The sequence below is a fragment of the Lytechinus variegatus genome, chromosome 11 (assembly GCF_018143015.1).
Source record: "Lytechinus variegatus isolate NC3 chromosome 11, Lvar_3.0, whole genome shotgun sequence".
NCBI lineage: Eukaryota > Metazoa > Echinodermata > Echinoidea > Temnopleuroida > Toxopneustidae > Lytechinus > Lytechinus variegatus.
In genome coordinates, this window is record NC_054750.1 from 34705206 (window position 1) to 34993563 (window position 288358).

Consider the following 288358-nt stretch of genomic DNA (forward strand, 5'->3'; position numbering starts at 1 on the left):
TAAAGGTATGGCACTGAAGTTTGTATAAAAATGCTTTGCACAGATAATTCCATATCAGGTATAGATTATCACTATAGTGATACCATGTTGTGTCAATTTGGCAAGACAGGTGAAAGTTTTCCACTCTAATCGTGCTGCTCGAATAAGATCTTAATCTATATAGTCAGGTGCTGAAGAAGTGGACTGGATCAATTAAAGGTGTAATATTTATACTTTCCATCTTTAACTAATGTAACAAATGTAATGGTCTCTCTAAAATTACTTAGTATTACAGTGTACTTCACATGATTTAGCAAGAAGACAGATGCTTCAAAGTTCAGGAGCCTACCCCTAACTAACAAGTCAGCAAGAGAGCATGATTATCAAAGGTGCTCTTTATCCGGAGCGCAATTGATCTGAATGACTCACATGCAACTTGCCTCCCATGGATGGATTGGTAGTATACGTTAGGAGGGCACTCCTGTACCTGTTCATATAGCACATTAGTTACTCCAAAGGAATAATTGTCAGACCTTGTTCCATGTGGATTAATATCGTGGCCACCACGCTCTAGTATGTCTAGGGTAAGCATTTGCCACTAATCGTGTATCGTATAACATTGTGTCATTCTAAATACAAGGAAAACTGAACATGCAGTTGAGACTAATAAAGGCTAAATTAGTCTGGAAGATGAATGAAAAAACAAAGTGTAGTAAGATGATGTGAAAATGTCAAATTTGTCTAATTGTATATTTGTCTAAAAATGTGAATTTGCGTAGTAGAAGTCATTTTCTTAGGTGGCTCCAACATGATTGATCTTAAACCGGAAATTGTGTGTAATACATTATTTAATGTGTATCACTCTGTCCTTGATTATAGTTAACATGTTTTTACAGAAAACTATTTAAAAAACACTGCACAGTTTTATTTCATGTAGGAAAATGGATAATATGATACCAAGCTTATGTTACATGTTTTGATTAAAGTCTTGCTACATTGCCTGACATCATTTTACCTAGCATTAACATTACTGCACTTTAGGTGATCTTATGTGTTTAATCTCTTGTAACTTTTACCATTTTAAAATAATTTACCAACCACGATAGGTTTATTCTATAAAGTGTCACATTCTGTCACACTTAAAGGCCATATAAATGTGAAAGGTGAGCGTGATTAATGGTGTCAGAAAATAGAAATTGCCAATGGGTGAGGGGGTAGAACCCATCACATCCTTAATACACCTTCAACCAAACTTGAGATATTCCACATTATAATGTTGCATTAATTGCATTTGTGGTCTAGTTTGACCCTTTATAACCTAAAAAATGGCCTTTAATTGTCCTGGAAAAGTTTTAAATGTCTACTGATTCATGAATGTGGATTGAGTTTTAATTTGATTCAAATTGATATCAAACATGATAAAATTATGTTTATTCCGCCAAGTATTAAAGAGAAATGTAAGAAAGCTGGTGTGGTTTATGACGTCGCAAACATATAATTCATCAAGATGCCAAAGTAGAACCGGTCGGATTCTTGATATGCACACCCTCAGCTTAACCTTTGCCAATATACTGTATTCACATAATATCCAACTTGTTTGTATTGAAAACATGATATGTTCCACATTATATGTATTACTTTCATTTTTGAAAATCTGTGTGAAAATGGCTTTTTCTTGCATCTAAAACATAATAGAGGTCGTTGCCAAATTAACCCCCATGAAAATCTAAGTTGCATTTTTCTGCAATGTAAGGCCAGTTAACAACACAGATACAAAGAATTGGGGACGTTGGAATAAGCACTGTTAGCCTAATACTTTTATTATGAACAGCTTGTCACTGATACTCACTGGCAAATCTTAGCCAAATGGACTGGCAGAAGAGACGCCTTGGATGTTTTTTTTTAATGTGGGGATTTGGGGGATGAGAATCGGCAACGCTGGCCTAGCTTGTCACTTCGGCGGTGGCCCGTGTCCTCAAAAAAGCTCATGGGGGGGGGGGCAAGGGACTCTGTGACATTTGTTCGCCCAACCCCCCCCCCCCCCCCCAAAAAAAAAAAAGAAATGATAATAATAATAATAATAATAATGATAATAATAATAATAAATGAAATAAATAAATAGAAGTAGAATAAAATAAAATTACAAGTTTAAAAAAGATTTTTAAAAATGGTCCCCGGATTTATTTATTTTTATTTATTTTTTTTTTGGGGGGGGGGTGCAACCCCCTCTAGATCCGCTTCTGTACCCGACTAGTTGGCATGATAGTTGGCCAGTAATAATTGTGGCCCGGGTAAGCGGCAAATCTAAGGTTAGGCCCAACGATAACATCTTATCTAGACAGCTCAGAGTCTTAAGTTAGGTTTGCACTTTGTGCAATTTAATCTCTCCATAGCGGCCGGATAAGTGTCGAATTCGTTTAATCGGGGCCATTAGATAAATCTAAATCTAGGTCTAACCCGTGAGTTAGACTTAAATTTACCAATCTAGATCTACTAGGCCTGGATCCAGCAGTATCTAAGTGCTCGTAGCACTGGATCCAAACACTCACCGGATCAGGATAAACATTCTTGGGTGCTGGTTCTCCTTTCCACTCCAATCCATAATCAATTAGATCCAGCTCTGACATCGAACTCAAAGCATCGCCGGCAATCAACAAAATTCCGTTATTCGATTCGCACATCACCAGTCTTGTAGAACTCGAAGGAAATACAGATCCGGCAATTATCCTCATTCACAGCGTAGGTCAGAACTTCCGTTTGGCTTGTGTTACTAAAGCTCATGCAGTAAGTGCGTGTACATGTAGATTTATTCCGGATCTGCATTCATTCGTAGGTTCGTAATCCAATAAATCTCACCAATAGTCCGTGGTAAAAATGCAGTATAGACCTCTAACGAGTACTCCAGGCCTAACTTAGATAGGGTTCCACGTTTTAACTGTATAAATTAACGTCTTACATATACATATACATCCCCCAGTGTGTGCTGAGTTAAGAATGAACAGGCGTTTCCAAATCTGTCGCGCGATGCGCGCGTCCCTAAGTTCTTTCAACGCATTTCATTGGCTCTTTTTGGCGTAGAGTGTGTGCCCCCATTGGCGTTGCCTAGCTGTAACCAACGGCGCTGCGTTACGGCGCCGCCCATGCCGTGCTAAGCCAATCACAGACTTGTTGACGCACCAATCAAAATGCGAGTGTGCAGCGCTAATAATAAGTACCTGACAAATAAAATTGTGCGAGCGAAAATGGTTAATACTCAAACCATAAAACAGACATTTTTTCAGAGAACTTTTTAAAAATCAATTTGGAAATCAAACAAAACAATGAAAGCTCGATTTCCGTGCTGACATATGTTTTGTATATTGACTTCAAAATTTGATACTTTAAGATCCATATTGAGCAAGATATGCCTAAAAGGCAATGTGAGCGCGAAGCGCGAGCGAAAATCTTTTATAGTGACATGAAATACTTTTTCATTATTTTCCGAATCTTCCCCTCATCTTACTATATTCACTCGTCTTCCTCCTTATATGTTTCCCCTTCTTTTCTCCTCTCTTTGCCCTTTTTTATCTTTCCCCTTTTTCTTTTTTTGCTCCACCAATAGGGGGGGGGGGGCACTCGGGCCCCTGGATCCGCCTATGTAGACTATATAAAAGGGCAAAGACAGTTTGAAACCATAACTTTCACGCAGTAAATGATGATGAAAATAATCATTGTAAAACATGTACATGTACGTTATATAAATCACCATTTCATACTTTGATATAATATATTATTCAACGAAATTAGAAAGAAAGACATAATTGAATTTTCGGCGCGATCGCGCGGTCGACAGCCGAGATCTCAAGGGGGTGGGGGCTGCCACCCCCCCCCCCCCCCTTGCCATATGAACTCCCAAAATACCCCGGTCTAGGCAGGGAAAATGTGAAAAGGTCTTAACCGACTTCACGTGATTATTGAGGGTGTTGCGAAATGAATTCATGCAGGCCGGGCGGATCCAGGATTTTTCAAAAGGGGGATCGACACAAAAGCCAACAGACAGTACCGGTGTGTTGGCTCAATTGGTAGAGTGCGGGGTAGAGCGTCCATCTCACTGGAGGTTGGGGGTTCAAACCTCGGCCGCGTTCAGACCAAAAGATGTTAAAAGATGGGAGTAGCTGCTACCCTGTTTGGCGTTCAACAATTAAAGGGATAGCCTCGTCGATCTTGTGCTGCACAGTGGCTGCCGGGCCCACGATCAATTGTGCAAACCAAATTTTCGGAATATTTCATTTCTGATGTATATTTCGAACAATAAAATATGGATTTTCATTTTTATTTCACATTTTCCCCGAGGAAAAAATAGCAAGCACAAAAAAGGTTTTCACTTATTTCAAGGGGGGCATAGGGCCTATACTTCTGCTTTAGTAGCATTTTAACATTACAAATTTCCACTGTGCCTCTCAAGAGGGGCACGGGCCGGCTGTGCACCCTGCCCCCCCCCCCCCCTTCCTGGATCCGCCAGTGAATTCATGTTTCTTTTGAATTCTCAGTAATTTATGCACAGATTCACATTCCATTTGTAACCCTAGCTGACCCAGTACTAAGCTGACCTCTATAGTGCCATAACCACTTGCCAGGTGGGGTGTCGTTCACTTTCACTCGAATGTACAAGTTATCACATTATTATAGTTTTTAAGCAAGGCGGGAAACAGTTGGTGAGTACGATATCATTTTCTTGTCATTTACTTACATACAAATTGTGTATAACTTAATACGTCCGGCTTGGGTGGGACTTTAGTCATAATGAAAAGCTGTAGGCTATATTCTAAAAAAAAAACTATGATAATAAAATAGGCGGGAATTATTCGTCAGAGAATGGACCCTACCATATTCAGAGGTTGGAGTCGGATTGGGCTGGCAATACTATTTTTCTTGACGGGCGAAGACCTGAGGGGAAAATAGTAATTTTGCCAGAACAACCGATGATATTTATATATGTATATAAATGTAAACAGGCATCCACTCTTTAACATGACGACTGTGTCTTGTACCAACTACTTATATGCGAAAAATTACAAGACGATTTGACGTTGCTGATAGACCACAATTTTAATCCCCGAGCTTTCGGCCATAGGCCTTCTTCATGGGTTCTATACAAAAATGAACGAAACAAAATCAATAGTACAGAAGGAGGAACAGATGGACATATACATGTACATATAGTACTGATGTTATAAAATACGTAACAATGACGTTTTACGTATACAATATATGCAAATACATATACATACATATACAAAATACATGCACATATAAACATAAATGCATATATATATATATATATATATATACATACATATGAACACATACACATATGATGTACAAACATGATACATGCATATTTATTTCTATATATTCGTCATGTTTGTACATCATAATGTGTGCATATGTATGTATATATATATATATTATATATATATATATATATATATATATATATATATATATATATATATATATATATATATGTATTTATGTTTATATGTGCATGTATTTTGTATATGTATGTATATGTATTTGCATATATTGTATACGTATAACGTCATTGTTACGTATTTTATCACATCAGTACTATATGTACATGTATATGTCCATCTGTTCCTCCTTCTGTACTATTGATTTTGTTTCGTTCATTTTTGTATAGAACCCATGAAGAAGACCTAAGGCCGAAAGCTCGGGGATTAAAATTGTGGTCTATCAGCAACGTCAAATCGTCTTGTAATTTTTCGCCTATATATATATATATATATATATATATATATATATATATATATATATATATATATATATATATATATATATATATATATATATATCCTACGGCCCTCTCCATACTCTTGATCTCAAATATAATTATGAAGGAGACCCGTATACGAAAAATATGAAAAATCAAGAAATGTGTGTGTACTTTTAAGATCGGGGGAAGGGTACGTGAAGGAGGAAAACATAAGCTGACTTTTACTTCGAAAATTTACTCATCAGTCACCACATTCCCAAAATATATTAAATGGGGGATTTCATTGCCTTTAAAAACCACACTCACTGCAAAACCATGGAGTTCAAACTAGATGGCAATTGGGGGCAAAATCCCGCGCGAAGCGCGAGCTTACATTTTAATGTAGGCCCTACTGACTTTAAAGGTGACCTGTTAAGAGTTGCTTGCAGTGAGTCATGAAAGTGATATCTCACTAAATGAATAATGCAAGCGCGAAGGGCGATCTGAAAATTTTAATAACTTGAGATGATAACTGGATGTTCTAAGCACTTTTTTCAATCATTATAATAATGAACAAGATAGGTATCTAACTAAACAACTGATGAAAGCGCGAGCTGAATAAAAACAAATTATTTATGAAAATGATGAACACGCAGGATGTGAATAATGACAACTCTAATTGCATTATCCACGAACGGACGTGGGTTCCTAGTCGAGTAAAATTTCATTATGCTTGGATTAAATAAAAATACCAGAGACTTGAATGCAAGTTATTTAATAGATCGTAATAAAGCATCACTTGATTCCCAAGGAGCGTGTTTATTACGTGAGAGATAGCTATGAACGGCGTTAGGATCATTCAGGCATGTAAAAGTTGAACAGTAAACTTTCTCTCCGATTCAATGAGTGCTTCTCTATACCCTCTCTCAATCATGCCAAATAGTTTATTTTACATTTCTTTCATACCGCCTGCATTCTCTGTCCAGGATCACCACGCCCTTGTTATTGATACACTGCAGATTCTAGAATGGGCGCGAAACAAATTTGGTTTGCATCACTTCCAGTAAATGACTTATGACTGATTAATATATTCTTCCCATTGCTATAATAGTCTGGTAACATTAGAAGACTGATCCTACCAACCGAACAGACCACTGCAACCATGGGCAACCTCGTAGCGAATGGAAAGATAGAGATCTGGGATATTGTAATCATCGTGGTCAACTTTCTTGGCGTATTTGCTTGTGGAATATGGGTAAGAAATTTTCAATAAATCTAACAGCTATGCTATCCAATTATTTTCATTAGGCTAATTTGTTTTTTGCTGCTTATCACCAGATATTTTTTTATTGCAACAACGCTTAGACAAGCGGGAAAGATGTGTTAAGCCCAAGATCACCCCAAGAAAAAAATGGTTTAAGTACGTATAGAAAGCAACAAGCAGGTCTAATGTTGAAAACCTCACCTGTGAAATAAGAAACTTATGATAAATGAAATTCACCAAAAATCCTGACCGATATTGCAAATATGAACTGATGAAGATTTTTTTATTGTGTAATTCAAACAGTAGGGAGTGAGTGACATCGTCGATTTATTATTCAAGTATAGCAAGATATTAAGCACCAGTGACGTCCATCATGTTTTGGATGGGGGAGGGGGCAAGAGTAGAAGAAACAAAATCATCATTTTCGGTACGCACTGCTCGCCAAATTATAATACAGAGATTTCTCTGCGAAATGCACCCCCTTCTAATAACATATTTTAAGTAGTAATTAAAGTCAAATTTCATGGTTTCATGTGCTTTAAAAGACCTAATTGCATTAAATATTATACATTGTTCAGATTGATAAAGTTATTGGGGGTGGGGCAATTCGATGTGTTTGCTCTCATCCCAAATTTTCATGGGGTTCATAGAGGGGGAGGGGGTGTCCCCTGATCAACGCTCTGGTTAACACTAAGTTAAATTAAATTCGTGTACATCTCTGTCCTAATTTAGTTCAAATGTATTTCAGGTTGATCCAAACGAATATTCTGAATCCTGTAATTTATTCGATGGAATCATTCGATGGAATCATTCGATGGAATCCCGGCAGGATTAATTCCTTGAATGCATGAGCGCTGAGAGGCAGCTCGAGCTAAAGCCGGGTAATAATAATAATAAAAAAAACGCGCCTCGGAATAGAATATTTCTAGATAGATGGCGCTATATAAATGCCTATTATTATTATTATTCACGGCTAACAAAACAACAAGAACAAGTGAATTGCGATTTGTCGTGGCTTTAATGAAAATAGAGATGAATGTGCATCTTTACCAATTCTGCTTTTTGTGTACAGTGTATGAATATCATCACATATACATATACCGATAATGTCTGTAACCAACCGATACCCTTGTTTAATAAGCTCCTCGGAGAGGGGTTAAACCCCCGGCTAGAAGGCCCCCCTCGTAAGTTCTTCAATGTTTAAAATTCATGGCTGTTTTCCCACTGGTTCCCTGCTAGCCGGACCGGAATCCCAGCACAGCTATTAATTATGAGCTATCGGTGGATTACAGATGACATAAATATAGCATATAGAGATATATGAATGCCCATGACTATAGACCAGCCTGCCCGCCTTTAAGATCAGGTCAGGCTAAGATTAAACTTTAAGCATGACACAATTATTTCAGTTTAACAGCGTTCTCAAACATTTGTATGTACAAATAGGTCCCCCTCACCTAGGTAACGAGTGGGGACCTGCAACTTACATAATAACATAACATAATTGATTAAAATCCACATGCCTGCCCTGGCATGGAAAGGAAAAAAGGAGGTACTTTAATAATGCGCCTCTTACTGAAATCATGCCCCCAGAACTTCAACTGCTTGTTTTTCAACAACACACAAGGCGTCAACACTCCTCCCAAAAACGAGTAAGGGCGAAAACCCGCCTGCCCACTGGCCAAAATAGGACAGGAGGATAAAATTCCCTTACGGCCCACTTATGCACGACGATCGTTGTTAGGATTGGTGTGCGACCAGGTCAAACACCCTCGAATTTGGATTCGTGTTACGCTCTTCTATCAGCCTAGGCTCTGCCTAGATTCTGAAATTAACCACGAAAAGTATACCATCACCCTCCAACTACTTCATACACCATTCATTATAGAGTATCATATAGATTCAACAAATACAACTTCCCTGGAAAATATAAATGCAAAAGTACTTGTACCCCCCCCCCCCCCCTAATCACACTTTGCCAAGATCAACTACTGCTGGTATTCAAGCCAACTATAGGTATCCAATTTTCATCCCACTGAAAATATTGAGCCCCTTAAAGGAACTTTAATAAAGGAAATTGAATTCAGAAAGAAATTTGTTTCACCAAACGAAATTCACTAATATGGCCATACTCTGGCAAAGGGAAGCAAGGTACGAAAGTATCACTCGTTGTAAATGACCAATGCGTGTTCGTCATTAACATATACATCAATGCAATTAAACTAAATAATATTTTCTTCAATATCTTTCCCCAAAACGATCATTTCTTCACAATTTCTGCCTGAACGGGCAGCACACAACAGATATTTAAAAACCATAACTCAAATCTGACTGATGCGTGAGCTGCTTCCTATACCAAAGGTGGGCAGTATTAATAATAAATACACCATGACAAAATTACCATACAAATTCACATAAGTATACCAACATACTACGCCTAAAGACCTGAACATTCGGCTGAACTTGAAGAAGCCTAAAAATTGGGACAATACTTCCGTCTAATTCCTAAGGAGTCCGATGCAGACCCGAGAAATAACTTTATCTGAAATGAAGCCTATGCAATCTTATCAAACATTTCTTCATATATAATGCTCATGGTAGAGGAAAATAAAACATACATAGAAATTATGAATTCATAAACATTTCTTCTCAAATGACCTGAGAAAATTATAATTTCAATCCCCAGATTTTTTCTATAACCATCCATAACTTGGATTTTTATGACAACTCACATGAACGTTTGAGGCATAACCTGCTTCATAGTAATTTCGAATTGACTTCTTCCTTGCAAACAAAAACTAAATAAACAAAATAACATTAAGAATGCACAAGGACAATAAATACACAACCATATCCATAATATGCAAGAATCCCCCCACGATATATATGTCAACATCCCCCTTAATTATAACTAGAGGATGGTAATGGGGAGGAGGTGGGAATTTTGTAAGCACGCTTTACACATGCACCGTCATCTCTCTTCATTGAAAGCCAAAACGAAAATGAAGCATTCCCCGCACTTTTATCCGCGCATAGCTCAACCGCGGCAAATGTCTGGCATTGTGCCCAAATTCTTTGGCGCGGGCGCCAAAAAGCGCTGCCCCGCCCTTTACGGGTCGGGTCACGAGCCCTTTCTCGGGCAACCACGCCCCCTTTCAAAATCAAAACAAACTAAAATGTGTATTTTGCTAGCCCGCTAATAAATCATTTTAAATCGTCAAGCCGTCTTTAAAATCCATTATTCACGGCTAACAAAACAACAAGAACAAGTGAATTGCGATTTGTCGTGGCTTTAATGAAAATAGAGATGAATGTGCATCTTTACCAATTCTGCTTTTTGTGTACAGTGTATGAATATCATCACATATACATATACCGATAATGTCTGTAACCAACCGATACCCTTGTTTAATAAGCTCCTCGGAGAGGGGTTAAACCCCCGGCTAGAAGGCCCCCCTCGTAAGTTCTTCAATGTTTAAAATTCATGGCTGTTTTCCCACTGGTTCCCTGCTAGCCGGACCGGAATCCCAGCACAGCTATTAATTATGAGCTATCGGTGGATTACAGATGACATAAATATAGCATATAGAGATATATGAATGCCCATGACTATAGACCAGCCTGCCCGCCTTTAAGATCAGGTCAGGCTAAGATTAAACTTTAAGCATGACACAATTATTTCAGTTTAACAGCGTTCTCAAACATTTGTATGTACAAATAGGTCCCCCTCACCTAGGTAACGAGTGGGGACCTGCAACTTACATAATAACATAACATAATTGATTAAAATCCACATGCCTGCCCTGGCATGACCAGAAATACCCAATTATTCTTGGAAAATACGTGTTTCAGGTGGCCTAATTGCCAAATTACCGCCAAACGAGAATATATAATTTATTTATATATGATCGACCGCCAACAAACACGTCAAAATTTTACTCGTATCTACCAAGATATTCAATAAATCTTAGCAACCATTACAGGATCATTCTACTAGTATTCACCAACGTTATCATCCTTAGTGCTTTTACCAGGGGGGGGGGGGGGTACCAGGGAACATTGCTCATTCCTCCATTACAATGTATATCTAGGTTATCCATAACTGACCCCAACATGATTTAATGCATGCATACATTGAACGTAAATGCATGAGCAGCTAAATAACAACAAATGATACATTATGAAAGCATAGACACACTGGTGAAACCGGCTCCAGACCAGCCAAAACCCTTATTCATACTATCGGATCGGACGGTCTGGAGTCGGTCACGCCGGAGCGACTAAGGTAAAATGTATAAATACATACTCAACGAAGATATGAAAGACCAACTTTTAACTCACTGATAAATCTGTCCAACCCTTCATCGGCCAGATGTAGGCCATCAGTTCTGTACAGCGAAATGTCATTATGGGATATTGATGGATGCGGTATGGCTTTACCATGAAATCTTGCAGCTAAAGCCTTGGCGTACCTATTGGCCGCCCTTCTCTTTAAGTCCAATTTACCTTGATCTCCTGTACAGCCAGCGGGGTACCAAACCCTCTCCAAAATGTCCGACCACACTATTTGAAATTTGTCCTTATTGGCGTCAAAAAGTCTATACGTCAAACTAGCCAGCTTCTTCTTGGACAGTGCCTCAATGTCATTCGTTCCTACATGCAATACTACTACTGAAGGCTTTGGTTCACTCCGACCCATCTTATCTAACCAATCGCTTACCCCTTCAATTCGTAGCCCCCTTTTCCCCAACCAGCGGACCGACGTTCCAAGTCCAAGGTCAGCCTCGCCGGTGTTCTTCGCCCTGCGATGTGCCCAAAACACTATCGAGTCCCCTATGATCCACACCACAGGTCCTGTAATAGAAAACAAGAAAAGAGGGCTGGGCAGAATTTTGAAGTATGAAAATTTCCCCCTGAAAGGTCTGCTACCCTTCACCACCCCTTCATCACGGGGTTTTCCCCTCCAAGATACAATGTATGTAATCACATTTTTGACCCCTCCCCTTAATCCTGAAAGCATTGATATTAAACACGTCATTATACCGTTGTAACATTCTCTCTAAAAAGCAGAATGCTCGTAATTGTGTGATATCATTAAACCCGCACTTACTCATTCAATATTAAGCCCAGAGTTATTTTGATGATACATGTATATTGATATCAACATGTACAGGGGGGGGGGGGGGGGGGGTCGTTATGATCAATCTGATGTTCCAAACACCTTCCAATCAATATAGTACTATCCCTTTCTTCCTTTTGTATAATGTAATAATGTATAATGTATAAACACATTCCAACCAATATATAATAATGTATAATGTATAATGTCTGAGCACATTCCAATCAATTTATAATAATGTATAATGTATAATGTAAAATGTATAAGGTATAATGTATAATGTAAAATGTATAAGGTATAATGTATAATGTATAACGTATAAACACATTCCCATCAATATAGTACCATCTCTTTCTTCATTTTGTATAAAGAATGTAATAAAGTATAATGTATAATGTATAATATATGATGCATAATGTATAATGTATAATGTATACTGTAACAAGGGCTCCTTTGTAAACAAGCCTCTTGGCACTGAACATACCGCCCTGCTTCTGAATAGGGCTGAATAAAATAAAACAATACCATGTAAGCAGATATATCGAGAATTATACACCCAAATATCCAACAACCCATCGGCCACGGCTTTGATTAAAGCACATGTCCTCGTGTAAAGTAAACGCGTTGTGACATTATTGGAAGATAACTTACACCTGATTTTGGTCAAAATGTCAAATAACCTAAAATCATCATTTCATATATATTTTCGTTCTTTTTTTTTTTTTTTTTTTTTTTTTTATTTTTTTACTTAACCATGTCGAGTCTTATATATCTCCGATGTGCACTCGAAACCCAACGCCCCATGCGTTGGATTTCTTCATCCGAGCAACCGGCCATGGCAGCGGTCGTAGCCGCCCCAATACGAAAGGAATGCGATGAAAACATTGCCGCCGGCATATCCCCGTATGTCAAACATCGTTTTATCATGTTTCCAAATTCACGCCTAGTTAGCGGGAGAGCACCATATGAACAAAAGAAGGCTCCACCATTCTTTGGGCGGATTTCTAAATAACGAATAACCGCCATCACAGGGCAGCTAACTGTCCCCAACTCTGGTATCGAAATGGTGCACCCATTTCCCCGCTGGTCAGTCTTTGACTTCCTTAGGAATAATTCCACCCTGCGATGCGGTGCATCGCCAGTGACCCTAACATCTGTGTGCTGCAGAATAGACTCACATCTATGCCTGGACTCTACTGTCAACTCACTAACTCTCAACAAACCATAAAATGCCACTGAAAAAGCAGCAGAGTACATCAAAACATCGTAATGACTACCACAAACATGCCTCAAGTAGGCGAGCATTCTATTTAACACAGACAATGTGATTGGATGCCTAGCATCTCTTCTCAAAGTACTTCGCCTACACCCTTCAATTAACCTTGTAATCACAAAACTCTTGGTCACATCCTTTAGCCCAGATGAACTCATATAAAATGCCAACCCAGATATGTATGTTTGAATAGTAGACCCTGCATATCCCATAAAGGATAAATAAGAAATGAACTGCGCCACCCATTCTACATTAGGGGGTAGCTGGGGGTCGTATCCGTACACTTTACAAAATTTCACGTATGCCCCCAAGGCAATAGAGTAAGTTGTGTGTGTTCGAGCTGCCCTAGAAGCCATCAGCAGTCGACTTCTCTCGATAGCCAGCTCTTCCAAAGACGGACTGGAACCTCCACGCCCTCCCGGGCGGCCCCCGGTGCTAACGCATGGAACCTCGGCATCTGAAATCGAGATAGTGCATCAGCTATACCATTATCACATCCATGTACATGCCTAGCCCTCAACACTATATTATTGCTTAAACATATAATCACCACCTTCCTCACCAAAACCATAATATCAGGGCATAGCGCCGACTGCTTGTTAAGTACTGCCACCACGGCCTGATTATCACAATTAAACAATATATTCTTGTCCTTTAGCTCCATGCCCCAAATCTCCAAGCCTACCCAAATAGGGAATAGCTCTAAAAAAGCTATAGACCTCCTACCGGCCTGGAAATCAGCAGGCCACCTGGATTGAGCCCACCTGCCCCCAAAGAAAATTCCAAAACCAATGCCAGCCGCCGCATCAGTGAAAAACTGAATTTCCTCGCTTCCAAACCAGCCTGGAGCCCGGAAGAAAACTTGACCATTAAAATGTGCCAAGAACTCCAACCAAACCCGCAAGTCAGCCTTAGCCCCTCTCGTCAACCTAACCATGTGAAAAGGACGCTTAACGCTCTTAGTTAAGTCAATGAGCCGTCTCATGAATGCTCGCCCTGGAGCAATTGCCTTACATACAAAGTTTAGACTACCTACAATCGACTGAATGTCTCTTAGGGAAATTTTTTGTTTCTGTACCGCCCAATTTAATTTCCCTACTAATTTCTCAATTTTGTCCTCCGGTACCCGAACCTGCTGAGAAACGCTATCTATTACCAGCCCAAGATATGACAACTGTGTGGTCGGGCCTTCCGTTTTTTCTCGCGCTATGGGCACCCCAAATCGTTCGCAAATTGCTTCAAAACAATGCATTGCCCGCCTGCAATCCTCCGAGGCAGGGCCGCCTGCAAAAAAGAAATCATCCAAATAATGGACAATATTTTGCGACTTCGCAACTTTTCTCGCGCAAAACTCTAAAAAAGTACTAAAACATTCAAAAGTGGAACAAGAAACTGCGCAGCCCATCGGCAAACAACGATCAAAATAGTAACGACCATCTATATACATCCCAAGCAACTCAAAATCTTTTGGGTGAACAGGCAAGAGCCTGAAAGCTGACTTAATGTCAGTCTTTCCCATAAGGGCACCCCGCCCCAATTGCGTCACAATATCTACCGCCGAATCAAAGGACGAATATGTTACTGTACACTGCCCCTCCGGTATGCCATCATTAACTGAATTTCCCCTGGGTGCCGATAAATGTTGAATCATACGGAACTCCCCTGGGGCCTTTTTGGGCACCAACCCCACTGGTGAACACCTCATATTCTCGAAGGGAGGAACAACAAAAGGCCCAACTATCCTACCTAAGTCTATTTCATCCCTCAATTTCTTTTTCAACGTATCCATGTGTTCGAATGCTGATTTCAGGTTTTTAACAACCAATGGGACCCTGTCCCCTTCAAAATGTAATGAAAAACCAAACTTAAAACCATTATACAAGCACTGAGCATGCTCCTGATTAGGATAAGTAGCTAACATGGGCACCAAACGTGCTAACTTAATAGGGGTCGGAGCAATAGACGACACCGCACTAGCCGTAGACCTATTTACTGCCAGCGGGACTGGAACCGGCCCGCCCTTGGCTACACTGCTTAGCCCCATGACCTGTCGCCTGGCAGCGGGAACACTTGTGCTCATAGATGCAAGCTTTGCCTCGCATGCACTTGCCTCTATTAAAGGCAAAGCACACGCCTCGGCTGGGTGTGCCATTGGCTCCGGGTCCCTTTCCTCCGAAGGGAAAAGATTTTCTCGCGCCGTACTCCCCTCTGTAGAACTGATGGCGAGGGGCATGGGGTAAATTGTGGCGCTGCCGCGGACCATTAGAGGCCACCAGCATCAACCACAACTCGGCGTCGACGCTCGCCCAGGATCGCCCGGGTAAACGCGCCTGCTTGCTCCTAAACTGAGTGTCATAGTCACGCCAGCCATAACCTGCAAACGCACGGGCTGCATGCCTTATCAAATCCATATATTTCATGAGCTCCCTGCTCCTTTCAATGTGCTTCTCAGCGTAAATTGAGGCAAATACTAGAAACACCGAAGTCCACTGCTCTACCGACATGATTTTCTTAGCCTTTGATTGAGGTTGAAGTTGCAAACCAAGACCAGATCCCGATTGACACAAACTCAAAGTGGTGTCACCTACACTCAAGGCCCCAAACTCATCACGTGCATTATTATGCTTAAGGAGCACTCCCAAATCTATATATTCACTTGCCCAAATTTTTCCTTCAGTGAGATAGCCACTTCCACACCTAGTGGGTCGCATGCGCTAATAAATGGTTCCGGTGCCCCCAACACGGCAGAAAGCCTAGGCGCCTGGGGCTCAGATCTCTCAACACCGACCTCCACTAGATCTAGGCCTAGATCTTCGGCTACCCCTGCCGACCGCGCCGGCACTGAAACTGCTGGCTGAGCCTGCCCCGAGCTACCGGTATCCGACTCCTGAGCTACTATCTCATGCCAAGCAATAGATCTGCCCACGGGCGCCTGGCCTTCCCGCCCCACTAGATCTAGATCTAGCTCTGCCATTTTATCACTAACTTTAGACCTAGGCCTACCACTTTTTTCATCAACATCGACAACTTGAGACTGAGAGGGATTTAACTCACCGCTCCTTCCTGGCCCGTTGTTGCCGCCTCCCAGCCCCAGATCCACACTTGCGGGGGTTGACGTCGCCCGTGGACCTCTCGGCCGACCCGCCTCCTCTTCGGTGTGTCATCTCCCTTCCTCGCACCTGCGGTCGTTATTTTCTTGGCCTTAACCTTTGGCATGATCAACTCGCGAAACTAGAGTTAGACTCGAAGCTCCGTCACTCAGCCCAAGTCCAATGAATCCTGGATGCAATCACCTCCAAAGTTCAATCAAGCGAACCGCCAAGAAAAAATTCAATCCTGAAGTTGCAAACTGAATCTTTTAGGTCCACAAATCGGCACAGCTAACTTAGCCTTAGTTCTACGGCAACAATTCCTGAGGCTGAAGTCTGAAGACAGTAAAAAACTGAAATCAGCGTCTGTATAATCCAATAAAAGTATGAATCCTTTGTGTAGATATCCGGTATAGGTAGCTAGACAAATGTCGAAATATCTGCCACCTAGGCCTAGTTGCCAGTGCCGAAAGAAAATTTTCAAAAAATTTTGTAAGCACGCTTTACACATGCACCGTCATCTCTCTTCATTGAAAGCCAAAACGAAAATGAAGCATTCCCCGCACTTTTATCCGCGCATAGCTCAACCGCGGCAAATGTCTGGCATTGTGCCCAAATTCTTTGGCGCGGGCGCCAAAAAGCGCTGCCCCGCCCTTTACGGGTCGGGTCACGAGCCCTTTCTCGGGCAACCACGCCCCCTTTCAAAATCAAAACAAACTAAAATGTGTATTTTGCTAGCCCGCTAATAAATCATTTTAAATCGTCAAGCCGTCTTTAAAATCCATTATTATTATTATCATTTTGACGCCACGGGTGAGGGAGAGTGGGGGAGTAACCAGAGCGTTGTTTTGTTATTGGTTGTGTTATATACTTTTTGAGGGGCTCACATTGTACAAGCATTGCTTTTTAGTGGGTCCCTCCATTTCCATCTTAATTCAATTTCTATTGAAAAATAGTATATATATTTAAAACCTATACAATGTGTTGCCCAAATTGTCTAAGTGTTTTTTCACAACTTATGTATCATTATTATTATTTTTTGCAACGGATACAAATATTTATGTTTATATATGGCATACAATTTGTTTTTGTTTGATAGAAGTGAAATAAATAAATTTGAATTTGAGTATATATCTCTCTAATATAACATTTATTAAAATTAAAAACCTATCTATTCCGTAGTATGTATGTATAGCACCTAGGAAGCACTTGCATTGCAATAGAATATATAGATAGAGTTTTTGCGCATATAAATGCATATTATTATTATTATTATTTTGGGGGATGGCCTGTGTTATTTTCTCCAATAATTTACTTTCAAATATCATAAATATTTTATGATGAATCTTCTGACAAGTTTGATCATAGTGATAAGGAGGAAGTAGGCCCTAGTATTAAACTGCCTGATACCCATCATTTTTGTTTTCTCACTATGTTATTTTGTTGAATGAAACAATTTTCTTTCAAAATTTGTTAGAAACAGATGGATTTCAAAATGGAAGGAAATAACATGTTCATGTATGTGTTTTTAAACATGATTATATATAATATTTATGAAACATTATAAAATACGATATCATTCTTTATGATTTACCCTTCGCCGCAACCAAGCGCCTGGATTGTGCCTCGTTTTTTCACCATTTTTAATATTGAATATAATTTCATTTTTGTTTGCTTTCTTTGCCCAGTTTCGTAATGTAATATGAGTAGAGAGGATACAAAAGAAATGAGAATTAAGTGCATAAATGGGGAAAAAACGGACAAAAGTAGGGGAAGGCGGGGTAAGTTTCACAGGGGCAAGTTGAGTCACCACCCCAGGCCAATAATGAACGAGTCAGACATTGTGATGGTGTCATGTATTGATGACCCATTACATGACCCTTTACCCAATCATATTGTTTTCGACTTTGAAACAAAAAGTACTTTTTTGACGGAAAACCCCAATATTTTGCCAAAAAAGTATTTAAAAAAAAGGTGTAAAATAAAGGAGTGTTGTTTACCCACACAAGTCTTTAGATATAATAAAGAAATGAGAACAATATTGTTAGTCCAGGTATGGATCTTTATTCTTGCCATAGTCTTTGAAATGATGGATGCATAAGGAAATGTGTGGATGTGAAAATATCGCATTAAGTTCGGACAGGGGTACTTTGAGCCAGCCAACATGGGGCAACTTGAGCCATGGTAATTCTTATGGTAATAAGAATGAAAAAAAGTGAAAAGTCATTGATATGCAGGCAGAAAGGTGTAAATTCTTTTAGTTCTTTTCAATTCTTTTACTTTTAGAGGATGTTAGTATTTATAGATAATTAGCAAGTGAAAAGACTTGAAATAAAAAAATTAAATGCTGCTTCTTCCCGCATACATTTTGAACATAGATTTTGTGGCTCAACTTACCCCAGGAGGTGGCAAAACTTACCCCACATATGGGGCAAGTTGAGCCATTTGACATCGTTTTTTTCAAAGGTCACAATTAATTTCAGTGTGGGGGTAGAATGTCATATATAGGTGAAAAATATTTCCCAAGAATCAAAGGCAGAGTACTTATTTCTACAATATTATTAGTCATATCAGTTCTAACATGCAAAATGCAAAAAGTGTCACAACTTACCCCGCCTTCCCCTACTTAAAATAAAAAAATAAAATAAAACCCCAAAAAAATTAAAGTCCAATTTTCAACAATTTCGGCTCTCGCTTCGATCTCGCATTATTGTCCGTACGACATACCTAGTTTGATTTTAACATATTCTTAAAGTTTCCGTTTTTAAGGACTACCATAACTGGTAAACAGGGGCCCGTTTCTCAACACCGTCATAAGTCTAACTTTTTGACTAAATCGGAGATAGTGAAGTACTTGTCCGCTAACCGTTTCACGAAGCCCTCTTTACCAAGATCGGGTACAACAACTAAACCTCACTAAATATTTATGACACCTCCGAGCCTGCCATAACCCTTTTTCTTAATGACGTAGTGGAATCACGTGGGTAGACTATGACATGCAAAAGTGCCGAGAAATTTGAAAAATATAATCTTACGTAATCAATCATAGAGGTTGAAATTACATCACAAACAAGTGGGATAATGCATTCAATGATAATTGTAATACAAAGAAACTATAAAAACCGTTGGTAATACGCCACAAAACCATTCATTTTGAAATAGTAAAATAATTTAATCGATAAAGATTCTACCACGTCAGGCCATCCATAACTGAACTCGTATTTCTTGATTTCAGACCTTATTACAACCACTTTCTTGAAGATACATTCACACTTGAAAATAAAAGACGATAGATCTTGGTCCTCATTATTTCGCGCTTCTCGTGCGATACTATACAAATAGCCTAACCATCCCTTTATTTGATTCTCAATTTTCTTTCTTCTTATTTTAACAGGCATCATTCGGACGTGGGAAAGACAGCACCAGTGGCTACTTTTTAGCTGGGCGGCAGATGCCATGGTATATGGTAAATATTATGATTATCATATTAATTCATCATTTTTTGCAAGGACATTTCCCAGTGACTGTTCGAATATTTGAATTTTTATTTCTGAAAATCGATAATTCGACAGTATCGTATTTGGGGGAACAGGAAGACATTGTAACCTCAGAGCAGCGGATAATCAAAGACGGGATATATATAAGGTACGTAAGCAAACTACATGTATCTAGATACACAAGGTTATAAAGATACATTATAGGGTGCATTTAAGGTTTATTCACATTTATCCCCAAATTTAACATAGTTTGTAAACACTTTGTGACATAATTCATTTGTCAATGTTATGATAATACATTATAGGCCTACATGTATGTGTAGATCAACTTGGGCATTGTATTTCAAGCAAATACAAACCAGTGAAAAAATCCCCGAAAACCTGATACAAGTATGTAAGAGAACCTCATGATAAATGTAGCATGGAAAAATAAGATGTTTAATACAATGCAATCATCAAACCAAACGACAAAATACGTGCGAAACCCAATTGCATAATGAACAAAGCATTTTGAGGAGCCAGAGCTATGGCATATCTGGCACCATTTCTAAAAAGAGCAAATTCTTTTTAACAAACACAACTTATTTTACTGATTTATTTTGACATTATCAGTAGGTATTCTTTGCAGTGATGCCAATTTTGACTTGCGCCAATTAAAGTAATGCATAATGAATCCAGACGCCAATGATGTCAAAATCCTACATGAGTTGGTGAACATATTTGCTAATCCATTTTCAATTAAATGAAATTGAAAATTGTTGCTAAAATGAGTTTATTAAATCAGTAAATTAGTGGAAAAGGTATTTGAAATGGATTTTAATAAACCCTTATAGGATTATGACATCTGGAGCCCGTTGCATAAAACTTTTTACCTGAGAAAACTCGGGTTGTTTTTACCGGAGTTTTTGCCCTGTGTTAAAGTCAATGGCAGTAATCAGACTAACCTTAGTTTTCAGTTTTTACCGGAGTTTTCTCAGGTAAAAAGTTTTATGCAAGAGGCATCTGGATTTATTCTTCAGTCTTGCCTTAATTTGACGCAAATCAGAATTTACATCACTGAAAAAACACCTCTTGGTCATCCAAGCGTTGAACACTTACCACATGAATATGGTATGAAATCATTTAAAAGAACATACTGTTTCAGGTCATATTTAATAATCATGTGTTCATGACTTTTTTCTTCCTTAAATAGGGGATCTATGAGGTGTCAGTTTTTTTACTCACACGGTGTATATATAATACAGTGCGTCCCAGAAAAAACGAAACCGAGATTAAGCGATGATTTATCATAACTTAATCACAAATACAATAGACAAATGACCTACCAATGTAAAGCTTAGAATCTCCCCTTTTATTCCTCATTCACGCATGAGTGAACAAAAAACAATTTGAAGAAAGGATACTAATAACTCATTTGACGGGGGTATCTGAATTTCAAAAAGAAAATCACATGCCTAAAAAGTTCAATATCTGCTCTTTCATTTGATACCCTAATCACAGAAAATGGCCAAGTAGTAAAAAAGTTATAAGTTATGTTTCCTTGAAAAAAAAGAAATATATATACGTATATGTATATATATATTTCAATAACAAATTATGTGAGCGCGAAGCGCAAGCAGAACATTTTTTATGTTCAGACAATAAAAAGAGACATTTTAAGGACTGTTTTTTGTCGGAATTCATGAAGAGCAGACATTATCTCACCTATCCACCATTTCAAACGTAAGAACAGACTGGACTGTTGACTTTTATATTCATGCCTTAAAAGGCAGGCGCGTAGCCAGGGGGGCGGTGGGGGCGGTCGCCCCCCCCCCAAAAAAAAAAAACGTCCCAAAAAAAAAGAAGGGAAAAAAGAGAGGAGAAAAGAAAAAGGGAAGGGAGGAAAGGGGAGAAAGGTAGCTTTGTGTTTTTTTTTTCTTTTTATTCTTTTTTTTTCTTAAAAGAGAAACTCCATCACTCTTGCTCTAAATTTATATATGAATTTTTCTTCCGCGCTGTGCGCAGTTAAATGACAATATTGCAATTCTCCATTGTTTCCCCCACCCTTTCTCTAACCCTGTTTTTCCACCTCAGGTATATGTGTTTCTTACCGGTTAAAGTTCAAATGTATCCATTAGGGCATGGAATTAGAGTAAGGCTACGCCAAAGTATATGAAGGTATCTTTTTTTTAATTGATCGCGCAACTTCTGGTCGGGTCGGCTCCGGGCGGGTAAAATTTTATATCAATTTCCACCTCCATAAAGTCAACTTCTCCTGCTTTTCAGCTCATTACCAAACAACCATAATTCTGGGGCAAACAGGTTCCTAAAATTCGCGTCGTATTAAATAAAGAAGTACAATATATTTTTTTTTTATCAAATTCTATTAAACTTCATGTCATTTCCCTTCACATTCATCTCCTGCCCTGTTTTGCGCCCTCAGTTTGAAGTGTTGAATGACACTTAAGTTTCTTTATTATTCAAAATGAAGCACTTCAGGATAAGTCAAAGAAATTAGGAATCCTCTTTTTTTTATTTAATTTCAATAAATCACAGAAGTTTCAACTTTCTGCGCACTATTTCCTCATAAAGAAGTTCAATAATCTTAGAAAATCATTTTAATGAGAGCCGATGGTGGTATTAGACGTATCTGCATTATTTTGATGAAACGTCCACCCTTTGAAATTTCACAGTTTCATTGCTCTGCGCGGGGCTGAATATCTTTCTCCCGGCATATATACACTTCTTCTCCTCTGTTTTGCGAGTTAAAGATATGCACTGTCGCTAAATTGTTTGTAATCAAATCTGATCTTTCCAAGGGAAGTATTCAATATATCTTTGAGAAGACCCTTTAGTCGGGACCCTTTTCATGGCAAAAAACTGATAAAACGCTTTAGCTTCCGCGCTTCGCGCGAGGGTATTATTATTTTAATTTCCTCCAATGTATTCCTTTTTTGTGCGTTCACAATCACTTTTTGAAAACAAATTAAGGTTCATGAAAACAATGTTCAAAATCACAATGAGTCAACTGAATTGGAGCTGAAATAGGCACTAGAGACAAGAGACACGGCTCCTTTTCATTTTAATTTATGAAACACCAAAAGCTTCGCGCTTCGCGCGGGAGGGGGAAACCCCCTCCCTGCACCCACCCCCTAGGGAGCGCGCTTCGCGCGCTCTTTAAGTGTTGGCACGCTTCGCGTGCATTTACTGCCCCCTCCAAAATGAAATCCTGGCTACGCGGTTGTTAAAAGGTTGCAGTCACTTTAAGAACATAATTATTTATCTCATTAAATAGACACTGCGAGCACCAGTGAACACATAGGTCCCAAGTAAATTATGTTTCATTAAGTTATGAAAAAAATTCTTACATGTCTTATGTAATATAATATGATATATAAACTCATCAAAAAAAGTTTGGAAATCTGACTTTGATCGATAATTCCTCCTCGGTTTTAGTAAATATCAAAATGTAATTAATATCAATAGATAGATCATTTAATTCTCGTTAAAGTGATACTTTACATGATATGATTAGGGTTCACACGGAGGTGCAGTGACTTGCATATTGATTTGAACATTGGATTTTTAAGCCCATTTGAACAGATAATTTCCTTACCTCAGTAAACAGCTTCTGCGAGCGTGTATAGCGCAGGCGACATTTTGAATCTTACATAATGACCTGAAAGATTTATGTTAGTGACAAAAAAATAAAGCTGTTTTGGATCCGTATGAAAACATTTACTATACATTTTTTTTATTTTTCAAAATTTCAGGGGTGGTGCCAACTAATTGGGGCGAAATGGCCCTTCCCCCCGTGCCTCCCCCTTCGTGCCGCCACTGGTCTGGGGCGGAGCCCCCGGAACCTCGAGATATTTTCAATGATTGCCACTGTTTTAATCAAATTGCGGGTATATGCACAACACATTGTAATTTCAACGCAGTTGCTGAAAATATTCGAAATATTTTGAGGCAGCGGGCGAAGCGAGCCAGAAAAATTTGGCTTTTAAAAATGATTTTGAAATTGAATTCTGCTTTATTTTATAGCAGCTTTGGAAAGTTGGCCAAAATAAACAGGCTTTTTACGGTAAGTCTAGCCAGCGCAAAGCTTTACTTAGGTTAGGACATATACATATATCGTGGGATATAACTAGGCCTTGGCTAACGCTACTTTGACTAAGGGCCGGGATTTTTTGTTGCATAAAATTAGCAAACTTACAATATACGCCCTCCACCTTTCTTCCCGTTCTTTATATTTGACAATCCTCGGCAACCCGGTCGTGTTATCAAATTCTTCTATTTTTTTCTCGTCCCTTTTCTCTATACTCTGATTTTCCAATTAAGCTTAATTGGTTCTACCTTGGATACGTGTCGTACGGGACATTTAGAGAACATTTGACAGTTTTTGACAAGAAAAAACAAAAAATATTCCAGTAACTATAGGTGGTCATCAACTACTACCAGAGTGTAAGAAAAACCAAGACTTAACATGACTTGAATTCACATCCTGTATAATACAGATTAAAAATAGTAATGTGTCGTACGGACGCAGAAAAAGTGGCTTTTTTAGAAACCTCAAGTTTGTACTCAAAAGTCTGTGAGTTGGGCAGATAAATTTCATAGAAACTGAACTCAAATTGACACTCAATTACCCAAGAACAAACACATTTACAAAAGAAAGCAAAATAAACATTCATGAATAAATAAAGCAAATTATAATTTTCGAGAACATTGTGGCGTACGGGACATTCAAAATGTGTCGTACGGGACATCTCTAAATTGAAGCCAAACTTTCTTACTTTATGTCACTTTGACTTCTTCAATCACATTATTTGGCTGATGATAATGATAATCCCATCAAACTAAGACATTCATTAGGTTAGAAACCGCTATTAGGTGAATATTTCTGTCAATATATCATAAACAAAATAATGTGTCGTACGGGACAATTGTGTGTCGTACAGGACACTTGTGTGTCGTACGGGACACTTGTGTGTCGTACGGGACACTTGTGTGTTGTACAGGCACTGCGTGTTGTACTGGGCAGCCTGAATAAATAAACATGAACTTTTTATCAATCAGAAGGAGCATTGCCCCTAAATTCTTGCTTATTTATGAATAATCTTTTAATAAGCAGTCATTCAGGACAATACAATTAAGTAACCTCAATATATACAATTGGGAGCAATATGTTATAATTTTTTTCATGATGGGAAATGTACAAGTGTTCACAGCATTTTTACGAGCTGAAAAACTTCAGGTTTTGTGTGAAGTTATATTTTAGGGAACTAATTGATGATTTCCAAACACTATTTAAACAATAAATGAATGAAACTTTGTGTAAATTATGGGGCTAAAATGATCATGATGTTATGATTTTTTATATAAAATGTATATCTACATGATATATGTCACAACTGTCACTTTTTTCCCTTTTTTTGGTCACAATTTTTTTTTGTCTAAAGAAATGCGGTTCTACTTTTTCAAACCCATCTGCATTTCATGAAACCATATGGATTGCATTATTACATTGTGTGTCGTACGGGACATGTCCCGTACGACACACAATATAATAATGCATCTAATTGCAGGATTTGGATTCAGAAACCATAAACAGTAGGCATATTTAAATTCATTTAATTGATTTAACATAAAGTGAACTGAAAAAAGAACTTTGTATATCTCCATAGAACATGTGTCGTACGGGACATGTCCCGTACGACACAGCGTGTGTCGTACGGGACATTTTTTAATAGGACAATAATTGAAAAATGAAGGGCAGTAATTAGATCCTTATGGGATAAATCGATCACCCATGGGTCAAACAAAGAGAAACTCATTTTATGAAATTGCATCATCAAAAATAAAATTGTAGGAAAAACTTTTGCATTGTCATGTGTCGTACGGGACATTGCCAAAAATAGGTTCGGAAAAATCAGGGCTGCCCCTATTATGGATCATGAAAATGTTGTAGATATTATTTGGAACCATCAATGATATATTATTCTATTGACCTGCAATATTTTCAATCTTCTCTTGCTTTGCAAATAATTGTTTCAGGTGGAATTTGTACTTGACTATTCAATGAGCAAAATTATTGAAAATTTAAAATTCCATTGTTCTCCCCCAAAAAACTAAATCTGTCTTCACTTTTGGTTAAAACTCATAATTTTCATAAAATTTAGGTATCATAGTAAAATATTACACTACTTATGACTTATTGAAAGCATGTTGAAATTTATGATATTTTTGAAGTTCTTGTGTGGAATCGCCCCTTCCCCATTTAGCCGCCATTCTTTCCCGTTCCATTGAGTCATATCTTTTGATTCCTTTCTCTTGCTAATCATGCTAATGTATTAGTATTTCAGGATATTTGTACTTCCTCACGCGTTCTTCTTTCCTTCCTTTCCACGCTTTCCTTCCATTTTCCCTATTTATGTTCTTCCTTTCCCTTTCTTTCCTTGCCTTTCCCTTTCCTTTTTTTCTTTCTTTCCCTTTCTCTCTTCCCTTTTCTCCTTTTCCCGTTTTTTTTATTTTCCCGGTGACATCTGCCAAAGGGAGGGGGCAGCTCCCCCCCCCCCTCCGCCTGTTACGCCACTGCGGTAATCTAAATAGTTGGGGGCAGTCAGGGGGTATCCTTTCTAAAATTTTGTATCAATATAAACAAGGGAATGATTACTGGGTCCTATTATTGCTATTACCTCGCAGTTAAATTATTTTTCTCGATGGACCTAAAATGCGATCATTTCAAGATCAGTTATTCTTCTGAATTCATTGAAACTGTTGATTGGGCATCTTACAGAAATATTGTTGATGAATGAATAATCAAATAGGCCTAAATAACTGAATGAATTGATAAATACGTATTTTGAAAATCGATAAATATATCAATAAATAAACAATTTAAAAAATAAACAAAAATAGAAAAAATAAGAGTGAATTTATTAACAAACAAACAAATAAATTAATAAAAAAAAATTTGAAATGTCTTTGAATGATCCCGGTAACCACCTCTTGAATCCTATCTTCTTAAGGTTGGTCTATCATTGTGGATGACGAATATTGGTAGCAGGTCTTTTATCGGAATAGCAGGAGCGGCTTCCGTTGGTGGCTATGGAGTGGCAATATATGAATTTCAGGTATCTCCAAACACTTAGTCAGTCCTTCAATTACTCTGTGAATATTTGTTTCATGCTTAGTTAATAAATTGTGAGAATTATAGAAGTATCGACACATAAGAATGTAAAGAAAGAAAGAAAGAAAAAGAAGGGAACAGGGATATAAAGAAAATGGGCGAAAAGAAGAAAAAAAATATGAGAAGAAAGAGAAGAAGAAAAAAAGAAGAACGAGAAGATCAAGAAGAAAGGGAATAAGGATAAAAAAGTACGGCGAATTAGTAGTTTTCAAAATAAAGACAGAAAGAAAGACGGGACAGGAATTTATATTTCTCACGTGATAATAATGATAAGTCCTGTTTTTTTTTTTTTGCTAATTAGGCTCTTAACTGTTTGCTTCTGTTGGGATTCTTCTTCATTCCTGTCTACTTTGCTTCTGGAGTAAGTTGGTTGTATCTTAATATTATGTACAGGTATAGGGCGTCCGTCTCACAACCGTCAACAGGGAGGTTGGGAGTTCAAACCCCAGCCGAGTCAGACCAAAAGACGTTAAAAGATTGGAGTTGCTGCTACCCTGTTTGTCGTTCAACGATAGATAGAGCCTCGTCGATCTGGCGCTGCACAGCGGCTGCCGGACCAACGAGCCAAACAAAAGGAGTTTTTCATTTCTGAAGTCTATTTCGAACAATAAAGTATGGATTGGAAATAAGTGCATTGATAACCTTTTGAATGAATATGTTATTAATACATGTAATTAATAATTTGTTCTTATCTCCATCCATCATCGCATTTAACTTTATGGATGAACGTAGTGCTAATAGCAGTAGAAGTAGTAGTAGTGACAGTAGTCAGGGGCCACGGAACCAGATGGAGGGCTTTAGCCCGCCGCCCCCCCCCCCCCACATTTTGTCCCAATAAACCTCTGTACTAAACTGCCCGGTAGCCAGGGGATACCATTCTCTTAAAACTGACAAGCAAAAAGAAAGGAAAAAAACGGGAAATCAATAAAAGTGTTGGGCCTTTGTGTCAGAAGAAAATGACAGCCCCCCCCCCCCAAAAAAAAAAGGGCATAAGCCAACATTGTTTGGGTATTTCATACCGAGGACCTGTTCCCCCCATTTATCTTGCTTTGGAAAATTAACCTCCGACCCTCCCCCCCCCCCGGCTACGGATTTGCTAAAGCTAAAAACTTACCATCTGATTGTGACTGTTTTCACGGTCAACCCCCCCCCCCTTCAAAACCGTTATAGTGGTGGTGGCGGTGGTGCATGGTGGTAGTTTTGGTAGAAGCAGTAGCTGTTTTTAAAATGATCTTTTCATTTTTTAGAATAGCGTATTGTTTTTATACTTTTATCATTGCCTTTTAGGTAACGACAGTCCCTGAGTATCTTAAGTTGCGTTTTGGCGGGAACCGTCTTCAAATTTCCATAGCAATAATTAACCTCATCTTGGTCGCCGTCATTATGCTTGCGGTAAGTCCTCACAGATATTTGTGGACATTCTTTTAGGCCCCCATCTCACTAGGATGGCGATCATGGCGACCATGGCGACCATGGCGATCTGTCTAAATCCCGCAAAGCGTAGCAGAATCGTCCTCGAATTCTATTTTTAGCCTGCGAGCCGATTGCACTACAACTTCACTGCGACGGACCTGCGCTGAAGGCGATGGTAATACGCTGGTAGTACGACGCTGCCACTCTCTTGCCACGATTTGAGGCAGATGTGATGCGCTGCTTCTGCGATCAAAGCGACCGTACAACGAGGCCCATACGCTAATTAGGACCTCGGTACGGTGGTGCTACGAATGGAACGATTGTGTTACATTCATGATGGGCTCTTGAAACGATTTCAAGCAATCGGCATATTGATCGCGGCACATGAGACATTTTTCAGTCGATTGCCAACCTCCGACCAAGATGGATGTCCAGAATTTGGTTGGACTTATACATCTTAACATTATACAACAACTTCAGTTAGAAGTTGAATACGAGGACCTGATACGAGGACAGTAGAAGGAGGAGGCCAAAAAGATACTGGGTCCGATCCTGGCTGTCACTTAAGTCATAATATACAATATATATTAAAATTTCACTCAAAAGATGTCGATGAGCCTAATAGTTAATATGAGGGATGCATCCAGAAATTCATAAAAAGAGCATAAAAATGTTTTATATTTTGTTCATTTTTCCACAAAAGTTTGTCACTCAAAATTGTTAGGTAAATTCCTTTCAAATTTGCTTTCAGGAAGTAGTCTACTGATGTGAGAGCACTCATAAGTGGGGGGGGGGGGGCACAATGCCAGAATCCCCATAAAGTGTGCTTTCCCAATCAATACATCAGTGATCGAATCATTAAAATTTTAATATTGTTTACTGTCACTGTAGTTAAAATTCATTCTATTTTTAAAACATATTCAATTTATATATTTTTGCGGAGGTAACCCATTTCGTCATCAAGACATGCGAGCGTCTTTTTTTCTATCTTTCAAGCTGGCTCTGCAGTTAGATTTTCATCCTCCTACTACACCTCCTCCTCCTCCTCTTCCTCCTCTACCACCACCATAACCTCTTGTTCGCTTCCTCTTGTTGGACCGCCGGCATAACATAGTGGGCAGCTTCCCATTTTGGTCCTTTTTCTTGGAAGTATATTTGAAAACGTCGTGGTGTCGCCTCGTAATCTGTTGAAAATGTGATAATCCGCTACCATCGGCACGTTGTTTCATAGCAGCGCAGACGGTCGCTGCTCAATCGCTGGCCAGTCATCAGCGGCGCAGCAAAAGCGCAACGCGAATGCCTGCAGCGGGCTGAGAACGTGTGCCACATGCCACCCAAAGGGAAAGCGTCGTGGTGGAAACGGTGTGAAGCGTGTCGAGCGCAAGGCAGTCGCCTCGTAAACGGAAGCAGCGTAGCAGAATTGTCTTGGGGCCTGAAAAACACGGGCGATCGGTGCCGCTTTTAATGCGCTTCTACTACGCTTTGTGCGTTGGAGCTTCGTTACAGCTACGAATATGTCGTTTGTAATACGCTCTTGACTCGATTATGATGCGCTTTAGCACCTCCGCGATCTCGCTACGTAAGTTTTGAACATGTTCAAAATTTTGTGGCGACCAGGAAGATGGTGGCGATCCTTGCCGCTTCAGAAAAGATCAAGGTACGACGGAGAAGATTGAAAAGATCAAGCCACGTTCAAGCTACGATATACCACGCTTTGTCGATTTTTGACGATCGCAGCGGAATCGCCATCTAGTGAGATGGGGGTATAAACCACAGAGCTAACTCCATGTTTAAACCAATGTGGTTTTTCCAATATCGTCTGGTGGTATGCGCTAACTTCTACAAATGCCTTACAAATAAAATCAATATGTACACTCCAAACTTTACTACAAAAATCATTCCAGGCATCGAGAGCGTATGATCTACACACCCATTCAGTCATTGTGGCGTTTTTGTAAATAAAATTGATACCTCGACTTCTAATGGACTCGTTCAGCAGTATTGAATACATTCGAAATAGTTTCAAAACGAATTAGATTTATTCATCATTACAATGGACTGTATTTGTTATGTAAATGCTTCTATCATCGTCTTCATCGTCTAATAACAGGGCCCGCTGGGATAACAGTTTTCAGAACTGAAGTGGCTACCCTGGGTAAGTATGCCGCTATTATTGTTATTATTATTATCATTATTATTATTATTCACTCTTGTTTCCATTCCTATCATTTAGAGTGAGATGTACGCTTCTTCCTTGGTGATCCAGCAGTCCCTCGGATGGGATCTATATACATCAATCATTGTTCTTCTTCTAATGACAGCAGTGTATACCGTAGCAGGAGGACTCAAAGCTGTAATATACACCGATGCCATCCAGGCCGTCATCATGATGATCGGTGCATTCGTTCTGATGTTCATCGGTAAGGCAGATGATGGCTACATTCATAAGCGTCCTACTCGTTGCTAAAGTCACCCCATGTTCCCTTTATCATAATTTTAGTGTTTTTGACACCCTTAATATTACGTTACGTACGTAACGTGCTAGACCAGTTTGTAGTTACTTCACGGACAATTTTGGTCAAATGACTTTTCATTTCTGTCATTGAGATAGGCAGATTTCAAAGCAAGATATTATGTAAGGATGCCTTACATAGGAGGTTGAAGAAATTGAATAGACCAGGTGACTATAATAGCACACCAATGAACACTTAATGAAGGTATTTGGTGCATTCCTACTTTGAATGCATATTCTAGCATGTTTTACAATGTACTCAGCAAACTGTGATATACCAGTCGTTTGTGGACACATTATTTTGTTGTGGATATAAATGAAAAAGACAATTCAAAAGAATATATGAATAATCAAGTCATCAAAGATGGTACTTATCTCATTAGATTTTAAACCACCATGTTACATTAGTACAAATGACCTTCCTCTGATCATGCGCAGAGTGGAACTACGAACTGGCTTAATGTCCATGCAAGCCATCCTTTCAAGGGAAAGATCGAATCTGAGACGAAAAGGAGTTGTTACCTCGCAACCCTCGCAGCCCCATCTACTCCAAATTGACATCCTCTTGCAGAATCTCACTCTCGATCTTCAGCTGGATGTGTCAATTTATTATCTCCAGCAATTTCCTTTTTTCATGAATAATCATTGTAAATAAAATTTCTCTCCTGTCTTCTATCCCTCATTCCAGAGAACGGTTATTTCAATGGGAGTCATTCTACTATGCAAGATTCTATCACCTGTATTCCCTAATAATGTACCTGATTTAGTCTTTTTACTTTTTCGTTTTAAAATAGGATGCTTAAGAAAATGCATCCTTCCACTAGTGACCTCTTTTTAGTTGCTACGTTTTACTGTACATTTGCCATGCATGTTCACACCCTATATTGACTTGCAATGTACTGTTATTTCTTATTTGATGTTTTCAATCAGTTTTGTACACTATGAATGCAAACCTGTAAATTGTACACAATTCTTACTCTTGGCTGCGAAGTTGAATATCAATTAAGCCTTTCCAATTCAATTCAATTTGGGGTTTAATCAAACATTTTCTCAATTGATTTTGGTGACCAGATACAATGTTATTTTTCAATCATTATTCCTCCGGTGTCCCCCATACCAACTAATGATGGTAATATTTCAATCATCCCTTGTAATAGCTCTGTCCAAGATAGATTGGTCCATAGATGTTCTTCGTGAAGATTACATGTCAGCCATTCCTAATACCACTGGGTCTGCTCTGGATAACACGAGCTGTGGAGTACCAACGGAGAAGACTTGGCATATCTTTCGTCCTGCCAATGATTCAGGATTGCCTTGGCCTGGTGCCATCTTTGGGGCATTGGTCCTAGGCTGTTACTTCTGGTGTACCAGTCAGGTAAGACATTTCGCTTTATGTCATTTGATATCATTCGTCATACATGTCATATGTGTGTTGATGTAATCATGGACCAACTACTCTGACAGAGTAGTTGGTCCATGGTGTATTATTGATATTTTGATACAATCAGAAGAAACATGGACCTACTACATCAGTGAGCCTACACTCGATTTGGGTAAAAGTAAAAAATAAATAGTTAATGCTCAAACTGACTTGCTTTAACATGAACTGGTGTAGTCCAATATAAAGTTTGCTTTTTCAAAATAAAGTCTGTTTTATCCTGATCTTTAAACCAACGCAGTTTTTTAGTGTTTCATCGTAGGTGTTTTTTTTCAAAACTGTAGGAATGAAATTAGATGATAAAGAGCTAAATCAATGCCCAGAACGACGAAGCTATATAAACAATTTTGTCATTGTGAAGAAATGCAATTATGAAACTTGATGCTCTTGAGTAGTATTGAAGCTATCGAGGTCTCTGTTGTTAATTTGAATTTATTTCGATATGAACATAAGAAGTATGCATGCTAAACTTTGTCTTCGAAATAGCTGAAAAGATGTATCCTTCCGAACCGCCCTTTTAACTGTTATTTGTGGTTTGTTATTGGTATTGATTAAAGGTGATTGTACAACGTACGTTGGCTGCAAGAAACGTCACCCATGCCAAGGGAGCTTGTATAATGACTGGCTACTTCAAGATCTTACCTATGTTTCTTATGATCATTCCTGGTATGATTAGCCGAAGCTTGTGGCCCGGTAAATATCTTTCAGGATCTTAACAATGTCTCTTGTGATCATCTCCGGTATGATTAGCCGAATCTTGTAGCCTAAGTATCCTTTCAGATCTTACTCATGTTTCTTGATCATCCCGCTATGATTAGCAGGAGTTTGTGACAAGGTAATATCTTTCAAGATCTCACTGATATTTCTTGTGATCATCAATGATATGGTTAGCTGAAGCTTGTGGCCTGGTAATTATCTTTCAAGATTTTGTTTCTTGTAATCATATTCAATTAATCTGTATCGATTCATCCATGCTCCATACCATTGTGTTGATTATCATTTAGCATAGATTGTAAATTATCAATCTATCATCCTTCTATCATTAATCAAAACTGTAACATTAACAATTACAAGGAATGAGATAAGAGATATCAATGTCTCTATACGATTGATTCCCAACACACGTATTGAACATTCCCATTAAAATCTGAACACGATATTACACGTGGTATATGTTTTTTTTTATTTTATGTGCTGTTCTTATTCTTTCAGACGAAATAGCCTGTGTGGATCCAAGTGTCTGTCAAGAGGTTTGCGGTAACCCTGCGGGGTGTTCAGATATCGCCTATCCCAGACTTGTGGTTCAACTCATGCCAACAGGTAACTGAAGACATATATTCATTTTCATATTCATTCATTTCTTTACACTGACTCTCATCGGCGATTTATTAGCATTTGATATAAGACTATAAACTATTCCAACTTGAATGTCTGGTTGCACAACACTAGCGTACCTACGACGGGGGCACTCTGCCCCCCCCCCCCCGACGAGCCACAACCCATGCAAGGACGCCCCCTGACGAGCTTGAACCCCTTTTTTAATTTTTTTTTTTTGGGGGGGCTTGTCAATTTTTTTTCTAGTACAAAATCCTTCAATATTTGTGATCGAAGACCTTTTTTTGGGGGGCGGGGGGTTGCTTGTCACATTTTTTGGCGGGCGGTTTTGCTCCCCCCCCCCTGTGCAAAATCCTAGGTACTCCACTGTTGCACAATAATCAATTCCGACTGAACGATTTGTTATCAATTGTAAAGTTTTGCAAAGTTGAATTCCGAATTGCATGATAACATTTAGAAAATGAGTGCATACAAATAGTAGTTGATCTAAAGGTGCAGACTACTCTGTAAAAACTACGGTGTTAAAACTGACACCAATTGGTGTTAATAGAGAACCACACCCTGAGGTGTTAAAATTACACCCTAGAGATTAAACATAACACCAAACAGTGTAAATATAACAACAAAATGTGTTGTAATAACACCTATAGGTGTAAAACTAACACCACCAATTTAACAACGGTGTAAAATAACTGGTATGGTCCTCTATGTACACCGGTTAACACCACAGTTTTTGCTGTGTATAATTTTAAAAGATTATTTTAAACGAACTGGGCACATCTCATTCGTAAAACATTTACTGTGCTCTTTTCAAATAAAAAATGGTGCCTACAAATTAGTCAACATAAAAATACTTTACGAATATAGGTTCAGGTACCTGAAGTATGCCCTAGACTTACTCAACTAAGTCTGAAACAGCCATTTCAGGCCCCTACATTCGAAATAAGATGGACATTTAGATCGTGTCGTTCTCACCTTCCCTCTCTTAAAGGTCTGAGAGGACTGATGTTGGCAAGTATGTTGGCTGCTATGGTTAGTTCATTGACCTCAATCTTCAACGCATCCAGCTCGATGTTCGTTATCGACATCTGGTCAAAATTCAGACCAGCATCCACAGAACTGGAACTTGTCATCATTGGAAAGTAATTTAATAGGTTTTACACATTTTAGATATTCATGATGCTGATTGGATATGTAACTAGAGCCTAATCAAAGAAGTCCTAAGCTGAGACCCCTACCTACCATGAAAAGCAAATGAAAAATCGGATGCATCTTGATCTTTTAAGCTTAATTGGGGGACTTAGAACTTTCAGGCAGAAGAAGAGGGGACTTCGGAATACATGTACATCTTTATCAGATGAAGGTCATTACATATATGATTCCGATATGAATCCGACCAATAACAAACCTTCTTATGTGCGATTACTTGATGTAATTAATGATTGTTGTATTCCCGTAGTGGTACATTCCATAGGAACGATAATTGTGATTAGCTGAGAGTTCTGATTGATTGATTGATTGATTGATAACGAATTTATTCATTCCAAAAATTTTAACAAAGTTACAAAGTCAAGCAAAGTATAATTATAACATTATGAAATGAAATAGGAACATTCTGGAAAGCAAAGCTTGTTTTCGAAGGTTTCCTTCAATAAATAAGACATATTAATGCAAAAAAAAACCAATATATATCTATATATAATATACAAATCATATCGTTCTTGTTGAAGTTCAAAATATATATAATATACAAGTCATATCTTTCTTGTAAAAATTATATGTAAATCCTTGTAAATATGTATATTTTTTTACATATTCTCCCAAGTAAAATATAAACAAGGCTGGATTATATTACAAGAAATACCATGGTATCTGACATAATAACAAAGTTTCATATTCGTAAGCACCTTAATAGCTAGGAACGGACTTCTGACCAGGCCGGAGTTGGGAGTAAAACACGTACTTACATTACAAAGACGACACTGGACGACTTAATTCCTAATTAATCATAGACGACTATTATACCCAAATGGATACTTACCGGTACTTCAACTGATTTCAGTATGGTTCCCCATTATACAGGTTAGCAACAGTTGTAATGGTGGTTGTAGGAGTTCTATGGATACCCATCCTCCAGGCCTATGGTACAGGAGAACTATTCACCTACATACAGGCAGTGAACGCCTACCTCGCTCCAGCCGTTCTAGCCGTCTTCACTACTGCGGTCTTGTGGAAAAGGGTCAATGAAACGGTAGGAAAATTGTTATTCGGTTCCATGACATTTTCTCCGGCGACAATTGCTCTGCTCTAAATTCTACACACTAATCAAATGACCAACTTCAACTCTGGGTTAAACACTACCCTACCCTAAACCTTACATAAAACCTTATTGCAACCCTAAGCCCGGAACAGTTGTCGCAGGAGCTTGTCGTGTTACATGTCACAGGCACACCGAAGAATCGACACCTATTCTGATCATATCTATTACGTTAATCCGAATGGCGCACCGTCGATCGGTTTGCAGTCGGTTACGTTTTCTGGACTGTGGCCTCAGAATTTTCTTTTTATCCATTTTAAGGAATTGCAAGTTTGGGTTGAACATTTTTTTATAACTTGAGAAAAATAGTAAGCACATCAACGTGGTTTCCAATTCAGAGGCCACACATCGCCGTTGGATTAATCAGGGTTCTCAATGGTGTGTCAATTGCAACACTCGATCTGCCTGAAGAAATTAGGACATGCAGCTGTATATGAATGGTAGCTTTGTCTTGACTGAGATATAATTCTCCATAAATACAACTTTACCTGATAGATAAATGTAAAATATAATAATGTAATAATAGTTTCAACTGGGTAAGACAAATGCGGGAGTTACTTAACAAGGATGCATGAAGAATTTTCTAAGCAGGAATCCACAGAATCACTCCCGATCAAACATAATGTTGTTCATTATTATGATGTTATTGATGTTATAGGGAGCGTTTTGGGGTCTCTTGTGCGGATTCGTCATTGGTTTCACTCGCGCCATCTTGGATTTTGTCTTTGGTGTACCGTCGTGCGGTCAAGAAGATAGAAGACCAAGGTTTATCAGTCAGTTCCACTTTCTTCATTTTGCAGCTTTTCTCTACGTCTTCTCACTCATACTTATCATTGTCATCAGCCTCTTGACCAAGCCACAACCGCCGCAAAAGGTAAGGCTTCTAGAAGGTTCGTTTCTGACATTCTTACCTATCCAGCAGATTCTTCATATTAAATCATCAGTCCCATTTACTCATTTATCAGTCACGTTTGGCAGGACATTGTGGCGGCATTATTAGAGTAAAATATAGATTTGCCATCTCACTCTTTTCACGTTGATACTGTTAAAAATTATATGCCAATACGACTCCTGTATTTTTGTCAAGAAAAGGGTTAGCTGCAATAAGTCTTCTAGTTACAATAATTAGTCTCTTCTAGTTACAATAATTATTCTCTTCTAGTTACAATAATTATTCTCTTCTGGTTACAATAACTATTCATCTCAAAGTGTTTTCCTGCCGGTTCTGGTCATGAAGGCAACTCACTGCTAACATGTTTAATTTTTTCAGCTGGTTCGTTTGACATGGTGGACACGATTATCGAATCTTCCTCGGGAACCTATGGGCGAGAAAGACGAAGAAAAGGAGAAGATCCAAGAGGAAATAAGGAAACAAGCTGAAATAAGTAATGAAGTCATTTCTACCATGAATGTAGTATCCAATGAAATATATTATGCTGTTTTTACTAACTCAGAAAGGAGGAAAATAAAAGCAAATATGCATTGCAAATTATTAGATGGGAATCATGATCATTGCCATCATCCAGGCCATTATAATCATCAAAAGAAGATGATGATGAGGACGAAGAAGAAAAAAGAAGATGATGAAGAAGAGGAAGGATGATGATTATTATGGTGATAAATGAAGTAGCATATTTAATATTATGATAGTGAAAACAAGAAAAAAAAATAGGATGGTGACGAAATGCAGCACAAAACTCTATCTTTCATCTTTTGCAGATATGCTAGGGATACATTTAGATTCAACTGTTGTACTACATTAATTTCATTGAATCAGTCTCTGGGATCTGAAGAGTTCTGAGTCCAAAGAAGGACTACAAATCATACTAATACACGTTTTGGATAAGAATAGTGTTACTTTGAAGTTTTCATCGCTTTTCTCAGTTACATCGAAGATTGAGATAGAATACCCAGTTAACACCCGACCCTTCCCATTCTGTAATCCATACAGGGTACCGCGCTCGAACAGGTTTGGTGTGGAGGATCATAAATATAATTTGTTGTATCCATGGTAACGGAGGATCACAGAACGACCATGTCGACATGGAAAGTGACGTACGAGAAGAGAAGGAGCCAGAAATAGAATTGAAAACTGCTGCATACGAGAATACAAAGTGGGCGCGGTTTGCACTAGTGAATGGAATATTCTTAGGAATCACTTGCATAACAGTTCTTGCATATTATGGATGAACGTTTTTTTATATTCATATCTATTTCATAATTCAAGCATTACTTTTAAAAGCGCGTTGGATAATTGATATGTGGAGTACTTTCATAGTACCAGTAAGATGTCATTATGCATGCATCTTAATTTCAAGACTGATAGATTTTCCTTATTAACTATTTTGATTATATGCTACGAATATTTTAAAGGTGGTAGATAATAATTCCTAATTACATAATACATGCATTGTGTATAAAAATTTTCATATCTATCGATATTTATCCTTGGGTATTATAAGGTTTTCCGCTTCTTTTTTTTCATAAAAGCATTGTTCAATGCGAATATATTTACTCGGCAACCTGTTTTATAGAGACAATTCTCGAATCCATTTGTTGATTATTGGCTTGCGACTCTTTGTTTATACAATATGAGCAGCCGAAGTAAACATCAATCATGTTGAAAAGATTTTGTATACGTTACGCATGAAGAATTCTTAATCCTTACTCGCTTTTCCAGACTAAATTACCATGAAATGTGATATTGAAATTAAAGTAGAAATGTAAGCACATATAATGAAAGTTTTATCCCGAACTCAAATTACATATGTATTTATTACATATATCTTTTCCATTTATGTGTGAATTAGTTGTGTATTGTAATGAAAACATTTAGAGTACAATGGGTATCTTTGGAAACGTTCAAATAATCATAATAAGTAATATATAAGTAGGTATTTTATTATATTTTGATGTAGTAATAAGGAAACCATACTTCACGTTTTCCTTTCCTTTCAAAATATGTATCATGTATTCATGATTACTAGAATTAAGATTATGATAAAGAGTGATTTATTGATGTCCCGTTTTCATCCTTTTTTCAATGAATGTACATAATTTGAATCTTGTTTAGTTGGCTCAATTTCCCATCCATTAATTTTTTTTCACTGGAGATGCATAAAAGTGTTTATAACCAAACATAATACTTCCAACAATATATTGTAAACATGGCCTATAAATTAAGATGATTATATTGTATTCCACTCATCAATAAAATTCTATCTGTCTGTTTTTTTTTCAGTAACGCCAGTCTGTAAGTTCTTCCACATCAGCTTTAGAGTGTACCGTCAGAAAATTTTGGCCAGTATACTAAAGTCCGATTTAAATTAGCCTATGGTTTAACTGTGTATTAATATTATGAAGCCAAAAACATCAAAATTGCATTTAGGCCTTCTTATAATATGTTTTCTTTAATCGGCTTTTATCTGATGTTCTGATTAAGAAACGGACTAGGTCAGTAAGTATTCATAGTCAGCTAAGAATGACTTGTGTATCAAAATTACAAATTGAATTTGTTCTGTTAGAGATAACTGTCACAAATGGCTATCGATAGAAAAATTACTTTAGACCAGTGATTAAATTAAATCTGCCTTCAGAATAAGGGTCATTAAATGTGAAGCGAAATTCTGATATCAAATTGAATAAATTTGTTGGTAGTAAAGAACTATTTTAAAAGCGTTGTTTTGTTGTAAAATGACTTTAAGCCCCACCCCTTCTCTGTGTTTCTTTTCCTGTTACCCTTTTCTCCCTTTTATTTTCACAACCCGCTTATCCGTGGCCTGTACGATAATTGTCCCTTATTTCATCCGATAATTTAATATCTACGTTAGATAAGTCATTTCTTTGGACAAAAGGGTAAAAACTCTCGTATAACCTTGTAATGCCAGTCTCTCTTCCAAGTCGCTTTTTTATTGCTGTATGGATCCTTCTTTCCACTTAGATCTTTTTAATTTATTCTTATTCTTTCTCTTTTTTAATCTTTATTTTTTTATTTATATTTTTCGTTCTCTAATTATTTCAACAGATTTGCACAATTTAGTTGTGATATTTCCTATAATATTTTACCCCTTTGAATAGTCGTTTGATATCTATATTTTAATATCGAACAATGCAATAATGGTTAATTCCTTGTACACCTAGTGGCCCAAATCCAAGTTAATTTGTTTATTCCTTCTCTCTCTCTATCTCCCCTTCTCTTCCTCTCGTTCTATATTAATGTTTTTATCTGTTCTCTTTATCACCACTTATCTTTATTTACATTCACCCCCTTGCGTTAACTATGATTATTACCCCCATTTGCCATTCCTTGTTTTGCTCACTGAAATAAGAAGTAAATTCAATTGAATAACAAAAAGAAAGATAACACCATCGTTTTTGTGCTACCATCCCCTTTTATTTAGAATTCTCCAGCATGATAAGATAATAATATCGCGTTTGCTCTTTAATTCCTGATTCCCTTCCTGATCATGGAGATGCTGAAGTTAGGAATCGTTTACCTTTTTCAAATTGATTGGGAGGCTACATCGGCCCAATCAAACATTGGCAGGGCTTGTATTCTTTCTCTTATGCCATCTTGACGTGTTACATGATGCGGCAGTGGTTGGCAGTCACACGCGTCTCAATGTCACTGCAGCATGGATTCTTTTCCACATGACAGCTTACTGATCATAATATATGCTCTCTCTCGATCCTGTCACTAGAATTGAGAAATCAACCGTTGAACATCGTTTCAGAAAGTTTAGTGCCAATTCGAAGGCCAACCTTATGTGGCCGTCACCTAGTCTTTTCAATAATTAACCAACATTTTAATCCTGAAACCAGTTGTAGAATCCTTAGTTGATTCAATGAAGGCTTCACCTAGGTCAACTTTGCGGTCTGGCTGAAGTGATGAAAAACAGTTTCCATTCCATGGCCGATATGTGGAATGCAGTCTTGATACCCGGATGATTACCAGATTGGCCAGGAGAGGCAGTATCCTGAAATGACATTCAGGTTTACACTTGCAAACAGAGTGCTCCTAAATGAAATATAAAAAGGAAAGAGCAATAATGATATTATGGAGAATAGATTCCGATAGGGATTTATGCTTGCCATTTCATGTTAAGTCTATTAGATTACAATCCAGATAATTTGATATGAGTTGGAATATTCATGAAACGCTAAAAATTATTCTTGCGAGCAAAATAACATTATTTCTTTACATTTCAAACTTTCAACGCCCTTTATCGGCTGTTTTTTATCATGGCGGTACTAATATTAAGTATTAATAAATAAACAATATTGAAGATAAAAAAAAACAAATACATTATCTGAGAAACCTACAACCCTCTCCCTGTTTCTATTTGTTCCTCTTTAAATAGTAATGATCTGTTTCATATAATTTTAATAGAGCATTTTAATAGAATATTTACCTCCTATAAGAGTGTAATCTCGTGCGAAGAGCATATATCATACATTCTCTCCTGGTTGATATCCAATGAATACCTCCTTGTCACTTAGCCCATATTAACTTCATTCAGCTAACAGACATCCTATTTGCATAACCTATTGATGAGAAAAGAAAAGGAGTATGATTGATAAGACTCAAAGACGACTGCCAACTGAGAGCGGTCACGAAAGAAAGAAATGTATCACGAGAAATCATTATAGATCAATTTTTCAGTCAAACATAAAAAGTCTGTTTTAACTATCATTCGTGCTACATGGTGTCAAAGACAGAGCTGTTTTGAAGCTAGCTATTTGTCATGACTATCAGATCTTACGTCATCTTTATCTTGGAAACGATCCTCATGAATTTCAGACTGTATATGCCTGTACTTCTCTAACTGAAATATTGAATATTAAGTATAACATGATGACCACGATTCGAGACTGTGGTTTAACGTACATGAAAGCCATCAAGGTCACTCTACAGTGCGTATCAAAAAAAGTTTACACTTTGAAAAAGCCCTGGGAATTAAAAAATATACAACATGTGGGTAATTTTTTCATATATAATCTTGGGGTTGGGTCTCATCTATCCAATGAAAGTAAAAGTTTTGACAGAACGTTACACTTGAGTGAGTACTGTCCATTTTTGTAAAGCTCGCAGAAATCTGTTTGCGCAGAAATGCATGTTTTCACGCTGTGTCAAGGGGAAAGGGCGAAATCAAACCTACCCTGCAAAACATTTCTCATACATTTCCCTTGCACTTTTAGTCAATTGAAATAAAACGGATACATTCAAGCATTTTGTAACAATTTTGCCACCCAAATTGAAATTTCAACTCTTTAGTACGCATAACCTTTACCCTTTTTGCGCCAGCTGGATCTGAGGACATAACTGAATCTGAACAAAAGTTTTTTCAGACATCTCCAGCATTTTTTCACTAAGTTTTTATCATTTAAAGTGGGTTTACATTTCATTTTTCATTTAATACTTGTTTCTCCACACTTTTCTTAAGCTTGACAATGATTAACAAAATGAAAATCAAGCCTAAGCCATTTTATGTAAATCACAGCTTAGTGTAAAGCAAATATCGCCACGATGGCCTCAGTGTGTGGGGGAGTGGGATGGGGCGAAATGCAATCTTCAAAGTGTTTTGGGCAAGGAAACAAGTAGAAAATGGTAAAAGATATCTTCAAATCAATTTTACTAGCTAAATTCAACATGTTCTTCATGATTAAGGTCTACTTTTATTCGCATAACTATTTCAAAGTTCTGCGCAAATCATTTTTCACTAACTTTTCAAAAGTAAGTGGTGCTCATTCAAGCGGAAATATTTTTCGACAGTTATATCGTCATTTGCTTAAATGGATCTGTACCAATGTTAAAATGTGTAAAAATTTTCAGGATATTACAAATGTGTAATTTTACAGGGTTTTTTCAAAGTGTAAACTTTTTTTTGATACGCACTGTAGTGCAATCTCAACTTTTAACCAATTCATCAAGTTGGTTAAGAATAAAACTGTTAGGAGAAAATTTCACTCTATTTTACACGAAAGCTTATTTTATCAACAGGGGGTAGATTTAGAAGTTTTAATAAGTGTATCTTTAGCACTCGACATACCTAGAAGACTCTTTCCTTCTATTCCAAAGTAATTATATCTCTTCGATGCATACATTTTCAGGTTGTCATGTCTATCTCTCCTGTATGTTTCTATTTCCAAGTAGGCAGAGCTCTTCGAGACAGTCTTTTAAAGTTCATCCCTGCTTTTCCACTCGAATTGTGATTCGAAGTACGCAGAGCTTTCCCAGACATTCTCTTCAGGTAATTTACCAGCTTTCATTCCTGTCTCTTCATCGATTTCTGTTTCCAAGTACAAGCATGACTAGTATGCACAGCACTTCCAGACAGCCTTCGTTAGGTTCACCTATGCTTTTCCAATTGTGATTCCGAGTACGCAGAGCTTTCACATACATACTATTCATACTATTCATGTAATTTTCCAACATTCATTTCTCTCTCTAATCGATATCTTTGTCCAAGTAAGTAGAGCTCTTCCAGTACATTGTCTTAAGGTATCACCTCTGCCTTTCCAATCAGTTTGGGATTTCAATTTTGCAGAGTTTCCCCAGATATTATCTTCAGGTAATTTGCCAGCTTCCTTTTCTGTCTCTTCCATCGATTTCTATTTCCATGTAAGCAGAGCTCTTCCTGACATACTCTTGAGATAATTTGCCAGCTTCCATTTCTCACTTTCCCATCAATTTCTATTTCCAAGTATAGGTAGAGGTCTTCAAAACAAAGTCTTTCTTGAGTTCACCCCTGCCTTTCCAATCAGTTTGTGTTTCCTAGAACGAAGAGCGAGCTCTCCCAGACATGATCTTCAGGTAATTTTCCAGCATTCATTTCTGTCTTTTCCATCGATTAATAGTTCTAAGTAGGCAATCCTTTCCCAGACATAATCTTCAGATAATTGGCCAACTTTCATTTCTCCCTCTAATCGATTTCTATTTCCAAGTTGGCAGAGCTATTCCACCATGTCTAGACTTAGTCTTTTTTATGTTCCCCCTGTCTTTTAAATCAAATTGTGTTTCCTTTTACGCAGAGCTAGTAATGTTCTAGCTTTCACTTCTGTCTTTTCCATCGATTTCCATTTCCAGGTAGGCAGAGCTCTTCCAAACATTCGCTTCTTGTAATTTTCCGGTTTTCATTCCTGTTTCCCATCGATTTATATTTCCAAGTATAGGAAGAGCTCTTCCACACAAAGTCTTTCTAAGTTCACCCTTGCCTTTCCAATCTGTTTGTGTTTCCTAGTTTGCAGAGCATTCCATCTGGTAATTTTCCAGCTTTCATTTCTGTCTCTTTCATTCATTTCTCTTTTTAAGTAGGCAGAGCTCTTGCAATCTCTTCAGATAATTTGCCAGCATTCATTCCTCTATCTAATCGATATCTCTTTCCAAGTAAGCAGAGCTCCTCCTGAGGTATCTTTCTGAAGTTATCATCCCTGCTTTTCCAACCAGTCTGTGATTCCAAGTACGCAAAGTTTTACCAGACATACTCTGGAGATAATTTGCCAGCTTTAATTTCTGCTCTTCCATCGAGTTCTATTTCCAAGCTGGCAGAGCTCTGCCAAACGAAGTCTTTCTTAGGTTCACCCCCGCCTTTCCAATCAGTGTACATTTCCAAGTACGCAGAGCTATCCCAGACATACTCTTTTGGTAATTGCCAGTTTTCATTCACGTTTCTTCCATCGATTTCAATTACAAAGGATGTAGACCCGTTTCAGAATTGATACTCTTTAGGAAATCTGCAGTCCATTATCATATCTGATAATCCCATCCCCTACAGTTCGAAGCGCCACCCTGTAGTTCCTTTGGTTTCTGTTTCCAAGTGCAAAGACTTTTCTAAACAATCATGAAGGCAAGTTGCAGCCTTCACCTTTGCCTTTGCGATAAGTTTCAGTTTCCAATGGCGTGGCGCTTTTCATGAATGTAACCTTGCAATCTATACCCCTGTCTCCCCTAACAGTTTGAGCTTTAAATTTCTTGAAGCCTACAGGACATAAGCTTGAGGTAATTCTTTAGCTTTTCAACCCGGTTTCTTCCATCAGTTTCTGTTTCCATCTGCAATAGACTCTTCCTGACGATTTCTTTACAGCCCATCGGTTTCCGATCCAAGGTTCTAAGCGCTCTCTAACACACAATCGTTTGTTAATTTGTCAGCTTTCATCCCAGCTTTCCTATCAGTTTGTGTTTCGAAATGCTTAGAACTTTTTCCGACATACGCTTGACATGCTTGAGGCACTTTACAACGGACCACCAAAATTTCTCATTTTCTGTTTCCAGGTATAGACCCACTCTAGAGGTAAATTGAGAAAAGAAATTACCTGATAATTAAAGGAAACCGATTTCTCTTTTTATATTATCTTCATGAAAATGATTTTTCAGAATAAACTGTCGTCAAAATATTATGTCCCATCAGTTGACACCTGCCTAATTTTGGTTCCTTATATCTGATCAACCAGTTTGGTTCTTGGAGGGAAGACCCCCCCCCCCAAAAAAAAAAAAAAGACAACATCACAACATTACAACCTAAGAATAGACAGAAAATCAGGGGAACTCTCATGCCTTCATACAATTTTACAATAAAGCTAATTACCTGGAAGACAAAAGGTTGCGGTTGTAGTCCGTCTCCGTTATCCATGAGGCAATGTTCATGTGTTGAACGCAGAGGTACTTCTTAAGACTTTGATTGAGTTCATTTCTCAGCAGTGTGGATTTGCTGCCTCTATTTCACAATAAAATGAAGCCTCTCCTGACATATTATCTTGTCTCCTCTGCTCAACATATCAGCCTGCAAAATGTATAAATACAAAATTACTCTATTACGACCCACATGTATTTCAATCATTTGAATACAACTCTCTATCATGAATTTCCATTAATTCGATCCCTTATTATTCAAGTCATCATACACATTAATGACAGACATAAAATTCATGTCTTGTCTCACATAGAAAATATGTATAGATAATTACCTCTCTCAAACCGTCTAATAGCGGCCTTTCTAGCAAAGGAATATCAAACATAGTCCCACGTGCACCGATTCTCTATGTAGGCCCAGGTCCCTAATTCCAATGATTGCAGCTCATCACCAGGTCAACCAATTCATTATTCAACATATCTGTGCTTGTTTGTTCATCAAGTTCCTGAAAAAAAGATACGTAATCATGAATGATAACAAAACCTTAATTAAACTAAACATATTTGACCAATGTATTGAATATAGTACATCTTGAATGCACTAGCATAACGCATGTGACAAAAGTTTTTTTTTTCTTTTTAAGCCTTAATCCTACCATAACAATTATTCACCTGCAGTATTAGATTGGTCTAAAGTTGCCATCTTCCATGTCAAGTTAGTCATTGAGTCACTTGGTTTCCTCGTCACTTTTCTCGCAAATCGAGCACTGCAGACAATGTTCAGAATGCTGGAGCTATGCTTTTCCCTCTCTGAAATTTCTTTTTGCATCTTTACAAGATAATAATTGAATAAGAATAAGATTAAAAATAACAAGAACCAAAATCCGCATGGAATAACAATAAGATTGAGAATGACATGTGAAAGCAATTTAAAATCAATTATATCACTGGTGTGTTATATTAATGGCTTTTATGGCTTTTAGAGAGATCCCATCTTCGTCTTGTAATGCTGTAGTTAAGGGTATTATTTAGAAGGTATCTATTATTGGAGATATGAGGACTTATTGATGGCATCGAACACGATATAAATATTGAGGTTAACATTGAAACTGGGCTTGATTTCTGATAACTATAGATGTCACTGTTTAAAATGCCAAAATATGAATTATCACATTTTTGTAATCTTTTGCAACATTATCCAGGTATTATTGTTTAATACATTTTCTACAAGTTATCTGCGACACAGGGTTAATCGTTTCCAAAAAATCATATATTTCCATATGTTCCTTTTGTTGAAGAAGTGATATAAAATAGGTTAACAAAACCTAAAATAAAATGAGAACCTTGAATGCACATTTCATGGTTTGATTTGCAGAAAGTCAGAACTTTCAAACTATTTTATATATATTTCTTAGCCTTCTAACCAGCCTTCTTACCTTTCTTAGTATAAAAATGAGCTGGTATTGTCCATCTGTCAGTGATCTTAACAGTATACCATAGACCCTACGGTTCCCAAATAGGTTTATATCCCTCCTACTTACAGAATTAAGCTAGCCCCAGATCTCTCAATCCTGACCTTTGACAACCTTGGTATCAATGGGGATCCAGCTAGCCCTAGGTCTCTGAACTATGATCGTTGTCTCATAACCTTGCCATCTACGAGCATCCAGCTAGCTCCAGCTCTTAACAATGATCTTTGTCTCCTGCCAACTACGAGCATCCAGCTAGCTCCAGTTCTCTCAAGAATGATCTTTGTCTCCTGCCATCGACGGTCATCCAGCTAGCCCCAGGTCTATCAACCATGATCCTTGTCTCACAACCTTGGCATCAATGGGCATCCAGCTAGCCCCAGGTCTCTGTACTATGATTCTTGTCTCAAAACCTTGGCATCCATCCGTCTCCAGATAGCCCCAGGTCTCTCAACCATGATCTTCGTTTCACAGCCATGGTATCCACGGGAATCCGACCAGCCCGTGGTCTCTCAACTATGATTTTTGTCTCGAAACCATACCATCCACAGGCATTCAGTTAGTCCTACGTCTCTCAACCATGATCTTCATCAGAATCGCTATCATCGGTTCCAATCTGCCTTAAGATTGTGACGTGCTTGCTGAACTCCTGCAGCGTTGGCCTCTTGTCTGGATGACAAGAGTAGATATAAAAGCCATAGTTTCCAAGTTCTTTCAGACCGGGAATCTCCTGTCCAACGAAGGCGGCAAGTCTTCCCAAGGAGTAGACGTCAGTGTTTGGGGAGAAAGGTCGCTTTCTGAAAGCGCACTCAGGTGCTATGTAATTATATGCCTGCCCACGCACGTAGTCACGCCTCTGCTCAGCTGAGAAAGGCATCTCAAATGGCCAGATCATATCACTTGCCCATCCGAAATCAATGATCTTAGCACGCCATTCTCCTTCAGACTTCACCACAAGCACATTGTCCTCCTTGAGATCATTACACAAGTAACGCTTCTTGTGCATCACTGTGAGACCATCTGCTATATCCAAAAAGACGTTCATCCAGGAGTCTCTGTCCAGCTTGGGTCCCTTGCCTTCGACGCAGTCCAGGATGGTATAACTCTCAGCTTTTTCCACATCTCCGCAGAACTCCATGGCAATCCCCACGATATTTTGACGCACCATACAGCATCCATAGAACTCTGGGAACCATTCCATGGTTCCAAGCTTCTTGAGGATTGTCAGCTCGTTCTTGATCTTCTCAATTGCGGCTTTTCCTTCCCCGTCGACATCCTTCCATGGAGTAGGAATGTCGATAAGCTTGAATGCGACTGGCTCATTTGTCTTGGCATGACGATAAAGGAGGACTGTGCTGAACATTCCACTTCCAAGTTTGACATGATTGGGGTTCACTTCCGGGTCAAAAAATGGAAGAAGGTCTGACTTGGTTGTCACGATAGTGCCAGCTTTAGCCTTGCCTTTGGCCTTTGTGGTGACCCTATCCAAGTCACGGTTTGCCTCTTTCATAACATGCTCCAAAAGTAGCTCGAGCCTCCGTCCTAACCAAGGCACGGATGGTACCCTTCATAAAAAGATGAAAGGAAAAGATAATTAGCACAAAGAATGATTATTGTTTATGAACCAATCTGAATGCAATTATCATAATTGAATCAACAAAGAAGTACTTTCGTTGTAAGCTACCCGTTGGTAACACTCATAAACAATATTTTGCTGATAGATAACTGAAAAAATATATACATTAATTATGCAAGAAAATATCACACTGTTAGTAAAAGAAGAAATTCTTATTGTCATTTTTGTTTAATGGAATGGAAGTTTGTAGTTTTTTATTTTTCTCTTGATTTTGGTTTAATTAATACTTACCATTGGCTAATCACCCGTGATTCAATGGCACTAACCAAAGGAGGGACCTTCTTCGGGTTGGTAGAGATGGCATCATAGAAGATCTCCTTTGGTCTAACTCCTGAAAATGTGTTCTTGGCATCATAGTAGATCTCATCATCAAGGGAAGATAGAGCATCGTAGAAGAATTCCTCAGAGCTGGCATCATAGAAGACTTCTCGTGGATTACTCTCAGTCTGGGTGCATGTGGTTCGGACTTGCTTTGATAGATGTCGCTACAAACATAAAAATGGACGTTGGTATGGTTGAGAAAATCAGAGAAAGTATGCATAGACGCCAATGACAATCGAGAAATAGACATGTTTACTAAAATTCAAATTTTATGCTTGCATTTTGACCAACATGAAAAAAATACCAGAGGTTTACTAGACATAGAAATAAAATGGATGCAAGCCGTTGCAAATATTATAGGTTGTATTGCAAATATATCATAAGAATATATTATCACGTAATAAAAGAAAGGAGCATCCAAAGATATTGATCAATAAATGATTAGTACAAATGACTCTAAAATAAAGCTAGCACCACTTTAAAAAAGTGTTTTAAAATGGAAAAGCAGCAGGCAAACAGAGGCAAGTATTCTGAACTCAGGTTTAACTTAGATCGTGGTCTAACTCTGTGCTAAATTATGGAAAGCCAAATACAAAAATCACACGAAATGTTTCTTATATCTATTGTGTTCTTTACTAATTATTTTATGGTGATAAGTCATCTTATTTATCCTTCCCAGACAGTTAAGAATGTTTTGAGAATTATATGAATGTACTAAAATGAACCTCTGGGCGATTCCATACGTGTCGTACGGGACATTTTGTCAACAATTTCTAGGTTCTTAGCTGATTGCTTGAGCAATGAAAAATTATTTTTGGGCAAGAATAAAGTTACAGTGGGTAGTCATGTGAAAAACTTATTATAAAAAAATGATTATGACTGAATTAAGGACGAAAATGTGTGTCGTTCGGGACTCAGAAATGTCCCGTACGACACGCAAAATTTTCACCTTTAATTTACCCATGGACAGCATATTTTTGTTGGTTGTCATTTTCTCATATGTCTAGTCAGTAGTACTCTATTATTATCACAAAAGAAATTGAAGTTCTTCGTTTGTGTGGACAATAAGTTGAAAAATGTTGCAAAAATAGCTGATTTTTTTCTAGCATGGAATCACCCCTCTACTGTTAGGGATTTATGTCACCATTGGCTATCCATAGTTAAACCACAACTTTAGACCACAGCTTAAATTAAACACGACTTAAGAATACGGCCCGTGTACTTCTACAATGATTCGTTAAGTTTTCTTTAGATATAAAGACATTCGTATGCTAAAAATCTATGATAAATAAATAAGAAAGCTGGTTAGAAAATATCAATAATTTGTTATTCTTGTCCTGATGTCTTAAGCATATTATCAAGAACTTGCATGACACCTACCTGAAGCTCATCCTCTGCATGTTTGCGTGCATTATTCTCATCCTCCAAGTTTCGAATCAGTTCATCAACTCGGTTCTTGGTGGAAAAAGAAAAGATCGGGATAGTTAAAAGGACTACAGTTGATGTATCACCTTGCAGCAAATTGAGTTTTATCAAATTTATCGGTTTGTTGTTGTTTTTTAATGTGAAAAAACATCATTTGGAAGACATTTTTATTTCTAAGAAAAACTATATACGCATCACGAATAAATACCATCACTCCTGCTGCTGCTGTCGCTACTAATCGTCCTACTACTACTACTACTACTTCTACAACTATTACCACTAATACTACTACTACTACTACTACTACTTCTACAACTATTACCACTAATACTACTTCTACAACTATTACCACTACAATACTACTACCACCACCACTACTACTACCACTACTACCAATACCACCACCACTACTACTACTACTACTACTACTACTACTACTACTACTACTACTACTACTACTTCTACTACTACTACTACTACTACTACTACTACTACTACTACTACTACTACTTCTACTACTACTACTACTTCTTCTACTATAGTAGTATAAGAAGTAGTAGTAGTAGAAGTAGTAGTAGTAGTACTACTAATACTACTTCTTCTTCTTCTACAACAACTACTACCACTACTAACACTACTAATACCACCACTACTACTACTATTACTCCTACTATCACTACTACTACTACTACTACTACTACTTCTACTTCTACTACTACTACTACTACTACTTCTTCTTCTTCTACTACTACTACTACTATTGCTGGCACTACTACTACAACTACTTCTATTACTACTACTACTACTACTACTTCTACTACTATATAATCATGTCGTCATTTTAATAATTTACCTGAAGTGCATCCTTTGAAGAGATAGCCAGCTTCCTCTCATCTTCAAGAGTTGTTTCCAGCACTTCTATTTGTTTCTGAAATATCGATGGTAATTTTATGATCACATTTATCCTTAGTTTGAGGAAACATCCTTTGGTTATTTCCATATTAATAATAATGATAACAATTATAATAAAATATTAAAAATATGGAATTTTTATATAGCGCTTATTACAATACAGTTTCTAAGTGCTTTACCACTTAATTTGAAGGTAAATAAAACAGGTAAAACATAATAAATTTAAATAAAAAAACAAGTATGAATTAGAAGTTTACAACATTGAGAGGTAATTTAATATCAATCATAATATAACTGGTCATTGCAACAGCTTACTAGTATTGATTGAAAAGATAGGTTTAGAGTCGATTTTTAAATACAATGATTGTAGGAGGATTCTGAATGGTAGGCCACCGCACACCTTACGACTGTTCGCGATCCGATTTTGGAACAAATCGCATTTTGCTCATTTTCTGAAAAAGTGAATGGAACATATCATTTTATTTGAGGTTGAAATTAATTGAAAGAATACTAATATAACCATTTTGAAATATTACAAGCCTTTATTTTAGAGTAAACACCAAATGACAAATTTGTTTCAAATCGTAGGCAATCGTACGACGTCTATGGCGTCAGTACGACTAGATATTAAATTCGCTTTTATTCTAAGAAGGATGATAGCACAGTCACAGATTTGAACATAGGTATTCGTACGATGATTTAGAACATTACACAGTAAGATATTCCAAGTCTCATTATTAGCATCAAATTCTATTGCATTTTATTCTGAAATCGGGTCGCAGACCAATCATAAGGTGTGCAGTCGCCTTAAGACATTCGATCTGCAGATATAAAAACAAATTCATATCTAAAATGAAATGAATATTGATGTCTATTGAATATTCATTACCTTCAGTGCATCCTGTGATTCCTTTGCCTGTTGTCTCTCTGTGTCTAGTATTGTTTGAAGACATCCAGCCACACGGTGTGCCTTAGAGAGCTTATCAAGTATCATAATCAGGATAGATGTATTACAGGCATATGGTTGCATACCAAGGGTCTCAATCAAATCCTAGAAGAAATGATTTATTCAATCATAATCTTTGTAAGCGTATTCATTGGAAATGTTTCGCACACTAAAAAGTTAGGTTACGGAGTAGAAATTCGCACATTTCTGCAGTATTTTACATTTAATCTCCGTATGTCTGGCACATACTTTCTAAGACCATTTCTCTGTCTGTCTGTTTCTCTCTCATATCTTATTCTCTCCCCTCCTCATTTTCGTCTCTCTTTTTCCCCCCTCTTTTTCCCATTTATGTCCTCTTCCCTTATCTATCCTCTCTAATATCTTTTCATGAATTATAGGACCTTATAGGACAATACACACTCTTAAATAAATCAGTCAAATTGACTAGACCAGTAGTCAGCTGGGAGCAACTGATATGGCAATCACTGATATTCACATTTCTGACATATATTCTAGTCAGAAAGAACTCTGTTCTAGTAAAACATGACTAGAAAATAGTCAAATATGAGTAGAATAACAGTTGCTCCCAGATGACCCTATTAACCAGTCATTTTTGACTGATTTGTTTTTAGAGTGCAGGTAGAGAGAGTAACTTTATAAATCTTACCTCGATGTTGTAAGTCAAGATTCGAATCTTATCTTGGCTGATTTGGGTGGTGAGTTGACCAGGCTCAAAGCGCCATACCATGGGAATCTCCAGTGGATCCATTGGCTCAATTGTGACGTCATCCACGTCATCACTAGTGACGTCATTGGTCTCTGCTGTGTCTGCGGGATCAATGAACCCCATTGCTGCTCTAACTTCTGGAATCTGATTTAAACCAAGAAATACTCATCATATACTTAGATTTAAAAAAAATAAGTTACTGCATTGTTTTACAGGTTGTTAAATTTCTATAAAAAAATAATTGTTATTTGAAAAGGAACATGAAATCAGTGTACCTATTTTTTACATTTAATGGTAACATATCAAGATGTAATGTCTTTACTTCTAAAGATCGTTGCAGTAAATTAAACAAAGACATACAACTATTGCGAAAAATATATTCCCATCCTGCTCATGAGCTTTGTGTCAAATTCTTACACCAAACCTACTTACCGTAACATTCCTAGAGCATTGCCACAGCTTCTTACCATTCAAGGTAAGGATGACTCTGGTATCCTTTGGTGGGGTCTGAATGGTACTCTGTGCACGCACAATCAAATCAGGAAGATCCTGAAAGAGGCCATGCACGGTAAATTGAAATATGAGGATAAGATTTCTTATGTTATGGGAATTAAGAATACCGTTTAACAAAAAAAAAAGAGTGTAAGAAGGGCTGCGTAAGAAAATTATTTTGGCGTTCTGTCCGCACCAGTGGTGGAAAATTTGGGTTTCGCAGTATACATTCCTAGTAGTGCACGGATATTGTCCGCTTCTCAAACGGTGGGCCGCAATAAGCTCCAGAGGAAGAAAAAAAATGGGAGAAAGACTATCATGACTGTAGCATGTGTCACAGACCTGGACCTGTCCGACAGCCCGAATATGTTATGTTTGATCGGTCTACATGGGTCAAACAAAGCTAAAGCATGATTTATACATGTTGCAATATGCATACACAGTATGATGATTGCGATCTAACTTTGATGTGAACCTCATCATGTATGCATGTTGTGTAGAATTGTCGCCCATAAACCGGACCTTTGCTAATACAGTTCTTCAGGGCTTTGTGTTCAAATTTCACGAAAACATACTTTCATCAAAATGGACCTTTTAAAACCTCTGCACAAGCAAACACACAACAAACATGTAACCACTTTTCAGTTATTACTGAAAATATTTTTTTTTAATTCTGAGCTAGTTTTCAGATGAAAATTAAAAATTGACTTCCAACTATTATATCTGAGACCTTAAGTATACCTTTCTGAAATAATTCAATATAAACAAAGGTCTTATTATTGAGGCATGCACGCTTACTTTTCCCTCCAACGTGTCCAAAATGTCTACATTTATCCAATTCGTGCCATGCCTTCAGCATATCTATGTAATAAAAATATACCTTTCAAATTCATTTTTACTCGTATCATAATTACACAGAAATATGAATCGACACCCCAAAATCTGAAATAAATATTCGAAGGTTGATTTCCAACCCTAACAGTATAACTGAAAGATTTTTTTTCTATTTCCTTAAAAATGTCTTTTGGGACTGTCATCAGGGAAGAAACATAAGTTAATTTTGAAAATGCATACATTTTCAAAAGTTTTGCTTTATTTACCATACATCGTAAGATCTCTTTGCTTCCACCAACGAATAAGACTTTTAATTTTACTCAAGAGTTCCTTATAGTTCGAGTCATCTTTGACTTTACAATTCCGTACGTTTTTGAGTCACACAGCAATAGCTTTTTTTGGTTATGTTTAACGGTTTTTCAGTCATATATATGACTATTTAAGCCGAAATCCTATTTAAGCAATAGCGCCCTCCATTTATTTGATTAATATCACTCAGTGTTTTTTTTTAATCAGTGAATAAGAAGTTTATATCTATATATTCCGTTTTAATAGACTTCATTATCATTTTATCACTTATGTAAAACTATTCTTAATCTATTTCACGAAGCATTGCTTAGATAATGATAGTGATTTTATTCACATGTATGATTTATTTAATATTTACCTGTAACTATTTATATTACTTACATCGTGATATTGATGTTCGTTGTTGTCATTGCATATAACAATGAAAAAAAGCTTTCTGTTAATTTCTATGTTCTTGCACAAATATTATGATAAATAAATAAATGAATAAAGATATAACCAAACAAATAAACAAATTAAATAATTAATCAATTAATTGAAATTAAATTGACACAGTATGGATTTATTTTGGTTAGAAAGTGTAATTTGATGTAAGTATGGTCAATACTCTCTTGCCATTTCAATCGGAGATAAAATAATGTTTAGTCTTCTCTATCCAATAACGGAAAGACAGTGTACTCTGTTAGAATTGTCTATACTGTTTATGGAAGAGACGCGTATTACAAATTTCCTTGTCCTGATACGTTATATAAACATACCTCATCAAAATCCGATGAACAAAGGCATTTTTCTTAGCAGAAAGATAAGAATGTCTTAAGTCATTGGGATTTAATGTTACAGCATTATTTTAAGATTAATAGAGGTTTTCGTAAATTACAAGAAATGTGTCAGTCAACTATACCCAATTCCGAGATTAACTAACTTTTATTTGGAAAAGTAATTAGACTCTGAGGAACCCCGAAGTATTTATTATCAAAATATGATCCTCACCGCTAATATCATCACCATCATCATCGTCATCATCACCATCAATATTCCCTCATCTTCACCACTACTTTCAACAACATAATCCTTATTATAATTATTACATTCACAATTTCAAATTAGATATTAAAAAAAAAGAAACTCACCCGATTTCCGATGTTGGCGTCTTTGATAATACCTTGACTGAAGATAGGGGTGTTGTCTTTCTTCAGCCAAGAATCAAATAAACGACGACTCGGTGCAATGTCAGACATTCTATTGCACAAAAAAATGTATAAAAAGTAATGATATTGTGAGTTATCTTCCATAAAGAATATAGGCCAATTTGGCTGAGGATTAATCAACAGAAATATGTGCGAAAATGGTGACAGGTCTTTTGACCTTCGAATTAGAGATAAACTAACTTTAACATGTTTAATCATATTATAATTTCAGATTATGACTTTTGACTTAATATCATAATAAATTAGTAGAATGGCTTACCTGATTCAGTCGTCGAAAAGAAAATATTGATAGAAACGAGAAACTATATGCGGTATATAGCTCGAACGCAGTATATCAATCAAATGTGAAGAATAATAACAAAACAGCTGAAAAGTCTTCAAAAATATACGTGTACAGTGATACGTCATAATAGTTATGATACGTTAGCGCGCCTCGAAATCTGAGTTTAAGAACTTCTGACCAATCATGTAAACGAATGTTCCTATAAGTTTGTTGACCCCAAAAAGTTCGTCCGAGTTTCTTTGGCCATGTGCGCACACTGTCATTTTAAAGCATTGTGCGCATTCCCATCAAACTCATGAATATTCAGCAAGGAACGCGGAAGCGGCTGCGTTATTTCTCTGCTCATTATTGATATCACAAGTTTGGGATTGGAGCCCCCTCACCCCCGGCCCTGGGCATGAAAATCTTATTCCTGGTATCAAAAGAGCATCATTATCCAAAAGCGCATTGAGAACAATTTAAGAATTATCTAATTTCAAAATTAATTGTAATCTTTAAAAGAGAAAAGGATCTTTAATAAGGATTATGAAAGAGTTGAAGGATTAAGGTAAAGTTTGACAAAGAGGATTAGAAAAAGAGAAAGGGGAAGAAAGGAAGAGACTGAGGGGGGGGGGGGGTGGAGAAAAAAAGAGGGAGGAAATAATAAAGTATTTCGTATTCTGAATTTAATGATGGCTATGCGTCTTGAACTCGGCCAAGAAGAAAGGTGGTTTTGTTACACTTTTTGTAGTATTCAATTCACGATATCTCAGTTGAACGGAGAGAAATTATCATAAAATTTGTATTATTTTAAGCTCTATGGCCCGCATTCTGATAGCATGTTTAACTTAAACTATAAGGTTTAAAGTTGTGGTTTTACGTATGGGAAGCCAAAAGTATCAAAATTTGTATTAAGTTGTATGTTTTTTATGTTTATTGTGCTCTTTCCTGATTCATCGATGGTGAAGACAATCACTTATCTATACTACCTAGACAATTATGAATGATTTGATAGCCAAATGAGGTGAAGTATGATATCTCTACTGTTAGTGATTTGTGTAACAATTGGCTATCCATACTTAAACCACAACTTTAAACCTGAGTTTAAGTTAAACCCCACTTCAAAATACGGGCCTATATGTCTGAATACTCCACACCGCGATTGGTATAGAATGAAATATGACGAGAGTAAGGGTGAATGTACACAAAATCTATGGGAGAGACACTATTCATACAGGGGCTAAAGATTTAATTTTGGGCTTATTTCAAAGCTTGATCCAACACTCTTCACCATTCAATTAATCAATAATTTTGCCTCCAATGAAGATTCTGCTAGGCTCGAAAGCTTAGGCCCCTTTTGACTCTTTAATTTACTCCATTGGCTCTCTTTTTTATTAGATAAGCAGTTTTCAGCAGCTTCTTTCTGCCATTTAATAATAGTGAAAATAAGTAAGAAACCTTTTAAAAATCCATATGTAAGAAAACACGAAAAATTATAGCACAGGAACACATTGTAATATGATTAAAAAATATACGCTTGTACGCACGTCAAATTGGGACAATAAAACAAACAAGTAAGACATGTTTTATTGTAAAATGTTCTACGATTGGTTTATTCAAAGACCTTGATTTCCATCAAACATAATTTTACTTTGCATCATCAAAATTAACCCTTTTACCTCATTGGAAATGATTTAAAAAAAAACCTGCATTGATAAAATCAACATAAGTTTACAAATAAAATTCTGCTTGTGATCACACATTACAACAACTTGCATAATTAAAGTATTTATGTCAAAGTACACTTTCCATGGATCTCATTTATTCAAGTTTCATTTATGAACATAATACCCAATGGTTCCAAGGCAGTAACATCATTTAAGTATGTATGATGGATATCATATACACAACATACATATTGGCTCCGACAAAATTCATATGATAATCCACTAACAAAGACAGATGTTTTCAAAAGAAGATGATCGCCTAGTTACATGAAACAAATCATATTTGAATCAATAAACGTGACAGAATATAATGTGAGCTGTGTACACGTAATTCAAAGCAACCTAAATCTGACAGCTTGAACATACAAAGATTTGATTGTGTTTTAGTAAGTACATGTTACACTTGAAAATTCCAATCTTAATGAAGCTTAATATGTAGCTTTAATAGGTGTATTTTTTTACATTAGTTTCAATGTTTAATGAATGCTTGCAGTTGATATTTAACAGTGCACATTCTATTTTATTGTACAAATATTTCTTCTATTGCATTTCTTATTATGGATAAATAATATTTGAGTTAAAATGTTGCTCGAGCATATCAACATATGGATATGCCTAACTTGCACAAGATATTCCCTGGGATAATTCCCACAAAAGAGGAAAATCCTATAGGCCTACACTGTTAGGAAATTTCTACTTAAAAAAAAAATCCTGCGACATAGTCTCAAGAACACCTGTAATCTTACTGTACTATGTAATATTACATGCATTTGTCTAAAATTACAGGAAATTAATATTTGGTGTTATGTAACCTTACAAATTTATTGTAATAAAACTGTTTTTGCCCTGTATGAAATCACTCCTGTTTTAACAATTTACAGAATGATTTGGTTACTTCTTTCAGTAAAATCTGTTTTTTTTTTCTTCTGTAAAATCTTCTGTGTTTTCTAACAGTGTACATATAAAGGTGGTCAGCATTGACCAAATCAATGTTATTTTTTTAAAGGATTATGCTAACATTGCAAATGTCTTACAAAAAAAACACATACTGAATGTTTATACATGTTGTATGAAATATTATTCATATGGATGAAAAACACTTGAGAAGAAAAAAAAATCAAATTTGTGCAGACACTTTCAAGGTATCCTTAAAATTATCATTGATTAATAACACAGGTTAGTTAAGGCATGTAGTTAGGATAGTGTTTTTGATCACTAATTATATTTCACTTTTTTTTGAAACACTAAATAATTTTGAGGTGCAATTTTTTTTTCTGGCTTTATTTTAACAACATATCACAGACACATGATAACCTATGTCATTGAATGTGAGAAATCATCTATATCATTTTTCCTAACTCTGACAATTATTTATATAAACTTTGATCTCATACATGTAGATCAATACTACATTATTCAATTTTTATACAAATAGGGCGAAAATTCATACAAATATCTTTAATAAAAAATACCTCACAGTAACAAAGAAAAACATACCAACTACACTGTTTTCAATATGCTATTCCTCTCTATAACATTACATTTCAATAACTCTGAAAATAATTCCCTTACATTTACAAAGATGCACACGTCTTCATATATTAATAACTATATAAATATATCTATCTTTTATTTCATTTTGATATCCATAAAATGAATATTGTTGGATGTAAGTACTTCTGTTGACAAGAAAAAAAAGTAACCCCAAAACAAGTCTTTGTCATTGGTATGAAAAGCATTTTCAATTGCATTAACTTTCGCTCTTAAAGGGGGAAATGACTGAATTGCACTTGTCTATTAAATATGACTGCTATTTAAGAGACATTACATAATTTGAGCCCCATCATATTTAATTTCCACATTACCTAAAGAAAAAAATATGTTAAAAATAGAGGATTTTAAAGAAAAAAATCCAAATTCACAATTCCACTCTTGTATTCCAATCATTAGAATATATTAGTACGGTAACAACATTCTTATGAGATGGATTCATTTATACTTGTAGGCCTACATAAGTCAACACTGGAGAGCACATCTCAATCTATTCAGCTAAAATCAAGAGGGGAAAAATATTAACAAGACAAAAATAATATTTGTATCATCTTCTTTCCTTTAATCAGAACAAGAATTCAAACTCTTCTGATCATGTAAGTGGTATAATACTGACAAGTGCTTTTTTTATGTGATATCAAATGAATGAAGGGTTTTAGTGTCAGTGACAAATGCATTGACAATCATGACTTGTGCATAGGGCCTATATGATAAATAATGGGAAGCAACAACACAAAAATTAAAATGTTTGGTGCACATTCTTATAACAATATTCATGTACGTTTAAAAGACTGGGCTTGCTTTGGACAAAAATAATCACATTTATCTACTAAGAACAAGATGACTGAAATACAATTCCTATTTGAAACATTGCAGATAATAATACAAAATGCACTGTTCCCCCCCCCCCCCCCCCCCGGCCCTTAAAAGGAGAACAATATGAAAAACAGAATATCACTTTTTCACAACTTAATGTTTTTCAAAGCGGGCATACATTTTCATTTCTACTATATAATTACAAATGCTTTCATAAAAATTCTCTCACATTTGTTTTGTCAATTTACTTAGCAAATGTCTTTGTAGTACCATAGATTATATATATATTTACATATTTAGCAGCTTACATCAATATGTACAATCTACGAGGCTTGCTAATTTGCTACAAGCTTTTCTTTATTTTCATCTTAAGCATATAATGTAAAGGACCTGTTACATCATGGAATATAGTTACTTTGAACACCAAAAAGGAAATAAAACTCAATGGGGTTTTTCTGTTGGCTTTGAACAGACATAAAAACCTTGTTCCCACACATCAAATTAGACTGTTCACACTAAACAGGTTTACGTGACCTGTTATAATACAAACAACATATCAGGGACATTAAATACTTGGAGGACTGGCAACAATTATAATCCATGGTTTAAAACCATCAATCTAAGGCATACTGCAGGACCATTTCAAGAAATGTGTCAGCACTGATAGTCAGCATTGCCAAGTTGTCATTATCTGACAGTTACCATAGTAACAGTCACACAATTTTAGCCAATCAAAGGTAAGAAAAATTGCCAGATCTGACAGCTTGACAGATGAAATGTGCTCATGAAATGCCCCTAGATAACATAGTCATTCAACATATACCTTGTACATTATTTGTTCCTTAGTCAAATGCTTTTGATACTACAGAAATGCCAGGAAGATCATTATTGAGAGAAAGTCAGGAGACTTTGAAGATATTTCAAACATTAGCTCGAGCAATTTTGAGTAAAAAACATAGTTTAGCATAAAAAAGCACCTCAAAATTCATGATTAAGTGTGATTCATGAATAATCACGATTCCTGCATAATCCGTCAGGATGACCCCCCCCCAAATAACATAGTTCTCTTTTATTTTCTTTCCTCCATTCTCATCAATATCATTGATCACATGGTCTCACTACTCACCAGACTTGAAAGACAGTTAACTGCATTTATAATAAACTCTACATGATGTATAAAATAGAACTATATAAAAAACAAAAGAATAATCATAAACATACATCACTACATTAAACATATACATTAATATATGAACTCTACCAGGTAAATAATCAGGGTGCATAATAGTCACTATCGAGTAACATTATTAAGTCAAATTTTCAATACGGACATTCATTCTTATGGAATGTGGCGTTTTCGATGTATGCTTCCTATAATTATTCAAGACATATATTGAGGATTAATTTTGAATACTATACTCATGTTTGTACAAATGGTATACTTTAGTGCTGGCCTCTTGAGATTGATAATATTCAGATTTTTAATGCAAATGTATTAAGTTCATTTAGAAGTTGATTGAATAATTGAGGGACAATGTATTTAAAATTGTGTTGATATAGAGATAGACCAAATTACACCCTGAAATTTGAGGCACTAACACAAAGGCATAGAGACACTACATTATTTGAGGCATTTAAAACCATATCAAAATTGCCCTTATATCCAACCTCTATCCAAATTCCATACTTTTAAAGTTGATAGGTACAAAAATGGCCAAATGAAATACTGTTCACAATGGAAGAAGTAATGGTGGATAACTGTCAAGCACTTGGATCAGAGGTGACAATCTTTATGTGACATATTTAGGCCAGAGTACATGAAGACACCTTGCCATAAAGTCCTACAATCCTAAAACTAGGAAACTAGTTTAGTGGAAACTAGTTTAATGTGTAATGAGAACGGTCGAAGCGGTCTTGACAGCGATAAATTCAGAAAACCACCTTGCTATGTAGATTTGAAGATCGCTTTGCCTAATTAAACAGGTTTTAGCGTAAGGACACAACTGTTCTTCGGGAAGCGATCTTCGCAAATTTTGACAAGATGCCTCAAGTTGTCCGTCTACCACTGGACCAATGCCGGACATCTTCTTAAGTCCAGTATAACTTTGGCAACGCTTACTACCATAGGCTTTCATTCCCCCATCCCCCTTCCCAAATCAAAACCCCAAAACGGAATGAAATATTCAAAATTTCCCTTAACAGTACTACTGTAAGATAACCTTTCCCTATGAACATAAAACAACCCTCTCTTCAATGTTAACACACTACACAGATTTAGATCTTAATATAGCTACTCTACATTTGAACAAGTCTGAAAAGCTCTTACATACTTTATCACCATCCATAGCAGATATTTATATACAGTATATAAATATATTTTGTACATATATTCTGGTGGCTAAGATGTTACATTTCTTCTTTCATTATTCACTTTACAAGTACATGAACAATTATTATAGCTTTCACCGAGTGCTTTTATCATATTTGCTCTTCCACCACATGAGTACCTCTTGTTCTTATAAATGTTATTGCAAAAAACAACAGCATTATACTGGTGAATCCTTGGCTTTGAAACAAAGGTGAAGTATTAAGTTTGGATATTTCAAGCTCATGATGCAAGAATACCTCAAAGAGGTCTGTTCCATTGTGAACTTGGTCAGGTGGGTTTTAATATCGCAGCCTCCTACTACATTAAAAAAAAAACAAATCAGTCTTTGATCAGAGAGAGAAGACCTTGAATCAGAATCAATAGACAAAAATATGTCTGCTTGGTTCTGATGGAATGGTGCGTTCATTAAAAAATAAATTCTTTCGTGATGGCACTAGACATCAGAGTGCATTGCAAGGTTGGGAGACCTTCTACTGAGGTACACCTACCACAATGTCTCTCAGTCCTACATGATTCAATCCACTCCAGGAGTTCTTGATGATAGCTTGAATCCTTTCAACTACACCTATGTATATCGTACAGCCCACAGATGTTCTCATGAATAAAGTCTGATGTTTCTCAAGCACAGTTACAGTTTAACTCTCCTGATGAAATGCAGTCTTCCATTCTTGAGGATACTCCAAATTGGAAAACCCATTTAGTAGTCCTGATCTGATGTACATGCCCGTTCCATGTTACTTCTATGTCAAAGAGTCCGAACAGGTGTTTGCCAACCATCTTCATAAAGGTCCTTTTGCTAGGCATGGAGTGTTAGTTGAGTCATTAGGCAACCGGCATCTGCCTTGGTCTCATTTTCAAGGTCCCTGCCTGCAGGCGTTTTAGAATATCTGACATGCTTGACTCAATCTCTCTAAACCCTGGTCGATCCTTGGCTCTGTAAGATAAACGCATCAATACAAATTTGCTGTTATCAGTCCTACAATGCACATTAATATCCATATTTTATTGTTCGAAATAGACACCAGAAATGAAATACTCCGAAAATTTGTTTTGCCCAATTGATCGTGGGCCTGGCAGCCGCTGTGCAGCGCCAGATCAACGAGGCTCTATCCCTTTAATTGTTGAACGCAAAACAGGGTAGCAGCAACTCCCATCTCTTAACGTCTTTTGGTCTGACGCGGCCGGGGTTTGAACCTCCGACCTCCCAGTTGTGAGATGAACGCTCTACCAACTGAGCCAACACACTGGTTATGCAATAATCCCTATTGGTATACCATGGGCCTAATCATAAAAAGTAACTGACCCTTGGACAATTTCAGGGAAGTGAAATTCATTGGGCAGGAGGATGAATAAAGCAATGCAATACCACTTAAGAAGAGTGGGCTCACCATTTCCATTCGCCAGCTACAATTGCTTATAAAATGTACAATATTTGGAATAAACTCAAATCTGCCTCATTTAATGCTGAAGATTCTTGCAGATAAATTTTGGCTGTGCAGATGGACCATTACACCAGGGTATTCCCCTCTTCTACCTGTTTAAATAAGTACTTAACATATAGTAATAACATTCTTGCACAATCTACATTTGTGAACTCTTTTTTGTACATTTGTAATCCGATAATTAAATTAGCCCATATTTTTGGATTCTAAAGAACTATATACAATAGAATTAAATCAAGGTAAACTTCCAGTCAGTTCTAGTTCTGAAATACCCTCAAAGTAACCGCACATAATAATAATAGGCACTAAGATTGCGCCATCTTTCTAGAAATAATGTATTCCGAGGAGCAGTAGCGGACAGTGACCCGGAGGAGACAAAGCATTGGGGGGCACGGCATTGTTTGTGAACAAAGCCGTGCCCCCCAATGCTTTGTCTCCGCGGGGTCACGGTCCGCCACTGCCGAGGAGCATTGTTATTATCATTATTACCCCAGTTTTAGCTCAAGCAGCCTTCCAGGGCTCAGTGCATTTCAAGGTATTAATCCTGCTGGGTACCCACTCACCTCACCTGGGTTGAGTGCAGCACAATAATGCTAAATCTCTTGCTGAAGGAAATCACACCATGGCTGGGATTCGAACCCACGTCCCTCTTATTGAGAGATGAGAGTCGTAACCACTAGACCACGACGCCCCCACATTATGTGAACCAACTAACACAAATCACATCTAGCATCAAATATCAAAGTGAAAAAAAAAATCTGGTTTTTAAAAATGCAAGAAATACGAGAATAAAAATTCTGCTTTAATTCAAGCCTCGGAGCAAATTGCCTTCAAATTGCAGCCACTTGCATTATTGCCAAGGCATCAAAACTTAGAACTGAATTTGTTTTATTCCTACAGCGAGGCTTGCAATAGAATGGAACTTGATAATAATATAATGTTTATACCACTATTCAGAACTTTGACTGTTAGATTTCATTTGTTGAAATATCCATATTACAGCAATATTTTTCACAATCAGATTGCAAAAGAATTTGTAGTGTGTGCTCGGCATAACAACAGATGCTGCCCAAGAGCGCATTATTCTGCTCATGTGGTCATTTCATAGCAATTATGTGATTGGTCTCTTTCAAGAACTGGGCCTCATCTTACAAAGAGTTACTTACCAATGATCTGATCATCTATAACCATATGGAAATCCAACAATGTCATATTTTTTTCTATAGGAAGTTTGCATGATGTCCTTTGTAAACGAAGAGAAGCCCACTTAATTTTTAAGAAAACAATGAATTTATGATTATACATAACATCCAGAAATTAAATGATTTGAAGAAACATGCATTTTAGACACTTTCCAGATTTGTGGTTGATTGGATCAATTGTAACTCTTTGTAAGACAAAGCCCAGGTATCCTTGTGAAATACAAGTGACATTTGAACTTACTCATCTTCCCAACATTTCAACATGAGATGATAAACATCATCAGGACATCTCTCTGGTTGATCTAATCGGCTTCCATTCTGGATGTACTCCACTACATCCTGACCACTCATTCCCTGAAAAGGTCAAAAGAAATTGTATAGATCAAGGGTCAAGGGAAATAGTAGAGGTAAATGTTTAGCAAACATGATAGAGATCAAGGATATAAAGGGTTAGAGGTCAAGGATCAAGAGAAATTGTAGATGTTTCAAAAAAATTCTTGTGAAATGCAAATTGTCTTGTGACAGAGAGCATTTTGTCATCATCATTCATCTGTCAGATTTTGATTCACTGAGAAGCATAGGTGTCTGACTGTTACTATGGTAACTGTCAGATAAAACAGACCTTGTCCGATTTAAACATCTGAAAAGTCACTTCAGGAAAATTCCCCTGGACACCATTTCAAGAAGCTTGTCAGTACTGACAAGTTTTATTAACTGACAGTTACCATGTAGTAACAGTAAGAGTCAAGTCCTTTTCAGCCACTCTGAAACAAGGATATCACAGATATTGTCAGAACAGACAATTCAATTAGTGATGACAATTTTAATAGAATGCATCTGGGTTTACAGAGTGATTTCTGAAGGTGTGATTTGAAGTGATGCAGAAACATGATAATCAAATAAATTTATACATGTAAAGAAGGCTTACTTCAATCTATATATTCAAACACACAGAATAATGATCTCCACAGGCAGTACAAACATGTAACAAAACACAATACAATACAAACTACAATCAATCTACAAAATGTGGCAATGTACATGTAGGCGTGTAATGTCGCAAAACTATACTGTATCTAATATCATACAACACCCAAACATTCAAGAAAACTTGATAAAGAGAATAATTGACATACTGGGTATGGTTTCTTGCCGAAGGACAGAGCCTCCCATAGCGTGACACCATAGCTCCATACATCACTCTTACTGCTGAACTTGAATTTATAGATGCATTCAAGAGCATACCATTTCAGTGGCCATTTGCCAGCAGTTTCCGCCTGTAAACACAAAATAACATGAAGAAAATATAATCAATATTACTCTGATAATGTCTTTAATGACTCCCAAATTCACAGTTCATGCTCAAAAGTTTGCATATCTTGCGCAGGGCTTCAGAACTGTCACCGATTATTCTGACTTTGGGTAATAGAATGTCATGCTGTTTTTATTAAATGCATATATCCTGCATATACAATAGTTACTTACAGTACTTCTGAACTTCTGAGCAAATTTGGCAAAGAAATTCTTGGTGTGTAAAAGGAAATGTTTATATTTTTTTCTAAATGAAAAACTTTGGCATTCTGTAAAAGTCGACTTAGACCCCTGTTACATCTGAGAGATTCCCTACCTCGGGCCGGCCCGGGGCCTACCTCGGGTCGGAAAGAAATCAGATGTAAACATCCCAAACCTACCTCGGGCCACCTTTTTGCGAACCTACCCGAGACCACATCGAGAGGTAGTCTCGGGCAGGTATCGGGCCGGCCCCGGTCCACCGATTCGTACATGTAAATGCACACAAGCTTTCAAACCTATCTCGGTCCGTTCGCCAGCTGTCAAATTACGTCATAGCGCGCGCTATCCCCTCCCCAGCCCCGTCGTTCTTCAAATGTTTTGCGGCATGCGACATATTGATTGTGATTGAAAATAAAGTCTTTGATTTGAGTGGAAAGAAGGATGCATTTTAACCCTAAATAGACTGGGCTATTTCGACGCCTAAGAAGACTGGATGATTCAGCCCCCCCCCCTTATGATCTCGGCCGTCGATCGCGCGATCGCGACGAAAATTGGCACACGCGTTACCCATGGCATTATCTACAAAACTATAACATCAAATTCTGCAAAAAATCTCATGTCTCATTAATTATGCTAATTTATGCGTAAAATCATAAGTTTGCTCTAATTAATAAAATAATTGCCTTGAAATTCTAATTTTTATTTCATATACTCTAGATAGGTATCTGATCAAATTCATTTAAAAAAATTTCAACATCACATTTATTTTCTTATGTATTCTATTGTTTTCTAAATTTCTTATGTATTTCTTTGTTTTTTTACTTTTTGTTTTTTATTGTTTTTTCAATGGAAATTGTCGGGGACTTTATTTTGACCATAAAAAAGATAAAATTAATTGATTTTCAGCAGTAAAAGGAAAAATAATGATACATTTATGAATTTTGGCTAAAAACACTATTTGCATTGGATTTGTACACAATTTCACGTTTTTGAGTAATTTTGGGTCTGCATGCACTTACGAAATGTTGCGTAATTTTGGAACCGCGTACCCGGGGGTCACAATTTTGGTCTCAAAAGTTGCGCGAGACTTGAAAGTAAAAAGTCAGCGAGCGACGCGGTCAAAAAATTTCGCGCGGCGGATTTATCGCGAAAAATGTTGAGGGGGGGCTGAATCAGCCCCCCCAGTCTTTTTAGGGTTAAACGTATAATTTTTTAAGTCGATCATATCTTCATCACCTGCTGGGATCATCAGCATTCTCCCAGAATAACGAAATGTAAACAATTTCAATTAGCGCGCGCAAATTATTCAGAGCCTTGATTGAGAGCGCCCTTTGGTGTCAGTCGGATATGAAACCGTACAATAGGGGAGGGAATGAACGCTGTGATGTAAACAGACCACATTTCGGACTCGGTCCGTTCGCGGAGTTAATCCCCCAATAATCAGTCAAGGTTGCAAGTGGACTCGGTCGGGTCTCGGGTAGGAAACTTTCAGATGTAACAGGCCTCTTATACAAAGAAATGGAAAGATATAAAAAGTACATGGAGATAGACTGTGGGATGGACAAGGAAAATGTCTCTAGTTTTTCATTTCCGTGGGGCGGCAAATGCAACCACGGTTCTTGTACATATTAATATGTAAAGTATTATGAGTGAATACATGCAACATGTTGCCATCGGTAAATTCTGCTGCTGACCTCAAAATTAAAATAATAATATGCAAAATCGTACCATTGACTCGACTGGAAATTCCGCCATTCACCCCGTGTGTTAAGGACTTCCGCGAACGCGCGCACGCGTGTACAATGCATGTAAGCACGGAAAGTCACAATTTTAGCGACCATCCCACAGTCTTAGGATTGATATTGACAAAATAATACTTGGCAGAAAAATTGCCACTAAAACCACACTGTTTACCTTCCCTTTGTTGTCATCTCATGTGGCCTAATCCTGTTTCATCTCAAACAAGTTTATCTACAATCCATTTGGTATAATTGCCACTTGGCCCATTTGCATCTACCAATTGAGGGGCCGCGGAACAGTTTTGTAAGTGGGGGGGGGGGCTGATCATGCAAAATATCACAATCAGATGGTCATTTTTACATTTTTGTACAAGGTTTGGAAAAAAGTGCCCCGCAGTCCCTCTGTTTCCGCGGCCCCAGCAATTTACCTAATTTCCAGTTTGACAACGCCCAATTTGTATAATGTCCGATTGGCGCAACACCACTTTGTCTACTGGATTAGATGATATGCAAAATAATTAATATACAAGTTGGGAATTATACATGTAGCATCTGGGCATAATATGAAATGAGAGTTAGGTGTAAGTTGGATGAAATGGTTACTGGATCAAGTAAATTTAGACATGATGGTGTTAAAAAGATGAGAAAATTAGACCATTTGCTGGAAGACCAAGTGGAACTGTTTGAAACCCTACTTACCACGTAGTACTGGTTATCAAGTCCTAGAGCTTTGGACATGCCAAAATCACTGATCTTGGCGAAGGTCTCGTCAACGAGAAGAACGTTTCGTGCTGCGAGGTCACGATGGACAAACTGTCTGCTTTCAAGGTAGCACATACCCTGTGCAACCTGGTACATCAGCTCTAACACATTCCTTGTACTCATTTCCCTAAAGACAAAGAGAACAATTCAAATTACATAGTTGTTTTTATCAATCATCATCGTAATCATGACCCTCACCACCATCACAACCATCACCATCATCATCACCTTCATCGTCGTCATCATCATCATCATCACAATTATATTCATCATCTTCATCATAATCATCATCTTCATCATAATAATCATCATCGTCTTCATCATAATCATCACCATTATCATGATCATCACCATCATCACTATCATCATCATTGGAGTAGGTATTAATTCTGATTCTAATTTCTGGGATGCTTTCTTTACAATACATTTTTTTTATTAGGGCTACTTTTAATTTAGAATATTCATGTACTTTTTCTTAGCACATAAGGAAAACTATTCAATTTTTCAAATATTTACAATATTTTTTTCCTGCAGAGAAAGGTTGCTGAAAGTAAAAGTAAACCTAATTCTTTGGCCGTAGAATCAAATGGGGTAACAACGAAAATGTTTGTCACAAGGGACTCACTTAGGAGATATTATCTTTCTGTGAAAAACTTACCGATGTCTTTTGAGGTATCTATGAAGAGGTCCCAGCTCAGCTAGCTCCAGTACTAACATCATCTCAGCAGCATGACATATACCTGCAATAATTGACATAAATGTTATAATACAAAAATATATAAGGTCTTTATAAAACAGTGCGTAGTACATCAGAAACACATTTCTGCGCATCTTTACACCTACATGTATTATATTATTACCCCATTTATCACAATTCTGGCTTGTCCGCACATAACACATGTACCTTCTCAAGTCCCTGTAGAGCTTTATAGTGCTCATGAGCTTCAAATGTCATTATAATGACTTTTGTATATCACCATTTGCCTGCTCTATAAATATTATATTAGTTAGTACATGCTTGCTTATGGTAAATCTGGTCAACTTACAACAAAAACAACAAAAATAGTGTCCACCTCATTGTATTTAAAAAAATATATCTTCAAAGCCCATGCTGTAGGTTTGTTAACACACATCACTTTTAATATGCTGTTTGTTCTTTTTTTAATCATTGTTTATTTTAGAAAGTACTGTCCTCCTGATTACAAAGTCAAAAGGTTTCCCAACTGCCTCACTTCAAAGCAGAATTCATACAAGAATTGTACAGACCAGATTCTATCATTTGTTCTGCTTCAATCAAAGCTTATTTCATATTATGGTGGACTTCATTAGGAAGAAGACTAGGAAATATGATTGTGTGAGGTCTCTCTTACCTATCATCCTAACTATGTGTGGATGATCCAAGACTGCCATCAGTTCTGCCTCTTTCATGATCTCAGACTAAGAAAAATACATAAAATAAATCATTAGAAGTAAAAGACCATAAAATGAATGGGGGATAAACAAGTAGGGAAATGTTCTTTTACTGTGGAGGGCTATATTTCCCCAAGTTGCGACAGTTCACACCAAATTTGTGAACCCACTTGCATTTTATGTTACTTATGAGGGATATTTCTCTAACATTTATTTTTCAATTCATTCCTTTTTATCAATAAGATTGATGTAAATTTGGACTATGACCAGCTTGTTGGGCAGTATACCAGAACAAGAATAAGAAGAAAAAGATGAACTATTCCAAGGTATATTAATATATGACAGAATGTGTAGTCATTACATATGCTTTCAAGAAAAAGGCAGGTTTTTCATATAAGGCAAAACATTCAAGAATTGTATAACATGTGTTTGAGCCAAAAGGTGGCTCCACAAACACCGCATGGGAGCTAAAAAAAAAGTGTCATCACTGAAACTTGACCTAAACAGATTAAACAAAAGTGAATACAGTAAGTTTACCTCTTGGTGATCTTGCAATAAGTTTGGTTTGAGTGTCTTGACCGCTACTGGTATCAGCTGACCATTGACCATGCAGGTACCTTTTAATACTGATCCAAAGTTACCCTTGCCTGTTAGGAATGAAAATCAAAATAACTTGTAGAAGGGGTGTTCCATAAAGCTTATCTGCTATCAATTGCAAGTATCAATGACAAACTTGCAATTGAAAGATCAATCACTTCTTCCTCCTGTATGAAGCAAACCAGCAATAAATTGAAATCTTGCAATTAAATACCCCCCCCCCAAAAAAAAAAAAAAATAAATAAAGAGAAAAAGGCTACCAATTCAGCCATTCAAATGTAATAACCACTTTTTACTGTGCAGATTATTCATCAGATATATTTAATTCATGAGTGGTTCAATTTATGGTCGAAAGAAGTTTTACTAAGTCCAATTATTATACAAACATCAATGAATGAAGGATCTTAAAGAGCTTGTCATGTCTCTCACTAAACTAACAAACAACAAACTGAATATGTATATAATTAGTGTTTCATTTTTATACATTCTTTAATGGAATTTCAAAAGAAAAGGTAGTATTCCATTTTAAAGGATATTTGTTACATGTAGCAAACCAATTTGCACAGGTGGCCATGTAGATACAGTAAATATGCCCTTGACCATGAGGCATGTTTAATCAGTGATTTTGATCACAGTCCAAATCAAATCTAAAAGAGAAGTTTGGCACACCATCAACTATATTTATTTTCATCTTTCCTAACCTAAACAAGGATTACCAAGAGCCAAAATAGATGAGGTAAAAATATTATGAGCAGTTACACCAATAGCACTTTTTAAGGAGAAAAACTTTTTCTCCCTTTGTGACCAAATGACAAAAAGCAAAACCTTCATAAAGTCTATGGCATGATTTCACAAAGGTGGTTTTGAAACTGTGGTTTATGACCTGTATTTTGAGAAAGAGTCCAATAATAAATGCAATCTCTTTAACTATTAATAGGGCACTAGTACATGCTCAACTGAGTATAATCAATTCTTAAAATCCGCATAAAACATGGTTAAAAACCATGGATTTGTAACCTCCATTGTGTATTTGGACTAATCGGTTCAGTCAGCTTACCCAACATATCACCCAGGTTTAGACAGGACGAGTCTAGTTTCTTGGTAGTCTTGGTCTTGGCAAGGTAGTCATACAGCTTCTCCTGGTCGTTGGGTACTCCGTAAATCTTGTCATCATCATCATGGTATTCTCTTGGCCGTGCAGATGGAAGATCATCTATGATCAATGAAGAATAGATTGAAGTTGGAAACAATTAACAAAGATTGCTATCAGTGTCAAGCTTTCATTCACTGTCAGACCTTACAGTGCTTCTAAACTAATTAAAACCAAGGGTTTCACCTGAAATTTTAAAAGTACAACTTCCATGTGATGGCAATCTTTGTGAAATAGAGCCTGGATATGTGCAATGACATGCAATGATAGGCAATTTATATTAAAAACCTTCAGTTAAGAGGACATATGTAGGCTTTGCATCATAAACAACTTAGAAATTGATTTTGGAGATGGTCCATGATTGATTGTAGTAATCATTATCATTATAAATCATAAAATCAGCCCCAAGATCAAGCTTTGTGTTACCTGAACAACTAGATATGCTTCATTCCAATCTCAAAATCTGTTATACATGTACATGAAACTACTTATCCCGAGACCCATGCCAGACTGGAAGTTTTGCACACCCCCAACTATATGACACCTAGATAGATCATTGTGATTTGATTGGTTGGTTGATATCGTTCATTCAGTCCATTTTGCAATGACGTCATCAACCATGCAATTTTGGATCCATTTATCGTGTAACTTTGGATCCATACGATTTTTGTCCATTGCATTCATGCAACGAGACTGCGGCTCATGCACCAGCAGTGCGCATGTTGTAATGACGTAACAATCAACAAACCGAACTCGCACTGCATGAGCATGGTTTGCATCAAAATTCATGAATTTCATATGAAAAAAAAATATTTTGGGTGTCATATAAACCAAATAATTAATGTTTTTTCATTCGTGCAATGGACAGAATAATTAATTCGTTGAAAGATGTAATAATGATCAATTTCATCTTTCACCTCACGAAGTATTCTGTCCATTGCACTCATAAACATTCATTATTTGTATACTATCAGAATAAGAGCACAGAAACCTCCAAACAGTCCTTCAAATTTCACTAAGCAAAGCAAGAACTAGTGCACACCTTCTCTCTCCACACCACTAACATAAGCATTCACCCTGCCAGTTTGGTTCCTACTCTGGGGCGTTGGGCCACTAACATCAGCACAAACCCTGCCCTACTAGCTCTTACTCTGGGGCATTGGGCCACTAACATCAGCACAAACCCTGCCCGACTAGCTCTTACTCTGGGGCGTTGGGCCACTAACATCAGCACAAACCGTGCCCGACTAGCTCTTACTCTAGGGCATTAGGCCACTAACATCAACACAAACCCTGCCCGACTAGCTCTTACTCTGGGGCGTTGGGCCACTAACATCAGCACAAACCCTGCCCGACTAGCTCTTCCTCTGGGGCGTTGGGCCACTAACATCAGCACAAACCCTGCCCGACTAGCTCTTACTCTGGGGCGTTGGGCCACTAACATCAGCACAAACCCTGCCCGACTAGCTCTTACTCTGGGGCATTGGGCCACTAACATCAACACAAACCCTGCCCGACTAGCTCTTACTCTGGGGCGTTGGGCCACTAACATCAGCACAAACCCTGCCCGACTAGCTCTTCCTCTGGGGCGTTGGGCCACTAACATCAGCACAAACCCTGCCCGACTAGCTCTTCCTCTGGGGCGTTGGGCCACTAACATCAGCACAAACCCTGCCCGACTAGCTCTTACTCTGGGGCATTGGGCCACTAACATCAGCACAAACCCTGCCCGACTAGCTCTTACTCTGGGGCATTGGGCCACTAACATCAGCACAAACCCTGCCCGACTAGCTCTTACTCTGGGGCATTGGGCCACTAACATCAGCACAAACCCTGCCCGACTAGCTCTTACTCTGGGGTGTTGGGCCACTAACATCAGCACAAACCCTGCCCGACTAGCTCTTACTCTGGGGCGTTGGGCCACTAACATCAACACAAACCCTGCCCGACTAGCTCTTACTCTGGGGCGTTGGGCCACTAACATCAGCACAAACCCTGCCCGACTAGCTCTTACTCTGGGGCCTTGGGCCACTAACATCAGCACAAACCCTGCCCGACTAGCTCTTACTCTGGGGCATTGGGCCACTAAAATCAGCACAAACCCTGCCCGACTAGCTGTTACTCTGGGGCGTTGGGCCACTAACATCAACACAAACCCTGCCCGACTAGCTCTTACTCTGGGGTGTTGGGCCACTAAAATCAGCACAATCCCTGCCCGACTAGCTCTTACTCTGGGGCATTAGGCCACTAACATCAACACAAACCCTGCCCGACTAGCTCTTACTCTGGGGCATTAGGCCACTAACATCTACACAAACCCTGCCCGACTAGCTCTTACTCTGGGGCGTTGGGCCACTAACATCAACACAAACCCTGCCCGACTAGCTCTTCCTCTGGGGCATTGGGCCACTAACATCAGCACAAACCCTGCCCGACTAGCTCTTACTCTGGGGCGTTGGGCCACTAACATCAGCACAAACCCTGCCCGACTAGCTCTTACTCTGGGGCATTGGGCCACTAACATCAGCACAAACCCTGCCCTACTAGCTCTTCCTCTGGGGTGTTCAACAGTACCAAGACTGCTAACTTTTAAATTTTATCGCTGAACTGGATGGATTTTTTTTCCTTTGGTAAGACAATAACGTGCTTCAAAATTCAAATCCTTCATGTTTTATTCATGAAAAATTCATAACCTGAAGAAAGAGGATTAATTTAGAAACGCTTGTTTTAATCTCAACCTCTGTTCTGAATCTGAGGGTCAACTTTGGATAATAAAAAATGTAAAGACACTTCCAAGTTGTGATGTTCTCTATGTTTTATAGCAGACTTCACTCAGTAACGTACATGCATTATTGGCAGATACCACATCACAGTCATGCATCTCAGATTCCTTAATAATCAATCCTACTCAGGCACTCTCTATATTTCCTGTTAGTAGTTGTAGAGGCCTTTTCATTTGAGAATCTCTAATCAAATTGATCAGGGTACCAGATGGAAAAGGCATTCTCAACCATAAGTCCATCTCTTTACACCAATTACCAAAATTCATGCTACATCTTTTAACATAAATTCTGTTATAAGGGCTCAAATGTATCTTTTCATAGCGGTTTTCCAGCATTCTCCATTGTCTTCATCTATGATGAAATTCAAGAATTGGTGTCAAATGAAATTGCCACTTGCTGGCCACACCTCTTAAAGTACTGTAGCAGTCATGCGTTTCATTTCACACAGGAGAAAGAGTTAAAGATACACCAGCTTTGCATTCCCAGGCCATGCAATCATCACCATGCCTTCATGCCATGATTCCAGAAGCCTTGTCGATATCCGGGGAAACCCCTTTTACCAAGCAAGGCCCCATATGGCAAAGGCCCACTCACCCACAAGTATAAACTCCTCGATCGATGTCTCACCTTCATGTTCCGGTTCATCCCAACCGCCGTGACTGCTTGACATGTGTGGAAGGTGGAGATCGTTCATGTTGTTGGTAGAGTTGGCCCTGTCGGGTGGGGTAGGAGAGGGGTTCAGATGAGACCTTATACCAGGGGGGCTTGATACCGATACTGAGAGAGCCTGGGAGGGTGAAAGGAAGCAGTAGGTAGATACAATGTATAATGAAATTTAAAAATTCAAGATAGCAGATCATTGAATGCAGTGGTCAGCACATATTTGATTGATGATGATGATGATGATGATGGTGAGGATGATGATGGTGGTGGTGATGATGATGATGATGATGGGGATGGTGATGGTAATGGTGGTGTTGATGGTGGTGGTGGTGATGGTGGTGGTGGTGATAATGATGGTGGTGGTGATGAGGATGAGGATGGTGATGATGATGGTGGTGGTGATGGTGGTGGTGATGATGGTGGTGATGATGATGGTGGTGGTGATGAGGATGGTGATGATGATGGTGGTGGTGGTGGTGATGATGGTGGTCATGGTGGTGGTGGTGGTGATGATGGTGGTGGTGGTGGTGATGATGGTGGTGGTGGTGGTGAGGATGATGATGGTGGTGATGATGGTGGTGGTGGTGGTGATGATGGTGGTGGTGGTGATGATGATGATGATGGTGGTGGTGGTGGTGATGATGATGGTGGTGGTGGTAATGATGATGGTGGTGGTGGTGATGATGATGACGGTGGTGATGATGATGATGGTGGTGGTGGTGGTGGGGATGATGATGAATATGATGATGAATCCTTGTAAAGAAATAGCACAAAAGTCAATGGGTGATTTCAAGTCTGGTGTTTGCATTGGTGTTAGTGTTGGAAATTGGATTGCTTCCCCTAGCTTCAAAACCTATTCTGATACCCCTTTCATAAACCCAATTATGCGGCTAATAGCAGCATAATTTGGTCGTGAAATTGGAGGACCAGAGTTATCCGCATTATTTTGATGCTGCTATTATCCGCATAATAGCAGCATCGGGACAAGATTTTGAGTCTATGAACGCATTTCCAAATAATGCGGATAATTGCCATGGTGCGGTCAGAAGGTCATCCTTTTCCAACACAACCGAATCGGAGGGGGCGTGTCCAGTTGTCATGACAATTATCCGCCTTTTTCAGGACAGGCGCTCGTAAAAATAATGCGGCTTATTTTCGGAGTTTGTGAACGCAATTTTTTTTTAAAATTATCCGCATTACTCTTAGGCGGCTAATTGGATGGGTTTATGAAAAGGGTAGAGTTTCTAAAACTGATCCAGATCACATTGACATCTCAAAAACTAGTGAGTGACTTTTCGGGACCCTCTTCATGTTATGTTTGGTGTTGTAAATGTAACACAAACACCAAAAGGTCAACACTGAACTTGAAAAGTTGTTAAAGTCAACTCTGTATCCTCTTGAAAAAGGTCTATAGAAATCCAGTTATCATTATCATCTGATGAACCTCTCAAACTTGTACTTACTGGTCTGACTGGTGTTGGAGGGCCACCGCCGTCTTCTGAAGCAATTCGCCTTTGATTCCTATCAGCTGTACATAATAAGAAATACAGATGGTTAGTAGATAAATGATAGTACATAAAATAGCATATTTTATGCACTGCAAAAAAAAACTCTGGTATTTATTTAACACCTGCCTGGAATCTATATATATGGCCACACCAGAGAAGTATTGAAACAATACCAGTTTGAAATCAAACCGATGCTGTTTTAATACTAACTAGTGTTGAATCACTGATTTGGTTTACAGTACACCATGTGGAGTGTTATAGAAACAGTGGATAGAAGAAGAGAAAGGAAATGGATAGGCGAGAAAGTGGAGATTTGAGAGTAGAGTATTCTCCTGAAGACAGACAGTCAACCTGCCCGATACGTCGAGTCTCTCTACTGCTTCTACTAATCAGCTCTACTCGCCGACTCAAGCCAGCATCTCTTCATCCACCCTACTACTCAAGCTGTTTTCAACTCATCCAATCTCTTCTGGTTTACAGTCCTTTTCAGGACTACTTTCAAGAAAGAATACTTTACTCTCAAATCTCCACTTTCTCGCCTATCCATTTCATTTCTCTTCTTCTATCCACTGTTTCTATAACACTCCACATGGTGTACCATAAACCACATCAGCGATTGTACATGCCACCATGCAAACCTTCTAACCACATCTACATGTAACTAGTGTTTTATAAACACCTATCTGGTCTTAGACCAAAACGAAACTGGTGTTGTTTAACACTTCTCTGGTGTGGACATATATAGATTCTGGACTGGTGTTAAATCAACACCAGAGTTTTTTGGCAATGTGCCCAACATGGTGGGATATCAGAGGTAAACAAAAATAAACATTATATACACTAGGAATTCTTCCCATGGTTTTTAACATTACAATGTAATATTGTGCTTTGTTTGATAGTTACTTCTTGAATTCTGCATAACATGAATCAACAGGCTCATTGAAACTTAATCAAATTTGTAAATTTAGTTATTGCGGTACAAGGAGGGATTTTACACCAATTTCTGGAACATTAACATACTGTATGAACAGTTATATTTAGCTGTAAAAGGATTTCTGTAAAAGGATTTATGTAAATATGGCAGTTTAATTGGGATGAATAAATACATTTCAGGTTATTAAAGATGTAAATGATTTAAAGAACAATACGACCACAAAAACCAGAGTACCAATTCAAAATGTTAAGGGTACTGAAAGTGGAATGGGATGAATATAATATGCTGTTTTATACATTTAGTATATATTATTTAGGAATAGTTAGGAATGGATTGGAGAATGAATAATAAAGAATAAATGGTATTACAACTTACCAGCTCTCTGGGGTGGAATGTCTGTATGTATGATGCAGCATTCAGAGTGAATTAGAAATAGGGGAAATATAGGGGAAAGAAGGAAAAACAAAAGAAGGGATAGAAAGAAAAGAAAGAAAAGAAAAATAGAAAAGGGAGAGGGAAAGGGAAGAAAGGGATAAGAAAGAAAGAAAAAAAAAAGAAAGTTAAAGAGATGGAAAGGTATATACAGAGATAAACAGATATATAGATACAAAAAATATATAAGATGAAGAGAAAGAATGAGAGCGAGAGAGAAATGGTACAAGAGAAAGAAAGAGATAAGCAAAAGAGGATAAGGAAAGGGAATGCAAGAAGGAAAAGGGGAAAAGCAATATAGGCTAGAATTAGTTTCGTTTGATATTTTAGCAGTTCACAGTTTAGTGAATGTCATGTGGAAATATATATTGGATTTTTTTTAATTTGATAAAAAAATTCAATCATGACAATTATTATCCAAATGCTGTGAATGGAAGAGCTGCATTCATGGGGTAGTTTTGAAGTAGTAACTTATTAAGAGCAATGATCAAGATGACAAAGAACAAAAAAATAATTAATTTACAAATTGGAATGCATGCCAGAAATTTTACACATGAACAAGTCATGGTCAATGAATATCATACAATAGTACATGTATGAGGACAAACCATTTAACAGGACAGTGTACTTTAGAAATAATGGGAAAGAATTCAAACACTACCTTAAAACTACATACATGTAGTACAATGTTTTATTGTAGTTCAGGTTGAAAGCTATGAAGTGCAGCTGACTGATTTAATACTGATTTGTGTAAAGCTGATTTGGAGAAAAATCTGTGCAAAAGACAAGCTTTTTGTGACTTGTGCATTTGAAAAAAGTCTAAGCAATACCTATACTTCTTTATTCCCTCCTTTTCATATATAAAGCATATTTTCACTCTAAAATCAAACTGGAAAATGTGCTGTTTACGTAAACTACGTAACATGTACAAGTATATATACCAACTTTGAAGACAATGATATCTAATAATTACATTAATTTGAGTCATGGCTCATCAATTATAATAAGTGGGTAATTAAAATCACAAGTTTAATTGATTGTAAGAAATTGAGCAATGCACACAATCGTATGAAATTAGTTAGTCAATTTCTAATTCCTTGTTGATCTTCATCAACATCCTTTTATGAATGTTTTAAGGACTTAATTGCTATTTTATGAGACATCTTTAAATGATAGCATCATTTTTTGAATCATATTAGATTAAAAAAAATCCTTCAAATCATAAAGCTCCTTCACTGTCAGCAAAAATCTGTAAACCTAAATGTAAATTGCCAATTGTTTGGTAAACATAATAATAGGTATTAGTTTAATAGTCATAGGAGAGAGAGTGTGCACATAAATGCATGAAAGATAAATATGTGTGCTTGCATAAAACTAGTGAATGACCTCCTTCCAATCTGTCATCCATCAACTATAAAATCTTTCATTAATTTTAGAATAATGACAATTTATTTTCACACAGATCTACAATTATCTTAAAATCAAAAGATAATACCAGATACTTTTCAAATAGTCAAATAATAATTTATACTGAATTTGCACATTTTGAGATTTTTTCAAAAAGAAAAAACAGGACTTTTTAAAATACAGAAGTATGTTTGGGTTCAATAATTGATACAAGTAGAAAATTGTTATCTGTGTTATTCAGTCACCAGAAACAGAGTCATATTTCACACATAATAGTGAAATAACAGACTAATAAAACTTGTACTTAAATCTTGAAAATAAACAAAAACACTTCAATATCCATGTACCACACGCACCATAAAGAAAGAATACTGTCCAATGAGTGGACTGGTTTCCCCTATCTATTGACAACCAGAATGGGAAAGAGAGATATAACAACAGGGAAAACTAGTATGATGTGACAGATACCATTACCAAGTAACCTTTCTACAAACTATGATCACAACACACTGTTAGTGAACTGATAGGAAAATACAAAGGGAAAAGGGACAATTTCAATCAAGAGTCCAACAACAGAAGACAAAATTCTAATAAATGTATTAAAAGTGCCCTATTGTCGAGAGCTTGACCCCCCCCCCCCCCCCCCCGGAAAAAAACAAGGTCCTTAAAATATTTTTGAAAGTAAATCACCCTCAGCATTTGTACAAAGGATGAAAAATGGTTAAATCATCATTAAAAGTACTATTTCTAGTTCTACATGTACACTCATGTGGTCTCTACTCTCTACCCACCAAGGTTTAACTTCACTACCAAATCATGCACTCATTCTAAATATGGAGGTCGAGCACAGAATATAGACTCCTATTACTGTGAACACTGTGAATACAGGTAGATATTGGTGTAAAATGTGAGAAGAGATCAAGCTTGGAAAAAGAACATTTCAGCTGCTGCACCACGAATATATATATATATACCCCAAAAATCAAAGCAAAGGAAGAAAGTATGTACATGTACAACAGACAAGAACAGATTAATATTTGGATATACATGTTACATGTATAGTATAATTATTTCAAGTTAACATACCATCAATTTCATTGTCATCTGTTTGGACAATTCAAAAGATATAATTGATTGGTAAAATAAAAACAAAATAAAACAAAATGAAAATGAGGAATATTATTAAAAGCGATCAACATAAATATTAGGCAAGTGCTGCTAATGAAGTGTTTTAATACATTTTCACTCCATATTTGCTTTTATCATAGAGCTTTCATAAAAGCAATTCCTGGTTAAGAACTAGTTAAAAAGTATGGAATACTGAATATGGCAGGACCAAGTTGATTCCCCTGTGGGACCCCTCTGTTTGCTGAATTCCATTCAGAGAACTAATGTCTGTGCGAAAAATATGCTGTTTTCTCTTGGAAGGAACCTCTACAATTCACACACACCAGGGCGCGACAAACCCGCTTGCCCAGGGCAAGTGAAAATGACGTGCGGGCAAGCACTTCTCAAAGTCAATTGCCCGATCGGGCAAGTGGTTGTTGCGTCTTTTTTTTCTGTACCGTACCTCGTTTTTCCATAAATCATCCAAAATACACACTCAAAATCATGAATATGCCTTAAAAAATAGCGAGTAGCGCAGTTTCAAATTCCGAAATTGCGTTATTTTTTTCTGTACCACGTATTTCCATACACATGGTACCAGGTATGAAAAAAATCAACGCAATGGCCGGGAAACAGTTGAATGCAGTATAGGGGTCCATTATGACTACCACCATGTGCAATTTCTAATGCACACTTTCCCCCTTCCGATATCACAATTCTGTGATAAAATAATTAGAATTACACAGGAAATAAATCACAGAGTCTAGTAACCTCGCATTGGTGAGTTGTCATTCGGCTTTGCTTTTCAAAACGGCCTATTAACATCCAAAATAACTTGCCGTATTTGTTAATTATGACTTAAAATTCATTTGTTTCCCTTTTTGAGGGAATGAGGTAAATATCAGACAATAAATCATCAAACAAAGCTCCATCTATTTTACAAGGCCGGCGGGAGGCTCACACACGTGCGCATACTAGCTAGCCAGTCTGAGCTCTGTCTCTCTGCCAGAGCTCTGGGGGACAATTCACTCAGTAAAGGCCTCAAATATGGTGATTTTCTGTTTCAGACAGAGTTGGTCAATTCCATTGTGACTTATGGGACATTTGATACTTTTTTCCACATAACTGAGGTGCATATCTGAAATAGTAGCTGCACAAACAGGGATTTACTTTATTAAACTGTAAGAACAATATTGAAACTTACTATATACAAAAATGTATGCTTTCAGCTTGTTTGCATAGGGTGCTATATCATCAGAAATGTCATTGTGACTTATGGGACGTTGATGGACCACACAAATTGAGCTCTTTTGTTCAAAGTGCCATATCTATCTCAGTTTTATGACAATGTTTTTAAATTTGGACTTGGAGATTAACCAGTGATAGTGCTCACTAACAGTACTTGAATTGGACTTGATTCATTTTATTTGTTTCAGTAGTTGTGTGCAATCGTGTGTGACTTATGGGACAAGTGAACGTGACTGATGGGACCCTATCTAATTTCATGGAATTTACATTTCCTCTCGATGACTTTTTGAGTCAAACTTAATTTCAGCATGAATAAATATTCCCTAATAAGATGATGCCTTTAATAATTCATGCCATTGTGTCAGAAATAAATTCAACAAAGGGCAGAAACATCTTATCATGCACTTCATTTATATAAAGGGAACATTAACCAAAAAAAAGCTTCCTAACTTGTCATCAAGTTTTAAGAACTGTAATCAAATAAGTACAAAATAATCAATAAACAATTACAATCATAAATATTTAGCAAACAGATGAAAAATGAACAATTAGAAAGAATGTACACACTTTCCATTGTGACTGATGGGACATAATGATAGGACATATTTGTTACAGATGGGGCAAATAAATGTTGCTTTTCTCTATCTGTCTCGTACAGTATGGTATTAAGAAAATGACCTTTACAGTGTATACATGTAAGAAAATTAAGACATTAATGCTGTCATGAAGTATATCAATATTCTTGTTAATATATTCTCTTTTGTGTCAAATGCTGATATTTTTCATTAGTTGTTGATGTTTATGATAAAACAGATGGATATCAGTGCACAGGCAAATTTTTGACAAAAAAATATTAATATTTTTGCATAAATTCTTTAAAAAAAAATTATTAACTGGACTGTCTAGAAAACGGTTGCAATCGATTTCTACTATCTAACCTGTACATGTATACATGTATAGTAAAAAGTGTATTCATTTACATGGAAGATTTTACTATTGTCTGTGCAAAAAATATGAAAATAATTGATTTTCATGAAAAATCCAAGATGGCTACCAAAAATTGCCAATTTGGAATCCCATGGGACACGATTTGACAAAGGGAACATCAAGATTCATTAACTATAGACTTCAGGCATTAAAAAAAATGTTGGTTAAAAAATATATCATGGGGGTGCACCCTATCACAACTTCTTTTTTTGCCAGCTGCTTGGGCTGATATGTCATCTCTTTCTTAGAAATTCTGAATGTCTGTTTTAAAGGACATCATCATTTATAGAGTACCAAAGTGATGATGTCAGTTGTCATGGTGTGATGGCGGCCTGGTTCTAAACAAAATAACCAGGGGGCCGTTTCATAAAGCTTTTGTAAGTTAGGAGCAACTTTAAGAATGACTAGTGATCCTTTCTTATATGCTAAAACATTGCCAATTTATGATGACATTTTTCACAAGGATCATCGGTCGTTCTTAAAGTTGCTCTTAAGTTACGAAAAGCTTTATGAACCAGTGCCCTTTTACGACTCTCAGAATGATGGTAACAACCAGGGACAACACACATCACCATTTTTGCAAACACAAATGTGTAAGACGATCATGCAGCTGCGACTAGGTTTAGAACTGGCCGATTCGATGTTCATGACATTGTGACATCACACTTCGGTCCTCCTTAAATGCGCATGTTCCTTTCTATTCTCAGGCGGTAGGAATGATTCTGAGAAAACTTGATTGCAAGCTTCTGAACAATTTTTTGGCATTTACAGGGGCTTTAATAGCTCTGCTCATGGTAGCCTTAAATGCATCTGAGGACTGGTGCTCTTATTTTGACAGGATCCAGAGGGTCGCTCAACTACAAAATTTGTGACTGATGGGACATTGACATAGGTTTTAATAGTTTCCATGGAACTACATGTATATACCAAGTTCACATCATATGTAAAACAGTGGATGCATGTACTCCAAGGGGACAAGAAAACCAAGAGAGTGATCTGGACCTAAAAAATGAATAAAAACTAGGGTGAAACAAACCCAATTTACCTGCACTCAGCTTTGCATGTTAGTGATCATATTCAGTTTTCTCCTTCTTTCTAGACTGGGCACACAATGCAAACTTTTTTTTGTTCAATGCACTGCCTATGATATTCAGACTGTTTTTTCTGACAGTCAGCATACTGTTCTCCAGCTTTTAAGCATTCTTGTCTCTCTCTTTGCTGTCATGGACAGCTTTAAGGTGGCATGGTTTACGGACTGTATATGTGACTTATGGGACATGTGACTTATGGGACTTAAATCTATGTCCCCCCAGTATAGCTATTTCAAGTCCAATACAGATGCAGCTTGATTTGTTGATGCAAGCATGTACTGTGGTAGATAAAAAAGTCCAATACTTGTCTGCAGGAGTCTATGGCAGCATATGAGGGAAACTTAATGCTCAAAATTGTGACTTATGGGACATCAAACATACGCACCTTGAAATGTATTTTGTGCCTCACAGTTTCACTGCAGCGTGTAAAACAACACAGCTAATGGTAAATTGTTGCTTGGAGGTCACATGGACAGTGGAATTTTTCATCAGCACCCTTTGCTTGCCAGGTGCCAGGGATGGGTGAAAGTTGTACACTTTCTATGAAATCTTAGTACCAAAGTGCAACAGAGTGCACATTGCGTATTTTATGAATGAATAAGGGTATAGTAAATAAAGGTGTGTTTTTGTAAACCTTAAACTGTATACTTATAAACAGTATAAACAAAATTTCTCAGAAAAGAAATTTTTGAAAATGGAAAAATGCAACATTTGGCTGGAATTGACCATTTGACATTTCGGGTATATTATTCAAAACTTCCAATAAAGTTTGATGATTTCTTCATTGTTATGTATATTTAAGTTATTAATGAATACATTCTCACCAATTTAGACTCCCCCATAGAGAAATGCAATTTTCGTAGAAGTCTGCGTTTTCAAAGAACTTCAGGAAAAGTTAGGGTATGTGGGCCTTTATTACATTACATGGCCGAGTACAAGTTATTGTACTGGAATAGGCGAAGTAGAAATTAGATATTGAATTCATTTATATCAAAGTTCAACTCACAGTCACACCCACACACGCACACACACACACACACACCCAAGATTCTAAGCATAGTGAAAAAAATTACTTAAAAATCATACAATATTAAACAATGTTAGTAACAATCTATTAATAAGTGAACAGGTATTCCTCAAGATAGAAAAAAAAGTAGCATGTGAAAACATGTAGATAAAAATTATTGACCGAGTGCAACATCATAAAATGATGAAGAAAAGACTTGATGGTTTCCAACTAATTAAGAGCTGAGCAATAAAGAGCTGAACATTTTTCACTGGCTTTCTTTATAGTTTCCAACTACGGTAAATGAAAGCAATTCTAAAGAAATATGGTAAGCAGGTAGCCATTTCGTGGATTTAAAGATGCAAAATATGAAATATTAGCAACTTTTGTTGAAGGGTTTTTTAAAACCTTAAATATCGATTTTTTTTCTCTCCAAAATAAACGTTAAGACTCAGGCCTACGTTGCTGAAAATATCCTTTTCAATGCGTGTTCTTTTATACTAGACATGATTCTCAATTGTTATTTTGTATACCTTAATAATAATAAGAGTAGTGACGTTATAATGAAAAAATTATTTAAAAAATTGGGCAAGCAGTTTTTTCTCTCGGGCAAGCAAATTTTTTCATCACTTGCCCAACAGGGCAAGTGACGAAAAAAATTTTTGTTTGAGGCCTGCACACTATGGATGAACTATAGTCCATACCATTTGGTGATTGCTAAACAATGGTGTTCATGGCCCACATCCTTGGCCCAGTCTTGATATGCAGTACTGTGGCTCAATCTGCCTTTCTCAGAAGTCTGTTCATGTTCAGTGTTTTCCTTCTTGAATCAACCAGTAGAGGCCTGTGCAGGCTGTGCTGCGTGCTCCAACATAACTCTGTGTCTCTACTTTTCTTGCAAAAGAATATTCCGTAAAAGAACCAACCTCTATACTTAGCTTTTTATACATAAATGTGAATAAAACCATAGCAACTACACATTGTGTCAGGAAATGAAAGCAGTTGCAGTAAACACTGATTTCACGAGAAAGTCTGTAAAACCAGGCTTAATTGAATATCATCGAGGATCTAGATCTGGTACAGTTACATTAACTGAACTTTGTGAAAAATGTGAAATCTTCTTATTACAAACAGACACTTTGGTAGTTATTACATTGGATTCTGTATGAACTCATTTTGAAATCGTTACCAAAACTGGCATTTATCTTTAAAATACATAATCATTAAAAACAATACAATATGTTTGATATATTATTCGCTGGAATCTTGCATGAGGGTTGGAGTCAGAATAAGAAAGAACAAATGAAGGTGAATCGCTTTCAAGTGAACTTGCAAAGTTATCCTGGTCAAAATTTAGATTAATAGAAAATTGGTTTAAATGTTAATTAAGTCTTTGTATGAATGATATCAGACCTGAGTCATTACAAAAATCATATTTCACTTGAAAAAAAGCAACTAAAAATAATTTATAAATATGTGAATTTAAAGCAAATACCATGCAAAATAACATTAAAAAAAGTTGCAAAATCATAGATATTTTTTCAGAGTAAAGTTGTATATTTGCAGGATACAGTATATCATCTTTTAATACAAAACTGTGCCTATTTTATCATTCATGAATAATTGTTAGCAAAATATATTTTTCATTTAAAAACAAAATCAATAGTCACAATCTTGTAGTTACCAGAACAGGGAGCAACATCATCAATACCTTTAAAACAAAAGCCGCAAGAAAGTGAGACAGTAACTTCATATTTCAACTTTCATATTTTAAGTCTATACTTGCAGAATAGGTTGTGGATTTTAAAGATATAAAAAAAAGAGTTATCATGATTATAACCACATTGAATAATAACCCCTGTAAATTACTTATTTGTTTATTTTCATAGAAATTTCAACCAACCAATATGGAGTCCTAGATAATATAGGTTTATGAAAATCTTAATAAGTATTTTTTTTTTCATTATAATGATACATGAAAAAGGTTGAGCATAAATCTTTGTGATAAAGCAATTTCAAGCAGTACACTGCACATATAGACAAAAATCACAGGAAAATATTTTGAAACCGAAAAGGTGATTTAAGTACAGGTGACTAGTACAGTTTATTGAATTTCGGTCCCTCACATTTATTGAAAAAGATACATAAACAAAATTGTGCACAAATTAATGAAATATATAGATCAAGAACATACCAGCATACGGAACAGCATCATCTATACCTTTAAAGTGAATAAAAAACAATAAAATGTCACAAAACAGAATAAAGAGTTTGATACATGTATGTAACATAGTTTCATTTGTTTGGATATTGTAAGCAAAAGAAAAAGGTATGCCCTCTAATAGGTAAGCATTGCATTATGAATACAATAGTTTTCATTTTTGTTGAAAGGCACCACATGTATGTGTATTAAAATAAAAAATAACAATATTAGAAAAATAAAACTGTTACTTATTAATCATTTTTTTATTGAGTGCAGTAAGAACATACCAGCATAAGGAACAGCATCATCAATACCTTTACAAAATAATGAAGAACAAATATGGGATTAATTATGAAAATAGTACAAAGACTTCCTCGAATTAAACTTGAATTTAACACATATATCGCATTTGCATAAATAAACAAACCAGCATTTCTTCCAGCTTTTAAAGACAAAAGCCTCGTGGACAATCAAAATTATTCAAAACAAAAGTGAATACATGTACTGTAGCTTAAAAATGCAATTGCGTTCCTCATTGTTACTAGGCTGCTCAAGTCTTATATCTTGTCGTTCAGAAAATTGCTTTGATGTTGAAAGAATGACTTTCCTTTGCCTAGAAAAGTTCTCTGCAGGAGATTCTTTTCAGACAATAATGTGGTTGCCATCATTGCCATATACTATACAGCTTTTTGCACAAGCTTGCCCTGATTATTCTAATATTGAGATACAAAGTTTTTTTTTAATTTTATTTACATGTACATGTAAAGTATTAAAAGAGATACAAAGTTTAACGGCCCCACAACGATGTACCCCTTTCTATGCACAAAGCCATTTTTTTAACTGACAATATATGCAGTTTGTACGGGTACAAGAAGTCAATGGTGAATCAGTGCAAACATTAGAACAACAAAATAATTAAGCAGAAAAACTAAAAGCATCAAAATTGTTTAGATTGATATTCTAAACTCCACTTATCAGTTTTTAGTAGTTCTATAGAGTTCTAGTGTTCACTATTTTCTGTTCCATTCAATACAATGAGAAAATGTGCACAAATTATAGCAAAAAAATAAATAAAAATGAATAATTTACTTATGAGCATACCAGAATAAGGAACAGCATCATCATCAATACCTTTGATATAAAATAAATAGAAGCATTAAGTTTGAGATCAGTACCAATGTTTTTTAAGTTTATTTTTACATGAAAAGTAAATAAAATATATATCATACATATACTATCCACTGCTTTTGTTTTGACAGTCTCCAATAATTTGAGGTTTATGCTTTAAAAGAAAATCCCCAAAGAAATAGCTTACAGCAGTTTCCATATGAACAGAAAAATACTCATGAACAAAATTGTCTTGTGTAATTTTGAATATAAAATAAATGCCTGAAATATAAAAGAACAGATTCTACAACAAAATGTAAGCAGTTCATGTCTTCATGCATGTAGCTTTCATTACCCAATTTTAAGCAACTCTTCCTTCAAATATTTGAGTTTGCAATTCAATTCCTTCAACTGTACATGTAAATAAAGCATGAATCAGTATGAAATCAATTTTGAGCATGTATACATGTCCTATATAAGTTGGTTCACTATTCATAGAAAATATGTTAAAACTTCAGTTCTTTTTAATATCATTGTTTTTACACATCTCATGTAGCATCAAAGAAACTGAAGAGAAAATTGTGCGTAAATAATCAAAGCAAAGCAAAAAATCTGAGGATTTTTTTTATAAAGTGCAATACTGTAGTTAAGAACATACCAGAATAAGGATCAGCATCATCTATACCTTTATAATGAATTCAAAATAATATATAATGAAAGTGTGATCATACATTATGGAACCAATAATTCTTACTTCAATAATTGCATGTCAAGAAAAAATATTGCACTTTTGTTTTCAATTTCAGCATTTTCTGCAATCCCAAAGGAATACATTTATCAAAGAGTCTATTAACAAGAATTTTTCTCAAAATGAGCAATATCGTATAGTATTACAGGAAACCATTAAAAAATTCACAATCAAGCCTAACTTGCACAGAAACGAAAATCTATGCAAAGCGATTCCTAAACAGAATTTATCATCATAGTATGTGGCTTCATACTACAAAATGCATATTTGTAGTTTACAATGTATTTTTCACTTCCTTGTGCCTACATGTACATACAATCCTTCATTCATAGAAAATGTATCTTGAAATTAACACATGAACAGAAGAGTGTATATGGCAAAGAATGTTTACTCCTTAAATATTAGGCCTTGCACTTTTATCTTGACTGCATAATTACCAAAATCTACACATTAGATTTCATCACCTTTTTTCAACAGATTTCCACAAATATGGGTAGAAAAATGAAATCTCATATGCAACATCATCTCATGGAAAAAAGAATTAAATCATGTGGCTTATTGCCAACTTAAATAATCTCTTTTTAAAAGGTTTTAAAGTGTCTAATTATAAATTGATCAATATTTAATTGTAAGCTTATCAATATTTTTTGTTATTTTTACAGTGCATTTATACATGTAATTCTTAAAGAGACGCCAAGATCATAAAAGAGCGGGGGGAGGGGGAGTTGATAAATAAATAGAATAATAAATGCAAAAAAAAAACTTTTTTAAAAAATTAGCTTGTGGAAAGTTACCAATAACATACCAGAATACATTTTGTAGTTATCATCTTCGTCTACATGTTCATATTCTGACTGTTTACATGCACCTTTTAAAGGAAAAACACATGAAAGTTAGAAAAATACAATTCTGCATCAGTTTACCCTAATACATGTACTCATACAGTAACTCCGAACTGGCATTGCTTTCAATTTTATTTTGTTACGTACATGTACACTCGTGTCGAGTTGTCAATATCTATTGATCTATTAACCAAGATTAATTCAGGGTAAAAGAAAGTAGTCCACCTTGCCACTGAACTTGAAATGAAAATTGACATTTGCACGACATGAAATAAGAGAGCAAACACTTTCCCTTTTATAAAGCTATCAACATCAAGAGAGTAAACTTTATGAGCTGTTACACCTGAGTAATGAAGCAAACCTATGCCATCAAAATGGGAAGCCATTTTATAATTCAATATTATTTCTTACAATACATGTAGAAAATGATAAAACCGCTTTCCACATGCTCATTGGCTTTACAAGCTTTGTAGCTGCAGGCCCGAGAAGCTGAACCGTATATTATAGGTGTAACAGCACCTTTACCAATTACAAAATATTAATTTCATTCTTTAAAGTTTGTACACATACATTGCCATTCCTTCTAATAATAATATAGGATATTTATATTGCGCACATAATTTTCTTGTTAGGTGCTCAAGGCGCTCCTACATGTATATTACCCGGTTACATGTATGTAGTTTTAAAACCAACAATTATATCAGTGTAGAGTGTGGACTTCTCCTTTAATATTGTATGTACTCATACATGTCCAGAATTCATGTAAAAAACAAATCATCCCAGGCCATGTATTCAAATCCTGGACTTGAGAGTAAATTTATAATGAATAGAAAATTCTTCAAGAGGATGTAGAACAGGATAGTAATAAAGAGGTCTGTACCAAGCTCTTCACAAGTACTTATTGTACATTAAAGTGGTTATGATCATTATACTAAGCACATGAATATGGGTAATGTAATGTATGTAAGGTGTGGAAAGAAACTTGAGCAATGTGAAATAAACATGGATGTGTTCATGTATTCACAATAGGTTTATAATGGAACATTTTAGCACATGTACATGCACCTGTATACAATATATTATTATACACAAATCCTGTATTAAAACTTGGACCCCCCCCCCCCCCCCCGATCTACCATACTGTTTGATTTTATAAAAGTCAATAATATAGCTGTTGCTTCTCATGATGGGGATTTATGGATACTAAAGCTCAGTTTTTAGGAGGCTTACAAACGTTTTGCGAAGGTGTTGCAAGGGCACGAATGTCAACAAAATGGCAAACATTTGTATTTTAGGCGACAAAAGTGGATAAAACAGGCACTAAAATCTTTTGGTGTGTGGGGGTTGCTTGGAGTCGCTTTTCATTCAAGAGTAATTTAAAGAATAAAATATAAAACTACTTCCAATTGAAAGGTGACTTCAAGTATCCCTAGGAACTATTGACAAAGGTTCTTAAGATTTAAGCATATGGTTTGGTGCACTTTTGTCACATAAAATACAAATGTTGATCTTTGCCATTCTTTTCATACATGTATTTGTGACATTTAAAAAAAATTGCAAACGTTATAAGCCCTGTGAAAATGGAGCTTCATAGAAATGTCAAACATTATGACTATGCATGATACTATATAAGGAGCAACAAGTAAAATATTCACCTTTTAAAAAAAATAGAAAATCATCATTTTCCAGTACACATAATTTAAGGAAGGTAAATAATTACTGTAAGTGTAATAAATTTTTCAGGGAGTAAACATGACATCAGGAAGACATGGAACTCAGAAAGACAAGATATCACAAAATATTTTGATTGTCAATATATTTCATGAGCTCCTGCTTTAGGGGAAAAAAATGAGATGAAACAGATGTGTACATAAGCTCATTCATGTGAAGGACTAGAAGTATGAAACCATTGCATGATTTCTGATTTCCTTGTTTATCTGCATTTCTAAACTACAGCATGTTTTTAACAATCTTTTCCAACATGAAATATGACACTTGGGTGGTAATGAACTCAAGTATTCTCAAATTATGATCCTGGGTTTTTTTCCCCCAAGAACACAAACACAACAGCAAACACACACAACCACTTCAAACTACAATGGATCATTCATTCTGGTGTAAAATTAAAATCATGAAAATATAAATTCCACTTCATTGAAAAGCAATTAAGGGAAAAACAAAAACTCTTCATTACATCATGAAGGTGATGCTGTCCACTAATTTCAAGCATGAACAAACAAAATATGAATATGTATCTGTTGTACAGGTGAACATGATCATAGTTTAGCAAATCTTACAAATAAAGTTGAGTTGTCATAGTTACCTGAGTGCCGTCTCCTAGTGGGAGTGTCTCGGTTTGTGTCATTACAGGGGACGAGAAGGCAGCATAATAAACCATCTTTTTTCAACTGGTAGTGGTCAACCATCTAAGTACATGTATATTTGAGAAAGATGGAAGATTTAACTTACAATGTATTCATAGTCACAGAACCTGTTTAAAACATACTACAGTATTATCTTTATTTCCAGTATGCAACATAAAACCTTTGAAAAAGCCTTTGGATTCACCCCTGAATGGATTGCAGAATCTGATGAACTTAATTAATAAGACTCCCCCTCCAGCAGCATTTATTGATTCCCATTTTGCATTCATCTAGTGATATACTGAACTTATGTGTAAACATCAAATTCAAAACAAACAAATGTGATGATTTCTTACAAATTTCAATTTCAGCCTGATGGCTAATAAGAAAAGGAAGCAGAATTAAATGTGAGGCCCCCCCCCCCAAAAAAGGGAGACATATCAATTCTAGCTTAGCACTGAAAGGTCAGGTATAATTGGAACAGGACAAGATTAATTACTTGAAAGGAATAGGAACACTGACATAAATAGAGATGTCAGACAAGAAATAAAAGACTAATAAAAAGGGAATGTGGATCTTACTTATATCTTGCATCCAGTAATCAATAGCAAATGACAAAATACTAATGCATGTACATGTACATGTATAATCTGAAATCATGAGTTCTATAAAATGGCCATGGGGAAATGTGATAGATTCCAGTAGATGTGAAAACAATCTACATGTAGACTGGGCAAACTTGTCGTAACTTGCAGGGCCCCTTGGTAGAGCAGTTTGTAACTGAAAGGGCTACCCTGCTGAAATAAAACGGAAATAAATAAATAGTAAAAAAAAGTTTTAGATTTTTATTGCATAAGAAAGAATAGTTCATACATGTAAACTGCTCGGACAATAAAAAAAAATCACCAGCATGTACATGTCCCTACAAACAGATTGAATCCAAATAGAGGGGAAGTGAAAGAAAAGTGTTAAAAATTGGGACATTCCTGTTTTTCAGGTTCATTTATGAATATATGTAGGGTCACCTAGATTGGGATTCTCCATACAAACGATGAAGAGTTGGCAAGTATGCATACACCTGAACAACATTTCATGAAGTATCTTAGTGGTGATTTTCACTAAAATTTCTCTCAGCCAACCAGATGCTTTGATTTCAGTAGCTTATGACAACGATCAGTGAAAATCGTTAGTGATTCAATTGCTTTAGAGCTGCCCAGGTTTGGATAGATCTGCCCAGATTTGGATAGGCCCATAACACAAAGATTTGCAATTAATCACTAGAAATGACCTATCAAGTATTGTTGCTAGTGCAGTTTGCTCAGTACACTGTCTAGGAACAAATCAGAATTGCTCTTTCAAATTAGCGATTAATCGCCAACCTTTGTGTTACAGGACCTTGTTCAGTGGTGATGAAAGCAGAATGACTTGATGTCTTCATTGGTAGACACCACGTTATCTCTTACATAGGTTCATCAAGATGAAAATAGAAGATGGAATGAGACAAAATAAGATTTAAATGTCAAGTAGTATTGCTACAGGACAAGAGCAATTACTTTTTTAGAAGAAAACGAGAGGAAAGAAGATGTCAAGAAATGCGACAAGAACAAACTGGAACAGGGGAGTGCTTCATGAAGTATACAATCAGTGATTTTCACTGATAAACTTGGTCTAAGCCAATCGGATGCAAGCAAACCCAGTAGCTTAAAACAGCACTGACTATTGGTTTTATGAAATACTCCCCTGTGGCCGCGACGGAACCACAACATTAATGTCTTCGTCGGGAGATGGAATTTTGCAAGGTGACACTGCGCTATCTCTTCAACCCTCCCCGGCAATCTAAAGCAAGTCTCACCCCTTCCCCCCAAGTGCAGGAGGGAGATATCTCGGAAACCCTGCACCCAACATCTTCCCCCATCTGAGCCGCAAATTTCCGCGCCCAGGTCCCCCTGGTAATATCAACAGGAAATATTAATTTGGGGGGGCAGCTTGACTAGACAGATGGCGGATGTAGAAACGAGTGCAGCTTGCTAGACTCTTAAACCCGGTCCCAGCCTCCCCGCTTGTTCCCTCGGCTGTTCAAAGCAACATGTGTAGCAATATGGAAAGTAAACAGTGATGTACGGAATGAGGGCTAAGTAGGGGAGATAAGAGTGACATAGCAGAATGAAAGTCGATATTAATATGCTCTTAGTACAAGGAATAGCATTTGGAGTAGATTTTCTCATCTTTTGATTTTGTCTCTTTATCATACGTAGATTATTACTCAGAGGCCACCCCCTACGCACAAATTAGCATAATCGATTAATAGCAATTAGCATGAAATAAATTACCATACAATTTTCTAGATAACGTCCAAGACAACCTGCATGCTAATATTCAGCGCAATTGCAAGGTCAATGGCCAAGATCTCCCCCCCTCGGCCATATGATCTACCAAAATACCCCGGCCTAGATAGGGTTAAGTTATCGCATATTAAACTGGACTGATAAATGAACAACCCAATATCTGAATGCCCCGAGCAAGCATGTACATGTATGTTGGACAGAGGCAGGCGAAGTAGAATATTACCATAATCACCTGAATAAGGCTATCAAATTTGGGTCCCTCTTTGATGGAGAGTTGACCAGTGATATCTTTATCAATCTTGTAATGGTATACAAAATTATTGTAGCACAACGACAAGGCAAAACTCCCCTCTTCTGTCCTCTCTCGAACTCTACAGGTTAATAGGAAAAACATTGGGTGAAAACTTGTAAACTTTAGATGCAAAATACTATACATGCAATAATCAAAGGTATAATGTAAATTTTTGACATATAACTTGATTGAACATTCAAAGAAAGTGTCCTATATTGGTCAATGCCATACATTTTGAATGGGTCATCTGGGGTCCGTTGCAGAAAGAGTTGCGTTTAAACGCAAGTCAAAAAATCAACCGCAAGTCCCAAATGCGCGCTGTTGATTGGTTGAAAATCAAGTTACGCATGATTTTTAGAGTTGCGATTGATTGCAACTCTTTCTGCAACGGGCCCCTGACTACATAGGTATCCGGGTGGATTTCATAACTTTTGTCATCAAAATTGTAGAAAATTTTGTCTCTTCTCTACAATGCGCATATAAAATATGCCATTTCATAAAGGCGCATAATCCCATTACAAGCAGAACTATTGTGATAAAATTTATGACAGGATCTAGCAGTCTCAAATTTTGTCACTTCTTAGTTACACAATATCCCGATACCATGCTGACTAAATGTAAAAAACACAATGATATTATTATTGATGTACTAATTTTACTCTTCTATGAATATTTTTTCACTGCATATAAAGCAAGATTACAATAGGAGATGTGTTTAATATGAAATACCATGGATTGTCAGGAGCAGTGTTTTTGTGACAAGTGGTTAGAATCTGCTCTACTGGTTGAAACAATTAATATTTTATCCTACATGAATTAAATCCTGAACAGCGATTGGTTGTAATAACATCACATGACCAAACATATTCCAGCTACGCATTTGAAGTAATTCGCCCACTGAAGAAAATTTGCTATTCCGTGACGTACTGACGTCAATGATGGAATAGTGCATTATTTCATCATTGAACATGCAATCTCTCAGATGCGCCGGTCAGCGGGGTGTCTCTACTGGGTCATGAAGGGAAGGCAAAGGCACTAATCAGATTCAGCTGAGCGCGTGGCTTCAGGAAAAGTAGGTCAGTCAGCCCCACGCATCGGGTTCTGCAAGCGCAGCGCATTTTCTATATTTTGGTTCCGGTAAAGGTATGATCTACTAATTTATCATGATCTATTAAAGTAGGATATAAAACAAATATGCCAGGCCTTTAATTCAAAACTATAAAGGGACCTATTCATCCTCAGTTGTACTTGCATTATTACTATTTCTCTCCCAAGAAAAAATAGTAATTGCCAGTCCAACTTCGGACGAATAATTCCCGCTTTACATGTACTTCCTTATACTTTTTACTTACAAGAATTTTCCTTCCTGAAGACCCGATGAAACAATCCTCTGTTCTGCTTCTTCTCTTGAAAGTCTTTTGTGAAACCAGGCCTTATCTTGATGCATAATCTTCTTCAATGCTCTCTCAAGCTGGGGACGTTGAGTAGAATGGAGTGCTTTATCAATCACATCAGGCTATTTTTTATAGTCAAAGAAAGAAAATTCAATGCCCATGAAGAATGCACTGTTGTTTCATATGAAATGATTACTCTTCATCAATTTTTCATAAGGTACGTGTACCTCTTTCAAGGGTTAAAGTCTGTGATCTACATGTAATAAAAATTTTCAGGTTTGTTATGAATAATAATAATAATTACATGTACACTCTCCTACTGTAGTAATTGGCAATTTAATAGAATGACTAAAATAACACTGGTTTATTCTAAACCTGCAACATACAAGTGAAGTTAGTATTTTAAACAGTAATTTTTTATAAATAATCTACAAAAAGATTTTTAAAAAATTGTAAAAAGGTGGAAAATTCAGTCATCTCAAGTTGATTCGTGTGTAAATAAAAAAAAAATTCTTATTTAGAAAGTGCCAAAATTTATTTTATTATTTTTTTTACCCTTTAAATTTTTTTAAATGATTGAAGGAAAGTAAACCCATTAGCAACGGCTAACAGAGTGACAGACTAAGAGGAAGAGAGAGAATCAGAAACAGAGAGACATAAACAGAGGAAGAAAGGATGAGAGAGAGTTCTATTATCACAATAGAGATAGCAATGCATACATGCACAACATACTTTTCTTATCACATCTTTCAATTTCATGGCAGTGTTGAAACATTCCACATGTTCACTTATCTAATTTAGAACAGTGTTCTGACCATCTTCACAACACCTTTTTATCTGGGTTGCACATACCACAGCTTTCCTCAACCAGACTGGATACAAATTAATGACCTCCTAAACCACTTCCTGGCTGTTCCACAACATTTCTAACAAACTAATTGTCCAGATTAGAGAGTGATTAAGTGCCAAGCTATTTACGGCATAATTGAGATGTTATTAACGCCTTTTCTAACTGTCCCATGCGAACAAAAAAATGTGCGGTTTCCATTGATCAATGTCCATGAACATGTATATGAAACAGGGATGAATGACTTTTAGTTCAGGGAAACCAATGCAGGGGCCTCTTTCAAAGCTGTTTGTCAAATTACAAGCAATCTCATGAATGAATGGAGAAAGAAGTCAAGGGCTCATCTTAATCGCTTTGACTGAAGTTGAAATAAGAAATATTGATTAATATTCTAGTGTCAAGAAGACATATAGGCAGCATTACATGTTTCATTCATTCTGCTGCTCGTTAAGTCAAATCAGCTTTTTATGAAACACCCATAGGTTTCAACATACATGTACATGTATGTGTCAACTTGTCCTCTCTGTATGTTTTTTGTTCTTGATATTTTAAATAAAAACTGAAAGGGAAATAGATTTCTTTTTTTAGCTTCCTCAATGTCTCTGTCCATAATGGCCAAATTGCTGTGATTGCAGTATTTGAAAAAAAAAATGTTTCTCAAAGTTACAATGTCATACAAATGAAGAATTGTCAAATTTATGATAGGCTCACAATATTTCAGCTTTGAAAACTTCTGCAGATAGGGCAACTTTCATCCAGGTCGGTATGCAAATGAGGATACTGAAGATGTCATCCACTCACTATTCCTTTGGTTTTTGTTTGAATTACACATTATTGCATTTTTTTTTACAGATTTGACAATAAGGGCCAACATGACTGAACCATATAACAATTCTAATTCTACATGTTCAGGGAGAAATTTATCAGTGTTTTACTTGAAAATGAGGATAAAATGGGAAAATATAATGAAATACAATAGATATGGAGAGTTTAGTCTCTTCATTTGCATACTGACCTGGATGTGCATTTAACTATTAACTAAACTTTAAAAAATATAACTTTATTTTACATCAGATTTTGATGAAAATTTCAGTGTTATGCTCGTTGTATTTTTCTCTTTTTATTCAAAAGAACTTTTTGGGGGTGGACTTGTCCTTTAACCCTTTGAACCCTGAAATATTAGGGGTGGTGGTGACGTACAGTAATACCTCGAATTATTTGCACATATCGACCACATTCACAAACTCCCATGATTCGAGATCAAACGGCATCTTCCCCCGCTAGTTCCCGGACCGAGCCGGCTGAAGTTGTTTACCTTCTCTACAAGTAAACCTACAATGTAGTCTACAAACAGAAATATTAACTTCAGTGTCTGTTTTGGGCTCAAATTCACTGTTTTCACCAAGGTCAGATATACCAATTGCTTCCCCATAGTAAGCATGCGACTCGCCGCGTATTACACCGTGTGTTACCGCACATACGACACAAGCAACCACAAAAAAGTGGCATATTTGGGCCATTTTTTTATGCTGAATCCTTCCAAAATCATCGCCAACCTTGACTGAAATTATCGACTAAATATTCCTACAAGATGACGTCATTTCTAAAAGATCACCTGACATTTAGAATCCATGTTTTTGAAGTCACATGACTGTAGGCCGGTATTCCGGCCTATCGGGTTCAACGGGTTAAAAAGAGAATGTTTTCTCATTTCTGGAAGTTCTACTTACAGCCATCCCTTCTCTTTTAGCAAGAGCTATCAGCGCTCCTTCCATCTGCTGATGATCCATGTCACTGAAAGCCCTTGGAGTTTCACCATGCTGAAGGTTGCATGGCCTTTGAAGTCGGCACAATAGTCCATCCTCTCGCGACATATGATTTGTAACAAGTTCAATAGGGCCTGCAAAGTTCTTACCATCCTTAATGGCTACTGTACCATCGTACTGCCTCTCAATAGCATAGTGGTAGACTTCATCTTTATAGCACAAGGAGAGGGCATAGTTCCCTTCCCGGCCCAGGGACTCCCGCAGGAGAAACATCCCCTGGTGGCAGCCAGCATTGCGCAGCCGTGCCTCGGCCTCCTCCCTTGTGATCCTGCCATGGTAGAAGCGTCGTGTGAGTGGGTCCACAGGCATGGTGCGGCTGGGTTGTGTCGGTTGTTGGTGGTAGTGGTGGTTGAGTTGATGGGTTGGGGAAAGCTGGTGTTGCTGCTGCTGGTGGTGACTATTATGGTGATGATGGTTTGCTGTATTTAGGACGGAGGTCCGTTCCATGATGCATGGACCTGCAGTGAAAACACAAACATAATTTTATTCAAGTAAAGCTCCACAACCAATTTGTGTACTTATTAGGCGACCATAAACTTTAAAAAAAATTACCTTTTTTGGTGATCTTGAAGCTGTAAATTTTTTTCAACATCATTAGTCCAAGAGGAAGGATAGACTTCTCAAAAATAACTTTTCCAAAGCAACTGTCAGGAAACACTTTTTTTTCTGAATACAAATCTGTTTTTCATAGACGCAATTTTATTAGGTATTTAAATGAAAAAAACAAGCCGATAAAAATACATGCTGATATGTACATGTATAGTTCCTGGGTCAGAGATGTAAAGAAAGCAACTTCATCCCAACAATTGTCGATGTGAAATGAATCAATCTCTCTATGGTCAGTTGAAATGTCTTTCCACTTGTACACGTTCTTGACTTGCAGTCATTGTCATTTGAGGAAGTTACAAATAAATAAGGACTGTTTGTATATTTTCCTAGAATTGTACAAACACAAAGTTTCCTGTTCATCTTCAACTCTATGCACATCATCAAATTACATGGAAATACTTGTAAAATTTATTTCATAAATTTGTAGATTTGGATTTTTATTCCCACAGAAAATGAATGGTTCAATTAGCAAACAATTCTATGAAGTACGTGTATACTAATACATCATAAAAATGTAGAAGTGGTTACAGAACATTATTTAATCATATTTTAACATTTACATTTTTCGCTCATGCCGAAACGCGACTAACAAAAAATCGGATGCTATAGCACTGTGTGTAAGCGTGCCTCACCGCTGTATTCGGTGCAGGTGTGAATGCAGTTGGAAAACACTCCGTCCATCGGAAAGGACGCAGATGTTGGTCCTGTGTATAGGAGAGTCACAACCTATGCATGTTAAAACCAATACACTATTCGGGTGTTCACCCGGTGTATTGCACCTGCCAGCCCCTGGTACTACAATACTGCAAGAATCTTCAGGATTGAAGGAGGCAGTCAGTGTTGCTTGAAACCTATTAATTCAGAGCTTGATGTGAGGTATTTAATTTAATTTCGTTTCCATTTTTAATGATGGACATCACAAATTCGTGAACGAATGATGAGCTGCACTTGTCCCTGAAAACATGCCATAACTGATTTAGGAACATTTAATTGCAGAAACTCTTCTCACGATCGTAATATCAACATAGAATACCATTTTAAAAGACCAAGCAGAAAAATTACCGTACATTTGATATTTATTTCCATCAATTTGAAGCTCATTTTTGCCCCTGTTTGTGCCCAACACAGTCTAGGTAGCTAGAGCTCTCTGATTTCATCAGTTGCGCATTTTGCTTCTCTACGGAGCTAGCTCCGGATCAAAAAGAAATAGAATAACTTTGCTAACATTACCAATATTTTAGTATGGCCATAGAAATTTATTAATTCATAATAATGTAACAATAATTTACATCAAATATTCATTCATAACAATTTAGGGCTCCAACTGAGACATTCGTATTTATTTCGATCAAGCTCTTGCACTTGCGTTAAAATAGATTTCATGTCACAGTTTGTCAGGATTAATTCTCGAACATTGCATAACTCATATTCAACAAACTTTCCTCACACTCATAATCAACATAGAATAACAAATTAATTGACAATCCAGAGAAAATTACATATAGGGGTATGATATTTATTCCCAATTTAGAGCTCATTTTGGATGCAACTATATGTAGGCCTACATCTCCGGCAAGTTACTTGTTTCGGGAGGCGGGGCTGAGATCGAGAGTGAGTGTATGCGGGGCATGGGCCAGGCACAGCACGCACGTGCAGTGATAACATGGGTGTGTGTGACTTCACCGAGAACCATTCATTTGGAGATCGACTCATGATTGTTTGTGCGTAATTATAGGGGCAATTCCACAGGTTGGTGGACATGAGCTTAAAAATTCAAAGTCAATATTTTCTTGAATTTTTTAATACTTTAAGTCCTTCATACATGATAGTTTCAGGAACAAGAAATAAAAAGTTTATTTTCATACTGTATGTATACTTTGGAAAAAAATGGTCAAAAGTTGTGTCTTCCATTCTGTACCAAAACACAAGAAAAATAGTGAAAAATGAAATATGCCTTATTACCATTTTGTTATTGCAACAACATACCACTTTATATATTTCTGAAGTTTTAGAAGAGTCAAATTAATTAAAATACACAAAAGTTTTCAAGTAAATTTGTAGTACTCATTCAAAAATGAATATTGCAACCTGCTCAGGTGATGTAACGTGAGTAACCGAAAAAAATGACTTTGTTTTCTAAGAGAAAAATTCTTCACAGTTAATTGGTGGTATTTTTCTTGGGATTCTTTTCCTTCAAACAAATTTGACACAGTGATGACTATCAAAATCATTAAAAAGTACAATTTTTTATAAAAATGATGAAGAAAAACTGTAATGTGAGAAACTTTGTAATGTTAGTAACCATCATGTAATGTGAGTAACCAGTAAAAATTATCCAGTTAGGTAACATTTTCTGTGGAATGTCAAGTTTTAAGTCTCATGGTGAGTTGTAAAGTTATTTTTGATCAATCAAAGCAAAATGAGGGTACACCTCTTTGATGTGACTCTTTGTTCATCAAAATATCAGTGGTCATACAATCACACAAAAAATTGAATATTAGTAGAAGTATTCACAATGCGAGAGTGCATTAGTAAGACTTGGTTTCAATTAACCAAAGTTTAAAGAGTGTTCGAACAACACATTGAATGCCCTTACCTGTAACCCTACATGTATCGAGGCCTGGGGGAGGGGGTGGGGAGCCTGCCAGGCCCCCCTTGAGATATCGGCCATTGGCGACACGATCACTCAGAAAATTTGCGCACAGGTTGTCTTAGACATAATCTACAATACTATACAGTAATTTATTTCATGCAAATTGGTATTAAGCGATTATGCTAATTTATGCAAGTGAAATCATACTTTTCCCTCCTCCCTAATAAAGCTCCAGTTGTTCCAATTTTTGGTATAAAATCTCTTTTTGATGCTCCTAGCAATGATTTTTACACACATTATTTAATTTTTAATGACATGTGTGTTGTTAACCATACATGGACAAAATGTAACGTGAGTAACCGTAACGTAACCATATATTATCTGCACCCCAAGTAAAAAACATGTGTTCTTTATTCTTTTAAATATATACAAAGTTTGTCTCCCCTTAATATACTTCTTTGAAATGGATATAATCAATTTTCATAAAAGCCTTGTATGAGGAGACTTTTCACTTATGTCGACTTTTCATTTTATGCATGTCCAAATCATGTAACGTGAGTAACAGACACATTCCAAAGATTTGCCAGGAGCATGATAAAATTTCCCAAGTTTTGTTTTTGTACAAAGGATAGTAAAACTGTGTACTTTGTTGTGATAAGATGTTTAGTTCCTATCAATAATATTGGAGTTACAGCTCCAAGTATGTGTCTCCAAATGTAATATGAGTAACCGTGGAATAGCCCATAGGGTGTTTGAAGTAGGTTTTCAATGTGCATTTTCTTCTTCGAAGGGATGGTCCAGGCTAAAAATATTTATATTTAAATAAACAGAGTAAATAATTGCAAAGCAAAATGCTGAAAATTTCATGAAAATCGGATAACAAATAACAAAGTTATTGAATTTTAAAGTTTATCAATATTTCGTTAATACATCAATATCAGGCCTACCAACCTGTAAACATACAAAATAGGAGTGATTCATTTACAAAATAGGAGTCACAGCATATTTCCCATAGATGACTGTACATAATATATGGACAAAAAAAAGGAGAATTTTCTTTCCCTATGATATAATGGATATTAAAAATTTCCCAAAAAAGGAGTAACTCCTTTTAAAAAGGAGTAGTTGGCAGGCCTGCAATATGCACATCATCATGAATATATTTATTATGTGGGTTGATGATGTCAGATCCACACTTTCCTTTTTCTTATGTTATTACATGAAAATCATAAATGTTTCATTTGTTCAGACATGTGGAACTGATGTGTCTCCATTATGATGAAATAAGTTGTAGCAATAAATGACTAATGTACATGTACATGTACTCAGTTGTCAATCTAATTTGTTTAGTACTTTTTAATTTTTTTTTTAAATAAACCTAATATTACATAATGAAATACAAAAGAACAAGTGGAGATATGACATCATCAGCCCACCTAATGCATATTCATAAAGATATGTCTAGTACTGTTTCACTGAAATAATGCAAATTAAAAAATTTGAAATTCAATAACTTTGTTATCTGTTATCCGATTTTAATCAAATTTTCAGCTATTTGCTCTGTGAATTTTACTATAAAAATTGAGGTATATTTCCAGCCTGGACCATCCCTTTAATAGAAGTTTATTCCGGGTGCCTAAAACTGAACTTCAGGCACTAAAAAATAATGGAACTGAGCGCCCAGCCGGACGCCCGGGAAAAAAAAGTTAGTTTTGAGCCCTGCATAATGATCCATTCCAAATGACTCCCACAACGAGTGGAATCCTGTACATGTAGATTATGATGAATGTATGTCAGAATAACCATTTCCCTCTATGCTTCCCACGAAGCGGACGTCACCTTCAATTTCCTTTATAAATTGAAAAGAGAAGACATCTTTAATGTCCAGATAATCAGCAGAGGTCATTATGGCTTGCCCCTCTTTCTGCTGGACATCCTCCTTTTACCCAAAATTTGTAAAATTTGTAAAAATTGGGTACGGGTGAGAATTCAAAGCATATTTTTCACAAACTCTGATGCAAAAATGCCAATACTGTTAAATATCAATGTGAAAATGTCGATAACAGAAAACCATGATAGTGAAAGACTCCCTTGATTAAGTTCTTATTTAAAGATACATGTATAATCATGTAATGGTCAAATGTCATATGAAGTGGTGGAGTTCCCTTAATTTTTCTGATTTTTTCTACTGAACCTAATTTTCAAACTGCAAGTCTACATGTATACATTGCACAAATAATGATGTTTCACTATATAGTGCCTTTTCATAAATTACAAAGTGCTTTGAATGCACATAAAGACATGTACAGTACATGGAATGACTGTCAGACATATCAATAACAATTACATTGTATTTGTCATTAAAATCCCATATTAAAGATACATGTAAATACCAGTTGTGGTAACAATCTCAAAATGAGTTCGAGCAGAATCCAATGAAATTACAGCCAAAGTGTTAACACGTATAAATAAAAAATATGTGCAAAATAGTTCTGGAAGTAAATGTGTAATTGCTGAGAAATTAGCAAAAGAAACATGGATTTCCATCGAATGTCAGGCATTCTGTGTTACTGATCACTAGAACTATCGATTTTGAGCTAAGATTTCATGATTTCATAAAGATAAGTTTACTAGAATGTACATGTACCTGATCTAAACGTTTGATATTTTTACAATTAACCTTGATTTAAAAGACTTTCTGAAGAAAAAATTGCTTGCTGCAACTACTGTCTTTTTACCTTTCATAGAAATTTGAAAGGAGATGCATGATTCTTTTAATAATCAGTCTTGGGAGATTAAAGAGAAATAGCTTTCCCTAGTTGCTATTTATACAACTTTTTTTTCTTTTTATTTCTGTTTTACATATTTAGTTACATGTAAGAAATAAAAAAAAAATCAAGGACTTTCCCCAAAGTCATTGTTCAATTTTAAGTCTTGCCCAATCACTTGACCAATGTCCATATTTGGAATGTGACTGGTATGCGGTGATCGATAATTTATACAATGAATATGACAGGAAAGTTTCCCTTTCTTTGGGTAAAATCCTCAAGAAATAAAATTGTTTTATTGTTCCCAGAGATTATATGAGAGTTGTGGTTCATTGGTTTTGACTCCCATCTCCAGAAGGATGGGTGTTCAAATCCTAGCCATGGCATTTTTTTTTCCTTCAGCAGGAAATTTACCAAAATTGTGCTGGATTCGACCTACAAGTAGGTGCGGTGAACGGGTACCAAAAAATTCCTTGAAAACGCCGAGCGCTGGAGACAGCACCTCCAGCTTAAGCTGAGGTAAGAATAACCGAAAATCTACTTTGGGGCTGACAAAAAAGTTTTAAAATTTGTACATTTAGGCAAAATCACCTTCCACAATTACATGTAGATTTTGTTTAAGGATATTTGGTAAACTAATGCACTTGGATTTTTTTTTATAATGAACCACCAAACCATGCCTTTGTGTTCAGTTCATTCGGTTCGGAAGGGTCAAGTTCAGCGAACTTCCGTTCGTTTTGGCGGTTTGGCTATTTAACAGTGCTCACTAGGCACACTTTCAAACCATACAAGATATCATACATGCATAACAAGTGTATCAAGCATTATCAGCAAATATCCTATGAATCCAAATATTGAAATAAGATTATATGAATACAAAACTGTACAAACATCAAATGGTACAAGAATTTAAACAAATTTAGAAGTCAAGAAGGTAGAGTTCAAATATATCAAGGGTGCAGTGAAAAGCAAAACCCAAATCCACCTTGTGTAAACCCCAAAGTTGACAAAGTTCTGTATTAATATCAATATCAACTTTGGTTCCCTTCAGCCATCATTTTCCCTTATATTGAAACAATGTGCCTTTATATAACGGTGCACAAGTATTTTATCAACCAAAATAACTTGCCCGAAGTTCATACAGAGTCATGACCAAAAATATGCTTAGATATCAGCCTATTTTTGGTAACTCTTGTGTCCCAGTTTCAACTACTGATGACCCACCCTAGTATAAAAGTATGATATCATCATGAGTATACAACTTTTATCAAAGAAATAAAAACGTGCCCTACATATTGTATAGACTAACTCTCTCAATTGGAATGTCATATTGACCCAAGGTACCGTATTCATGTAATTTTCCTTCCTGAGAAATTTTAAAATCATAAATTTTAATGATCAAAATGGGACTTGGAAAATTTTCTCATAATTTTGTTTTTGAGGGCTCACAAGCATTCAGGTTAAACAGTAATGAATGTTACTTCTATGTTTCCTGGCCCACAAAATAAAAACTTTTTTTTTACTACAGCATCTCTTCTGTTTCCTTTTATTACTTTTTTCATTATTATTATTATTGTACATTGTATGTCTAATTTTATGCTGATCAAATAACTAATAATAACAGGAGAAAAATACACTGTAACTTTATACACTTAGCCCCGCTTTTTCAATAACATTCTTATATATATTTTAATGAATATCAGGTTTGCATAATCCAAGAAAGGGGACCAGGTTGGGAAGGGGGGCAGAGGAACATTCAGAACAAGTGCAACATGCTGATTAGTGAATGATACTTCCTTCCTCCTGTGGGGATACATACCTGTATTCAATAATGCATGCCACAACATGAACTCAGTCAGTTTGCCAAGTAACATGACAATGTCACTTCCTATTATTTTATCAGGGTATCAATGAGGTGTGTGAATGCTCAACTTTATGGGGCCTCAGGGGTAGTCGTTCATGAAGAATCTTAAAATCACTAACAAATGTTACAAGCTATTGAAATCCTTGCACAGGGCTCGACACTAGCGGCGGTCCGACGGTCCCAGACCGGTAAAAATCGCTGTTGGGCCAGTAGATTTTCAGAAATTGGAAGATTTACTGGTCCGACATGACCAGTAAAAAATATCATTGTCGGGCCAGTAATTTTTCCAAAAATAGCAAGATTTAAGGGTCCGACATGACCAGTAATAAAAACCATTGTTGGGCCAATAACTTTTCCAGAAATGGTCAAATTCACAGCAAACCATTTCCCCCCGTTAAATTCTGCAATTCACACACAGAATACACACAGAATGAATCGCACGTGTTACTAGAGTACTATACAGCATGCATACAGTGTACATGTAGTCAGCCACACACATATCGAAAACTTGCATACAGTATACCGGACATATAAAAACATAGCAGACGACGTTTGCAGACCTCGCGATCATCGTATGACTAGTGGTGCAGAATGTTCCATTGCGGCTTTATGGGGGAAATAGCATTACAGAGGGATAAAACGTCTTCACAAATAATGTTTCAGCGTTGATTCGCAATATTTTATGTCAATTTCATAAATTATCCTTACATTTAATATCATTTAAAGTGAAATGAATAAGCAAACTTAAATTTCAGACTTACCAATGCAGTGATCAGCTAGGATGCACCCCCGTATACATAATGGACCCGTCACAACATTCAGAGACATATCCAATTCAGAGAATAAAATTGATTTTTGTTGGCAAAAATAATGGTATCTGATATATTTATATCCATAGTTCGGACTGACAATGTATATATATTTATATATTCCTAATAAAACGTTCAGCACTGCAATGGAAAGAGCTAGAAAACCGCTGTGACTCGAACAACACACCGATCGACGTACACAAAAGCTCTGTCCAGCCCTGTGTTGAATGCACGTCGAGTGTAGGTTTGCTCTTCGGACATCAGTATCACAAAGAAAATCTCCTCTGATTTGATGATAAAAGTGCACTATTTCCTTATTAACCAATCTCCATGGTTCTTTCATGAGTATTTGCCTTATAATGTGCCCTTTATTATAATCTGGGCGGAAATTCTTGATATCATCACCCAACGATGTGACGACGGATGTAATCCACCCGGGTACTATAAAAATGTCCCACTAACCCATTATCCCAATACATATTCCTGACTATGGATGGTTTTTAGTGATTTTAATGTAATAAAGTGCCATATTTCCCACCAATTGAATGTAAAAAAAAATATGGTCATCTGATAGAAGAAGTTATTAACATTCATTTCAGGGGGGCGGAAATTCTATCTGAATCAACGCTTGTCCTTGATACACATTTGTTTGTGAAAAAGGGGTATGATGCAAGGGAATTCTGCGTGTTATAAGGGTGCGCGCGTGCAGCGAGGACCTTCTGTCCGCTAGTTTTCCATATGTCCACATGGTGAATTCTCCACTGGCCGCACGAACGAAGCCTGGCTAAACTCTGGCAGAAATCTCTCACAGAACTGTCAAAATTCACGGTTCATACTCATGAAAGGCTCTTATAATGTCCATATTTCCTAAAAATTGGAGTAACTCTGTCATCTGTAAGCAGTAAAAGGGTAAATTTTCACTTCTGTTTGGTTCAAACAGATCGGGTCTCGGGTGGTATCGTCTGAATACATATTAGCCCCACATATGCATTTATGTGTGTGTTGATACACTTGGTTTCTGACTTTCTTTCGTAGCTATTTTAATTGAGCCAAAAAAGAAACAAATTATTTATGATAATAGTTTTAGCTTTCTTCCTCTGTTTTCTTCCTGTTTTCTTTCCTTCTTTCTTTTCAATCTTTCTTTTAATTTTTTTTTCTCTATTTCTTTCCTTCCTTCCTTCCTTCTTTCCTTCCTTCCTTCCTCCTTTCCTCCCTTCTTTCCTTCCTTCTTTCATTCCTTCTTTCCTTCCATCCTTTCTTTCTTACTTTCCTTCCTTCTTTCCTTCCTTCTTTCCTCCCTTCCTTCCTTCCATCCTTTCTTTCTTTCTTACTTTCCTTCCTTCCTTCTTTCCTTCCTTCCTTATTTCCTTCCTTCCTTATTTCCTTCCTTCCTTCTTTCCTTCCTTCTTTCCTTCCTTCCTTCTTTCCTTCCTTCCTTCCTTCCTCCTTTCCTCCCTTCTTTCCTTCCTTCTTTCCTTCCTTCCATCCTTTCTTTCTTTCTTACCTTCCTTCTTTCCTCCCTCCTTCCTTCCATCCTTTCTTTCTTTCCTTCCTTCTTTCCTTACTTCTTTCCTTCCTTCCTTCCTTCCTTTCTTCTTTTCTTCCTTCCTTCCATCCCTTCCTTCTTTCCTTCCTTCTTTCTTTCCTTCCTTCCTTCCTTCTTTCCTTCCTTCTTTCCTCCCTTCTTTCCTCCCTTCCTTCCTCCCTCCCTCCTTCCTTCCTTCCATCCTTTCTTTCTTACTTTCCTTCCTTCCATCCTTTCTTTCTTTCCTTCCTTCTTTCCTTCCTTCACTTCCTTCCTTCCTTCTTTCCGACTTTCCTTCCTTCCTTCTTTCCTTCTTTCTTTCTTACTCTCTTCGTTTCTGTCTTGCTTTCTTTTTGTCCTTCATTCCTTCGGGGTCACGAAAGGCTAGAAAAATAAACTTGCGCCTTTTTTTTAATGTTTTCTTTACTTTTTGGGACCAGTAGATTTTAGGTTCGGACCAGTAAAAATTTGAAAAACTGGGTATCTACTGGTCCGACATGAATAGGTTGGACCAGTAGAAAAAATGGGTTAGTGTGGAGCCCTGCCTTGCATCTGATTGGATGAGAGCAAATTTGTCACTCAATGAGAAGTTGTTTAATAATAATAATAGGCATTTATATAGCGCCATCTATCTAGAAATATTCTATTCCGAGGTGCGTTGTTATTATTATCACCCCGGCTTTAGCTCGAGCTGCCTCTCAGCGCTCATGCATTCAAGGAATTAATCCTGCCAGGTACCCATTCACCTCACCCTGGTTGGAGTGCAGCACAGTGTGGATAAATTTCTTGCTGAAGGAAATTACGCCATGGCTGGGATTTGAACCCACGACCCTCTGTTTCAAAGTCAGAGGACTTATCCACTGGTCCACAACGCTCCAGAAATGCTTCCCAGAACAGGCATATTATGATGGGGTGACCATAATTTGATTTTCAATCAAAAATTTCTCAGTTCACACAAAATTAATCAAAATCATAAATCCCAAACGGAAGGCAAGATTCCAAAGTCAAATTAGCTTGACGGAAAAAGTAGGTCAAGGGGTTCTTGAGTATCGCGATCTCAAAATTCCATGACAATAGACTAGTGCGTGCTCGGCTCAAAAAAGTGTTATAAAAAAGTGTAACCTTAATTTTCATACGAGCGTTTTGCAAAGCTTCAGTAAATAAATCAAACAGACAAAGGTATTAGATAATTGTATCAGATGGAGTTTTAAATGCCATGTAAGTATTCAGTTGGTATCACATTTAACTTTACATTATATTTGGATACCTCTGCTTGCAAACTGGCGATTTCTTGATGCTTGTCGAGAAGTTCGGATTTTCTCAGAGCAGATGCAAAATGTGACAAAATTTGCTGATGTTTTGCCAATATTTTCTTACAGCCTGAACCCACTGGATAACAGATACAGTGGATAAGCAAAATTTTGGGGTGCCTCCATATGTTTTCATCTGCTCCAGACAATGGACAAAATGAGCAAACAATGAAATCACAGTGGATGGATGCTCAATGGATACATGTATAGAACGTATGAAACACGTATGCAAAGAGTGCACAACGAATACATACATGTAATGTTTTCCAACGGATGGCAAGATTCTTTTCTGTAATACATCCTCTCTGCATCCGTGAAGTGCAGTGAAACCAAGCCTTTATAAACCGTCTCTATGAGAATCAGTTTGGTCACTATACATGAGTAGACAGGTTTGACTATGTACTATAGACTTGCTTGTATTCTTCATTTCTCATAGTCTTGTATTTTGTAAACATGGAAAAGGATGCGTTTGGGATCAGTGTTTCCCAGATATACGTGAGAAATGACACATGACAGATTCAAACACCTTTCATGACAAAGCACAACCAAGTCTTTGTCAAAAAGTGGTGAATTAAAACAGCAGTTTCATCCTGGACATACAACATAAATGCAATTTTTCTTCAGCTCAGACATTTAGGACAAAATTGCTGTTCTGTATGTACATGTAGTTCGTCAATTTTCAAGAAAGACCTCCCAGCTGTTCATTGTGATTTGATAGGCATTTTCGATATATTCTTCAATCCGTCCTCATTGCAGTTTCGAGAACTCCCTAATTTTTATAATTTCAAGCAAAAATGGAACAATAAAGAAAAAAGTCATAAAATATATACCAACTGTTCCAGTCCAAGAGAGGAACAAGTTTATATGAAAAATGTCATCAAAGATAAGAAAAATTTCTGTATTTCCTACACACATGTATCACTACTGACAATACTTTAATAAAATAGAGACACAGGGTCGTTACAGCTGAAAATCATTCTACTTGGCTATATCCAATATAGAGAATGTTCCTGATAAATAGTTGGCAACTACAGATGTAACAAGAAGAAATAAATCTGAGTTAATCTCACCTAGCTGAAGGCTACACAACTTGTTATGAATCTCCATTACAATCCTGTGTCAAACAGACATCCACAAGAGAACTTCCACGTCTATAGCTTTGGCAAGAACTTCCTCAAGTGAAAGCATACAAGTGGAATGCAGAGATCTTGAAGACCCCTCCAGCTCGCATACACACATCAGCAAGATATCACCCCTGAATGGCTTCATGAACTAACTGACCAAGTTATAGCCAGCTGATAGAGAGAGTCGTCAACATGCAGCGGCACATATAAACTAAGACCGGAACCTGATGCCCCCGATGCTCGCTGCGTCCCAGAAATAGGTGTGCGCATTTAAATATAGAATGAGAGAGAGAGAGTAAACGGGAGGGGGGACAGAAAGAGAGAGAGTATGTGGGCAAGGGTGAAAGGAAAGAAAACTTGGCAAGCAAGAGCAGCATTCTGTAGGCTCCACAGGGACAAACAAACAGGAAATTAAACCCATCCTCTGCTGTTGCTGAAAAAAGGGGGACAATAACTGTTTCCTCGGCAAGGCAACACTGTGGTATGCCACATCCCTGGATGGCCCAGTGGTAAAGGCCTATAGGGGAGAGAGAGGGGGAGGCGGTAACTGAGCAAAAAAAAACAAAGAACAGGAGTATTTCAAGTTTTCATTTAAATTCGCAGCAAGATATAACAGGAAACTTTTATTGTAGAGAGTCATTTTCTCTCTCATATTATCAAGACAATCCTCAACAATTGAATCATTCAAGAAATCCCAAGAAAAACTATTTTGTTCTCATAGGCAACTGCCTTCATTATTAATAGGTTTGTTATAGTCTAAATGTTTTTGTATGTACGGTATTAGGCAAACTGAAATTGTGAGTGCGCTAGGCCATTTGGGAAAAGCGAGTATTATAATTCTGATGTTGACGTATTTTCTCCCCCTGTGTACATTGTACATCTATGTTACTTCATTTTAATTTGTTATCATCCTCAACCAGTTATTCCTGAACATATCCTACAAATATGATGTTTGTTTGAAAAGCTGAAATACATATTTGTTTCATAATGGACAAACTTTAATATTTTTTAAACAAGATCCATTTAGGTGTTTTAAATAAATGCAAGTATTTGCCCTAAATATATACATGTACAAGTGTATATCTTAAACTCACTTGGGTCAGTAGATCAAAACTGCTTGTTTTCTCCTAACTTACATTTTGAATGTGCACAGTAGTGTAACATGAAGAGTGAACTTCCTTTCTTCATAGTAACATTCTCTATTACAAGGATATGACACTGTGTATTTTACCATGGAAATGATGTGAGGCCTCGTACAAAGTACATCCGATACAGTGAAGTTGTTATTAATAAAAGCCTTCCGACATTAGCCCCCCCTTGTGAATGCAAGTATACAAAAACAATTTCTGATTGGTTTTCTAGTCAGTATTTGAACAGAATGTGAATGAAATCATGATCCAGATTGGCCAAACAACCATTGTTTGCACAGTTTGTTATTAAATCAGGGGGACAGAGGTTCAAATCTCAGTTGAGCTTATTTCCTTCAGCAAGAAATCATATTGCAGTGTCCCCCCCCAGGTGTATCTAAATCTAAAATTAAAATTTCTTTTATTGACGAATACATGTAGCTGTGAACATGAACTGCCAGAGTTAAAGCCAGGTTGATCATTTAAAGTCTTTTGAAAGCATGATCATCTCATTACGAGATATGCACCGTACGACGTTCACTCTAAATACCATCTTCAGTTTATGTCAGCAAATCAAATAATTGACATAAATTAATAAAGGGTGATATTCAAAACATGGAGACCTGCATAAATGTGATCCTTGATATTTTTCTTCTCAGGAACTAAAAAGAAAGGATTATCATTAAGGCTGTTTCTCTTGAAATAAAAAATATTTGCCAACTGTGAAAAAAAAACCTTCGGAAAGGAGGATACTAACCGTCACATTACAAGCAAGTATGCCTGATGCAGATGTATCGTCAACTTTCATAATGGAGCTCATGAAAGGCCTTTCATCTGTTACATCACTATGGCCCCATAATAAAGCTGCCTCAGTCCCACACACTGGTTTCTATGATAGGAGTTACACTTCACAAAGCCTCTCCTGCTTGGTTAAGGATTCCTGAAGTAGCACCATGTGATGGAAGTGGTGATTCCTAGATCTCAAATGAACCAACTTCCTTCAGTAAAACATGAAGATGAACAAGATAGATTCTGGAAAGAAATTAAGTGAGAAAGAAAAAACATACTTTTTTATAAGATACAATTGAATACAGGATAATGCACAATATAAAAATAGTAATCTTCGGAATGACTGAACACTGTAGAAAATATAGTTTGAAGAAAAAAATGGCATTTGAAAGTAAAATGAGAACATACCCAGAACCTACCAGTATCTGTATAAACTCTATACATGTAATAAAATGTACCTGTATTGATAGACATTGACTTATTGTTCAGACATATACTATATGTACATGTAAATAGTTTTTGTTGTTCTGCTCTGAAGTGCCTTGAGCATCTAAGATGGAAAGTGCATTGTACAAATCTCATGTATTATAATTTTATTATCAAACATTTATGTTATGATATAATAATAATAATAATAATATTGTACTTATATAGCGCATAATATTGGTAATCTCTATGCGCTTAGCAAATCAATTATCTATAACTTAAGAGATCAAATTATTACTATGGTTTTCATTAAAAAATAAAATATTATTCTATATTAAACTAAGTATTGTGCTACATTGTAATAAACATTAAATTTACATATATCATTACATGGTATTAATAAACGCTTTCATTATCATAGATTAAAATATACTTGAATGCCCTGCACTATCATCCTTTTAGTTTAATTTATTTTTTTTTCTTTTTCAATCTTTCTTGAGCACATCTTCACATCTCTCTTATATTTTCTAAAATACAATAGACCAAAAAAGAAGTTGATGAAATTACAAGTGGCGATTATAACAACCCGACTGCTTATTATAGTGTACCAAACTTGCAAACAATCAATGGACCAACAGGTAGCATGGACCTAATACTGAAGAATACCAGCACACAGTCTTGATCTGAACCCAAGTTGAAGACCACTTCTACGCAGGTCGGCCAAGCTAACACACTGTAACACAAAAATCATTTTTATTTTCCAAACCCTCAGAGTCCTAAGTTAAAAATGTAAAATTCTCTAGGTAATAAAAGCAGGTGTAATAACCAGCACCACATCATAATATATTACTGTACCTTTTTTAATACAAGTACTATACTCCTTTGCATCAAGTAGCCACTGAGATTTCCAGTTGTATTGCTTGCCTCTGAAATACCTTGCAATCAATGTCAATCTATCTCTCTCTTAAAAAAAAAGTTTTAACCATCTTTCTTTGTCCAATCTTTCATCTTCTTTTCCTTGTCTCACCTTTTTAAAAAAATCCCAAACAGAGCAGTAAAGTCAGTCAGTCATTCATTCACTCACAAACCTAAATTTTTGCAAGCATAGTCTGGCTCTCTGCCATAGTTTATACAGCAGCCTCTCCCTCTCCAACCTATATCGTATAAAATGGGCCAGCTTGGATTTAATTAATACTCCACAATTACATTCTGACTTCCTTGTTCTGTCTCCGTTCCATTTCCTGTTATTCCCAAGCATTGAATGAAAGTGCACTTTTCTCATGGCAGGCCAACGTGCAAAGTAAGAGGTACACATGGGCTGTGTTTACGCTATCTGAATTAGATTTTTTTTTACGACATTTGCACATGAGGGTGAACCAAAGCATTCAATGGCTCAACAAATACCGAGCATTAAACATGGCTAATTGTGTTTAAACTCAACTCAAACAATCAAGCCCAAGTCTCTACCTCAATTATTAAAAATGCATGTTCCCGCAGTTAAAATTTGAAAGTCAAGTTGATTTTTATTTGATTTCATCTGATTTTTTTAGTTGTGTGTGGTCGCATCTTTTTCTGCAATGGGCCCCTGGGCATTTTAGCCAATGTATTCTGACACAAGGCAAGCTTTTTCTCAATAAATTTTACATCTTAATATGAAGCATCCATTCGTAATATCAAGAATTGCCCTTTGGTATTACACAAAACATAAAGTTATGCTTTGTGTGAAAGGGCTATTCTTGATGATATTGAGAAATAAGATTGTGAAAATAGCTTGCAACACACATTGACATACATGTACATGTATGCTGGCTAAAACACCCTGGTGTAAAGAGCCTAGTCTGCACAGCATTCAGCAAAGCATACAGGTGTAACAGGTATTCACGCTTGGATGCCAGGTATAAAAGGGTCTCAATAGGGAATTTTCAAATTATGATAGTGTTCACATTTGAGGCACAGGGAAGATCTCTCATGAAAACAATGGAATATGAAGGGAAAATAAAAGTAATGCATTTCAGATCATGATGAAAATCAGAAGCACTGTACAATATGACTGACATGGGTTCCCTATATCCATAAAAACCTGATTATTGGATTAAAATCACAACCACTCACTAAATTCATCAAAACTGACATTTTCTTTTATGAGTAAACTCTCGAAATACCCCAATCTGAGCAGAGGGGCATGTACATGACATGTAATGAATTTCTTGCACTGTCATACTTGCTGAGCAATTCTTACAATACATGCATTGTCTGTAATGAGCTTTATTACAAAATATAACCCTACTTGCCGTCTACATTGTATGATCCCATATGTAGGGACTCATGCCCCCTTCCCTTTATGAGCCATAATCAAAATTTGTAATGTAAATATGCCGTTATTTCACAAGTGTGCCCTCCCCCCCTTTGAAAGTCACAGCATACATACATGTACAGTACCAGTCACAATTCTTTGACTCACGTTTACACGTTATAGTGTGCGCGGACGGGTCAACCCGGATGTCGTGTTGCGTATCTCAAACTACGTTTCGCTCAGCCAGTCAAGGACAATAGTCCACGGAAGAACGTGTACCGTTCGATCGGTCACGAGAAGAGAATCGCCTTGTTTGGTTGGCGGTATCAAACGTAACGATCATACATGCTTTTCACGTTCTGTGCGTGCTGCGACATTAGTTCGGGCTTTATGAATGCACTCCGCGCGGAAGGGGGATCGCCCAGAAGTTACGAGTTTGGGATCGCCTCGTTCATTCATGGCATGCACTGTAATTCCAGATCGCGGACCGGAGATCCCGCCGGCCCCGGGAGTACGTCTTGACATGTCACAAGCATTCACGTTGGTGCATGAGGCATGGCACGGCTCAACTTACCGTACCGGTACTTATCACCATAGGCGGCGAAGTGGGGGGGGACAGGTCCCCCTAAATTTGAGGAGGGGGGGAGGTCCCCCTAAATTTTTAGTTGATAACCATTTTTCTTTCTTTTTTTTTTGCTTGTCAATTTTTCTTTCACATGTGTCCATCACAAAATTTCAGGTGGACCCCCTTAAATTTTTTTTGGGCTTCCGCCGCCAGTGCTTATCACTTGTTTTTCACGCCCAAACATTTGACAATGAAATAAAAGATCTTCAACCATTATATAGGATTTTGTGCCCAAAAAAATTGACAAAAAAAGATCTTCAACAATAATATAGGAGGATTTCGTACCAAAAAAGGTCTCCAAGCTCGTCAGAGGGGGGGGGGGGGCAGGGATACATCACTTGCATGTGCTGTATCTCCAGTCTGCCCCCCCCCCCCCCGTAGGTACAGCTAGTTCCTGTTCTGATAGTACCAATGTCTGAGTTGATAGTAAATATCATATTTTGGGGGCTAAACCATTTCAAAAAAATTGTTATTCTATATCATTTACTCGTGTTCACATAGATTGTTTTACATTTTTTTTATTCATGGATGCTTCTAACTTTCGAATTAATTTATTTTCATTTTGTGCAGGCGTCTCCCGACCCAAAAAATGTAGGGCACTCATTGGAACTCCTACGTCACATGCGCATCTTATTTTCTTGACGACCCTGTTTAGTGTTGTAGGCCTATTTTTTTATCAAAAATGTTCATCTCATTTTTATTTTGAATGATCAATGTATTTCCGTATTGCATGGAATTTTAAAGAACGAATGTGAAATGAATTTTGCATTTGTTAAACTTTAAATATTTTTCTCTTCATATTTTGGGTTTTGCAATATGCGTTTTGATATTTTTTCTTTATTTTGCAGCAGGCATTGAATAACAGTTTTAATTAATTTTCTAGTTTCCTATTAATGGGAATATGTAATTCATACAGAAGTGAGGACTTTCTTTTTTTTTTGCTTGTTGAATTTTATTTGGATGAAATGACCCTCAATTTTAGGTGAAAACCTTTCTTTTTTTTGCTTGTCAAACTTTCCTCAGAAAATGTGCCCCCCCCCCTTTTGAAAAATGCTGGATCCGCACCTGGCTAAATGTATGTTGTTAGCTGAACATGAATAATAGTGAACCAAATCCTTGGGTGTACAGCCCTCACCAAGTACCCTGAGCTCATATTGTACATGAAAGTCATATCATTAAAAAAAACATATCTATATGTAGCCCTTGAATTTGTAGACCTTTGTATCCATTCGATTTAAATGCAAATAATTTATGTAAAATGATCAAAGAATGATAGATAACCCCAGTATCTGTTTCTCCCTTCTTTACTTGGATCACAAAATGTTCATATTTATTCTGTAGACATACATGTATGTGCACACACTTCACTGTAGCTTCTAACTTGATAGCTTAATAGAATTGAATTTGTAGCAAGAGAAATCTGATTACTGGGCCCCTTGTGTAGGGTTCATACACATATCAAATACATGACTGCACTATCAATCAATCCTCTCTTTTTTCCTTCCAAATGCCGACTTGAATACATCTTGTTCATCCTTGCATAAACTAGCCTTTAGCAATGCATCTCACAGCCTGCAAAGGCAGACACAAATGCTTAATTATGCTCCTGTAATTTGATCAAGAAACATTATACAGAATATAAAAGAGCATCCCCATAGAACGAACATCGTTTCTTACAAGTAGGCTTGTTTAATGCGACCTCAAGTCAGAATCATGATTTGAATCATGATTCAAAACACAAACATGAATCACAGGCACAAAATCAGGGTTTAGATGACCGTCATTCTAGCGCTGTTTCTCCTCAGATTCGGGCCAATCCAGTGCGCATTCACAGTGCGCAGTTTGACACAAGAATTATTAGGCCTACATATAGGTCAACTTTTTCACACGTGTTTCGGCTCTCAAAAAATCAATCTTTTGCTTTCAGTATTCAGTCTATTATACCTCATTTTGTTTACTTCTAACACAATATGTAAGACATTTATTTTTACTTTGACTATTCCCGCAATCGTGATTCTGCAGAATCATGATTCTACGTGTAGAGTAAAAAAGTGGCGCATAAACGCACCCTAAGGGAAGGAAAAGTTCTTAAAAACGTTAAAAAGCAAATAAGACAAGATGAGGGATCATTGTGATTCGTGAACTGGAAAGGATTTATGATATTTCAAAGGGGAAGTCGAGAGCAGAAAGTACCAAGTTGATTAACTTAACTTGTGATGCTACTTGAATTACGAATTCATTGCTTGTTTTTAATAAATATTCTTTAATTAATTAAAAACAACTTGTTGTTGGGGCGAACTTTGCCTTTAAAAAACAATTTGCTATTTGTTTAAAGGCCGCAGCAGATCCAAATGTACAAAATTGTACCCCCCCCCATTTGAAATTTTCTTTGAACAGGTTCTAAAGGTTGTACAGATTTTGACAGCAATAGAGAGGGAATTTTACTTTAATGTTCATGGACTGCACTGTAGGGCAAGTGACCAATACAGGAATTCCATACAATTTCAAAAGTTAAAAACATATATACCTTGAATGCACCTTTCCTCACTGTTCAAAATAGAAAACACTTTTAACATCATTCAAAATATACCTCCCATAATTTCCAAGTAAGGTTTTCCTTTCCCATACTGTGACTCTTTTGTAAAGTGGATTTTATTTAGATACCTGCACTATCGATCTATATCTGTTCCTCAATCTCTCACCGCCCTGCTCAAAATTACATTTTCACATTTTTATTTTATGATCCCAATGTAAAAACAGATCCACAAATTTCTTCTTTCCTCCCTAAACCTCACCTTTTAAATGCACAGGTCAAAGACCTGAATGATTTTATTTGTTTTTTAATAAACACCTCTATGAAAGTGTGTTCACCGGACTATTCTCTCTGACCCTGTTCTTATCTACCCCCTTAAACCAGTTTAGTGGAAACCAGATTAACGAGTAATGGGAACGTTCAAAATAGCCTTGGAAAACAACTCTCTTAATGTACATCATGTACTTTAATAGTCGTCCAAACCAGTTTGGAAAACCACAATGCGATATGTTTTTTAAGACCGCTTTGCCTTGCTATTAAAGCTTGTTTTAAATGTAGGTGAGGACATATTGGGGAAGCGATCATTCCATGTATGAGTGTGTCTGTTTTTGGATGCGCTTCTCAGTAAATAAACTGTGTAGAATGCCTACGCTGCTGTTTCAAATTTTGCGCGAAATATGTGACTCCAGTGACAGCATTGTCATAGCAACAGGATCGCTTTACGTGAAGTGGATCTGGAAAAACATGTCTCACTATTAAAATATTACAGAAAGCAGAGTTCTATTAGCCCAAGATAGCATCATGTAAAGTGGTCCTGTTGGTATGGGAATGCTCTCACTGGAGTCACATATTTCGTGCGAAACTGCAGCGAAGAAGATGGTGATGAGGACACCAGCAAAGTGAAGGGAAACAAGTTCAAGAAAGAAGATGAGAACAGACACCGTTCTCATGCTTTTTAAAATTAGTTTACTGGAAACCATTCAATCACAGGAAAGGAGTTTTCAAAATCACTTCACGTAAAGCGATCTTGTTGCTATGGGAACGCTCTCAGTGGGGTGACACGTTTCCCGCGAAATTCGAAACCACAGCGTAGGGATTTTACACCTGTCGTGTGGAGTAGCGCGCTCAAAATGTGCGAAGATCACTTCCCGAAGAACGGTTGTGTCCTCACTTGTGCTATAATCAGTTTACCGAGGCGAAGCAACTTGAAAACTACATCGCGAGGTGGTTTTCCGAAGGAAGATCGCTTCCAAGACCGCTTCGACCGTTCTCACTATGCGTTAAACTAGTTTCCACTAAACTAGTTTTAGGAAGGGAGTGAGAACAGTGTCTATCTCTCTCTGATGCTATCATTGGCTTGAAGAATTCTGCTTTCTTTCTGTAATATTAGTGAGACATGTTTTTCCTGTTCAATGTCCTTGGTTTGCATCCTTGTTACTGGAACTCTTCCTACCTGCTGTCTCGTATCCTTTCTGATTTAGATTCTTATCCCAGGTCGGCCTATGGATCACACAGGGCTCCATTTAACAAGTCAAACACAAAAGGAAACAAGTTTATTTTTACCTTTTCTTATTAAAGGAATGAATGATCTTGCATTTTGTGATCGTAATTTTGTATTTTCACGAAACCTGCAGACAAGATTAAAATTCCTGAAAAAAAATTACCGGGTACCAAGAACTTTACGGCATGATACCGTTAAATCATCAATGTTTTGGAGACCTGCAAGAGACAGCTTGAAAGTTTGCTCAGGTATTTAATGGGGAAGTTCACCCTGAAGAAAAGTTTGTTGTAAAAATAGCAATAAAAAATTGGTTAAGGTTTGAAGAAAATCCATTTAAGATTATCAAAGACAAAGTTCATGAAATTTTTATTTCTGGATTTGTGACATCTAAAACAAGCAGCTGCCCTATATATTACATAAAGCATAAATTGCTTTTTTTTAAATGGTTTGTCATGACTTCCTTTTGTTTTCTTTTTTAAGGAACGGGTAGGAAATGATTTGTCTTTTCATATATTGAAGACACAGTAAAAACAATTTTCAATTTTTCCAGAAAATGACATTTCATTGATTTTTACCATACACTATGTACATGTAGGAAAGCTGCTTGGGCTGACGTCACAAATCAATTGCTTGAAATTATGAATTTTTTTATTCTTTAATGGATTTTTCTCAAACCTACATCAATATATTTTAATTATTTTTTCTGCTATTTTTACAATAAATTTTTTGTCAGGTGAACTTTCCCTTTAATGTCCAGTGTCAATACCACAATATTCAGGTTGCATTATGCTATCTTGTGAACTGAAATGTTGTATAAAAGGCTGAAAATAAAGGCATGCGTTTGGTAAAAAAGGAGATTAAAAAAAAGCCTGCCTTTAGCTTTAGTAATAGGTTAATAATGCAAATTATACTCAAATATCTTCTAACGTATGCAGAACATTTTCCGGGGGGAGGGGGGGGGGGGTGAGGGCAAGACACATTAAAATTTTCCAAGGAACTCAAGAGCTTTAAAGTTTTCAGTAAAAAAAGGAAGGTTTCCAAATGACCCTGGTGAATGTGATCATGCTTCTTTTTGCCACTGATAAAATATGCTAATTCAGAGAGTAGAGCGGAGTGATCACTCTCTCAAGGAAATTAGACCAGAAAGAGGAAATATTTGATTTCCCACAGAAATAGAATCAAACATCAAATATCTCCTCAGCAAATTTTGAAGGGGGGCTATTGCAGGTCATGTTTTCAAAAATTTAGTACAGTAGTTTAGAATCTGAGTTGTATAATAGTTCTGAGATATCAGTCTCAAAGCTTCATACTAATCTGCATATGAGAACTATTCGAGAACTAAAAGTGAAAAATATGAGCAAGTATTTGCCGAGGCAGCTATTATGTTAATTTCTTTGTTACAATTTTTGAAAATCTTTATTAGAAAATCGAAACTTAAATCTTGAATTGGCATTCTATGGATAAAGACATCAAGTCATACAATATCTAAAAGTTAGATTGCCAGGGAAGTATTGCACTGCAATTTACTCCATTTATTTTTTCCACAATCGCTTGATACCAAACTTAGTTTACCTACATGTGAGAGTACACAGGACATACAAGCTTTTCTCTTGTACATATTAAACCAGAAAGGCTAATTTTAAACAAATTTGAGAAGTGAAATCATCCCATGAATTTCCATGTACAACTACCGTACATGTATGCCCTTCTAAATAGTGACAATCTGAGCCAATGTTTGGAAACATAATAATAGTAGATTTTCATTTAGTGCTTTGTAAACACAAGTTACCGAGCTAGAATTCAACCCTCACTATGCGTACATGTAGAAGAGCTCTGTCAGAAAGGATTGTTCCTTTAGATCAAAAAGATTTTTTTAAATGAGAGAGCACGATGGAATGAAGGCTGAGAACTCGAAAAGGAAATAATAAATTAATGGACCCTAGGATCCCAGATGTTTGAAGTCTCTCCTTTTATTTATAAAACATTCTAAGAATAAACACAATACAGGATGCCCCAAACGAATCTCAATATTACATTCCCCTATTAACAAACCCTCTCCTATTAATACACCTGTCATGAAAATAGAAAAGATACATCTTGAAAATAGCTCTACCCCCCCCCAGAATCTGAACATCCAAAGCCTAATTTTTACGGTGCTTACAAATGTTTTACGAAAGTTTTGCAAGTCTGTGTAAGAAATGACAAAGTCCAACATTCATATTGTATGTGAAAAAGGTACGCAAGTCGTGCACTTATGCTTGGAAGCTTTGCCAATATTTTCGAGGGTAGCTTGGAGGGGTAACTCACGATTAAAAAGCAAAAAAAAATTAAGAAAATGTAAAACTACTTGCAAACAAAATTTAGCAACCGCTACAAACAATTGGCAACGCTTCTGAACATTTAAGCGCATGTTTTGCACACATTAGATACATATATTGGACTTTTCCATTTTTCGACATTTGCATCCTTGCAAAACTGTCAGAAAACATCTGTGAGCCCCATGAAATCCAGGCTTTACTATTCCCTAACACAATTCTTACTGTTTCTCCTTCTCTCTATATAAAAATGGATAAAAAAATAATACACATAAAAGTGAAACAGCAACAAAAGCAATATCAAAAGCAACAAATAATGATCATCGTTATTGTTAAACAGAAGCTACAGAATGGCCTGAGCAGACAAAAAATTGGAGGGTCAAACAACTGCATACACATCACTAACTTGCCCCCCCCCCCCCCCCCCCAAAAAAAAGCCTTCAATGCCACCATATCATTACCATCATCCTCATCATCAAGACACTTTCTTGTAAGGCAACATCAACATGTGCTTCGACACTCTGCCTTGTGCCCCCCCCCCCTTCCTCCCTCTCTCTATCTCTCTCTCTTATTCCTTCATGAGCTCTGTCTTTCTTTGTAGATCAGATAGTGATTTTCCAGGTCTCTGAACTCTGTCTAGCCTTCCTTCCTGGACATTTTAGCAGAGCTATTAAAGGGAACTTAAAGACAACATACGTATAGGCCTATTTACAATTCTACATGTCATGCACATGTGTACATTTTCTGATGATTAGCCCTAAATGTTTCTTTGCCTATAAACTCTCATCTTTATCATTTTTCTTCATCATCATCATCATCACTGTGCAGAAGAAGTAAATTATCCTGACTTACTTCCGATCGTTCCTTCGAATTAAAACAACTGACTATTAAACATATGTGTGGACTTTATGGGAGAATTTGGTCTATGGAGGACCAGTGTTTTTCCAGTCTAATTTTGAAAGAATCATTATTATTATTCTTTTTTTGGGGGGGGGTCTTCTCTGTGCTCTTTGCCCATTAATGCACTTACATATAAAGGGGTCTAACCCCGATAATGAAATGCCTTGTCTGAAAGGAATAATAATACAAAAAATTGGTATAAATGCTAGAAAAAATGTTGGAAACAAAATAGGGAATAGTGAAAGCCTAAGAATTTAGGCCTTGGCCACCAGGGTCCGATTGCACGAAAGGGTCTTTACAAAGACTGTCTCTCGTGTCACCTGTCTTTTATGATAAACTGTATGAGGGATATTTCTGAAATGTATGATAAACAAATACAATTTGTTAGCTAGCATTTAAATCTATTTGTATACATGGGAAGGTTTTCAAGGCTCCATGATGAAAAAGTAGATGTACAAATATTTTAAAATATCATCATGGAGTCCTCAAGGCTAGCTTATTACACCTCAATTCTAAGCGCTTTACATTGCAATTATTATTACCCCGGTCACTTGATCCTGACATGCCCGAACACAATATGTATGCATTTTCTCCACTCCCTGGGGAGCATTCCAACAAGAGTTCCAAGACTCAATTGCTAGGCATACCACAGTACATAGGCATCCTACTGGGTACCCATTTAACACCTGGGTGGAGAGTGGCAAATTGTGGATTCATGCCTTGCAAAACGATGCTAGGCAGCAGTGGGATTCACACTACCCTCTGACTGCAAGGCAAGAATCAGAACACCACAACGCTTCTTATGTAATTTACAAGTATTTTTGAAAAAGAGTATAGTCAGTGATTGTATAACTAACCAGCCTTGTATTACCAAATGCATGCATCCGCATCAGAAAATGAGGTCAAGTACACTTCAGAAAAATGTTGATTTGAATAGAGAAAAATCTAGGGACAGTGATTTTCCGCGATCGCGGAAAACGGACGGAATTCACGGAAAAGGCCTTTTGAAACGGAAAGTGGCATTTCAAACGGAAAATCACGGAAAACATATTTTCCCTCAAAATACACAGAATAGCAACAGAAATTACTCCAAAATAACAACAAAATGAGAATATTAAATGGCCACAAAACCCCAGAAAACACGATCTCACTTCGCTACAATCATGACAATTCACACATCGTGATTGCTCTCGACATCAGTACCCCGCGATCGTACCCGGCCGGCCGGGTTGAGCTTCACATCGCTTCAGATTGCTCAACTGCACGGTCGTGTGTTGCTGCCCTCTACGTTTAAAGATGTAACAGCACGATATCGTGGTCTTAAAATCCAAGATGGCGGATTGGCGAAAGTCGTTGACTGATGATAACGATGTCCAAAAAACCCCAAAATTATCGATGAAATTTAATTTCACCGTAAAATAATGCTAATTATGTGAAAGGCGAGGATGTATGCATGCTAAATCAGTTTGAAAAATCATTAAATACACCAGCATAGATCCGATTAGAACGGATTCTATTGTGTTGTTGGTACAGTAGCAGATACAAATTTTGGCCAGTGCAAGTGTATGCGCTTTGATTTTGCTATTCAATGTGTAAACGGAATTGTCACTTTTCCGTGTGTACAACGTCTATGGGGAAACGGAATTTCCGTTTTCTGACGTGCTGAAACGGAATTTGAGATTTTCTGAAACGGAAAAGGCCATTTTTTGAAACGGAAAATCACTGTCCCTAAAAATCTGACAAGCATAATGCTGAAAAATTCATCAAAATTGGATGTAAAATAAGAAAGTTATGACATTTTAAAGTTTTGCTTATTTTTTTTTACAAAATAGTTGTATGCAAATTAGTCACGTGCAAATGTGAGAATCAATTATGTCCCTCACTCACTATTTCTTTTGCTTTTCAGTGTTAGAATTATACAATATATCAATTTTTACATATTTGACAATATGGACCAACTTGACTGTTCAAACCATAAAATGTTAAACAATGGTAATGCCATATGTTCAGTGCGAAATAGAACTTTGTTTCACAGTACAATGAGAAGAAAATAAAAATATTTCATATGATAAAATACAAAAGAAATAGTGAGTGAGTGATGTCATCAGTTCCCTCACTTGCATACCGACCGGGATGTGCATATAACTATTAAGTGAAATTAAGCGAAACATTAAAATGTCACAACTTTCTTATTTCATATTATACTTCAATGACATTTTCAGTGTTGTGCTTGTTGGATTTTTCTCATTTTACATGTATTCAAATCAACTTCTTGTTTGGGTGAACTTGTCCTTTAAGCTTTAAGGAAATCAAAACTCAAGAAGAGAATCAATCTTATTGGAAAGAGTGAAATGAGAGGAACAATTTAAAACAAGTTTCATCAAAATCGGTTATGGAATAAGCAAGTGATGGACGTTTAAAAAGTCTTGTCATACTTTCTATGGGGATCCTCAAATTGGCAAACATGCTTCAAAATGGCTGATTTTGTGGACAACCCTCCATTTGTTTTGAACCCAAATTTTCAGATCTTCCCCTTTATTTTACATTTCATATTGTTGCACTTAAAAAGAGGCAAGATGAAAGAAAATTGGGAAAATGTATGAAGTGACTTTGATAGAGAAATTATGCCGAATCCTTAATGGTCCCTACGCCTACAGTAGGCTACTAGTACTCAAAGCAAATACTCACCTAACCCAGGGAGCTCCAGCCCACGAAGCGGACCGAAGCCCTTCCATGTAATACTAGTCAAAAACATACTCTCTGAAATGGGGTAGAATGGGGTCGCAATAGCACTCCAAATAAAAGGGGAAAAATAAATTATGCATAAAAAAAAATACCTCGATTATATGGATGAAGGTCTATCGTGACATAGAATCCTGACATCGAGGCACAAACTGAACCCTCAAAAAAGAAAAAGTAAGTTGTCAATTTTGCGTTTGTTTTGGTATCGATCAGCCATTTTGTTTTAAACTTTGACAGAAGGAGAACGAACGAGACAAAACTTTTTCCTTTTTTTCAGGGTCCAGGTTGTGCCTCGATGTCAGTCAGGATTCTGTGTCACGAGACCTTCATCCATTATAATCGAGGAAAGTGCATAGGCCCTAATTCATTTTTCCCCATTTATTTGGATTACTGTTGCAACCCCATTCTACCCCATTTTGGAGAGTATATGTTTGACTAGTATGATACGAGTCCTGGGCTCCAACCCGCTTCGCAGCCAGAGCCGCAGCCAGAGCCACAGCCAGGCAGAGCTCCCTGGGCTGCACATGAATGCTGGTTATATAATTAAATAATCTTCAGTTAGGCTTAGACTCGCCTCACTCCTCATCATACCATGCATCCAAGTCTAATTTCATCTTTGAGATAGGCTGCAGAGCCCTTTGAAGATTATAGCAGATGATGATCTTTTTTCACACAAAACACTTCCCACCCGGGCGGCGCTGTACCGATAGCTACGCCAGAGTTCAGGGCATAGACCTCTACAGAGACTGAAAGACAAGTGTACGCCGCACGCACCGCGATGATATGTCACAACTTAATCTGATTCAAACAAAGCAAATAATTTTCAAATTAAATCACAAATGTTATCATTACACATAATTACATGATGATTGAAGAGGTATGGAATATCATACTCACTTCGTATATGTATGTTCAGAGGTGACAAAGTGGCATATTTGATGAAACAAACAACCCAGTTCTGCACCGACCGGCACGTCACGATATGCGGAAGCAAAGTTGTTAAAAACAATAAAGGTTAAAGCGCCATCTAGGGCGAGAAACAATATAGGGTACAGCAGTTGATTTACTTTCCTGAGAAAAATTACAAGAGATTATGCATAGTACGACTATAACATATCTCACTTATGTACAGATTGGGCATACACTTCACTCCCAAAAGTATCCAAGAATCAAGAGGGGAAAAAGGAAAAGGGAGAAAAGTAAAGAAAATGGAAGGTAAAAGATGTCAAAATCTATTACAAATTCCGGGCACAAATTAAATTAGATTTTTATTTTTAAACAGTCAGGTCAAAGTTATAGCTTGCTCACTTCGCTCGACTCGGGACGTTTGATTAATTTTGTCACACACTCCATGCATGTGCTATGGCCTTGGGAAGTGAGGGCACACCCTCTAAAATTTTCCTGGAGCGGAATTTAATGTGGTATGCTATAATCGCTAAATATGATCCAAATCAATCACCCTTTGTAATAAAATGAATAATGATAATAATAACGCAGTTCTTGACATATACGCATATCACAGTCATTATGTCATAACGTCCCTATGCGCTTCCAAAGGACTTGGATATTATGAAATTCTGGGTTGTTTTTTGGGGGGCGACTTATCATTTTTTTTCTCAACAAACCAGCACACCCCGAGTTAAAAGAAAAATATTCTCAGGCCCTGTACTTTTTGTGCCCCAGAAAGTGACTACCCCAGAGTCTAGAAATTTGGGCTCAATTAGGCCTACGCCACTGAATAGACCCGCAATATTACGAAGGTATAATTATTTCACAATATCTAGTTCAAATAAAAATGAATTGGAGGAGGAATCACATAGATTTAAATTTATATACATTATATATTTCTTCTTTACAAGCAAGAATACGTATATGCCTATCTATACTACATTAATTCGAGCGCAAAGTGTGAGCTGAAAATTTTTAAACTATATTTAGACAACTTTTTTTGTACGTATATACGTCCCAGAATTATTGTCGGGATAATAATTCTCACAAAATGGACGGTGGTTTATGGGCCTACATGTAGGTATGTGATAAATTGTTGAATTCTTTTCCGATTGCTGTAGCTGGGAATTATTTATAAAAACAAATTCTTCGATAACCAATCTGCGGGAAGGGGCGGCTAGAGATATTTTATAAAACTATTTCTCTCTGCAATCATGTGGTTAAATTTTTTCCTCATCTTTGCTAGTTCGAGATAGCGATTCATTGTATGTGGTATGCAGTGCATTGTAAATGTTTTTATATTTTCTCACTTTAACCCGTTTTTGTAATGTCACGGGCTCGCTGAACGGCAGTCTTTTCTAAATAAATGTGAGTCACCAAGGTGCAAAAGTCAGGCCGTGGGACTATGGTATAACTCCCGCTTCCCTGGTTAAATAAACAAACAGGCCTATACAATAGAAGTACCTAAAACAGAAAAAAATTGTAATCATAACTAATAATGCAAGCTCTAACCGCGAATTGATTTTTGTTTTTTAGACACACAAAAGGAACAATTTAAACAAGATTTATTATATAGAGAAAACTCAATGCGAGCGAAAAGCTCAACTAAATTGATTTTTTAAAGGAAAAGTCCAGCTCAACAAAATGTTTATTTGAATAAAAAAGAGAAAACTCAAACAAGCATAAAATTTCATCATAAACGGTTGAAAATAAAAAAATTGAGACATTTTAAAGTTTCCCTTAATTTTACGAAACAAATATATTCACGTCCTTTTTAATATGCAAATGAGGCGACTGATGAAATAATCCACTCACAATTTCTTTTGTAATTCATTACATTAGATATGAAATATTCTATTTTTCTCCACATTGTCATGTGACACAAAGTAGATTCCTTAATTCCTGAACATGTTGGATTACCATTGGTTTAACATTTTGCGGGTCAAACAAGATCGAGTGTCCTTATTGTCAATTCTGTAAAAATCGAAATGTTGTTTAATTTTTTAAATAAAACGTATTTGTAAAGTGATTTTTTTTCGTGCATAACTTTGGGTGAATTTTGTGAAAAAAGTAAAACATTTGTAAGCCATTCAAATTTTCTGGGGGGGGGGGGCTTTTCATGGCATGTCTACAAATTGGTTATAAAACAGGTGGGTGGCTTCGATGCGGTTAGGCGTCGAGCCCACCTGAGTTACTTGGACAATATGACTTAACAGGCAATATTAAAAAAAAACAATGAAATGTCATTTTCTGAAAAAAAAATAAGAGAATGGATTTTATTATACTCTTAGTATATCAACAGACACACTATTTTTTCACACTGGCTCCTTAAAAGTTGGAAATTTGTGCATTTTACATAAAATATGGGGCAGGTGCTCGTTTATGACGTCACAAACAACAACCTAAAATTCTAGTAAAGTTTTTAATCTGAAATGGATTTTCATCAAACCTTCACCAATATGTTTCATTTTGTTGTTGCTATTTTTACAATGAACTTTTCGTCAGGGTCACGTGAAGTTCCCCTCTGATAGAGAAATGTGTGTGTGTGTCCCGGGGGGGGCACTTACATTGACGAGTGGATACCATGCGCGACCAAAAAAAACACGTAAAAAGGATGTCTTTTTCACGATAGGGCACGTTACGTACGTAACGTGATAAGGGTGTCAAAAACACAAAAATAATGAAAAAAGGGTATCTATTTCGTTAGGAAGATTACGTGTTTAAGGTTGAATTTGCGGGGATGATAAAAGAAAATTGAAATGTTTTATAAAGGATGTCCTTTTTGCCCCAACACTTCGTGTTTAGAGTCCGATATGCGCGAGGTGTAGAATGTGGGGCCGGGGTCGTACTAAACCAAATAAGTTAAAGCCGACGACCGAAGGACCCGTAATAATAAAACATTCCTGTACTTGTTTAGGGGTTCATTTCAGGGAATATTTGCCAAGACATCGTTTGTCTTCAATACTTGTTAAGGGTAGGGTTTCACACGCCAATACTTGTTAAGGGGTGCATTTTCAGAATATGGAAATTACGTGTTTAGGGTGCTTTTCGAGACCCCATGGTCGCGCATGGTATCCACTCGTGAATGGAAGTGGCCCCCCGGGTGTGTGTATTTGAGTTTTGTCAGACGTGTATCAATCAGATATGATTATTTACGTCTGGACCGACCTTTAAAGTCACCATCCGAAAGACGTGACCAGGGCTCAAACCTCGAACCTCTGCATCAATTAGTAACTTCCCCACAGCTTGGATTAGGCCTACAGGCGCACGCCACAACGCCCAGTTATGGGCCTAAGTGCAAGCCTTAGGCTAAGCGGGCTTAGGATGTGTTTATGGGCCACTTTTTTCTACCCTAGAATCATGATTTGAATCATGAGTCAAAAGACGTTTTTGCAGAATCATGGTTGCGTCTAGTCAAAAGTAATCATGATTCAAAATAAAAATCACAGCCGTGATGAAACACAGAAAAAGGGGCATACGATTTGGAAAGACGTTTCTGCATAACTATTTTTTTTTTAAAATTTATTTCAGGACACCATGAGTGACATCTGAATTAAGATTGATAGGTTCAATAACTACACTACAGTACAGGAACTGTGTGTTATCCTGCGAGGAAAACCGAATATATTTACGAATTACAATAATAAGACAAATTATTTGTGGAGTATTAGCACTGGAATAAGGTATGCTTATCTGTATAATTCATTAATTCACTTTCATTTCATGAAATAATGCAACTAGTCCAGTTTTTGTTCCTACTAATTCATATCAGTCCCACTCATATATTTAGGTGTGGGTCTCTTTATGCCTTTATGGAGAGACCTCAGGGGGGGGGGGTGGGGGTGAGGTCTCTCAGTATAGATCTATAGACCTTATCGCAAATAGATTCACGCAAAGGATCATGGGATCGCAAAGGGGGCAATAGCGCCACTATTGTCCGGATGCGACCATGCGAGCGCAAGCAGCTGACACTTAAGAGTGAAGTGTACGATTAGTGTATGTATCAAAGATTCAAAATACGATTGACGCCCGCAGCTACTTGTTCACTGCTACCACCCTGCCTGTGGGGAATCTACAGGACTATGGTATGCCAATGTTTACAGAGCACACACTTTGAAAAATCATTAAAATATCACTTTTGTGACCAAAATTACTAATTTCCATACAGTTGCAATCTATTTTTCATTAGTAACTTGGGAATAATTTTTGTATTCACCAGAGCGCTCAAAAACTTGAATTTTGGGCATATTTTTTTGTACGCCCTCTATTGGTGGAAAGTTATATGGCAAGAAAATTTTCATTTTTTGATCTCTATTTTTAATTAAGAAAAAAATGATTTAAAGAATCAAATTTAAATAAGAGTCAAGTTTTATGAATAATAGGTGTAATGGAAACTGTCAGTGTATAAAAATCAAGCGTTTGCCCCAAAGGAAAAGAGAAAAATAAGCCAAACATTGCCACCCTTATTTTGCCACACATTGCCACACCTTGTTCATTGAATGAGTGCCCGCAGCCAACATTTTGCTAACTTCCAGTAAACGCCTTGTCACATTTGTTCCAGAGTCTAACATCACTTTTCTTTTTAATCATGGGTGGGAGAGATAGATGTGCTGTCTATAGCTGCAAGAATTACCACAGATTTTATGAAGACAAGTGCAATTTTCTTTCATATTTGCGCACTGTCTGTGCGTATTTTGAGCTGTGCAGCTGCTGTGCAAAGTGTGCTCGTATGCACGGACAGTGGGCATGCACTCTCGGCCCAGGGACAGTGTACGTCGGCGAGGCAGTAGAGGAAACTGGTCCCGAATTTAATGTTGTAACCCGCAAGTGAAAACCCGAACCGTACCGTCCCGTATAATCCAATAATTTGCAAGCGGGACCCGCTGACCCGTCGGGTTTTAACCCGCAAGTCAATTTATCTTTGAAAAATGAAAAACATTATTTCTGCAATCCCCACACTATACAGGCTCAAATCAGGAAAATATATGTCTACTACTACCTAGCCTAGAGTGAATTTACTTACAATTTGCAAATTCGCCTTTTATTCCGGAGAGAAAATGTTTTTTGGGTGACTTTGTACCACGAAATGGGTCCGCTCTGATCTCGAAATTGAAAGCATTACGCAATTAACGCCTCGGATCGGAGCTAGCGAGCCGCAGCTCAGCGCGCTAGCTAGCCCAGGCTGCCCAGCAAGGATCGGCAGACGGCAATGTTGTTTTTCAGTCCAGGTCGGTCGACACTGCGACTCACAACAATCATAATTACAATATTCAATTCTATGGGACCTCGTCTATAAAATAATCAAAATTGCAATAAATACCTGGATAATGATACAGTCATTTTTTTCTTCTCGTTTATCTCTATATTATTTCCTTCTGTTTTTGTATTTCATTCGATAATATGGCCGCTAAAACTCGATGTTCAGTTTCCCGTCGCCCGCGTTATGAAATTTGGCCCGCGTTTGAAAATCAAATTCTGAAAATAAACTATTTGGATATCTAGATTCAAAACTGATTTAAAACATTAATATAAGCTTTTCAGTAAGACAATTACTTGTATATCTTGTAAATACCTGCAAATCTTTTCTTTCTTTCTTTTTTTGTGAATGGAATGACGCTGCATGCTCAACCATACCTCGAGGGATGTTCGTGCAGGCTCCACTCAACAACCGTAGAAGTGGTGGAGCCTGCACGAACATCGCTCGAGGTATGGTTGAGCTACCTCAATAAATCCCAAAGTCTAGTAACCTCGCGTTGGTGAGTTATCATACGGCCTAGTACTCATCCAAAATAACTTATCTTATTTGGTAATTATAACTTAAAATCATTTGTTTTATTTTTCCAGGGGATGAGTTAAATATCAGACAAAAAAATCATCAAAGCTCAATCTGTTACAAGGCCGACGGGAGACTCACCCACGTACGCATTGGCGCTTGTGCTAGCTAGTCTGAGCTCTGTCTCTCTGCCAGAGCTCTGGGGGACAATTCGCTCTGTAAAGGCCTCAATGATGGTGATTTTCTGCTTCAGACAGAGTTTATATTTCGGGTATATTTTTCAAAACTGCCAATGAAGTTTGATGATTTCTTCATTGTCATGTATATTTAAGTTATTAATGAGTTCATTCTCACCAAATTTAGACTCCCCCATAGAGAAATACAATTTTCGTGGAGATCTGCGTTTTCAAAGAACTTCAGGAAAAGTAAGGGTATGTGGGCCTTTATTACATGGCCAAGTACTGGAATTAGATGGAGTAAAAATTAGATATTAAATTCATTTATATCAAGTTCAACTCACAGTCTCACCCTCACAAACACACCCACAGCCAAGATTCTAGGCATGAAAAAAACTTTAAAAATCATACAATATTAAACAACAAGTAATAATTAATTTAATAAGTGAACAGGTATTCCTCAAAATACAAAAACGTAGCATTTGAAAAGAGCCCCTGAAATATTGCAAAAAAAATGAAAATGGAGCCCCCCCAAAAATGATTAATTTTTCCCTGGCTTCAAGTTCCACAGAATAAAGTGCGTTAAAAGGTTACAAAAGGTCAAACTTTCATCTTCTGAAAAATAATGAATAATGAAATCGGTTCCTCATTATGAGCTGGAAAAAATGGGACGGGAAACTCAACATCGAGTTTCATTGGCCCATGCGGTTGCTTTTGACTGCGCTGCATGCACGCACTGGCGCTGGTCCTTTGAAAGAGAGCAACTCGATGTATTTCTCATGTTGAACTGTCTCAGACTCAGTCCTCTTCACTATTCACAAGACAAAAACACGCCGGCATTTTTAAAAGGAAATATCTACGTCTCTAAAAGAATCTGCCACGTAAGAAGCACATGATCTTAACTCAATTTTCACTGTGAATGTTTTTATCATGCGTCGTTTATTCTCCCTTTTTTCGCATGACGGTCTGCGGGTTTGAGAATGAACTCGGCCCGGCCCGCAACCCGCGATCGGAGGCATACCGGCAGGTTAACCCGTACCGCAACGGGTGCGGGTTACAACATTACCCGAATTCCAAGCAATAATAAAATGATCAATAAAACAAATTCTGCAGTAGATTTGATTACTTTATTCTATTTGGTCAATTCCATTGTGACTTATGGGACATTTGATACTTTTTTCCACATAACTGAGGTGCATATCTGAAATAGTAGCTGCACAAACATGGATTTACTTTATTAAACTGTAAGAAGAATACTTAAACTTACTATATACAAAAATGTATGCTTTCAGCTTGGTTGCATAGGGTGCTAGATATTCAGAAATGTCATTGTGACTTATGGGACATCGATGGACCACACAAATTGGGCTCTTTTGTTCAAAGTGCCATATCTATCTCAGTTTTATGACAATGTTTTTAGATTTGGGCTTGGAGATTAACTAGTGATAGGGCTCACTAACAGTACTTGAATTGGACTTGATTCATTTCATTTGTTTCTGTAGTTGTGTGCAATCGTGTGTGACTTATGGGACAAGTGAATGTGACTGATGGGACCCTATCTCATTTCATGAAATTAACATTTCCTCTCGATGACTTTTTAAGTCAAACTTAATTTCAGCATGAATAAATATTCCCTAATAAGATGACACCTTTAATAATTCATGCCATTGTGTCAGAAATAAATTCAACAAAGGGCAGAAACATCTTTTCACGCACTTCATTTATATAAAGGGAACATTAACCAAAAAAAAGCTTCCTAACTTGTCATCAAGTTTTAAGAACTGTAATCAAATAAGTACAAAATAATCAATAAACAATTACAATCATAAATATTTAGCAAACAGATGAAAAATGAACAATTAGAAAGAATGTACACACTTTCAATTGTGACTGATGGGACATAATGATAGGACATATTTGTTACAGATGGGACAAATAAATGTTGCTTTTCTCTATCTGTCTCATACAGTATGGTAAGAAAATGACCTTTACAGTGTATTACATGTGAGAAATTAAGACATTAATGCTGCCATGAAGTAAATCAATATTCTTGTTAATATACTCTCTTTTGTGTCAAATGCTCATATTTTTCATTAGCTGTTGATGTTTATAATAAAACAGATGGATATCAGTGCACAGGCAAATTTTTGACAAAAAATATTAAAATTTTGGCATAAATTCTTTTTAAAAAATTCATTAACTGGACTGTCTAGAAAACAGTTGCAATCGCTTTCTACTATCTAAACTGCATGTACATGTATACTTGTATAGTAAAAAGTGTATTCATTTACATGGAAGATTTACCATTGTCTGTGCAAAAAATATGAAAATAATTGATTTTCATGAAAAATCCAAGATGGCCGCCAAAATTGCCAATTTGGAACCCCATGGGACACGATTTGACAAAGGGAACATCAAGATTCATTAACTATACACTTCAGGCAATACAAAAAATGTTGGTTAAAAAATATACCATGGGGATGCACCCTATCACAACTTCTTTTTTTGCCAGCTGCTTGGGTTGATATGTCATCTCTTTCATAGAAATTCTGAATGCCTGTAAGGACATCATCATTTATTGAGTACCAAAGTGATGTTAGTTGTCATGGTGTAATGGCGGCCTGGTTCTAAACAAAATAACCTGGGGCCATTTCATAAAGCTGTTGTAAGTTAGGAGCAACTTTTCAGAATGACTAGTGATCCTTTCTTATATGCTAAAACATTGCCAATTTATGATGACATTTACCACAAGGATCATCGGTCGTTCTTAAAGTCGCTCTTAAGTTACAAAAAGCTTTATGAACCAGTGCCCTTTTACGACTATCAGAATGATGGTAACAACCAAGGACAACACAAATCATTATTTTTGCAAATACAAATGTGTAAGACGATCATGCAGCTGCGACTAGGTTTAGAACCGGCCGATTCGTTGTTCATGACATTGTGACATCACACTTCGGTCCTCCTTAAATGCGCATGTTCCTTTCTATTCTCAGGCGGCAGGAATGATTCTGAGAAAACTTGATTGCAAGCTTCTGAACAATTTTTTGGCATTTACAGGGGCTTTAATAGCTCTGCTCATGGTAGCCTTAAATGCATCTGAGGACTGGTGCTCTTATTTTGACAGGATCCAGAGGGTCGCTCAACTACAAAATTTGTGACTGATGGGACATTTACATACATGTAGGTTTTAATAGTTTCCATGGAACTACGTGTATATACCAAGTTCACATCATATGTAAAACAGTTGATGCATACTCTAAGGGGACAAGAAAACCAAGAGAATGATCTGGACCTAAAAAATGACTAAAAGCTAGGGTGAAACAAACCCAATTTACCTGCACTCAGCTTTGCATTTTAGCGATCATATTCAGTTTTCTCCTTCTTTCTGGACTGGGCACACAGTGCAAACTTATTTTTTGTTGTTCAATGCACTGCCTTTGATATTCAGACTGTTTTTTCTGACAGTCAGCATACTGTTCTCCAGCTTTTAAGCATTCTTGTCTCTCTCTTTGCTGTCATGGACAGCTTAAAGGTGGCATGGTTTACGAACTGTATATGTGACTTATGGGACATGTGACTTATGGGACTGAAATGTATGTCCCCCCAGTATAGCTATTTCAAGTCCAATACAGATGCAGATTGATTTATTGATGCAAGCATGTACTATGGTAGATAAAAAAGTCCAATACTTGTCTCCAGGAGTCTATGGCAGCATATGAGGGAAACTTAATGCTCAAAACTGTGACTTATGGGACATCAAACATACACACCTTGAAATGTATTTTGTGCCTCATAGTTTCACTGCAGCGTGTAAAACAATACAGCTAATGGTAAATTATTGCTTGGAGGTCACATGGACAGTGGGATTTTTCATCAGCACCCTTTGCTTGCCAGGAGCCAAGGATGGGTGAAAGTTGTACATTTTCTATGAAATCTTAGTACCACAATGCAACAGAGTGTACATTGCGTATTTTATGAATGAATGAGGGTATAGTAAATATAAGTGTGTTTTTGTAAACCTTAAACTGTATACTTATAAACAGTATAAACAAAATTGCTCCGAAAAGAAATTTTTGAAAATGGAAAAATGCAACATTTGGCTGGAATTGACCATTTATATATTTTTGTAATATCATTCGAAAGTCAAGAATACATGTTTCATAAATAATTATCTCAATCATGATTTTATTCAGAGTTGGCCTAAAAACCGAGCTGTGTTTTCTTTTTCTCTCCACAGATAGGCTACATAATATTATTGCATATTATTCAGGATCGTGGTCGGACATTCTGAAGTTTTATTAGGGGCATGCTTAGACAAAATAATGAATAGCTTCAAGATTTCATTCCATTCGATAAAAAGATACAATTCATAATACAAACTTACAAGATTTACATATACATACAAATTTACAAGATTTACATTTAAATACAATACAAAAACACAGATATGGTATTGATTTCACATATACAGAAATAAATCAAATGGAATCGGGTCACTGCAAAAGTTCAAAAGAGACTTGAACTTGTCAAGGCTGTGTCCCAAACTGGAATTAAACATTGTTGCAATGGATAGTTTAAGGTAAATAATTATAAAAACAATACAAAAATAAGGAATTTTACAAAATAAACATAAAGTGAAGTGAAGAGGGAGTAAAAAGTTGAATTTTCATTGTATGAAAAAGTCTATGAATAGGGATTAGTTATGTGTTAACTTTAACAGATATGACTTTAATTTCCTTTTATAACAATTGAAATTTTTAGTTTGACGTATCTCTTGAGGAAGTGCATTCCAAATAAGGGGTGCAGTATGTTTAAAAGTAAATGAAACAATTGTTTTAGTACATCTGAATATATGAAATTTATCTTTATGACGAGTATTGTAATTATGGATTTCATTATTGAATGATAATAATGATTGAATATTTTCAGGTAAAGATGTGTTTACATGTCTGAAAAGGATTAATCCTATTAGAAATTTATTAAGCTTATATATATCAAGTACATTCAATTTGAGAAACAAAGGTTTAGAGTGGGCATGAATATCAGATAAAGTACAGTATCTAACTACTCTCTTTTGCAGTTTTAGAAGTTTGTCTAACTTTGATGGATATGTATTTCCCCAGACAATGTTTCCATAACTTAAATAAGGCAAGACAAGTGTATTATACAACAAAATAAGAATATTCCTAGGTAAGAGAAAACGTAGTTTGCCGATGATACCAATATTTTTTGAAGTCCTTTTAGTTCCGGCAAGAATTTGGCTATCCCAAGTCAAATTTTGATCAATGATCATGCCTAAAAACTTGGTAGAAGTAACATGGTTTAAATCAAGTCCATTGATCTGAACTAGCAGATTATCCACATGACTATTATTTTTAGAATTGTTGAAATACATGTAAACAGATTTTTCTACATTTATAGATAGCTTATTTGAATTAAACCATTTAGATACATTTATCATTTCACTTCGAAGCATAAGCTGTAAATTTATAATGTCATGGTGACTAATCAAAATATTTGTATCATCGGCAAAAATTACAAATTTGAGAAAAGATGAACAGTTGGAGAGATCATTTATATAAAGTAGAAAAAGAAGCGGACCTAGAACTGAGCCTTGTGGTACTCCACAAAGAATTTTCATTGATCTTGAATTAACATCATTAAAATATACCATTTGACCTCTGTTTGTTAAATAATTCTCAAACCAGTTTAAAATAAGACCATGAAATCCATAATTTTTCAGTTTATAAAGCATTATACTATGATCAATTGTGTCAAAAGCCTTGCTTAAGTCTAAAAATACTCCTATTGTGTGATTTTTTTTTGCAATACAGGAAATCAAATAATTATGCAAATCAATTAATGCCATTTCAGTTGATCTATTTTTCCGAAATCCATATTGACATGAACTTAAAATTGCATTTTTATCAAGAAAATCATTAACATGTGTAAATACAATCTTTTCTAATATCTTTGAGAAGAATGGTAGAATAGAGATAGGTCTGTAATTCAATATATTTCGGTTGTCTCCTTTCTTATACACTGGAATTACTTTTGCTACTCTAAGTTTTATAGGAACTACCCCAGTTGAAAGAGAAAGATTGAAAATATAAAGTAAGGGTTTAACAATGTAAAATATAACTTTCTTAATAAAAATAGAGCTTATATTATCAACACCAGTGCTTTTACTCTTCTTAATTCCACTCACAATATTAATCAATTCATTTTCAGTAACAGGCTTAAAATACAATGTATTTACACATGGAGTTGGTAAAAACGACTGATAAAGTTCACTACCTTTAGCTGGAACAGTATTAGACAAAGATGGGTCGATATTTATGAAAAAGTTATTAAAAGAATTAGAAATATCTTTATTATCACATATATCATGTCCATTTACACTGAAACTAGCAGGTGTTTTGTTTTTAAATTTACCAAGAATATTTTGAATAACATTCCAAGTTTTTCTCATGTTACCTTTATGTTTATTGAATTCATTGAAATAATAAGATCTTTTGACTTCTTTTATGCATTTTTTAACACTATTTCGACATTTATAATAGTTCATTTTATTTTTATTTGAAGGATGATTACAATATAATTTATACATTCTGTTCTTTTTATTTACTATTTTTAAGACTTTTGTAGTCATCCAAGGCTTTTTGAGAATTCCATGTTTTTTATGCGAATTACATTTTATTAAAAAGTTTTTATCATAATTAGAAACAAATTTTTCAAGGAAGCATTGATAGGCAATATCAGCATAAGAACAGCTATACACATCCACCCAGACTGTATTATTAAGATCTTGTATAAAACAGTCAATCTTTTGATCATTAATGATATATTTATGAATGTTTCTATTATTCACATGATTTATATTTTGATATGCTGTTATCTGAAATATTGGTTAGTGGTCAGTAATATCAGTAAAAAATACACCAGATGAAATTTTTGAAGAAAAATTATTTGTAAAAATGTTATCTATAAGCGTAGCACTGTTTTCTGTTATTCTAGTAGGTTTATCAATTAATGGCAAGAATGACGAGGCATATAATATATTAAAAAATCATTAACATATTGTTGACTATCCAATAATAAATTCACATTGTAGTCTCCCATTATGTACACAAGCTTATTTTCATAGCTTAAAGTTTTCAGACAATTATCAAATGTTTCAATAAAATTCTTAATACTTGACTGGGGTTTTCTATAAACAATGCCGACAATAACAGTCAAAAATTGAATCATCTACTGGAATTTGTTGAAAATTGAAAGTATTAACTTACAATTCTCTGTCGTCGCGACGTTTCACCAACCGCTGTTGGCTTCATCAGGCGAATGAACGCCAATCACGTCTTTCCAAGTGACTTCGCGCCAGAGTCAGCCGACCGTAGCGTCACTTGGTTCCCCAGGGGCGGAAGTTAATCCCGTGAGAGACGGCTTTGAACTTCCTGTAGGATTCGGTCCCAGGCGTGTGACAGCTGGAACCGCAAACCACCTCTCCGATTCAATGTTGGCTTCTCCACTCTTTCCGCCCCTGGGGAACCAAGTGACGCTACGGTCGGCTGACTCTGGCGCGAAGTCACTTGGAAAGACGTGATTGGCGTTCATTCGCCTGATGAAGCCAACAGCGGTTGGTGAAACGTCGCGACGACAGAGAATTGTAAGTTAATACTTTCAATTTTCAACAAATTCCAGTAGATGATTCAATTTTTGACTGTTATTTCAAGATTACTGGATGAATCATAATATTCATGGATTAATGCCGACAATAATATGTTTACCTCTTGGTACATGTATCTCTATAAAAAGTGACTCATAGTCATCGGAAGCAGGTAATATGTTATATCTTATATTAAAATTAACTGTATTCAAAATTAGAAGGCCAACTCCACCTCCTCTTCCTTTTCTTCTTTCTGAGTGTAGAAATGAATAACCATTAATAGAAAATGAATTTTGATTGTCACCATTAATCCATGTCTCCGAAAAGCCATAGACTGTAAAACTTAGAGAGAGGGAATGTAGATAATCAGATATAGAGCTAAAATTTTTACTAAGACTGCAAGAATTGAAGTGTAATATACTAAAATTATTTTCAGTTGCTTGGGTCACAGATTTGAATTCATTTTCAGTATACTAGTAATACTTGCATTCAAATAAATTACTAAACATATCATTTGAGACGTCTTGATAATTCTTTCCAAATTTTTCACAAGTGTCATTATTTCTTTCAAAAAAATATTTCATTCAGGTTTTGTAATTCATGCACTACATCTTTTTTCATTTTATTGGTACTGATCTCAATGAATTCATCATCTGTTAAGTCTTGAAAAGGGAATTTATAGTATTTACATAAGAAACACGTCTGACAGAGTGGTAAATCCGTCGATGTACATACATCTATTGTGCCATTGCAAGTTACACAGTATTCAACATGATATTGTTTACATATATTTGATTGGGTCTTCACTAAAAAAGGACATGCACTACGATACATTAATAAAGAGAAATTTAACATCAAAACTACATGAAACAATAAATATAAAAAGAACATCTGTTGAATAAAATAGAAAAAAAAAATGAGAATAGATGAAAATATATTGAGAGAAAAATAAGCTATAAAAAGAAAAAAGAAATTAATGAGGAAGGTGTCTGTGATCTGTAAGAGAAGTGACTGAATGCGACGAAATAAATTGAAGATGTAAATGCTGAAATAAGATTTTTTTATCAAAAGAATGGAATATGTATCATTTATATGAATTAAATATCCATCATCTGCTAAGTTTCAGACAAAATAGGGATAGGGTCTATACGGGATCATAAAATGTTTCAAATTCAGAGATTTATTTAATCTTTATTCTGCATGTCGATCATAGGCCTATTATTTTATATGTCCTTAATTATAGATTTGTCTCACCCTCTATATAGAGCTTGTATGATCAAACTAAAGAGCACGAGTTGCAAAAGAGGACTATATTTGCCCCAAAATAAAAACTATATAGCTAAATTTATATGGAGATATATGGTCTACATTATGATTCTCATGAATATTCTTTAATGGAAAAATATGTTATCTAATTCGGATCACCGACGTGCTCTTTTCTAAAGTCGATCGGCATTGACCTGCAATCACCATCTCACTTTTCCCACAAAATCTTCCCAAGTTTAGCCCCAGAAAACTTCGAAAATACGGTGAGTATTGAGTTCATACTTTCACTGGGCAATCATGATACAAAGATTGTTCTATAAATCCACATTCAAGTATCCAAAATAATTTAAATACAAAGAAATCAGACTTAAAAACAAGCATGGATTTTGAGTGACACTGCACAAAACATATGGCGTTGTATGGCTTCCCGAAAGCCGATTCCGCAGTTGCCCCCTTGCCCTTTCGCATCCCGTGATCGTCTGCGATGACAGACGCCCTCACGCAACAGACGCTATTTGCGATAAGATCTGTGCCGCGGAACGAACCCCCATTTTTACACTCAAATTTTTGTTCCAAGGCACAACGCATGCCATGAACTTTTTGTTGTTAGTCACCTCTCTTCTTCTCTTGTGTGTTGGTGTGTGTGCATTCGTTGTGTACAAAGTCAATGGGAGCGGAAAGAAGTCATCACCACTGACGAAATAAATGGCAGTGAATGGACTGGTGACATAACCAGGCAGGATAATGGCATGCCAAAAGAACAAAGAAAGCCATACTTGATACTTGATGTAGTAATCCCTGTGGCAGCTCATACAGAAGCTATACTAGGATGATTCCAATATCAAGAAAAAGATGAAAAAATCTGATCCAAAGGCAAAGCAAACATGCAAAGCTTCGCACATTTTTCTCTTTTCCGGCTGCATTAATCCACTACAATGAGCTGCATTTTGGGTTAAAGGTGGCGTGCAAGAGTGCTGTCTGACCTTGAACCATCGTCTGTGCGCGAGCGCACCAAGCGCCCATGCAGCCGGGCTAGCTGCATGCACGTATGCCCGTTGCTTCAGGATGCATCCGCACTCACACATAGGCAAACCTTTCCAAGGACCTCTGTTTTCACAAACATTTGTAGTTACGAAGCCCGGCGTTACGAGGACCCTCCTTTTTAGGTTCAAGGTTCAATAAGCCCATTCTAAAGCCCCCGTTTTTTTGTCATGCCTGTGGCACATACCTACCACATTTGTGGTTGAGTGCCCCCCTTGGGACCTCACACATCTCCCTCTCCATAGACTGATAAATCCGCTTTTTTGGAGGAGTTTTTCCAACATTTTCTGTTTTTGTGTGTCCTCCTCCTACACAGACGTCTGACGGATGATTGCCATTATTGCGCTCGTAATGGTGGAGCTCCACCGATTCCTTAAGTTAACAACAGCGTCTGTAACTAGGGAAAGGGTGCGCTGGCGCACTCTCCTCGATTAATCCTAAATTTTGCTTTTTGATGGGGGAACTCTTGCCAAAAGGAAGAAATAATAAAGATAAATTTATATGTCATACAATCAGCTTACCACCTTTCTGAAAAATATGCTGGAAAACAGAAACATTCAAGTCCCAGTTGAAAACTTACTTAATCTCCCATTAACAGTTTAATATTGTGTTTATTCAGGAGAATTCAAATTCTATTCTTGTTTGTTTTCTATTGTTGTTGTGTTTTGTGTTTATTTTCCTTGAAGCGCCATGAGCACCGAAAGGTGGACCTGTGCGCTATATAAGTAGCCACCATTATTATTATTATTATTAATATAGTGAATTTTGATGACAAACAGATCAGGATATAAGTAGCCACCATTATTATTATTAATATAGTGAATTTTGATGACAAACAGATCAGGATCAGCCAGGTTTTTTGTTGATCGCCGTCAGCTACAGCTGAGCGTACAGCATGTTTGTACACTCAGCTGTAGCTGTGCTGACAGCGATCAAGCGGTGGTAAGCTGGTAAGCTGAATATATTTGATGTAAATTTATCTCTATTATTTTTTACTTTTCCCTCGTCAAAAAGCAAACCTTAGGAGTAATCGAGGAGGGTGCGTCAGCGCACCCTTTTCTCCATAGACCCTGTTGTTAAGGTGTTGGTGAGCTCCACCACTACGAGCCCAATAGCCGTCATCAGTCTAGTGATGGAGGGGATGCCGTGGAGCCAGATGAAGTCTCAGCGAAGCATATCCCTGACAGAAATAGACCTTTTTATTGGTCTAATCCTGTCCATGAGACTCCTGAATATGAAGAAATCTCAAAGTGCTGCCTGCCCCCTATGACTATGCCATGAGGAAGAGGAAGACGTCCTTCACTTTTACTGTCTTTTTCACCACTTGTCCCCATCTTCAGCTTCATCGTTCTTCCTTTTTAAAGAAGCTCAACCTGGCTTTCCCATAAGCCGAGGTTTCAAGCTCTCAAGTTTTGTTGTTGTTCTTTTGGAGTTTGAGTTGATGTGGATAACCTTGTGTTGGTGTGACAGAGGGAATAAAGATAAAGATGAATGGTAGTCTTTAATCCAGGAATATCAAAAAAGGGGAATTGACTATGATTGTTAAGGGAATAGACTTAATATTATCTTGTCTGTTGATTGAAAAAGAAAGTTAATATGCATTGTTTGTTGATCCCTACTATTGCAGATATCTATGCGCGCAGGCACAAGGGCACTTCTAGGACTAGGGGTAGGCCTACCATTCAATACCAAAACATGTCAGAATGGTACTGATTATGAGTTGTTAAATCTTAAATCGTTTCTTATTGTATCAAATGGGAGGCTGAATGTCACACGTTCGTACCGTTGCACACAAGACGTACCATCAAAAATGTACCATTGCACGGCTTTAAGAGGTGACGTCACAATGCGATTTCATTGTGACAATGCGCGTACAGCCCGCTGGCTAAATGCGCAATGCTGTCCAAGATCATGTGCGCTTGTGGGATTTTGCTTTTCGCTTTCAATATTTTTGCTCCCTTTTCATAGATTACTGGAGGGAAAAACTTGTTTTTTCATATTTTCGCTAGATTCTGAGGCGTTGTACAACACAAATAGCGAATATTCTTATTCGTGCAATGGTGCGAGATTTCGCATTCATTGAAAGAAAGAAACGCTCTATTCAACGAGGCGTTACTCTGCTAACGCCTCGTTGAATAGAGCATCTTTCTTTCACCTCATGCAAAATCTCGCACCATCGCACTCATGCCTATTCGCTATTTGTATACTGTCAATACAATGCTGGCATTTTGGAAAAATCTATTTCATGTGAATTGTTCATTGATCCTATTTGAACCAATATATTGTTGTATCTTGATTTTCCATTATCAGGGAGTATGGCTGACGTTAGCTCAGATGACGAGTGCCCGGATCTTATCCCTGTTCCTGTGAGGTCAGAGGTCAGTGATGAACCAGCTTACAAGATCCCAGTTACCATCATCACAGGGTTCCTTGGTAGGTCTAGAATTTAACACATTGGTTCGTATTTTGAACTCAGGGTTTAATTTAAACTTTGGTCTAAAGTTGTTGTTTAGCTATGGATAGCCAATCATGACATCTGTACCATCAACAGTACAAGTTTAATACATGTATGTCAGCTTATTTGACACTCGAGTCATTCATAATTGGCTGGGAATATTTACTAAAACAGATCTCTTCATCATTAACCCTAAAACCACTGGGGGGTTGATACACCCCCTCAACATTTTTCACGACCATTCTGTTGCGCGAAAGTTTTCTACCGCACCACTCGCTTAATTTTTACTTTAAATTCTGGCACATCTTTTGAGACCAAATTTATGATGCTTGAATATGCAGTTGAAAAATTATGCAACATTATAGTGCATGTCAGATCCAAAATTGCTCCAAAACGTTATACCGTGTACAGTCAATGTAAATTGAGTTTTCACATCTTATTCATAAATATGTTATTATTTTTACTTTCATCAGCTGAAATTATTTGATTTAGCATAATTCTGCTTAAAAAAGGATTCTATTTTAAATTTGGTGAAAAAACAAAAAAAAGTAAAATGGTGAAAAACAGAGAAATACATAAGAAATTCATAAAACAATAAAATGCATAATAAAGAAATTCATTTTCGAACCAAATTTTTATTTCTTTAGTAGTTGTTTCATGCCATTTGCGTGATTGGCAGCTGAGTTCTCAAGGAGGGGGATGATTCACCCTCCCCCCTCTCCAGGTGCAGATCCAGGGGGGGGGGGCACGTCCCCCCCCTTTTGAGAAGAAATATTAAAATTTGTAATGTAAAAATGTCATTGAAACCGAGGTGTGCCCCCTCAATGAAATTGAAGACCCTTTTTTTGGCTTTTCAAATTTTTTTTCATACGAAATATCCTTTATTTGTGGTTGAAAACATTTTTTTTTTTTTTTGCTTGTCAAATTCTATCGGTACCAAATATCCTGTATTTGTGGTTGAAAACCTTTTTTATTTTTGGCTTGTTAAAATTCTCCGAAAAATTTGCCCCCTCCCCTTTTGGAAAATCCTGGATCCGCCCCTGCCCCCCTCTCGTCATTTAACACCCCCAAAAAGCCCAGCCTGGTTAGTGTTAACACATGAGGAAAGAGCCAAGTAAAGATAGGAAACATATATATATATATAAATGCAATTTTGAAAATGTTTCCTTCCTATTATTTGAACACAGAGTTGGATCATGGTGTAAGTTAAACTGAATTGAACAAACCATTGCGTTTAGTGACTTCAGAGTTAGATCATGGCCTAAGTTAAACTAAACCGAATGGACAATTGCGTTTAGTGACTGCAGAGTTAGATCATGGCCTAAGTTAAACTAAACCGAACGGACCATTGCGTTTAGTGACTGCAGAGTTAGATCATGGCCTAAGTTAAACTAAACCGAATGGACAATTGCGTTTAGTGACTTCAGAGTTAGATCATGGCCTAAGTTAAACTAAACCGAATGGACAATTGCGTTTAGTGACTGCAGAGTTAGATCATGGCCTAAGTTAAACTAAACTGAACGGACCATTGCGTTTAGTGACTTCAGAGTTAGATCATGGCCTAAGTTAAACTAAACTGAATGGACAATTGCGTTTAGTGACTTCAGAGTTAGATCATGGCCTAAGTTAAACTAAACCGAATGGACAATTGCGTTTAGTGACTGCAGAGTTAGATCATGGCCTAAGTTAAACTAAACTGAACGGACCATTGCGTTAAGTGACTGCAGAGTTAGATCATGGCCTAAGTTAAACTAAACTGAATGGACAATTGCGTTTAGTGACTGCAGAGTTAGATCATGGCCTAAGTTAAACCGAACTGAACGGACCATTGCGTTAAGTGACTGCAGAGTTAGATCATGGCCTACGTTAAACCGAACAGAACGGACCATTGCGTTTAGTGACTGCAAAGTTAGATCATGGCCTAAGTTAAACCGAACTGAATGAACGATTGCGTTTAGTGACTGCAGAGTTAGATCATGGCTTGAGTTAAACCGGACTGAACGGACCATGGCATTAAGTGACTGCAGAGTTAGATCATGGCCTAAGTTAAACCGGACTGAACGGACCATGGCATTAAGTGACTGCAGAGTTAGATCATGGCCTAAGTTAAACCGGACTGAACGGACCATTGCATTTAGTGACTGCCAAGCTAAAAGCACTCAACAAGTTGCAATTCTGATTGTTTCCTTACACAATCTGGAAGAATAGATCATAAACATTGAAATGATAGAACTTTTAAAAAATCATATAAACTATACACTGGACCTTATTAAATAGTGTATGAAGTAGAGAGGTAATTTTAATTGTAAGGTGTTCATAGCATGCAATAGGCTAACTGTTGAAATTCTCAGCACTCAAAAAAAGTATGGATAAAAAGGTTTATTTTTAGTTGTTTTTATGTGATAGTAGCTAGTAAAAGAGATTTTTTTAATGATAAGAAAATGCTTTAATTTGGGTTTTTGATACCCAAATTGCTTTCTCGGCTTATTGCAAAGAACCCTGCTTTGTCAATTATTGAACTGGCCGGCCACATCTTTGACGATAAGGGCATTCATCACAGAAAAAGTATTTCATATAAAGCTTTTATGAATGTTGTCGTAATTTTCACTTCATGTATTCAAGAACTTTTCATTTTGTAATGCCTTTATTTAATGCTTATAAATGCATTTTGGAGAAATTGAAATGTACTTTCATCAAATATGAAATAACTTTGATTTTCTTTTCATATTGTATTGTCACACAGGTGCTGGGAAGACAACTCTATTAAATTATATTCTCACCGAACAGCATGAGAAAAAGATTGCAGTCATACTCAATGAATTTGGAGCAGGTAGATTTTTCTTCTGATTTGAATATTCATTTTTTGTTTGACAACAACAAATTACTTGTTTATAACAGAATATATAAACAAGGAAATCAAAAGTGTGAATTAGATTACACTGGTCTGTTTACAGTTAAGAAGAATAAGATAACAAAAGGAAAAAGTTGTTTAAAGTCAAATTCTAGTGCTCGCAGTGACCAGTGATTCAAGAAAATCCATAGCATCTAAGATATACAGTATCCAAGTAAAAATATGATAATCAGGGCTCCGTAACACAAAGCATAATGATTGATCGTACGCTTGATTGTACATTGTAGTCAATGCAATCAATCGTTTATATTTGTTCTACGATCATTGCTAAGCTTTGTGTTACGGGCTCCTGGTTAGTTAATACATAAATCAGAAAGCGCTTACAGATTTATTATTACTTGGTTATGAGATTCAGTCAGTCATTCCTTATTCATGTCCTCTATATTCAATCCAAACTGAAACTGAAATGATTGAACCAAACTGTGACTAAAATATTGATGGACTGTAGATCTATGCATTATCATTCATTATAATTTCACTTTAATATTTGTTATGCTGGTGTGTCTATCTTCTAAATAATTAGGCAGTGCAGTTGAGCAGTCAATGTCGATTGGACAATCAGGAGAGCTGTATGAAGAATGGCTTGAATTACGTAATGGTTGCCTATGCTGTTCTGTCAAGTAAGTTGATTAGTCTGTACACGGGCAATCCCAGGGGCGGTATTCTGAACATTGTCTTTTCTCAATATTCTATATTATCTCAGAGATATGACAAAATCCGTATTCTGGTGGATGTCATAACTTTTGTCACAAAAATTGTCATAAATTTTTTGTCTCTTCTCTTTAGCGCGCAGCAAAAATCCACGGCTTTAAATGCGCGTAATCCTTTTATACAAGCAAAAGATATGACAAAAGTTATGACGGGGGTAGCAGTCATAAATTTTGTCATATCCTTTAGTACCAAATATCCCGATACCCTGCCGACTGAATGTCAAGCAAATAATTATATTATTTAGATTAGATTGTGGTATTAGTTTCACTCATCTTCCATGACAATTTTCAAAATTATTTTTTCATGCTACAATTAGTTAGGCCTTACATATTTATTCCTCCTTTTTTCTCTGTTTTCCTTACTTTTCTACTTCTCCTCCAAAATTCTTCACAGCTCCCTGTCTCTCTTTTGTAATTAAGCACATCAATATACGCGTAGTTGCGCGATGCCAGCAACTGTTTTGGGGATACGCCCTATCTGCCACGGGGCTTTTCTATTGGCTAGAAGGGCTCCAACTGGGAACTAACGATGATTTTGATTGGTTCGTTTCCGAAAAGATGGGTGGGAACTTTGAGAGATATGACAGGGAAAAGACAATGTTCAGAATACCGATTTGTGACAGTCATAGCGGTGTCACATCTCGGAGAAAAATGACAAAATTTATGACAAAAGTTATGACAGAGTTTCAGAATACCACCCCAGGGTATTAGTGGGAGGGGGGGGAGCGATTACACCAAAGGTGGTGTCATTTATTGAGTTTGGATGCAAAGATCCAAAGTTGGTTAGTGTGAAGAAGGTGTAGCTATAATAGAAAATTAAATGAAAAAATGAAATTTTTGAAATTTGATTAATATTTTATGAGTTAAGGGAGGTTAGAGAATTCAGATAGTATCTGATTCGAGTCACGTGAGATCCCGTTCGCGCGCAAAACCGTCATATTTCAAAGCTCATGACTACTGTGAAAAACCCAAATAAGGGTACTCAACGAAATAAACATACATGTACAGTAGGTTCTAAAACTGAGTTCCTGATGAGTCAGGGAGGGAGTGGTGGGTGCTGAATTCTCTAACCTCCCTTAACTCATAAAATATTAATCAAATTTCAAAAATTTCATTTTTTCATTTAATTTTCTATTTTATTTCGTTAACTTCGGTGACGAGAATTCAGATAGTATCTGATTCGAGTCACGTGAGATTTCAAAGCTTTCACAGTAGTCATGTAATATAAGAGAAAAAATACATACCCGAGCACAAATCATTGGGCTTGGGATCCTGCATGAAGGATGTTATTGCCAAAGGAAAGGTTATTTCTGGTTGGCTTGAGATAGAATTTGACAAATGTCGTTTCTTTTTTCCAACCGGCTTGTTTGAGAATGTCTATTAAAGGGAAATTGTTCCTCTGAGCCATGGATGTAGCTGCTGATCTAGTGGAATGAGCTTTGAACTGCTCAGTGTCTATTCCTGACATTTTAAGCACCGATTTTATCCATCTTGCCAAAGTTTGCTTTGATGCTTTTTTGTGTGGCTTTTTGTAGCAAACAAAGAGTCCTTTCTCTAAATTTCTCAAGGGTTTGGTTCTGCAGATATACTCCCGAAGGTAGTGCACAACGCAGAGTTTCTTGTCACCAGGCAAGGCTTGAAGTGTCAATTTTGCACCAATATCCCCTGGCTGACTCTGTTTGAGTAAATCTGTTACAGCTATTTCAACACATTCAGATGTAACCCTAATGTTATCAATGGTCAGGAGAGCTAAGGTTTGTATCCTTTGTGCCGTGGCTAACGCAAGTAAGGTGCACAATTTGAGTGTCAATTGGCGTAACGTCAATCTGTGTGCCGGGGTTAAACTGCGAAGATAATCCAGAACCTTTCCTACATCCCAAATAAATGTATAGCGGGGGGTAGGAGTACGGAGGTTGAAGACACCTCTAAAGTATCTAATTATCCATGGGTGCGTTGTTATGGTGTATCTCGTATCCTCTAAAATCACGATTGATGCTAAAGCACTCCTGGCTGTGTTAAGAGAACTGTAGCTAGCTCCCTTCTTATACAAAACATTAAAAAACTTGAAAAGGTCTCCCACCTTTGCATGGGTCCATCGTAAATGATATTCTACACAAAAGTTTCTCCACTTTCTGATGTACACCAGATATTGCTGTTTCGTTGATGCTCTCCATCCAGCCGACATAATGTTGGCAGTGTCTTTTGAAATTCCTTGAGTTATGAAATAGTTGCTCCAACTCTGCAACACAAAAGAGAAAGATGTTTAAGAGGGTGGGGTCTGCCAGTGACGGGTTGGGTTAGTAAAGGTGTACCACTTGACAGTTCCCAAGGATCATCCCATAATATGTTATAAAGTAAGGGGAACCAAGGCTGAGTTGGCCAGTTTGGTACAATGAGAATCCCTGTTGCATTGTCCTCCCTGATCTTTTGAATGCATTTTGCAATTAGGCAGAAAGGGGGGAAGGCATAAAATTTGAATCCACTCCAATCTACAGTGAATGCATCTACAGTCCATGCCCCTGGGTCAGGCATCCAGGAAATATAGGTGGGCAACTGGGCATTAAGTCTAGAGGCAAAGAGGTCTATGTCAAGTCGGCCATATTTCTCAATGATTTGTGCAAACACTGACTTGTTCAACATCCACTCTATATTGTCATTGAACCTGCGAGATAACAAATCCGCTTCCGTGTTCCTACAGCCAGCAAGGTGTGAAGCAGTTATCCAGATACCTCTCATCATGCACCATTCCCAAATTTGTAAAGCCATTTCATTACATGCTTTGGATTTAACCCCACCCATATTGTTTAAGTATGCTACTGCAGTGGTATTATCAAGTCGTAACAAAATGTGTGTATCCCTTACTTCTGAACACAGACTTTTAAGACCTAGGCTCGCCGCCAACATCTCCAGATAGTTAATTTCATTTGTTGCGGCCCTATTGAGCTCTTCTGCATTCCATCTGCCCCCTGCATTTCTTGTCAGGTCAGTGGCCCCCCATCCTTGGCCACTAGCATCTGAACGGATTTCAATTGTCGCTTTCGATCTGTATATCTGATTTGATACTGAATGCACATGGGACACCCACCAATGTAGTTCAGCCTTAGCTCTGTCAGATAGCGTCATGCGCCGGTCAAAATGACCTGCATTTCTTTTAAGCGCCCTAATCTTGTCAATCTCCATGTATCTGTAGTGCAGGGGCCCATATTGGGCTGCTGGCAAGGCAGCCACTAATTTCCCTACCACCTTTGCAACCATGCGGATACTTGGCATCTGTTCATTAAGCAAAGCCATGCATGCTTCTTTTATATCATCACATTTTTGCTTGGGAAGTGTAATGAGCATATTATATGAGTTAAGATGGAAACCCAAAAAATCAAGCTCGAAAGATGGATCTAAGACGGACTTGTCTGGGTGGATTATGAACCCGAGATTAGACAGCAATGTAATTGTTTCCTGGGTGGCTGAGCGTGCAGCCACAGAGTCTTTCCCCGCTATTAACATATCATCAAGATAAGCTAGAACTGAATGGCCTTGCAATCTCAAATATGATAATGCTGGTTTGAGGACCTTGGTAAATAGGCGTGGGGCAGAGGAGAGGCCATTGGGGAGTGCCTTAAATTGCCATAATTCCCCATTCCAAATGAAACGTAAGAATTTCCGGGAAGATGGGTGAATAGGAATCGAATAATAGGCATCTTGGAGATCGACTGACGACATATAAACTCCATGTGAGAGAAGTGTCATTGCGGTGTGAATGCTATCCATCTTAAAATGTTGGTACTTGACACTTTCATTCAAATCTGACAGATCCAAAATAAGCCGTACACTACCATTCTTTTTGGGCCTTGTGAAAATTCTTGAAATGAATTCCCCAGGTTCATGAACACATTTCTCAATGACTCGTTTCTGTTCAAGAGATTTAATCTCACAATTAATCTTGGAAAATTCTTCAGAATTTCGTTTGTAAGGGAAAGAAGATTTACTACTTCTTGGGGGAAATTTATTGATGTCAAATTCTATCATATATCCTTGAACGGCTTGTAAGATAAAAGGATCATTTGTAATTTTCTCCCACATGGGTAGAAATGCCCTCAGTCGACCTCCAACTAATTCAACTTTGTATTCACCTACCTTGTCTGAATGAGGTGGTGAGTTGGTTACTTCCTCTGGCTCGGCCAGTACTGGTACTGGTACTGTCTGCTTGTGTCCCTCCCTGCCGCAGCTGAGGGGGTGTAGGTGTGTGGAGGGGGGTCTTTGTATTTCCCCTTCTGATGGGGAGGCCCTGTTTTCCCTAAAAAAGGCTGACCAGTAGAGGAGGCTGATTTCCTATTTGGCTTGTAGGAGTGGTCATCTCGTCTCGATTGATGAGTCGAGCTAGAAGGAAAACCGCCATGTGACATGGATTCTTGCTTTTTGTTGTAGGGATTGTAGCGTTGGTCTTTCCCAAGCTTTTGTCTCATGATTCCAGACATTGTCTTTCTTCGGTTATCTCTTTGACTTGGCGACCCAAATCTTCACCGAAGAGTAACTTTGTTACTTTGTGTTGAGGTTTACAAAGATGGTGAAAGGCAGGGTTCATATCGGGCTTGATGCAGTCCTTTCTCAGACAATTGAGGGCAAAGTTAGCATCACACAGAAAAGCTAAAGCATCTTGTTGTTGTTCTGAGGGAATTGATCCAGAGGGAAGAGATTGCGCAAAGGCAGTTATCCCTTTCACAAGTGAGGATTGGACCATTTGTAGTCTCAAATCCCGCCGACGAGTGCTTGTCTTCATGTTATCCCAGATGGTGGGGTTAACCTTAGGGGCAACCAAGGTAGAACAATTTCCAGGACAAAGGTAACGGGCTGATGCATCATCCAACTGTTTTTTGTCAAGTTTTTGGCCCATCATGAATGTGATCGTGTCCGCCAAATCCTCATCGAGGGGCTGTCCAATGTCTGAAGGGGCGGCAAACTTTTGGGCCAACATTGGTATTTTGAACTCTGACTTATCCTTGGTTCTACCCTGACTGTCTACGTGATCAGCCATGTCCATAGAGAAAACGCTGTCAGCGTCATCATTGCTTGATAAAAAGTTAGCAACGCTGCTATTGTCAGCCAAATCAATGACCGGAGCCGATTGGCCACGCGGTCTGAAGTTGCGACGTGGTTCAACACATTCTCGCTGGTCAGCTTCAGATTCACTGAAAATGCTGATATTGTCCTCTTGGTCTTCGTCAGATCGAGATCGAGAGTGGGTTCGCCTCTGTGGTCGTTCCATAGACTCCATGACCCTCTCGAACATTGATTCAAGTCTGCTAAGTCTTGAATCCAAACCGGGTTGAGCCAACTCCGGTGATTTCGCCGTACCGGCTGTCGGACGTTTAGCGGGCGGGTCGGGCTTGGCCCGCCCGTTGGCCGCGGGGGGATCAGCCTGTGGCTGTCCGCTAGATGAATTTGCCGCCGACTTCTTTGCGGTCGGGGTAGATTTCTGCTTGCTTTTTTCTGAGTTCTGAGCTCTTTTTCACTTGTTTTTTCTTAGCAGGTTTTGCTGGGCTTGCCTGAGGCTCGCACAGCTCACTAGACGAAGAATTCATCTTCTTGTCAGGCAAATCAGCCATGATATCCAACAATTTCGGGGAAAATAATCCAAGAAATAAATCCACACGTGTATGAACGATTTCAGCGAACGAACGTAATGACGGTTTTGCGCGCGAACGGGATCTCACGTGACTCGAATCAGATACTATCTGAATTCTCGTCACCGAAGTTAACGAAATAAAATAAAGGTTATCTTTAATATTGGATTTAGTTACTTGACATGGCCAAGGGATATAAATATAAATGTTTCTGCTCTGACATATGATAAAAGGGGAAAAAAAGAATCATTCATTGTAACAAACAAATCTTTTATCATGTCATCAAACCAACCAACTGAATCTCTTCCACATTTAACATGTTTTGCTTGTATAGCTTTAATTTCTCCATGGGGGGGTGATGAGTATTGGCATTTTCATACAACATATTTTGTTAAATCGTATCTTTTTTTCCTATGTATTTATTTTTTTTCAGAGACAATGGAGTACAAGCCATAGAGAATCTAATGAAGAAAAGAGGAAAGTTTGACTACATTCTTCTTGAAACCACTGGTCTAGCAGATCCAGGTATACACATTCTGATCTAATTGCTTCAAGACAATAAACAATCTATTAGTGTTCTACAAAGCTAATATACATGTAGATCAGGCAATGACAGAGGTATTTACTTCCATTACGCATAGTGGAGAATTCATCTATTTTTTCAAAACTGAGAGTGTTTAACCCTTATTAAAAGGGGGGTCACATTGACCCCCCTTGACAAATTTTGCCGCTACACTGCCGCGCAATTTCTTTTTACCGCGAGCTCGCTGTCTTTTTACTTCCAAGTCTTGCACATCTTCTGAGACCAAATTTGCGATGCCTTGGTACCGTATGCGGTTAAAAAAATTACCTAATATTTTGTAAGCGCATGTCACAATTATGAATAATGTCTCTACAATGTATGTGCTTCCAAAGGACTTGGATATTATTACCCAAGCTGTAGCTTTGCAGCCGTAATTACTAAGATTACAGCGCACACGCATTTCAAGGAATAAATTTCTGCCAGGCACCCATTCACCTCACCTGGGTTGAGTGCAGCACAATGTGGATAAATTTCTTGCCGAAGGAAATTACGCCATGGCTGGGATTCGAACCCGCAACCCTCTGTTTCAAAGTCCGGAGACTAATCCACTGGGCCACAACGCGCCATTTGTACAAAGTCAATGGAAATTGTGTTTTTTAACCATCAATCATAAATGTTTGATTATTTTTACTTTTGTTCGTTGAGATGGATTTATTTTATTTCATTTATGATCACAACAGTGTCCACGACAAAGTTTATCGAAAAAAACAATAAAAAGCTAAAGGCTTAAAAAATGAAGAAAGAATAAAAACAAAATAAGATAAATAGGAAATTATTTGTTTTTTCAGCAGTTCTTTGTAGGTTTTTGTTAGAAATGTAAAAATGTATATGTTCACCAAAATTAGCTTTCTACTAGCCATAGAAAGTGAGTTAAAGACAAATACATACACAAAAAAAAACAAAATTACATTGGAGGGCAAATTTTATATGCTTATTTGCATAATTGATTAATAAAAAAGTATAAGCAATTAATTTTTTGAAAATTTTACTATACAGTCCTGTAGTATACATCCGGTTCTACACGTGTGCAAATTTTTGCGGCAGTTGCGCTACGGCCGAGGTCGGGGGGGGGTCAATTTGACCCCGCCAGTACATGTATATGTTGTCTGAAATAGCCCAGTTAAGATAGGGTTGATAAATCAATGCATTTGATCTATAAAAAAAGATCCCATTGTTCTACTGGATTTCACAAGCAAGATATTACTCATACTGTAGATAATTTTTAATTGCTTATTTAACTTTCCTTTTTATTTCTCTTTCTATCAGGTCCCATTGCTTCAATATTTTGGCTGGATGATGAGCTTGGGAGTGAGATATATCTAGATGGTAAAGGATATAGATTTTCAAAGATGTAACCCTTCTATATGAATAGCATTAAACACAGAGACATAGATATTTGAATAGCATATTAATCGATTGGCTATAGGATTTGGGTGGTCACATTATGGTCTATACGTACTAATATGACCCTTGCTGTAAAAAAGTCAATTGTGTTTGTCACTTCAATAGACTTTATTGCAAGATCTTAATGGTTAATTCACCATATTCATTTGTAGCAATAGTGTTCATACTTTTACCTGGAAGATGACCACAATATTGTAAAAATGTTAAAATTTCAAGTATGGTTTACATGCCACTTACTTTTAATTTGCCAAATTATAGCAATATAGAATTCAGTGTGTTAAACCAAACTTGAAGTTGTATGAGGACTAATGTGTTTATCATTTACAACCAGACCTGCATTTTTGAGGAGCGCGATCGCGCCGGCGCTCCTTCCGCGCTCCTTAAAAAAAAACAAGGAGAGCAAATAATCGCGCTCCTCAAAAAAAAAAAAAAAAAAAAAAAAAATTGAAAAAAAAATTGCTAAAATTTCACATCTTCAAATCCATGAAATAGCCTTCTTTTTTCCACAATTCCTTGAAATTACTTTGATTTAGTTGAAATCTATCAGAAAAATGAAGAATATTCATCTCTTTCCCGACTCTGATTTTAATTTAATCTCGGTAAATATTGCAGTCCCATGTAGTCCCATATGTAGATTTTCATGGCAACACCATAGAAGTCTACATGTGGGACAACAATATTTACCGAGGTGAGCTCAAATCAGAGTCGGGAAAGTGGTGAATATTCTTCATTTTTCTGATAGCTTTCAACTAAATCAAAGTAATTTCAAGGAATTATGGAAAAAAGAAGGCCATTTCATGGATTTAAAGATGTAAAATGTGAAATTTTAGCAATTTAAAAAAAAATTTTTTTTTAGCAGGAACGTGTACGACATCTTGTAAACGTATTGACGTGACCCAGGTCTAGTATCACCATAGATTAATTAATAGCTAACACAGCTATTGCATATATACAATGTTAAGAAAAATCTACAATTTATCATACAGTGATTATGAGGAGCTCAATTGAGCTCCTCAAAAAAATAAGGAGAGCTATTTATTGAGCTCCACGAAATTATAAACATGAAGGACTGACAAACCCAATAACACAGTCATGTAAAAAATTGTATTCATGTATATCTTGTTTTCAAATCATCTGTGTTTGTTCGGTAGAAATTAACTTTGAATGGAATTATCCTGATTTAAGAAGAAATTTCTGAAAGCAATGTTTTACCTCGTGAATGATTACCGGTAAACAGAGATACAAATAGATGACCAAGATAATATTTTATACTCAAATATTTATTAGTTAATTTTATTTGTCTAAGATTTTGAGAATGTTATATTGATCCGAACAGAAGAGAATTGAGACTGCTTTGAATCACAAGCCTTTATTTGATAGGGCTACACATGTAGGTGTGATTTTAAACAGCTTAAATGAAGTTTTTCAAGTGTTAGACCAATCAAATCTCATGAAATTAGTTTTAGCAATTTAGTGCATACATGTGATTTCATTTTTGGATAATCTCGCTCTTGTCTTTCCTTTGATGCCCATGATCAAAGTGTTGTGACAGTTGAAGATTGACTTGACATTCTGCCTAATCTTTCTAGGGACTGACAGGTTGAACAACTTTTTTTTTAAAACAAATGATTGTTTTGGTTTTAATGTGCATAGGCTGTAATACTCCTGTAAACACGACAAACATTTGAATACTTTCCGATAATTAAAGCAAAGTGTTTCCAATCTGCATTCACATCTAAACTGAATAAAGCATTGAGGTATGCTATATATATAGTATCAGATTATTTTGTAAGATGTCTTTCGTCATAAGCAGGACTCAAACCTTGCCGGCGGGGACCTCGACACTGTGTTTGGGCTGCCGCAGTAAGGTTCAAACCATGCTTGTTGAGATCTTATGCAAAATAGGGTTAATAGGCAATAATACTGATTGAGCTATACTGCTTTTAATGTATCTTTGGTAATAACCATTTTCATGGGATAAACCTTCATCTTGTTATACAGGTATTATTACTGTCATTGATGCCAAGTTTGGTCTTCAGCATATAAAAGAAGAAAAGCCAGAAGGCATTCTAAATGAGGCTGTCAGGTAAGTAAAAATCATTAAAGGGGAATCCAACCCAAATAAAAACTTGCTTTTATAAGAAAAAGAAAAATCAGACAAGTTGATAGGTGAAAGTTTGAACAATATTGGACAAACAACAAGAAAGTTATTAATTTTTTAAAGTTGTAAATATTGGTAATCACTATATTCATGGAGACTTCAAATTGGCCGCATATGAGATGGCATAGTGATGTAAGGCAAGGACTACTCTTCCATGTACTCCAATACATATTATGGCTAAAATGTCATTTTTCCCAAAAGTTTGATTTCAAATCATATTTTTCTTTCATGAGGACATAAAACAATATGCTACTTGGATTATACTTCGATTACTGCCCCAGGGAAATTGGTACTTAAGAGAAAACCACAAATCCCTGATAATAAAGTACATGGCCTATGGGAAAATTGTCCTTGCCCCTTGTCATAATTTACTTACCCTGTTGCCAATTTGAAATCTACATACTATTAGTGATCTCAATTTTAAAGCAGCTATAACTTTCTTATTGCTTGTCCGATTTCTTTCAAACTTTCACCATTCTGTTTAATTTATATTTCTCCTTCCCAACACATTTTATGGCCAAGGCTGGATTCGCCTTTATCAAAATGCACTAAATCCACTCTAGATCAAAATAGACTTATTGCTGTCATCACATACACCACTTCACTTTGCTGTCTGTTTTTTTAATCAGAGTATTATCCTCAGTTTTGAAAGAATCATGAAAACTACCTTCTAAAATCACTTTCCCATACATACCTTCAGAAATGTGGTGAATAAACACATTTTTTCCTAAACTAACAGTAAACAGAGTAAAGGTAAATGCCAGTTTTGGTAACGATATCAAAATGAGTTTGTACAGAATTCAATGAAATGACCACCAAAGTGTCTCTTTGTATAAATAAAAAATATGTGCCAAAGGATTCTGGAAGAAATTGTGTAATTGCTGAGAAATTAGCAAATAAGCACAGGATTCGGGTCAAGCGTCGGGCACGACATTCAAAGCAATAATATTACACTGTCCCACGTGCGCTTATCTGTGTTGGTGATCTTCAGTGTGAATATTTTTCAGCGTAGATTTCAAGATTTCACAATGTTCAGTTTATGTGACTGTACCAGATCTAGATCCTCGATGATATACTGACAATTAAGCCTGGTTTTACAGACATTCTCATGATATCAGTGTTTACTGCAACTACTGGCATTTCTCTTTAAGCACCTTATGGAAATAGATTATTCAGATATGTATGTATTATTTCATTCTTCTGAATTTTTTTGTGTCATATTGATAATCTAATATGAATTTGAAGTGTTGTGATAGAAAGAAAGCAACTTATTATGATTTATATATTTTTTATTTTTTGTACATTTGTTTCCAGTTATAGGATAGATAGTGCTTTAATTTTATTTTCCAATTAACTAATGTCATCCCCTTGATATGTACCTTTAACTCCTGCATTATCAAAATTTTGTGAGAATAAAAAGAAATGCAGGTCTTGCTAGTGGAGTACAGTCACTTTCAAATGATATAGCTCACCTCCATTTCATGAAAATCAAGTTACATTTATAACTTCACTTACTGATTGGGAATGGGTTTGTACACTAACAACCTTATTGCTGCTGAGTGATCAGTCCCATATTCATTCTAAAAATATCTTTGCAGATAAATAAAAGTGACTTTGTCCACAATTTTCTCTCCTTTGACATGGTGTTGGGCGCTTCATTTTTATAGAGATAGCTGGGATATGGACACAAGAAATATTGTATTATTTATTACTGTGATAAAAAAAGTGATTTGCTCAAAAATTTGAAATATTATTAAAACATGCCATACTATTTTCGATATACTGTTATGCTCAAAAGTTAGTGAATCCCACCACAGAATGCATTCCTTCATGCTAAGTGTTGAATGTAGACAACACTTTAATATTCGGCCAGCCCTGAGAAACAAACTTTATTTAATGTAATAGTTTATCACCTGACTTCACGATTAAATTTCTAAAACATGGTAAAACTTGAACACTTCGGCTCGTCTTCTGAAGTCAGGTTTAACTTAGACCATGGTCTAACTCTATGCTAAAATTATGGGAAGCCAAAAGTGTCAAAATTTTGTATGCTTCTCATGTTTACTGTGCTCTTTCCTAATTCTTTGATAGTGAAGACCGCTATTTTATTTATACTTCCTGGACAATTGAGAATGATTTGAGATTCAAATGAGCTGAAATATATTACATACTTGTATGTCTCTACTGTTAGTGAGGTACATGTATGTCACAATTGGCTATCCATACTTAAACCACAACTTTAAACCCTACTTCAGGATATTGGCCTTTAAATAAACTTAATTTTGTGGTGGGGTTCATTAACTTTTCAGCATAACTGTCTATTCAGGATTGTTATATTTTTTTAATGACCATGCTTTCTCTCTTTTCTTCTCTCCAGACAAATAGCCCTTGCTGATCTTGTCATTCTGAATAAGACAGACCTTGTTAATACCCAAGAATTAGCACAAGTTAGGGACACAATAAGGTAAGATTTTCCTGGAGACATGGTTAGCTACTGTAATGAAGGACACCATAACATTTGAGTTTTTTCCCATAAAGCCACTTCAGTCCACCTCTTGAGGTATTATGTCATCGTGTCGAACACCATTAGCACCACACTTCCGTGCACCTCACCAGTGTAGGAATGCCCTTATGTGCACAACTAAGGGCATTTCTGCCCACATGTAATGCACGAAAGTATGGTGTTAAGGGCGTTCCTGTAACGACATGACGATGTATCATTCTTGTGACAAACAAATAATTTCAAAGTAATGACACAAATTAATGGACTCAATGGACACAATGCTATGTGCATGTATTATGAAACACACAAATAGTGTGTTCTCACACTGATTATCCATTGCTGTAAGAAGAATTTCTATTTGTTATTGATTTTGAAATTTACTTTTCATTGATGTTAAATCTAGTGAGTTTGATTAATGATCTGGTACAAAGAAATGAGTAAGCTACATTCACCGAGATAAAGAGTTAGCAAGTAGGAATTACTATCAACCGTATCCTCAGTCATTTGTTTCATTTGGAATGCAAATCTGTAGGCTTTTTGTGGGATAGTATGTTAAAAGTAATGATATTGATGTCAGGTAATCCTTCCATGCTTTTGTTGTGATCCAGCTGTTATAGTAGTGAATAAGTTGAAGAATGGAGATAGATTACAGTGTGGATCAGTGGTGTTCTGTCATGGCTGAATTGTGGTTTTTGCTCGAATACAATAGTCACATCCTGTCATTAATTGATCCACCAGAATCTCCCAAGAAGAGGTTTTACCTTTATACAGTATCAGCTATTCATGGCAGTAATCCATCCATTGTTCCTAGCTGCTGCCCTTCATCACCCTTGCCAAACTCACCCAAAGCCCCTACCTTTACCTTACCACAGTATACAAACCCCAAAACTTTATTTATATTAATTGAACACTCTTTAGTTTAAACAGTTAAAGAGCTATGGATAAGGTTGCACTTCTGGATTGCTTAGAAAAGATGCAGTGCAAAGGAGGATGTAACTTGTACAGTAGACGCTCAGGTCACATTACATGTAAAGAAGGCTTTGATAGGAATAAAAAAAGAGGGAGAGAGGAACAGGGGAAGAAGGGTGATATGTAATCTGTGGATGCTGCAGATAGTCTTAAAAGACAAGGGAATGAAGAAATTGAAGAAAAAAAAGAGAGCTGATTGTCAGAGTTAAATGATATGACTTAGAGAGAGAGAAAGAGAGAGACACTCACCAAAGGAACCTACATCAACTTGACTTAAACTTTACATGTGCAATGTTGTATTAGAACATTGTCTTAAATTTATATTTGATAATTTGTTTTTTTCATCTCTAGGCATATAAACAGCATAGCAAGGTTACAAGAAACACAAAGGTCTAGGTTAGTAGATTGATGAGTATTCTTTAAATGACTCTTTATGATCAAACAAAAGGGCATGGGTGTCGGAGCAGAGGATTATCTTTTGTATTTAGGAGGGGGGGGGGGGGGGCACAGCAATAGAAGTCCCCCTATGAACAGAGGATAATCCTCTGCATTGACTCCCATGCTGAAGGGCAGTATTGAAAAGATTTTGGAATTTGAAGAGGGGTGTTAAGTATATCCTGCTTTTTGTTAGTGTTAATGAGAACAATAGCAGTATTTAGTTCTTGGTTAACAAATATAAAAAAGTTCCCCATAATGCTCAAAGGACATTTGGTATCTTATAATAGACAGTGAATTGTTCTTATAAGACCCCCACAGTGACTCCTAAACAAACACTCATTTTATGACTTGTTCTGACATGTACATGGTGTAATCTTTAGATCTACAAATTAATCCCTTTACTGTTGCTAAAAGCAGGATGTCTACAAAAGGTGCAGCTCTCAATTGTTAGCAAGTCAATGGTGCAGTTTATACAAGCCATCTACAATAATCAATGTTATATGCCTGAAGATGTGCTTTAATGATCCATTGGAGACTCATATATGCATGCTGGAGTCTGATGAAAACATGAGTTATACTAACATTATTCAGTCTCCAGTAGGTTTATACTTTTTAGGAATTGTAAATGTTCTTATTTCTCAATTTTCAATATAAACATGATAATAATAATAATAGATGCTTATATAGCGCATAATATTCTAAAGTATCTCTATGGGCTTTACAAAAGAGGTAATTAAGTCTAATACAGGTATACTTAGAATAAAATACATAAATACTAGATGAAAATGAAAGATTAACAAAACATTGTCACTCCTAAACAAAATAATCTAAAATGAGAACAAGTACGTTTTTAAAGATTTGAGAAAGAAAGTTTATTCCACAGTACAGGTGCTGCTGACTGAAAGGCTCGATCACCAAACGAACATGTTTTAGACGTTGGTACAGTTAGACAATTCTGGTGAGAAGAGCCTATAATAGCCTAATGAGCCTATAACTTTTGATTTCCAAGGATATGGACATAATGGAGTGATATCATAGTCTGGCTGGCAGAAGGCAGTAGTTGTGCATGCGCCTGATTTTTAAAGAGGTGTTGGTCCAGGCTGAAAATATTTATAGGTTAATACACAGAGTAGAACTCACTGAGCAAAACAGATAATAAAGTTATTGAATTTTAAAGTTTAGCAATATTTTGTGAAAACAGTCATCATGAATATTCATTAGGCGAGCTGATGATGTCACATCTCCACTTTCCGTTTTCTTTTGTTATCACATAAAATCACATTTTTTTCATTATTTCATACTTGTGTGAATAAAATGTCTCCCTTATAATGAAATAAGTTGCAGCAATAAATATCTAATGCACTAAATCAGTTGTCAATCCAATTTTTCTAGTTCTTGGAGGAAAAAATTTGAATAAACCTAATTTCATATAATAAAATACAAAAGAAAAAGTGGAGACGTGACATCATCAACCCACCTAATGAATATTCATGATGACTGTTTTTACAAAATATTACTAAACTTTAAAATTCAATAACTTTGCTATTTGTTGTCCGATTTTGACGAAATTTTCGGCATTTTGCTCAGTGAATTCTACTCTATTTATTAAGCTATAAATATTTTCAGCCTGGACCATCCCTTTAATTCCATTCCTACATGGCTGGTATAAGGGCTGTAGCACATTTTGTGATAATCTACAGTGTGCACAAGTGTTCAAGTCCTGTCTGACCAAGAGAAAGTTACATGTGAATCCTATTGCCTTTGTGCCAGCAAAATGACAATAATAAAAAAAAAATAAAATGAATAAAAGGGGAAGCAGCCACATGCACCTGGCCACGGAGGATTATCTATTGTTACTTAGGGTGCACCCTCAGTATCAATAGAATAATCCTCAGTGGGCATGGCCCTGAACAGCCATTGGAATGAAAGCTTATTGCATTATGTGTTGATGATTCAAAGTCATTGCTTTTAATATCCAGTAATACCCAAATTAATTAGCTTCAAGATGATTATGTCTAAGTATTTGTTCTCTCTCTCTGGATCCAATTTGCAGGATAGACCTGGACCTGATCTTAGACTTACATGCTTATGATGCTCAGGGTGAAGTCAGGTTTGTCTTCTAATCCATGTGACACAAACCATAGTGATCGATGTTAAGAGTGATTTTATGATTGATTGCATTGAGATTACTATAATACATGTATACAATCAAATGAACAAATGAATTATACATGTACAATCAATCACTAAGCCTTATGTTATGGACCACCTGTTTGGTTTCATTCTTCTAAGTTCTCATTGTTTTTTCAATCCCCATTTGGTCCTTAAAAAATAATCTAACCAATTAAATTTATAGATTGCGTTGAATTGAGTGGATACTTAGATGAAGGGAGCATAATTAACCTTTGTCTTTGGCAGCAGGGGCAAAAGAACTAGATCATTTATTTGATATTCCCTAGCTCCAAAATAAATATATGCTATATGGGTAATAAGTTGTAGAAGAGTACAAGACAACATTGACAGAACATAAAGCTCTGTGGAATACTGATGATAATAATTCCGGATTAAAATGCCTTCTAAACTTGCACATTTTGAGTTATTTTATGGTAACGGTTGGACCAAAGACTGACTATGATGGGGCATGTCTCAATTTCTTTAACCAATTTTTTTTCAAATCTAATTGTAGAAGGATGAAGGGCATTTAGTATGGGTGTATCGCTGCATCGTTCATAATTCGCAGTCCTGTATGTGATATTGGCTCATGAGTGAACTCTTTATGCAGAGTTAAATCTGTTGAAAGGTTGATTTTATAATGATTATAACATTTGTAAGGCACTTAATATGGATTATAAAACACGCAATGTTCTGATCATAACTTAATTACTGCAATCAGGTAATCAAAGTGATTGTTGATCCATGGCTGAAATAAACACCCTCTAGGTGATCTTGACTGAATTTCTATGTGAGACGATAATCCACTGGATAATTTTCACAGCAGACAAACTCTCCAAAGATGTTGAGACTCTGTCGTGACTGTAATAACAGTGGCATTTTATTTAATTAAAAATCATTTTGCAACAAGAGCATAAATAAAGAAAAACTTCATGAGAAATAATACTTCAAAAATATGTACAAAAGCATGAATAACCATGGGACTCAAATAACATTTTTTTTAAGGTCAAGTCCACCTCAGAGAAATGTTCCTTTGAATCAATAGAGAAAAATCAGACAAGCACAATGCGGAAAATTTCATCAAAATAGAATGTAAAAGAAGAAAGTTATATGACATTTCAATGTTTCGCTTATTTTTAACAAAATAGTTATATGAACGGGCCAGTTACATCCAAATGAGAGAGTCGATGATGTCACTCACTCACTATTTCTTTTTTTTGTTTTTTATTGTTTGAATTATGCAATATTTCGATTTTTACCAATTTGACGATTAGGACCTCCTTGCCTGAAGCACAAAATGTTAAAATAGTCAATTCCACATGTTCAGGGAGGAATGAAACTTCATTTCATATGACAGTGACGAGAAAATAAAAATATTTCATATTTCATATAATAAAATACAAAAGAAATAGTGAGTGATGTCATCAGTTCCTCATTTGCATACCGACCGAGATGTGCAGATAATTGTTTTGTGAAATGAAGCAAAACTTTAAAATGCCATAACTTTCTTATTTTACATCCGATTTTGATGAAATTTTCAGTGTTATGCTTGTTGAAATTTTCTCTTTATTCAAATCAAGTTTTTGTTGGGGTGGACTTGTCCTTTAAATTAGAGTCATCAACATCATGAAAGAAAGTAGATGGACGGGAAGATTTTTTCTGAATGAAATGTAATTGGATAACAATATGATTTAAGTAGCCGATACCGAACCTTTAAGAAGTGACAGATTAAAAGAAGGCTAGAGAATATGACTTGAATCAGGAATATTATTATGTGAGTCTACTACCAATAATATATCACACAGAAGAATTAACCAAAGTGTCAACAACATTACAAATTCATCAACACTCATAGTCCAATATAACCTTTGGTAGTGCTGACTGATGTTCAACATTTCCCTTTTCTTCCTCCATGCTGGTGCAATTAATTGGTGGCCTTTCAGAAAAAAAGGATGTCACAATGAAATGAAATAATGAAGAATAACTTATAATTTTTGTTCTCTGATTGTCTAGTGGATACCAACTGCTGGAAAAGAAAGGTCTGAACTCTGAACCCAATGCCAAAGGTCATCTGGATCCAGGCGTAACCACGGTAACATTCCAGGTCAAAGGTAGTGTGCAATCGTCAAAACTAGAAGACTTCTTACAGGTGAGTGAATGGAGTTATGGGTAAAGGCCAAATGCAAAGTACTGAAAGCGGCATTAAACAATGTAAGGAAAATTCTCTGAGATAAGGGTTAATTATTACCATATCATCATGGATCATTCATGATCTAATAAGTTCATGTAAAACAAAGTTGAGAAACAATGAAATCAAAGATGAAAAGGGAGGAAACTGAAGATTACCAATACTGATAAGCACAACGTTGCTTTGAAAAAGATCTGTCACCCGGCAGGAGATTCATGCTCATATTGCTAATTTCACAGCAAGTATTTAGTTCTTATCAGAATCATTCAGCATATAATTTCTATTGCTACGTATAATTATAAATACTTGGGTGGTCATTAATTGGATTCTGTTTATACTGACTATTAGATTGTCACAACAGTTGAAATATTGACCAAAAGATGATTTGTCTATAAAGATTAAATCAAACGAATATGAGATATGCTTCTTGACATTCATGTCAATAAAACATTGAGGTGAGTTGTTTGAACTTTGGAGCATGACCTGAAAAGGGGCAGTGTGGCAATCCAGTAAAATAAAATGGTGTATTTCCTCTTATTCAACAAGCAGTAGGTTATTCCGATCCAATCTAGTATTTGGTATAGCGCCTTTTTTTTGGGGGGGGGGGCAGTTACACAAGGCTTCAAATATTATCTTTAACCTTTTCAGATTCATTGTTAAGTAAAATTTTTCAATGTCAAATAGCAGTTATGATTCTAATAATATGTGTTTGCCTGAAACTGTAATCTTTCTTTGTTGAAAAGGATTATTTTCAAAATATTTTGACAGTAATCGGTTTCTACATTTGATTTTAGTATAATTTGCATTGCTGAAGTTTTTTTTTTATTTGAATCATTGGGAATTGATATTTTGATTATATTTGCCTGTTATTCATGCAGTCATATGTTCCAGAATGAAAGGGACCACAATATCTTCTTTGATTGATTCTGTGTGAAAATAAATAAAGTTTGCTGCCCTCTCTTGACAACCTTACTCTAGGCCCTTCCAGCATTTATCCTATGTAGTCCTTGTATGTCACATAGCTTAACTTTGTGCAAAGAAATGAATTCCCCCCCCATTTTATGTTTGAAAAGTTGTTTTGTACAAAGAAGAACGATAACAAACAAAAACTTGCTATCAAAATTTGTACTTCATTTCTGTTGTTAACATTACCTACTGTATGTACATAAATTCAAGTTCAGAATAAAGAGTGAAGATACAAAGTTAGATTTGATAAATTTGATATTTTGCCCATAATCTCATAACGCTTTTCTCAGAGATGTATGTCACAGCACAATGTCATTGCTTTGTGAAAGGTAATTGCAATGTACATAGTATATATTCATAATGTATGTCAGATTTTGAATTGCATCTATCACATAACACATATTTCATGAAAGAAATCATTATGGGTTTCAAGGAAGATCTATGTAAATTTTTTTTTTTTAGGGTCTCTTATGGGATAAATCATTATGCAACCGAGAGGGTGATCCTATGGATGTCATGAGGTTAAAGGTAATTAAATTAATTTCTTTTTTATCTTGTCATTTGATGACATTTATGATATCACTGATCTAGATCTATATGAACCTCTTTCAACAAAACAATAAGAGTACTTGTTAGTGGCTTGATTTAAATGGAAACACTGGGAATATTCAACTTAGCTGTAGAACCTGGATGGAATTTAATGATTTTAACAATGGGGCTTTATAAATTGAACAATCATGTTTTCTTGATTGCTGTGTTTGTTTTTTATTTTTTATTTTTTTACTATAATGGGCACAGACTTAAATGAAATCAGTACACTCTTAGAATGTTGAAGTACAAACAAACATTCAACCTGTAATAATTCAACTTTTGAACTTAAAAGCTTAGATTTGATAAGATTCAATATTCTAGACAATTTACCCAGAAATCTTTGACTATCCACCTATATGAACAATATGACCTGCTTGGACTTTACTGAGGTAACAATCAATGATCAGGGCTCTGTAACAAAAAGGTTTGCAATCAATCGCTAAATACCAATGACCAATCAAGATCATTGTTGCACGCGTACTCTGTTTACAATACTGACTGGGAACCAATCAGTATGGTTCTTTCATATTTGCAATTCATCTTATTGGTTATAATGGTTGTAGTGGATAGCAACAAATTTAAGTTGAACTTATGGATAACTTCTCCCTACACAAAGGAACTTTGATAATCATGATTGTACAACGCCTACTTAGCTTGTTGTACGCGATCAAATGGAGGCTGAATGTCACACATTCGTACCGTTGCACACAAGACGTACCATCCAAAATGTACAATTGCACGGCTTTATAAGGTGACGTCACAATGTGATTTCATTGAATAAGGTGACAATGCGTGTACACCCCGCTGGCTAAATGCGCAACGCTGTCCAAGACCATGTGCGCTTGTTGTGGGCCCGGCTTGTGGGATTTTGCTTTTCGCTTTCAATATTTTTGCTCTCTTTTCATAGATTACTGGAGGGAAAAACTCTTGTTTTTTTATATTTTTGCTAGATTCCGAGCCGTTGTACAACACAAATAGCGAATATTCTTATTCGTGCAATGGTGCGAGATTTCGCATTCACCTCATGCGAAATCTCGCACCATCGCACTCATGCCTATTCGCTATTTGTATAATATACCACTTCATGAGTTGGAGGAGGGGGGGGGTGCTTCATAGAGTTTAGTTATAATAAATACCCAATTGCAAGAATAGGAAAATTTACCAAGTGTGAAATAGATCTACTTCTTTTTGACAAAATAAAGTTGTATACAAAGTACAAAGTTTGCTCAATAGACACATTAATTGTAGCCTGCTTAGACAAGTGTACAAAATCACATTTTATTGTGAAAAAGTTCTTGATTTTTCATTTTAGGAAAATTGTTTAAAGTATGCTTGACCTGGTCTGCCAGGTTTGAATGTGCATACCTTGTAGTTCAGTTTACTTGCTCTATGTGGGTCAGTGGGTTGCCATGCATACTATTTGCTATCTTCTTGACAATTTAGCATTGTTTATCTTCTTATGCTAACCACTTCAAGCATTCATCCTCTTCTTAAATTATTAATTTGATAAGAAAAGAAATACAAAGAATAGATTAAAAGACATGACAAAAAGAAAAGACATACATAGTCATTTCAGTTATCTTCCGCTCAGTTATGATTTACACCATCTAGTCTATCTCCTTTCGAAGCAAAATACCACATCAATGTCAAATTCATTAGATTGAGCACTACCATCTATTGCAAATAAACAAGAGGTTTTTCTTCTCTTGCCGTAGATCCCTCGATAAAATCCTTCAATATTTTCCCTTCAGGAAATACAAATAGTAATAGTGCATTGAGCTGAATTTTGACAGGGCCAAATAGACATTATTCTTATTTTCAAGATAGATAAATAAATATTAGCGAGTTTGATGAGATGACCTCTTCATCCGAGCTCATCAAATTGGCAATAAACTTTGAGAAGCCCGGCTCACCTGGTAGGAATGTACTAATCATTGTTTTGCCAAAATTGTTTTCAACCAATCAGCAAGCTTGGTCATTGTTAGCCGCATTCCAGTAATTGGTGGATAGATGCAATAGAAGAAATGCCGTCCCTCAAAGAAATAAGTGTCTGTCCATGTCATCTTTACACAAAGACAGTCTACGACCCTGTCTCACAAATGATAACAATGGATCCAATGAAACTCAACTGCTGAAAGCTATTAAAGTCAGTACTTGGTTTATATCTTAGAACAAAGAGTGTATGTATATGTGTACCCCTTTTTCAGGTGAGGCACAAAGTGTTTAAGTAATTGACTGTGATATACAAGTATGTAGCAGATCTGTTTTAAAGAGAAATACTTGTGTTGTCTTTAATGTGAGACCTTTAAAGAACATGTAATACATGTTCAGTCAATGACTGCTGTATGGATGGGAAAGAAAGTAGGAGAGGGGGGACATTGTTGAAGTGCAGGGACGGAATGTGATGCAGCATACTTAGACCGCACACTGTGAAATCCCGGGACGGGCCGTGCTCAGGTGTTGAAAGCGCGGCAGGGAGAAAGCGGGAGGTTACTCAAACAAGTCGTGCCCATTTGTAACAGATGTTACAATACTCGTAGCTAATGATGCCTCAATCGTCACTGGGGGACAGGAGGATAGGGTGGGGCGGCGGAAGGGGAGGGGAAGGGGTAGTTAGAGGAGGGGGAATGCGAAGGGATTGGGAAAAATGATTGTTAAAGAGAGGGGCAAGAATTAGGCTTTCCTCAAAGACCTTGAGAGTGTTTCATGAAACAAATACTAGCAATCAATCATTTTTACTGACAACTGTAAGCTTCTGAAATCATTGCTACTGATTGGCTCAAAATAAATTAGTGAAAGTCACATTATAATTTAAGCAGAGGAATATCACAAAGACGTTGCTTAATTAGTTATTCTCAGTCTATTTAATTTTAATTTGTTCCCCCTTCTCTCCTCATCTGTCCCCTCTTCCCTCTCTTTCTTTGAACTTTGACACTTTAGGATACTCGTCTTTCAAAGTAGAATTCATTTGTGTTGGAAGCATTCTAATTTTCTTCATTTATGTTTATTTGATATGTTTTTTGTTTTCCTGTACTCCAAAGTTAGTTTTCAGTCTGTACTGTCTGCATATCAGTTCTTGTAAATTAATGAAGTCAATGTTTTGTTTTAAAGAGCTGACTCCCTTTGACTGGTTTATATCATAATACATGTACACAACACATGGGCGTAGCATATTATTTTATCAAGATGGTGACTTCAGCTTTCATGGATATGATTATGAATGATATCAAGAGCTAAGTTTATCACTGTATTTTCTGTAAATAACCCTACCTTAGCACTACATGTACTTGTTCTCAATATTTGTTAATGTATAATGACCAAATTTCCATCATCGGTCTCAGCCAGGATCAAGACTTTCATCATCATGCCAACTGATTAGGGCCTTGATTTAGAGACTACTCTAAAGTGGGCGTGGCTTAGATATTTACCTGCATTTCATCCATCTAGGATGGGGGGGGGGGTTATAGTAAAGAAATATGGGATGGGATAGAACGGGTTTGGTCTTAAAGTTCGGCAAACCTTCAGTTTTCAAAACACAGGGATCAAGTGAGTGGGCTGTGTAAATTTTTGTTGTTGTTGCCAACACATCACTTGGGCATTATTGATATTTGGAATCCTTCTCTGGACTTGATAGTCTAATGTTTTAGACTGTCATGCTTTTTACTCTTTTTTTATTTGTAAATATGTATCACTTTTTACTATTCAAGTTAAAAAAACCTAAGAAAATTATGTGCAGCTATTTCTGATGTGTTCCTAAATACAGAAACACTGCATTATGTGTCCATTTGTAGGTTGTTGGGTTTCAACATTTAATTACCTAAGCCTTTTCATTTAATTTTGATTGAGAGGGTGATTTTGATGGGAAGTGTCAAAAGTTGGAAATTCTTCTCATAGTCAAGCATAATAGAGGGCTCACAATGACTTGAGCTGTGATTATCTCACATGTAGGCCTAGCAAGCTCAGTCTTGAAACAATATACTTGTACAATTCTTTCAAAACTGAATCAAGTAAAAAAAAATGAAAGGAAATGATGTGATATCTGCATTCTTAACAGAGACTTCAGATAAAGACTATGAGGTCTATTGTGTGCCATCTGTATATATGATCAGTGTTCCTATTTAAAATGAAGAATATGAGATCACAGTCGGACCATGTTCAATGAGTCGAGACCCTACCGCATCTTACTCCATTAACCAGGTGAAAAACACGAGTCCTATAAGCACTAATAGTTGACGCTCTGCTCCCTCAATATTTTGCTTATTCCTCTTGTCTACCCACTGTCCCTCTCATGTTTCCGACAGCCCTAATCCCCTCCATCATAACACCCCCAATTTGTTCTCTTGGTGCGGAGATGATTACCCCTACATCTGCAGCAAAATTGCCGTGGCAACAACAATTTCCCGGCAAAAGGGGGTCCACCTGCAAATATTTTTGGGTCTTCTTACTTTCTTTGTTGCACAACCACTGGAGGATGGGAATTGATGTTGATGACCTCTTTAAGGAAGAGAGAGGGGGAGGGGGGGGGAGGTGATGTGAAATTTGATTTCTCAATTGAATACTGTATTGCTACATACAGAGTGACATGATCCTGATGTCTAAATCTGATACTTGTTATCTTTCTTACTTACTTTTTTAATTGTCTTTTCTTTTATTTAAATATTATAGAAGGTTGGGTTTTGGCCTGTATTGGTGCTCCTGTCTATGAGTCTAAGTACCACCGCACACCTTACAATTATTAATCTGTTACCAGTTTTTAGAATGAAATGTAAAATTTGATGCAAATATTGAGACATCTTACTGTGTAAGGTCCTGAATCATTGTACAAATGCTTATGTTCAAATCTGTGAACATAGCTGTGAACAACTTTGCAACCATCCTTATTCAAATAATCACTAATTGAATATCTAGTTGTTATGGCATCATAGCAATGGCATGATTGGCTACGGTATTAACCAGTTTGGTCTTTACTCTAAGATAAATGCATGCAATCATCTTAAATTGTTATATCAGTATGCTACAGTTAATTTGAACCTAAAATAAGTAAGATTTTTTTTTCATTCACATTTTCAGAAAATAAGCAAAACATGATTTGTTTAAAAATTGGCTCATGGACCAGTCATCGGAGGCCTTAAGAGGTTGCCAATTTAAAATTTTCTGATGCATCCTAGAAGCCAGATCACCATTTCGTTAGATTAAATCAAAGAAGTGTGTGTTTGTTGGGGAGGGTTTAACCTGTATGCCACATTTCTTCTATTATTTCCAACTTGGCAAAATTTGCTCTGAATTAAGAAATAAGAAACTGACCCTCAATAAGTGCTGATTGTTTTTTGTTATTATTCTATATATGAATTACAACTATTCATGAGGATTATGTATTTTCTGCTAATTATGGAATGTGAATATAGGTGTGTAATATAAAGAGTGTAATTTACATTATTCTGAGCAGTGGGAAAGCTGCATGGTCGGGATGCACAATATGAAGAAAGTATTGACTCCTTGTTGCAGCAAGCAGCAACATCATTGTCAGTTTATCATTACTGTTAGAAGAATTTCAAGTCCAGAAAACAGTCACTGTCCCTCCTCTTGTCCTTATTGATACATATTTTTAACTGTTAGAAACATATCTTAAGGCATTTGAAGCAGGAACATTTTGAAACTACTCTCTCTCAAAGTAAAATCCATCACATTGAATATATTTGAAATATTTGAGGGGGGCATTTGTGGAATTTGCTGGCAATTCTTTTGGTAAATAGAATAGATTGGTTTAATTAGGATGGAAGGGTGCTGATAGAAGTGTTTCCTTCTTTCTTATTTGAAACAAAATATTTATAAATTCAGGGAGGAAGGAATGTTCATGTATTTTGGATACTTGATTGCACTCAGTCAAATGTTATGAAAGTCGTAACACATTCTTGGAAATGAGGAAAATCCGAATAACCATTGCTCATTTGATTGAAAGAGTTGGAGAGTAATTTAAAGAAGAATTGAAATGAAATCTTAGAGTCTGGAGTTGGTGTTGAAAGGAGAGGGGATATGGGAATAATTTGTAATATTATTGGAAAATGTGTGAATTCAACCTGTTAATTGAAAAGGGTAACTTACAATATTAAAGGAATATAGGTAATTCGGGGAGGCATATTGGTGGAAAGATGAGAGAGAAGTAAAGAAGGATAGGTTATGGGTGCTTGATGGAAAAAGGAGGAGGAAGAGAAGAAGAAGAAGGAGAAGAAGTATAAGGAGAAGAAGATGAAGAAGAAGAAGATGAGAAGAAGAAGAAGAAAAAGGTAGAAAGAAGATGGATAAGTGTCTTTCTATTTGACAGCAGAAATATTGGTAAGGGTTGGTGCACTGTAAAAACTGTGGTGTTAAAACTGACACCAATTGGTGTTAATAGAGGACCACACCCTGACGTGTTAAAATAACACCCTAGAGATTGAACATAACACCAAAGAGTGTAAATGTAACAACCATAGGTGTTGTAATAACACCTATAGGTGTAAAACTAACACCACCAATTTAACACCGGTGTAAAATACCTGGTGTGGTCCTCTATGTACACTGGTTAACACCACAGTTATTGCTGTGTGTATGAATTGCTACTCTAAATACCAATCCTTGTCTGGTTAACGTTATTTCCTCATATTTTTCTCCACATTATGAGTTTCTTTTAAAGGGGAAGTTCAACCAGACAAAATGTTTAGTGTAAAAATAGCAGAAAACTAATCGAAAATGCTGGTGAAAGTTTGAGGAAAATCCGTCAAAGATTTAAAAAAGTTATTAGAATTTTAACTTTTTTATTATAACATCACATGCGAGCAGATTCCCCATATATCGTGCAGTAAAAACAAAAACAAACAATGGAATGTCAATTTCTCATAAAATTGAAAATGATTTTATTGTTCCTTCAGTAAATCAACAAACAAATTATTTCACACCCGCTCTTGAAAACCTTTAGTCATCATGTACCATCAACAATTTGAAATTAATGCATTTCATATAAATGACAAATGGGGCAGCTGCTCGTATATGACGTCACAAATCCAAAACTTGAATTAATAACTTTTTTATTATTTCATGGATTTCCCTCAAACCTCCACCAACATCTTTTTAAAATGATTTTCTCCTTTTTTTACAACAGACTTTTCTTCAGGGTGAACTTCCTCTCTAAGGGGGAAGGGGGGGGTGTATCTTTCACTTTGGAGCTGGAAATAAAATAAATCTCTTTGACGTGTACTATGTAATATGTAATATTAGGAAAGAAATCGTATTCTTGTGCCGATTTTCCATCTGCTTATATCATGACACTACATAGACCTGCATCATGTATTTCATACTTAATATATCCGCAGATCTTGAGATGATCCTATACTCGCATCCTTTTTCCCTCCTACTTCCCCGTAAACAACCTGTAAACAAGCTGTGCTAAGATACAGAGATAAACTTTATACATCAAGTGCCTCATCTTAAACTAAGGAAAACTCGCTACTTTCCCTCCAAATATTGCAGTTTGACGGTAACATTAGTCTCTTATAGATTCGGATAAGATGGACTGAAAAAAATATATATCCTTTTTGCCGTTTTGAGTTCGCAAAATGTGAAAGGCTTACCTGCAATTTGTCCAATATCAATATAGATGAATATAGGATCAGATATTCAAGATTTTGGTTCGGATAAGATCTCTGGTGTGAGGTATATACATGATTGGCACTTGTCAAGGCCCGTTCTTTTAATTGTCATACAAGTGATGATAAGTATGACGACACGTGTATTAATGTGATAGGATGTATACCGAATAAGTGATTGAACATCAAAATATATGACAGAGAGGGAGAGAGCGAGAAGTCGCATGAAGATGAAGGATGAAATATTAATAAGAGGGATGGGGGAACAAAACAAAGCTTAACTCTAATCTGCTGGGATTTAAAATAATTCCAGGTGGACGGCCGGTAATGTAGGAAGAACATATTTACGTTATCCCGTAACAACGAATTCGGCCAAATACAACCTATTATTTCCTTATTTTTAATGATGTTTATTTTGTCAGTAGAATGCAGAATCATTAAGGCATTTTCACCTTTTAGTTGTATCAGGATACCAAACGAGAGTCGAGCTAGATATTTGATTGCGTAACCCCGATCTTGTAACCAAGCAGAGATTGAAAGAAAACGAAAAACGGAGCTTCGATTGCGCTTTCGTTTAATCCGCCAAGGTAGATGATGTCGCGATAAACTTGCGTAGCATTTTAGGTTTCAGCGAATTTGCATCTCGAAACGGGATGGTAGATAAGTTTTAATAAGATGGCGGAAGAGGGAGGGTATCAATTTGAGAAGATTTGATTGTGATAGGCGAACATTTGCAAGACTCTTTGGCGGGAATCGCTACGGTTTGTATGTCGAACAATGTTCGATCGTCTGAGGTTATGTCGCAGTCGCTTCCTTTGCCTTCGTTCAAGGCTGCGCTCCCAGTCCCAGCCGTGCGCGATAATGACTTGTCTATCGGCGCGCAAGGTCGCCAGCTGCGTTTTGGCAGCGAATGAGACTGGGGAGTGAGCCTAACGGCCCTGAGCACTGAGGTGTGGTGTAATTGTGTTGGCAAGATTTGGCGGGAAGATGGGAGCACGGAGCGAAACATTTGCATTTTAATCAAAACTCTTTAATAACGCGCGAATCTAAGGTGACACCGTGGATGACACTAAGGTTTTGTTCCGTGGTGGACAGGTTACACGTATGGCGCCAGGAAAAGGAAAAGAAAAACCAAGGTTGCTCTTTTATCTCTCATGTGTTCGGCGACAGACTTTTAATTAAATATTTGTCTATTATCCTTGATCTCCTTATTTTCTAACAAGATCGAAAAGTTTATATTCAAACCAGAAAAAAACACGATAGAGAGTGTTTATAGAGCAAGGCACAAGATCTTTTGGTGAACCGATTTTTCCTCCTCCCAACCCAGGGGAGCCCCGACGTTTTTCAAAATGTAAAAATGGCCATCCGATTGTGTGTGTGTTTTTTTTTCATTGCCAGCCCCCTCCCCCTTTCAAAACCGTTCCGCGTCCCCTGCCACCATTCCATTCTTTGGTCTTGGTGATTGATTGATGAATTTTATTTTTCTTCATTGGCTTTTGATACCACATGATTCATTTTTCAGTTGGAATATGACACCCCCCTACAAAAAAAAAATGTTTTGCATATGAGGGCCGTAGCATGCACCTGCATAATTGGTATACAATTAGGAAATTTTTTTTTTTGATATATAAGAACCTTGAATCCAATGACCGCGATGCGAACCTTCTTTTTCGGCCCTTTCTTTTCGTACTACAGATAAAATTTTTTGAGAATTTGAATCAAACCACAAGTCTTGAAATTGTTTCTTTTTGCAGATATAAAAGAGAAAATTTGTTGATTATTCATAGTGCCCATACTGAGATTTTAATCAACAAACTTTGTCATTACAAGTGCAAAGATGATTTCATTGCGCCTTACTGACCAGTTCCTCAAGTAGGTGCAAATTACCTTGTCTTGCGATTTGTGTTGATGAATCGATGTAAAATTAATTGCATTGATATGTTTAATTGCATGTATTTTTATAACCTGCTGTTTCACAATATAATTATGAACATTGAGATGGACAAAATATTCCCAACTCTACTGATTAAATACGATTTCATGTTTTCATCCTCGTTTTAATTCACCCGAGTATGTCGTCAAACCGAATATCCACCCCCTTTCTTAACCTTACCCCGTTTTAATTCTCCTTTCGACATGGTACACCCCTGATTTAAGTCGACTAATACCCCCTGAATGTCATGATACTGTTTATCCCATATTGGTCCCGTCATTCGCACCTAGGAAGCGTTGTTCGTATTTCAAACAGCGGTGAAATTGTATAAATCGCCAACCAAATGTTTACAGTGGATACCATAACTTTGCACAGAGGCACGACAAAAGGAATTCTATGTAGTTTCTGGAGGGAACCGCGGAAGATGATGACAGAGAGAAGAAGATAGGACTGGAATGGAATACATCGGCAATAAGGGGAACGAAAGACAAACTTGACACCGATTCCATTGCCGTTTAGAGTAACTAAACTAGAGCGTGAAAGCTGAATCGGGGTGTTGACAGTGCTATCTCACCAACTGTGTTACTTCAAATCAATGTTTAAAATGAAGACTCTCTGCTCTCCAAACACTGTATTGGGGGCAGGCTAACATCGATGTATAAACACGCTCAACTTCAAAGGATGCGAGCGCTTTAGCAGGGCGCGCGCACGGCATAGTTTGGTGTTGGTGGTCCGTGGTGTATTATGTAGGGATTGAATCATAGGCAAATTGTTTACAGAGAACGGTACAATCATGCAGCGATATGATATTACATTTTATCTTCCGCGATGTAGTTTGTAGGGCAAGAATGTTTTTATGGCTCCATATTGTTGTTTCAGTATTTTCAGTTGAATCTGAAAGCGGTGTGTGCATTCCGCATATCAGCTTCTGCCGCCTTAAAACAATTTCTGGAAACAATTTTCTTCCCATCCTTGCTTTCATCTGTAAAGATGCTCTGTCCGAATACATTCCTTCTGCAAGTTGGAAAATAACATTTTGATTCGGTTAGATTTAGATTGTAACCAGGTCACTGGTTTGATACGTCGTCCCTTTAATTGATTGCATGTATTCTTATACCACCACAGTGTAACTTCGTTCTCTTGGCTTTTGTTTAATTGCACCTAAAACTATATAGACCATAGAGTCGCTTTTGTTGATCATTATAAAAAATTAAGATATATTTTGACCAAAGTTTTCCAGCACAGGTGTCTAGATTTATGGAATGTGCAACAATTTTTTGTCGACGCATATTTGCATTTTTTTTGCACTCACCTGTCTCTCAGAGTATGAAAGTTAAGTAGTTGTTTGATATCACTTCCTTTTCTCTGTATTTTAGGTACCACCGTTGTATAGATGTAAACTTATTTTCATTATAGCAAATAATATTTTCGTTCTCCTGGTCTTTCTGATATATTCTACTTTACCCAATTAGATAAATATCTCCTTAAACGAGATTATTTTTAAGAGAGCTTATTGGTTATGGATGTCAGATTGATATGTAATACATGTCTCCTATAGACATGATAGACAAGTAGATGTTCTGCTTATACTTATGATATACGCATTGATTTTCAGGCCTATATGTAAAGGCTAAAAACTTTGACAACATGTAAAATGAGGGTTCTCATAATTTTCATTCATTTATTTTCTTTACGGCAGCGATATCATCAACGTATTTTTAGCCAGTCTTATCGATGCCAGTATCAGAAACCACCAATAGAAAGCGATGTGTCAAGGCACATGCAGGTTCACAATCGCCACAAAGACACGAGACAAATACACTTGAAAGAGATTACAGGTAGCGCCCTCTACGGAACAGACATCAGCTACCATTATTAACATGTTAAAATTTCGATGTAAAATTTTTATTTTAGATTTTCCCTTCAGGATCTTCGACGTTGTTTTGCTACCATCAATCATTATTAAATAGCCCGTTATTAGCATTTAAAACTAGCCTAAAACTTTCAAAGATGAACCAATCACTGACATGGACAAGAAATATATCGCTATTGCAAGAACAGGGCAAATCGTTGGAGGGCAAAACAACATGATGAGCTTTGTCTTGGTAAGGTTCTTTAAGGATCGAGTTTTTTTGTAGGCGAGCTCCTGCCTGCCAATCAGAGCAACTGAAATGAGAAAATAATTGTAAAGCCTCACGCGTCGGCTTTACTCAACAAACTCCACCATGATTAACCTGTGTTTTCGCTCTTGAAATCCTATATCTCTTTTTCAACTTACAAGGCGAGAAAGTATGGATGGTCTATTGTTTTCGTTTCTTTGCCTCTCTGTAAGTCTTCTGCCTTTCCAAGGACAATCGGAGGCAAGGGTACATAATTATGATATGGCTGTCACATCACACATCCCCAATGCGTCCGTAATTGTTTTCACAGTTTTATTTTGTCGAAAAGCGGGTATGAGCCATCGGACCTTTGCCTTAACCCCACCCCGGACTTCTCGGGGCTTTAACAACAGTCCAAGCCTACTTGCACTCGTTTCTCCTTTAAGACATCCTCTTTTATATCTTTTTTGGGGGTTGTATTTGTCTTTGACCTAAAGCAGTTCCCTCAGGTTCATATTGCTGGTGAAGGAGAGGACAAACCTGGGCTTGGAAAACATAGAATAATCTTGGCTAGAGCCCTGTGTACACATCGCCTTGTTGATGTTTGATCACTCGCTTGAGCCGAAAAAACACACCGTGCCTGAGACTAAAAACATGTTTTAGAAGGGAATATCAGCCCTCATCTGTTCCTTGCGAATGAAATGTAACATGGAGGCCCACCTTCCAGAGACGGGGATTGGTTGAAGGGGAAGGTGACTTCACCTTCAATGTATACACTTTCTGCCCTCGTTTCTTTTACAAAGTGTCACTCACCACATAAAATCAAAATCTTATGATTTCTATAACGCATATTTTAAGCCTATCTAAAGCTTAAGTAAAGGTTAAACAATAAATACTATTATTTCTTTCCTACAAAAGAGTAATGACCATTATATTACCTACTATTGATGGATTTTTCTTCCTGCTGATCAGTGTTAGCGCCATGTCTCGTTCAATGTTTTTATTCTAAATTTATATTGACCCCCCAAAGAACGAAATAAAACAATTTCATTTTATTTCATTTTCATTTTTCTCTAAATTTTGGTTGGATGTTTTGCAAGGTGTACACCAAGTTAATTCAGGCTTTGAGTCTCAAGTAAAACCTCAAACGACATGATGAAAAATATACCAAAAATTGCAGTGATATCTCGTAGGGACTATCTTCGTAATTCTTTTATGCATTAAGAGAGGAATGCAATATCTAAGGATCTTTAGTCACCTTTCCGTTCCCAAATTGCTTATGAACATAAGTAACCTCGAAATGTTTAAGGTTCGGCAGAATATCCTTCCAGCAGTATAAGCGAAGAGCCTCGTCCATTTTCACCAAATGCACCTTATCAGACCTGTCCTTAAAGCCTTAAATCTCGTGTCAATCGTTGTATGGTTTACAATATCACTTACAACCAATGTTAAGCCTGGATCACTGTTTTACACGTTTGTATCCAACATTGTTTCGATAGCTACTTGTTTAGTTTCAGAAGTGCTCGTACGACTTTGTACATTTGTGAATTGTGTTCGGTTATTTTTTCTTTTGGTTTTACTCTACCCTGTTAGGCTTTTATTTAACTTTTCTGTTCCTACACGGGGTTTCACCCCTGTAGGGGTATATGTCTATTTTCCCCACTTTCCTGTGAATCAAAGTTTTTTTCCTCACCGAACATGACTTGTGGTATTACCAATAATTTGATATTTTTATGGTTCAGTAATTAATAAGTTGGTCCTTAATTCCAAATCTGTAAAAATGAAAATATTGCTTATTTCAAAGTAAAAAAAATAAAATTAGTGAGGGACATCATCAACTGTCTTGTGAAAAAAGGCGAACTTAAAAATGTTATAACAAATTTCTTATTTTACATTCAACGTTGATGAAAGTTATGCTTGTTTTGATTTTTTTTCCCCTTGGTTCAAATAAACTTTTTTTTTCTGGGGTAGACGTGTCCTTGAATGGTGATATATTGTCTTTAATGTCCGATATCCGATAAAAGTCGAATGTCCGAGCTTCCATAGTGTGTTCACATCTTATGGTGACGAAAATAACCACAAAATAAATACTTCAGTAGTATGCACTACAGAAAAATGTTAGTGTGTATGTGGGGGTGGGGAAGAAATTAAATATTTTATGTTTTTTCTAAGCAAGGATTCACATTAACTTTCACAGGGGTATAGATGAGAGAAGTGTTCAATAGGTTCACATCAGGTGCTGATGTAACATAATTATCATGTTATTGCGCAATGTCTTTCTGATTAACAATGGGATATTACATTTCTCTTGGTTTTTTTTCTGTAGTTGATATTTTTCACTCACATTTATCCAGTGTCTTGTGCCCGCCACTCCATGATGCCCCCACCCCGACCCCCCCCCCCTCCACCGCTTCTCGATTCCTTTCTCTCTTATTATTGTGACGTGTACGTCAATCGACTGGCCAGGTGAGCCGACAATTTGGCGGGGATCAGTCCGCTTTAATCAGACCGCCCGCCCCTGTCTACAGGGGTAAAACCCCGTGTCGAAACCTGGTCTGTTTTGGAGCGGGTAGGATTAGCGCATCGAGCACCCCCGTGGCTTAATGCCTTCCACATGTGTTGAGGCTTAGGAAAGGAAAATATTGGAGTTGACTTTGCAGAAACAAAGACAGCCTACACGGGCAATATATCCTCGACAGAAATATATCGGTTTCATATGATTTCTCCACCTTTCTTTTATTCTGAATTATGGGACGTGTAAGTATTTTAGCCTTAACATGTTTATACTCTCTATTGAATTTTACAAACCCACGTTAGATTTCGAAATATGTGAATTAAAACCTTTTCCCTAAATCCTACCTTTTTATTCAACACCCCGGAGGTATGTTATTTTCTTTCAACAAGCGACCTTTCCGAAACTGGGCTTCCTGTTATAGATAATGTATATCCGCCAATTTTAAACTTCTGTAGTTTTGTTTCAATTTAACATTTTGTCCAATACTTCACATATTATATACACAACAAATTCAGAGTTAGGGATATGATTAATCCACCACCTAATTGGAAGGTTGAATTCAATTTTGAATGAATAGATTTGTTCGAAAAGTTCAGTATCTTATCAATCTACACACACATTCATTTTCGTGTGATCCGAGATGTGATGGAGAATTTAGCGAATTTTCACAACCGCTACGCAAACGATTTCTGGAACGTGGAGAATCTATTGTAAAACGCCAATCATGACAAAGCAGTCGAAAAAGCGGTGCTTTAATACAACAGTTTTGCCCTTGAGTCTTGACAAACTAAATATTTGCAATTTTTTGGCATCACCGAATCCTTGCCAATTTTCGACAAAGACCTCTCAGCTCAGCTGTTGATTGTAATTTTACGGCCATTTTCAGTGCATTTTCTATGTTCTAGAATCCGTCCTCAATTCAATCGCGAAAACCCGCTAATAACCCAGAGACAACGAAGAAAGAAGGGATTCCCTGAGTGTTTGTGATGTAGGCGAGCAACAAAAGAAAGCAAGAAATAATTGCCAAATGATACCATCATACCAACGACCTCGGTCAAAGCTATTACGTTATTACCAATGACATACCATCGGTCGGTTTGGTTGGTGCGTCTATAGAATAAATCATGGGTGAATCAAGACAATGAGATAGGTCTGAGAATGGGGGGGGGGGGGTAAAGGAGAATGAAGAAAGGAGGAGAGGGAAAGAAAGGAAAATATAGGGGGATAAAAAATGTAATATATAGACCAACATGCCCGGCGGCCGTATATCATTAGGGTAGAGGGCTGGATTTATACTAGTAGCACGTAATACCCATATAGCTGGCGGCTGACTGAAGTTTAGCAATTACTATTAGCCCAGTTCATCCGTTTCTTTAATGGCCCTCGATCGTGATCCAACCAAATATTGACATGCGATCATCATTCATAAAGCTATGGGGGTCAGTCACAAAGTCAGAAGAAAAGAAACAGAGAAGAGGGTTATGCCCGATGCCAGTATAAAGTTGCCAATGACCTCATTAAGTTGCACGAACTTGTGGATGGTTTTTCATTCTCTATCTTGGATACATATATAATACACTTATCATTTCATTTCATATTCGCATTTTCACAATATGTATACCGAGATCATAATTACAATCCATTAAATGATTGCTTGGTATTTCTCTTACGTAGATTTAAAGGTCAAGTCCACCTCAGAAAAATGTTGATTTAAATCAATAGAGAAAAATCAGACAAGCACAATGCTGAAAATTTCATTAAAATCGGATGTAAAATAAGAAAGTTATGACATTTCAAAGTTTCGCTTATTTTCAACAAAATAGTTATATGAACGAGCCAGTTACATCCAAATGAGAGAGTCGATGACGTCACTCACTATTTCTTTTTTTTATTGTTTGAATTATACAATATTTCAATTTTTACGAATTTGATGATTAGGACCTTATTGCCTGAAGCACAAAATGTTAAAATAATGGAATTCCACATGTTCAGGGAGGAATGAAACTTCATTTCACATGACAATGACGAGAAAATATTTCATATAATAAAGTACAAAAGAAATAGTGAGTGAGTGATGTCATCAACTCTCTCATTTGGATGTAACTGGCTCGTACATATAACTATTTTGTTGAAAATAAGCGAAACTTTAAAATGCCATAACTTTCTGATTTTACATCCGATTTTGATGAAATTTTCAGTGTTATGCTTGTTGAATTTTTCTCTTTTTATTGAAATCAAGTTTTTGTTGGGGTGGACTTGTCCTTTAACAATGAGATTGTGCTTTCATTTTTTTTTCTTGAAATGCGTTTTTCCTGAATCATTGAGCGATAGTCATTTTTTCAGTATTATTTTAAAACGCCGATATGATTATGACTGCGTTGCATATTGAATACACCTTTAGATTATTTTATTGTAAATTGCAGTATATTGATGTAATAAATCGAAGGAAATTTTTTCTATAGTGAACTATTACTCGAATATGGATACGTGATATTTTCGGGTGATTAAGAATGGATTAAGCGTTGAATATTTTGACTTGCTATATATCGTGTATACAAAGGTTATTTTTCTTTATCAACCCATTCATTTTTTGTTATGACTGTGTGCCCCTGGTATTGTTGACTTATCAGGTAGTCCTATTACTTAATGACTGATTTGGAAAATGATGATTTGAGAAATATATATTTTTTTAATTGCGTATCTTTGTAATATTTGTAGTCTGTAAAGGTATAATGATCTTAATTGAAGAATACTTTCTATTAAATAAAATTATCATACTCTTTAGCATGTTTAGTGCGAAATCAATCGCAACCAATTTCAGTTGTAAGAAATTAATGAAAAATCTAACTTATTTAGAACTTGTGAGCTTTTCATATCAATAACAGAACCCATGCGTGCCGTTCTGCTTCTATATCATGACCAAAGATGTCATCCAAGTGCTTAGTTCAAATAGATTTAGGTAACCGATCTTCATATTTTAACACCAATTCGAAGTTGTCATTCAAGGCCATAGGCAACACAATTTCAAGGTTTCCAGATGCATTACGGGTAATTTCTCTCAAGATTAGATGGGGAAAAAGGAAAAAAAAGTTCGAGGGCAAGAAGGTGATCACCTCTTCTCCAACCGATTTTTATTTTACCTTGCTACTCTTTGGTTGCAAACATACACTTGTCAAATCCATCCAGGCTTTTTGGTGATTCATCATAAGTAGATTTTCAACTGTTATTATAGCAAGCGAGGAGGATTTTGGTGTTAGAGAGTACCCGGGTTATGGGGATTCCCGGAGGAGGAATTAAGATCACTTTCGATACAAGTGGATAATGGAGAAATTGCTTGGGTTACCAATCGCGAGTTATCGTTGACTTTGACCTCAGGTGACCTACCTTAGCTTGTGGCTTCAAATCGTCTTAGTCTGGCCAGCTAGACGTTCTCATTTGTAGTTTGTCCTTATGTAGGTATATCAGTTTTTTTTAAAACATACAGTGACGTTAGTTCAGTCGTAAGTCGCTTGAGTATTTTCTCCTGTATTTTCATGTATCTGAAATATTAGTCCTCTTTGCATTGTCCTCAAGAAATCGAAACGTTCTTGTTTAGGAACTAGGCTTCTCTAGGCAAGATGAATATATCTGAGAGATAAAACTGAAATGAAGACGATCATGAGAAAGTAGGCCTGTAAACCTAAACACTTAATCTCGAAATTTTTTGTCGTTGTTTAGAAACCATTATCCACCCTAGTCCCTGAGACGTTTTGATTGTAGAGAACTTTGTAAATGGTCATTTATCAATAGCATTTGTCTTATAATTGGTATAAATAAAAGTAAATTTTCAATAAATGACCTCTCTCTCTATGTCGCACTGCGCAGACGCAGCTGTACAAGATTGCCACGTCAATCATTAAGATAACATATATTATACTTCGCATAGCTGATGTTACTGTGTGTGCATTGTCATGTTTTATGTTCAAAATTTTTGCCTAGATGGTTTTGGATAATTATATATGTCTCTATGTGTCATTGGTTTCATAGCAAATATGTGTTTTATTACTCGTAAGGGACCAGAGGAAACACATTAAAAAGAAAAAAAGGAAGATATTTTTTCCAAGTTTCTGCCGATTTCTGTCATCGTTTAGTGTTTCTCTCTTTTGCATCAACGTGACTGATTAAACCACCCCTCTTCAGGATGTATGCAAGCAGAACAGCCATGTCTTTATCATGTAACTGACAGTGCCAACAAGTGCCACAAGGCACAGTCAAATCACCTTGTTTGGTTCGATCATACACGTTACTGACAGGTATAGAATACCGATTCAAATACAGTGTTGTCAAACCCTGTTCTCTGACTGCACAACTCTCCCTTGAGGTCTCCTACATGTGTACACTGGCACTTGTATCCAGTTAGATCATCACTTCAACAGGATCATAGGTATTTACCTCCCTCAAGTCGTGGCGGAGCAGTCGGGTCCCTCTGAAGTCGGCCAGCTTCCCAAGTCCTGCGGCTGCCAGCCCACTCATCATAACAGCGATACCCACCCTGTAATTCTAATTCTTTGTAGTTGTATTTTCTTTCTTTGTTGTCAAACTAGAACATGTCTTTCGTTAACAACTCGGTTCAATTTACCTACCTGTGGGGCGTTAGAGAGAGGGAGAAAGCAAAAGGAGTGGAGATGGGAAAGAGAAAGCGAAATATTTAAGCGAGAGCAACACATTTTCTGTTTACCAAAAAGAAATGCCGCGAGAATTATATACCCAATACGCCCAGTGAAATACCTTATTTGCTTAGGTTTTTATGTCGATGACAGGCATACTGATAACCCGTCGCTTGCGTTTGATCTTGTTACATTATTGGATGTATCAGTTTTGATTGCCCTTTTCTTTTTATTCCCTGACCACTTGAGAAATCGAATGAGTTGACAGGACGACTCATGCTTTGACGAAGGGAACCTATATATAATCTCATACTCCTTTTGTTTTTCGCTGAAGGCGGTGATGTTTACGCGAGTGAGACGCCATTGATACTAATTGGAATAGTTTGTAGGTTTGGGGGGATGTGGGGAAGGTTTGTAGAACGAGGTGGTAATTGGTACCGACATATGGACGGTCCTGGGGCGATGTGGACGAGGGTCAGTGAGGGAGGAGTTTGCTTAGTTGAACGGAATCTGAGTACACCATGTAGATTGCAGGATAAACATTGAAAATATTGGTTTTTGCCTCCAGACCAATTTTATTTCCTTCAATGAATGAGTAATATTAGTTGAGCAGAACCCATCAATGAACTTAATTCAAAGAGAGAGAGAGAGAGAAAGAAAGAAAGGAAACGAAAATAGCAATTTTGTTAACACAATTATTGATAGAAACGAGAATTTGCAATGATTTTAGTTAAAATAAATCATTTAAATTGTTATGAGTGAACTAGTGAAAGGAGAAATAGATTCATGAAATTATTTGAAAAAAAAAGATTTCTTGTTTATTTACTTGCCGGTGCACCACGTTACGAATATTGTCAGCATTATCAGATTCGCTTCAAAGTTCTGGTGAAATTTCTTGTGTTTTTTTTATTTGATAAAAATGGTGCCCCGAATTATCGTGACACAATGTCACGAAATTGTCCTCGGACTTAAAATGCAGATATACTAGGATCGCACCCGGCCTTCTAAAACAAGGCTTTTTATATCAACGGAAAAGGGCTCATAGTGTCTTAACATCTTCTGAAGAAAGCAAATTCTGGATATATTTATACAACTTTACTGTAATTAGTCGAATTAGTCATTATTTAACTAAAAGAAAATCATTCCCCACCTTCTAAAACAAGGCTTTTTATAGCGATGGGGGAAAAGGTTAATGTGTTAACATCTTCTGAAGAAAGCAAACGACATTGCGATGCTTAAACATCCATGCACTCTTGACACGGCATGTAGTCCAAAGATCCAAGAGACAGTCACCTGATAGGTCTCAACCAATGCACTTTATCTTTCTTTCTGTCTTTGTCTTTCTGCCCTTCTATCCATCCTCACCTATCTCTGTCTCCTTCCTCTGTCGTCTGTCTTTAAGTATGTCTCTCTCTTTCTGTCCTTCTGACTCTTATTCTCAAAGTTCTTGAGTTGTGCTTATCGGAAATCGGTTGTGTAAATCCCACTGGTATCCAGTTACTCTGGTGGACAAACAAACGCACAAACTCTGGGGATAGTTTTCGTATTTAGGTTCCCCAACAGGAGGAATGATGACACGGGGTAATAACCCTTAATGACGCTATGGTATTATGTTAACGTTTAGATAGACTTTAGCAAAGGGTGTACTTGTTGAGCGGGAGGTAACGGCATACCCAGTGCTCAAGTGCTTAGAAGCCATAGAGGTAGTTCGTTACCCTCCGAAGGTGAAGTTCCTAGGGTGTTCCAACTAGCGTAGGGGCGAAATGACCCTTTTAACTTGAGGTGGTCGCTGTGACTTTGCTATTCTTCTTCAAGTCGTCATCTCCTTTGTCTTCCTTGTGGTTTCACAGTCTGTCTATAATATAAGATACGAATCTACAACTTATAGAACAAGTAATTAGTGGTAAACACAGATATCCGGAATCCTTGATAAATATCTTTGACGACACTGACGAAAGCTGGAAAACATCTCATGAGGTTGCTTTACCATGATGCAGCTATGGTAGACATGGTAGAGTTACAGATATTTCTTCTCCCACCCCCTTTCACCTCCCACTCCTCTTATATACCATACCCCATACTACCAATAATTGCTGGGGTATAATGAGCTTGTTAGTGATACTGTATTCATTTATGACCCCCTTGTCATCATCTTAGATACTCAAGTCACCTTGGACTAAGTGCTGATGATCGGTGAGGATTCAATGCTGAAGTACTTTACCCTTGTCTTAAACTTCAGGTCAAATTCGTTCATCTCACATTGCTACCAAGATTTTGCTCTCATTCAAACATTGCGATTGCGAAGATGTGTTAGCAATGTGAGGGGGGGGGGTGCATGCTAAAAACTTAAACACATTTTAGTATTTACGATGATCTAAAGGAACATTTTGTCGAATTTCTTGCCGGTATATTTTTCCTTCAAGCTTGTTTGATATGTCCATATGCACAACGTCTATATGTAGGCCTACATGATGTAGGTACTATTATATTAACTTCTAGATGTGTTTGAAGTAACTGATAGGTACTACTGCTAAACATTCGAAAATGTTATTGGGAAATGGTTAATACTGCTGTTTAACCACTTGATGTGACGTTTCATAAAATTGATCGGATAAAAATATTTATCTCATCCAATATTCCCACTGTTGAGATACAAATTATCATTGTTTTCTCAAACCGAGATATGATATGTTTCGATTTAAAAAAATCTGATGATCTCCTGAAAGCTCTCTTTTATCTGGAGACGTTTAAGAATAGTATGGAATATCATGGAATGTATATTTCTAGTAATGATGAACGTGATCTGAGAGTAAACTAATCGTCAAGATCATCTTCGATGCTCTCATTCAAGGAACAGCAGAGTAGCATAAGTTATAAAACAAGGAATATACCAAACAAAGTCGACAGCCTTAGAATTTTTGTTTTCTTTTGCCGATGTGTCGGGCACTCTAAAAATATGGAAAACTGTCAACGAGTATACCGAATGCAAACAAGATTAGCTTGTGGACTTGCAAGAGTCAGTCAACAGATTCGGACGAGTTTCTTTCACAAAGTTCTCTTACGAGAAACACGCGGCGTCATCACCTGTCATGACGCAAATGTTTATACGCGGGACCGAAGCATCTTTTCAGATCTCAAAAACTTCTGTTCTGCTTGCATGCTAAGCATTGGGATATTACCATGTGATTAGCGAGGACAGCAAACAGACTTTACAGTGTTGACTTCCAATTGGATGAACAATATGCTCAGTGGATTTTCTCAGGCTCTTACTCGAGTTGTTCCACATGGAAGATGTCAGCGCTATGTTTTTGTATCGTGTCAATAGCGTTTTAAGGAAATTAGTTCGCGCTGACAGAGACCCGCGCATCATCTGGTCGGGAGGAGAACTTGCTAATGATACACAGGCAGCTTAAAGGTTCAGGTTCATCGATTGATCTGATATGAATTAAAACAAGCAACATCATGGCTAGAATAAAAGTCAAAGAATTGTCGAGCTGCATGAAACATACATTTTCTAAGGCATGCCCCCCCAAAAAAAAAAATTGTTTAGGCCTTTGACCACTTGACCATCCATTGAGATAAAGGAATATTTCAAATAATTTAGGTACTTCCAACTTCTTGAATGTGATGCCACGAAGCAATGTTCAACCACAAAAGTGCGTTTCATACTGCGACATGTTTAAGAGTATTTTTTAATCTTATAAATAAAAATAATAGTATGTCAAAAACAAAACACCTAACAAAATCCTGCAATTAGGCCTAGGAAAAACTTTGACATCATAAGAATTCCAATTGTACTCAATAGAGCCTATTCTCGGGTGATTTTTAGGTCTTCTTTCTGATTCATATTATCACTCCTATCTTATATGTTTTAAGAGTGCCTGCACTCGTCGGGATATGATCTTGAGCTTCTTTTGAGAGATTCGCAGGATGGAAACGTATACAAATATTGATGAAATATCGTTTGCCTGTGAAATGAAATGGATAAAAAATCAGAATATGTTATACATCAAATGAGTGCTTTACAGACGTTTTTTCAGGAAAGAAAATAATAAGTCGAATGCTGCTGGCACGCGACCCACATGGCGAACGTTCGCCTTTTTATCCTACCATTCACAATGTCCGTGATCAAAGGAGAATAGTCATTTCGGAACACACTTCGCCTTACTACAATATGTTTATAAACAGGCGTCACCCATTGTGACACTCTTTTCGTAGCACCACATTTTAAATATCTCCGCTCATTCTTATTATTTTAAATGTCTGCTCTATTATGCAAAAGACATTTCCCTCAGAATACCAACTCTTTTTTACAAACTAATCGAAGTTAAAGGAGAAAAAATAATAACTAATTGATTATGGAGATGCGCCTGGGATATTTCCAAAGGATATTTTCCACCTGATAAATAAGCAAAACTTTAATCCACAGATCTTTTTCCCGTTTCTTGGCCCAGGTGTTTCCCGTCCGAGGCATTATTGTCGATGTTCTAGACATGCACCAAAATACGGACTAAAACAAAACCGTGACAATTTACGTAGCTAAAAATCCAGACCCCCTCTTCCATCTCTTGATTCCTATAGCTCGTATGTCCCGCTTGCCGTGATATTTACTGAATACGTCAGAGCGAAACAAATCTGTTTGGAGATTGCTTCCAATATTTATGGATGGCATCTAACGGACCACCACCGATTGCCTTCGAGAAAATATTGACGGTTAAACCACGACGCGAAGCCACAAATCGTCGCTAAGTGGTAGCCAAACCAAGATTGCAACTCATTGGAGAAGAGACACTCTGATCACGTGACTTACCGTTTAACCGATATTGTTTCCAAGTCGTAAATTCTTTTGAAATGTTTTGGTTGATGGAGTTGTGTAGTTTTCCAAAGTAGTGTTAAGGGGGACCAATCGGACCATGTCTTTTCAACATGTTCAAGTTTAGAAGTTCACCGTATGTTACGTGTTATTCAGTATGCATATGCGTTGTTTGATAGTTGTACCAGCCTACATGGTGTTTAGGGTTACTGAGTTAAGGGGCATGGGAGAATGCCACGCCCATCCTGTCTCCGATAATAACATTTAGACTACTCAAATGGTATAGAACAGATGCACCAAAAATGTCTAAAATACAAAAAAGTTATTGTTGACATTATATACTGCAAATTAGACTTGGTGCGTGTAGTTTGATGAAAATAAGCTTACACTAAAGGACTCACTGTAAACATGAGCTTGAAATTCATATACATCAAATATTTGTTATATTGATTTCGATTTTACTTTCTGTTTTGAAGACTTTGCTGTCTGCACTATTATTCAAACATTAGTCACGGGAGCAGTATGCATCATGTTTTGGTCCATTTCAATTCATCGTAATCATGTAACACAAACTAATCACGGAAAGACAAATTCTCATCCTTCTTTTCCCCGTATTTGCCGTTACTTCTTTGTCATCAATGCACTTTTTTGTTTGACGAGTATTGATGAGATGTGTGTAGATTTCGTATGCAAAAATGCTCTTTCGTCAGGATTCCCAGATTTTCCATCAGTCATGCTTGCTTCTCACTCTACCATGTACATGGCCATGTAACCAATATCCATTCAGTATGAAAACGCCCATGATACATCCTCATCTAGTACGAACAGTGACGACGAAGAAGAAAAACTTGAAGCTGCGGTGAAATGAGACGGTAGAAGGACTAAAAAAGGAGATGGTGGTTTCATTTACGCTTCTCATTTCGTCAGCTTTGAGGAGCGGTGTAACGAAATCATTCCAGACTCCTAATTGTGATAGATGAATGAAATATCCTAGTCTTACCCCTTGTAATGGACACGGGGTTCAGTTCTCCCTACTCGCATTATAGCCAGCGAGAGATTCAAGCCACCCAAATAAGGGAGCGAAATTATAGCTTGGAAGGAAAATCCAACGCCGGTTAGGTAAATGTTGGGAAATATGAATCAAGGGTATACATGTATGGAAATCGTTTCAAGTGTACCTTGCGGCGATAAATGCTTTTAACGTCGTTTCCAGCGCCCACATCTTTCTCAGGGTATGTCTGGCAAGGAAGCAGTATGGATGTCAGTTGTGTCTTAGTAACGCGACTTTGCACACAATCGAAAACAAAATCCACGTGATACCGTGCTTTACCCAAATCACCAACATGATCAACACTACCTCTGCCTGATCTGCTCCGTTGTTGGACTTTTACTTTAAGGGCTGGGGAGGTGTGAAGCGGTACGACTGAAATCGGAGCTTCGGGATAGAATGTACAAAATGATGGGTTGGATGTTTAGAGACTAATTGTTATACTAGAAATCGACAGGATAACACCGGAGAATGACGACTGTTTACTCTGCGTCTAGAAACAGTCTAAACATGATACTGTTGTATAAACCATACCTTTGCCTACGTTCCTCTCTTATATTTGTTTTTGGATGTATCTGTGTTCCATATCCTTAAAATATTTTCGATTTGTGTGTTTCAAACAAAGCAAACTGGCTAAGTGCAGTATTTTCAGGTCATGTTAGATATTCTTGTTCTGTATTGTTTCATAAATAACAGTTTGCTTACAATTCTTTTTGTTTTATTGCGTTAATAATTCTTGTCGCTATCGTATTAAGTTCCATCCGAGTTCATGGTACATTTTCCTTTCACGACTGTCTCTTGTGACACTTGACAAGGGAGCAATCTTGTACCTGAACTTGGGAAACACGCGAGGCACACGCAAATGTATTTGTGACTCTGCAACCTTTAATTTACATCTGCACCCTAAAAATTGTAAGTATGCACCTTTAATAGCTATAGTTGCACATAGGTGCAAAATTGCACCTACCGTGATGGGTACTCTTTCAATAATTGTAAGATTAAGTTCCCTGATTATGGAGCTCAAAGTTTTGATATGTTAAACACCACACCTTATAACCCCTTCTTCGCTGTATGCAGTAATGCAATGCAGTCAAAAGAATCAATGCGTTATTACGTGTTATCTTCTGAAGATGTGTACTTATTATTACGTTGGGATGAAGTTGGTTATATTTGTGTAATGACCTCAAATAAAGAGGGAAGGGTGGTGATAAAATGATTACAATGAAGAAAACCTATACCAATAGTACTTTTGGTGCTTAAGTCATCTAATTAGAGCATAATTGTGATTTTCTATTCACAAATAAAGGTGATATTGATATAGTGCATGCATTATTACCACAGTGTGAAGCTTGTTTCACTGTTTGGAGTTGTGTAAATGTCGATATTTTCCATGATTTAAATTATTTTTGAAAAAAGCATAAATGCTATCTTATTATCATTAAAAAAAATTATATTATGAATCAGTCGTAACACGTGAATTTTTGGGGTTGATTTTCTTAATGGGACAATCATCCATAGGCTTTACATTATTCTCGAGGAAATGTGGAAACTGAGTAATGTCGTTTGTGTCGTGAAATAATTGAAGTTAATGTGTGAAATATTTTACCGTAGTTACCTTGAGTCAATCACGATGGTTTTTCATGTCAGTAACCATCACTCATCTGAGCTCTTATCTTCCTTCTCTCATCACTCTAAGCACTGTCAATGTTTTCTCATCGGATTCAACTTGCAAGGTTCACCCAGGATGCCGCGCGAGACTATGACCCAGTATTTATCCGCAATTCGTCTATGTATCCACGTAAAGTGAAAATGTACTATACAGACCTCTGCTATGCCAAGGAATAAGAGACTTGAATCAGGAGTATGGTATAGTCTTGGACACCAGGTTCTAACTGCTTGGTACTTTGCTTGTAATTACCAAATTTCTCAAATTTATGAGTATATTTTTATAACGAAAGAATAAGATTTTTCTAAATCTTGTAATGTTTTAGCTTTTTTCCCGAGCAAACTAACTTCACTTTTAGGCATTGATTTTCTTAATGAAATTCAGGTGCAGTTGTCATTTCTATAACTAGGCCATCCATGTTTTAAATCTAAGTAGTATATGATTGAGCGATGTAACTGAAAGGCTTAAATAGTCTAAAATAGACTGAAAAGCCTTCAAGCATAATAAAAAAAAGATCTTACGACTATGATCATTATTACCATGATTAATAATATCACTATTCGGTAGCAGTACAGTATTATCTCGCATATTGTCCCAGCTAATCTGTAGATCACTCTGTAACTTTTTTTTATCAAACAATTAAACAAGTCATAAAATTTAAAGTAAATAGTAAAATCTTTTACACAGCAAAAGCTTATTAAAATAGACCAATATTCATAGAAAAAAAGGAGGCGGTTAACGACTGGATTCAAGAGTCTAAACCGAGGTACATGGATTCTTAAGATGACTGTCTGTTCTAATATTTGTTCTTGGTTCCTCTGCTGAATATCATTGCGACATACAATACTGTCTAAATATTATGAATCGGGTATTGAAATCCTGTCATGTTGTTTGGGTCTTTCACTAGTAGTCCAAGCAAGCATCCAATTACATACTCCCTCCCCCTCCTCCCTCCCTCTCACAAGACTACTACCCCAGGGGTGGTAGGGACACGGGAGGCACCACAGACCAACATTTCGTTGCAGAAATATAGCATTTCATTTTAATAGCATAATTGTCAGCAGATTTTTTTCATTGATTGATAACCAATAAGCATGTGTATCTATGATAACCCCCGATTGGTAATCAAACGCATTCTAACTGGCATTTCAACCAAAATCAGATAGACGTTTGAATTATGAGTTGCTCCCAAACCCAACCCTTTTTTGCAATGGACTCGTATTTTGACCAAGAGAAAACGGTCGCAGCAATATGAGAAGTGTCAACAACAACAGTTGCCGCAGCATTAGTAGAAGTAGAAGTGGAGAGTTGTGGCCCGGTGGATTGGTCTCCCGGCTTAGAAGCAGAGCGTCGCGGTTCCGAATCCTAGCCATTTCCTTCAGCAAGAAGTTATTGATCCACAATGACTCAGGTGAGGTAAATGGGTACTGGCAGGAGCTATTAGTAATTCATGTCAAAAAGCTCTGAGCACCGTAATCAGCTGCTGCAGCAGAATTAGAAGTACTAGTAGCACAATGAGTCCTGATGGGGAGAGTTCGTTGCATGTCGGATCCCATTTCTATTACGAAGAGGAATGGGGGAGGGGTGGAGGTCCAAAATATGAAGAACAGAAAAATGTGAATAATAGAAAACTTATAATATGTAGATTTTAATTTAACAGATCGATGAAGTTTGGAGGAAGGGTAGGATTGTAGAACCTTCTTTAAATTGTTTAAGTTTAATACTTTCTGTGATACAATTCTTGAATTTGATGCTGTGTAACCTCAACCCCTCTTCAACTGAGAGACTAGTGTCCGACCCCACCTCTGGGACGTGAGCCAGTGTTGTCACAGTTGTACATCCAGTGAATAAAACGATCGATCACCACTCTATCCAGTGATGATACTATAGCTCGTCGAGGCAGTGATAGCTCTTTGCATAGTTCATGAAAGGAGATTACCCCCTTTCATTCCGCCTTCAATTACTTCTTCACTTTATATCTATCCCATTGTCAGCCTTTCTGTTTTCTGTTGTGTCTCTCTCAATATCTACATTTCTCTTTGTCAGTCTGTCGATCCATTTAAACTGTCTTTTAAATGTGGTCTCTATCTCTCATTTCCCTCTTTCTTTGTCCCTTTCTCTGAATAATATTTTTAAAAAACAGTATCAACAATTATTTAGTGGTTACACCCTTAATATTTACCCTATTTTTTCTTTCCTTTCGGACATTTGCCCGGCTCTCTTTCTTGCTCACTTTCTCTTTATCCATCTCTAATTTCTCTCTCGTCCTCTCTCCCAGTCTCCCCTTCCTCCTCATCCCTTTCTCAAATTATGCGTGATGGTTTGCAGTTTCACACAATCATTTCTATCTTTCCTACCTTACTGCATTTCCCGCCATTTCCCCGTCATCTTCCCGCCAATCGCTTCATGCATTAATCAGATGGGAGGGTATCACTTCCAAATCTTCCAAATTGAAAAGTTAAAAAAATCCAATAGATTCGCGATGCACTGGCCATGATGGCTTCGGTATTTACTTAGCTACACTCATGCATGCTTCATGCTATTCAACCCAATGTGCATTGATGGCAGAGCCGACTGTTACAATGTTTTCATTGACGACCCTGATGGTGGACTCAGGCTGAAGCTGGACTGAATGACAACTTCTGATTCAGCTTTGTCATCCATGCTGGCCATTCAACTTTTCAAGCAGTCAAAAAATTAATTCTATAACAAATCATCGTCATGGTTACTCATCTTATTTTTCGTAATGTGTTTTGTTCTCCCCTCCCCGGTCATGTCGATATGCTGTCTACACTACCATGACTACATCAATGTTATGATTTAAAAAAAAAATAGACGAAACTTTCAGTAGGAATATCACCTTCAAATGTAATTGGCCTTTCAGATTTTTTGGGGTATTTATATCGTAATGGGTTCCAACACCAATGCTTTGACTTCTGTTAGTGCCATGCCGCGAAAATGTATCAATGACGTCATGGGCATGGGAGGGCAAGCAACACCCCTTCCTATATTTGCTATTTTTTGTCAAACGTCCGAGGCAGTTTGTCCCTTACTTTGTTAGATAGCAATACACCTATAATTACCTTGGGACATGGGGAAACGGCGGACTCGTTCCTGTCCCCGGAACCTAAAAAAACATTTTCAGGTAACCTACATGGATTCTTTAAAGTTGAAGAAACTCAGAAAAGACCGAATATGAATGCCTCGTTTGACAGATAACGAAGTCATTTCCACTTATCTGTTGAACTTTCGAAGTCTAATCTGTATCGATGACGAAGAATCCATCCAGTGCATTGAGAAATATAATATTGTTGGATTTGGAGCTGTATTTAGCATGCAGGATGGCACTTCCGTGAGATGTTGCCTAACCCTTTTCTCCCTTCATACGTAATATCATCTGTAGCCAACAAACTGTGCCCTCCAAAAATGAACTCCCAAATCAGTTATTAGCGGGGGTTCTACTGCAATCCATCCCTCCTCCTAACACTTCTCTTGTTAGCACCCCATCCATATACCTGTCAAAACTGTGTACGCTGCATTCGAGAGCTTCCAAAAGCGACCAAAGTGACAAAACTTGAGTCGATGTTTTATCTTTGGACGGGGAATGCTTTATCGGAAAGTTATCACCCTTCCCGAGGGAGCTTTTACAATTATTTGTTTCTAGTATTTACCTCTTATGCATTTGATCTTGTATTCCCCCTGGTTGAGTAGGAAAGTGAGTCTAGCGTTTGGATTTATTGAGGATGCCGTGAGCGCCTTTGACCGAAATCATTTCTCATTGTGACAGTACGACAGTGTCGATAGGAATGCCAAGAGGTAGATGATAAAAGCAACGGTTGAAACTCACATCGATGTCTTAATTGCAGTTCGCCATCGGATGAACATACTCAAAACAATAAGAGACAGTTTGTAATGATGATGATGGTTATCATGGCAGTATCTATAATTAAGCTCATACCTCATTCACGTCATTCAAAAAGTTTCGTTTTCTTCAATCCAATAAATCGATTGATACCCGATAAATTTCTGATAAAATCATATTTCGCGATAGCAAATCGTTTCGCAAGAGAGTGGGGTACATACAAAGTCATTATTTACTTTATCGTTTTTCATTAATATTTTTATTTGATGATATAAGCATGTAATACTATCGGTAAGTGGTTACAATCAGACCTTGGTGTACATGCAAGCAACAAATTTCTAAGCCAGCCTCCCAGACTATCCTTGGTGTTTAAAGTTTTTTTTCTTTATAGTTCTTAAGTGGTTTCAGAACAATCGCATTCCATTTATGTAGATTATTTTCACAGAAAAAGAAATGATAAATTGTTTTTTCCGCGATAACATGGCCCTATGTTTATGTTCTCTCCATGCGTTAAGAAGGTGTCTTTCGTGAAGGAATTTTGTTGCAACAAACAAAATCACTTCAAGGGGAAGAGTACCCAATTTTCTGTAACAGAACTTTGTATACACTGTATTCCGAACGTCTAATCTGTTCGTGTCAGTTTGACTGGTGAAGCTATAGGGCTCACAGGCCTAATTCATTCCCCATAGACTCGTGTGTTAAAGTGGCACTTAAAAAGAATTCATAAAAATAAGGAGGAAATTCGAGGGTTGAATGTTTACTACCAGTGGACATTCCATATCTGACCACAAAAGGGTACCTCGACCGGCTCATTTTAAAAATTAATCAGCATTTACGAATACTGCACCTGACGGGACCAAATTCATCACTTGAGAGAGTAAAATGGCCCTAATTCTTCCGCCAGTAAAAATATAGTTCTTCATAGTGGTGAAATATCTTTCCAATTTGGAAAAAGTAAGTTCAGTAGGCACCCTCCCTAGGATCAGTGTTGGATTGTCGATCATATTCATTAATTTGTGTCAATCAGCAATATCAAATTAAAAAATTGAGCAATGGGTTGGCTCGAATGAATATCTTTGGCCTGCCAGTTGTGATTAGGCCCTTGCAGCCTATAACTAGAATTTTCTCGTCATTGTCATGTGAAATGAAGTTTCATTCCTCCCTGAACACGTGGAATTCCATTATTTTAACATTTTGTGCTTCGGGCAAGGAGGTCCTAATCGTCAAATTTGTAAAAATTGAAATATTGTATAATTCAAACAATAAAAAACAAAAGGAATAGTGAGTGACATCATCGACTCTCATTTGTATGTAACTGGCTCGTTCATATTAACTATTTTGTTAAAAATAAGCGGAACTTTGAAATGTCATAACTTTCTTATTTTACATCTGATTTTGATGAAATTTTCAGTATTGTGCTTGTCTGATTTTTTCTCTATTGATTCAAATCAACATTTTTCTGAGGTGGACTTGACATTAATTATCATCAAAACAATTTTCTTTTTAAACTCAAGATAGTCATACGAATACGGGAATCTGAAAACGATACACGTTTGGTCAAAACTGCTCGCACTATTGAGAAGTCATGGAATTTGTGCAAAGTTGCGCAAAGGGAATAAAACAATTAACACCCATGTCACTAAAGCTATATTGAATGAATCTTAATGACAATGGTTAAAGGGGACCAAAGGTTTAGGTCTGTAACGATAACGTAGTACGTCCACATTATTTTCATGGCCCATGAGAGCCAGGTTTTCATAATAATGAAGTAAACAATGAATATTAGAGTGCGTCATTAAATATATCGGTAACAATGCGTATTAGAAAAAATAATTACAATGTTTTTGTGCGTGTGGGGGGAGTTGAGGGTGCAGTTTTATATGAAAATGCACAGACAAGAATATTATATCTGTATCGTTCCAATGTGATAAAGCACAATATTATAATCAAGCTGAATATTATTATTAAGAGACACGGTGAAAGGAAAACGGGTTGAGTTTGAAAGAGATCGGAATCACCTAATAACTTTGAAAAAAAAGAGAAAAGGTTTTAATGATGGAGACGAGCTAGAGGTTGACACAAAATATGGCGGTATTACCTCGGTGGCAACATGTTATCGAGTGGCTCGTCGTATAGGGAGGAATCGTATATAAACCATCGTGAATAAGTGATGAGAAGGCGAGAATCGGACTCTGATATTGATCCGCCAACCAAAGTCAATTCGGTTTCTCTCTTTCCAATTTTGCGTATTAATGATGATACCGCCTCGCCGGAGCGGGGGCTCACTTACCCTTCGGTTTAATCAGAATCATCAACATTTGTTATAGGTCTCAGGCAGACTCTCTTTTCCATCGTTTCTTATATTTTGCATGAAATCCGATTGTTTGATTCGCCATGGAGACCGGCAGAGGGGAATCGTAGCAGGAGGGAGAGAGATGAGGAGGGAGAAAGAGTTATAAGTCCAAAGTTACAGACAGTGGGGAGGAAAGGAGAGAGGGAGAGAGAGGGGTGATCTTGACATCGGCATCATTCCCTGATTTTGGAAGGGAAAAAAGGGAAGATTATGTAAATGTTTCCACGGCAGCGTGAATATTGATAGAGGGCCGCGGTCAAATATCATACTATGAAGAAAAGATGAATATTGGCCGGGCAATGCAATTCTATGAGATCTAGAAATCGCTCTACCATATTTTACTTCTGTATCGCTTTCAAGTATTCTATTTAGAGGTGCGATGCAAATTGCTCATACCCCGAAGCAAGGGATTTGTTTCCATTTTTCGAGCGAATGTTTAGAGTCAGACAGTGGAACGGCTCTGCCTTTTTGAATGATTTTTTCCCAAAAAATTCGAAAAAAAAAATCATGGATGCTCCGTTTTTGTCTGTTATGAGTGAGTTGTCGGCGTATATCGCTCACATTCTCCCTCCATCTTCATTTTAACCTCTTTCCAATTTTCTGATCTTCGGGGTTTCAAATGTACGATTTTCTCCCCATTAGTCAAATACTTTCTTTGTCCCATAGGCTTTCATGTCTGACCCCCCCCCCCCCCCTCTTTCTTACTTGGGAATCTGTCTCAATTTTATTGCATTCAAGTCTGTCCAGCAAAATAAGAATGATTTTTTTCTAACTGCAGAAGATATTGCATTATAAAAGCGTTTTGTAAAATGTCCGCTTACAGCAGCATTTCCCAAACCTGCAAAAGGGCCTGGCCTGTAAACTCATGGTACTATGAAAATCAATCAATACGTGAATACTTGAAATAAAATTGACCAGATGAGATTTTAGTCTTGGTTTATTCTTTTTTTGAGGCCGTACGTAAATCTTTTTATGGGCTAAGAACACGAAGAATATGATCAGTGTTTGAAAACATAGCATCACAAATGTTGGTGAAAAGAAAACAATTTTGGCCACCCTTGCATTTTTGTGAAATTCTGCATTAAGGTTGTGCCATTAAAATGGGAGGGGGAGGTAACACCTACCCCTTCCCCCACTCCAATGTATACGTTCATATTTTTATTTCATACTGTATTCTACTTACGTTTGAGACCCTTCCGATACTTTGTTTTATTGCTTCATTTTTATGTAACCTTTATTCATTTTTGAAAGAAATCATTTTTTTCAGTTATCCATGCATACTGATACCGAACGTCATATTTTGTGCTTATGATATCAGATCTACCAGATAGAAGGGTAGAGAAAGCGATTGGGATACTATCTTCGAGAATGACTCGTAAAGAACAACAATGATAACGGCGCCCTCTCTTGCCGGTGAACATTTACGTTTCATGAGATCAGCATTCGTCAAGGTGTTTGTCTTATGGTCTTATTCGATTGCATGATTCAGTAGAGGAATTTACCTTTCAAATGAAAGATGTTCATTTTAATCTTGAATTTATATGTTTCAGTCATTGTTTAGAAATATGAACAACTCTGTACCTTGGATACCAGTCTGATGTCAATATCGAAGAGTTTTACCATGTTGAAATGTTGTGTATTGCGTATGAATGGTATATTAATAATAGCTTGATAATAAGAGGGACATTTTGAAACAAAGATTGAAATAGGTAGTTAATGCTGAAGGGATTGATTGTTGATGATTTTACAAAGTATTTTGAATGTGCGCGATGATTATTTCGACTTTTAACTCCGCATTCTATGAACTAGGCGTGAACATGTGCATAGAAAGAATATTGTTATAAATAGCATGTTGTCTGATTCAGTCGACTAGTTGGATTCTTTTTTAGTAGAATATCGCCCCCTGCAAGCGAGCATAAATTATTTTCTGAGATGGTTACTGGTTCGTGAATATTTTCAAGCCAAATTGCACTTCGTCCTGGTTGTTAAAATGCTGCCATCTTGTGGCGAACCCGAACAATGTTGGCATCATCTTTCTGACAGCCAACTACAGTTTCTCTGAGTTTCGACCGCCGTAACCCCTGGCTGTTGCCCCTCCTGACATCCCCTCCCCTTCAGCTGGTAATTCTGTCATCACCGCCTACCATGTGTGTATTGTTTATGGAACTTCGCACCTATATCTGCCACAATATAATGGGTGATCGCGTAAAAATAATGCTCTTCCGACCGACACCTTCCAGTCTCGTATAGCTTCCCCATACAAATACCAATAAAAATACAGAATATAGAATATACAAAAGATATTTATATGAATTCACTTGACTTGATATCATTATGACTGATGCATGATTGACGGGTGAAGGGCCATAATGTCTCGTTGATGTAAGAGGTGATATTCGAATTATGCTTGAACCAATATAAAGGTGAACGAGTTAAGGGATAAGGAAAGAGACCTGAATGAAATCAGTGGCTACTGACCTGAACCTTCGTGGTACAAACTCACAGATATAAAATAGAACCCTAGAGGGTTTTTTTTATTCTGTATCAGGCCTTTATTCGTATGAAGAAAAAAACACCCACAAATTTCCCCTGTTAAGTCTGGTCTTTGTGACTTCTAAAACGAATCATCGCCTTAGAATGTCATTTTGTTAAGTGAATAACATATGCCTCTGGTTCAATCTATATTTGCAGACTTCAGAGAAGTCTTAATAAATTCAAAGCAATTGCCCCTTAGTATGTTGCTAACTTACAACCTCTTCTGAAAGCCATCGGTTGAAATAAATATGATTTGATACTCATGTACTGTAGTCATTGTACTTTTGTATTTAATCTACACATTATCTTCTGATTCGCTTTAATCAATGTATCATCATTTCACCATTTTTTTTATTAAAATAGTATTTTAAGAAATTATATGTTAACCAAACTATATATCAGTCCCTCTCACATTATGCATGTATTTGAGTCCTATTTGTTTTGCATTATTTTTCTTTTGCTCGCGGTGCATACACAAACTTGTGAACGTTGGTAAACATATTTCTGTTTTTCTCCGTATGCAGTAGGATCAATCCGGGAGATCTATGGGGGTAATCCGCGGATAAAGAGAGGGTCAAGCCGGGATAACAAGCCCCCTTCAAGAAGATCTTAAAGCTCGCTACGGTGTTGATGCCATAAGATCTTCATATCAAACAACTAAAGTTGATAGAACGATCAGACCGCAGTTTCAATCGTAATCGCAGAGTGTAACATGATTTTCGTAAGGGTGCCATGTTTACAGTACTTTACAATTTTTTTAGAGACGCCCCCTCTGCCCACTGCCCCTCCTCCCCCCAGATAAAAAAAAACATTGTTGCTTAAATTTCATTCAAAACCACAATAAGTGAGAATGGAAGACTGAAATTTATTTTGATTATTTTCTCCTTTTATGTAATGACACCCCTTCTATCAGATTTGCCGTCGTTTTTTTGAAATGTTATATCACTGCCTTGTTTTGCTCGAAGAATAGCCTACTATACAAAGTGAAATCGATAGTAATGAACTAGACTATGAAATGATCTTCTCATATAAACCTGTTGTGGTATGGGGAAATTGAAGTATTTATTACAGAGGGACTTTCTGCAAAAGTGTGTTGCTATGATAATGATAATGATAATAATGAAAATAATAATAATAAGGCAAGCATACATTTCCCATATAAATAAATAATACATTAATGGGATTATTTTGAAAGATCTTTACTTATTGATATGCATTCAGATTTGCCGTGTCTTTTCCTTTCAATCAAATTTTGTAAAAGACGTGTATACCTTCTCACAAACCATGAATGGGGTGGCATTATTATCATTATCATGATGGTTAGCACAAAACATTGGACAGCTTGGCTTTCCATGATTGATACTCTTATTTTAGACACAGTCCTGAACATGTGGAGGACAGACAGACCATGTTTTATGACTAAGCTCCCATGGAATTCCATCTATGCCAGGTGTGTAAAATAAAAGGTTAAAGGTAATGCATTATTTTGAGAAATGTCCAAGAAAATTGACAGTAGGCCTACTTTCAACACTGCCGTTTAGATTTAGCACCTTTTGCATCAAAGAAATGAAACTGGTCATAGTTTTTGCGATCTACATCTTAGATTGGTATCTTCCAAACGGAAATTTCTGCCACTTTGGAATTCAGCATCTCGTGGTTTAGAGTAGCCGGAACATGTAATTGAATTCCATTAAACCGTTTTCGAACTTGTAAGCAATGAATACTTGTTTTACCGGTAATGAATGATTCTTTATTGACTATTTAAAAAAATGCATTGACTACCTAACCATTTCATGATAAAATAATAAACATTTATAAAGCGATGGATACATAGAAAAAACAAGTAGTTGTAAGTTGAAGAGTTGGAAAGAATTAACGAAATATAAGATATATAAACTTAAGAATATCGAAAATAAGATGAAAAATGCATGAATGATAAATCAACAAATTACAAGGAATAATATAACAATGAAAATTACGTTAATGAACGTTAGATCTTGTTATATGTTTTTTTTTCTGCAAGCCTGCATGCTTTGTCATTGATTTTTTTAAATAGTCTGTTAACGAATTTGATGATTTCAAAGATATCTACGCGAGGATTATCTCGTGAAAATGTTGGTTGCAGATGGTACCGTTATAAAGAAAGGTTATATCCGTGAGAATAATGCCGTATCTTGTCATCGCGACATCAGAAATTATATTGGATTTCAAAATTAAATAAATATTAGCCCAAAAACATAATTCGGCAATGTAACTTGTTGACATATCCCTTAGTTTGGTTTCGTTTCTTTGAACATTCAGAATATTGTATTGTCAATGTTATTTGAAGTGAATGGCTCGGATGGCACAAGGAGACATTGTCCCTGGGTGATGACGTATGCGCCCTGTTTTATCCGTTGTGTGTTACAGATAAAATAGCATGCAGTGTCTCGATTCGGCAATTTGCTCCTGAGTCCTTGATATTAGTGACGGAAATATTTATATATAGTGCCATCGAATTCATACCTTTATTTATTCAGGACCTAATCAAAGCATAGCTTCGAAGATTATTTAATCCATATATTAGTTTTTTTAACGGAATGTCATCCATTTTGTTTTAGGACGAGAAGAAGGCCCTCCACGTGAATCACATTGTAGCCTTTCCACGATCATCTCGTTCGTTCTTTGGACTACAGTTTGTAGTCCTTTTGTGTAGATTGATTCACTTGATTTTGTAGGTCTGTGGTATAATAAGGAAATTGATATGGTAACTATGAGAAGAAAGATTCAATTGAACTTTCATGTCATCATGATAAATTTTAATTTCTGTGTTTACGGCTTTATTCACGTCTTCTGGTTCTGTGTGGCCAAACGGAAAAAGCGGAAATGTCCTCATTTGAGTTTTGGCTACACTGTACTTTATACACAGCAAACACTGTGATGTTAACCGGTGTACATAGAGGACCACACCAGTTATTTTACACCGGTGTTAAATTGGTGGTGTTATTTTTACATCTATAGGTGTTATTACAACACATTTGGTTGTTACATTTACACTTTTTGGTGTTGTGTTCAATCTTTAGGGTGTAATTTTGACACCTCAGGGTGTGGTCCACTTTTAACACCAATTGGTGTCAGTTTTGACACCACAGTTTTGACAGTGTACCGAGAAAAATACCCTTGAAATGCAATAGAATTAAAGATTCCACTCTGATTTTTTTTTCTTCAGATCGTTGGAGAGGACACCCCTACCCGCAGGTCGATTTACTATCTCTCGCGTGGATTTAAGAAAAGTTTAGATACTTTGTGTGGCATCACGCTTAAAATTCATTTTTTTTCCAAAATGACTGATTTTGAATTTGACCAAATGATTTGGCTTCAAATGACTGGTCTGACCTAAAATAATTGGATTTGACTTTAAATGTCTGATCTGAGCTTTGAAATGACTGATTTGTTGTATGGGAGGTTGGTACCTCTCGTAGGATATCATGCATACCTGGATGATGGTGGTGATGATGGTTTAAGATCCGGAGGCGAGATGAGTTATGCCCTCTTTCTTTCAGGCTATCTTGACCTTAATGCCCTGGTTTGTTTTTGACCAGTTATTGCTTGTCAAAACACTGTCACTGCAGCTATTATTCATGCTAGACTTTCAGGGCGATAATATGCAGGTGTGTTAATGGCGTAGACATCAGATATAGGGAAGGGGGGATGGTGCCCCCATATTGAATTAAATTTCCACATGGATCTCCGTTTATTGTTCACTTTAAAGAAAAAATATACGCTGATAGGACGTCAATGAAAATAATAATAAATTGAGAAAAAAATCTATTATAAAGTTTGAGAGTTTCTTTACCCCTCACCCGACCCCATCTCGTATTGATTCCTCGTTACTCCAATTTTAGAAGGTTACTGATGTATAATTAATACTTTGCTTTAATCGAAATGATTATGGATGAATATGTAGGTATTGTTTAGGGGCATTTAAGTTAGTTTTGAAAATTTAGAACATATATGGAACTTGAAAGGGATGACAAGGGGAACGGGACAGTGCTATAGTGGTAAGTGAACCAGATGGATTCTTATTCGAAAAATATATTGTGATTTAGTATGCTTCGTATGAGCACCTACCAACCCTTCGTCACGTTTAGGACTCCTAAGGACTCCTTTTGACCACCTTCTAACCATGGACCTTAAAGGTCCATGGGTTATGAAAAATTTCACTCTCTCTATAACTGGACTGTCAGTCTTCGTGTAGCCCCACACTTCACAGGTTAATGCCCCATTTTTAGGAAATCTGCTTGAATTTTAGAAGCAAAAAAATATCTTCCTGGTATTTTTTCTCGTCTTTTTAAAGACATCTCAACCAAATGAATTTGAACCTTAAAGCTTTCAGAAACAAAACAATTCAAAATGGGGGTTGAAGACCCACACGTTCATTTAAGATTTTATTTTTGGAAGAAGTAAAGAAAGGAAGAAGCTTGCACAAAAAACCCAAGGTAGGCTAATATTGTTTATTTTATATACGCCCAGTGAATTTGATATAAACGGACTGACAAATGCATTTCATCTTGCATATTAGCGAACTGAATAGTTTCGATCCTATGTTTTGAGCGCCAAAACCATGGACCCAAACTCTTTATCCCCCTTTGTCCGTACCTTTGTCAAGTGTACTCCGGCGCTACGTCGCTCAAATGTAACCCAACCCCAACGCCAATGCCAACATAGCCTTCCCCAGTCCCACTCATTTATTATCGTGTTTGCTTACCTTCTTATTACACGATTAAAGGATATAACATCCAGTACTACACATGAAATCAATATAGGGTCTCCCTGAGGTGTAATTGTTACAGTCCTGCTCCAGTTGGGGGCCAATTTTACGCAATATGTGCGGGATAATACCCTTGCGATATTATTACCAAGGATGAACCATAACCCTTAGCTATCAACAAGGTATCATAGAGCCTTTCCAAGCGTCTTATAATCCCGAGAAGGTCTTGATTAGTGACTACCATACACAGATATGAATGGAAGATGAAACCAAAAGTGACATCCCTATATCTCCTATCCTAATCATTAATCTTTGTATATTTTTGGTATAAGCATCGATCGGCGAAACTGAGCGTGCTCAGCGCTGTCTCAGGAATTGAACAAAAGGTTATTGATGTTTAGAAGAAAATCAGTTTGATCGCGGAAATGTAACAGTTTTGCTGCCTCTGTGGAGAATGATCTTTCATCCTTGTCGGATATGGACTAAAAATAGGTTTCGATTGCTCCTATCATCGTGAACGTATCAGTTGAAGCGATGTATGACAAGGTGGAATGACCGGGACAAGCGAAATAAATAGACGATTATTAGCAAGAAGGGTTTAAGGTTGAATCAAGCAGAAAGAAATTGTCAAAATCAATACCAACAACATTTTCTTCATTTTGAAGTTATTGAAAATTATGACTTTACCTCGAGTTATAACTGTTCTTACTGTTCAGCTACCGATGCAAAAGGCTATAAAGGAAATTAATTTGAGGCTGGGTTCGAATATTTGGTTTCAAAAATCACAAAAACCAGTATTGCCCCCTCAAAACAAACAGACAAAAAAGACATTTGTATCAGGTAAGAGTACTAACATGATGATGACTTGAAACATTATAGAATTGCGAAGGAAGAAGAATGAGAAGTAAACTTGCAGCCAGGGGGTTGGGGATCCTCTTCGACCGGGCAATGCCCCCATGGCATTCTCGTTGCACCGAATCATGTCATGTTACGAACAGTCGAATTGAACGGAGTGAAAACAAGAACCTCTATAAAATATTTGAAGATCAGTTGCCTGTGCAGTGGCATGTGTCTGTGAGGTTTTCAATAATTGTATTCGGTAACGAATAAACGCCCAAAGGGTGATGATTTTCCAATGCTACCGATTAATTTCTTGATTTCCGACACTCAAAATGAAGAAATAAAGTAGCGAAAGGTTAGGAAAATAGTGTGCAATTGGGCGCGGTTTTTCCGCTCTGAAAATATCAAGGATAATTGTGCGTAATACGAGGATCCGTTTTCGCAGTGATATACATGGGTTTGACGAAGTACTCCAAAGATCACACTTTTAGTGTAATACTTGGGAGATTATTTCATTTCCTCATGAGACTTAAGGTGCGATAGTTTTGATGATTGTCATTTTTTTTGTCTAGGGCTTCAACTCTTAAAGATATCCAAGACAAATTTGAGAATGAAACGGTAAAGCTCCACTTCCACGTTTTCAACTCTATACCTGCTACACAGTTAGTGAACATTATTTTGTTTGAAATAGTGGCATTACTAATAGATTATTTTCGATATGACATCATGAGGTAGACTAAAATATAAATACCGCGAACGCGCTGAGCGCTAAGAAAAAATATGTATACAATATGATTATATAAGGTGCTATATCAGGTGGCTTTTTAATGTATACAAAGTGGAATCATTTGGGAAGAGGCTTGGGACTAGGTGTTCGATGAACTAAAACCACTACCTTCTTTTAAGTTCTGTAACTCTTTAAGATTAATTTTGATCTTTGAAATATCTTTATTCTTAAATATTCTGTATCTTTGTAGTGACATAGGTGGTCTAGAATGAATAGTGATACTCGTCTTGCTTGATGAGCTATAGATATCGGCTGGTTTATGTTCCAAATATGAAAACTCTCGACCAACCTCCGAAAAAGGGAAATAAACTTTAAGTACTATAATCATTGATAAAACATTTAATTTCAACCAAGGTATTTTTGTTTTTCATCGATTCGAGTGCCATTGAATCACTTTTATATTGTGATACCAAGTTTCAATTCATTTTTTGCATGTGGTGGTGCCATAACAAATAATCATTGACATCAATCATGACTTCCTATTTTTTTTCAAACCTCCCATCATGATTTGTTGTTTTTCTTTAAAGTTTTGTGGCAATGAGCTGACGTCATAATTATACGTGTCACAAATATTATTGTGGTCAGGTATGAATCCGCAAGAATAAGCCTCACTCCTTTTCCGTCTTAGAAGGGAGGGGGGGGGGCGGAAAAATATTGCGAAATGATATTTTTGAAGCTGAATCCATATATCTCTTCCTACAAATAATGTTTGTGATATGCTTTACATTGAGTTCCTTGGCTTTGCCGTGACAGCGATATCAGTTCATCACTGTTGTCAAGCATCGCATTTCCACAGAAGTTGATTACATGTTAGCATAGGCATGATAGGGAACCCTCTTCGTCCAGAGCGAATGAAGATTTGAGATATTTTGCAAGAGAAACATCAGCCGGCACAGACGCGCAGCTGTGCGCTCGCAGCGATATTCTAGTCTTCTTGTCCCTTTTGCTGTAATATTTACACCCGTGCTGCGTGACGTAGCCTCAAAACAACAAGAAAATCTCCCATTATTTCTCTTTTTAATCATAATATTGTATTTCCTTCCCTGATGTGATCTTCGTCGATCATTAAACAATATTGCCCGGAAGGTGAAAGGGAAAGATTGGACTTCCTTGATATTTAATTATTTCGCGACTATTCGCTACTGGGAAATTTTTATGAAATTGGCTCTTGAAATCCGCTACTAAACATTATTATTTTTTTGTCTTTGTAAGACATTCCCGATATGAATATTGCTACCACTAAGACTTTACTTCAATGTGATATATGCTTAAAAGATTTTAAACGAAAGTAAATCACGTGCAAGTGGTGCCTGTTCTGAACTTGAATAATTATCAGTAAATAATGACGGGGCCAAATCTCTTTGAGGGGGGGGGGGGACTAGTAATTGTTGTTCTTGTTCTATTTATTATGTTGACGATGATTATTGTAAATTTTAATGATATCTTCATTGTTAGCATCACTTTCATCATTAATATGGTTATGATTTTTGATATTGCTCTTGTTATTAAAATGCGAATGGGAATTACGAGACTGTGCATGTCAACAAAATAAAATGTATGGAAGGGTGATTATTTGTGGATGAGGTGTACGGTGCATGATGACCGCCCTTGGTCTCCAGGACGCGCAGCTGAGCCCTGTGAGCAATATTGTCTACTCAAACGTTGTCAAATAGGCTTGTTAAGCGCCTTGAAAACTCCCCCGGTGACACGACCTAACGGTTGATGTTTCATCAGACATGTTTACAGAAACAATTTGGACAAGGGGTGTTCATCGAATCAAGAAATTTACACCTATGGCGCGAACGCTCTTCCCTTTGATTGATCTAAGCCGGTCTGCTCTGTGTGTACAGGGTGTGCTATGAAAAAAATGTCATTCGAAACTGAAGGAGATGAAGACGTCACAATGAAATGTGATGAGAGTCATAATGTATAGTTCTCTCATTGATGAAGAGGTCAGACCGCGTCTTGTTGCAGATCAGAGCCTATAACTAAGAGATATTTGCAAGAATCACTTAGGAAAATAAGTTCAATCGCAATCGGTTTTTATATAAAGTGAAGTTTGTCTCTTTGTGGAGTCAATATTTGATATTTCCCAATGATACTCAATATTTTTTACAACATGGACTAAGGAACAAAAGCACATTGAGAGAGAATGAAGAATATTTTGGTTTGGTTAAAAAAAATGGAGAGTTGCCCATTTTGAACCCTATAGCAACTTTACCTATTTAAGGTTCACTATGGAAATTTGATCTATATAACTTTATTCATTAGCAGCAAAGCAAATAAAATCAATCATCTGCCGTTACGGTATTTTCAACTTTAAACCAGTGTGAAACGCATGCATCTAATGAAGATGTAGACATGATATTCGGATTCATCTTCCTAAATATAGTGATTTGTTCTGAAGTTGTAAAGTTATTGTATGTTGATGTTTGTCTCGTTTTTGTAAAGAAACTTATTCATTTTTCTTGAGATAGCATGTAGTTTGAGAGAAGATACATCTTTAGACGTAGGGGCATCCCAAGAATACGGTCATGCTGAGTTTGCTCTCCAATTTCTAGCTTAGTTATCGCTACAGGGCACGCGCCGTGTATCATTGCAAGGTTTAACTGATATAGGGAAAACAATTTATCACAGTTTCATGCTTAACATGGTCAAGAAGTCGGTTTTTCCACCCTTTTCTTGTTTTATACCCTCACTGATTTTCTCACTTCTTGTTCTCTCTTCTCTTCCATGTCTTCCGGATTCTTGCGAACCGAGACCGCCATCATTACGTGGGCATGCATAATATATCTCTATTGTTTTCATAATTATCGTCATCCTCGTCACCATCGCCATCGTTTTATCATCGTCGTCATCATGATCGCCATCGTCTTAGCATTGTCGTCATTAACAACGTTATCGCCGTAATCGACATCATGGTCACCTCGTGTTCATCATTGTCGTCATCGTTATCCCATTTATCACTATCATGGTCTCATTACCATAGTTATAACCAGGGAATTGTCGGGAAGTCTTTCTGTATACCTGGTATTATAGATGTCAAACGTACAATTATCTTTCTACATTGTGTACGGAATGTCGGTGGCGGGGGGGGGGTGGGAGGTTGGGGCCCTATTGAAAACTCTGAACATGTACCTAACTAACTCTACCCCCTGCTTTCCAGCAGACAAATATCACACTGTTCAAAAATAATTTAAACGACGCTGCTTTTGTGAATCACACATTAGTTGTTTAAACAGTTAAAACAAGTGATTAAAATCTTAAATGTTTAAATTATTGATAACTAAATATTTGAATTTAAACTGTGGTTGTTGTTTTTTTTATAGATTTTAAACACTTGTTTTAAATGTTTAAACAACCCCTGTGCGATTCACATAGTAAACAGCGTTGTTTAGATTATTTTTAACAGTGTACCTCCCCCTGCTTGCCAGCAGACAAATATTATATGCATTTAACTGAAAGTTAGACAAAACTTGGAGGAGATATGAAAATAGTTTACAAGATCGTTAGGAATGATTAACATAGTTGAGAAGATTTTACTTTTTACCATGAAATATTTTTGTTTGATACAAATATTTGAATTATAATCCTTTTATAAGTTGGAACTTGAAAATAATGTATTTTACGGGAATCGTGGTGTAGTAAACAGTTTTTATTGAGGAACTTGAAAAATTCCTCAAAACAAGGCATCATAGTCTCTAGCGATTTCGGATAATTGCCTCTAAGATTTACCTATTTTCGATAATTCGAACAAGGATAGTAGGTGGCAGCTTTTTTGTGGTTATTGTTATATATGCGCTGATGTTGGGGATCACTGATAATATTTATTTTTACAGTTTTATGTAATGCTTCATTTCAGAGATTCGATCTTCATTAATATTTTGACTGGAAAACGTTGCTTGAAAATGGGTTAACCATTCACACCTTTTCATCCCATCGACTAGCAAAAGAAGTGAGGAGAAATAACGAATTCGGTCCAGATGGCGGAGCGCACAGTGGCTGCATACGAAGCGACACGTCACACACACCCCCACAAATCCTCTCCCACCCACCCACACACTCACGCATACCCCTCTCGTGAACAGCAATAGCCCCAAGCGGTGGGCTCGGTAACAGGGTTCGAGTGGGTTGCATCCAGCCCGACGGAGCAGGGCGATGTGCCGATGTGGTAACCCTACCCCTCCATCGGTTTGCAACGTCAATATTATGCGACAGAGTCCGTTTCAGTCTCGCCCCATAATGACAATGCTTCGACATGGATGCTTGTCATTTTGACGATGATAGGACTATGATCTGACTAGCTAGCATTGAGACGGGACATGATGGGCATGATTAATCCACACCAGAGTGCCTGCCTGCCATAGCACTTCGTTGGTTCTTTATGAACAATGGCTCGAGAACAAAAAATTGTTCTATTTGATATGACGATAGTCCGCTGTTGTATATCCGTTATGTGAAAAGTGTACAATATATCTATTTATTTCATTTGGAAGAAGTATTATTATAATTGGACCTTATTGCGTCGCTTCAGTGCACTTTAAAGCTTTTTAGACGCTGTTCGGTCTCGGAAAATTTAATTTACCATTTGGTTTCATTCTTTCTTGATATAGATTCAGAGCGAGGAAAGCGATGGCGATGCCTATCAAGAATTATTTCACTTCATCTTTTTGTATTTGAATTAGAAATTTATATTACCCATTAGCTCTATCATTTATATTTGTTTCATGTTCAAATGTATGTTTTTTTAAATGAGTGCACTGTTATTCAAAATGTCCATCTTGAAGGCTTATATTTTGGTCGATGCAGTAAAGTGAGCAATCAAGGCAACGTGGGACTTTGAATACCTTTCTCGTTTTTCATAAGATCCTAGCTGACTAAGATATACCTCTCTGATGAGAAAGAAACATTGAATGGAAGAGAAACATTGAAGGAGATGAAGTCATCAGATGGAATTCAGGATGTCATGCTGATGTTTATTTTTCAGGATGATCACCGTGTCGAAACTCAATCGTTAGACAAATTCCACTCCAAGATTCAAATTCTGTCGTGGTGTCTTCATTTACCACTGACGAGGTGCCTATTACTACACGCGATCCTCAGTCCTCCCTTACTCTCTTTCCTATTTCTTTTTATTCTCTGGCCTACCCTTACTCCCATCTTATTCTTGTTTCAGTAGTACTTTCGAACCTTTGAATTAGAACTATCACTTTTACTCCAGACTGCTGACACGACATTCGCTACGGTCTTAATTTATGTCAGAGGTCATATGGTTAGGGTTAGGAGTGTAAATAGACTTTTTGGTTCAGAATAATGAAAAAAAAATAGGATTATGGTTTATTTAGTTTTGGAGGTTAGGTTTTAGGTCTGGCTTAACGTGCAGACTTTACATCGGAACAATTGTCTCCGGAGCAAATCAGATAAACAACTTTGAGAGAAAGAAAGATAATTTTTTTTATGGAGGCGGGGGGGGGGGGGGAGGATTGTACATATGTGCTGTTTTTTTTTCTTTTCCCATTTCCACCTTCTTTTTGAAATTCAGGAAGATTTGTTTGGCCTCCCATAGCAAAACTTGTAGCCCCACGACCAAATTAGAAAAGGCCAGGGTCTTGCTTTGCCCTTAATTACTCCACCCATTGTTCTCTATATCCATATTCCCCTCAATCAGTTCATTATGAAAGATTTCTGCCTAAATGAGACAGAAAATCGTGTACAACTCTTGAACGCACACACAGGTCACGGAGTGACCCTGAGTGCAAACAGCTGACTGTCTTACTACGTAGGGGTGATACATTTTCACAATAGGGGTGATCAAACTCACTGGAGGGACTTTAATTCACTTTATGTGTACTACAGTACTCCTGTTGAATGCTCTGATGAAAATTATATGAGGTTCACATTCATTTGAACGAGAGGACAAGATTATTGTATATATCGAGTACATTATGCATAAATCATATACCATTGCGACCCCTGCCCGGCCGATGGTTCAGGCATGACGATCCTGAGTGACGTCACCGATAGAGACCTCAAATGCCAGGAGAGCCTATTCGACAACTAACTTCATCTAAAAACACGTATTGAAGATAACATCCAATGGGGAAATGGCTTTCATTTTCATGAAATATACATTCCGTTCCTCAATAAATCTTTAACCCCGTCGTTAACTGCCCATTCATTCTCGAGCAATGGGGGAATGAATACAGAGTGTCTCAAAGTTTGTGTGAAAAAAGGTGCATTTTCCATAGAACTTCTGCCAAAAAGCAATGCGTAAGGGAAAGATTAGCCCCAAAACACGAATAGATGAGTTAATCAAATGGAATGAATCATGAAAATCAGTGAAATATACTTTCTCTTGTACTCATTACTGAATACCCCGACTTGATACGATTAATTTTTCCCCCTCTCCATCAACTTTTAAGAAAAAGGGTGCATATTTTCATAAAAATATCATGTGTTATATCGACGGACGCCCGTGCGTACGAGCAGGAGGAAGCCAAATGTCTCGTATTTTTCATAATGTACTCTACTTACCTCCCATTCTTACCTTCTTGAGCTATCTAGGTGTTTGAAGTATTTCAATCATTATTTCTGTCCTCCCTCTCTCAGTCTGACTCACTTTACATCCCCCTCCTCTCTCTCGCCCTCTCTCTCTTCATCTCTCATCTTTCCTTCCTCACTGGCTCTCTCTCCTTTCCCTTTACCTGCCTATCTTTTCCTTTTTAGCCGTGTCTAAAACATCTTCCCTGATCAAACGAACACCCTCTCCGAAGTCGATCGTGTTCGACGCGTTGAATTCTCTAAGCCTAGATCTGGACGAGGAGGTTGATCTCTTCGACATCGACACCACTGGTATTAGTGCGTTAATCCGTCCATCTCTACATCGAGCTAATCCAAGTATAAACTATTTTGCTCCATTTCGCCTACCTTTCCCCCATGACTCTCGTCACACTGTCTTCGGCTAGGCTTTGCTTCCAGACCTTGGTGTATGTCATATTCTTTGAAAAAAAAAATATATATACATAGTTTGGCTAAGAAGAATATGCATCTGTGATGTATAGAGTATACTTGTTATCGAAAAGAAATTTGTATAATTGTTTTCAGAAAATTAGTGTAAGTTTTGCACAAAATAGCAATATTTAATATAGACATAGCTGAATGAACTGGGAAATAACAAAAATCATTGCTAATGCTATTTTAGGCTTTAAACAAATATCGTTTTCGAAGAGTTTTACACTGACGAAAGCTTATGTAGATTATAGATATACCTGTTCATGATTTTGTTTTATTCAGTTACCAAAATATATAGTACAAAGAGCGTTCTTAGTAACAAAGATAGAATGCGAAGCCTGATAATGCGTGTAAGGGTTCTTTATATCCTAGACTTTATTTTGAATGGCATTCGCCTTACAGTTTGTTTTGGTGAGTTTAAGCCTTGTCCAGCCCTCGACTGACATTGCTATTTCTTCCCAAATCCACTCATTCCGAAATAAAAACATGCATAAATCCTACAAGAAACCGACCCCAACTATTTCAATTTGGAGCGCGTGTAGAATTAGGTGGCAAAAACAACGTCATTTTTAGACAAAGCCGTGAAGATGAAACGTTAATACGACATGTCAATCACAAAAACTGTCAGTTTCTTCTAATACTGTACAAATATCTTTCTTTCTATATAGAGGGCGCAGTGTTGTAAGAAGCTTAGTAATATTTCGTTCAAGTGCGAGCAGGTGAATTGGGTTGGATGTCAAGTTTATATAGTGGATTTCAGAGGGTTAACAACAGCGCTCCCTGTCTTCATTTTCATTCTTTGTTACAGTAAACTTAATGTATACGCAGACTGTAAAAGCATGCATTTGTGTCGTCCACTATAAGTCTGATAAGCCAATATTAAACTAACCTTAATTATGGATGGTCAAAAGGTTTTAGCCTTCATTCATGATGTTAAAAATCAAAAGAATGTAAAAAATGAGAGAACAATTAAATAAAAGAGGAAAGAAATGAGAAAAAATAAACAGTTGAAAAGGAAGATAACGATGATGGGGAGGAGAAGAGGAAAGATGTTATTTCCACCAAACACCTTGGATGTAGCATCAAAATACTCTTGTTTGAAACATCGCTTTACCCAGGAGGGTAAGTTCTTATTAACTCCTTTTGAACTCTGACATGTCGGGGGTTCCCCAGTATTAAGACCACCACTCCTCCATTCAGGAAAAAAGTCTAACAATTTAGTATCTTAAAAAAAAATCCGCCTATCGGTGCTTTTTAAATAATCAAATACGAAAGCGCATGCATAATTCCACAAGATAAAAATAGTTTTATATCTACCTTAGATTGTAGTGGAAACGCGGATATAGTGTCTTGAGCTCGTTTATCTTTTGTCTTAAAGTTAACAATTCTGAGTACTTTGTTCTATCATTGCCGGTATTTATTTGGGATTTCTCTGAGCTTTTGATGTGACTGGTCACTGGTGTCTCCATGTGTTTTATTCCTTCTCACGGCCATAACGACCTTACATTACATGTGATTCATATTTTGAGATTTCTATTGAGTTATTGGTGCTTTGTGAATTATTTGAGAGTGTTGCATGAAAGTAAAAGTCTGTGATTTTCACCGTTCTGAACAAATGAGATGCAAGGTTTATGGTAGCATATAAAAATTGTTGGTGAAAATCACTGACTATAATTATACACTCCTCTGGATTATATTGATCACTTGGGGTTCATGGTGACCCGTATATTCATCCCCTTCTCCTTCCCACTCTCCCTCTTTATCTTTCACTCTTTATCTCTTTTTTTATCTCTCTCTATTCCTTCCTTTTCCGTTCTCTTTTCCCCTCTCATGTCTTCCTCCCCCCTCTCTCTCTCTCTTGAATGATTTTGATTGGTTCGTAGTTGTTTCAAGAGTTGATCACCTGCCTCCGACTTTGTTTGCTTAAAAATAAAAGGGCGGCATTGTTGCTCTCTGCAAATGTTGCTGCATATCATGACTGAATGGCTTGTGGCTGTTTTCTTGCGCGATTTCTGTTTCTTTTTGCGCTTTCACCCCAGCTTGTTTCACCTGAAGGAGACGGGGGCTTCGTGTTTTGTAGTTTGATTATTACCGAGTTTTAAAGAGCAGCAGCTTCTCACAATCCTTAGAGGGGGGTGGATGGGGGGAAAAGCGGCTTGGAGGGAGGCGGAAAGGGGCTGCATAGGGAAAGCAATCGGTGGGGTTCAGAAGGTATCTTAAGACAGGGGGCAACCGGCCCGCGAGCTACCCGATCACGTTTCATTACCTCTCCAATCATGGTGTATCATACCCATAGAAAAATGAAGCAAGGAGGGCCCACAATCCGTCCCTATTGATGGTACTGTAAGCGCGTTCTGAATGTCATTTTTACAGGAACAAAAGACCCGCACCGTTTTTTAAAAACCTCTTCCAGTGCGGACACAGAATGGGAGGTAGGATAGTTTTCATTCGCGCTCCTATTCACTAATGTACTTCAAGAAAAAAACCTTATTCAAAAAGGGTATCCACCGGAGCGGGGTCTCCCCAACTCACTTGTTTTCCACCTTTCTTTCCTCTTCATCTCTGCCTTGTTCTCTTATGAACTCGAACTTGGGGAGTGCTATCGTGTAACTCGGTCGGTTTAAGAGAAACTGTTATGGTTCCTATTTTGTTTTGTTTTCTCAAACTCATTGGTTTCCCCCGCCCCGTCTGTCTAGCGAGGAGTATGTATTTCGGTCCATTCATGCTAGGATTCTGTATCATGTTGGTGATATAGGGGATCACTTTCAGCCATCTCAGTCTACTCCAGACCGACAGAATTTTGGCAGGAGTTGTACTCTGCACCCAATGTCTACAACTTGACCCTACCTTTACCCTTCTTATGCGGTCTGTCGCCCTTTTCACCCCATTTAAAACATATTTTAGTTTGTTATTCTTATGTATATTTCTATATGAGATAATTTAATTTTTCTGCTTTTTTAATGTCTGGACCCCTCAGAGAAGACCAACCACTGTGGCATACATGAGAAGGCTAATCTCATGAATCTGCCCAAATATGGACAATTGAGAAATAAACTAAATAATGAAACAATCTCTTTCTCACACCTTCACATTCATGACATTGCCGTCGCTCACTTTACGAATTCATTCATTTAAATAAATATTGTGGACAACCGTCAATATCTCGTGAATCTGTACATGCTCTATGCACATGGAAGGTTTTCAACTTCGGTTGGAAAAAAGAAGACATTTTATAAAATGACAAGTTTACAGTTATTTAGCAATAACAAAAAGTATACTCCATTGAAAATATGTTGCAACAAAGGAAATGTATCATAATACGAAATACAAAGAAAATGTTCTTGTCTCCTTGATAGAAAAAGCAAAGAGGGATGAGAAAATATAGAGTTCGATGGTTTGAATAGACAAAATTATTCTTGCATGATCGCATTTCAATCGAATTGTTGTATTGTAATTAGTTTTAGTGATTGTTTTTATTTGTTCGTTGTTATGTTGTTAATGACATCAATACAACATTTGATAACAAAAAAAATTACAAATGGAATTAATGAAAGACATTTTGAAAAGAAAAGAAATTTTTCTGGAACATGATTGTCCTCACTATAAATCTTATTTTTGCTGCAAAGCACACTCTTTAGTCCCACTCTTAATTATTTACAGAAATGTGTCATGAATTTCATGTTACGAGGAATCGCTGGTGCTATATATGATATTTTTTTACCTTGCTTATTTTTTTTTCGGCTGTTGTGAGGAAATTATTTTGCCCTGTATGAGGGTGAAAAGTTAAACTGGTTTTGACACCAAATTATCAATCTTCTGCTCAACCATTGGCCTAAAGTGTAAAGATGTCCCCCAACTCCTTCCTAACAACTTAAAAAGCATGCAATTCATTTAATCACTGCAACGAGCGAAAGATGTTTGCAACTCATTAATCATGGTTATCTCTATAGTATTAATTGAATCATCCTTGTCATAGCTATGATAGCTGGATTGGGAAATTTTGGTTTGTTTAATTAAAAAAATTACAACAAATTTCTATTTATTTAGACGTAAAAATTGAAGCTGCAAAATCACTTTTAAATCTCTATAATTAAGATCTTTAAATTTGATGTAATATGCTTTACACAATAGGATTATCAAGATGATACGAGTTCTAATGACGTTGTATTTTGTTCCGTCTTAACAATCCCAAAACACTTTCCTTTACATGAAGGTGTAGTTTAAAGCATGTGGGTCTGATAAGCAGGATAAAGTGTATATAAAAAGTCTCTAGAGAGATTTCTTTGCCAGAAGCGTTTGGTTAGATTGACCCAAAATTTCATATTTTGTCATTGTTGAAAAATGCCATCAGTTTTCCTGTTTTCTCTGTTAATGGAACTTTTACTGCTTGTTTTCTATATAAATATAAACTTATATTGCCCTTAAAAATTATCTTTATCATTCCTTCTGCTCTTTCATTTTCTGTCCTGTTCACATAACATTCAAAAACATTTACTCAACTTCTTTCCTTTTTATCTCCTATTATTGTCTCCATCCTTCTGTCTACCTCCACCCATCCATTCCTTCTCACCCCCCCCCTCCTGTACAGGGTGAGGTATCCGTGGTCGACGAGTCACGACGGGTCATCGTTCAGGCGGTCCATGAACTCTATGATCGGGAGGTCACCACACCGTGGCAAGACACAGAAACAAGAACTTGTACCATCGTCTTTATAGGTAAGAACTATCAAATACTTCTCAGTATATGTTCTATATTATTAGGTGTGCTTTGAAAGCAAAGGGGAAGAGCAGTATCGAAAAGGCTTCAGATATTTTATTCAAAGCAGAAACGGTACATTACAGATTATATAATATTTACCGTAAAGAAAAACCTATTTGAAAATGACCGTATGATGATGAATCTTTTTAACGATTTCATGTAAAATCAGGCAAGATTTTTCCAGATAATTAATAATAATATTACTTCAAAAAAATAATTGCCATGATTACTATTGACGATTTGTGACTCCATTTACTTATTCACAATTAAATCAAGGGTCAGTGTGTATTCTTAATTCACATCTGAATAGGAAGTACCACCCCCCCCCCCTCAAAAAGAATCGGTTTCAAACGATACTCGTGCCTGGCCGTTGTGATAATCTTTCCGCCCTCAACGTTAAAGTATAGTCAATGTAATCGGTATCGCAAGTTTTTCTTCTTCTTCAAGTATGATCTCTGACAAAGTGATGAGTGCTATGTTGATCAGCAGTTCAAGTTTCATTGTTTCAAATGCTGTAGATTCAACACAATGACACAATGGGAGGAGGCTCTAACGAATGCAAGACTAGTGTTTTGACAAGGTTAAAGATACTTACTTGGGTTGAGGAAGTTAACAATTAACCTTTGTGCGGAATCGTGCCAAGATATGAACATACCCCTAATACTTCCAAATGCTGCGTCCTACAACATTTGTTAGAGATAATCAAATAATTGTAGGCTTATGGATCATTGTTTTTCTTGACTTTTCCCTATATTTTTGATCGTAGGGGGGGGGGGGTGCCTCCTGGAACAAACGCTGTGCATTGTGGTGTTGGGATTCTGTAATACTGTATACCAATTTCAGATAGTTACTGCTTGTACGTGGAAATTATGAAATCTTATTGTAGTTCTATTATTTTTTAATATCAATTCTGAATTGCTGGGGGAAAACAAATTTATCAATGAACCACCCGAAGGTTTAAAGGGTTTGCGAGATATTTTAAGGTTATTGTTGTGTCACTGCGATGGAGTGTAAGACATCGGCTCTTCCTTGTTCCATGCAGAACCAGAAGAAAACGATAGCTCGACATGCTTGAGGTTCTATTACAAGTTTTCTCATCATTCAAAAGAAAAAAAAATTCTCATCATAACTTTCGTCATTGTTGGTATTTCATCTTATTTAGTTGTAATTTCATTCTATGAGGAAGATTTTATACTGGTTGTCATCCATGGACATGAAGATAAGTTGTGTAATTGATGAAGATGGACTTTGATTAACAATTGATATTTACGTCCAGGGTTACAAGGGAACTGTTATTTTGGTGATTGAATCTATTAGTTTCAGGATCGGGGTAAACAGAATGCCTATTGGCACTCTCAAACGTGTTATCAGATAGGGAATGTTTTTAATTTCAAGGATGTTTGGTTTACGATGTAAGTATATCTAGAACAAACAATTATCTCCTAATTATACAGAGGTAGTTGGCCTAATTCTAAACAGGAAAGAGTGAAAATGAAAACATCCAATGTGATAATATCGTTCATTTTACATCAGACAAAGCCGACAGACCCATGTTTTGGTTTTTGATCAGATTCTTTGTAACTGTTTTCCGTTGTTTTATCCGAACGGTATCAGCACATAATCCCTTTGGTTGGCCGCCATATCCGTCCATCCATCAGCGGAGAGGGACTTAGCCGATCTGGGACTCTTTCTTCGCCGTCTCTCTCGGCGTGCAATCGTCCTGACGACCGCCTCCAGTGTGGAGAGCCCGCGTACAGTCGCTCGAGGTGGGGTTTTACGCAGACTCACAAAAGGTGGATGAATAAGAAGACAGGGAGCAAAGCACCCGCTGTGTTTGCCGAGCGGATTAGCGGCCAACCAAAACTTGTTAACGGGGGATCAGCCGGCTCGGAAGTAGCGCTCGATAGGGTTACTGCCAACAAAGTTTCAGCAGGGGTTCCTACCGATTATCTCGTTATATTCACACCTGCGTGATAAAGGTCTTAGTTGTGATAAGATAAAACTTTTTTGATGGACGTAAAAGACGCCGTCCTATCTGACTGTGCCTCGGTAACCCCTCACAGAGTGATTCGTTCATTTGCATCAAAGCACTAACAAAAACTATTTTGACAAGCTTTCAAAACAAAAGAGAAGCCTCGTGCGTTTGTAATCAAGATGGGATCAAAACACCATTTCTGTTTGATGCCGCTGTGTTGCGGTAAGATTATTATGTTGCTTTGTAGGCTTATCATTGCTTTAACTGATGTAATCAAACAAAATACCGTTCATTTACAACAGCTTGACTAACCGCTGTTGACAAGGTACTTGTGTTTGCTACTTTAATGGTTGGTTTTTATAGCGGGTTGTTGTGAAGTACCCAGTAATGATAGTGTCTTTGAAACAATATCAAATTGGAAGACAGACTTCAGTGAGTTCATTATGTCATTTTATTTAATGGAAAACACAGGGAAACCTAATAAAGAGTCGTCAATAATTGATAAACTTCAATCTTTATTTCTTTACAATTTTGAGGACTTTAGGAAGGCTGATTTGGGGTCTCTGGTGATGTGTTGTAGCTATGCAGGAGCACAGGGTTTAAATGTTGTGATTATTGTTTCATAATCCCACACTGGTTGAGGACCTTGGGCCTAGTTGGATAATCCTCCCACCCGATCCCTCATCAATCGACTCTCCCTATGGTACATGACTAAAGTAACCCCAATGTAATTTAACATGAACCTACATCCTTCGTGAAAGTAGGCCTAATCCTATTTCTCTATGCTGAAAGTATGACCTTTCTTTCATTTTTGGTTTTTCAGTTGTATCTTTGTTATCTAATAATTGGCCAGTTAATTTCCTTAGATAAATAAATTATGGAATAAATCATTGATTAATTTCATAATAAACCCTCACGATGTCATAAATGCGTGCACAAATAAATATAATTCTTACCCAGTGTTCCCTCTAGGTCTTTGGGTTGCTCATAAATTCATTCTTTAAATAGTTTACTTTAGACAAGATTTGTCCAATCCAACCTAATCATAATAGTTGATATTATCAGATAAAGTTCACACTTCCTCCCAAGTAACGAGTGTTTTAAGGTTGTTATGCAGGTGACAAAACCGTGTTATCAAGAAGAACGAAAACGAAACATTAGACATAATATCGAGAATGAATAATTGTTTGAATATTGTCAAGATGTGATGGGACCAAGGAAAAACAAGGAACTTTTACAACCCTCCCCTAATGGTTATCTTCATTTGGCATATTTTCAGTTGTAATCATTTATCTGGATAGTTACATGAACAAAGATCATTTGATAAGAACAATAACATTCGAAACAATTGCACACACACACACTCAAGTTTTTTTTAGTTATTTTGAAAAGCTTTAATTTACTCATTATGTCAATGAAATCATAATTAATTATTAAGATAATTCAGTTTTTTTATCTTTTAAACGCATTTTGCGTTATTTTTTTAATTTCGTTTCGTTTACATATTGTTAATCGCCTTTAATACGCAAATTTATCAGGCAAAATGTTCTTAAAACATAATAATACCACTATTACCACTAACCCCATTTCTGTTCTACTGGTAAACTGTGGAAATTTCTCAGTAATCATTTCAAATATCCTGTAAAAAAATATTCGAGTGACCTTGAATAAACTTGACTTTGATCGACCTACTTCTGTCGAACCTCATCGAAATCCCCGTCAGAGGAACCAACCCCAACCAATCAAATATGTATGACGAATCGCAAGATGAATATCCCATTCATTTTATTTCTCTCAATCTTCTTCTTTTGTCGATGCGATGGTCAAGCATTCATAGATGAGATTCTCAAGTGCCCTTTAATCATATACAATAGTTTATGAATTTATTATGTGGGGCTTGTCAAGAAGTGATTGACATGTTGTATAGCTTGTTGAATAGTGAGAGCACTGGCCTACCATACTGAGAAGGATGGGGGGGGGGGGTGTCCAGAATTTAGAGGGTATCATGTTGCATCCATTGTATGTCTTCCTGAGCAATGCGACTTGAACTAGACATACCTGTAACAACTGGTGTTACGCCCAGTCTGAAGAATCAAGCGCCTCAAAGAGAAAAAATGAGCAAAAGGAGTTTTAAAAAATCTTGCAATTTCATTAATGGTGAGATGTATACTTATTCAAAGGAAATAGGGGTATACTATAAGGCGGAAATCATTAAACCCCACTATTCTGTAACAAAAAAAAAATGTGTCACTCATTAGACACTGTTACGTTCTTGATGAATCACACACTCACACACTCAACACTACCCATCATGCCCCAACTCATGGATACCCCGTACCACACCACCTTCAAAGGTAATAAAAACATTTCTTTAGACATTTAGAAAGGATGTGCGCAGTTGGGTATATATCTGGTAGGTAGAGGAGCTTTTACCATGCGGTCATGATTTGTTGTTAGTTAATTATGTAAGGGGAAAGAATTAGGAGGAAGAATGGGCGATAAAGGGATACAAAAGAACCATCCCCATTTGACATAACTTCCATATTCAATATAACCTAAACCAAAGACCAACCTCTCCTAGAAAGTGGTCTGCATAAGACGTTTGCTCATCACAGTGGCCATTGAACTCAACAGGATTTTGACAGACAGTTTAGATGTGCTTCAAAAAGTGACCATTATTGAAATGATAAGCTAAGATTTTTGAAATGGATGACGCGGGGAGTGTATCACGTCCCCTCGTGAATGAATATTTCAAAAAATTCGTCACATAATGCGCGTCTTCCATAATTTCACGTTTTGTTTTACAGCTGTTAACATCGCAGCATTGCTGGCTGTAAGTGAGTGTTCCAAAAGATTTATGACTCAGATGAAGTTTATTCAAAATATTTGATTTGTTCGTCCCTCACTTTCTCTCATTTTGTTTCCTGTCCTTGTTCATCATTCACTCTTCAAACTTCTTGTCCTAATTAGCAGCGACCCGCAAACGCGTTTTTCTCGCAGAGTATCGCATCGCAAACAAAATATTGCCGCCCTTTTCCCGGGCGAAACAATTTTCGAGACCTCCACACACAAAAATGTACAGCGGGAGAAAATGCCTATCTGTCACCACGCCCTAATTCTCTCATTTTCTCCTTATTGCTGCGTATTGTTTTACCTCAATTTCAAATCCTATTTTGTCCAACGCCTATGGGAGAGAGTTTTCTTCTCTTTGTTTTGTTCTAATAGTAATAACCTTTTCTTGAAAAAGCAAGCTGTCTCTAATCTCTCTTGTTTTGCATTCCAAATGGGTCATTGGTACCTGTGAAGCTAAATTTGAGTTGTTTTTCTTTCCATTTAGGGTCTCTTTTTCTTTTACTTTCTTTTGATACGTTATACCAATGACCATAAGGTTAACCCCTAAGGAACATGGGGGCAGGAGAGTGGGTAAAAAACCCGTAATATATACACGGTACTGAATCATAAAATAAGTTGTGAGTTGAAAATTCTGATTGTAAATTCAAGCTAATCAGTTGTTGATAAAATATATTTGCAAATTTGAGGTTCATTTTCCTGAAATGAATTGCGACGCATCCATATTGTTAATTAAGTAAACATAAATTATGCTACCTAAAGGCAATGTTATCTATGTAAAGTAAAAAGGAATTTTCGTAGAGATATTGTAGCATTTATATTTCATGTAAAATGAATAGCACCTTTTTGCAAATTTATCTTATTAACAATTGAATCGGCTCGAATTTAATGTATTTTTATTTTCAACGATATTTTCAATTTTTTGATTAACTACAGTATGTTTCTGTTGCAACAACATTGACATAGTATTTTCCCAAATCACTTCAGCTTGTGCAATATTTGCAAAGTTGGAAAACTAGAAGTACATACACTTCTCTCTGTTTGATTACTATAAGACCTTTAAGAAAATTGCAATAAAGGTAGGTTTTTAAAAAGGCATTAGAGAAAAGAGAGGGTAGAAAAGAAAGAGCAACTTATGTTATCGAGAAAGAGAAAGGATTCGAAGAATGGTGAGGAGGGCGGGCGGGCCGGGGGGGGGGGGGTGAGTGGGTTGTTTCTAAGGTACGATCATAAGCAAAACTTGTCACTGATCCACCCACAATCCGCAATAAAAGGGTATCAATTCCCCCACAACAGCCCGTGTTGAAGAAAACCTCATCTGCAATCGGGAGTGTATTTCCCCCTTGTCTTTTATCTTGCCTCGTCCAGTGCTTGTTCAGTCTCAGTTTACGATCAGTTACACCAAGTAAGCGGGACAATGCAACCGCTACATTTTATGAAGTGTACTGAAAAACTTTAGCCCCAAGCTGGTGGAGAAACGAAAATGTTAAGAGGCGTTAATTCGAGAACAACCATTCAAACAATAGGCGAGGTAACGCTTTTTATGCCAGAGCTATACCTCCACCCCTCACTACTCCTAACCTTTCTATCACACCAGAGTTTGACGGCTTGGGGTATTATGGTGGGCTCGTGGTGTTTTTAAGAAAACTGCTTCTTTGCCGTCTTTAAAAAACATTTGTGTAACAGGAGAAATTAAGGCGATTTATTCTAAAGCGTTTGTTATCATTGTTTTATACATTATCGCATTATCGAATAGCCATCAGCTATCGGCTGTGTGTAGTCGTTCCGCCTGGCTCTCTTAAGAAAATCAAGTGCAAAATAAAACGGTGAACTTATAGCAGACAGACGAATTAGCGTCTGGTGATATGTTAAAAATATAAGAAAATTATAAAAAGTGATAAAGGAGAAGATACTTTCACAGAAAGTTTAGAAAGATTATGCCAAAATTACATGATTTACATACAATATACGAAAACAAGCCAAAAGACAAAGTATGAGGCTAAAACCATTTTATATTCATTATAATTGATGATTGGAAATTCTGAATGTCACTTCAAATTATCTTGTCATTCCTGTAAAATTGATAATAAGTTTACTACAAGAAAACAGTTAATTATTATTTTTTGAGATTTTGGTTAAACATAAAAGATGATTAGATGTCAAGTATATTTCAACACATGCTTGCAGTCGTAAAATTATCATTTATTCGGTCAAAATGATGGACGAAATGACAATATAAAAATCAGTAGGCATGCTAGATGCAATTCGTTAGATTGAATATGTAGTAAACAAATGAGCGTGGAATGCTTTTTGAATTTGTAAATAAATTGTTTCTAATTAGTTATGCATATAATTGACTTCCTGTTGTATGAATTAGTTTCTTATCGATGTTGACCACTTTTCTTAAGAATGTTTGCAGATTGCTCTTCTCTCGAATTGTTATCAAAATTTAAATGTCTGAACATTTAAAAGTCCGAGGTTTTGCGCTGACAATAAATTTCAAACAAGAAATCGTTTTGTCATCTTAATGTAAATCTTTCAATTGTATTTTCATTCATCATGTTCATATTCCACTTTCCTTTTTTTTAATCTGTATTAATGGCGTACAGTATCGGCAAAAGACATTACAATCTAAAAGCTTGTTCGACACCCAATTTTGTTACTTATCTTCGTGCCCTGATAGTCTCACATAAAGGCACGGGTATTATTTTCAGTTGGAGATGTAGCTGATAACTCAGATTCAACCTCCTTACCACTCCCCATCAACCATTGGCCATATGTCACTCTCTACATCTCCACTATCATTACAAATTTGCATACCTGCAATACCCAGTTCTTCACGGAAGCATTGGAAGGTCTATTTTGTTGATCCGAGACGCTCGCTGGCGACTTTTATCTGTTTCTTCTACCCTAGACATCAGCCATCAAACGACTGAAGAACGCCCTACAAACATGGTTTCATTGAGAAAGCAAGAGAAATCTGAGCTGTATCAGTAACAGAGGAGACGATAGACACTTAATTTTTCAATAGCATGCAGCGAAAACTAATATTTTCCTCCCGCGCATATGTCTTGTTTTTAGGGGGCGGGTGAAAGGGTGTGACGATTGCTCGCCGTCGTCCTCATAAAGAACGCGGAAAGGAAAGAGTGATTTGATTGAGAAGAAAATAAAAGAGATAGCGACTGAGTAGGAAGTATGAAAGCATGATTTTGAGGCGGAAAAAAAATCATCGAAAGGGTACTTCGTAAATTATTTTATTTTGGGTTAAGGCAGGTTGCGAGGGGAGGTTTGTGAAGCATTAAGAGGTTGTTCGCTTCGATAACCAAGGCTGGCGTGCTTCGCCTAAAATAAGATGCGAAGCTTCGATTGATAAACCGCAAAATCTTGTCACCCTCGTATCACATTGATCATGTTGATGGAAATGGTAGCACATACACAAAGAACGAGAGAAAAATATTGACTTAAATCGCGATTTATTATTTTTTTTTTTTTGGGGGGGGTGGTAATCACCTCTATTCCACATTGTCTGTGGGAAGCTATTTTTTATTCAATCTTTATCATATCTTCAGTCAATCAAGATGCGGTTTCTTTTCTCTTGATCAGTCAGTTGAATGAAGTTATCTGCATAATGTGTGACAAGATTGAGTTATACAGCTACTCGAAACAAAAATCGTTTTACATCTTCCTACGACCATCAGGGTGAGACGAAGATAGGGATTCATCAAAGCCGAAGACAGCATCAGACTGTTGTTGGTATCCATTCTTCCACCACATCCAGTAGTGGAAGTACCCATACATTAATTATTGATCTGCTGATACCATAAGTGGGTTTTTATTTTTATGATTTTGTTGTAGATGTTTATTACTTAAATCAACAATGATTACTTCTATCATCCCCATACAGTATTCCTTTGGCATATATATCTGCGTCGCTATTGATAGTTGTACAGTATTGCAAAATATTTACGAGATAGGTTATAAAAGATGTTAAGCCTTTAAAAGCGAATTATATGGTAACAGGTTGGGTTGCTGATGCAGACAAAATTGATATAGAAGTCTGGTAGTCATAGTTGGGTAAGGGGAATAGGGATAGGGCCTACGTGTAGAGGCTTATTACTCTGCTTAATTTTTAAGATTGACCTCTCAATATTTGTAAGGTCCAAGTTGTCGAAAATGGCTTGGGAAAAAATTAAGAGAACAGGGACGGATTGGTGCAGCAGTATAACATGGGAACTATCATGTCAATTGATGTTTGCATTCATATTTGATTAAGTTAGACTCATTTCGCTTTTCTACCTTCCAAAGAAGTATTTTTAGATCTTTTTTGTTTCACATGACTGAGGATTGGTGATGTGTAATCACTTTATTTTATTAAACCGAACGCTTAGACAGTAATTTGGCTCAGATGGACAACACACAAGAAAACGCCGTTTTACACATCAAAACATGTGAGCTTTTCAGTTACGAAAAAAGAGTACCATGCAGACCAATGATATCTTTTGAAGACAATAAGATGCTATATATTGTTGCCCTTGATTGAATCCCGAAGATGAAAGCGTTTAGAAAGTGAAGGTTGATGTGTCTATACTATCTACATTCTTACATTTCCACTCGGTCGCCCTGTTCACTCGCATCGAGTATATAGCTTGCTAATCCTCACCCTTCTATGCACAATATGAAAGTTGTGATTTGTTTTACTTATTATGGAGCGTTGCGAGAATCTTACACCCAAGAACTCCCCAAACCGAGCGTAATATAGGGCAGTGCAAGAAAGCTGTACCCGTTAAAAGCAAATGTACTGCAAATTCTTGTTCAATCAAATTACTTTCCCTTGGTTTGAACTTAAGTTTCTTGCAACGCGCCATTATTTTGTGTTTTATATATAGGGAAGGCGGGGGTAAGTTGTGGCACTTTTCGTATTTTGCATGTTAGAATTGATATGACTTATAATATTGCAGTATGAAGTACCTTGCCTTTAAATTTGATTCTTTGAAAATATTATCACCTATATAACTTTCTACCCCCACACTGAAAGTCATTGTGACCTTTGAAAAAAATGATGTCAAATGGCTCAACTTGCCCCATCTGTGGGGTAAGTTGTGCCACCTTCTGGGGTAAGTTGAGCCACAAAAACTATGCACTAAAATGTATGCGGGAAGAACCAGAATGAGATTTTTTTTATGTTAAGTCTTTTCACTCGCTAATTCTCTATAAACACTAACATCTTCTAAAAGTAAAAGAATTAACATGTAAATTTGCTCCGTTCTGCCTGCATATCAATGGCTTTTAAGGTTTGTTTGTGTTTTATTATACATAACCATAGGAATTACCATGGCTCAATTTGCCCCATGTTGGCTGGCACAAATTATTCCAGTCCGAACTTAATGCGATATTTTCACATCCACACATTTCTTATGCATCCATCATAAAAGACTATGACAAAAATGAGAATCCATACCTGGACTATAACAATATTGTTCTTGTTTCTCTATTATTTTTAAAGATATGTGTGGTAAAAAGCACTGATCTATTTCACGACCTTTTTTTTTTACTTTTTTTGGCTGAAATTTGTATTTTTCCTTCTAAAAAAGTACTTTTCGTTTCAGAGTTGAAAACAATATGGTGGGGTCAATGGTTATGTAATGGGTGACACAAACACACTATCTGACTTATTCATTATTGGCCTGGGGGTGGTGGCTCAACTTGCCCCTATGCTCAACTAACCCCGCCTTCCCCTACATATAGCCAGCCTTTCTTTAACAGTTCAACCATGGAGCTATGGTTCAACATTTGGAAAGTAAGAGTCTTCTATAGACAGAACTACTTGGGAAGGATGTATGTAACCTTTAAGCAATATGAACCCTTGTCTCGCCGCCGAAAAGTACGCTCTAAATCCAGAATGACATCTACTGTAAACAAATAAATCTAGGGTTTTTCTTCAAGTAGGCTGGTAGATGCTAAACTCAAATCGCTTTTGATGTATCACTCCCCACATCCAGTTCAGACGGCATAATATGAAAAGGAAATCTTTGAAATATAACGTCCATTAAAGGCCTACCTTTCCTGTTTGTCTTTTGACTGCGTAGATTGTTTCAGAAGAGAGGTGTCTTCTGGAACGTCTTCAAATATTCATTAGCTATTTGAATCTCAAACAACGGGCGAAATGGGTCCCGTAACATAAAGGTTAGCGATTAATCGCACGTTTGATTATCACGATCAATTGTACATTGTAGTCAATGCAATCAATCGTAGAAAAATGTTCTACGATCATTGCCTAACTTTGTGTGATGGGCCCCTGGTTAGGAGATGTTCTTAATCTCTGTTGTCAAACTGTGCATTAAGAAGCTTTGCCAATTATGTATGAAACATTTGCATTAATAAGATACTTATTCAGTCCCCCGGGATTAATGTTCTACATCTGTCATGTAGGGCTATAGGGGACTACTATTGAAGATTTTATGGAAGACGAAATTGCAACGCGGAAATACATAGCAAATTGAACTTGACGTCGTCGACAAAAGATACACCTTGTGTGAACTGTTAAGCTCTTTCCTAGGTTTCATTAGAAAATACTGATCCATGGTATCATTGAATATTTATATATGAGTGAAATATCGTGGAAAAAACTCAATCACTCCGCCCATTTTTTTATACAATAAAACTGATAATGGTTTTGAATGTATGTTTAGATTGTGGATGTTGTCTTCACGGATTAAGTTTTTCACGGATTTAGTCTTTCACGGATAAAGTCTTGAAATGTTACAGAGACGGCCCTCTACGACGAGTATCGGGAAGATGAAGACTTGATCATGTTGAAAAGGAAAAAAAGGAGGCGATTAAAAGAGAATGACGCAGTGGACACGATAACAATTCTGATGAAAGATGAAGTTAGTCTGCCAATATGTATTCCTAATTAAAGATATGTCCGATGTCTGTGAGATTTGTTTGTCAATAATTCAGGGAAGCAAATTATTTTCGGCGTCTGCATACTATATTATGAAATTCAAAGATGGCAACAGATCGAGAACTAAACCCGTACGCTATTATATATTAATTTATGGTTATTTAGTCATTAATAGATCATTTACATTATAAATGATGTAAACTCGGTTTTTATACTGAATCTCGCGGAATCACCCATATCAAGAACTTATCTCATACAGCATATGTTATAAACATTTCTGATCGTTAATGACTGAATGATTAGTCAGGAAATATAATTTTTTGTTCGAGGGCAATTGAATTTTATTAATGCCCTCGCATGTTATCGATAAGTAACAAGGAGATTACTTGTGATTATGTTGTCTGTGGTTAGTTTGAGCTTAATGGTTAGCCTTTAACTATCCTCTGGAGATTAAGATAAATGGAATGAAGACCCTTCGAGAGCTAGCTACGTCTTGCCCCATCTCAACCAACATGACCAATTGGATTGGATGCTTTATTTTCCTTCTTTTTCTCTTTGTTGCCTATTGCAATTTGTGTTTTATTGCTCCGGCGGAGCTGACTGACATTTGGACTGGATACATCAGGGGCAATTATCTGACGACACAAATCAACCGTCGTAAAAACAACATTTGCCACATTAACCCAAATATCGGGGCCCATCCAGCGAAGTGCACCGACGATGTCTCAAGTCGTAGACCCACCACGACTACCCGAGCTTACAGTGTCCACTATCTGGGTTAGCGACATCAACCATAGCGAGATCGGTGAATGCACTGTTGGGTAGACGTTAACCAACGTCAGGAATGTTTTTATACAGGATAGATTTACGGAGTAGAGGAGACAAGCATGATAGGAGGATAGGGTGTGTAGGGGGAGAGAAAGGAAAGAGTAAAGGAATAAGAAGAAGGAGGAGAAGAAGAAGGAGAAGAAGGAGGAGGAGAAGAAGAAGAAGAAGAGGAAGAAGAAGGAGAAGAAGAAGGAGAAGAAGAAGAAGAAAAAGGAGGAGGAGAAGAAGAGGAAGAAGGAGGAGGAGAGAGAGGAGGAGAAGAAGAAGAGGAAGGAGGAGGAGGAGGAGAAGGAGGAGGAGGAGAAGAAGAAGAGGAAGAAGGAGTAGGAGAGGAAGAAGGGGGAGGGGGAATGGTGTCGATGAGAACGCGGAAGAGGAAGGACGGGGCGGGAAGCGGAGGGGGGGGGGGGTCGGTGTGGCACATTATGTATACTATTTTCTTTTATTTCGTCTGACCCCACAACTACTTCAGGACCTGGTAATATAAACATGATTAAGCTTAGCAGTTGCATTTCTAGGAATGATTGCATCGATTATCAGCTCCATTGTAATGGCGAAGCTTCATGTACTAAAGGGGGCTGATCATGCCCTCCTCTACCACCCAAAATTACCACCCGAAGTCCCCATTTTCCCATTTTCATTCCAGTACAACTGATGTAGAGAAGGTTGATAGCTTGACCAGCGGTTCAGGCGCCATGCGTTAATTTGCAGAGCATGGTATGGGTTTAGGCGGGTCTGGGACGGGACAGAGACGAGGTTGTGTGTTTTCTTTAGGGTTTTTTTTTGTCCGGTAACCTGTATTAATAAGATATCCTGGCAGTGTACAAAATAACGTAATACGTACAAACAGTCCGAGCACGTTATCACGGAGCATCTTGTATGTGCTTCATATGTTGTGCGCGGCATAAAAATCTTCCCTGGTGTCCATTTCAGTATTTATAAGTCATTTCTGGATTGAATTTCCTTCAAAGGAGTCCTTCTAGGATTGTCACAAGTGACATAATGGCCTACTGACCGATAACAACTGAACATATTTATCCCATAATTCGGGCAGGTAGAATCTCCGTACAAAGTCGTATGGGAGTGATTTGAGAAAAGAAATACACTGTATGTGCAATATAGTAGCGTTTGAATAAACAAAAATTGTTTTAATTGAAGAGGAGTCTTGGTTGAAATTTACGCGTTAATTATAAAAGAAATATTCATGTTAACAATTAAAACCAGAAACAACTTTACCTTCGACTATACCAACTGCTATGGCAACTTCAACTACTACTACTACTACTACTACTACTGTTACTACTACTACTACTACTACTACTACTACTACTACTACTACTGCTGCTGCTGCTGCTACTATAACAACTATACTTCTAATTCTACTTTTACTTCTACTACTACTACTACTACTACTACTACTACTGCTGCTACTACTTCTACTTTTACTTCTACTACTTCTACTTCTACTGCTACTACTACTTCTACTACTTCTACTACTACTACTACTATGATAATAATAATAGCGGTATTTATAAAGCGCCTTTTGTCTGAGGATACAAAGCGCTGCTATTATTACCCCGGCTTTAGCTCGAGCTGCCATCACCGGCGCTCAGTGCATGCAAGGAATTCTGCTGCAGCTTCTGTTTCTGCTTCTATCACTACCATTGCTTCTACGATGCCACCTCTTCAACCACTACGTCTACATCTACTGCTGATAATGATTATGGTATTAGTGATATCTTACGAATTTACTACTGGAAGGTTATGATAATAATGATAGGTATTTGTATAGCGCCATCTATCTAGAAATGATCTATTCCGAGGCGCATTGTTATTTTTACCCCGACTACTTCGATCCTAAAAGCGTCCGATGTATGCATACGGTTGCAGACGGACATTATATTTAAATAGCTGCCACTTATAAGTTGTATACACAATAAAAACTCTGTTTCAAATATGACTAGGATACTACGGACTACTCCTTGGTTTCTTCTTTTTTAATTTATTGAAGATTGAATATAAAAATAAAAACTTTGTTCTTTAGGATTTCAACCACTTGTTTGAACTGTGAACAACTACTGCCTAATTCAGACCATGAAATGCCCTGTGTAAAACTTTTTAACAGCAGCATACTGTGCAGAAAACTAGCGAGTGTACACTTCGTACCCCAAATTCATTTTAATTTGTTAGGATAAATGACAAAATAAAATAAGATGAAGAAAATCCTTTGTACATGGATAGTAAGGAATAATGTAATGAATTTATAGCGTGTCTAGTTGTAAGACAAGCTTGGTTGGGGGGTAATAACTGGTGACTGCAGATGTACGTCCGGCGTAGGATTAGAAACTTTCGACTTTAAATGAGAATCGATTGATTCGAATAAGATGAAGTCGTTTAACGGGGATAGAGTTCCATTTGGCTTTGGAAACAGGTAGATTGATTTGAAGACCACCGCATTGCCGGTCTCAGTTTGACAATAGACGAGCAGACCTGTGCCCACAAATTTCAAGATGTCTAATAGATTGATACAAGATATTACCCTTTATAACCCGAGCGATAAATGACTTCTGTTTGATGAAATGACCATGAGTTGTCTAAAGTCTTTAACTCTCTTTTTTTTCAAAAAAAAATCCACTCTCCTATCTCCCCTTTCTCTCCCTCTCTCTGTATCTCTCTTTCTCTTTCTCCGTGTGTCTTACTTTGTCTCTCTTTGTCCTAGTTTCTCCCATTCTCTGTGGACGTCTCCCGACCCTCTCTCTCCCACTTCTCTATCCCTGACTCTCCTCTATATCTCGTGTGTAGTGATTGGTAATGCGATACAGTAAACGTATGAGCCTCCAGAGATGGATTGCCCCCATTTCTGAAAATTACAAATCACAACATTATTGCGTCTGGCCTGGGGAGGGAGAGTGGATGGCACAAAGTGGGACAAATCACGTGGGTGGACAGACCTTACCTTTAAAGAGAGAATCTCCATCATATATTTTAAAAAAAATCTACAATAAAAGAATGCTCCGAGCGAGAGGAACACGCCGGTTCAGGGTATCATTCAAACTGGCATAATCGTGTAAATGTATCGTCTTTACTTTGGTATACATGAAATTTATGAAAGATATTAGTCTTTCCAACCATAGATACATGTAGCTGTGTTCGAAATGACCACTTATTACATATATATTTCAAGTGAGAGGGAACAAGGGAGGTAGTTGAATAAAAAAAATTACCGAATGTCTTATTTGCATTATACTGTAATTTGCTCTGAACTGTAGATTCATCTTCGTTTGGTGAATTTTGAAAAATCTCTTGTAAGTTGATTCTTTGATCAGCTAGATTGCACATTTATCTGCAGGTCTATATTAGATGAGCTTTGAGTTGCAATATACCAGTAATGCCCCCATTACACACTTTGCTTCTGTCTCCATTTTCTCTATTCTTTGAAAATGATAAACTAAGTGTAAACGAATTATTTTACGTGTTCATTCCTTTTCCTCTCCACCATTAAAAAATACCTCTTTAAAAGTATTTCCCCCTTTTTTGACGGGGATGGGATCAGTATCCTCGATGTAAATGAAAGGTGTTCTATAATGTCATGATTGTGTTTGTGTATATATGACACATCTTAGTCATTGAAGGTCAACTCTCTGAATTTGTCTATACTGAAATATTAATGAATTTGAATGAATTAAATGATAAACGAATTAGTCAATAAATTGATACATGAATAAATTGAATAAATAGATAAGCACTTAAATAGATGAATAGATGATTTAATGAATATCTCGATAATAAAGCTTTGAAAAAGGAATATTCTAGTGTATCTTTAAGGTCTTGCAGGGGGGGTGTATATTATCGCAAATCTGACGTATCTAGAGCGCGCAGTATACCGTACGGCATAGAAACATGTTTTGCCTATTTGAATCCAATAAATCAGACATAACTTTGAACTTATGCGGGATGCGATCTCTTTTCTCTCAATCTATTATTATAGCCATGCACTTTTCCGTGGGGCAGTCAGTCCACATTTCCTCTCGGCTACTAATTCATTCCAATTAATCACTGCAATCCAACGGCCGTATTTGATAGATCTTGGGCCTTGTTTCAATTCAGGTCTCATAATTCTTAGATTAGGGGCTTCGAAGAAAGTTAACACTTGCTTTCATTTGCTTCTGTCCTCAGCCGGGATTCGAGAATTTAGGTTAGGGCTTATTTTTTTATCCAGTCGCAATCTCAGAAGTCCAGTTTTTTAAAAAGGTTCACGGGGGGACTTGATTTGTTAAGCATTTAACATTCTTAATATAAATCAACCAATAAATTTGCTTTGGGTGATACCTATCCTGTGGGGTTATAGGATTCATTTTGTTAAGCTTTGAGTATTCGTAAATCCAGTAATAAATTGCCGTTTTCTGTATTATGATTGTTTTATTTTGACAAAAAGTAACACTGTAAATGAAGACTGTCTAGACTCGATGCTATATTTGAAAGGGAACGATACATTCGAAGATTATGCATATTTTTCATGATGAAATAAGTGAGTTGAGTAGGATTAAAGAATTAGTCTCTCACGTCTCGTTTGTAATCAATCCATCAATTAATCGTGAAAGTTCGATTATAAAGTCGGTCAAATCTGCAGTGCATGTCTCATATGTAAGTAGGTCACGTTGAAACCGTCGTAAGGTTATACAATGGTTAATGTTTCTCATGTTACTGCCAAATTTGTTTTGATAATTTTGATATATATGTAATCTTGGTGAATTTTACCTAGTTGCTAAGGAAGCATATTCGTAAAGTATCGTTACCATTGGCCTTTAATTATTTTTTCGCTGTTGTTGATTTTGTATTCCTCAATTACGAAATCAGTCAAGATTCCATATCATATCATATAGAACCTGTAACACGGTGCATGCCCCCGTGACGATTTCTCTGTCAGCTTTTTTTTTAGAAGTGGACCCTTGATTTATTACATTTAATTTCCAATATTTATTAGAGACAATTTGGTGATAGCCCGTTACCATTTCAGTCCCATGCCGATATCTATATGTTAATAATGATAATAATATTATGGCCCATTTATATAGCGCAGCTACTATGATTTCAGATACTCTACTGCTCTTGATACTAAGTATCATGTACCCCAGCCGGCTGTAGATGAGCTGCCGTATATAGGCGCTAAAGCATTCAAGGAATAAATCCTACCGGGTACTCATTCACCTCACCTGGGTCGATTACAGCGCAGTGTGGGTAAATTTCTTGCTGAAGGAAACATGCCATGGCTGGGATTGGAACCCACGACCCTCTGATTGAAAGACGAGAATCGTAACCACTAGACCACGACGCACCCACGTTATGTTACTACCACTGTTATATCCAAGAGGGCGCTTGCCATCCTGTCACAGATGCGCCATCTCTTGTCATGGATATCCATTGAGTTACAGTGTTCCGGGTGACTCTGGCCTTCTGCTTGACACCACCCAAGACGTGTAAGACCCCTGGTTGACAGTGAGGACAATCCCATCAAAAACAACAGTGATCATGGTGAAAGTTTGCTTGTTGGAGTCGGGAACTGTAGTTCATTGTTGACAGATATCCTATACGCTACGTTGAGAGGCTAATATTTGAATGCCGTAAACACGGGTTTCATCTTACGCATCGCTAACGTCCCGATGATGTTATGTTATAGAGTCACAGAGGCCATGTCAGGTTTATGTGGCAATTGGTGCGAAGTGAAGCATAGGGGCATACCGTCTTGTCTCGTACCTTACATTATTGTAACACAGAAGATTGGATTGATGCAGCTCATGATAAAGACATCAATCGCATTATGAGACAATATCAGGAGAGAAATATGTGAAATGTTTGTTGTTTTTTTTGTCAATGGTCAAGACTCATGTCAAGACCAAATTGTCACATTTCTGTCACATATCCAAACTACCTTCAATAATGGTTTTCGTGGTAATTTTGAATACATTCACAATATTCATTTATCTTCTCTTGACCCACATCTTACCCCTCTCCCACCCCTTACCTGATACAGGTCGCAACTTGGATGAGGACGCTTTGAAGAAAGCCTTTAACAATCTACTAGAAGGGCAGGACGAGACTATGGCTCACTGACATCCACGCTTCACCATTGGTCATTAGTTACCCTCAACGTCGCTTCTTTTAATGTCATCTACAAGACAATTCTTAGATCAGTGCTACAAATAGCAATTATTGTTCCCTCGAATACGATATTGACAAAAGTTATGGGCGAAAAATGAACAGACGCATATTTCTGTGGCAGCGGTGGGCTCTTTCATAAACCTACAGGTCACTTTAGGACAACGAGATTCTGAATTGCCTTATTGTTAACCTACATTTGTTTCATTCAGCTTTAAAGTTTGAATATTTTTCAAATACCCTCATCTAAAATGTGGCAAACGAATGATTCGCATTCAGAAATTTTGTGTTAATAGTGATATTATATTCCAACTCTTTGCTTTTGCGATTCAATATAAATAAAGGCCTTCGTGGACCTTCTATATTCCAGTCTTTCGTAAAGTTATGTGTAAATTTACAAACGATGTCCTGAATCCTTGTTATGGGTACTAACTCGGTTATTTCAAATTATCAACCGTGTTTGAGTGACTGTCGCCCCAGATAATGTCGTTGCATAACTTGTGAAGGAGGTATGGATTCATGTAACCCAGGAATTAAAGAAGGAACATTGTCCTCAGAGTTTATGTGGATCGGAGCAATGGTTGGAGATGCAGGATTAGAAGTTTGATAAATTATTTCATTCAAAAGTCAACAAAGTGCGCCTGATTCGCTTTCCATTTATTTTATGCCCTTCGTTCATTGTCGTTCGCACAACAATCGTGACTTTCTTTGGCCATTACCCCTGTTTCACAAAACTTATCAGTAAGTTTATATCTTCCCCATACATACATTAGTTGTTCATGGTCAATCAAATTTTGGTGAATTATAACAATTTCTTGTAAGGTGTCACTGCACCATGTTTTGTGAAGCAGGGTCCGTGATGCAGAATAGACAAAGTGTAACCAGGCAAGTCCCACTTCCCTAGTATATAACCTACTTTAACTTGCAATTTGCATACCTAATACTATGAATTTCACAATCGATAATCTCCCATCATCTGATCATGTTCAAATACCAAGCAATATGCATTGAAATTAGGGGTAGGAAATGACAGTTTAAATCAAAATACGACAAGAAAAAATGTATTTCTTTCTTAATTATGTTCTAAAATTCACCCTTTTTTCATTTTCTTTGACAATGAATGTTATACATGCTATGCAAGAAAGATGAAACCTTGCCGCATCCCACAGAAATGTAGACTGAATTCATATCAAGTCTATACTTACATCTGTTATTGTCTTAAAAGAAAAATACTCAAGAGGTTTTGATTGGAAGCAACATGATCAAGTATCTCATGGAAAATGATATTTTTCCATCACCCGCCGGGTGTACTTTGAACGCTTCGACTTATTTTCAGGACTAAACACCATAAATAAATATTTATTCATGTCAATTCAGCACAATCTTCTCCATCATTGTATCTTATGAAACAAACCATTTGGATAAAATAACAATTACTCATTGAGTTGAGCTATGGACCATTAGAAGGGCAATGACCCGATAGGTCACACACCAAAGCTGTAATAGCCCCATGGGCATATTCGTTTATTATTAACTCAAATTAGTGTGTTCATTATGTCAAATTACTGAAGGTAAGCGAGGGAGGGTGATTAAATAATTGATGTCTACAATTATTTTGAATATTTTCACACTTGTGTTCATCGACATGAACCCCTGATTACTTTAATATTTTATTCTGGAGCATTGTTGAGAACAGTGCGACAGATTCAGTCATTATTTTACCCCTTCATGGCCTTCCTTCCCCTTTAGACCAAACTAACCAAGCGAACCCTAGCCATTACAATGATAACCATGTTTATACCCTTATCCATAACTAAAATAGGAATAGTGCGTCCATTCTATTTGTCATACATGTAATATATATATATTAATGTGTTACATATGCGTGATTATTTCTGATGAATAAAGACTTTTATAGAAAAACAAATGTAAATATCTATCTTTTACTATGTGTCTTCAATTATTTGATGTTTCTTGGCATCTTTCTCTTCAATTTGTGACAGTGAATATATCGATCCCGCGTAATTGTAGTTCAATTCCCGACACATCGAAGTCGATATTTGGCACCATTGTGTTATATGATGATTATCAGGATGGTGGAAATGATCAGGATGATGATGATGATGGTGGTGATGATTGTAATGGTGATGATGATGATGATATCGGTGATGTTGGTGGTGTTGATGGTTAAGGTGATTTAAGTTGATGACGATGATGGTGAAGATGAAATGGAGTACGATGGTGATAAATACATAAGACAAAGCAATAGATAATTTAATGTAACTATATAAAAATAGCTCAAAGATATTTTTTCAGGAAGAAAAGAAGACACCCACCGTCCCTCCCCACTTTCACCAACCTTTGTTTAAGTCATCTCAAATACATATTCATGAGACTCGTAAGAAGTTTGCAATACCTGTCCAAATTATGGACATGTACCTGTAAAATGAGTTCATTGTTTGAAATGTATACATGGCTAAATGCATCCAGTAGCTGCACTGATTACCATGGAGCGGTAATAGGAGATTTTTATGAGAATCATAAATCAAAAATCGAGGCAATATTTTTACAGATCGCCCACTGTTGGCGAATAAATTACCGTGAATACCGGTAACCTTGTTCGAAGCGAGGGATTTATGATTGGAGAAAATATGGCGCGAACATCTTGAATTGTGATCAAAACGCCACCAAACCCAAGGTGAAGAACATAAATACCTCATCCACTGGGTTCCCATTGGTATGGTATTAGTCTCAATATTTGAACCACTGAAATCAAAGTTATGATAACCCAACAATCTTTATTTAAATTTCTCAATGGGTTGAGGCAAGGAGCTTCAAGCTCCTTGGTTGAGGGTAGCAGGGGCGTCTCTTTCCATATAACACCACCCCCCCCCCCAAAAAAAAAAAACTTAAAGGGCACATGGCAAACATCGGGCGGAAAAACATTTCGTAGGTGTCTGGTAATAACCGTAACTGCTATTTTAATGACGTTTGAGTTCTATGCTGATATTTTTCTCATTATTAAGCCTAATTATAGGTTCCAAAACTTTGATATCTACGAAAATTGTAGGCTTAATCATTGTAGATAAAATGGAGATTTGATAAGAATATAGCTTCCTGGAAATTGTATTTGGAGAATGAGCCGAAGTATATAAAGGACTATTTTTTCTCAAAAGAGTCATTTAAAAAATGTATTAAATAGAGTACCTACTTCACATAATAGAGGGAATGCATCAAACTTAAAAGAAAATTGACATTTATTTAATAAAAAAAATTCTTTTTATTATTAGGTCAAACCTATCCAAAACTTGATTTTTATTTTTGAAAAATGCCAAAATTTGGCTCTACTATCGCCATTTGTTCCCCACAGAGTAAAAGCAAGGAGTTCTATCTCCCATCTCCCTGGTGAAAGGGTCTACATGTAAATTCTAACTATTACCGTGTTTGATCTAGGTGTGTGACGATAGGGTCCCTAACGTCACGACCAGATATTTCTATACACCGGTCATTAAAACCCTGGTTCGTCGTAAAATAGAAGTTAAACCCCACAAAATGTAAAGAGATTGGACGATGGTCAGTATAGATGACCGCTGTGCATGTCTGCTCCAAAATTTATGGCTACAGGGTCGAATGTTGACATATTTTGAGATGATTTACATGATAGGTTTTGGTACAATTGTAAATAAAAGATGACGTTCAAGGTCGCATTGCTTTTGAAAGGCTTTTGGTGAAGATTTCGTTTGGCAGTGAACATGGCACAAGTCGTTCAAATGCGCGGAAAATGGAGCAACAAGACTGGAATTTTGAAGTGGTACGGCATGGCGTATGTGCATGAAGGAATAAAACCAGTCATGAAAATAGATTTTACCCTTTTCCCTTCCATATTTTGGACATGGAACTGAAAGGGGTAGAGTACGCCACGTACATACACCTATATACACCAGAGAATATGGAGATATATAATGTGGGGGTATCAAGAGAAAAGGTCAATCCTACAAGTAAAGTTAGCGTGCATTTTAACATGATCGACTCACTCGTTTTCACATCACCCTTAGCAAGTATATCACTTGTAATGCATCGTTTCAAATTCTAAATGTTATGCTCGAGAAGAAGAATTTCGAATTTAGCGAGCGGTTTTGGAAGTATACGAGCAAAAGAAACGATCGAGCCGAAAATTATGGTAATTTTGAAATCAATGTACAGGATGTAGACATGACGAGATTTGGTCATCTGACCATCTCTCCTAAAAGGTCATCTGACCATCTCTCCTAAAAGATGTAGACATTATGACATCACAGATCTCGTCATCTGATCATCTCTTCTAAAAGATGTAGACATGACGACATCACAGATCTCGTCATCTGATCACTATGATCTCTTCTAAAAGATGTAGACATAACGAGATCCGAGATCTCGTCATCTGATTATCTCTCCCACGGGATGTAGACATGACGACATCACAGATCTCGTCATCTGATCAATCTCTTCTAAAAGATGTAGACATTATGACATCACAGATCTCGTCATCTGATCATCTCTTCTAAAAGATGTAGACATGACGACATCACAGATCTCGTCATCTGATCATCTCTTCTAAAAGATGTAGACATGACGACATCACAGATCTCGTCATCTGATCACTATGATCTCTTCTAAAAGATGTAGACATAACGAGATCCGAGATCTCGTCATCTGATTATCTCTCCCACGGGATGTAGACATGACGACATCACAGATCTCGTCATCTGATCAATCTCTTCTAAAAGATGTAGACATGACGACATCACAGATCTCGTCATCTGATCATCTCTTCTAAAAGATGTAGACATGACGACATCACAGATCTCGTCATCTGATCACTATGATCTCTTCTAAAAGATGTAGACATAACGAGATCCGAGATCTCGTCATCTGATTATCTCTCCCACGGGATGTAGACATGACGACATCACAGATCTCATCATCTGACCAATCTCTTCTAAAAGATGTAGACATTACGACATCACAGATCTCGTCATCTGATCATCTCTTCTAAAAGATGTAGACATGACGACATCACAGATCTCGTCATCTGATCACTATGATCTCTTCTAAAAGATGTAGACATAACGAGATCCGAGATCTCGTCATCTGATTATCTCTCCCACGGGATGTAGACATGACGACATCACAGATCTCGTCATCTGATCAATCTCTTCTAAAAGATGTAGACATGACGACATCACAGATCTCGTCATCTGATCATCTCTTCTAAAAGATGTAGACATGACGACATCACAGATCTCGTCATCTGATCATCTCTTCTAAAAGATGTAGACATAACGAGATCCGAGATCTCGTCATTTCATAATCTCTTCAAAAGATGTAGACATGACGAGATCACAGATCTTGTCATCTGATCATCTCTCCCACGGGATGTAGACATGACGAGATGATTATATGAACACCTGGGTGGCAAGCTTCGATAGAAATGGTTGTATCGGCCAGATATTAAAGTAAATTCGGTACAAAGTTTGATGCTGCAAAACGAAAAGTTTACTAGGGTGTTGTATTATCAAGAACATTTTTGTGTGTGTGGAATGAACATAAGATGCGCGTCGCAAAAATAATATTCATTGAAGAAAATGGGCCCTATATGCTGTCAATTACACGTTCAAAAGGGGTCTCTATCCAGTTGAGGGAGGTGAGGTTAATGATCCCCTTTCTCATTTTGATTTCATCGGACAATGAACCCACCATTACCAGGAGGTGATAAAACAGGGTACACCATTAGTTACTACCTTCAGCGGGTGGCAGCACTTCAGACAATGCATATCCACTCATCGCCTAGCCCACCCCACCCCCTAACCCCGACCCCCAGGATGTTAATGTCTTGTACCTACAACTAATATTATAATTGCTTATTCCATGTTATGATAGATTTATGGCGTAGGGGACAACTGTTTTCCTTCTTCATTATTATTGATTTACGAGTTCCATTTACGCGTAAGGAAAACACTTGTTAATTGAGCCACTGCGGGTCACGTGATCACGATTAGCCGCCCTCATTATGTTCAATACAGCAGTACATTTTCCGAAGAATATTATTTATGTATCGCTGTTGACGTATTGTCTCAAATTTAAATGGATCAAGATTAAGACTATTGACTAAGACTTTTGTTTCACCTAGCCTATGATCAACTTGAACTCATTGCATACATTATATTTTCTGACTCTAGACTTTTCCCAGCAGCTTAACGATAATCAAAATATTACAGATTAATTCTTAATTAGTAGAAACAAATTAATTTTATCTATTTAGAGAATGTGTGATTACATCATTAGAATTTAATCGCAACAAGTCTATTTATCCTGATATATATTTAGATTTGGATAAACATTATCATAACAGACAATACACAATAATATTTCGATTTGTTTCCTAATATATATAACTGGTGATAAAAATAAGGCATTACAATTATGGAAAATACCTTTTCAATCCCCGGCAATTTGGTCATACCAGCCACGGTCAAATCCTATCATACTCGGCCAATGAGGTTAGATAAACACCCAGGATTTACCTGAAATGGGCCCCTCTCTGAAAGTTGATTTCTTCAAATCACGCTAAGTTTATGTTAGTTTTCAATAATCATTGGTCTTTGAGTGAACCGACAAAGACAAATCTTTAAAAATAAACAACAAGCTATTTGAAACGTAAAACAAACTGTAAATATCGATGATCATATTTACACGGATTACATTTCTCAGTTATCATCCATGGCCGTGCGATAAGACTGCAGTATTAAATCCTCCCGGTCGGTAACTTTGAAGTTTAAATACCTTTAGTGGAATCAAAGAGACAAAAAAAGGGTCAGGATTAGGAACGATGAAGAAAGAGGGGTAACAAGGGGATGAAGAAGTTTGAACAAATATGCAATCAAATTTTCTTATCACTCATTGCCAGCCCATTACCCCTGGCAAAATGCGTAATAATAGATCAAGGAATATACCGCAGAGACAGACAGTCTCGCCGTTATACAGGTATACGAGGAGAAAGAGGGAGAGACGGAAGGGCGGACGAAGGTGAGGTCTGGAATTAATAGGGAAGAGGTTGACCGGAAATTCCTCCCCGGGGAATCCCCATTTGCACAACATGGGGTCCACTCGTTATCCTATTTCCATCTCAACACTGAATATTCAACCAACAAATGTTTTATGGGAAATTGTTTTGTCATTCATTCATTCGTTGGTACGTTCTTTAAACCATGGACCTATAGGTCCATGTTTAAACAGAATCTCGTAAGGAAGAACTGTCTCCAGCTGGTTGATGGAAAAGTCATTATGATAAAGTTATTAAAGAAGGGATAAAATGTAGATGGTAAAAAATACATCTACTCAATCTATCATTCTATGGTAGACGGTGTGTCGAAGCATGGACCTATAGGTCCATGGTCGATGCCAAAGAAAGCATAAACAATGAAGAAAACCCCTCATCAATAAAAACGGTCCTCTGTAAATCAAGCATAATTTGGAGCTACAGGAAGCTATTTGTTGTCTATAAATCCATATGGTTACTTCAGTAACAGGATTGTGCTATTCTGAGTTTGAAAAGATTTTTAATCCATGTTCCAGAGGGTAGTTTGGTACCTTCAATAAATTACTTGCTTGGGTACTAGGGCATTCAAGAGCTTGGGATTTAGGGGAGCCGGGAACAATTTAACCCCCCCCCTGTCTCGATGCTCCATGTCCCATCCTCCTACACCTTGTGCCTCCCCCCCCCCGGCCTGGTGACTTTCCTTAACACCCCTTTGGGTGACCAAACGATGACCTCATCGACCAAGTATGTAGATATCCTATTTCACGTGCGCCCATCAAGGGACATCGACCCCAGTCTAAGATTGGGCAGAGACCTGCGGGTTGATGATGTAAAAAAAAATGAACTAAATAAAGGATAACAGGTAATTTACTTTGTCTGGAAACAATTGCGTTTAGATGCAATTTGTTTTTTGTCTATCATGGATACAAAGCTCATAAATTGTATGAATTAAAAAGAAACGACAGCGCCAGCTATTGTCGCGAAAGAATTACAAATTCTTTCCAGGCAACACACCGTTCTCCAAAGGTTAATGTGTTAAAAATGAGAATTCATAAGATCACTAAAAAGAAGTGTTAATAATGCCACGATTCATACCTTTGTCAGCTGTTGCACCGTTTTACCATTGTCGCATACAATATCACCAGCACGTATTCAATTTTTTTTTTCAATTCAATTCTTTTATTTCATTTCCATTCAAAACATAATACAAAGTAATATAAAACAATACAAATCAGATACAATTTTACAGAAGGGCATTCTTACTTCGTAAAAAAACAACAGTATAATATATAGCATAAATGGAAATGAGGGGATCCACTAAAAAACAAAGCTTGTAAAATTGTGGATCCCCTTGGAAATTGCCACCAAGCCCACTTCGACTCCTATACCACTACCATAATTGCAGTTGCCTGCGCCACTACGATCTTCAAAATTCTTCCAATCCAAGCTTCATCATCATCATCATTTCATCCTCCTTCTTCCTCTATTTTAGAATAGGTTTTGGACGGGTATACCTTTTCTAACTCCGGGTTCTTATATGCTTTTCTATGTAAAAAAAAAGGAGAAATGAATTTTTAAATATATAGGCCTATATATTAAACAAATACGTTTCTATCAAAGAATTAAATGAAATACAGATAAAAGGTTTTTTAATGAACAATGAACGGCGATGAAACAACTCGCTCAAGGACTCAACGAGGTTTTTTTTTCATTCACACACGGCCAAATAATGAATAACGGTGTTGATTATGAACAAGGGATTCTACCTTTAATAATCATAAACCTGCCCATTTTCTGTGTCCTAGTATTCGTAATATCATGGCCCTATTCTAACATACATCCACAACAACCATTTAAAATCAACACTGCTCAAGGCATTCAAGGAATAGTAGTAGAAAAAGCACAATCATTTTGAGGTGATTGTTTCGTTTACCTGGAGGCTGTATACCATCTCATTGGCCCGGATCTCATTTACTTGGGATTTGTTGAAGTGTCTTTTGATAGTCAACTATACAAACATGAGGATTTAGAAGAACTCAGATGATGAGCCCTCTCCAACCTCATCGTATTCATCGTCATCATCGTGGGATTGGAAGCCGGTTTGGTTTACTCGTGTTTAATCATCATCATGCAGGTCTTAAAGAGAAAATTGACCTCTGGGCTACACGATACCCAAGACGGATAGCAGAGCTTCAATGGGTTCGGAAAGCATCATATACCCCCACAGACGCCCATCCCTCCCCTCCCTCAAAGACCCCTATCCCGAAAGGAATAAGAAACAAAGATCTCCTTTCACACAAAGGTGATGATAAAACACTTACACTTGATTTGAGTCAAGTAACAACCATTATTGGTCAAAGAACAAATGCAGATTTTGATATAAGAATGGAGGTTTCATCCGTTTCATTGATTATTTCAATTCCATTCAAAGCAAATTTCATCACAACATGGCATGTATGGGGTGACTTCGTGTCAAATTTGAGAATATCTACGAATAAATAGAACATGGCGAGAAAGCACAAAACTTGATCTGATTAATAATAATCAGATCATGGTAGGTAAAGATGCTAAAATGTCAGAATACGACATTGTCTTTAAGGGAAAGATATCCACCGTCTCCGCCCAGTCATATCATCCCCTGGTGCCCTAGACCCTATGGGTGATGTCCAATGTAGCATCATGATCCCACTCTCCGTCACTGTCCCGTGGGGTCGACCCTTAAAGTGATGTCTTCTAGGGATTCCTCAAGGAAGATCAACCTGTATGCATATGAGATGTGTACCGTATTTGACGACTTTGGAATGAGAAAATGTCACCCATCATTATAAAGTTGCAAATGAGTAAGGGGAAAGATTACCAAGATAAAAGATGAACCTTGACGTTGTCCATGTCCATCCTTAACCCAAATGGTAAATTGCCAATTCGTCTATTGCCAACACGTCAACACATCACATGGTCTACCTTGATGCCATTCAGTCTATCAACATTTCGTCTATCAATCATTTGACCCAGCAACTATTTGGTCCAATCATCACTTCGTCTAATCACCATTTCGTCTATGACCATTTATTATCATAACCAGTTAATCTAATACACATTGTATTTTCGTCCATTTCGCCCAATTAACACTTGGTCCAATGAGACCAAATGGTATGTGGACTATATGCCTATCAGATCAACTGGTTATTAGACGGAATGGCAGAAGACGAAATGGCAATAAGACCATGTGGACAGTGGACGAACTGATGGAAGTTTGTACTTGGGTGAATTGACATTAGACCAATTGGAAATAAATCATGCAAATATACTCAAATATGCGATTATTTTTTTTTTTATCTAAAAGAGATTTCTATTTCCCAAAGTTTCCACCTCATCTTCATGTTAAGGCTGGTAATATGAGTTTATCGATTCTGAGCCAGACCCTCTCCCGAAAATAATCAACAGGAAACAAAACAAAGTTGCGAAACAAATATATAGACATAAAACGACTGAATATACATCCTATTCGATCGATAGTCCTTCACTTATCTGCCTGTAATGTGAATGAACAATACAATGATTCGAGGTTACTTTCTGACCAGGCTCCCACATGGATGATCATGAAAACTGAAATATGAAAATGAATGAGATTTTATCAGTGGCACAATAACAGGCCAATTATGAGTTATACAAACGTTTATTCATACAAAAACGTGACAAAATTAGCGGTTTGCTTTGATGAGTTTGTTGGTTACAGGATCCATATTAACTCTTACAAAACATTGACTCTTTAACGGTTTCGGATTGCTCTAAATACTATGATTTTTTCGTCCATAAAACAAATGGGAGAATTATTTAGGATTTAAAATATGGTAGCGATTATCCACTGCCAAAGGATTTTTTTCACAAGGGTACACTCAATATCGTACTGATTGTAATATGGGGTAAACACGATAATTGGAAAGAAAAATCAACCACATTGATATATCCCGTACTAGGTTTTTTTTATGTGTATGTGTATGTGTTTTTTTTTGGGGGGGGGGATTGGGTTCACGTCATAAGTTTGGTTATCGTCGACATCAAATGATTATCAACATAAAAAATGTCGACATTTGAGTCCCAGATAATCTTAACAAATAGGGGGTGCAGCCCTCGAATTCTTCGTTCGTAGGGCTCTGTTGAGAGCTTGTATGTCTCTATTATTATTCCGTCCTAATCGACCTGAAAAGGTAATAGTTTTAAAATAAATATATGGGGTTTGTTTCATATACAATTCAAATACTGTATTGCAGATACTACAAAAACACACATTTTGAATTGTCAATCATGTTCCAACCTATAATGTGCAAAGAGAAATTATAATTTTCATTATTATCATGACAATAAGGATGATAATGATGAGGGTAATGATTATCAATTATGGTAATGATAATAACAACGATAATCATTGAAATTGAGCAACCAGAGAACACACAGATAGTCTCAATAAACTTGACATCTATAATAAATATTTATATTTTTTAAAGAAAGAATATAGTAAATGCTTGATAATTGCCATAAAGTAATTAGAACTAATATGGAACTGTGAAATCAATATTAGTCTCTGATAACTCAGATATTTGGGCAAAAGGCTATTTTATCAGAAGATAATAAAAACATAATTAAAAAATATTCAAAGATGTTGCCCGGACGTTTGTAAGATTTGAAAAGTCGAATAATTCAGCCATCTAATTGTTAAAAGTGTGATTGGTAGGGTACATGTTTTGATTATCATGCCTGCAAAGCAACGAACTGCAGGGGCGGCGGAACATTTTTGAAAGTGGTGGGGGGGGGAGGCTGACAATGCAAAAACAATCACAAAAAGATGGTATTTTTTACGTTGTTTTTTTGCAATGGAAAAATAGTGGTGGGGGCGAAGCTCACCCAGCCCCCGATTCTGCGGCCCCTGAATTCGACTATTTACCAGGGGCAAATGACATAGGTTTATTCTTCAACAAATATTAAATGATTTAGGATAACTATCAGAATATCGCTAGGGAAATTTATACGAGTCTTATTTATTATGAAATCAAAATGAATTATTGGCGATGTTTAAATGACGCGGGAAAACATTCGAACTTATTATGGAAGACCTCTCGATATAAAATATAAAGATAAGTATTATTTCTGTCCTTTGAAGCTAATTATGATACTAAATTCTGATACCCTATACCATGACTACTACTTCTGAATTTTACGATTAACATGCATTTTGCTGTTTTCAATTCTCAGTTCGTATGACGTAACAATTTTTGTCGCTTTTTTTACCGCATCTTTTGAAAATCCGTCATTTGTTAATGCCAACAATGTTTGATTTGTCGACTATTAATGTAATTCTTGTTGATTTTCTTTCAAATGTATTTTTGACATCCGTCGGACCATTTTCTTCAGCCGCACTTTTCAACTTGAGTTTGCCTTTACCCCCTAGCCTCTTCAATAACTAACAGAACACCATTCTTTCTTTGCAGCAAGCAGTGCGGAAATATGCCAATAAAAGAAACAGAGAGAAGTAGAGGTGCGGATTTTAAACGAACAAAAGGCTTGTATAAACGCGCCTGACACATAAAATATATCGAGTATTGTTATGGGTATGTTTAATACTCATAAAGCAATGGCTTTGGGTTGTCTAGCCTATTGTCGCTGACCTGATTCCAGAGGGCACACTAGCGAGAGATGAAAAAATGAAAGAGATGTGGACCAGTTGAGATTTACAGGTGCTTGTCAATTTTTTGTTTTGTCGTGGCGTGTTTATCTAAAATGATCCCACCATTTAGAAACTTCTAAAGGGGCACCGCAAAAGGTATAGGAAATGTGGCAGCAAAACTGAATGGGCTTGAGCAGTACTGTTTCGGTTGACAATTAATGTATGGTGAAGGTCATGAGGGAATTAAAAACGCAATTTTCTTTTCTGCTTTAGATTTATATAGTGCGTGAAAAAGGGGACAATCAAAAGGCAGACGATATGGTATTGAAATCGTTTTCCTTAATCGATCATCCCTATCGGTTTATGTCTCAGATCGTCTGACGTGGAGAAGGGAATAAGGCATTACGATGTGAAAGTTAGTGAAGAAATAAAGAAGGAAGGGTGGTGAGATAGAGGAGGTAACATTCAGGTCCAAATATTGACACTGGGCTCAAAGTCAATAAAAGCATGATAATGATTGTTTCGAAATGAGGGCATGATCAATTCAAATTGGAACGAATAATTGATTGCAAGAATATGAAAGAAAAATATCAAAGATCAACTCATAGGGAGTGGTAGAAATGGTTTTTGGTTAGAATGTAAGAATTGCGCCCCGAGGAAACGGGTTCTAATATGGGTCGGGAAGAATGAACGCGACAAAGAATCAATCACGCTTTAAAAAAACAAGCCAAGATAAATTTCTAACACGTTGGAATAACATTATTGTTTGCTGGAGGGCGGGGGGTGGGAAGGAAAATTAAGTTTACAGATACCGCACCATAAAGTTAGCCCCCTGATTCATCGAACATTGTATTTTTTTCTTGATTGGATTGAGACGAAGGCTGGAGGAAAGGCAGATGTGTCGACTACAAGAATAGCCATGATAGCCGACAATATTTCAAGATAACTGTGTCAGGGGTGGGGGAGCATTGTTGAGACGGAAATAGGAAAAAAGAAGGAATAATGATCTCAAAGTTTAGGTGTCAATCTGAAAGACCCAGGTCATGATAACGATTAATCCATGTTTACAAAAGAATATCACAAAAGCCGTCTGACCTATATTTTCACAATGGCACTGACAAACACAAATTTACAAGGATTTACGTGCTCAATCTCACGCTCAGATTTGTCACATATTAATGTTAATAATGTTATTTCTCTCGCTGATCATATTAAGTATTGACATATTCATTATCTCTACAAACTAGTGATATTTTTCGCATTCTTTATTTATGAACAAATACCGGCACGATATTTTGTTGTCAGTTGCAAAGCAAAGATAATCATGGAACATACTGATGGCCTGTTCAATTGATAGTTTTCTTTACAGAGTTTAAGGTAAGATACATCTTTCGTAATAGTTAGGCCATTTTCTTTGTCCTCTGAAATTACCTGAAATATTGAAATTCATTTTTTTCCATATACATCCAAATGTCGTTTTCCATTTCCAAATTCAGGTGAAAATAAAAACTGGTGTGATTAATGTCCAACCGCATAACCCACTCTATCTCTTCTTTCGTTTGGCTGAATTTGTAGACCCGTTGCCCTTTGCTAATTAACATTTTGTCTATTTTGCTGCTGCCCCGTTTTCAAGAGTTTGCGTTATTTCGATCAGTGTAGACATACCATAGTCGTATCAGCGAAACCGAACAAAGACCGAACAAATGAAATACGTTATTTCCAATGAGTCGATTACTTTGGTCTGACTAGACTGTTAAACTAAAACATGTTAAAAACAATCTTATAATGACGCACGTGAATCTATATTTTGCCTTAGAAGTAGAAGAAATACCAACACTTATCGTGCTTATATCTGTAGGAGAAACGTTTAGAGAAACAATCGTGTCTGACAAGTACCTTATCCAACAGCTTGCCTCTGTAACGCACTATGCGCATTTTCGCCTTTACCCCGTTGCATAAATACCCGTAAGCGTTTGCAATCCGCGGCGCACACATCGAGTGCTTTTGCTGCGCGCATCTTCGCTTATGCCTTCGAGATGTGAGAATATAAACGAGTTTGTAAAGTGAGGCGTTGAGAAGGCTTATGTTTGGATGAAGTTATTGAACATTGCTCTTATATTTCCTTCAATTTCCCCCACTCTCCTTCTTTTCTTCCCGTCTGACCAAATTGTTTGCTCTTTTAGGATGAGAGGCTCTCCGAAAACACTCGACACTTATTTGTGTTGATGGGCTGCAGTTTCACTTTGCAAGGAACAAAATCTTTCGCAGCATAATTAAATTGTTGAAATGATAAAAGAGCAATTAACTGCCTTAAGTATGTTTATATCAAACACAATTAATGATTTTGGAGAGTCATACGATTATTTTCTATTTCAAATATCTTTCAGAACTTGTGAGAAGTAAGCTTAGAGCGGAAATCTACATGATCTAGTCATGATCTAATTTCATCGTCCCTATGCTGACGGAAGAAATGGCTTAAAAGAAAAAGATACATATATATATATATACATGTATATATATACATGTATATATACGTATAATCTACCTTAGTACCCTTTCCTGACTAACTAAGACCTTTTATATCCAACATTTTCAAATTATCGTCACATCTAAATCGAGCGATCTCGGTCGGTTGACCCTTATAACACGAGGCTGCATACCATTCCCTAGACGACGACGGATTCCTCGTCACCGTTGGTTGCCAATTCTTAAACGACAATCCACATCTTGGCATCTCTGATAGCTATCGTTATAACACAGGTTTACACGACACTATTTTCAAGTTCATTTATTTATTCTCCAAAATTAATAGATGATCTAGAGGTCTATTCAACTAGTCACCTCGTAAACATTACTATGTCCTCTCACTTCCACCAAATTGTAATTGTGATTACCATTTCGATAATTCAGATCATAACTGATGATGCCATTTTCTGAACTTTATTCATATACGGCAATCCAAGATTTAAACCCGATATACTAAGTAATCACCAAAAAACAAACAACTTTTGTTAACAATGTGGTGATATAGAATTGCTACGTAACTTATGCGGCGCGCAAATGATTTGGCCCAAACTATTGTTTTGCGTATTCGCAAGAAGAAGAGTACCTGTTCTGTATGAGAGAGCATAATAAAATTTTTGGCAAACAATGATATACCAATTATTATCATTTGTATCATTTATCATCAACCGATGTTATAATAACTCCGTGTAAACACACCTATCATAACTTTCCTTGTAATGTTTTCTTTATTCTCTTCAGCGAGGGATATTATTGACATCTAGGCCAAGTTTACCATGGCATTTTTTCTCACTTCATGGGTCATATCTTTTGCAAACGAGGTTGAATCAAGCTCTCTTACAGAGTTACAGTGTGAGCCATCAAAATTTATTGCATTTTATATGATTTTCTGTCAATACTGCCTACCCATGGCTTCGCTCTGTTAAAAGTGCCCATACTAATTATAACACAAACAATTCCCGTACCATACATACATTGCTTTTGAATTAGTTTGTCATTTGTTAAAAAGTGTTCATTCCAGCCTTAAATGACCTTTGATCTTGGTCATGTTACCTGAAACACGCACATCATATTCCGGGATAGATGGTTATTCTTATGTCCAAGTTTCATGAACTAGATCTATAAACTTTTAAAGTTGTGATGACGATTCCACAAATACCCACAACATTATCAAAGTTCGTTGACCCCGAATAACCTTTTACCTTGGTCATGTGACCTGAAACTAGCACAGGTCGTTTAGGGATACTTGATTGCTCTTATGTCTACGTTTCATGAACTAGATCCATAAAATTTCAAAGTTAGATGACAATTCCACAAATACTCCAACATGGTCAAAGTTCGTTGACCCTAAATGACCTTAGACCTTGGTCATGTGACTTGAAATTCAAACAAACTAATCAGTAATACTTGATCAACCTTATATCCAAATTTCATGAACTAGCTTCATATACTTTCTAAGTTATGATGACATTTAAAAAACTTGACCTTGTTTAAAATTTCAATGTTGAAGACGCCGCCGCCGTCGCCGTCTGAAAAGCGGCGCATATAGTCTCGCTCTGCTATGCAGGCGAGACAAAAAAAAATGACATTGCAAGTAGGCTCTGTAAATCGTGATAACCGCGCGCTTTAACGCTGCTTCGGGACCGACCATTCCCTATTTTTATCACTTGTCTCAATTTATTTTATTGATAGACCCTAGTCAGGACCACCTCTGTTCCAGCAAAGAGGAGTTGCCAATTGAGTGAGCGATTAATGGGAAAACACAAAGACTTTGCTGTCAACAGTATACAATATTTAGGGTCGAGCGGACGAGGCTGACCTGACGTATCGTAATGTAACACAATACTGATCATGCTGATGGTAAAGTAAATGAAATGTGTTCAACGATTTGGATGACGAAAGAATGAGATATGTATAGATGGCAACTTGTGAACCCAGTTATTGAAGGGGAATATTGCTTTTAAAGTTATTATTTTATTCATTTCCAGGATTATGACCACTTTGATATTAATTATAATTATCGCGTACTCATCAGTTGAAACAAATTAATGTATCCTATAGGCTACATAATCGAGCTTTGTGGTGTGAATTTCACTACACACATACATGTGACAAAATGTTACTTTTTTATGCTAATTTGAGTCACCACAACTTTTCCTTAAACATGTAAAAAGTCCCTTGATTTCCAAGCTGATGCAGGTAATATCAGTTAAATACATGCCATTATGGCCTGTTGAGCAAACAATATCATCAGGTCCTAAACCATTTTTCGCATAAATTTAAAATTGAAACGGACCCCTTCTCAATCTAAACCTTGTGAAAATAATTTCGTCTCTATTTCACTCGAATGAACTTAAAACATGCACGGATTTGATCGACAGTTTACTTGATTTTCTCATCTCTATAGGATTAGGATATTACTATTTTCATGATTTTTTTTAAAAACAAAATAGCTGAAAATTCTCCAAGGTTATCAATTTTCTTGCCCGTCTGGACGGGCTTACGATCGTAAATCCTCGAAGTCTTTGCTTGAAAAATTCAATCATTATTTAATCTGCAACAAACTAGAAATTCTGCTTTTTTAGGGTGAGTCAGTATTGATGGTGTGAGTTTGAAGAGATAACCAACCTTGAGAAGAACACAGTTGCGTCCTTTCTCGTGAATCCGTTAGCAAATGAAGGGTGCGAAAAGGCGGGAAAGTGGTTAGCTGTTAATTATTTCCACCAAAACAATATCATCATCAGGTGCTATATTTACCGACGGTGAGTTGAAGCGAAATAACAAGACTGGCTCTTTGGTGGGTTGCATTGCATCTTTGCGATTCTCTTCCATTACTAACACCAGATTGTCAAAGGCATCATACGGCAGCCATCTTGAATATCATCATCTCTAGTCCCGGTTTCATGAAGAATTTTGCCAGTGAATATAACCGAATGGTGGCCAATCGGATGGAAGAAATCCCGGTAGCGGATCCAGGGGGGGGGCACCTACATTTTGAGAAGCAAAGTTAAAATTTATAATGTAAAAATGCCATTAAAACCGAGGTGTGCCCCATCTTTAGAAAATGAAGACCTTTTTTTGCTTAACAAATTTCTTCGGGTACGAAGTATGCTTTATTTGTGGTTGAAAACCTTTTTGACAAAATTATTCGTGAAACAATCGCCTGAATTGCCCCTTATTCTTTACCTAAAATGCACCATTTTGATGGTAAAGCCTTATACGCCTTATAGAATGGTTTCATATTTTCCTTTTATATTACACCATTCATATCCTAAAAAAAGTTGTCCTAGGGCGAAACATTCCTATAAAGATAATAAAGTGACTATCGTGATTGTTATCATGATTAATTTTCTATTACACTGCTTTCTTTATAGAAAAGTATGTATTAAGATAGACCAATGTAATATTTGTAGTGTTTCATAAGCTGTTCGTAAGCTTTGCCCTACTTTATGCACGACTGGAACATGTTCTTTGGTGGAAAAAGTGATTTTATGAGTTTGGCATGCAATATGGATTGTGGAAGTCAAAATGTTTTAATCGGTGGGATGGAACTAGGTATTGCTCAAATATTTTTTCTACCATTTTCATACGTTTAACCCTTAATTACATCTTAATATCACAAACCATTTTAGAGACTATATATTCAGGGGCCGAGGAACCAGGAAGAGGGACCTCTATTTTATTAGTAACTATGTACAAAAACGTTAACTCAAATTGTGATTTCACTTTCAAATATGTTCCCAGCCCTAGCTGATAGCAATATCATTCCTGTTTGATAAACAAATTACCTCGGTTTTTTTTCTGCATGGAACTAAAAAAATAAATGAATAAGTAAATAATAAAAACAAAAATAAAAGTGATTTCGAAGAGAATTCCATATCCTCTAATAGTAAGATAGAAATGCGATCGGTTCAGGTGAATGTACCCCAGTAATCGAACGACCAAGTGTCGTTGGGGAATCAATTCGAAAAGATACACGTCATGTGTTTCCAACTGGATTTATTCAAGTAAAATGTCTCTCTACGGTCGGTTAAAGACACTTGTTGCCCAGGTGTAGTTTCTTCGAGAATCCCAAGACATTTTTGTTAGGGTTTGATGAGCCTTCTTGGGTACACTTTGATTTGCATTTCATATGCTAACACTAAGATCAATACCAGAGTGCATCTATAGAGCTATCTGCCCATCTTATCACGATGCACACCAATGGTAGATGACCTGTATCACGCCATTTATTGATTAGTATGGGTATAGTTTATTCTTAAGCAAGTACTTTGTGTCATCTCAGAAAAAGCAGGACTTTTAAGGATAATAGATATAAACATTCTTAAAGATTGCTTTCCATGCAAAACAAATAAATTTCCAACGTGATTATTGCCATTACTATTATTATTACTATTATTGTCATTACTATTATTAGAAAATCAGCACTCGTGGTGCAGTCACTATACAAGCACTGTAAGTGCTAAATTAGCCAAATTAGAAGTTGAAAAAAAAACTATTTTAAAAAGAATATGCATCTCTATTGTTATGATCATCATTATTACTTTTATCATCAATATCATTTACGTTAAAGCCTCAGTCACAATTACAGGGCCGTCACCAGCTTTTTTCTAGGGGGGTGTTTTTATGAAAAAAAAACACAAAAACACAAAAAACAACGTATTAACTCAATTTCATGCAGTTATATAGTCCGCCGGCCAGATCTATTTCAAAAGAGCCCTCAAGTATCCCTACCCCCCCCCTCCGGTTTTTTTTTATTATTATTTTTTTATTTATTTATTTTTTTTTAATTCATTTTTTTTGGTTCTGAAGGGGGGTGCGTTCGCACCCTCCGCACCCCCCCTGGCGACGGCCCTGCAATTACCATTACGAATTGTTAAAAACGCCGTAAGAACGATTTTGGACCACTTCGTAAAAAAACATCGTCAGAAAAACGACAGATTTTAAAGGGTCCAGAGGCAATTCTAGATGCCATAAATTCATATGACGATCGTAAGAACGTCTTACGAAGGGATATTGGTACGACGCTCGTATGAATGTCTTTTAGAATCGTATAAGGGACTCGTAAGGCATAGGTACACATGTTTAATTTTAGGGGTATAAAGCCAAACGCTTGACGTTCAAATCATGGTGTTCAACAAAGGAGCATTTCCTGTTGAAGAAATATGGGACCAAAAGGTAATGCTCAAAGGAAAGAGAGAGAATTGGCTACAGTTGTAGTCTCCTTGGCACTACTGCCATTTTCAGCGTCGTAAAATCTTCTAACAAATGAGAAGATTGCCGTTATTCGCACGCACGACCATCTTGCGAAAACAGAAATCGTAAGATGGCCGTTATTCTGACGAAAGAATAACTCAAGGCCTTCTCCCCCAAAAGTACGAATTCTAGGGACATTACATAACCAAAAATCTTTTTTTTTCTCGAGAAGGCATTTAGTTGATCTCGCGAGTTCGTAAAAAGATTGTATGAATGTACGTCCAAACTACGAATCTCTACCAACTCCTGATAGATCGGTACGAACGCATGGAACCTTTGTGACCGTAGTCTTACGTATTGCAACCAATGTCAAGCATTACAATGATGACATTTACTTGAACTAATGCATATGAACGGAATAGAGTATATTAATGGAACATTAGTAACCTCTCTCCTTCGTCATTCGTCCAGTCAAGCTCCCCTTCTCTGTCCACACACACGCCCCCCAAAAACTCTTAATTATCACATAATGAGAGCAAGGAAGGAGGATAATAAGATGGGCTAAAAACGTATCCGTCCTGTGGCTGCTTGTATCAACAAAACTTCAGACAAAATCGGAGCCAATTCATGATTGTCTCACTCAATAGAGAAGCGCTCCGCACTCTCCGGTTCGAACGAGCGCGCCCCAAAAATCAGAACAAGATAAAAGAAAATCATTTTGGATGATTCAGTCCGATAAGCCGGCTTTTGTTTTAAATGGAACTGTGAAAACATAACCGATGAAGAAACTTGTCAACGGCTGGGATTAAATTCCCAGACCTTCAAGTTTTAGTTTGGAAGACTTGACCCAGTTTCTAACCTCGTGGCCTATTTTTGGAAGGGCAACCTATCTAAGCAGACGATGTCCCTTTCCCCCTCTTTTTGCTCTCTCTCATAATGTATGATATTATCATGATTATAGTGAGTAGTAGCCATCATATTTTGCATGATAACATGAGGATAAATCGAATTAGGAACAAGCTTATTATTGACCTTTCCACGAATTCATTATTTAAGGCGTAGTTTCTGAGCTGAATTGAAGATGACATCAGCGTCACCCTCATGCATAAGTGTAACAATCAGATACTTTTTTTTCTTATTCCAACCACTATTATACCGTCTGTTCTAATAGAAAGAAGATTCATATATATGTATTTTGTGACTCTGATAATTTGATATTAAACTGTGCAATGAAATTAAGTATGTCAACTTTATCATTCATTTTCAATGTAGAGTTATGTACCACTATTTTGTTCAGTGTGTGTTAACATGGTTAAGTTGAGTTGGGTGACAGCAATAAATGTAAAATTAGATTATTATAGGGACAACATGAAAGATGATCGGTATTCGGTAAGCCGCTTGAAAACCTCTTGCAAAGTTGACGAAAAGTGTTACTAAAAGGATATATCACGACATCAGCGATATATTAAGTAACACGTGATATGACGATGTCCTATGTTATTCTGTCAGCACTCAAATGTATTTGGATCGATGTCGTTATTCATTTTATTTGTTTTGTTTTCTTATCATAATCAAATTAATTCGCGTTTGGTAAGGGTTCAGGGTTCATGTGTTGACCTTTTAGTGTAGGTGCTCAGTCAGGCCGATATTCGCGCCAGCACAACACCTAATCTGAAGAGAAGTTGGTCCTGGTCAGTGTAAATATCATCGGTGCTGATCGGTACAATAATGCGATTTTGACCATTTTTGTAAATTCAGATTAGATGCTAGAAATCGTAAATGGAACAATACTTCCCAAACTATACACCAAAGTTGAAATCACCCAGGCTATTTTGGGGTGACTATTTTAATGCAAGGTCGTAGACAGGTAGAAGAACCGCAATTATGGCAATGTTGCATTTTTTATATTTTGTGATAAGACATCAAATCACTCACGACAGCGGTCTCCTACGTTCATTAATTGAAACAAAGGCATATTACTACTTTTATCATTGCTGTATATTCTTTATATTTCGACTTTTGAGTGTTATGGATTTATATTGTTTATGCAAATTTATCTTATGCCGGTATTGTACAATAATCATGACAATGTTAACGAAAAAAAAACACAGATCAAAGAAACACATAAACAAAGAATTTATTTTATTCATTTATTTCATTGTTACAAAAGATGTATAGAGAGAACATCTATACAGGATTTATATTTCTTGAAGAATTGACAAACATAGGATAAACTGCGTCAGTTTTTAAGCATTGCAGTCGCTATTTATAAAAAAAAAAACACGCACAAAGCAGTCTGCAGATTATCATAAAGAAAAAAAAGCAACATTGTGGCCCATTAAAAAGAGACAAAGCGAAACGGTTTTAGTTATGTTTAACATATGATAACCCATACGAATGAAAAATTGGGGATTTAAACAACCTTTCTTGTTTCCTTTATAAAAAGTCATTACCACCTCTGGGTCGGGAACGCACGCCGAAAATCCCTGCGTCGAAATGGGATCCCTATGCATTTTAAAACCGGCAGTGTTCGGCGGCAACTCGGCAGCCAAGAATCGGCCAACATGCGGATATTCTTCAAAAACTCCCATGAATAATTCAGCCTCATTTCTTTTTGGTTTGTTTCAGTTTTTCGATAGGAGATGGTGGGATTAGGTGCAAATGTTTAATGAATAATTAGCCATGAGACAGCTAGTCTTGAAAGTAGACCTCGTATGTTGGTTAGGCGTTGCCGAGACGAGGGTGACGAAAAAAAAGTCATCCGACGCGGCCCGGCATTCGCCTCCCGTTTTCACTACTTCGTCGCTGTGCCAAGATTACTGTGCAAGATAGCAGATCACGATTTGGTCTGAATTCAGAGGATAAAACTTACTTCATACATTTCCATGCATTAATGAACCCCTTTATTTGTTTCATTATCGAAAGGATATCGGACATAAAGCCTAATTACTGAAAGGCGGCAGCGGTGCCGAAAACACATGGTCGCATGGATTCTGGTGCCGAGCATTTAGACCATCACCACAATAGGCGTTGGTTGTAGTCGGCAGGAGTCATCGTAGACCACGGCTTTGCAACTCGTTTCTCCTTGTATTCAAAGTTGACATTTGATGGATGTGAAGCCTAGCTTCTCCTTTTTACGTGAAGATTTAGAAGCAGTGGAAAAAGCGGGGTGAGACGGCCCTTCTCTTCCCAGCTCCCCGAACATGCCGAATTTGCAATTAAGATGTAGGAAAGGAAAGTCATCGGACGCTTCGAGAGTCGGCTCTTGAGGCAGCAACAACCAAACCTCCTAATCTCGTGCCAGAGTGATAAAATACCCGGATTTTGTAGCAACGTGATGTGCCTGGTTTGATAGTAAATCCAGCATTTGTAAAGCTGAAGGGCTTGTCATAAAGTCAAAACTAAATGTTTGATCAAATCCGTAAGCAGACAGCCGCGAATAAAAATATTGATGTATTCAAAGACCTGAGCTGTATCTTCAAAGTCTGACTTTCCTCTGATATTTTTCATGCATAGTGATTAAGTCTCATGAAGGCTAATCTTCCAATAGCTGTTTTTGTGATCTTTCATTTATCACTCCCTTCTCGCACATTACCCATGATCCTCTCTGAGGCTCAGTAAAAGTAGGGTGTATATTTCAGATTTGGCCTCATTAACATTCAAATTATTCCGTATCGTACATTTATAGAATGCAATTTACTTCTCGACATCACGAAGACTGGTGAAACGGCAGAATAGTTGAGTAAAATGTAATAGTTACCATGTATGTTTAAAATATTTCCCCATTTAAATTCATACGATGTAGACTCATTTAATGATTTGTTAAGACTGTTTAGAATTTTCAGAAAAATAAAATATCGTATGTTCTTTCGTCATAATGATCGCAAATTCAATAAAGACATCATAGATATCATGAGCACAGTTTATATTAATTTCCAAAAAATGAAAATGTATATGAAAGGCAGTTATCTCCCACGTGAAATTAAATTATTTACGATAATAGGGATATTCCAGTGACCCAAAGTGACTACGTTTCCGGGGAGGGGGGGAGGGGTTAAGGACTACGATGTTATCCGATGTTATTTCAAAGTATTACCCCAAATGATCAGTTGTTCTTGCATAAATCACACTTTTTCACCAGCCAGAATAAGTTGACAAAGAATGAGGGATCACATATCAAAAGGTATGTTTATATAGTTATCCCTTTTCACAATTTATTCGATAATATAGGGCTACAAGATGTCACAATCACAACAATTTCATGGGCAAAATCTTTCTGCAGTTGAGAGTTCATATCTTTGAAGCTTCCTTCGACGATTAGTTAAAAAACTCGTCATGCTCGTTGGCAAAGTTTTTACCATTTTTCATCAATCAAAACTCCTGATATAGGATTAAAATCCAAAACAGTAGTCCGCTCAAATACAGCGATGGCCAACAATACAGCGACAACAACAATATACAACAACAGCAAAAAAATAATAATTACAATGGAAACACGTACTAACTTTATCGAGGATAGCAATTTAGGGTATACAGTGTTAATTATTAGAAGCACCCGCCAATCCACTACTTTCTCGAATCCTGAGAAGGCTATCACATAGGTCTAATTATTTTCGGGTCGAACCTGTCCAAATTATTGTCACTACTTATAACAGCAGGGACAATTATGCTTGATTTCAAATTTGCATTTAAATCCAAGTAAATGTTAATTAAAAATATCAATTATTTCCACCGAATCTTGATTTTCGACTGAGACGAGCTTGACATTTAACAGTGCTCATGGAAAAATAAGTTTAACTGAACAAGGTTTTAAGGTACTAAGATATTTGTATCCAACTTTTCACGACAAGGACAAATAAGATCAACACAGTGATGATTACCGAGTTATGTTTAAGTTGAGAAAATCATTTTATTAGAAATCAGGAAAGTGACATTAAGAATTGCTTTAGTAAGGTGATTTGGCATCATTTATAATTGTAGGGGGATGTACTGAATTTCATGAAATTAATATGAGACAAAAAATATTAAAAATTCAATGCCGTCCATATGTTTATCTTAAAATATTCAACAATAGACATGGACTAATAGAGAGAATAATTATCATTTACCCATGTAGCCACTTGAGCTCTTGTGAACTGTTCTCCCTTCTCCGTTCTGATAAGTTGAGCACCTGACGAGAAGGCAGTTGGTCCCATATCTTTATAAGTCTCGACCGGGAGTCGAACCCACGACTTGCCGTTCATGAGGCCGGTGCTTTTCCACGGTGTCAACATAAACAGTTTATCATGAAACAGTGATGATCAAGATAAAAATATAATATAAAAGATATTTTAAAAAAATCAAATCAAATTGTGAATATGCTAGTACGTTCACGCCACAGAGAGCAAAGTGTTCTATATTTTTAGTTTTTGTTAAGAGATACTTAACTGTTTTGGAAGTAAAATAACGCCAAAAACTGTATAAAAAAGGTGCAATAACTTATTTACCAAAGAAATCTCATTTTAGCTGATATTTTTAACGCACTAAATGTGCATACTAGTCAACCAAAAATATTTTCTTTTATCAATAATCCTTTTCTTTTTAATTATATAAGAGATAGGAAAAGAGAAAAATAGATAACAAAGAATGATGAAGAAGGCAGAGGAAGAGAAATAGAAATAGAAAGATAGAACAGAGAGAGAGAGAGAGAGCGCGGGGGGGGGGGATGGGATGAGGATGGGGTGAGGATACCCATGGTATACCGAATAAGAAATGTATGTAATTGGATAACATGTCTATCATGACGATCGGTTTAAACCCGTTACTAATGCAGATTTCAAGTGGCCTTTTATGACTGCAGTGTTATTTATTTATCATAACAACTAACCACTTATTAAAAAGTCCGTTCGGTCATTAGAAGTGTAGTTTAAATGCTTTCTTTCCAAGACCTCTTGTTTGATCCCTATTTAATCAATTTGTTCTCACTTTAGCACACCGTCCTAACAGTTTGTCGAACACTTCACTTCCAACTTCCAACCGCGCGGAACACAGCGACAATCTTATTGCGCGTCGTACCCACTGCTTAAATTTTATCTGCCACACCGTCTCGCCGCAGCCCTCCACGCAATGCACATTGTCATGATTGTACGATTTAAAAAAAAATACACGCAGAAGCGACGTTGTCCCGTCACCGATCGGACACAGCGCGTAAACATTTTGGTGGTGCATGGGGACAGGCCCCTTTTCAACTTATGCCACTCTGTCAACCAATCGATCCACTTCAAGCTTCTGACGTCATGCTTAATTACCCCCTAATGAGGTGATCACAGGCTGTCATATTCCATTCTATTGTTTTGTTCGATGACAAAACGAATTATAGACTATGTAAGGCGATTTAGAAGCAATAGCAGTAATCGGAAATGAAATACCAATATATGATCACGACAGTAGATACATAAAGAGAAAAGAAACACGCTGAAAGATGTAGACAAACCTGGACATCAGACAAGATGAAGCCGAAAATACTCATTTGATATTACTTGAGTGAATTTTTCGACTTAAATACTTTAATGATAAAACTTTTTGTTTACACACCAATTAGCAAGTCTTGAAATATGAGGTATCGGATATTAGCATGATTAGTACACGATGCATTTTATGATAAGTTAGTTACTAGTATGTTCCAGTATTATTATTGCGACTATCATCACCAACATGGTCATCTGTAGTACAGTAATTATTATCATCATCATAATCGTCACCAACATCATCATCATCCTCATCATCCTCATCATCTTCATCATCCTCATCATCATCATCACTATCATCATCATCCTCACCCTCATCATCATCGTCATCATCATCATCATCATCACCATCACCATCATCATCATCAACAACAACCTCCTCCTCATCATCATCATTTTCATTATCAAACAGAATGACTTGTCATGTTTGTCAAATTTCTGCTGAAGGTGCTCAAAATATATTAATGGGATAGGATTTTTAAATTGTTTTATGAACATGAATACATCAGACACGATGTTCCTACTAACAGTCATATTACTTCTTTTTTCTTTTTTTACAACTTGGACAGCATCATTACATTTCTACTGCCCAGTAAATGTAACACAGAGTTGGTTTATAATGAGGCAACATTATGCTTTATTGTTGTCGGTCTAATAAAGTTGATGTTTTCACTATTCCTGAACATTCAAGATGTTCTGTTCCTGAACAGTTTGTTAATTGTTTATTTATGTTGTCTGCCTTTTACACAATATCATCATGGTTTTTTGTTTTTTAGTTTTTTTTAGTTTTTTCGTTTTATTACATTATTCTTATTATTTTGGTGGTTGAATTTGTTGGAAAATCAGTGTATCCAATCACAGCTCTTGTCATGCCTACCAGCCAAATTATACAGACTTCACTCTTACTTCATTATCTTCTTTGACAGATGACAGATATGTTAGTGAAGTTTACGGACTCAGGAGGGGGGGGGGGGGGTCCCAGCAACCAAGAGTGTGGCTTTTATTGGCGCAGATGTGGCGGTTTTAGAGACCTCTATTCGCGATTCATACGCATTGTTTCCTCGCTCGTTGACAGGATTTTCTCAAGTGGTTTAATACATGGATGCGAGGGAGAATGGACGGGGATAGCGGGATGACCGGAAATACCGCCTTTTAAATAGATAATACGGATTCATGCCGATCGATCGATGGAAATAGTGGTTAACCGCTATTCTATCAAATATTACATAGAGACACGATAATAGTTATAATGGATAATTTGGTTTCTTTATGATTGTGTACATAATAAAGCTTTCTCATAGCTTTTAGATTAGCTTTTATTGGCTGTAGAACGGCTATCGGATCTTTTAATCTCTTCAAGATTTGCTACAATCTAAGAAAGTTTAGAATAACACATGATTCAAATTCATAATCAGTTAAGATTAAAAATCAATGTTTTTGATGAAAACAAGTTTATGTAATTTTTTACATGTTTGTAATTTAATTTTTCGCGTATTTTTTACAAGGTAAGTATTTTAAAATATTTTAGGCTGTTTATTATACAACATGTTGTTAATTATTAATCATCAGAGGGAATTCATTGACAATCATTTTGTATTGTCTTCAAAATGAACTCAAGTCCAAAAATCTATAACGAAAATGAATGGGTAATATCAATGGTATGTACATTTCTGATTCTACACCAATAACTGCAGCTAACACATATTCTTAGCATTTTCAGCTTAGTGCACAAGATATTAACAATTCAGGTTTATCATGTTTATCAAGCATTCTTGATTAAAGAATGAACTCTTTCAGATACATTTTGTTCATACACCCTTCATATGCATGTAGATGGAATGGGATTGATATGCAAAATCATGGCTTTTAATAATTCGAATGAATCGTGATGGATGAAGAAATAGAAAATTGTACTAAACAGGTCATGTGATTTCAGGACAAGTCATTATTATCGGGCAAGATCTTCATGTAAACAGTGTCAAAGATTTTTTGACTTACATGTATTTTGCTTGCAAACATGACAGATGAATAAACCAACTTTATAAAATCGATTTGTGCTATTTCTAAAATAGAATAGAAATCAAATCAAAGAATAAATGGAAAAGATATACCAATATCTCAGAATGACTTTGATTTCATTTAAGAAACAGAGATGAGAAAAGTTATTAAGTAAATTGAGACTCCTGACTAAATATTTTCTATTAAAATTGAAGTGAGCACAGAAGAATAATACATTTGACAGAAAAAAACATATCGGTAGCTTGGTGGGGGTCCACACAAGCGACCCTTTTGAAGAGTAAATTACAAAATAGTGAATCGGTTCCAATCACCATTTTGTTACCTTGAAAGGGATACTCCGGGCTGAAGATATTTATATCTAAACAAATAGAGTAAAATTCACAGAACATTATACTACAAAATTTTATTTCAGTCGGACAACAGATAATGAAGTAATATAATTTTAAAGCAATATTTTCTGAAAAAAGTTATATGCACATCGTCATGAATATTCATTGGGTGGGCTGATGATCCCCACTTTCCTTTTTCGTATGTTATTACATGAAATCATTATTTTTTTTCATTTTTGTCTTGCCCACCAGAGGTGAAGGCGAGACTTAGGGATCCAAATGTCGTCCGTCTGTCACAAACCTTATGGCACATAACTCCACAACCGTCACTTTTCAATCAATCTTGGATGGTAGATGGACTTGGGGGACCTGCATGTTATGCTGCTGTCTGAGGTTACATGGTAAGGTCAAAGGTAATTTTCAGGTCAACATTTAATAAAGTTTACATGCAAGACTCTCTTATGACGCCTAATGCAAATCTTTAAATTTCATTAACTTTGTTATTTGTTATCTGATTTTGATCAAATTTTGCTCTGTGCGTTTACTTTAATTATCCATCTCTATCCATCCATCTATCTATCTATCTATCTATCTATCTGTCTGTCTGTCTGTCTGTCTGTCTGTCTGTCTGTCTGTCTGTCTGTCTGTCTGTCTGTCTGTCTGTCTGTCTGTCTGTCTGTCTGTCTGTCCGTCCGTCCGTCCGTCCGTCTGTCTGTCTGTCTGTCTGTCTATCTATCTATCTATCTATCTTTATGTACGTCTTAGGGAAGCTACTTCAATTCCGAAAAAATAATTCTCCCAACGGGCCCTGCTTTAAGGTCGAGTCCACCCAGAAAAATGTTGATTTGAATCAGTAATAAAGAAAAATTAGACAAGCATAATGCTGAAAATTTCATAAAAAACGGATGTTAAATAAGTAAGTCATGAATTTTAAAGTTTCGCTTATTTTTCACAAAAAAAGTTGTATGCACTATTTAATCACATGCAAATGACAGAGTTGATGATATCTATCACTATTCCTAATGTTTTTAATTGTTTGAATTGATTTGACAAGGACCAACTTGACTGAACCATAAAATATCAAACAATGATAATTCCACATTTTTTAGGGAGAAATAGAAAAAAATTTTCACGTAACAATGAGGAGAAAATTAGAATATTTCATAATTCATATAATAAATGTAAAAATGTAAATATAATACAAAATGAACAGTGAGTGATATCATCAGTCTCCCCATTTTCATACTGACCGGGATGTGCATAACTGTTTTGTGAAATCATGGACCTATTACGAATAGGTCCATGGTGAAATCAATCGAAAGTTAAAAATGTCATAACTTTCTACATCCCATTTTGGTGACATTTTCAGTGTTATGCTTGTTGGATTTTTTCCCCTCTTTATTCAAATCAACTTTTTGCGCGGGGGGGGACTTGTTCCTTAACACGGCTACCTTGATCGGGCGCTCGAGTATTCAAGGAATTTCTTCCTATCGGGTACCATTCGCTCCACATTGATTGAGTACGGCACAATGTGAGTAAATTTCTAACTGGAGGAAAACACGCCATGGCTAGGAATCGAACCCACGTCCCTCAGTTTGAAAAACGAGACTCATAACCACTAGACCACAATCTACCACATACGCCATCACAACTCAAAACTTTAACAATGCACAATTTTCTTGCTCTTGATGGATTCTTATCAAACTTTCACAATTAGTTTTATTTAAAGGTAAAGAAAACTAGTTGCAGCAAATAATCATTTCATGAGAAAGTCTTTAAAATGAAGGTTGATTGTCACAATATTATCATGGATCTAGATCTGGTACATTGAAACAAACTTTTCTTTGTGAACTCAAGAAATTTTAGCTGAAAACTGATCATTCTGATGATCACTGACACAAAAAGGTTTATGTGGGACAGTTTATTCATCTTACTTGGGAAAATACCCTACATTATTTTAATGGAGTTCCGTGCTTATTTTGTTCATTTTCAGCAATTAAACTTTTTTTCCAAGAGTCATTTGGTACATTTTTTTATTTATAGAAATAAACACTTGGGTGTCGATTTTATTGGATTTTGGTCGAACTCCTTTTCAGGTCGCTACCACAACTGGCATTTATTCCTAATACTCTGCTTTTGTTAAAACCAAATTCTCCATTGACCATGTTAATTGTTAATGCAGTCCTGAAATTCGTCTGCTGCTGTGTTTGTTACTCTGTTCTGTTCTTAATTTTCTTATTGGATAATGGACGCAGAAAGAAATAAGCGGAAGAAGAGTTGCATCGGCTTTCTTATTCTCTTAAAAAGAAAATCTATTTGCGTTTCATTGTTCCATTAACACCTGCGCTATTGAAATGTGATTATTGGTCAGACGTATTTAGCATGTACTAACGGTACGAACCAAATGAAAAATTAACATTGTTCCATTATTCAAGGGGCTCTTAAGGCTAAGAAAACTATTTTGCGGACTGTAGAAAACGGAGTATAAAGGAAGATAAACAGAGTTCTTTTGAAGCGTTTAACTCGACGAGACGTTTGTGTGGCAGGAACAAGTGGTTCTTGTTCTCCTAACGCTTCTTTCTTGTAACTAACGTTTATTGCTTTTATGTTCTTAGTTGATCTAACGGACCCTAATCCGATTCGCACCTAGGTAAATCGGCTTAAGGCTGGGCGTGAAAAGAAAGCGATCCGCCAATAGGTGAACAATAATTGATTGACAAATCATTGTATTGATCTCACTCGAGAGGATGTCCTCGAAAAGTTTCCGTTCTATTCTAGTACTTCCACCCATCTCCTTTCATTGCCTGTCCCTCTTCAACTAAATTTGGTTGTGTTACCTGGGTTTTGTATACATGGTATAGGAGCCTGACGATCTCTTTAACATCGATGAGAGGTTTTCAATAATATTGTGGGTTGGCTCGTAACGAGTGTCGATGAGGAGATTTTTGTTTGTGTTTCTACATCAGCCTTTCCTTCCTACGTCACTCTGTTCAAACCAACACTCGCTTTCACTCAAACAACATTAGGACCATCATCTCCCCGTGGTAATTATAACAAAAACCCAGGAAATACAATTGAAATCCTTGTCAAAATAACCACCTTTTGAGATAAACAGGTTTTATATTGTTTCATGTAGTAGACCTCCCGTCGTTTGTATGTATTAATGCGGGATCTAAACTTTGTTGGAAAGGGGTAATATTCATGTCTTCCGTCTTGTTAGTCAGGGGTGCAGATACCATCAGAATCACCTGTACTCACCTTCCCTCATCAAACCACGGGCAGCTATTGGCCCGCTGCAAATTGATATTTGATAGTAATGTTCAGTTTATTAGAAACGTTTTGTCATTTAAAGAACAGCAACAAACAACCAACTCAATTAATCATCGTGGCTAGCTCAATTTTAGTATTCGTTTTCATTTTATAACAGTGTAATTGTTTGTTCATGATATAAACACTTATTTTTTCGTATTTTTCTCTTTGAACAAAAGGGCGGCACCAGTTCTAATGATCTCTGTTAGCCGCAGGTATAAAATGCTTGCAAACCATTTGAGTTGCTCTTTGATTATTTTTAATTCTATGGTGGATAGGGGATTTTTTAGATACTTGACTATATCAGCATGTATGATTGTCCTTAAAACCATGTGAATGTAATTTTATCACTTCTAAAAATATCTCCAAAATAGTAACGAGCAAAAGTTGAGCTTGTTGAATCTTATGAGGCTGAAGTAAATTTAACAGGTAGCTTATTCCATTTCGATATATGCTGCTAATTTGGGGGTTATTCATTACGCAACCATGACGAAGTCAAATCATGGGAGTTTGTCTGCCTTATGGGGTTATCCGGTAGCGAAGCCTCACCTGCGGACCACGGGCCGTCTGGTCACCGCCCGTCACTCAGGCTTTCCGCTCAAGGCCGTCCTACCTGGCAGGTAAATGGGCTTTCAAGGTCCCCATCATCTCGTAAAAGAGGGGTAGTCTGACACCCCTAAACCCAAATTCTGCACCCCTGCTAGCAAAGATGTATTTTACAAAATGCCTATCGTTCGATTCACACCAGACATGTGCTGTGTGAAAATTAGAAGAAAGAAATACATTTCTATCCAAACGTAATTATAACTATATAAATCAAAATCAATTTTAAGTACAAATTTTAAAAATAACAATAATAAATTATTCACAATGCGCTGTGTGTAGGACTGCGAATGAATGTATACAAGAAAATTGTCATTACGTTAGGCCTCTTAACACTGTCTAAATAAAAATAGTTTGGCGATCATGAATAACTTTAAAGATATTTCAATACAAACTAAATTTGTAATAAAACATAGCAAAAATACAATTCATAATAATGATTGATCATTAGCTACTGGTCTAACTAACTTTATACCTTACGTATAATTGCCATCATTATCATATCCACAACAGTTATATTCAAGGGCCTGTTGTTGAAACCATCCATTTTGGAACGATATTGGCAGAAAAATCGTCACAACATTAAACAAGGTATATATAGTTGAAATGGCTAGTTCTACACCACATTAAATTCTCAATTCATATCATAGTTATTTCATAGTTAATCATGATTGTCCTTACTTAACTGAACTAAATCGAATTGAATATTTCTTAATTACCAACAATTAACATCAATGACATGTTACAATTATAAAAACAGAAGCAAAATAGCTTTTGAAACGAAGACCAATTTATACAAAATTTATAAGTACATGATATAGAAATCAGAAACATCAAAGGGGGTGGTGATATCAGCCAGTATCTTTATATAGCCCCCTTTCCTTATATTTAGTTTTAAGCTTTTTAAACCACTTAAAAAGAATACAACATCCCGATGCAAATTGCTTTTAATTATTCAGAGGCGATGAAACATGGGCAAAACCAAGAAGTTACAAACCCGTGTGGGAGAGGTAGGATTCAAGAATATCGACTAATATGGTTCTGAAAATCACGACTAAGTTTGAACAACATAGTTGAAATCTTTGCTACATCATCACATTCTTTCACCAGACCACATAACACACACCTGGTAACAACATCATGTTTTCTCTTTTAATGGCCATGTTTTCTTTTCCAAGACCACTTCATTTTAGCTCCATGGGATCGCTCTCAATTCAATAAGATTTATTAAAAAAAGAAAAAGAATGAAAAGAACCACCATTAATGGACTGAGTTATTTCCGTTGCGGGTTTCTTTTCCATCGAATCCATGTGAAGCAACATCATTCTTGGAAGACCACTAAATTTACCATATATTTTAATGCTTGTTTTCTGTCAAACTATACAGAAATATTGCAAAGGATATGCAGATAAAATTGTTGATTAGTAATGGTATAGGTGGAATACTCTTTAGGAGTGGAGTTGTACGTTAACCGTAGGAATGGCCAACGTTCAATCAAGGATTCGATGACGAGGATGATGACGCTGTTCCGATAGGGCTAAATGAATTTTGATTGTTACTCTGTCTTCTCCATCTCCTCGCCCTATATATATATTTCTTTCTCTCTTCCGTCTTCTTCTTCTTCTTTTTCTTCTCTATACAAATTAAAATAAAAAAATCATAGAAGGTCTCCAGATTTACACATATTCAACGTCGAAGGAAAGATACAATGACTGTAATATGCAATTTCTTACGATATCAACTCCTTCCCAAATGAATATAAAATTAAAGGTGAAATCATCTGTCCATTGACATTTAGATGATTTAAACTCGGACCCCCACCGGTGCATATTGTTAAAGTGCGCCCTCTTCATGCTTTACGACATGACAGCGACAGTCATATTTTTTTTCTCAATGAAACTTCGGCAATCACGGAACTCCCGTAATACCAGTGTGAACTGTGAAGGTGTTATGCTTAGAGTTAGGCAAAAATATGGGAAGCCGTTAAACTCGACAAGTCTTCCCATTCCAACTGAATGATGATGCGGCATTCCTCTCGATCGGTATAACGCTGCTCACTGGGAGGCTTTAGTACAGTCGTGCTTAGAGTTAGTCAAAATTTAGCAATACCAGCAAAATAATGACAGGCCAAATTATTTGAGCAGGAGACCTCTGAAATATAAATCTCTAAAGTAACGAGTCTGATTATTGAGAGATAGTTACCTCGGATTAGACTGCTAAATCTATCTTATTATTTTTCTTTGCCCCATTAGTATTTTCTTTATTTCCTTCGTGTATATCATTAAGTAATGTAAAGTTAGTGTGATAAGTATTTTTGCATAAAATATAGGAGCCATTGATCTAGGAAATAATGTAAAAATGCCATTTCAGTAAAAGTGCAAACTATCTTTCAATTTTTCATTTCGGTGATCAAGGAAAAAATGATGCGCCAGTAAGAGTGATATCTGATTCTTAACAATTTTGGAAACATTGAAAAATTTTCCCAACATTTTGATGTTTTAACCACAAGTCTATCGATCAAGAGAGTTAAAGGAAAATGTTAATTCATAACTATAAAAAAATTGTTTTTTTTCAAAGTCATAGGGTTGTATTTTGATTTGCTCTCAAATAAAATTCCATAAATCCATAAATCAAATTGGATAATTGTATGTGCACTTATATGACCAATTTCCTGTATATTATATGATCATTAATATAATATTCATATAAAAAAGAAATCGAAGATTGATTTCCTCATCAAAATACTACCTTTTCGTAGGATATCAGAGGTCATAAAAAGTGAAAGTTGTGACGACTGTCCGTCTTTGACCGTTTGAGGGCGCATTTTACAAGAAGGGTTCCGAGAGGGAGGAGAAGAAAAAAAAAAGATTCGGCATCGTGTAAAGGGAAGATCAACAGGGCACAGATCGTGTATACCAGTTGGCTTGATCTTATGTGTCCTATTGGGGACTGTCAACAAACCATCACAGAGTAAGATAGGCTTGCCGGACATGAAGAGTGAGAAAAGAAGATGAAATAAATCTTCAAGTTCTATGGCTTCATATTCCTTAGAGAGAGCGATTCATCTCATATCATTGGTCAATCCACGCGAGTACTCTGATTCGCAGCTCTACATTGTTTGCTGCCTTCTCTCGCCTAATTATCGGGATAGGCGTTCACTACTTGCCTGTACGCTTATTGATATGCAAATGAGGCAGGAACGATCGACAAATGACAAGCGTTTGTAACCACGTGACACAGTGAACTCAAAACAAGACCAGAGTAGAGAAACACACCGGTGACGAAGTATGAAGGTGCTGAGTCGGCCGCAAGGGTAGACATATAGAATCGCCGCTCTAGCTTCTTTACCTGATATTCGGTCAAGCCTATTGTACTCACCTGGTGCCGATCAACATCCGACTTTAGTTTATGGAGCTGCGTGGGTAAAAAGCAACCCAGTTGAGCTTCTCTCGCCGAGTTTTGAGGGATAAACAGTGATCCTTTATACCACACTTGCAAATCGCATACCGAATCGGAGCTTGACTTCAGATATGATCGTGAACGCCACCGATTTGATGGAGGGGATAAACATCCGACCTGGAAATGATCAGCAAGGAAATTGTCGAAAGGCCGAACTGGTCGGGCACGAGGTTGCCGCAGCTGCCGCAGACTTACGTGAGAAATACCTACCCACCTCCACGGGTTTTGGTGTCGATAGACTATGTGGTTCTGTTTCTGAAGACGTAGCAGGGTCCGAGCTCGGCGATGTCGAGGTTGATATGAGCCACGATCGAGAATCACCGTCGGGTTGCTCGGCGGAATCAGAAAAAGACGATATTGATGTGAGGGTCGACGGCTCGAAAACGGAATCGGACGACAAGAAAAAGGCAAATTTGGTAAAACCTCCTTACTCGTACATTGCACTCATCACAATGTCTATTTTGCAATCGCCGCAAAAAAGGCTAACTCTCAGTGGAATTTGTGAGTTTATCATGAACCGTTTTCCTTATTACAGAGAAAAATTTCCGGTGTGGCAGAATAGTATTCGACATAACCTTTCTCTGAATGACTGTTTTGTAAAGATTCCCCGTGAACCTGGTAACCCAGGAAAGGGTAACTATTGGACTCTAGACCCTGCTAGTGAGGATATGTTTGATAATGGATCTTTCCTCAGGAGGAGAAAACGATACAAGAGGCAGCAACCAGACTTTTTCAGGGAAGCGGGACCTTTTATGACAGGCCCATACCCTATCGGGCGACCACCATACGGCTATGCGATGGCAGGACTTCCACATCATCCACATTCATTACTGCCTTATCATTTAGTTTCACCCCTCCCGCCCCCAGTGGCTCTACCCCTCCCTGCCACAGCACATCAAAACTTGGATAACGGGGCTCTTAGTAGTCTACTCAGCGCCGGGCTAACCGGCGCGAATTCATCGACAACCTCGCCGACAAGCCGGGCAACCTTCACCATCGACAGCCTGCTGAACGGGAGTAGTGCGGCACCCTCCACCACCGTCACCTCCACTACCTGTACGGGGCTATCGGTCACTAGGGCACCTCACCCGAGTATTCTCGCTATGAACCCGTCACTCACGTTGGGCCCTCTTACCACTGGAGGCGGTGGATCGGCATTCTCAGCGCCAATACCTTCTGCGCTTGAGCTTCTTAAATACAGGGATTGTTTCCAGTGTACACGACAACCAACCTCGACGTGTAATTGGCGCTAGCAGAGACTAGGAAACTTTGTAACATAAGATTTTAAAAGAAAGATGAATATTGCCCAATTAACAGGGTGACTGATCGGCTGGGATGAAAGGAAAGAAAACGCTCAGAGGCACAAAACACACAGCCAGGTATTCTCAGCAAAAATTCAACGTGTATTCCAACATCTCCCGCAGCAAAAAAGGACATTAATGACGGGAAAACTTGAAGCGAGACATTCAGAAGAACGGAAAGACCCTTTGTTCAATTTACTTCATGCAGGATATCTTTGTGATGAGCAAAAGAAGTGTGTAAAATAAAGTGTTGATAAAGTTGAAAAGGTGACTGTGCGGCTCCGGTGATCCAGCGGAAATCGGTGATAACCACACGCAGAACTCTGGCGGGCAGGGTCGCGGACTCACGCTACTAGCCGAGCCGCTCCCGTGAGTACCATGTAAGTTGCACTGCCTCGCTTTGACTTTTAATTTTGAAGGGTATTCCATAGAATGTTGTAGATTTGTATATATATTACCACGAACCAAAAATACAAGGCATACATAGACGGGAGAGTATTTACTGCTCTTTTCCTTTACTAAAAGAGTTATAAGACATAGAAAAAAGACAATGTGTGCTAACATGCCTATCGGAGAATTTATGGGTGAGAAGAAGAAAATATAGTTACAATCTGAATATAATGATGCAGAAAATAAATATGAATGTTGTGTTCTGTTGAGATGTGATCAAAGTAAATAAATTATTGGAGGGATTAGTGGTGTTTTGTCAACAAATAGGCCAACTACTTTATTTTAGTGTCAATTGTATGTGGGTGGGGCAAATGTTATCGCAGAAGATTGACCATATGATAGTTTTCAGGTGTATTTGCTGTTGTACCACTTCCTATACTAGTTTTACAAGTGTAAGAGAATGATACCCATTTTAAGTACTAAGACTGCCAATTACCAGCCCGCAGTTTCATGTGTCAGTATAAATTGTAACTAAAGGACAACAAAAGAATTGGTCACCAGTAAAGGAACAACCACTTATAAATCTGAAGTAAACTATGTTTGTTGAGGAACAAAGTCGGGAACCACTGTTAAAGAAGTCGGTAGTAATGTTCGCACTTTTAGATGATTTCAAGAGTAAATAGATATATATTTTCTTATTTGTTTGTTCTGATTCAATGTCTTAATTTGTGCTTTAAGTGTTTACACGCCCATACTGTAAAAGCCAAAACAAAATTATGGCTATTTACTGAATATGCACGCAAAAATAGAAGCAATTTATATTTCTTTTTTTTTATTAATTTCAAATCCCTTTTCCAAAATCTTAAATTGTGATATTTTAACTTCTTCGATACGTGCCGACAGACTTTCTAGTCCATATAAAATTTATATATTCAATATAAAGACTTAAAATATTTATTATCCATTCTACTAAAACAGTTGCTGATTATATATTCCATACATGTTTCAAACTTATCAATCTTCAAGTCGTATTTGTCCCTGAAATTCATTGATATAAAATGATAGATCACAACAAACAATGGCTCACTTGGTGTTTATTTCTGGATATTAAGCCGTAGAAATATACCAGTAAAAATGCCGATTATTCTATGAAATAAACTTTATTTGATTTCGAAATTTCACTAACGATGACGAAGTTACGTATTATGTTTTCCTTCAGAGTTTATGCAGACACACGTAAATAGTCGGTAGATTTGGATCTAGAAATTATTAGGGGCATGTATATTGTCTTATTTTTCCTATGACTTTATCCAAATTATCAGCTCAACGGTTTGATGATACATAAAGCACTTGAGAATAATTGTAAGTTTGCAACAAATATTAAGATATCGTTTTCATTTCGCAATGAAAGAGAGTTTCTATTCCAATTATGATATCTCACTTATTATTTGTATTTTTGGAATAATACTCATATATTAAACCCTTCCTAGTAATTCACAATTACAATCAACCTATTCTTGGTCTACATATACGATGAAATTATTTAATACAGTCTTTTCTCAAATGCGATTGGTTTTATGTTGTTCCCGTCTATAATATATATTGTTTGTGTTTTATGTTGTATTTAAATGCGTAATTCTCGTGTAACAGTCCTTCAAAAAGCCAATATTTCTTTTCATGTATGTCGGTTTGTCGCGGTAGTTCTGCAAGAGAAAATGCAAGACAACCGTGGCAACAACATAATACAGTGCAATTTAATTTTTGTAGAAAAAATGTTGAGGTTTATCATTATTATTATTATTATATCACCGCCTTGTCAATGGTTGGAACGACCAGGTTGTTTTGCGAACAATAGACCAAAATTTGTACTTGGTAACTAAAAGAAAAACTGTATCTATGTGTGTTCTGTATTGCTTGTCGTAATGTGGGATACGAAAGAAATAATCGTGATTGCTCTTATTACATTGCCTGGAGCGAGCGGAGTTATCTTTCCTAATCCTGAAACAATTAATGCCTCAAATATTCTTTCTTATCACGACCATCCCATAATTGACCCTTCTTCTCTTAGAAACAGTCATAATTAGTATAATTTCTCGTCAGATTTGATAATAGAGATCTTGATACCTCGTCTCGGTGCCCGTATATCGACAATTTAATACTTTACTGAAGTATCTATATATGAACTCGCCTATATGAGAATTCTTGTCTCCCTGTCTGTAAACCTATCTCCTTTGTCAAATCGAAAGAAGCTATTTTGTTCTAGTTTTGGGTAAAAGGTGTGGAATTCATTAATCACTCAAATTTAATGATTTATTCGGATTTAAAAAAAATTACTTAGAAAATAACAAGTACACATTTTTCTCGTACAAAGAAAAAAAATGTCCTAGTGGATCGCCCATATATATATGTATATATATATATATATATATATATATATATATATATATATATATATACATATACATAAACGCAGCTTCATACTTGATATTCTAATTACATGAATTAACTCGCATTAATTGATATATTGAATAGAATAAAACAAATAAATGCTTTATTTCCATTTTAATGGAGTTATCAACGACATTTCACACTGATTTAGTGATCATCGATTAAAAAAGACTTAAATAATATTGGAGTAGTATGGATAGGATGATTTTAATGTTTGGTGGACAATATTTTAAAGGAAACTTTATTTCAATAACCTCCAGTTTGGTGTCGTACTTGGTCCACGAGGCGTATAGTAGCTCTATTGATGGTTTATACGTTAGAAGAGATAAAAAAAAATCTCCTTAGTATTATTGATATTGTACTAGGACAACCGTCACCGTCAAACATATCGGCCTATTTTCTTGAGAAGCTAACAGAGAAAATCAAGCTCCTATTGACATGGAAACTAACTGGATGTCTTCCAGAATGAAAGTTCATACCAGTTCAACCATGTCCCAGTCAAGTTTGCTTCAATTCTTCTCTTCCAGCTTTTTCTCTGTCCTGTTCTTTTCTCATTCAATACTTTTCCTTTTCCGATATGCGTCATACATCAGAGACACGTTTGGTACACAAAAACGACCGGGCTCTTAGCTTGTTTAGCTCCTTGTTTTTAGACCGCGTAACGGCACCCCAAAATCAAACTTACTGGGAAACTGCGTCTCCAAGTCTTCATAATTTATCTAATGAAAAATAAATATTTATTTTAAAAGAAATAATTTTTTCTCGCGCTCGAACGTGATAGAAGCAAATGCTGCTAATTATATAGGCTCATACTTAAAATGCAATCAGATGGTCAGTATCTTTGAACTTGATTAAAACTTCAGTCTGGCAGTTGTTAGTTGGAAAGCATGTACACACTGTCAATTTCCTTCGCCTAAATTGTCTAAAACATTTTGTTGGAGTCTAATTTTACTTGCTAAAATTTACTTGAAATATGTTCGTTGAAGTTATTTTTTTCTTTGTTCAAATTGATTTTAAACATGTTTGTTTAAGTACTGCACTCTTAAAAAACCCTTTTAACCAATGACTAGATAGTCAGTTGGCTACAACTCATATTTCTTACTTTATCTTAGTCAGAAATGACTGCGTGACTAAATTAACAGTTGCATCAAGCTGACCATTTTTTGTAGTCAATTTGAACTAGTCTCTTTTTAGATTGTTGTGGTTGCTTGGCGACTAGGTCAGTTAAGTATATGTCTTCACTCTTCAGACATTTCTGTAGGTTTCTTCTATTTCTAGATACAGTATTTATACGTGGAATTTGTGAGCATATACGGCTACTACAAGAATAGTTTATCTAGCTTTAAATAGACTCTGTCAAGCATTATTATTCTTAGGAATTATCATCTAAATATAGTATGCAAGAATATATATCACGACGCGAAACCTTACGAAGAGAAGACCTCTAATGAGTCCAGAGATGTATCGAGAATATCGGATACAAAATGTTCTTTTGATAGGAAAGCATAAGCGATTAAAGAAGAATTTAACCTTCAAGACCTGGTTTTAATGCAGTTTTTAACCCATATAAAAGAAACCATATTGTCTGTAAACTATTCTTAACTATTCGAAGATTTATTGGAATTATAACATGGGATTAATAATCTGACCCTAACATGAAAGTTATCAAATTGGCAACATTGCTTCAAAGTGATTTCATTTGTGTGATTGATATTGGTTGAGTGAACAACCACATTGTGTCGGTGTACGTAAAAATATATATATTCGGCTTCTGAGTAGCCCAATAGTTTTTTTATTTATATATATATTAAAATTTCTTTGAAGTAGAAGAGTTTTTTTTTCTCCCATTAATCCCTTGACTTAGCGTCATTTTAGCTGGAAGTCACTGAGGTTAATCATTTATGTAACAGTTTTTCAGTATTTTTTACTTTCCCCCTTTCATATCCCTCATAATAGTCATGATAGTTATTAGTGGTTTCTGGCCAACATTTGAATAATTTCAGAGTGTAAATTTCAGAACGTAGATGTCTTCTCAATGCAATCTATCTTCATTTGATCGTTTGGGAATACACTTCAAATTCCAAAGAGAACACGTTATTGTTCCTTTTTTGTAGATAGTGAAGGGTTAATACACTTAATGCCGTTTTAGTAGGGCCGCATCCAGGTTTTTATATCATAGACAAAATGCAATTTCCGTTATTATTAAGTGATTGTAATCAGATTATACACATATTGATACCAAGAACATTATGGACATTGTAAATTTGTAATCGACCAGAAAAACGAAAGTCATGTTCTTGACCGAAAATATTATTAAAATCACAGCATAATGGCCTCACATGCTACCACATTTCATTGTTATTCTATAAAAAGGTCATGTGTATAGATATACAACGTAAATTCTATTGATTAATTTTGCAGTCATATTAGCATCTAATTCAAAATGTTAAGCGCTCGCTCACCTAGTAAAATAAAAGGCTTAGTAATTTTTTTTTATTTTTTCAAGCAGATCACTGCTCTATTTCAAATATAAATACTGTCTTTAAACTATAATAAAAAACATTTAGCACTATATCCATTGCGAGTATAGCAACAGGCTCTTTGTTACATGTTTATATTGGCTCGTGATTTGCCAAGCCAAGGCCAATGATGTGTCATTTTTTCCCCTCAATCCACTCATCGCTTACTCTTCTTGAATATGTTCCTGCGAGGAGAAACGTCGGTTTTGTCGAAACGTACTCTTGCACCCGTGTTTGCAGTTCGCATCAATAAGAGTCATCGATTTTCCGCCTGTCTTTGAAACTGGTATTCTTTCTTTTTAATGGTTTAATTTCTATTAAGAAAGAGCATTTAAAATGTAAAACAAACTGATTTATAGTTGCACTCTGATTTCCTAAATGCATATAGGTCTCCGTAGGGGTAGCAATAAGAGAACATTTTATTTTTCAGTCTTTTAACATATTTGTATATATCTGGCTTCTCATGAAATACAGTAAACCACAACTGAATCGATATAATACTACTATACTACTACTACTACTAATGATGATCAAACTTATATTAATAATTATATTAAAACTGATAACAACAATAATTATGATAATAATGATGATGATGATAATAATAATCGTAATAATAATAATAATAATAAATGATGAAAATTATTATGATGATGTTGATGATGGCAATGATAATAATTAGTTATAAGGCGCGATTTTCCCATAATGCCCAAAGCGCTTAAATGAAAACGATTTAAACTTTTTTTTTATAACGAGAGGAAACATCCAGGCCTATATCCACAAAGATGAACACAATTTTTAATTAGGAAAATGGTTTAACATTATCTGTTCATATCATGACACTTCAATCATGTTATTAAGGAGTATTACCGTAATTAAAAATAATTTCGATAAAAATACAAAGTAATTGACAAGGAAAAAACCCGATAAAAGCAATGTCTAATTCATGACTATATCATATGTATATGATATATCTTCGGGGCACACACGATATACAAACAGTATATTTTGTTCCAAAATTTATACAGGAGAGCATATAATTGTAAATATATGAATTCATAGTATAAGTTTCACTCATCTTATTTTCATCCCCACGACCCAACGCAATATGAATTTTGTTTGTCACAGTTTGGAAGAACGTTAGGGTAGGTTGCAATGTTGCCAGATAAATACTCCGGAAAGAACTGGAAGATTCGATGATCAGATACACTCGGTAAGAAATTTAGACATAAATAATTGTATTTCACTTTTAGAAAGCCTTCAAGTTTAAATTAAAATCAAAAATTATTTTGAATACAGTCTTTGCCATAGTAACAATGATCCTGAGCTAGCGTTTGATACCAGCCATTAACACTCTCTTTAATCAAAAGTACAACAAAAAAATGGAAAGAAATAAGTACTAGTAGGAATATAGTATTTCGATTGAAAATTTTGATGCAATTTCTAAACGGATTTCAAATAAGCTATGTAAATTTATATATAATTGTAAATATTTTAGATATTTAATTATTATCATTATCATCATAGCTATTATTATCATTTTATCATTATTGTTATCGTTATTATTAATATCATTATGATTACTGTCATTATTATCGTTATCATTATTATTACTATTATTAATATTACAATTTATGATGATGATGATCATTATTATTATTGTTATCATCATCATCATTAATCAATGTTTTATAATCGAATAACGATTACTAACCGCTCAAAATGCATAGTAGATCTAAAATTAGTAGTACCGGCGATGTTCAATGCCTTCGTCCTCCAAAGATATAATATGATTATACTGCTCATAAATAGTGAACTAATATTTGGGCATAATTGCATTGCATAGTGAATAGAAACTAAATCATCTATAAGTATCAAATTATTGTTTTTTAATTGGGGGGGGGGGGGGGTAAGGGACTATATATAATTTTCATCTGAAGAAAACGATTCCATTGTTTTTCAATCAGTAACGGTACAAGTTCTGAAGAAAAAAAAAACTCAAGGAATTGTTTATGGCCAATAAAGATTGAAAAAATACTCCTATGATTATTAATCCTTACGTGATTCCACTTGAAATAAGATTAAAAAAATAAATGATTGAAAGACGCATACATAACGTAAATGTACACTGTACTTCGACGCTGTTTTTAAATCCTTAAAAATTCAACGTATATAATTATATTTCTTTATATTTCTGAAAAAGTTTTTTAAAAAAATAGTCCTTTTCTTTTGCTCGATAAGTGTAACGCTCATATATATTGATTATGATATCAGAATTAAATCATTACAGAATTTTCTAGCAGATAATATGACAGTGTGCGTTGGTTTTCAATGATTGTATCCGATAAGAAGATACCATACACATACTATATACCGGTACATAGTAATGCCATTCTATAGTCGACTTAATAAAACATTTTCCCCCTATCTACTAATTGACCATTAAGTGGCATGAATGCATCGATTAGCTTCAATTAACCTATTTCATTTGAGCAACCTACCCTTAAAGCCATGTTAGGCTAGATATTTTACTCCTGTAAAACCCAGAATGACAAGGGTGAAAAAAGAGGGGGAGGAGGAATAGACAATAGGGGAAGGGGGTAGAGATGTGAATGTAAATTCATGCTGCAGGGATCGCTTAATGATATCGTGAACGGCATGAAATCGAAGCAGATGACTGAAACTGTTCGTCTTGATTAAATAAACCAGGGGACTTGGGGAATGTTTCTTTGCCAAAATTGCTTTTCCACCTTGAATTCTAAAAGACAAACAGGCACGAGAGTCCTGTGCACAGATCGACAAAGTCCATCTTTTGTGAAGAAAAAGAAATCATGGCATATTCCAGCTGATTTGGATGGGTATTGTAATGAGCAAGGGCAAGGGGTAATGTATCGTCAGACAAGGTACAG

General features: G+C 36.7%; 4 protein-coding genes and 4 long non-coding RNA genes across 15 annotated transcripts; 4 read left to right on the forward strand and 4 right to left on the reverse strand.

Annotated features, from left to right (window-relative positions):
• The first annotated feature begins 6646 nt into the window (after positions 1-6646).
• Positions 6647-39817, forward strand: LOC121423861 (sodium/glucose cotransporter 4-like). Of its 2 annotated transcripts, XM_041619372.1 has the most exons (14): positions 6647-6989; positions 19874-19945; positions 26987-27091; positions 27449-27508; positions 28435-28539; positions 30794-30980; positions 32230-32447; positions 33068-33203; positions 33723-33830; positions 34837-34987; positions 35928-36096; positions 36821-37036; positions 37433-37547; positions 38114-39817. In XM_041619372.1, exons 1-14 carry the CDS (start codon positions 6897-6899, stop codon positions 38350-38352), a joined length of 1974 nt encoding a protein of 657 aa, XP_041475306.1. In that variant the 5' UTR covers positions 6647-6896; the 3' UTR covers positions 38353-39817. The 2 variants fall into 2 exon arrangements, with proteins under 2 accessions (XP_041475306.1, XP_041475308.1); XM_041619374.1 differs by lacking the exons at positions 26987-27091; positions 27449-27508 and having other exon boundaries at positions 6648-6989.
• Positions 11744-17010, reverse strand: LOC121423862. Its single transcript, XR_005971320.1, has 2 exons — positions 16445-17010; positions 11744-11852 (listed from the first exon to the last, which is right to left on the reverse strand). It is a non-coding gene; the product is annotated as an uncharacterized LOC121423862 (long non-coding RNA).
• Positions 39818-40550: 733 nt separating the features above from the next.
• On the reverse strand, positions 40551-43543 carry LOC121423419. Its single transcript, XR_005971280.1, has 3 exons — positions 43212-43543; positions 41574-41706; positions 40551-41179 (listed from the first exon to the last, which is right to left on the reverse strand). It is a non-coding gene; the product is annotated as an uncharacterized LOC121423419 (long non-coding RNA).
• Positions 43544-45752: 2209 nt separating this feature from the next.
• LOC121423988 lies at positions 45753-46548 on the reverse strand. Its single transcript, XR_005971328.1, has 3 exons — positions 46463-46548; positions 46126-46296; positions 45753-45941 (listed from the first exon to the last, which is right to left on the reverse strand). It is a non-coding gene; the product is annotated as an uncharacterized LOC121423988 (long non-coding RNA).
• Positions 46549-57638: 11090 nt separating this feature from the next.
• On the reverse strand, positions 57639-128614 carry LOC121423908 (tyrosine-protein kinase ZAP-70-like). Of its 6 annotated transcripts, XM_041619450.1 has the most exons (24): positions 128512-128614; positions 114248-114522; positions 112310-112880; positions 99666-100219; positions 97047-97210; positions 95635-95773; positions 93018-93120; positions 90658-90720; positions 89763-89789; positions 89099-89128; positions 88285-88311; positions 87989-88015; positions 81442-81459; positions 78892-78912; positions 77538-77602; positions 76006-76198; positions 72536-72691; positions 71419-71528; positions 70842-70908; positions 70130-70211; positions 69409-69598; positions 66595-66735; positions 65700-65812; positions 57639-63748 (listed from the first exon to the last, which is right to left on the reverse strand). In XM_041619450.1, the coding sequence occupies exons 3-24, from the start codon at positions 112344-112346 to the stop codon at positions 63637-63639; spliced, it is 2439 nt and encodes an 812-aa protein (XP_041475384.1). In that variant the 5' UTR covers positions 112347-112880; positions 114248-114522; positions 128512-128614; the 3' UTR covers positions 57639-63636. The 6 variants fall into 6 exon arrangements, with proteins under 6 accessions (XP_041475384.1, XP_041475386.1, XP_041475385.1 ...); XM_041619452.1 differs by lacking the exons at positions 81442-81459; positions 112310-112880 and adding an exon at positions 87479-87505; XM_041619451.1 differs by lacking the exon at positions 89099-89128.
• A 3491-nt stretch (positions 128615-132105) lies between these two features.
• On the forward strand, positions 132106-173024 carry LOC121424560 (COBW domain-containing protein 1-like). 2 transcript variants are annotated; one of them, XM_041620289.1, is made up of 13 exons: positions 132107-132245; positions 146798-146920; positions 149686-149772; positions 150377-150473; positions 156615-156706; positions 158031-158090; positions 160170-160254; positions 162707-162793; positions 164153-164197; positions 166293-166349; positions 168425-168560; positions 170028-170093; positions 172123-173024. In XM_041620289.1, exons 2-13 carry the CDS (start codon positions 146803-146805, stop codon positions 172153-172155), a joined length of 963 nt encoding a protein of 320 aa, XP_041476223.1. In that variant the 5' UTR covers positions 132107-132245; positions 146798-146802; the 3' UTR covers positions 172156-173024. The 2 variants fall into 2 exon arrangements, with proteins under 2 accessions (XP_041476221.1, XP_041476223.1); XM_041620287.1 differs by lacking the exon at positions 172123-173024 and having other exon boundaries at positions 132106-132245; positions 170028-170751.
• Positions 173025-223225: 50201 nt separating this feature from the next.
• LOC121423808 lies at positions 223226-244022 on the forward strand. Its single transcript, XR_005971312.1, has 2 exons — positions 223226-223351; positions 241983-244022. It is a non-coding gene; the product is annotated as an uncharacterized LOC121423808 (long non-coding RNA).
• A 34482-nt stretch (positions 244023-278504) lies between these two features.
• Positions 278505-282375, forward strand: LOC121423994 (forkhead box protein D3-like). Its single transcript, XM_041619555.1, has one exon. The coding sequence runs from the start codon at positions 278863-278865 to the stop codon at positions 280042-280044; it is 1182 nt and encodes a 393-aa protein (XP_041475489.1). The 5' UTR covers positions 278505-278862; the 3' UTR covers positions 280045-282375.
• Positions 282376-288358: the final 5983 nt, after the last annotated feature.

Bases quoted from the DNA above. Each gene is read 5' to 3' on its own strand.
- LOC121424560 (XM_041620287.1), top strand. From the start codon at position 146,803: ATGGCTGACGTTAGCTCAGATGACGAGTGCCCGGATCTTATCCCTGTT. The intron at 150,474-156,614 runs GTAAGTTGATTA...ATTTTTTTTCAG, and splicing joins TGCCTATGCTGTTCTGTCAA to AGACAATGGAGTACAAGCCA. The intron at 156,707-158,030 runs GTATACACATTC...TCTTTCTATCAG, and splicing joins CACTGGTCTAGCAGATCCAG to GTCCCATTGCTTCAATATTT.
- LOC121423908 (XM_041619450.1), bottom strand. From the start codon at position 112,346: ATGGAGATTCATAACAAGTTGTGTAGCCTTCAGCTAG. The intron at 88,312-89,098 runs GTATGCTCATAA...TATTTTGTAAAG, and splicing joins TGATGCTGTTCCTTATTCTG to GTATTGATGATGCTGTTCCT. The intron at 88,016-88,284 runs GTATGTTCTTAC...TTCACTTTAAAG, and splicing joins TGATGCTGTTCCTTATGCTG to GTATAGATGATGCTGTTCCG.
- LOC121423994 (XM_041619555.1), top strand. From the start codon at position 278,863: ATGATCGTGAACGCCACCGATTTGATGGAGGGGATAAACATCCGACCT.
- LOC121423861 (XM_041619372.1), top strand. From the start codon at position 6,897: ATGGGCAACCTCGTAGCGAATGGAAAGATAGAGATCTGGGATATTGTA. The intron at 33,204-33,722 runs GTAAATATCTTT...TTATTCTTTCAG, and splicing joins TAGCCGAAGCTTGTGGCCCG to ACGAAATAGCCTGTGTGGAT. The intron at 33,831-34,836 runs GTAACTGAAGAC...CCTCTCTTAAAG, and splicing joins GGTTCAACTCATGCCAACAG to GTCTGAGAGGACTGATGTTG.